The following is a 288,358-nucleotide window of genomic DNA, read 5'->3' on the forward strand; positions in this document are numbered from 1 at the left end:
AGAATTAAGGACTTGGGAAACTCCTCATCACAGGAAAAATTTACGACTTGAAACTCCTTCACCAGAAGAGCTCATTAGCCAAGTTACAAATTTATCAGTTCATGGAAAACACAATAATTTATTGCTTACAACTATTCGTGCTTAGAACTCAAGAGGTGTGGTATTCTAATCAAGAAAACTGTTTTACTAATGTATCACTTTTATTTGCATATACTCTCAATAAATAGCTTGGCAGAGAGCTGCAGAATTCAGGCGTCTGTCATGAATGGCTACGTCTCCTGCCGGCAGTAAAGACAATCTCGCGTCTTTGTCCACAGTGTCTGATCGAACATCTCTGACATTACTTTTTGTCATGATCTGGTTGGCGACCAATGGCTGGCGCTGTCGGCCCCGCCTGCACCTGCACAGGTGCTGGTCATTCCAATCAGTGGCAGTCAAAAGGACTCCCGGCAAGACCATTCGGCGTCGGGTCATTGTATGCATTGTGCATTGTGGATGCATTGTATGCTGTGCTTGTGTTTGTTTTACCTTGGCGGACTCTTACTTTTGGTTTTCTGTTTAGATGATTTTGATGTTTTAGATTTTGTTCCTGCTGACTTTATTTTAATACAATTTGTCAAACACAACCTCCTGCTCCCTCCTGCCTGCTTTTTAGGATCCACAACCGCCATCACCATCTTGCAAACCGTGACACTTTTGTGGACGCTTGAACTGTCTGGAAATTATGGCATAATCCCACCTTGTCCTAATTCCGCGGGAGCCTTGTGTTATTACGCCGCCTCACGATTGAAAATCCTGTACTTGTTATCTCTTGTTCCTGCGTGAAGAATTGTAACTTCTATTTGACGCACCCTAACCCTTTTTAGATGCAAGTGTTGTATTCGATCTTAGCACAAGGAAATAAACATTGAAGTTCAATTTCAAAGCCGGGCGAAGTTTAAAGATAGTTTAATGTTTCTCCTTGCAATATCCCCCATAGGAATAACGCTCAACAGCTCGCAAGTTTTATTGCATCGGATCACAATCATACATTCCCTTGTGTTTGCCCAAGAGCAACACTCGTCTCAAAACCGAGTGTGATCTGATAAGCACTTTTCAGAATTAATAAGAACAATGCTGATAATGGATGATGTCCTGGGATGAATAGCATTCCGACCCTTATTTCATCACACGTGCGATTGCCGGGAATAACCTTTGGATTCAAAAGGTTCTGCTGTGGACATTCCCACTCAGGTGTGGGAATTCTTTTCAAATAGATTGAAAAAAGACTCATTATTTTGGGCTAAACTGGAATTTACAATCCTCACAGGAATGTTGTGAAAATGCAGAGAGGATTGAATGGCAGCACACAGGTGCCAAATCAATGCCTGGGGCCCAAATCTGGCCCGCCACATCATTGTAATCAGCCAGTGAAATAGTGAGTGCTTTATTTCCTGTATATGATAGCTGTTAAAGTTAAGCGCGTTGTTACTGCTTCAGCTGTTGTTAAACCGCTATATGTATTGTATTGTATTGTAAACGCAAATCTAGCATGTCAAGTACCACAATAACAGTCTGTTAACTCATTCACTGCCAGACAATGTGCAAAATGTGTCGACTCCAATGCCAGGGTCTTTGTCATTTTCTCTCAAATTGCAGGACCCACAGAATATTGAGTTTCAGGACTACATTCAATGCAGCGTAAGAAACTCTCTTGTTTCTCTCTTGTTTCATCAGAAAGAAAACATTGACAGAGGTCTGACCAGCGCTTTATCGGCACCCAAGCATGAAACCCAAAATCCAAAGAAATTCGGGAATGGCGCTCTACATCATATCCCGAATAGATTCGGGAATGAGAGTGAATTAGTTAATGGGGCTTACATGGGGAAATTTGAATTACTGGTTTGGACTTTAGCAACCATCATGGTATTTCACAAGCTTGATTTGCTTTCGCGGGCTTAATAAAATGATGTGGCAGGCCAGATTTGGCCCCTGGGCCTTGACTTTCACACATATGACATAATGTACGAGAGGGAGTGCAGCCAAAAGAAATGAAGAGAATAAACGGAATGGAAATGAACAGATAATAATAATAATAATAATGTTAATGTATTGGTATTGTTATTGGTATTGGTGTTAATAAATAATAATATATTGAATTTCTAAGCGCCTTTCAAAACTCTCGACACTTTACAGTCACAGGATTTTTTTTGTGTGAGTGAGCAGTTAGCCTTGCATCTTGTATTTCTTGTTGAGGATGAACATATTTCTGAGCCCCCCCCCCCCTCCTCACAGCCTTCACTTGGCCGTGCTTTCCACTTGTCAGCGTCTTATCCTGACCATTATGAGGAGAAAGGTGGAGATATCCACGTCAGACATATTTCCTAAGAGGTAACAATAAAACTCAGTGAGCAACATGACAATGTTAATTGCTTCTTACGGTGCCACAATTAAACATGTCGCCGGCATGAGAATAGATTCTTTACCGTCTCCTTTGTTCTCTCGCAATTAGTGGTCAGCGTGCGAACGCGATGAAGCTGCATCTTAAAAGTGTATTCTGCGCAAAAGGTCATGTCACAAAAACAAGGACGCCAGAGGATAAAAACACATTTGAAGACGGTTTACAGCGCGAGAGCGAAGTATTATCCAACTTGACAGCATTATCTGGTAAATTTGATCCTTTAAGGCACTGGTGACAAAGTCATGGCCCGGGGGCCAAATCCGGCCCGCCACGTCATTTTTTTCCGGCCCCCAAAAGCAAATCAAACTTGTGAAATTCTATGATGCTTGCTAAAATCCTAACCAAAATTTCATATTTTTGGATGTAAACCACAATAACAGTCATTACTCTTGACTTCAGATTTTAAAACTAGTTATTCATTAATTTGTTGTGCACTCTATATGTAATATGTGGAGGGGATTAAACATTCTAATGGCGTCCCCAAATTCATAAGGGCCCTCGAGAGGAAACCATAACTAAAATGACTTTGACACCCCTGCTTGAAGGTATGTAAGCCTAAAATCATAGTTGCCCTGTTGCCGTCAGAGAACTAGAAAGAAGTCAAAGCAGGTTCTAGAGCAGTGTTTCTTAATCTTAATCTCAATTTTCATATATAAATTCACCGAACCCGTCTTGATTGAACAACAATTTTTTTTTTTCAAATTCAAGACAGATATGTTTTTTTTTTACTGCTACACAAAATGAGCTGTGCATGAACATCACCTTGTTCAAAGAACAACACCAACACAATGCACAAACTTTGCTAACAGGTGGCCCTTTCATCGAATCAAGCTCTCTTCACCTTGAATTCAACAAGTGTTGTGTTCTTGTATTCGCCGTCTCCATGCATCTTGAAGAAGTGTTCCTCTAGTTTTGCTGGTGCTAGACTAGAGTTGTTCAACTGGCCATTGCAACTCATGCAGATAGGACGCTCACTCCCGTCACGTTCTGTGATACATGAGAATCCATGTTGTACATATTGGACCACTTTCTTCTTTTGCCCCTCATAGTTAGTATGGATAAAATATAAAAACGACCTACTACGACAGTCACACGTTGATTATTGCTAGCTACTGGCTAGTCTTTTCATTGGTTGTGAATGGGGGAAGCAGCAGCAGCTCTGTATTCATTTTTCCGATTTGTTACGCTTCTGACTCTATACTGCCTCTACGATTTCCTGCGGTATTTCTCCGTTTCGTCCGGAGCTCTACCAATTTCTAAACGGACATAACAACGGACAAAACGACCTCTGGGGCAGGACGAAATGTTCAGTTTCCGTAATTAACAGAAGTGTGTTGGCGGTGGCTCTGCCGCACCCCTGAGATCGACTCACTGAACCACAAGGGTTTGATCAAACCCAGGTTAAGAACCAGTGTTCTAGAGCAAGGTTGCCAAAGTCCAGTCCTCGAGAACCCCTATCCAAACTCTCCTCCGTCACATTTAATTCAAATGATCAGCTCACCAGCAAGCTCTGCAGAAGCCCGATAACGATCCTGATCACTTGAACACATAGCCCATCTATGTTAGAGGATGGAGACATCAATAACAAGCAGGTAAAGGGGCTCTCGAATTACTAGGCTTTGGGGACCCCTGTTCTTGAGCATTTTATTTTCCGGCTCAGGCACTTTACAGTCTGTAGAAATGTTGACCTATCGACTTCAGATGTATTTTATTTGTAGAGCTGAAGTTTCCACTGTGAGATACATTGCATACATATCCCATTTTGACTGCTCTCTGTTGTATACCAAAGGGAATAGGTGTCAGTATGCCAGAAGCCATAAATCCTCCCCTGATTCTGTTTGCTTGTTAGTGGGCCGCTGGTCCAAAACACAATCATCGCTTCATTTATTCATTCAGTACTGACTTAGCGCCTCCATCATTTTGTCAGTCCCTCGGCCACTCACGAAGGGCTTGTCTCCTCATCCGTCCAATCCCTTTGACGCACAAATAGGCCCATTCATCATCCCCCCCCCCCCTTTAATTTTGACACGTCGCGACAAGCGTGACAAAAGATTGTTTGCGCTGTCAATACATTAGGCCATGGTGGCATCATTGTGAGCCAATGGTGGGAAGTTAAAAAAAAATCATCAACTTGTGTGGTTGATGACACGTCAAAATGACAGTAAACAGAGAGAGAAAAAGTCACCCGTCTGTCAGATCTGGATTGCTTGTTACTTTGCTGTAATTGGCCCATTTTTTACCACTATATCGTGTAGTTAGCTCGCTACCCAGCTACGTATGTCAACACCATGAAAACACTTCTTCTGTAAATGCCACAATTTACAATTTCGTTTACATTTTCAATATGTATTTTGTGTTATTCTGGATTTACCCTGTATGTTCAAATACATAAAGAATAATAGCTCTTTTACTATTCGGAAATATGTACTCACATTTCTGTCATGGAATGTAGCCACAGACTGATTTATGTGCGCTGTCGTGTTTGCTAAACAGTTTTTTTTTATCTGAACGCTCTCGTTTATGTGGACCCTTTTTACCGACACAACATCAACATACAAGGTGACACCGCAAACGAGACTGCTGCTCATTTGTCAGGTCAGAGGAGTTACGGTTAGCTCCTAACTTGCTGGTAGCTAGTGTGCTACAACCCTAAGTATAGTAACTGTACTCATATTTAAGTACAGAGTGTGAGTTCTTAGCCCTGCTGAGCTAACAATTGGCTGCTGTGGCTTGAAGAATCGTTTCCTCTGTGTGCTCCACCCAAGTCAAAAGCGAACGAGGGCCCCTGTAATTATTTTGCTGAAATATTTATACATCTACTTATGGAAGAACTTTGCAGCCCATCACAGTCCTCTTTCGGCATTGTCACCGGCAGCATTAGGAGATTGAAATAATGGCGAAAAACCACATCCAGAGAAAGTTTCACCTCATCTGCATTAAAACTGCTAATTTATTTACTCCCGAAACTGAACAGTTTCTTGCTCCGTGGGAGCTATGCCAAGATTTAGCCTTGCCAAAAAGAGCCCATTTCATGAAATGTTATGAACAAGAACACTCGCTGAGCAAAACCCTTCAACAAGGCCAAATAAACCAAAAATCTATGGACAAGAATCATTTATCGGTTTGTTGAAACACCACCTCCATTCGTTAACGTTGTAAGGGAGGAATAAGTTAAGCAGTAATTTCCAAATCCCAGTCGAGTTCTCAAAAACTATCGTTTCAAAGTGTTGAAAAAGAAAAAAAAAAAATGAAAGTTCCATTAAATTGAGCAGAGGACTATCTTGAAAATGGAACTCTCAACTGGAAAATTAGCAAAATATAACAACTGTGAAAGTCTGGAATTGAAAATGCAGGTTGCAGAACATGAAGGCTAAATTAACTTTATTCATCTCAGTCTCCCGCCATCACTTCTTCATGATGATACTTGCCAGAGAGAAGATTCTGTCACGCATCAGACTCCTTTGCGTTCATTCACCTGCGTGCTGTTTGTTTTTGCAAATTACAATGGGCAGGCGAGTCGCAATTGAAGGCGTTCTATTGTAGGAAGAGAGAATGAGAGGTAGACATTTATCAGCTGACATGATAACCAGCTGAGCTGCCTCAGGGCGAGATGACCTTCAACGATGCTTACACAAAGCCGGTTCTCAGGGGCGGTCTCATGCTACTGTTGGATTATTGCACGGTTCTTAATTAGTGTACCCGGGCTTCGGGATTGTTACCACAGAGGTACAGTCATGCAATTATAATGATCTTAATCCATATCTCAGTGGCTTGTACACTTGACAGTCTCTCACTAAAAACGGAGTACAATGGTGTCTTACCCATTCTCACAGAATTTGTAGTACGTCGACAGAGTGAATCCATAAACTGTTGTTGGACATTCAGAGTGAATATTTGGCTAGATCCTCATCAAAATCAAACAATTTTCTTCGTCCTTCCGCGAATTAGGATTTCAGTTTTACTATTGACAAAGTGAATTGCCCATAATTGCCCCTGTATTTACCCCGGTCAAGGATGACGCTTCGTACTGATGTCACAACATTTATTGTGAAACACTTGCAACACCGTGAAAACTATAAAGGACATTGAAACGACAACATTATAATAAGTCCGACAAAACATACAGTAAATAAGCAAATCTATAACGTACCGTGTGCACCTTATTAACCGATAATAGATAAACGTTGACGTAGACTTTAGATTGTCTCGATCTAGAAGTTACTCTGCTTCTGTCTCGCTCTAGCATTAGTCTCGTTCTGTCTGTCTCGCCTTGCTCTCGTTTATTGAAACACATGACACGGAAGCGGAAGTGATAATGACAAAACATTATAAATAAAGTATGGAATACGATTTTCAGAAAAACACACATATGAAGGTTCGCAGAGAAACGTTAAACACTTTTACAGAACAACAAGTCCAAATAAATTATATTTTTGTTGTCATGGCAACCAATGACAAGATACCCGCCAATTACAGCCCCAAACTTCTGGATTTTTATCCTTCCTTTTTTACTTTTTAAATGTAATGTAGTGAAACACCAATCGGAGCAATTGATTGGTTATCTGTTTGGCTTACATTTATCCCAGCATATTTTAATAAATAAAAATAAATAAATAACAAGGTTAAAAAAATAGTGACTTTGCTTCGCAGGCATGACCTGTTAACCATACGTTATACAGTGGTGTCAAACTCATATTTGTCGCGGGCCACATCGTAGTTACGGTTTTCCTTGGAGGGCCGTTATGAATTTTGGGAAACCTATATAAATGTTTCAGCATTTCCACATATTATACACATAGCACACAACATAATAATCAATAACCAGTTTTCCGGGCCTTGACTTTGACACCTGTGTTTTAGAGTATTTGTCAAAAAGTTATACTTCCTTATCTTGGCATGAGGAATGAGGGGGTAAAGCTAAATGAATCTACATTAGAAATTTGGATGAATCCACCACTACTTCCAATGTTTCCACTTTGCAGCATCGACAAGGTACATTTTGAAGCCGCCAGCTGAGAGTAGGCGGACACACAAACAGGCACGTTCACACATACAGGATCAATGAAGAAACCTAATAAACTTTAAACAATCGATACGTGTGTACCTCACTTTAGTATGACAAAAATCATTAAACCTGCACAAAACAAACAAACAAACAAACACACACAAACAAAATAAGACTCCTAAATGGGAAAGTGACACTTAGATGGTGACACATACATGAAAGACGGGATTTAATTCAAGGAGTAATTGCTGTGTCATCTTCGAATCAAACATTCAGATCCCACGGCTGGTGAGCCCCATGAGGCAGACTGCCACCCACTCTTTTGATCAATGTTTTCGACTGTGTTAGCAGCGGGCAGGGAGTGTGCACCCGCGGCTTGCCCTCGCCATACCCCCTCTCTCCTTTCCTCCTCTGCTCTGTCTGCTCAGCTGACGACCTCCCAACTCATCATTTCTCTCATGCCTCTCACCTGGCTGCAATACAGTCAGCAGCACACGCGCATTAAAATTCCAATATCCTGCCCTGTCTCGTACGTATAAAGCAGGCGTGGGTATGGGGCTAACGGTGGGGGGTGGGTTATATTGTTCCGGGAAAATGAGATATGTCGCCTGTACCTCGCCAACCTTGCTCTGGTTGCTCTTGGCTGACTTGGCGACATCGCAAGTGGAGCTCAAATGAAGTGCCTTAACGGCAGAGGAAGCATTTTCCATTGGGGACTTGATGGAGCATCTCTCAAGCGTGGGAGTCGGGCAAGGTGAAGGGGGGGAACAGGGTGCTTGATGCAGATTTCATTTGTTTTGAATGTATGTCTTGAACATGTATTGTAAAATAAATAAATATGTGAATATATACATAAATAAACAAGTAGACACATAAATAAATACAGTAAAGTCTCGTTATATCGATATTCAAGGGAGTCCGAAAAAATATCGATATAACCGGGACTATCGATATATCCGACCCTGTTTGCATGTAATTTTCTCCGTGCGTGCATAGAAATAGTATCGATATAACCGGGACTATCGATATATCCGATATCGATATAACGAGACTTTACTGTAACTACACAAATACATACATACATACATACATACATACATACATACATACATACATACATACATACATGCATACATGCATACATAAATGCATAAATAAATAAATACGCCTGCAACAATAGTTGTACTGGAGAAGCACAAGGGACCACACAATTCTTGATAAAAGATTTATTGGCCATTATATTGTTCAATGTTTCGACACCGGTCACCGGCCCGTTCACTGGCGATTCCAATTTAGAGTAGCATCAACAAAAAAAAAAGACGGTCGGCGCAATTGAAAATGAATGGAATCGAACCCGCTATCTCTGCCCTGTGAGATTGACGTGCTCACCACTGATCCACCCAGCTGCAAAAAAAAAAAAAAAAACAATATACTTGTCTATTTTCCATCCATCATTTCTGAAAGAACTTTGCAGTTTATCAAAAACAATACATCTAAACATTCCAAGTCTACACCATCATAATACATTAGTTTCAAACTCACAGAATATCAGATAAGCTTCCCTCTGCAGGAATCTGAAGGCCCACCCGCTCTTCTTTTAATGTTGACACCCAGCAGGGCGTCAAACACGCCTCCGCATTCCACCCTGAGGCTGTGTATGTGTTCCTCCAGTAATGTTCATCCCCGGCGAGACTCGCCTTATAACAGTTTGTGTCATTTTAACATGATTTTCCTCCGGCGTAGATATATGCCGGCAATAAAAGCGACGCCAACAAGACGTACGGTGTTATTAGGTGCTTATAATTATATAAGGGGCACTTTTGATTTACTCGATTAATTGTCTTTGTCTGTCTGTTCAGCATTACATATGAGGAAATAAAGTTCAGGCGGCGTATACGTCCTGCCTCTTATCGTCCATTTCCTCTTAAATGCACCTCGGAGAATTGGGCTGATACGTTCCACTTCGAATAGAAGCAATTTTGGCATATGCCTGCAATGGTAAGTAAATCCCACCTGCGTAAACCTGTTGAGGAAATGCAAGGATGAGAACTGGGTCGTTTCCCAACTCTGACATCCCGAAGCCGTTCAGCCCCTCAGGCGACGTCTGCCGTTGAATGTTAACTCATTTGAAATGAATGTGTTGGGCAGACACAGATCCGTGTCGAAATGGGACGCCACCTGAAACAGGTCAAAATAATTCACATCCATCTTTCCCTCCTCTTCGGGCGCGGCAGTAAACATCTCCCAGCAAGGGTGGGGTGTATATTCAGTGTGATGGCCGACTTGAGACCACACACATACTTAAGGCGTGTTTTATAGACCACTATAAAATCAGGGAGTAATTAGAACATGTGTAGATGATATAACTCGACACTGTTTACAATTGGGACTGTTTTATTGTAATATACGCCAATTCCAATTTTTTGTAATGTCAGAGATGTTTGGTCGGACACTGTGAACAAAGGCTCGAACACAGGAAGATTGACTTTTACTGCCGGCAGGGGACACTGCCAATAATGACCCCTGTCCAACTTCTGCAGCACTCTGCCAAGCTATTTATTGAGAGTATATGCAAATTCAAGTCATGCATTAGTAAACCATAGTCTTCTTGGTTTGAATACCACACCCCTGGACATCCCAAGCACCAACATCCATAAAACAACAGAATGTAGACATTTGAATAGGTTGTCCTTTCCATGAACTGGTAGATTTGTGACTTGGCCAATGAGCTCTTCCTGTGAAGGAGTTTACAATGTCCTAAAATTTAGGATAATTTAGGACCTAAATTATGTCCAAGGCCAGATCACTACAACTACATGAAGATGACAGTTTAACAAGTTGTGTCTGTTCACCTCAGATTGACCCTAGGTTTTCTGTGCTACCATTGTGGGCCTTGTGTTCGGCGGCCAACTATTCTTGAAACTTTTACATATGATAGCTTCTATTCTCTATCAGTATGTTTTATTTTAGCAAGACCATGAGTCTATTTTCAAGATCGGATTTTTTTCTCACCTTTTTGTGAGTCAGTGTTTTTGTCAGTGTGAGGTGAGTGCATCAGTCACCTACTGACACGAACCAAGGTGCACAAGGGTGGAGTGGAGGTGGGAAAGTGTCGCTATCAATCTCTCAGGGAACTTGTCGCATTTCCATCTCCCCCCTGTCAGTTACTTTCCTTTTGCTCAGCTGGTTTTTTGTCTGCAGCAATGTGACATCAGAATCATCTTTATTGCCAAGTATGTAGAACACACAAGGAATTTGTCCCCAGTTGAACACGCTGCACTAGTATCATCATAACAAAATTGCTAAAAGGCACTATAGAGTTAAGTTTGGGTTACAGTTTAGAGATTTAATGGCTTGGTGTGCACACGTGTGCATGGATCGGTAGCGCCTGCCTGAGGGGAGTCGCTAAAAAAAGTGGTGGGCAGGGTGCGGAGGGTCCAGTAGGATTTTCCGCGCCCTTGTTTTAATTCTTGCAGTGTGCAAGTCCTCAAGAGTGGGTAAGACGGTGCCGATGATTTTCTTTAGCCGTCCTAACTGTCCGTTGAAGTTGGATTTTGTCAATTTTTGAACCAAACCGTGATGGAAGAACACAGGATTGATTCAATGACATTCGTGTAGAAGTGTCGTAGCACCTTCTGTGGCAGGCCATGTTTCTTTAGCAGCCTCAGGAAGTACATCCTCTCTTGGGCTTTTCTCAGGATGGAATTGGTGTTGACGTGTTGACAACTTCATGTCCTGGGAGACTGTTATTCCCAGGAACCTGAAGGTCTCGACGGTTGACACGAGGCAATTGGATAGTGTACATGGGCTACTTTCACCATCTTGAGGAATGATCCCTTGTAGGTGCTTTCTCTTCTATCCGTCTCTTCTATCCATTTTCTCACTATTCTCACACTCTCATTTTTTTTTGTTTCAAGCTCTGTCATCTCCTTTTCGTGTGTGTGTGTTTTCCCACTCTCTCTCTGTCTGCCTCTCTCTTTAATGTTTGATTCCCCCCCCCCCACTGCTGGGTTCTTGACCAATCACATGGCTTTAACCGAAGACGGCATTTTGTTTTTTGGAGAACGGCCTCACTGTCTCTCTGTAACCCCATTCCCCACTGCTGCGTTCTTGACCAATCACGTGGCTTTAACCGAAGACTGGGGGCGGGGAATAGAGGTCAAAAACAGTGGCCACCATTTTGTTGTTAGGGGAATGGGCTCGTTCGCGAACGACACATCACTCATTGTGGCAGCTCCGTGTGTATCCCGAAAAATAGTTCGTATGCCAAGGTCAAACTTTCAGAAATGTAACGTTTGTAAACCGAAAAGTTCGTAAACCAAAGAGTTTGTAAAACGAGGTTTCACTGTACATATAATACACATCCATGTGGTATCGCTGCTATGAAACCAGTGAAAGTGAATCCAATAAAATACCGGCTCAACATGGAGCCGGGCATGCATGCATATCAGTCATGATTGCATAATAAAATGAACATCACCCTGAGCATTTATGTTCTTCTAGTTTTAAAACATTCTTTTGCAGAATATATTTAAAGGGGGGCTTATTATGGAAAATTGACTTTTTATTATTTTTATAGGTTTGTCTCCGCAAATACCTACCAACCGTCCTTTCAAGTGTGAAATTAAATGGTTATGGAAATCTTTTTGCTATCTGGTTGCTTAGGAAAATGTGTTTGGTAAGACTTCAGAGTATTTTTTGCCTTCTTGTGATTTTTTTTTCCTTTCTTATAAAATCAGGGGGTATAACGTCCCTCTCTCTGTGACACTGAACACTATGGAGCGTGAATTGTACCTTCTAGAATCTAGACAGTTCCTGCAACGTTTCGGTTTGTAGGGCCCCTCCTGCAGCTGAACAGGTGTTGGTCGTTTTAATCAGTGGCAGTTAAAAGGACTCCCGGCAGTATCGGGTCATTGTTTCTTTCACCCTGTCAGGTTTGTTTCGTCTTATCATGTTATGCTCATGTTTTTTTTTTGCTACTTTGGACTTTTTTGTTCTGATGGGTTTGTTGTTTGAGATTTTTTTTCTGTCGGCTTTAATCCAATTTGTCAAATCCACCCAGCTCCTCCCTCCACCCTGCTTTTTTTGGGTCCACCACCTTGCAAAGCGTGACAGTTCCAAGCACCTGATACGTTTTACGGCACTGTCACCTTTGTCCCAATGAAAGACCAAGACTGCCAGCAGATACCGTTTTCATTTCAACGCCTCGTATTATCCGTTCATTTGACATGACATGGCAAGTATCGAATGATCTTTTATCTCACCCCCCCTCAAATCCATCCATCGCTCCGTTTTGAACGCCGCTTATCCAATTCGGGGTCAACAGAAGGACTGCAGTCAAGCTGCTAACAAGTCAGAGCAAAGCCGGCTGAAAATTTGCATTTCAACAAATAGGTTGAATCAAATAGACGTGGTGGGTAATTCGGACAGGGTGAGCGTGATCACTGAGGGACTAGCTTTTCGGTTGCTCGTTTGATGATGCAATGGATTAGCGGTCCATTGTAGAGCTAGCGATACCAAGCAATCGAGCTACTGTATTGTATTTTGCTCAAGTAGTCAAAGACAACTCTTTGTTCATTCTTCAGACCTGATTATGTATTGCAGGAAAAAAAAGAAATTATTTGCCATTGTTTTCAGTTCAGGTCAGTGGTAGCCATTTGTGTTCTGCCACTTGACGGTCCCCTAACACTTGAATGCAGCAAAACGTTTTCACATCTTTCAATTGGGTTGAATCCATAGATTGGTCTGCTCCTCCAGGATTTGGTAAAAGGCCCTAAATGTTTCAAAACTTTTATCTTTTTTTCCTCCCACATTCCCAAAACATGCATGGCAGGCTGATTGAACGCTCAAATTTGTTCCTTGGTGTGACTGTCAGCCTGGATGGCTGATTGTGTTCTCTGAGATTGGCTTGCAACCAGTTCAGGGTGTCCACAGCTGACTCCCTGGAGATAGCAGGGATAGGTTCCAGCATGCCTCGTGACCGTTTTTGAGGTTGAAGCAGATCAGAGAATGAATGGATGGAAGCTGCAGAGTCTAGCATTCATTTGCCCTAAAAATGAAACGATTTAACGCTGGAACACTGCATAGCTTTACAAGCTCCTGTTGCGAATCACTTTCCAGTCACTCACACATGCTGAACAAAATGGGAATAATAATGAGGGCTCTCATTGTCAAGCCAAAAGAGCGATATTGTTTGTGCAGTGAGAGGAGGGGGGGGGGGTCAGAGAGGGAGGCAGGATGAGAGACGGCTCTCTGTTCTGATGAAGCATTATCACTCGGCATCTTTTCGCATGGCCGACTCTTCTGATGAAGCCGCCTGAGAGCAGCAGTGCAGTTTGCTGGAAAGCAGCCTTTGATGCGGCGGCGGCTGTATTAGCAGGGCAGCTGCTGATAATCTTGCCGGAAGCATAATCAATTCGCTCATGGCCATGGCGAGAGGCAAACAATGCATGAGCTGCCATGGTGAGGCCCTTTAATTATGAATGCCCCGACCATCGGCCGAGGGCACCATAGGAGGCTCTCGCGTTGGAAATATGCAGACTACTGAGGAAATACTGTTACCATTATTATTGCGAGAGGGCTCATGCAAATTGTAGCTGGAGTAAATGTACCCTCGACTCGTGTTAACTTCCATACGGCCTACTTGTAGCCAACCTTAAGAGGAAAAAAACCTGCCTCATTTAGGCTTCTTTTGTTTGTGTTCTTTCATTTGAGCACAATTAAAAGTCCAACGAGTTACAATCGAGCAGGCTATAGGATTAGATTTTGAAATCATTTTCAGCATAAAAAAATTGCCATTGGAAAACTTGGAAAGACTTTTTAAAGTGCATTTAGGGCTTTGTTTTATTTTAATATATTCTGCAAGTTATGGAAGATAATTGTTCGAAACATGTAATGACGAAACTGTGCCGAACTCATGGAAAAACCAAACTAAAACCATTTGCTAAAAAAATAAAATGGGAGTGATTATGCATAGTAACTTTTGGTCAGATTGATAAAGCAGTGGTTTGTTAGATTACATCAGATTAGATTAGATTTGCCTTTATTAGGCTCGCAGTGGAGACGGAAATTTCACAGCAGCAAAGTTATGAAAGGAAGTGGAAAGGAAAGAAAGAAGTAGAAAAACAAAATACAAGAGCTGCTGGAAAGGCAGCCACTCTCACTGCGCCGTCTTAAAGTTAAAAGACTGCAAAAAACTAAATAACAAATAATATGACAACACGAAGACACAGACAGTCATTCAATTTTAAGCAGTTTCTGTACTTCTCCTCTTTTTTGCATTTAGCAGTTCTAGATGAAAGAGGAGAGGATCAAACCGTCCTTTTTACCAGTTAATCAGGGACGTCATGGTAAAATGTGCACGTCTGCTTCAAGCTAAATGTTGAAAGCAAACACAAAGCTGGAGCATCCAAGAGAGATTTGCTCACATCTGTCCTTCGTGAATCCGCTTCAATTCCAAGCCGCGACAGTTCCACATACGCATCTGCGCTGACGCTCCTCTTTTCTCATTGCAGGCTCCTCGAGCCCTTGTTAACATCAACATCTTCAAACCTTCCTCTTTTACTTCACTTTCTTTTTGTATCGTCATCGATTCTAACTTGTGCTCTGTTACAAAAACATGCGCAGGCTAGTCAGCAAAAAAGTCTTGTCCTCTTTCTGTGAATTTCCAAATACCTTCATTTAGTCGTAAAAACAACAACAAAAAAAGACGGTGCACATATAAGTGCACCTCTTTCATAAGATCGGAGCAGTACTTTATTTCTCTCGGGATTTAGGCGGTAGTCCAAGCGGTCGTAAAATAATCTTCCGCTGTAGAAAACAGAATTAATACAAAAAAAAAACCCTACACCCTTTTAACGACACATGTGAGCTAGTGGAATAACAAACTTTGCTTAAACAAACAAAAAAAGCAACAAAAAAAAAAACATTTCGATTGGCTGGAATGACAATTTCAGTTCATTTTATTTGTGTAGGCGCTCAGTTGTACAGGAGTGGTCCATCGATGAAAAGGTTTCTTCAGCCGTCATCTGTACTTCTTTGAAGGTGTCGGACGTTTCGCTCCTCATCTGAGAAGCTTCGTCAGCGAATTAAAATTTGCTGGTAGCTCTGGCACTATATTTTTGGATCGTGCTTACAACAGATTTCTTAGATCGTTACCACATAGGCTTAGTCATGCTGATGAGTTGAATGGGGCAATCAGGGCCAGTCATAGACCATAATCAGTCAGGACAAAAGAAGTAATCAGTTTAGCCTCAGGGACGAGTCCTTTGCTCCCCCCAATCTTAGAGCAGGGACCAATCATAACAGAGGTCTGGTACCGCCACCTCTGGACATTAAGGATATATATAGGGCCAGAGGTACCAGCAAATTTTAGTTCGCTGACGAAGCTTCTCGGATGAGGAGCGAAATGTCTGACACCTTCAAAGAAGTACAGCTGACGGCTGATGAAACCTTTTCATCGATTAAACAGACAATATGTAATTTTAGTTACAAGTGTCCAAAAGAACAAATTAACCTCAAATTGTGATTTTTTTTTTAATCATTTTTTAATTATCAGGTACATTGTTCCCCCTCTAAATCTTTGAGACCAAAAGGAAACAAGCAGCTGGCTCCTTGGCTGACATTGTAGGCTAGTCTGGGCTGCAAGCCCGTGAGGTTAATTATCCTGGACGGGCAGCCGGGGCGATCGCAGGAGTTCGCAGCTCTCTGTCTCTCTGACAACCGTCTGGCAGAATATTGACATAAATACACATCAGGATGTCTCTCGGTTATAAGCGGCGTTAAAGTAAAATACAATTCTGTCACCAAAATGTGTGCGTGGACGGGGGGAGGGATTGTAGGGAGAGCAGAGCCGAAACATGAGCACCTCTGCGACTGCTCAATTATCCACTCATCAATCAGCGGGGGATGTGATTGCTTGTGTAAATGGAGTTGCTGAGGTGTGTTACGGCAGATCAATGTAGCGGCGCGACATTTTGCAGACAAGTCGGTCGCCGCCATCATTGCCGAGCGTCCCGCTGAGCCTCTTGCATCCTTGTTCTCGCCCCGCTGCTTTACCAGCCAATAATGTACTTTGTGTGTTGTGTCTAAATTCAATGCGCACCCTCCTATATGCTACCTGGAACAAAAAATGAGTGATTCTCATTCCATGTAATTTATTTTAATGCAAAGTAATAAGAAAGACATATATGTATTAATCAGCGATGGTGTTGTGAACCTAATCAGGCGCACAGATCTATTTGCAATTTAAATGAAACTGTATTCATTTATTTTCCGCACACTCTTATCGTTATTTCAATTTCATTCTTTCGGCTACCATGCTCGATTGATTTTTATTGTCTTATATTTTTCAAACCGATCAGATAAGAAATTCACCACAATATGCCTGAATGAATCTGCGCCTCGACCCATATCATTTTTGAACTCATTCATTGCCATCCCCGAATTTATTCGGGAATTAAAAATATGACGTTGAGCCCCATTCCCAATTTTTTTTCAACAACAAAAAAAGACGGTGCACATATAAGTGCACCTCTTTCATAAGATCGGAGCAGTACTTTATTTCTCTCGGGATTTAGGCGGTAGTCCAAGCGGTCGTAAAATAATCTTCCGCTGTAGAAAACAGAATTAATACAAAAAAAAAAACCCTACACCCTTTTAACGACACATGTGAGCTAGTGGAATAACAAACTTTGCTTAAACAAACAAAAAAAGCAACAAAAAAAAAAACATTTCGATTGGCTGGAATGACAATTTCAGTTCATTTTATTTGTGTAGGCGCTCAGTTGTACAGGAGTGGTCCATCGATGAAAAGGTTTCTTCAGCCGTCATCTGTACTTCTTTGAAGGTGTCGGACGTTTCGCTCCTCATCTGAGAAGCTTCGTCAGCGAATTAAAATTTGCTGGTAGCTCTGGCACTATATTTTTGGATCGTGCTTACAACAGATTTCTTAGATCGTTACCACATAGGCTTAGTCATGCTGATGAGTTGAATGGGGCAATCAGGGCCAGTCATAGACCATAATCAGTCAGGACAAAAGAAGTAATCAGTTTAGCTTATCGTTATTTCAATTTCATTCTTTCGGCTACCATGCTCGATTGATTTTTATTGTCTTATATTTTTCAAACCGATCAGATAAGAAATTCACCACAATATGCCTGAATGAATCTGCGCCTCGACCCATATCATTTTTGAACTCATTCATTGCCATCCCCGAATTTATTCGGGAATTAAAAATATGACGTTGAGCCCCATTCCCAATTTTTTTCTGGTTTGGGTTTGTCTTGCGGGGGTCCCGATAAAGCGCCAGTAAGACCTCTGACAATGTTTTTTCCCTTCCACGAGAGGGAAGCATTCCCCTTTTTTCATGTTTTCATATAAACCACTATATACAGTAGGCATTGCATTGTAAATTTGCACAGCCGCCCTCATTTCAAGCTCAGATAACTCCAGACCCATATAATTTAGAAATTAATTCTTTTTTCTGATGAAAGAAGAGAGTCTAAGGTGCCTTACGCTGCATTGAATCTTTATGTAGTCCTAAAAGTCAATATTCGGTGGGTCCTGGAATTTAAGTGACAATGACAAAAACCCTAACACCGGAGTGGGCACATTTTTGCAGATGTCTAGCAGTTAATGAGTTAATATGCAAATGGTACGGTTTCCAAAAATCATGTAAAAAAAAAAGTAAAATTGAAAACAAAGTGAAGGGTGGCCCTGGTAGTTCAGTGGTTAGCGCATCAGCCTCACAGTGCAGTGATACTGGGTACAATTTCACCTGCGGCCTCCCTGTGTGGAGTTTACATGTCTGCGTGGGTTTTCTCCTGGTACTCCGGGTTCAGAAACATGCACGATAGGCTGATTGAACTCTCAAAATGGTACCGATGTGTTTGTGTGAGCATGAATAGTTTTTCGTCTATGTGTGTGTCCTATGCTTGGCTGGCAGCCGGTTCAGGTTGTTCCCTTCCTACTGGTTGAATACTGTACGGCTTTTATCGGCTCCAGCACCCCCACAACCCTTGTGAGGATCAAGTGGATCAGAAAATGGATGGATGGATAAAATGAAGTCACGTTGTTTTTGAGTTGCGAGCCGGTAGCTTCATTCCTTAAAAAATGGAGTGGTGGAAAGTTGCGCACATGAAGTGGTTGATTAATTTCCCACACGTGTCCTGATGTTCCTCAGACAACTATTTTAAAAGCAAAAATTAAACAGTAAATTTCCTTAGCATGATCTCTTTAAAAAAAGCATTTAATTCTTCCCGCCTGTGCAGTTAGCCGCTAACGTCACCTCGCAGCCGCAGTGTGTTTTTTGGTTGCATTTTCGGCTTTTGGTTTTGAGATTTTTGGTTCCCTGAGCCTCGATGTGATCTAATGGCGGAGGATGAGGGGTGATCAGCGATGAAACCATTATCAATTGTGTTTGGAGAGCTCTCACGTGTCATCAGCAGCAGCCGTCTCTCTTGGGGCGCTCGGCGAGGCGTCCCTCTGATGTCTCATCTCGCTGCGGAGCACTCGCAAGACACAAGGGCTGCTTTTAAGGAGTCATTTGCAGTGCCGTACTAAATCTAGAAGCGAGGGCCTGCTGGTTCTGCCACTCAAACGTGTCTTTGTGATCAAAGGTAGGGTGGGTATTAAGTCCACATTTCTCCTAATGCTTTGGATCCTAATAAACATTGAGCTGCCACTCCAGCTAGATGGGATGTGCAGTCGTCTTCTTTGTGCCTCAGGTTGTTTTTTTTTCTGGTGATGGATGTTTTGTTTGGAGACGGGAACTTTCAGAAGTTTCAGTTCCCGCTTTCCTGCCAAAGACAATCAAATGCCGCAGGTGGCAAGGAAATGTGATACTCTGCAATCACCTCCATTGATGTGTTAACAGCTCATCAGACAAAATGGCTCATCAGACTAAATTGTATGAAAAAAAAACATGCTTTGGAGCAGACGTGATTATACAAAAGGTCTTATTGTTTAATATTGTATATGTGTGTGTAATTCCTGAGCATCCACACAGCTGTTTTGTAATCGGGTGCAATCTTGTTATTTCTTGCAAGAGCACCAAGTAAAAAAGTGAGAACCGGTGCGTCGTTCAGGGCGCCGCATGCCGTTCGCTCCAAATGAAGCAGATGTATACTGAAGTAGTGCATTTTCATCCAACATGACTGCTGTCGCACCAAGTCTGGCCTAAAGCTGAGAATCCTGGCACAGGTTCTTTGGATGGAAGCCTCACAAAGTGGGCCAGGAAAATCAGAGTCTCATCTTATTCTTCACTTGTTTGGAATGAGGTTTTTTTCCCCCTTCACAAAGTGGCATATTTTGAAGTGCTGCAGAGGCGTTTGAAAGGTATTTAGAACACGGAGTGCACCATAATATGAGATGTACAAGTGATGAGAGACTGCAAAATGAACCCAGAAAATCAATTACGTAATCATGTTACCTCCAAATAAAAGAGCTACAGGCAATAGATTTCTCGCCCCCCAAACCCTCCCCGCCCCTTCCCACTTTTCTTGTTTTTCTTTGTCTCGGCACAAGTGGTAGGGGAACATGCATATAAATAATGTATGAGATATACCACAAAGTGGGGCTTTAATGAGGTGTAGCATGTATCCAGAAACATGAATCGTTTGTCATTTATTATTTAATTCCATATAATGACTGAGTTCTCATTGAGAGGAGAGTTTGTGGATTTTAATGACGAACTCTTTTATTTTTACATTAAAAATAAATAGCGGACACCACATTGGAAGAAACACGATGTTCATTTTATGCCTCGTGTCATAGACATGGAAGTTGAATTCATTCAAAATTTTAATGAAGGATGTGTGTTTCGGTGGAGACCCTGATGAAAATTTTTCACTTATTACTTATTCAGGATGACTTTACAACAATATTGGTGGACATTGCTGCCCTGCTGCCTTTTGTGCAAATAACGGGAAGCTCCAATAGCAAGCCATGGTGTAAAAAGTCTGGTGTAAAATCTTCCTTTGACATAAATATTGGAGTGACACATAGCAAATATACATACATAGCGCATATATATATATATATATATATATATATATATATATATATATATATATATATATAACGAGACTATATATATATATATATATATATATATATATATATATATATATATAACTGCTTTTTGTTAATCCAAATTAACAGAAGTTTTTCAACTTCTTCGATTGCCCGAGACCATTGCTTTGACGGCACGGAAACACCTTTTGCAACAGACACACCTTTGATGGCTTCTCTGTTGCGGAGAATGGTAGCAATGGTTGACTTAGCATCGCCGTACTGGGCCGCTAAATCACAGAAACGCACACCTCGTTCGTGTTTTTCAATTGTCTCCTTTTTCTCCTCGACGGTGATTATGTTTTGTGTCTTCTTTGGCTGAACATGAGCCTGTGGTGGTTTTTTTTTTTTGGTCCCATAAGAGTAAAATTATTTGCAAAAACGTCCTCGGAGGCGATCGATGTGTGCAATTAAAGAGAGGGGGTGTGGAAAGGTGTGCTGGCTGGAGTGCAGTTCGGTCGTGTGCTTCCGCCGAAGATCCGAAGATCACTCCGCCAGCCGTGGTGGGTGTGTATTGGGATTTCAAGGTTTAATGTTCATAAATTTGATGTTCGTAAACCGAAAAAGGCAAGGTCTGACTGTATATATATTTTCCCTCGAACCTGCATGGGTTTTCTCCAGGTACTCCAGTGTCCTCCCATATTACAAAAACGTGCCTTCCAGGTGGGATATTTGTACGCCTCTGTGTGCCCTTCGATTTGGCTGGCAACAAGATGTTGGTCATTTATCCCACTTGTTGACTAAAAATTACATCATCGTACCAAATGCACTAGCTTGCTAATGTCACATGTCCAGATCCAGAAAACATCTAACATATAACCACAGAAAACATCTAAATATAACCACCTCACAGTTTGCAAGTTTTCATCCGGCTTAATTCTCTCCCCTGCAGGAGCTACGTGTGACGCCGCACAAAGTCACCCTAGCAGAGCGCCCCCCTCCCCAGCCTCCCTCGCAACAAGCTGTTCAACTCTTAGGCCTTTCTGCTTTCATTAAGACAGAGTTGCTCTCTCCATTGGACAGTAATTGGCATCTGGGTGAACGATGTCTTTAAGTGGCGAGTTCCACAGGCTCTGCAGCTTTGGGATATCTGAAGAAGCGATCAATATCGATAGCAAAACAGACAAAATTAGTTGAGTGGACGCCGTGATATGAGTGGTGGTGGGTGGAAAGAGTCGACGGGTAGCGCTGCAAGTTTCATAACACCAAATCAATTCAAGTTATTAGTTGGGGAGGGGTGGGGGGGTGAACAAAGCAAATGTGCCACAGACTGAGTTGTGGGATTGCACTAATGTAAATAGTATCCATTTACCAGAGTGGAAAAAGCGGTCTGTCTGCTTTGTATTAATGCTTTGGAACCTTGGGACCGCCAGTCTCCCCGCCGTTTTCTCTCCAGTTAACATCTGCAATTTTTCAGCCTGTGGAAATGTTTGAAATCCACAGCCTCCGGTGTAAAACACCATCGAGTGACAAAAAACGTCCAGCAGCATCTTGTTTGCGCATGAGCTCACACGGGACGGAAGCTTTTCTCGTTTCCTTTGAAGCTGCCAGTCTGACCGTTATTCACCAAACGCTTTGATTTATGTAGAAATTCACAATCAAAAAGAGTAGGCAGAAAGCTGAGCGCATCATTCAGTCTAACGTCACCGGCAGCAGTGGGGTGCGAACACTGGCTGAAATATGGCTGTTGACAGCTCAGCTAATAGAGCCATTGGCCTATAAACTTAAGCCACGCACACGCAGAGGGGCCCTCACTCTTTAAAGTAACCTGCTGTGTGAAGACATAGGCGGCCCAGAAAACGGGCTCAGCGCCGAGCGTTTAACGAAGCTCGTGAAGCTGCTGGCATGCATTCGCCGAGAGGGGAGAGACTTTCCGGCATTAATGAAGAGGATGAGATATAGAATGAGGCCTTTTTTGGTACAGGGGGCTGACAGTCTTAAATTGGCGTTTTCATGTTTATTATGTTTGTTAAAGTCATTATAAGTGCCTTTCATGCTGGGTCCGAGAGGACAGTAATTTCATCTGTGCTGTATGTCATGCCTATTAGCATATTTGACAACAAAGCTGACTTTGACTTGGACTTAATACTCCCTGATTGGAGCATTGTTTTTTTTGTAGATAAGAGATACACATCTCCACACAGAATTGGAGTCTTCTCCCCAGAGTAGATGTGTAGTAGCAAAACGGACCTGTGAGAGGCAGCAGTGGGTCATAAAGCTTCTAGAATGTTACAAAATACAAAGAAGAGAAAGAAATACAAGATGCTAAGCTTACTGTTCATTTCCATTGGGTTTATTTTCTTAATTTCTAACCATTTCTCTTGGCTGCACTCTGTCTTGTACGTTAATGTCACTGGTGTCAAAGTCAAGGCCCAGGGGCCAAATCTGGCCCGCCACATCATTTTATTCGACCCGCAAAAGCAAATCAAGCTTGTGAAATTCCCTGATGCTGGCTAAATTCCGAACCAAACTTTAAATTTGTCCCATATAGACCACATTAATTAATAATTAAAAGAAAATGACAGAGCGCCATTCCTGAATTTGTTCAGGTTGTGGTTCTTACTGCTGGGGTGCCGATTGAGCGCTGGCCAGACCTCTTTCCACAAGGGGTCAGCATTTCCTTTTTTTCCATGTTTGCGCTTTGTTCCACCTTCAGCTGTTGTCAAAGCGCTAAATAAACCAATATGTATGTATTGCATTGTATTTTGATAAGCCACCCACATTTCATGCTTATGTAACTCTAGACCCATATAATTTAGGAATTAACTCTTTTTTTGATGTAAGAAGATAATCTAAGGTTTCTTGCGCTGCATTGAATGTGTATGTAGTCCTAAAATTCAATATTCTGTGGGGCCTGGAATTTGAGTGAAAATGTCAAAAAGCCTGGCACTGGAATGGACACATTTTTGCACATCGTCTTGCAGTGAATGAGTTAACAGCCATTATTTTTGGCTTAAATTTGAAAACTAGTTACATATTTGTTGTGCATTCTGTATATCATATGTGGAAGGGATGAAACATTCTAATGTTTTCCCAAAATTCATAGCGGCCCCAAGAGGCAAAAAATGAGTTTAACACCCATGATTTATGTAAATTTTACCCTCCGATCACATTTTAGCCTCTGTATGTTACCCTGTCAATCTAAATCGAACAGGTCTGGCTGACGTAACATCACTATCTTTGTAATGTCATTTTTTCCTTTAACCTACCATATTTTAAATTCATCAAGAACTGATTTTTTTTTCCAATTCACAGTTCAGGTGTGAAATTGTCGAGGAGTCTGCCGTGACGGTAATCTCTCTGGAAGGCAGGATCCAGTAGCTTAGCCTTAAGGAGACACATGGATGTCCAATGCAGCGCCAACCTGGACACTTGGGAGGGAGCCGACCCTGTAGGTGGACGATGACAGATGAATGGGAAAAGGTTTTGCAAGGTCCACCGCAGATAATGAGAGCTACCTGAGAAAGAAATTTAGCTATAACCGTTTAGCATTGATTTTATTGCTCGCCGACATGGAGAGGAGCCAGAGGAGGTGGCTCGGGCATCTGATCAGAAAAAACTCAGATGCTTTTCAGAGTGTCGAGTTGCAGGAACGTCCCATCGGGAGGACTGCAGCTCCCATCAAGTCTAGGCTCTTCTTTATTTAAAATGTTTTCTGCAGTGAGGAGAGCAGGTGTTTTCTGCTCGATGAATGTGCACATGACCCAAACGGGCTCAGGGCTACCATGCCTGGTTGTTTGGTTGGGTGCACACCGGTCGAGGTGAGAGAGCTGTCAGCGGGTGCATGAGAGTTCAAATAGAGATTTTAGAACCGAGTTTCAGCATGAATTAACACTGCTGCGCTTTGGGCAATATAATATAACTGGTTTTCATGAGGCGGGTAGTGGGGAAGCAGGAGGGCTGGAAATGCCATGGATCCAAAATAAAAAAGTGGGCCAGCTGTGTGATGTCGTAATAGCGAGGAGTGAAAATGTCTTGTGAATGTTCTCCTTGTCAACATCATATTGGCAGCCTTGAAATGACTCGTGTAATTCAAAAGACATAAAAAAAATGTCGGGAATCGTTCTTCCCCCGTGGCAAATGCTACAATGGCTGCAAATGCGTGACGCACACGAAGTCCTGGGTTGTCTTATGTGCAACCTTTTGCGCATTATTAACATTGTTGACTGCTTCCCACATGCCTTGGTGTTTATACGCACCCGAGGCGAAAAAGAACTGTCAGCAAAGGACTGTACTTGATTTGACCTAAGAGGTTTCTGGGGTAATGAGCTTCTGCTTGTGTTGGTACATTTAAGGTGATTCCACAAGAAAACATTCGATTCGTTACAACACAAACTTTCATCGGAATAAGAAACATGGTGGCTCTACCGATTAAAAAGGGTCAATACTTGGGGCGCAAATATTCGACTCACCTTGGCGACACACTTCCGTCCTCTCCCAGAATGACCATGATAAAAAGATCATTTATATTCTGGTCTCCATTTGAGGAGACCGCTCTTTGCCGTCTCAAAAGCCATCAGCACACAAACGTTGAAAAGAATCTGACAAGCGTGCAAATTAGACTCTGCTCTGGGTAGTTGTGCGTTCAGCAGAGAGCACCCAAGCCACACGATTCATTACGACAGGGTCATTATTTTACCGGATGAAACACAGAACACGGTTACCCGTCACAGTTCTGTTCAGATATATGGCTGCGATGTCAACCTTGTGGAGTTCCATTTCTTGTTCATATTAGCTACGTTTCTCTTTGACCGTGAATGAAACAATCAGTGTAGAAAATACATGGATTGCAGTGGTGGACCATCAAGGCCTGCAAAGCTTTCTCTGCTGGCCTCAAAACATCTGAATCACAGACTGATGTTAATTATATTTTGCCCATGAATTCTTATTAACTCATTCACTGCCATTCACAAATTTATTCGGGATTTGAAAATATGACGTAGACCGCCATTCCGGAATTTGTTCGGATTTGATTTTTTCTTGTTTGGGTGCATATCAAGTGCTGGCCATAGCCTTTGGAAATGTTTATTCCATTCATCATTTACTTTTGTCCATTTAGCGCTATGTTCCAGCTTCATCTGCTGTTCAAACGTGATATAAACCAATATGTATGTGTTGCATTGTATTTTGGAAAGCCACCCCCATTTCATGCTCATGTAACTCTAGACCCATATACTTTAGAAATTAATTTTCTGATGAAAGAAGAGAATCTAAATCTGTGTAAGCTCTCAGTCGTACAGGAGTGGTCCATCGATGAAAAGGTTTCTTCAGCCGTCATCTGTACTTCTTTGAAAGAGAATCTAACGTTTATAACACTGTATTTAAAGGACAACCGACGTCTCCAGACAAGTTGTGTCCATAATTTGAAAAATGGCTTCAAATGACTTCTACTGAGCGTATTTTACAAAGATTCCACCCTGTATAGCTATATTTTACGTTTTAAGACTCGCGCTGAATATTCAGGAAGTCTTGTTTTTGAGTTGGTGATGAGTCCGTACGTGACGTCACCAAAGGACCTCCCCTGACCGTAAAAAAGACGCATTGTTGCGGTCCTTCCATCCCGTCAATGTTTTTTGCTGTACTGGTTTATGTCGATCAAACTGTTGCTCTCACCAATCAGATTTTGAGTTGGCAACCCAAAAGTGGTACCGACACCTTCTTGCAAGCGTTGGTCTACGTCAGTTTTTACAAACTTTGATTGGCTCGTCACTAGCCAATTGTAATTTGCGAAAACTGCACTGATCACAAGACGCTAGTGACAAGAGCATACTGGCCAGAGCTAGCACACTTTATCATAGCGAGCTGCATAAGCAAATATATGGTCTTGATTTAATAGCGGTTTTGTCAACCCACAATGGCTTAAGGAGGAGAAGAAATGGATTTGGTTGCCGATTTACTGTTAAAGCCATTTTCAAAGCCATTTTAAAGCCACAAGTGCAGCGTGTTCTACCGGAAACAAATTCCTTATGTGTTCTACATACTTGGCAAACGATGATGATTTTGATTCTGATTCTGAAGATCATCATTAATAAAGGTCTGACGAGCAAAAATAGCAAAAAATATATAATTTTATGAGGTAACTATTGATTATTTGTCATCCTTCTTTCTTCTTTGTGGTGTGAATGAGCGACTTCTGACCCCATATCGTGAATCCTCACATTGATGGTCAAAACTCGAACAGTTTAATGGCAGTATTTCCTGCCTAAGTTATTTCCTGCCTAACTGTACACTCTACGTCTACAATACGTGTAGACGTAGCACTACTGAAGGCCTAAGTGTGACATGCACGCCCCGCCAGTGATGGATAGTAACCTCAACTTAACTCAACTATTTTTATAGATCACTTTAAAACAACCGCTGCTGTATACAAAGTACTCTTTGTGGAGAAAATATCATACAATAAACAACTGAAAGGAAAACAAAAAATCCGGTTCTAGTTTATATCTCATGCTCAGTGGCTAACCGGCATGCTAATCAGCTAACTGCCAATTCCGCAACTGACAACAAATGGCTCTCTTTTCAGATTTATTCGTCTTTTTTTGTCTGTTAATGGACACACTGGTAGCGTTCAATTAAGCTTAATGACTATTGGCTGACCCGCTTTGAATGGTGCTAATGGCTAAGACACAAGCAGCAATTGTTCCCACTCGTTGGCCCCACGTCAACACAATTACGTTCAATAGTTCTGATTTGGTTCCATTTTATGTCATTTTACAGTCTTTTTTTGTTTGTTTTTTGGCACATCTGAATATCGTCCAGATCTGATCCAAAAATATTTTGTGTGACTGTTAAGCCAACAGAGCCAATGCCTGGCAGAGTTCCAATGCTCCAGCAGGAATTTAAGTAAACAACAGAAGATGCAACCATACTAATGATTCCCTCAGGTCTCCCCTTTGTGATTGTTTGCCAGCTATAAAACAGCGAGTCCAGCGGGGCATGAAATTAGCCCCTTCCAATTTCCCAAACATGTTTAAAAATTAATGGAGGCAAATAGCGTCTTGAGCGCGCCCGCTAACTTGCCAGGTGATACAATTAACACGCTAGCAGACACAAACGTTCCGACCAGCGTGTCACGACCGGGGTAATGTAAAATATAAATTACTGCGTTGGTGGGTGAGTTTGCCGGTGGTAATTTTATTTGTATATTTTTTGAGAATTAAAAGCAACAATGCGCAAGATAACACAAGCCACCCACTTGAACTTTTGCAAAAATCGACGGACAAAACCTGAAAAACCTTTTTAATTACCAAGTGGAAAAGTCAGACATAAACATGCCCTTCATGTTATTTCTATGCATTTAATGACTTTTTCCCCTCTGTCATTAGCTTGGTGCTCTATTCCCTGTGCATGTGATATTCCATTTACATAAAACGGGATGGAAATATCATTTCAGCGCGACCCACTGCAGTTATGAACCTCTCCCCTCCCTCTCATAATCCATTTGTTAGTCTTTTAAAAGCTCAGTAAACGTTGCTTTCAAATCCCGAGCATGTTAGTAGAAGATAAAATGCCAACGGAAGGTTTTTTTCAAGCACCTCACCAACACATTACTTCACTGCAAACTGCAATTAAGACAAACAAGTAATACATTCAATACACTATTACATTGTTATACCATTTTTTTTTTCTGACACCATATTTTTGGTTTTATCGGATAGTTTAGTTGGACCTATATGTGTAGTCATCTTATTAACATGTAAATAAATGACATGAGCATTAATCACTCAGTCTATTGATTTTGCTCACAGTCTCGGCCTGGTCTTGTTGTTTATGTCTGTCACTGATGCATCTACATTTTTTTTTGCTTCATTCCTAAATGAATGCACAGTCACCTACCAGCTCTCCTCGTAAGAACACTGATATCCAGAGAAGTGCTCACAATATGTAATGAACAACAGGGTTCAATGTCGAGTTACAATGCATACTAATGGACTCGTCTTTTGATCTGATGCGACTCATCTCGATGCAGCGGGAGTGCCGTTGCACTGTGAGATTCATAAAATGTCTGCTCTTAGTCTTTACATTAAAAAGAAAACAAAGGTTCCTTATACCTATCATGCAAATGTAAAAATGGGATGACTGTGAGAAGGCTGTAGCTTCCTTGCTACTGAAACCCAAATCCACATTTTCTTAAATTGTACAGACTGTTTCACCCCTACTCTTATAACGGACATGCCAGACTAATTAAAATATTCCGCCACATCGCCTGCCACACAGTCAAGTACAGGTCATCATCATATTGACATAATCTAAGATGTGAATCTCCCAAATGACATCGATGTATTGACAAAATGCCCAACAACTGACAAAACGGAAACGGGTTTAAATCATGCACTGCTAAAAATGCAAAAATGTGTCCACTCCAGTGCCAGGGTTTTTGTCATTGTCACGTGAATTCCAGGACCCACATAATATTGAGTTTTAAGACTACATAAACATTCAATAGAAACCTCTTTTATCAGACAAAAAGAGTATATTCCTAAATTACATGGGTCTGGAGTTATATGAGCTTGAAATGCGGGCAGCTGCCCTCAGAAATGAGAGCAGCCCTGTGGCAATTGCTTTTTAATAATCAGGCCTTGTAATTTTATATTGCAAAATGATAGAGGTGTTAAATGTAATGCTGCTGTGTTAATTATCCAGTATGGATGATTTATAAGATGAATATATTAAATTAAATAAACATTGATTAGTTCGTGCAGTGATTAAAAGGGGGACAGGGCGCATACACCCCAAAACTGCTTTACAACTACATTTAAAAAGCACTTTTTGAATGACCACAGCTCAAATATGTGCTATACATAATAATTAATAACAAAAGAGAACATAAATATACAAAAGCAAATAACTAAATAACTAAATAAACTACATAAATAAATACATCAGTGTCTGAAACTCATGACAAAAAGTTAGCGGACACCCGGGCAGACAACTCTGAAAAGTTGCCTGCCCGGCCATAAGGTTGCCTGCCCCATTTTTCACAACTTGAAACACAATAAGACGACTAATCGCAAAAAAAAACCCCACTGTTGCGAAGTATATTTTTTTTAATTCAGGAAGTCCCTACCACAAATGCTCCCTTGTTTAATTTATGGGAAATATCCCTTGCTGAAGATTTTGCTCCAGTTCAAACACTGCATGCATACATACATACATACGTACATACGTACATGCGTGCGCGCATGCACACATACATACACGGTCAGCACTCGCTAGGACCAAACTCCGATGAATAAATGCGACTATTTTCCTGTGCTTGTGAGTAATCCTGAATTCATGTTGTGCATGGTTTCACACGCCTGTGCAGATGTTCTATTCACATTCATTAGCTCCCTTATTCCTGTACACTTGTTGCTATTATCGTCTGATGAATGCTTTCATTGAACGAACAGCATGAGCGCACTTCCTTCCTTCACTGTGCGAGAATTGTTCTCTCAAAAAGTCTTTTAGCCAAGTATTCAGATGTGACACAAAAAAAACAATACTTTCGGCATTCTTTAATGGCTCTAATCTGAGCGATTGAAAACCTCAGTGTCGTCTCGATTACACTGTGACTTTTTTATTGCGCTATCACAAGTCACCATGTGCAATATCTTCTTTTTTTTGTGGGTCAATGAGTGAACTTATCCCTTGGAGGGCCGTTACGACTGTGAGACGGAATAAATGATTCATCATCGTATCATATTATTGCTTGTACAGAGCAAATTGATGGATGATTTGTTTTGAAATCACCCTGTCATGATCTGGTTGGCGACCAACGGGGGTTGCTGTCGGCCCCGCCTGCACCTGCACAGGCGCTGGTCGTTTCCAATCAGTGACACTCAAAAGGAACCCCGGCACGACCATTCGGTGTCGGGTAATTGTTTAATGTCATTGTATGCTGTTGAACACATTGTATGCTGTTGAACGCATTGTATGCATTGTGTGCGGTGCATGTGTTTGTTTAATCTTGGCGGACTTTTAATCTTGGTTTTCTTTTGAACTTTGTATTTTTTCCGTTCAGAAGATTTTGATGTTTTAGATTTTGTTCCTGCTGACTTTATTTTAATACAATCTGTCAAACACAACCTCCTGCTCCCTCGTGCCTGCTTTTTGGGATTCGCACCCGCCATCACCACCTTGCAAACCGTGACACACCCAGGCAATCAATTTATCGTGAGGGAAAACAGGGTCACAAAATTATTGCACAATTTAATCATTAATCATTACATGTGAAAATTTGCCATTTTCATACAGATTTCATAGAAGTTGACAGCCCCCTGCCCCTCACTTTCAGACCTTGACTTTGGCACCTGTGCTATCGATCTTGAGAACAAAATGTTGTGATGTGCAATAGCATTAGCGATGGGATAATAAGAACAAACACCCCCAGTGTGCATGGCTAACGATGCACAACTAAAAAGGGTAGCTTGTGAATCAAGTGCGGCGTGTACCTGCCCACACTGTCCTCAGGTATAATGGCTTCAAAGAAGTGAAAACACCCATGTGGGCGAATTGTATGTTTGTGGTTAAATAATAGCATTTTGCAGTTATTGAAAAACACTTAAGTTGCACACATTTCAACAGTGACAAGGTCATATTTTTTTCTCACTCTTGTAGCAATTACTGTAAAACCGCTGTGAATAATTATCTTTGGGATTTTTTTTCTGTTGATACAGATGATCAATGGAATATGGCCATTTAAATCAGTCTAATGACAAGAAAAATATTGTTGAGCATGTTATTACTTTTATTTTATAGCTCTATATATCTTATATACACATAGCAATACTCTATCACCTCTTTGTTTAATGTTTAGTTAGACCGTCAACTTCAACTGAGACTGGCAATCAATAGCTTGAAAGGTCTTTGTAAAGAAGCATTCGTCATTTGCCAAGCGTAAATCGAGTACATCGGCCACATGCAATGCATCTATCTCAAGTCAGCAAGAGAAAAAAAATCAGCTTGTATTTTCGAAAAGTCAAGTCATTCATATTTCAACGCAAATCACTCTATTTATGAAATAATCATTTCTGGAACAATTCAATCAAGTTGCACCATTCTCTGCGCCATCTCTGATTGTTACTGAAGTGCAACACCATTCTGGTTGGAAATCATTCATCAATTTTCAATTGTCAATTGCCCGGTCATTTTGCGTCTCGTCATTCCAAACCAATCCAATTCTTCCAGAAAACAAAAGCAATCAGCATACAGCTGCATACGTCTGCGTAATGATTTCATTCTGCGTCTTTGCAAAAGACTTGAGCTCTCACTGTTAATAAGTCCGGTCCAATAATGAGATGCAATTTTAAATGTGCCGACAGGAAATGGACTGCCTGCCCTTTTGTCACCGCGTTCAAGCGTGCCCATCGTCTCTGAATGTTAAGCAAATTCATAAAGGATGGTGTCTGTGTCTGTGTGTGTGCTGGGTGTGTGTGCTGGGTGGGGGTGAATAATTAAAGGCTAAAAGCTCTTTATCTCAGCAGAATGAGGAAACACTCTTGTTTGCGCTCTCCAATGTGAGGCAAGAGGCGAGGCTGCCTTATTATCACCGAGGAACAAAAGTCACATGGACCTGCGTGGGCACATTTTCTCTCTTTGATTCTTCTCGGCAGGCTTTCATTCCCCAAATGAACCAATCGGCTGTCTCTTGCCTTGACATGCTCTGCGCTCAGCTCTTCTTCTTTGGTGTTGACCGGCGCTCCTGACTAGTTTGCAAGGGGCTTGATCACCAAAGCACATTTAATGAGCAGATCCGGGCTGTTTGTCCTCATTGCAATCATCCATCAGTGTAAATACAGGTGTCAAAGCCAAGGCCCGGGGGCCAAATCTGGCCCGCCACATCATTTTATTTGGCCGGCGAAAGCAAATCAAGTATGTCAAGTGCAATGATGCTTGCTAAAGTCTGAACCAAAATTTCAAATTTTCCCATGTAAACCACAATAACAGTCATTATTCTTGACTTCCGATTTGAAAACTAGTTATTAATTCATTCTGTGTTCTGTATGTAATCAGAATAAGAATAAGAATAAATTTCATTTATAAGCGCCTTTCAAAACACTCAAAGTCACTTTACAGTCGCAGGATATTTTTTCTGCGGGTGAGCAGTGGCAGCCACATGTGCCAGCGTTCACTCAACCCGGAAGTAACTATTCAACAATTTGAATGGATTTCAACTTACAACCATTTTGACTTATGACTGTTTGGTCGGAACGGAACTCGGTCGTAAGTCGGATGTTACCTGTATAAGGAAGCGAATGGGAGTCGAATGGTGCATTAAGATGCACTTGATTATCAGGGGGCAATTGTAAATTCGATTGTAAACCCAGGCATAAAAAATGGCAATTTTCGTAATATGTATGTATATTCTGTAATATGTGGAGGAGTAGATTAAACATTCTCATGGCCAAATCCTCAAATTTATAACAGCCCTCGAGAAGAAACCGTAACTACCGTATTTTCCGGTGCACCCAAAAGCCTTGATTTTCTTCCAAAGATGACCCTGCGCCTTATACGCCGGTCCGCCTTATATGCGAACTGATATTGAGCCACAACAGATCTCGCAACTACTGTCAACAGCCACCAACTCTATCCCCAGCCCGTGTAGGAGTAGTGCGTAACCTAAGACTGTAGCACCTTACAATGTGGTGTGCCTTATATTTTGAAAAATTTTGCATATTTATATTTGGATAACTTTTTTTAATTCATTGAAGATGTTCCTTATAGTCCGGTATGTCTTCTATATGGAAAAAGTTTGAAAATACATCATTCATTGGGAATGCGCATTATACTCCAGTGCACCTTATACACCAGAAAATACGGTACAGTGTGACCCGCGGCAAAAAAAATGAGTTTGACACCCCTGGTGTAAATCTCCTTGAATGAGAGCAGTCTTTCATGCTTCCAAGATGGGCATGTTTATGTTTCAACACACCCCTCACCCCTCACCCACTACCCACCACCCCCCGACAATCTGCCACTTAATTGTCACTGTGGCGTGATGGATACGTTAGTTATGCTCCATCTTAAAGGACATGCCACTGCAGTAAGCACATCACTCATGTCGTTATGAAGCCAACAGAGAGGGACACTTGCATTATTATTCATGTACAATTGTCGTTGCTGTCAAATGCCAGACGCATGTTACCGGGGTGCAACCCACACTGGTCCCCCTAATTCCCTCCGCAGTGAACTCATTCACTGCCAGACGATGTGCAAAAATGTATCCACTTCAGTGCCAGGGTTTTTGTCATTGTCACTCGAATTCCAGGACCCGCATAACATTCAATTTTAGGACTGCATAAACATTCAGTGCAACGTACGAAACTTTGGACTCCGAACACCACATTGAAAAGCATTGAATTCAGTTTCACTGGTAGCTTCTTCCTTGCAGCATAACAGTGAAAGGCCACTTCACCATGTTTGCTTTGAACTTTTGGCTTGCCTGCTGACCTCAAAGCCCTTAGTGAATTTATACTAATTTAGCTTTCATGTATTCAGGACCCGAACCATTCACTGATTTAGAGATCAGGAGCAAGTAGTATTTTAAAATCAATTCTGCAGACCTGAGACCCTGTTAACTTGAAGAACTGTTTCCTATGGCTGAGTGGGCGAGGGGGAAAAAACTCATTCAACACTGATATGACCTTCAACTCCCGTGAACCACGATTAGCAGATGTAATTCCAAATCAATGAAGTTCTTGCTGTGGTAGAACGAAACGCAGCCCGAAACCTTGAACGGCAGATTGTTGAACAGCTGGAAGTCATTACACTCATTAGAAATGGTGACATCCATTTGACCTGTCATCTGTGTTTTGTTTTTGTTTGTTTGTTTTCTTTTTTTGTCTCTCAAAATCAATCAAAAGCATGAAAACGGGGAAACCCCACGGGAGTGCGATCAGCATTTGTTTGGGAGTGAAAATGAGCTCCATCAGGGAAGCTTTTGTTTGCAACTTTTTCTTTCCTTCTGGCCGGGGTTCAGACACTCTTGGCATCCCCGTTGGAGCGGTGACTAAACAATGACTCTGCCAATTTCTGTGCAGCGTAGTGAATGCACTTTTAGTTAATGGGTGGCGCTGGGTTGCTGTGTCACCTCGACGTGATGCTACGCCTACTAACGTGCCTTCTTTTCTTGGGTGGAGAAAAATCACAGGTAGGGGGGGAAAATGATGACCTTTTCTTCTCATTATTCTTTATGTGTTCATTCCTGATCAACATAGGGTACAACACCTGCGGGATATGTTACTGTGAACAGTGCTCGACAGCTGTGGAGTCATTTTCGATCGTGCAGCTTGAAACACATTGGGCATAATTAACTACATTTTTGTACATGAATAAATGGATGCAAACAGAAATAGAAAAGACACAAAATCATATATACTGGATATAAATATCTATATATCTATAGATGGATGGATGGATAGATGGATGGATGGGCCAAACTGGATTCATAGGCTGTAGATTTAAATTGTAATACTGCTAGTCACCACTAGATGGCAGATGTGTGTATATATATATATATATACAGTAAAGTCTCGTTATATCGATATCGGATATATCGATATTCCCGGTTATATCGATGCTATTTCTATGCACGCACGGAGAAAATTACATACAAACAGGGTCCGATATATCAATAGTCCCGGTTATATCAATATTTTTTCGGACTCCCTTGAATATCGATATAACGAGACTTTACTGTATATATATATAAGTTTTTATTACATCTTTTTAATTCATCATCCTCATATTTTCTGGAACGATATGGATTATAATTGAGTATATACGTATATATTGTTGACAAACATTTTTAAAAAGTTATTGCTCTTATTGTACATTTCTTGTTGAACAACTTTGTGCCATCCTTGAATTATCTCTTTCTACTGAAACAAAAAAACTAATAAATATAGTCTGTGGTTATTTTCATGTTTGCTTCAAACCATTGATTGTTGGGTTTCTGTTTATGTTTCACGTGTGCATTGAAAAGATGTATGATCAAAAATTGTGAAAGAAGATTCAAACAAACGCTGTTGAAAAAAGAAGACCATGAATCATGATCAGCACATATTAATATATGGTAGCTCTTTGGGCTAATCAGCCGCCAAGAAGTAGCTCGCTGCTGTGTTTGTAAATTCAAGTGATTATCTCATACCTTGATGAAGGACACTTTTGAGAAGCCGGTATCCGTTCATCAGAATCCTGGCCCAAAATTCAAATCACCTCCCGAACCGCCCACCCTCCCGCTTCGCATATGTTTACAGTAGACTTTTATACATTTTGTAAATGAGCTACAAAGTGAATCACGCACAAAAATAAAGCAACACTCTTATTGCTCTACTCGGGAGGAAACGCGTCGTATTTTAAGAGATAGAATGCAATGAACATTTTCCAGGAAGCGTGGCACTGCATCGTTTGCGGCAGGTGTGTTGTGACTGCATTTAGCCTCCAGCGTCTCAGTGTCATTGTGGGGAAATAAAGTAATTTGCGCTGTCGGCGAATGTAGAAAGAAAACAGCAAATAAATCAAGAAGTGTGCGGCCTTTCTAGTGACACTGGCAAATAAAGGGAGGAACTTTTCTTGACTCGACTAATGAGCAACAACCTACTGTGTATTTTTATATCATGTGCTTCCAGCAAGCCAAGGCTTGCCAAGTAAACCCCCCCCCCTTTTTTTTTTTGAAGATGAATTTCTTACACAATGCCTTCCAGACGTAAACAGAACCTTGTAATATACACTATGCTTGTTTCACAGAGCTGCTGTTTTATATACCACATTAGCCACAATGCTTCGTTAAATTGGTTTGGCAGTTTTTACAGGCTCCTGCAAACAAACATACTTTGAAGGAGCGTAACAATGCTCCTATATTTTTTTTTTTTGCTCTCAGAATATCGGTAGTTGAATTAGTCTCCAGTTTCTTATTCGTGATAAACTGACATCGTACCTCCCTTTTTTCCTCTCCTAGTTTCTCCAACCATGACTTGGGTGAAGATCCAGAGCTACTTTCAAGCAATAACTGAGAGTCATTTGAATACTCCAAAACATCCACAGTCTCCATTTTGCATGATTCCACTGTTGTCCTGTCAAAGCAGAAAGGTAAGCAGAGCTGCATTATTATTATTATTTTTTGGGTGGCGTGGCTACAGTTGTTGTTAGCTAGCATATATGTTAAGTCTCATGATTTGGTCAGGAGACTCCCAATTTTGACCACAATACGCACTTTATAAAGCAACCATTGACACAATACAGACAGTTCATTTGTAAGATGAAACAACAGAACATGTAAAAAAACATTTTTATACTAGTTGAATGTATAAATAAACAATAAAAGCATTTTTGTGTTTTATTTACTTCTAATTTACACTTTTGTAACACTCACAAAGTCGTGATTACGAAAATCTCCCGATTTATGATTTCTGACATTTAACATGTATGAGCTAGCATCACTAGCTCTCTTAACGTTATCAACGTGTAGTGGCAAAAAGCGAACGAAAAAGTTCATTCTGCCATGGAGACTCCAAATCACGATTCTGATCCTTACTGTGCACCTTTAACTTTATTTCACAGTACTTTGTCTGAAAGCAGATTACATAGTATTCCGAAAAACAAACAAAAAAAAGAAAAAAAAACCCAAACACATTATTGTGCTCATGTTTGTTTTTGATGCACTTGAACAATTGTTTCTCTCTAAAAGTTTTTTTTTCACCACTTCAAACTCTGTAATACACAAGTGCTACAATATGCAGTAGAAAAAAAACACGTTGCTAAGTAGCTAAATGAACTAAGAGTCTCCTGTTGCTCTCATTGTATACCAAAATGCTGAAAAAAAGACAAAAAAAACCATCATCAAACAGTATCAACGCTTGAAATGAAACAAAAGGAAATTTACACTTGTACACAAGATATCTCAAAAATTCTTAAGGCGCTTGAAATATTAAGTCAGGCTAACGCATCAGGAGGTGTTTACGGGTCGCAACCATGTCGGGCTCACAAATAATTTATTTCACACGAGTGGCTAAAGCGCATACAAACAGCACATTGACTCAATCATTGATTGCATTTCTCTCAATTCTTTAATTATTCATCCCTCTGGTCATTCGTTGCAAAGTGTTGATTTTCTCTCAAAGTATATGCAAGCAAGACTCGATTTAAAAGTAAAATTTTACATCCTTACAGATGGGGAGTCGTTTTAATTTATTTAGAAAGACAGCAACTTAAAAAAAAAAACAAGACTGTCCACAATGACCCAATTGTGGACAAACGTCAGTAATCATAATGCGCATCACCTAAATTATTTTGTGTAGCTGAGGAGTGATACGAAGCCGAAGTAAACGATGGTGTCACCAAACTGACATTCATTTATGTATTGCTCATTCATAAATATACAACGAAACGCGCACCAATGAGCCCGCGTGGATACAAGCTCTGTAAACATCCTTTTGACGTGTCAAGTCCTTAAATTTACTGCCCAAAATTCAGAATATACAAATTCACAGCCAGTAAGTAAGAGGAGTCTGTTTTTTTTCTCTTCCTTTCCTTCACATTCTCAAGTGTTAACTCTAGCGTGTTGATCGTCGTCCATCCGGTAAGTAATCTTCGCAATATACAAAAAGACATAACAGCCTTTCATCTGAATCAAATAAAGACGAACCCTCATAGAGCGACAAGGCCCAACAGAGTAACAGTTATTTTTCACCCCCGTCCCGGATTTAACACGCCTGATCATTATAGTACATTGGAAGCAAGGAAAACAAAACACTTTTTCATTGCCATGAATAAATACTTTCGAGTAAAATAGACATAAAAGCTGCCATTGACACGTCAGAGTTTTTATGTTACATTCATCCATCAGGCTCGGTGTAGCAGGGAAATACTTTTGCAGTCCTTCCGCTTCTTCTTGAAATATGATCATTTCATCTTTCAAACGTGTACGCATCAATTGGACCCCACCCCCAACACCCCCATCTACCTCAATATGATATCCAGGAGCAACTGACTGCAAATATATATATTTTTAAAAATGCTCATACAATTGCCAGACCGTGCAGGAATGTTGTAAACAGTTTTTTTTTTTCTACTTTGGTCATAAAATTAGAAATGCCTGACGAATGATGACTTCATACATGAAAGGTCTTGAGACTGTTAGGAACAAATACTTTGAAATGGTTGAAAGGAAACAAGAAAAATCAACAAAATTCATTTTGAATGTAATTAAGTGGGACTTGGTTTGCTTTCCTGCGCCTGTACGACTTTAATCCTGATCCCTCGTGTGAGTCCACGCAATACCCCCGAGCATTGATAAAAATGTCCAAATCTATACATACTTTATGTAAGATATAAACTAAATATATGCATCAAATATATGCAAAAAAAACCAAGAGTCCAGATCAACAAAATCTTGAGGTTTCAGTGAACATCGTTCCATAGAGTAATTTCATATTACACAACAGCAAATCCACTTTCACAGGACTTGGCCATGCGATACCCAAAAACCGATAATCCAATGTAACAAACATATTATTTTGCAGTATATTTTCTTATTAATAGATTAAAATTTTCCTACTCCATGGATTTTTTACACAATATGACAAATATAAACAACCCCGACTCCACCCCAGCTCACAGTCCAAAGAAAATGCGATACGTGTGGGATTTTGAGCACAATAGAACCCATTGATCGAGGGTCTGTTGAGGTTATGCAAGGTGTGGTCCATGTAGAAAACAAACAAACAAACAAAAACCTAAGGAGGTTACGATTTATGCTGGGCTGACACACCTTTCCAATAGTCCAAAATATCATGCAAGTCCTCATCCTTGGCAAACTGCACCTTCTTTCGGAGCGCGTGGCCCGCCGCCATGTATTCGTCATCTTTGTGACGTTTCCGGTGGAGTTTGAATCGCTCCCAGATGCTGTGCGAAGGTTTGCAGTAATATTCTGGACTGGAGGAGTAGCTCAGGTTGTGGTACTGAGCTGGCAGCTGTGAATAAGCCAAGTCTCTGGAGCGTGGGTGGGAGAAAGGCTCCAGCATGGGCGACTTGATGCCGTCAGATCCCTCCAGTTCCTCGATCTGAGTGTCAGGGTAAGAGTGGCGGTGCTCGCTATACTGACGGATTTTCTCTGCCTCGGCCCTCAGGATGGTGGCGGCTGGTGTCACTGTGAGGATGGTGTCCCCTGTTGGGGAGGTTTTCTCAATGTACCTGGATTCGGTACGGTAAGGCCGGGGGCTTCGCATTCCTGAGGCTGTGCTGGGCCTTTTGGGCGAGGCGTCTGAGGAGCGATGCCTCTGCAGGGAGTGGTGGTAGCTGTCCTTGTACGGAGGCGCCAGGAGGCCCGATTTGTTCCGTGGCTGCTCGGATATGAGCACCAGCTGAGGCTCCGCATTGGAAATGGCTCCAGATCTTGCCCCCTGATAAGAAGTGGAGTCTGTCTTAAGTGCATCAATGCAGTTGTTAATGATCTGGTTGACTTTATCAACCTCCTTCGCGATGGTAGAAATCTCCGCCACGGAGCCCTTGCTATTGGCTGCCATTCCCATGTCGCACTCCCTGCGCTCGTGGTGGTCCAGACTTCGCACCTCCATGTAACTGCCCTTCATAATTTTGGGAGTCTCACTGATTTCTTGAAATTTGTACTGATCCATTTCACTGGTGGGCGGTAGGTAGGGCATACGGGCCATGTTCTCCCCAGTCAGCAGCTTTTTCTGGGAAATGCGGGAAACAGTCCCACCCTCCAGTTCTTGTCCATATTTCAATTCCATGATGTTTTTCTTCAGGCTGCCCGCCTTTTTGTGCTTTTCATCTTGCTGGCGCTTCCGCCGCAAGCCGTAATAAACCATCCCGAGAAAGATGACCATGCTGAAGAGGCAAGCCAGAATGGTCACGATGTAATGAGTGGTAGTTGCGCTGCCGACGTCCCTCGACTTCCCCTTCCAGGGTCCAGTGGTGATCGTCAGGCAGGTGTGGTTGTGTCTCAGGGAGTTCCGGATGGAAACAACGCAGTATGTGTAGTTGGTGTGAGGTTTGAGGTTCTTCAGCTCCACATCCTCTTTGAATTCTTTCAGGTTTTGAATGTCGGTAAAAAAGCTGTTGTTGTACAGAACCAAGATATACATCTTTTTGTAAGGATAAGGGATCTGAACTGTGACGGTGGCGCCCGTATTGGACACTTGCTTCAGCTTCATCAGCAGGTTTGCTTCCACTTCGTTGTTGGTTGTACTGATGTTGTTGGTAACGATGTCTTCTGGCTCAGTGCCTGATGGACAGTCCTCGAGCCCACAAAGGGTGAAGTCCGGCGGGGGTGTTGTGGGCTCCAATGGCAATGGAAAAAATGGTGTGATGTAGTCGTCAGTGCACACTGTGGTGAGCATGTGAAGAGCATTTCTATAGGTAGGATTGTTCGGGTTCTGACTTAGCAGACTGTAACCGGACACACCGCTTGGGGAGTCGCAAACCATCCGCTCATTTGTCCTGTTTGGGAAAACCGAGAGCCACTTGACAAACCCGAGTAGTTCACAGGAGCAGTTGAAAGGATTTGTGTAAAGCTCACAGGTGGTCAGCTTCGTCAGACTGGTGAAGGTTGAGCCATCCAACTGCTGGATGCGGTTCATGGACAAGTCGATGTTCTCAATGTTGGGACACTCCCAAAAGGCATTGGGTGTCACAGTCTCAATCAGGTTTGCCTGGAGGTAGAGGTACTGCAGCTTTCCAAGACCCCTGAGGATCCCCTCTGTTAAATTGCGCAGCTTGTTGAAGCCCATTTGAAGAACTTGTAAATTAAATTGAGCGGAAAAGGCCCCGTCTTCGATGTAGGAGATTTCATTCTTGGTCAGGTTCAGGTAGGTCAGGTTGGCAAAGCGACTGAGGGCAGAGTACTGAATACTTTTGATCTTGTTTTCATTCATACGAAGGTCCACAATGGTGCTGTTGATGTGTTGCGGGATGGCCTCGTACGGTGGTTGATTTTGGCTACAAATTGCGAGCCACACAAAACCCTTTTCACCCTCGATTAACCAGCAGTCCCCGCTGACTTGACCCACGTAAGTCAAATAAACAATCACCGCAGACCAAACTAGCGCGCTGCCCGCCGTGCCCCATCTGCTGGCCATCCGTGCCTCCTTTCGAGTCATGTCTAGGGAACCCCCTCAAAAAAATAATCCCCAAATAGCTTGTAATAGGTGACGTCGCTACGGGTTCAATTCAGTTGGAGCGATCTTGTTTTCGGGACCAGAGCGAGTCCATTCAGCCGTTGACTCGTCATGGATGGAGTTGCGTTCATTTAGAATTGGAGACGGTGTACTTGTACTTGTGAGGATTTTCACCATCAAAGATCTCATTTTAGTATTTGCCCAACATTCTTCTCCTTTGAGTCGATTTCATCCAAATGGAGGAGAAACCTGGAACACATAGATATTGTTACGTCAATGCATTATCATGATGACAAATACCCGTCCACCTAGAGCTTCGTGCTTCATCGTCCGTATCTGCTTTGCTTGATCATAGTCCGCCAGTTATTGCTCAACACTGTTACGTGTGGCAGACCTTTTAAAACAAAGTCTTGGCCAGTTACCGCTTGACTGTTCAGGGAAAGGCAAAGTCCCAGTTGTGTAGCCATTAACCTGCACGCTGTCAAATGCCGGGTGGCCGGCGTTTGGACGCCGCATTCAATCAATTATATAGCACAGTGTGCGACGGCGCACTGGATCAATGCGTTTAGGGTTTTCATCTGCCAAGCTCAATGCATAAAAACACTTAATTTGTGTGCATGGGATTATCCGGGAAGATAAGAAAGATACGGTGTACAAGGCATTTGGATTTTGGAAACCAAATGACCAATATTGCACCAGATAGATTTAATTTTCATCAAATTATATTTATTCTGCACAGTATTTGCCTTCGAAGTTCAGATTTTTTTTTTCTGCTCATTAATGTCGTCGGTGGCGTATTTGTAAACGTGTGAATGAAGTAGTGTAGTTCACATTACAAAACACTGACCAATCTGCCCTAAAATCTTGATCTGATGTCTCAGTCTAGTGATTTCATTCAGTTTACGTTCGTAGACTGAACTGAAATTGACAATTGGAAATGTTTAAATACAGTTTGTTCATTACTTGTCAGAATTAAAGCAAACTATTGTGTAATCTGAATAGCGCTGGGTGCTCTAGCAAGCATTAGACGTTTGTCTACATTTCCTTGACTGTGCGTTTCATTCCTATATCTATATGTGTTGATTTTAATATAAACTCTCCAAATCTTCGAAATTCAGATTTCCTTTACCACGGAATAATGCTGCCCGGCCGAGTTTTTTCGCTGTCCCCCAATTACTGCGCAGTGTAACAACTGATGCCATTTTGCACTTCTGTAGACAGCAAATGCGGTTGAGACAGAATTTGTTTCTGCAGACAGCAAGCAGTCATTGATTAGTCTGCGTTTACATTGACAGCAATTCAATCAAGGATGGGTCAGGTGGGGTTTATCCGCAGAATGACAACTGATGCGGGTCATTAAAAGACGTGACAACACATTAACAGATGAGCGGTTTGCAATGACTAGTAAATTGCATCATATGGATTTTTTTTCCGTTCCCGGGTAAAAATCATTCTCTGATTTGTGTTTGGATTTTTGCCCGTGCTTTGCATCAGCAGACCACTCTCTAGAGCTGTCATGACTTGAGTGAACAGGGGTCAAATACCCCAATGCGGTCTTGTATGGTTGTACCGTGCTTGCTAGGGTAAGATAACCGATTGATTATCCCCCCCCCCCCTAATGTATGTTGGCAGGAAATGTTCATTTTGGATTTTTTCTGACTTAAAATATTGGAAGATGATAAAACATGGCTTTTTAAGAAAATATTGCTTGAAAGCAACTGTCGAGGACAGCGGTTACGACAGTGGACTTCTTATCATGTCATCAAGTTATAGATTATCATTATTGGTGCAGGTGGATGACTGGTTACATTGGTCTCACAGAACAGAGGTACAGAGTTTGATTCTGGCACCGGCCGCCTTCTTGTGTGGAGTTTGCATGTTCTCCCCGTACTTGGGTGGGTTTTCTATGGGTACGATAGTTTGGAATGTGTTCCAAAAACTTGTGTGGCATCCAGATTGAACACTCAAAATAGTCCTGATATGTATGTGTGAGCGCAGATGGTTGTGTGTTTCTATGTGCCCTGCGATTGGCTGGCAAGCGGTTCAGGGCGTCCTCCGCCTACTGCCCGAAGATGGAAAATCAGATCAAAAAATGGACGGATGATTAATTGGATGGATGGATCTCTGGAGCTCTTGGGTAAATGTAGCTTTTTTTCCCCAAATGCTAATGACGACACAATTATTCTAAGTGACTTTAGTCAGTGACAAGCCTGGTCATTCAATCGAACTTATTAACAGAAAGGAGTTATCTGTTTAGATTGTTTGTCAATATGTGTCCAGAAATTGGCTTGCAAGCCAATGGAAGTTTGCCATCTATCTGCATTAATTACCTTATTATGCTAAATAAGAAAATATTACAGCTCTACGTTTGCTAGACATTTCTACACGAGTTCTTTCTCAAATTTTTGGCTGCAAAAAACTATTTGGGAGTATTCATAATAAAAAAGAGATGACGCGCATCCACAATGGTGGACGCGATTGGATTGGATTGGATTTGCCTTTGTTAGTCTCGCAGTGGAGAAATTTACATTTCACAGCAGCAAAGTTATGAAAGGTGGGTGTGAGTTTGTTCTTCTACGTTAAAGGACATAGAGCAGAGTTAATCCTGTCCTCAGAGGAGAGTCGACCTGACAGTCAGGTGTAATGCCACCTTTCCTGTCACTTCATGTTTTTCATATATTGTGTTGTGACGAAAATACTTCTCTCAAGCGCAGCCGCGAACACGTCTCAGTTGAATGTTCAGGAGAGACCAGCACCACTTTTCTAAAAATGTCTTTCATTGAAAGGCTTTTAATGACGTGAGTGGGCTGTATTTTGTACTCCAATACAACTGTAAGTTTGACATTTGTACTTCATAGGAGAATCGATAAATTGCTCTGGCATTTGGTTTAAAGCGAATGAATTACGGCTCAAACTAAAATGAGCGTCCAGAACAGTATGGAATTATGCTTGGTGGGATTTCCGATTCAGTGTTGTTATGCAAAGAAGGTTTCACTCAATCGTTGGTGTGATTATCTTGTTTTTTGTTTGTTTTCCTCCATCAGCAGCTCCATATTTTTCATCTGCGGCTCATTTTTTTAGATATAGCTTTGGCTTTATAGTGATGAATTGAAAAAAAAAAACAACAACACAAATGCGTCGTCACCCTCTCTTTCATTTAAATTGTATTATTATTTTTTTAATACAAAGCATTAAATTCCAAAGTGATTTTTCCTCTTGATCACTTAACCTGAATGAATTTGTCCCTGTCGGCCACCTTGAACTAATACACAATGTTTACTCATCTCTAGAATGTTTATGTGTATTCTGAATACCTTAAGTGAGTAGCTCGAAAGACACCAACTGTCAAAATGGACAAAGCTCCCATTATGTAAAACGTTGACCGGGGGTTTTCCTTGCTGCCACCTACGCACTCTCATTTTATATCAAAGCTGTCATCTGTTTTCCTGCTGAGAAAATTCTTCATATTTTAGAATTCACATTTGGTCGTGCTCTTTTTCAAGGCTGTCACATTATTTTCGAAACATCAGCTGGTGCACCCCAGAAATGGGTTCAAGCGCACTTCAATGTTCACGAAATATTTGCCATTGAGATGTACAAATAAATGAGGTGGTCATCTGCACGGATGAAAAAAAGGCTGGTTATTGGAGGACCAGAATGCCCGAGGCTGCCATTCAAAAACACCTTGAGGATGACAAAAGAGCAACAGTGGAGGAGAAATGATAAGGAAAAAAAGAACACTTGCAAAGCCCCGGAGGGGAGACATCGGGTTCAAATCAAATGTTCCATGAAATGAGGATGAAAAATAGAACTCTGTAGAAGAACTGGCAAGGCAAAACATCTCTGATGTGTGGGAGCGGCTTCTTGTTATTAATGGCGAGTCTGCGACCTTTCGAGCAAATAGAGAGCGAATGGGCGGAGGCGACGCTTCGGCGAGATCTTTCAAGTTGGACCTGCATGCGTTTCTTGCTCCGCGATCGGGTTGGTGCTCATCCATTTGAAGCTGTGCGTCAGTTTCGCTCGACTTCCTCATGAGAGTGACTAGCCTGTAATGTACCGAACAAAACAATTTATTTGTTTTTTTTACTTCATTCCATCATCTGCTCACATTTTTAATGCAAATGTCAAAAGACTCCATTTTAAAATATAAAAGTTTCTTCATACCAAGTTTTGCCCTTTGCAAATGTACTCGGCACAGTTTCAATTTTGAATATCGTATTTTGCGGTGTGTAAGGCGCACCCAACAGCCTCAATTCTCTTGAAAAGATGACCCTGCGCCTTATACGCCGGTGTGCCTTATACACCGGTGCACATATTTAGACAACAGGTCCCCCAACAACTCTCACTAGCCAGCAAATCCATTTCCCCCTGCCGAAGAAGTAGTGCCTAACTCCACCCTCTACTGTAGCGCCTTATATGGTGGTGTGCCTTATATTTGGAAAACCTTTATTATATTTGGAAAACTGTTTTTAATTGAAGGTGTGCCTTATAGTCCGGTGCGCCTTATATATAGAAACATTTTGAAATTACACCATTCATTGGGGGTGCACCTTATACTCCCGTGGACCATATACACCGGAAAATACTGTACTTGACATGTTTGCATAAAAAAATGCTATCCTTGTTACAAACAAACAACCATTCGAGCTCACACTGGCACCTAGAGACAATTTGGAATGTTCATTCGGGCTATCATGCATGTTTTGGGAATGTGGAAAGAAACCGGAGTACCCGAAGAAAACCCTCACTGGCCCAGGGAGAACACGCATACCCATGACCTCTGCACTGTGAAGTCGGCACGCTCACCACTGCACCACCGGCCACTATTTACTATCACTTTTGTCAATATTTCACGGATTGACCTTAGTTTCACTCCCTGGTGCTTTGTACAATCTTTTTGGCTGCTTTATTTCCTGTATAAGGTAGTTGTCCGTGTTAAGCGCTTTGTTACATCTTCAGCTATTGTGAAAGCGCTAGATATATAAATCAATATGTATTGTATTGAAAATGAATCTCCAGGCATGGGAAGGTATATGTTAATATACTGTATACCTCAAAACCACCACCACTCCAGCCCCAAGTCCACTTTCTAAAGAACAAAAGCCTGTGAGCAGCAAAAACATTCAACAAAGCCACTAACGCTAATGGAAGTGCCTTTGTGTCATGCACATGTTGCCACGATTGTCGAGTCCGATGTTCAAATGAGTCTTGTGCATTTCCAGCGGTGTTTGCGGTCTTGTGAGGGCTTATTTGCCACCAAAGACCCACTTTCCATAATGGCAGCAATCTGTATGGTCCAGTGCAGCCGGTCAGAACACCCGAGGCATCAGAAGTGTGTGTATTCCCCTATCAGGACCAGGCAGCCATTGCACAAGCTCGGCATGTCCCATTCAAGCTTTATGCATTCGGTAATGAAGGCTTTTCTTTTCCCTTTGCCACTTGTGTGGATAACCTATTGAAACCTTGCCTTTGAAGAACCATCCAAACGCCGACTTTTCTGGCGGAGCTGCTTCAAGGGCCCAGTTGGCTCTTTTTTTTTGGAATGTGAGAGGGAATGAAAGGTTGACAAAACATCACAGCATGAAAGGTCTGTAATCCTGAGAGCATACAAGCTGGGGTGATGAGAAGGTCTGATCTCTTCTTGGGGTTTGACTCATACTGTCATAGGGTTTTGCGCATAGAACCGTGGTCATCATAGCTTAATTGAATCACTTTATTCGAAAAATAGTCGGAAAAAGGCCCAAAAAATGCATGCCTATCGCCTATTCTGACAAAGATATTATTAACTCATTCACTGCCAGACAATGTGCAAAATTGTTTCCACTCCAGTGCCAGGGTCTTTTTCATTGTCGCTCGAATTCCAGGACCCACAGGATATTGAGTTTTAGGACTACATAAACATTCAATGCAGTGTAAGAAACCTTACAGTCTCTTCTTTCATCAGAAAAAAAAGTTACTTCCTAAGTTATATGGGTCTGGAGTTTTCTGAGCTTGAAATGGGGGTGGCTGTACATAATACAATACTGTACATATTGATTTATATAGTGCTTTAATAACAGCGGAAGCTGCAACAAAGCACTAACATGGAAAAAAAGAAAATACTACCCCTTTGTAAAATGGAAAAAAACATTGCCAGAGGTATGTCCAGCGCTTTATCGGCACCGCCCGCAAAAAAAAAAAGGACTACCGAAACAAATTCGGGAATGGTGGTCCATGTCACACTGTTTAATTCCCAAATAAATTCGGGAATGGCAGCGAATGAGTTAATTTCTTTGAGATCTTCAAGACTTTTTGGCATATTTTATATTACAGACATGCCCATCCAATTTTCTATTAATCCGGGCCATTTTTTTTCTGGGTTCATTCTGGGCACACCTAAACTACACATACAATTATCACCATGATACAAACGCTTGCCTAATAAATGTTGGTGAATGAAAAGAAACGGATTCCAAAAGATGCGTGGTGGCTAGCCAAATGTAATTTACTGTGTGAGCGTCGAATAAAAGCTTCCGATGGTTTCAGCAACACCGCACACCGACTTCGGTCAAACCGGGTCATCCATACGGCAAAGGGGTGGACCTCCGTGTTGTTAAAGTGTCAGCTTGATACTTAGAAGCTTTTTAAGAATCTAAGAAACATGTCCAGTGTTCCCTGTTGATGTCTGGCAATGATTTCCACCCCCTCGCCATGAAAGCCACACTTCAAAATGAAACAAGCGGCCAAACACATCAGAAATTGACAGCGTCTCCCCACACTAATGACAGGATATTGCATGCACACCGAGTGCCTCTGCAGTGGCAGCCCGCTGCCATTTGTGCAATGTTATTTTTACGCCCACCCAAACGACATCAGAGTGTGTGTCCAATTCAAATTGTTCGCTTCTATCTGCAAGTGTCTACACAGGGTGATATTAAAGCATCTGTTTATTTTATTTTTTAAATATAGTTTGACGCCTATCTGCGTCTTGTTGCCTTTTCTTATTTGGTGCTCTATGGCAGTGTAGGTGCTTCAGTCTCCGCGGACCTTTCTCATCCATACCAATGACTGACCTACCCCCCCCCCCCCCCATCACCACTTTATTTGGTGTCATTGAAAATTCAGCCACCTCTCGCTGGGGCGAAGACAAGGCCGAAGAGAGGTGGGAGGAGAAAGCAAAGAATGGGGAAGCAGAAGTGGCCGATCAATTGAGCTGAAATGGAACTATGGCTCTCGGGGAAGGAAACATTGTGCTCATCGAGGTCCCGAATTGCTTTTGGCAGAGGGGGGTGAGGGGGGAACGGGGTGACAGACGGCGTGCGTGCTCCGGTTAAATCAACGCATATTAAATTGCCGCTTTTATCACAGGGAGAGTGAGACCCTGGCCTTGAAAAACAGAATAGCTGTTCAATCAAGCTTTACATTTGTTCAACTTGAGCAAATATGTGTGTGTTATTAGCTTGAACCTTTTAACTTTTCGCTTTGGACTTTTCCTCAGAAGCTGGCTCATCGGAGTCGAGTGATTTGTGTTTCACACAGTTGCACTTTGATGGGAGGAAGTAAGGAACTTCCACGCCACTGGATTTAGCACATGACCTTGTTCCCCTCCCATGGCCCCGAGTTGGGGGAGACAATGATCTTCATTATTTGAATCAGATTTGTTGGAGGAGGGAAACATCTTTAACTCATTCCCTGCGTGACGATGTGCAAAGATGCGTCCACTCCAGTGCCAGGGTTCTTGTCATTTTTACCCAAATTGCAAGACCCACAGAATATTGAGTTTTAGGACGACATAAACATTCAATGCAGCGTAAGAAACTTTAGACTCTCTTCTTTCATCAGAAAAAAGTTAATTCCTAAATTATAAGAGCATGGCGTTATTTGAGCTTAAAATGGGGGCACCTGAACAAAACACAAATGCTGGCCCTTCGTGGGAGGGAAAAACATTGCCTGAGCTCTGACCAGCACTTTATCAGCACCACCCCGCAAGAAAAACCAAAACCTGAACAAATTTGGGAATAGCACTCCACATCATGCTTTTCAATTCCCGAATAAATTCGGGAATGGCAGTGAATGAGTTAAAAAAATGTACGTGAGTTGTCCTCTGGGATCAGATTTGGGCACCCTTGAATTCAATGAATTTTTTTCTCCTTCGAATACGATAAATATATTTTCAAAAAAAATGATGTGTCAAAATCGCCAGCGGTATCAAGTTTTTTGGTATTGGTGCATACTCCAGAATTCAGTCCTCTTACTAGTGGTATAGAACTTTTATAGTGTTAATACTCAATACTGGAATGATGAGGTATCACCACAAACATTTGTTTTGCTTAAATTGTTATCTTTGCAATCAAGCGGCAGCATAAATCCATCTTTTATTCATCTCCATCTTGTTTATGTAATGGCCTACTTTAACATTTGTGTGTGTCAAATAACACTTGGCTGCTGCTAATTGGCGCAGGTTGCCCGTAATTAGCACTAAGTATTTGTGAGGCGTGGGGCTGATTCAATTTAATGCTGATGCTGCGTTCCGGCACAATTTCGAGTGATGGATGCTATTTTGGAAAGGAGAGTGGGGCTGGTGTAATTAGAGCAAAGGTTGGGCCGGAAATGCGTATTTGTTACTGCAAACGTCCCTATCTGCGCGCTCACTACTTTGTATTCCACTTTGCCGTTAGAATTTGTAAAACACGAGATGACTTTGCGCAACACACCATCCCCCTCTTGTGCGTTCCCAATCTCTCGCTTTATTGTTCTTCACTGGATACTGAGTCCTTTGGCAGCGAGTTTGAGCTGAGACAAGGGCGAGAAGAAAAAAAAATCTCATCATGGAGACAAACCCAACTTTGAGTGACATTTTTATCAAGACAACAAGCCCACTGCAAGTGGCATCCACTCAAGCTCTATCTATGAAGGGCATCAGTGTGTGTTTGTGTGTACATGCTTGTGCCTGTGCCTCTGCGTGTGTGTCCACTAAACCCATCTTTTTAGACCACTACAGAAAATAGATTTTTTTAATGGCTTTTATACCAAAAATAAATCTTTCCATAACGATTGGAACAACACACGTAGATAGGCAATCCAACAATATATGTATATGCTTTAGCGAACAATAACTATCGTATTTTCTGGTGGATAAGGTGCACCGAGAAGCCTTCATTTTCTTCAAAAGATGATCCTGCGCCTTATACGCAGGTGCGGCTTGCAACTACTGAAGCTCCTTATAATGGCCTTATATTTGGAAAATGTTCATATATTTCTCTATAATATTTTGAAAAACTTTTTTTAGTCATTGAAAGTGAACCTTATACAGTCCAATGCGCCTTATACATGGAAAAAGTTTTAAAATACACAATTCATTAGGGGTGCGCCTTATTCTCCAGTGCGCCTTATACACCAGAAGATACGGCAATATTACTGCTCACTGAGTCTCACCTTGCACGTTGTGAGTTTCTTGATTGCGATTGTACTGCATCACCCTTAGGCGAGTGTGTAAAAAGTGTGCTGGAATTCATTACAGTTGAGTTGCTTTGGACAAAAGCATAATGAGAAACGAGGGAATCATTTTAGATTGAAAACAAAAAGGATAACACGTCTCCATAGGGGGGAAAAAAGTGTTTCAAACAAATAACAACAGCATGGCACATATTGAAGGGAGCACCAATATAAGTGAGGTGTGGTGAGCATTAATCAACTAGAAAGCAGAGCGACGCAGGAGTTTAATTTAATCCTGCACTTTTTAGACTTAGGATATGAGGGCCAATAACACCCGAAGTTTTAAACGCAATTTTCCAGGCCATCAACTGACCATAAACTCGGCTCGTTTCCTTTTCGCCTTTGAGCCAAAGCATGTGGCAACACAAATTTGAATGCTGACAAAGGCAAAACTGAACGAGCAAAGATTTTAAATGCAAAGTGGATCCAACATCTTTCTGTGGCCAGATTTGAAATGAGAGAGATTCAAAATTTGCTGAATCAATATCTTTTTGGCGTAAAACATTTGAAAATGGCAGACGACTAAAAGCGATAAATAGTTGCTATTTTCATCACATTGGCTCCTAATTCGACTTTTGTATCGATGCTAATGATGGGGCACAACTTTTTTTTAATGAATCTCTGTGGTCACATTTTCAATCTGGTCAAGGGGATACCATCATTTTTGTCCACACTTATTTCATGAGTTTATTTAAATAAATAAATAAATAAATAAATAAATAAATTTTTTTGAACCACAATTAAAAACGATGCGTTATTTCAATTGCTTGATTTAACCATTTATTTATGTTTTAGTATTTTTTTTTATGTTTTTTTATGTTTTTTATGTGTTTTTTATGTGTTTCTTATGTTTTTTAAATCTGTTTTTATGTGTTTATTGTTTATTCCTTTATCTATTGTATATTTTATTTGTTATAGTTGTGTGAGTATTTGTTTATGAATTTGTGTATTTATTTACAGATTTACTTATTACATGTACTTGTATTTTTTTCCGGAAAGAGCAGATTACCCTCCATTTTGTCCACAAGTGTATGTATCAGGAAAATAAATAGATGATAAATAAATAGATTTGATAACTCCATAAGCAAAACCAAAAGATAACATTGTCATGAAAGTAGTTATGAGTTGCATAAAATGAACTTGCCATGCTCACATCATGCCAATACAGACAGTACATACATGTGACTTTTACCAGAGTTTCAGAGTTGCGGCCCAACTAGAATATGACAGAATTATTTGGGATAGCAAGTCTTTGGCGACGTTGAGGTTGAATTCATTTGTTGGCGCCGGCTGACCTTGCGTCGTCCTGACGTAGCCAATCAGTCGCGAAAATGGGAAGCGGGCAACAGAAAGCGGCCATAAGCATCGAGGATGCCACTTTCATTCAAAGTCAAAAAAGCTGTCGGCGACGCACGACGGAGCTATCCATGAAAGTTTGTCACGGTGGCTGTCGCTTGCATTTCAGAGTCCCAACATGTGGTTTCCGCTTCAACCCCAATGTCCAACAGATCCTTTTGAGGGAGAACAGCAACAAATCATATTGACATCGGTTGAGACGAATGTCCTTTTGATGTCTTCATTGAGATAATGCATATCTGTATTTATCACTCACGAGACAAGGGAGTCGGAGAAAGCTGCAGCCAGCAGATTGACATGTTTGAATGAAGCGCAAATGATGGCTGCTGGATTAAAAAAATAGGCCTTGAAGTGAATACATTGCAACGTTATGATTTTTCTTTTCTGTACTGCAGATGAAAATACAGTTGATTTATTTCATATTTGTATATGTTCTAATTTCATGTCTCATTCGCCATTTTAAGGTTGAGGGTTTACTCAACAGACAAGTGTGGCACAAAAAGTTTATTTTTTTTACAGGGGGGGGGGGCAATTACAATTCTCATTCTGATCTTGGGTCAATAAGTGGTAGTAATTCACATTCTGGATGTGCAAGTCACACGTCATATCCTTCATATCTGAAGTTAATTTGGTGTTGGGATCAAGCAAGTCATGTCAAGTTGGCTGGCATCAAATTTCATGCAAGTCGAGTCAAGTCATCATGTAGTTTGAGCAAATTGTCAAATGAGAAACTACATAAAGTTTCTCAAATCTATTAGTTGGTGTTCATGGGTGAATGGGAGGATTAACTTTTAAGTCAGGTTGACGTACATGGCGCCCCTGCCACGTCAAATATGGCGCTGACTCAAACTATATGTTACACATTGCTACGCTTGTACCACATTTTTTTTGTAATGGTGGCGCTTCAATATCACAGTCTCTGTAATGTCTCACTTTGTCTTCTAGATATTTTATAAGCTCTTGAAAAGCTAAACTGTCTCACTAAGCTAGCTAGGTTTGCTTCATGGCTCACACACATGCTTACCAACATCTGTAAACATGTATCGTATCATGATTAAAAAAGCTATCTTATAATGCTCTTTTTTCTGCACTACTGGTATCACCACCCCCCAAAAAAAGCGTTTTTGACAACTACCTGTAACTTAAACATATGAAATTAATATGTTTAACGTTTTAACGTTTATATAAGTATGTTGAAGTAACCTATATTGGTTTGTACTGAAAACACATTTAATAAAATATATGCTCTATAAAGATATGTACATGTACAACTGGCTACCTAGTGAGCTATCTATTTGCTATCTATTAGCTTTCTGGTGGGCTAGCTGGCTACCTAGTTAGCTATATATTTGGTATCTATTAGCTAGCTGGCTAGCTAACCTGCTATCTGAGTTATTCCGTGTTGAGTGAACGCTGGCGCGTGTGGCTGCCGCTGCTCACCCACAGAAAGAACTTATCTTGTTACTGTAAAGTGACCTTGAGAGTTTTTAAAGGGGCTTGTAAATGAAATGTATTATTGTTATTATTATTATTATTATTATTATTATTATTATTATTATGTAAGAGAAAAAATATATGTGTATACATACACTCATGGCTATTAAGTCTTAACTAGACTGAAATTTGGAAGGCAACCAGAGAGAAAAAAATTGTAAATAATAGGAGAACACAGTGTCAATTGGAATCCCCAGCATGTGTGAGGCCTCTAAACCACTAAGTAGCCTGTGAAGGTTCTTCCTTTAGACAAAGTGAGTTGTCAGATCGAAAAAAGTGGCAGTGAATCAAATCACCCACGGAGGTGAAATAAATCTCATATTCCTGTTGCTACCGAATGACATAAACCCGAGTGCCATGTGGCAAACCAGGAGTGCCTTTTCCCCGCAAAATAAAAGTGTCTCCATCTTGACATGTGCATTATTGTTTCTTACACGGCGCAATCCCTCAGGGTCCAAAAAGACAAAATGGAGAGCTGCTACTTGAGTGTAAAATAGGAGCAAAAAATATTTTTGTGCGTCGCATCGAGCGACTTGAGTTCCCACCATGAGCTGACTACTTCGCCGCCATGAGGACTTTTATCCCTGTTAGGGTGCAACGGTGCAACATAAATCCTCCAAATACTAATGGACTTTAGATGAGATCCTCTGACACATAGGGCTCCGATCGCATTGAATCCAAATTAGCATTTTTATTGCCGCCTTTCCGTTTGAAAACTCCAACGGCACGCACGCCAGCACACTATTTGCTTTGCAGATTGAACAAAGACCCGCGAGAAGAAAATGTTACTCAAAGAGGAAAGAGCACCAGGCGCGTCTAATGTATGCCGCGTTTGTGCCTACTCGCATCTGGCAGATTGCGTTTAAACGGCCACTCTCCATGTAAAGATGCAAACGAGCTACTTAATGACAGGTTTAATCAAGTGCACGCAAGATGCAAATTCGCCGTAAAGTGATAACAGCTTCTCTTTAACAGATGCTCCTTGTTGACATCGCCGGTTGAGGTCTGTTGTTTTAATAAATAGCGCCTAATGAACGTGCATGTTTGACTGCTGCGCTTTTAAGGTGCATTCAACAACACTTATTTGGCAATGTCTGAACAATTTTAACAAGTAATTTAACTATGATTTATTTTATTTTAATCCCCGTGCATATTGTGATGAAAGGACAACCTTTTTTTTGTTCCCTAACTGACATCTGAAAAACGTTTCATTGCATCTAAAATACCCAAAACATACAGCCTTATATTTTTAGTCAAATGAAAAACACCAATAAAAATGAGTTAAAGTGTCCAAAAACTACTTCAAAATGAATAAGGAAATGGCCAGTTTGAGAAGATCCTGCCACCTTGTTCGTGACGTCACGCCAAGACGTCTTGCCTTGCTCGAGAATCAAAACAATGATTTCAGATTTGGAGAAGATGCTTTCTTGTTATTCATCCAGTTATGAATATGATTCAAATAGTTCTGAAGAGGAAAGCATAAATGTTTGCATTCGATTAAAGAAGTCCTTCCATGTCATTTTGAGGCGTCTGGACTGAAATGTAGCTTCCCAGAAAATGCACAACATGGCGACCATGCTCCATTGGAAATGGGCTGATAGTCTGCTGGGAATTTGTGTCAACTAGTATCAAATAGTAGTCTTGGTGCAACACACATGTTTCGTTTTTATGTATTTATTATTATATGTATAGTATATTATTATTGTTTTGCGTATTTGTGTGTTTTCCTTCTAATTTCGCCATCAACACGGATCAACATGAAGTTTTCAGACCAAAGTACCCAAAATCAGAATCAGAATCAGAATCAGAATCATCTTTATTGCCAAGTATGTAGAACACACAAGGAATTTGTTTCCGGTAGAACACGCTGCACTAGTATCGTTGTCAAAAAAACTGCTAAGTGGCACTATACAGTTCCATTCCAAATGCATTGTATGTCGCTTTCTCGTTTCCTACCGTGACGTCACATACGGACTCTTCACCAACTCAAAAACAAGACTTCCTGAATATTCAGCGTGAGTCTTAAAAGGTAAAATATACGCTCAGTAGAAGTCATTTGAAGTTATTTTACAAATTATGGACACAACTTGTCCAAAGGCGTCCGTTGTCCTTTAATGTGCCGCTATTCTTCATTATTTGCCAGTGGTAGCAAAGTGGCAAAGTTCACAGACAAGTCAAAAAGAAATTTCAATTTCAAAGAAATACTCCGTTTCTTCTCGAAACTGTCCCCGGGTATGCGGTGATTGCTTTTTATCTATTAAATCGCTTTTGTTCACTCCATTTCTGTTGTATTTCACCTTTAATCACATATGATATTCTTTTAGACGTGTCCTTGTTGATAGCGTGAGCAGCTAGCGTCTCAGACGAGAACATCAGACCCTACAGTGGATTTTAAGAGGTCAACAGAGTTAAATAATATAATTGAACCTCTTTTCTATTCACCCACGAATCCAAATTGAGAACTAAAAAGGCATTTGAAAGCATGCAGGCGGAAACCCAAGTACATTTTCCAGGATTTTTCTACTTTAAAGGTGTCCGACCTCACCTTCTCATCACGCAGGCGATGGAGCAAACCCTCAATTTACCTCAGTTTTGTTATCGCAAAAAGAACACGCCCGCGTGTGTCCTCCGAAAAGGCCGCATGTGCTTAATATGCACTTTCTTTGTGTCGTCGAAGCACTCAAATGTGTCTAACGTGAGCCATTGATGGATGCGGCATTCATCAACCCGGTTTGCCGGTTCAATGATGATCGGTAAGGTCGAGTATGAAGTAAACTTGGCCAATCACCTTTTGTCAAGCATCCCACTCAGGTTTTAGTTAGACCAATAGCACACGCTGAACAACCCATCCATTTTATGATCAGCTTTATCTTCACAAAAGTCGCAGGGGGTGCTGGAGCCTATCCTAGCTGTCTTCGGGTAGTAGTTGAGGGTCACCCTGAACTTGTTGCCAGCCAATCGCAGGCACTCAACAACAAAAATGCTTTTGTTCAGAAATTGCCGCCCAGTGATGTCATTTACAGAACCGTCACGGCTTGGAATTGAAGCGGATTTACTTGGGACAGGAGATGTGAGACAATCCCTTTTCATCAATGGATGTTATAGCTTCGTGTTTGGTTTCAAGATTTAGCTTGTAGTAGACGTGCACATTTCACCATGACGTCTCTGATCCACTGGTGAAAAGGACACTTTGATCCTTTCCTCTTTCATCTGGAACTGCTTCTTGCAACAAAGAGGATGAAGAAAGTGCTTAACATTGAATGACTGTCTGAGTCTTTGTGTTCTCATATTATCTGTTATTTAGTTTTTTGGTGTTTTGGCTTCAAGATGGCGGCAGTTCCTGTCTTTTGTTTTTCTACTTCTTTCTTTCTTTTTCTCTTCCTTTCATAACTTTGCTGCTATGAAATCAAAATTTCTCCACTGCGAGTCTAATAAAGGCTAATCCAATCAAATCCAAAAATGGCTGATGCCGAATCAGTTAAAGTAGTCAACATGGAGGACAGTTTCAATTCCGTTGATGGACAAAAAGCCAGATAAAACACAAATGTTTTCCGATCACTTTATGCCACCAACGTGAGTCCCCTTGTCGAATCCATGTCTGCGTCGGACCAATCCATACTGCTCCCTAATCCATTCTCTGATGTCATCTAGTCAATGTCCCCAAGACCCTTTGCTCTTCGCTTTGGACTGGCTTTGTACTTAAAGCCACAAAATGGCTCTCTTTTGCACCGCGACAGCATCAGTCAGGATGGCGACTTTGTGACAGCCCATCTCGTCGACACTTAAAGAACACAACACTGAAAAAAAATGAAAAAAGAGGCCCTCTTGGGTCACAGACCATAAAAAAAACTCGCTGCATTCCAACAAGCCACGTTGTAACATTTCACTCGTCCAGTAACACTTTAATCAATGAGCGGGTATAAACATGTATTAAATGCTTTACGACACACTAAAGTCGGTCTCCCGTTATGTCGGATGGTCATGTGTTTAATAATTCATCCCTCATTAGCGCACAGTTTCCTTTCGACCCGCTGATAGAAATAAATAGTGTGCTTGTTTGCCCGTCTACTTACATTCGGCATTTGCATTTCGATTTGAAAGATCCCCTTGGCGGAATGAGGACGACAGTAAGATTAAGAAGGGGCTATTTGCATATTTGGCTGCGTCATTGGTTGTTTGCACCATAGTTTTCCCTCTCACTCGTTTATTACTGGTCTTAGTCATATTTTTAGGAGTCATTTATGATAGTTTTGGCTGGCGTTACAAATATGGGATGCTAACTTACAGGCGACGTTGAAATGAATTCAAACGCAAACATGAATTTCGTACCACAAACAGAAAAAGTCTGTTTGACCATCGCTAAAATAATGTATTTTAATCCACAACCGGTGACCACGCCCAAAAATAAATAAATAAATAAATAAATAAATACATAAATAAATAACCGAATAAAGAAATAAACAAATGAATACATGATTAAATCAATAAAAAAACTAAATAAATAAATAAATACATAAATAAAATGTTAAATAAAAAAATAATAAATAAATGAGTGAGTAAATAAATATATAAACTTGCCCCTTTTGTTACTGCAAGACCGCTTTGGCGCTAAAATAACTTATTTTAATTAACAACATGTGACCATGACTAAAACTAATAAATGAATACATAATAAATAAATAAATAAATAAAAAATACAAATAAATAAATAAATAAATAAATAAATAAATAAATAAATAAAAATCGACGGAAGTACAGATGGACAGATAGATAAACACACCTGCCCGCTTTTTTGTCGCAACACCGTTTTGGCGCTGTAAAGTATTGTCCCTGTCCAGTTTTTTAAAAAGCTCAATAATGAAAAATATTAATATCGCTCACGAAATTAATTCTGTCACAAAACACGAGGACGCAGTAAAAAAAAAAAAAGCAGTATTAATATGTAATAAATGCAGATGTATTTCCGTGAGCAGCGCAGCTCATTTCCATGATGACGATGAAGATGATGAAGCAGCACTTTCATAACAATGCCGAGCCAAACGAGTCATTCTTATTCCAACACAGCTTGGTTAATCACACACCTTCAGGCTCTCCGTTCCGCAGTTGTCCCCGCATCTGCCGGAAAATTCGAACGCCGTATCGGCGCCGGCGGCTTTGCCTGATCTTGTGACGACAGTAGAATCCGATAAAGTAAAGTTTGGGGAAACGATAAGATGCGGCGCCACTGATTCGCCATGTAACGAGTGAGTCATTTAGGAAGAAAAAGGTTGTTGTGCTTCTACGAGAGAGTCAATAAATGTTTGCGCCGGGGGTGATTATTTATTTACTTATTTAAAATCTCTTTAAGAAGACAATTATCCGCCTTTTGTACACGGGGCCGGATGTCATCACGCTATATCCTTATCAAGCACTTGTGCTTTTATTTTACAACGAGCAAATTGTGCATAACGTGCACTTTTTTTAAAATCCATTTTTTAACTTCTCTTCATTCCGCTCATAAACGGCATCATTTATTCCAAACCCATCCCACGCCCTGATTTTATTCATTCCAATCTTCTATTAATAGCCACTAAACAGAGTCCCCTTTCAAATTTAAATGTTATATCAATACAAAGTGTTTGCTATAATTGTTATAACATCACTTTATGAGGGTAACTGAATGTATATTAACTCACTCACTGCCAGACGTGCAAAAATGTCCATTCCAGTGCTTGGGTTTTTGTCATTGTCATTCGAATTCCCGGACCCACAGAATATTAACTTTTTGGACTACAGAAACATTCAATGCAGCGTAAGAAACCTTAGATTCTCTCCTTTCATCAGAAGGAAAGAGTTAATTCCTAAATTATATGGGTCTGGAGTTAGATGAGCTTGAAATTGGGGCTGCTGTCCAATATATAATGCAATACATACATGTTGGTTTATATGGTGCTTTAACAACAGCTGAAGTTGGAACACAGCACTAACATGGAAAAATGGGAAATGCCGACCCCTCTTGGAAGCAAAAACATTGCCAGAGGCCATGGCCAGCGCTTTATCAACACCCAAATAAGAAAAAACAAGACCCGAAACAATTCAGGAATGGGGCTTGATGTCATATTTTCAATTTTAGTGTGTACAATATTGAAAAAGCATCCACTTGATATTGGGCTTGGTTATCATTATATCAATATGATTGTTTAGCCGGAAATAAATGTTATTGTCCAATGGAAGAATGTCATGTTTTTTTTTCATATGGCAAAAGTGTCTTTAAAAAAATATCCTGTATTATTTAACATCAACAACAAAAGAAGAATTTTCCATCCTTCCAATAGCTGAACCGCTTATCGTCACAAAAGAATATCTCCGAAACAATGGTGCAATCATGATGGAAGCCCGTATATATACACTCCTGTCTTATTTTTTTTCCAACAGCCTCCTGTCCATTCAAATTGTTTGTGGGTGCGCTTAAAATAAAAATGCAATCACATTCATCCCCCAAAACTCCAATAAATATATAAATACAAAGAAATGAGAAATTTCAAAAGGCATGCTTTTAAAACGTTTCCATGTCGATTTAATAATTTGCATCCCCGCTTTGCTTCTGAAGCGCAGGACATAAAACCAAGTGCTGTTCTCTCCCTCTCCTCCCTCTCCTTTGTTTGTTTGTCTTTCTGCTGGATACAGAAAATTGGATGAAAAACGTTGTGGGGAGGAGCAGTTAATTTTGTAAAATGGGTATTCCTATTCATCCTCTGTTCCAGAAACTCAATACCTCTATTTTTATTGTATTGCCTCTGTAATGAAGTTTAATTATTCTTGTAAGTGCGCACGGAGGTTGCAGTAGCTGCTGCAAACAATAGCCCCGCCCACCCCCTAACACAAAGTGCAGGTGTCCAGCATGACATGTTCTTTTGAGAGATTTGCCTTTGCCACTGTATATACTTATCATGTGCATTGGCCAGCGGCTTAGCCATGGATTCTCAGTGATCCTCTTAGAGAGGAGGGGGCAAAGTGTGGGGATGGGGGTTGTTCTGTTTATTGAAAAGCATCAGGTGACTCAAGGCGCAGGCACGTTGCAAAATCCCTACATTTACCTTCGTTGTTTGCTTGCAAGTCTTTGATGGACCACAACATCCCAGATGTTTCTCACCTCCTTTGCTGAACTCTGCAATACAAAAGAAAAAACACAAACAAGATTGTTTCATCATTATCATTGTCATTGTCATTATTATTATTATTATTATTATTATTATTATCACTGGGCTGCCCGGTAGTCGCGTCGTTAGCACATTGGTCTCACAGTGCAGAGGCCGTGAGTTTAAGACCCGGTCTGGCCTCCCTGGGTGGAGTTTGCATGTTCTCCCCGGGCCCGTGTGGGTATTCTCCGGGTCCTGCGGTTTCCTCCCACATTCCAAAAACATGCATGGCAGGCTGATTGAACATTGTCCCGAGGTATAAGTGTGAGAGGGAATGGTTGTTTGTCTCCAGCACCCCCGTAACCCTAATGAGGAATAAACTGTACGTATAATGGATGGATATTATTATTATTATTATTATCGCTGATTTTTATTACTTTTGCTTATTTTTATTATATTTATTGTTATCATTATAAGTAATATTACTTATTTTATTATCAAAATATTATTTATTTATTTATATGTATTTATTCATTTATTATTATTGCTGATTTTTATTTTCATATTGCTTATTTTCATTATTATATCTTATTTTTTATTATATTTATTTTATTATTAGTCGTAATATTACTTTTTATGATCAAAAAACAGTATTTATTTATTTATTTATTTATTTTTTTTCTCACAATCAGCATGTTGAATTCAGCTTCTGTGAAGCAGCCTTCTAAATTTCTCAGGGCGTTGAATCGTAAGCATCTGGGCTGTTCGTGTTGTCGTAGAAGGCCGCTTCATTTAGCTAAGCCTCCTCACCAATCCTTATTGTATTAACCGATAAAGCCTGCTCATCTGTGACAACCCAAAACAGTCTGGTTGCCATCGATTCAATGCTCAGAGGTTTTATTTCTGCCTTTGGTTTGTTTTTTCAGCACCAGCTGTTTTTTCAGCACCAGCTGGAGTGGAGGGCATTCCTCTCTACTGCTACTTTATGTCTGTATTTGGTTTTCCTCCTGCTTTATTGCCAATAATTCCTATTCATACTTTGTTATACTTGTTTTTTTTCTATCAATCAACCTTCTTGCATCATAGTCTGTCTGAATTTGCGTTTGTGGGATCCGCACACCATCTGGTTCATCTCCCAACCTTGTCACCGTGAATGGAATGAGCTGGATTAATGCGAATGTTAAAAAGCCATCTTCTACCCTCTACGGTACAACGAGAAATCGTCCATGAGGCCATCATTTTGAAAGAACCGTGCCGCCCTTATGTCAGAGATATGACAGTCAGACACCGTGGACAGAGTCTCGGAACCAGAAAGATTGTTCCCACTGCCGGCAGGAGACGCAGTCATCAAATGACATACGTCTGAATTATGTGCCCCTCTGCCAAGCTATTTATTGAGAGTATATGTAAATTAAAGTGATACATTAGTAAAACATAGTTTTCTTGATTAGAATGCCACGCCTCTGCGCGTTCTGAGCACCAACAGATGTAAGCATTAAAACATTGTGTGTCCCATGAACTGATAAGTTTGTATCCTGGCTAATGACCTCTTCCTGTGATAAGGAGTTTCCCCCAAGTCCTAAATTCTGTCCAAGGCCAGCTCTCGTAGATAAAGGTAACAGCCCAACTGGGCTGTGTCTGTTTCACTGTGATTTACTGAGGCCATCTGCACCCTGACTGTGGGTCTATTGTTTAGTTGGTCAGCAAAGCACGGCACTTTTAAACATGATAAATTGTTATTCTCCATCACCTTATTAACAAGCAAACAGGCTTTGATTTATTGTTCTCGATCAAAGTTACATTCAACAATGACTCACACAACCACTCCACCCCATCTTATTTGGGACTCCCGGTGAAGTGCCGCACATTATTTCCATTTGCGTAATTGTCAGTCACCAGAGAAAACGTCAGCTTTGTTTTGTTAAAATTAATGTACATGATTAGCCCCCGCGCCCGCCCCCTCCGATTTGCTTCAGTGTTTACTGTGCGATGGATCCAATGAGGGCTGCAATTTTCCCACCTACATGCGTATGAACGGTCGCACATGACAAACCACAGATTACAACGCAATCTGTATTCCTACGGTGCTCTCACAACTCCGCTGTGATCCGAGCCCCCTCCTTACTCGAAGGGTATAACATGTTTCAAATGAAAGACACGGGCACGGGCGGAATTCAATCTCAACCCTCAGTAATTGGAATCTGCAAATGGGCAAGATTATCAGCAAATGAGCAGACAATGGATACTGCAATTTAATTAGCTGGCAAGGCTGCTGTCTGCATGCCAGTGAAAGAGGCCACCGTTGTCCAGTAGAAGCCCAAGATGACTTTTAGGAACCCAACGACGTTATACGTGTCGAGGTTGGTTGAATCTCGGAGACGTCTGCAGTATTCTTTTAATTACACATCATAATGAGTCCATTTAGCCGTTCAATGACCCGTTTTACAGAGTCCAACAACCACAGGGAGCACGTTGCCATTGGCAGGGTCGCTTGCTGCAGTTTACCCCCTCATCCCAAAAGGGGAACTTTCTGAGCCAAACGGGAACCTTTGGACTTGAATACACAAGCTGGCCTAGAAAAAGCGTCGAGGCATTGTCGCATGCCTCGTCACGGCGAGAAAACATCGCCACACAACGACGAGCTGCTCAGACAGCATCATTGCCGGGATGAGTGCATTTATTGCAAATCAAGTCTCAGATCCATGGGAGACGCTTTATATGCGAAGAATTTCAATCTATCACCACTAACGTCAAGCTTAACAGTTTAGGACAGAAATAGGTGGTACCACAAAGGTCCGTTTCAGGCCCATTTGTTATTACTTCTCGGTCGCAGACCTTTTCCAGGTCCAAAACTATACAAAAGCACATTTTCAATGGAATAAAGTTTTGTTCAGCAGCATCGGAGCAAGCATTTTGTCGCTCGGCAGATCATTTCCCAGTGTTGTGGGTTCTCCATGGACACGTTTAGCGATCCCAGTGGGGGAAAAAAAACACACTTGCATCTGTTTCACCACCGAGGCCGAGAACTCGTTTTGACTGAGGGTTTCTTGCTCTTTGCAACCTTATTGATCCCCAAGCGAAGTCTGCGCGCTTTATTCACACATCGTGCACAGTAAAGATGGATATGAAAGGAAACGGTCGCTGGTGCTCTTCAACCCACTTTCTGACCTCCGGTCAACATGCTGGAAATTGTTTTTGCGTTTGATAATATGTACATATTGCCTCCTACAACTGCATGCATGAAATGAACTAGCTGTTAATATGCGGCTGTTGTGGAGGAGGAATGCAAACTTTTTGAGGGTCCACTTCTTCTCAAAAGACATTTCATTAGGTACACCTGAGCATTTGAATAGCCCAAAGAAAAACCTCCTGTAAAAGGAGACAAAATGTGTTCCTGTGCAGTTTTTGTTCAAATTAAGTAAAACAAACCACTGTAAAATGCTAACCATAAAACTGTCTTCATTTTTTTTGTCACTTAGCAAAAAATTGAGTATTACATTAACGTACACTTGAACAATTTCTGAACACCAGAGCAGGACGTGTTTTAGAAAGGAAAAAAAAATCAAGAGATTATGTTTTATTTAGGTCAAGAAAAAGCTCTCCCCAAATAATAATAAACATAGAGAAGTGGAATTTGGTGTTTGCAAAATATTCATTACACACACTGTAAACACACACACACACACACACACACACACATATATATATATATATATATATATATATATATATATATATATATATATATATATATATATATATATATATATATATATATATATATACACGGTCACGTTACAGTCAAAGTTTTTCTTTGGGTGAGCAGCGGCAGCCACCTGCGCCAGCGTTCACTCAACCCTCAACCTGGAAGAAACTCAAATAGATGGAAAGTGAGCTAGCTGGCTAATATATAGCTATATATATATATATATATATATATATATATATATATATATATATATATATATATATATATATATATATATATATATATATATATAAAACTACTACTACTACTACTACTACTACTACTACTACTACTACTGCAGTTGCCTGCCACTCAGTGAGCTCCACAAAAGTGAGCCAAGTGTTATACAGCTTGCAGGTAAAGTCGCTAAGAATGGAGTTGTGGGTCAGGTGGCAGCCTGAGGAAGGAGGCGGCTTGAGGAGGGAGATGAGCCTCCCAGGGACCACATGTGCTTCCCAAAGAGCTGGCGTCACTCCAGGATGCTGACCCGCGGCGCGGGAAGGTCGAGTTGGCAGCGAGCTAACGGATTGTGCGCGACCGGTGATGCGCGGCACAGCTAGCACGCACACATGTTAGGACCAAAATAGCTGGAAACGCTACAGTGCTACTGACCTGGCACTTAACACTCAGGATAGAAAATCCGCGGCTGCTTAATCTGCCCGCGAAAACTTTCCAAGGCTACATTTGTGTCACAGTATCGCTTATATACGAAGAACGGTAGATCCTTAGAAGTGTGTGTGTGTGTGTGTGTGTGTGTGTGTGTGTGTGTGTGTGTGTGTGTGTGTGTATCTGTATATCTATATAATATAAAAATACATCATGTTAAAACAGGTTAGCATGGCAGCTGAGGCCAATTAAAATGGGTTGATTCCGCGTCTCATTGGTCTGTGGTGCTTGTCAATCAAACTCTCTGTTAATCAAATTAATGACACACTTCTCATGGACGGGCCAGTGACACTGCTGGCTTTTTGTACATGCCGATTTCCTCCGGTGTAATCATGATACTAAACATGGACACGCACCATTGGCCGAAGGGACTTTTTGTCATTAATTTCCGCACAAGTGTTAGATGGAACCTTGGCGGGGGTCTCCGCTCTCGTCGTACTCGTCTGGTGTTAAATTAGTTTTTGCTGCGCATAGTTATGTCCTTAACTCGTCATGTGCTGTCAATCAAGAATGCCTTACTTCACACAGACTATATAGGAATGTTTGAGAATAAAAAGTCCTATCCAGTTGATCGTGCTCTCTTGTCCTTTGCTTTAAACATTAACTCATTCACTGCCAGACAATGTGCAATAATGTGTCCACTCCAGTGCCAGGGTTTTTGTCATTTTCACTCAAATTCCAGAACCCACAGAATATTGAGTTTTAGGATGACACAAACATTCAATGCAGCGTGAGAAACCTCAGACACTCTTCTTTTATCAGAAAAAAATAGTCCTATATAGTATGTGTCCGGAGTTATATGAGCTTGAAATGAGGGTGCTTGACCAAAATACAATGCGATACATGCATTAAAATCACAACATTGTCACATTTGCGGCTTCGTAATAATGTACAAACTTGCGTATGGGAACAGCCGCCTCGTGTACGAGGGCGACCCAACCTCTGAGGGAGAACTCTGCCACTGGACGACTGCGTCGCCTCTCATGTCTGCAATAATCACAATCGCGGCGTTGGGAATGAAATGTGAAGGGAGGGGATGACACCGGCTCGGCTCCAGCGACAGCGTTCCATTTGCATAATCTTTGCATCTCAACATGGTGAATTTCTCCTCACTTGAAACCGGAGCCCCGAGGAACGGGAAGCTTCCATTCGTGATGAAAGTGTTCAAGTCGCCTGTTGAACCCGCAAACAGCGAGCCGGAAGGCACACAGGCGCACAAACGGACATGTTTATGTGCAACTTTGAAATTGCCTTTCTAAAAATAGACGTAATACTTGTTCGGCGTGTACACAAAAACGGCATCAACACTATTGGAGGTAGATGAAGCGGCGGGGTGGCATGAAGACGGTGAGGCTTATCAAGTATTAAAGTCATGCCGGCCTGTTTTTTTACTCTTTTAGAAAAAAAAAAACAATTATATTTATTGTATAATAATTATCTAAAATGTATTTGTTTTTTTTTTTTTTTTTCAAAATACTGGGGAAAATGATGTACTTTCCCACATTTTGTGCTATATACCACTGTAAAAATTTTATTGAAAATGTTTAGTATTTACATGACACATATTGTATTTGACATTTAATTTTTAATTATCTTCATTATATTTAATTTAGCAATTTATTTTATTTGGATTTTTAATGGCAAAAAATATTCCATGATAAAAATTATGTTACTTTAGATGTAGTTGTGAAATATCTACTATTCATTTTTTTCAATCTTCTTTTTTTTGGGGGGGGTTGCTAATCTGTGGTAAAGTAGCCGTAATTATTTTTCCCAATATTTTACATACATTATTAGTGGCACATTTATATTTTATGTCGACTCAATATAGTTAGTTATCAAATATGCTTTTTATACTGTATTTTTGTACACTATGTACAGTTCTTTTTCTGAAACATTTTTGCACAGTTATACCTTTCATTTTTCTGACATTTCTATGATGCATAGAATACTTTGTTTTTCATCTTTTCACCCCCCCTTTCAATTTTGCTGTTGTAGATTGCAAATTTCCCCATTGTGGGACTATTAAAGGCTTTCTGGTTCTGATTCTGATATTTTATCTTTGGTGTCTTCATGTTTCTGACAAATTCATATTAATTGTTTGCATATGCACATAACACACTGAATTGGCCGGAAGTAACACTTTTCCTCAGACTGGGAACCTTGACAGTCAGAGTATCTGGAAACTCTTTGTTTTCAGCTCCAATTACGTAAGCATCAGGATTATCTAAATTCTCGTCTTTTTCTCCTTTCTTTCTCGCTGCCGTGCCGCGGTCAGAATAGCAGCAGAAGTACCCAAAGTGTCCCAGCGCGCTTGCCAGTGACAAAGCTGCTCTCCTCGATTATGCTTAAAGCACATCTTTGTGACGTCTTTCTTCTCGCTCGCCGTCCACCGCCTTGAGTGACACGGCTGGTAATTTGTTATTATCTGCGGGAAGTAGGGTAGAAGGTGAAGGATGACAAGTGGAACTTGGCTGTACTATATTGCTGGTCGAGGGTTTTATTTCCTTGGGGCCAGTAAGGCAGGAACAACGAAAGGAGGGCATTGTGGGGTCGCGAGGATGTGGGTGAGGGATGGCCTGAGGAAGTCCAAGCTCATACCATGTAGCTCTTTTCAAGAAAACAAAAGATTTGTGCGACATTCAGCTCTTTCTCGACATTATCAAGATCGTCTATCTCCATAATGTGACCTGCGCTAGCCAAGTGGTCCTTGGTTAATGATACTTCCGGCATTTGCAATTTTAAGGTTATCAACGGTGTGTAAAATGCTAATCTGTGCGCACCCAGTTACGGCTGCACTTCCTTTTCTCATTTGATAGTTCAGTTAAATATGTTGGGTCCCTCAAGGGTCTGTCTTAGGACCCCTTTTGTTCAGTTTGCATATGTCAAATCCTTCAGAGCGTCAAGGTTTTCTTTCATGGCAATGCAGATGACAGCGGTTCCATTACCATGCCGTGAAACTGTCTCTTAGCAAATTAGCAAACAGGTGAGCTAAAACTACTTTTGGCTTACCAAAAATAAAAAACAAAAAACAGAAGTAATTGTTCATCCTTTAAACTGCATTCCAAACAACAGCAAGGACTTTTGAAATGTATTCACATTGACCCAGCGCTTGTTTGTACCCTTCCATTTGAACAACAGTGTGCGCACCCAGTCCGTTTACCAGGAAGCTATTTATGGACCTTTTTGTAACCGTCAACGGTATTTCCTTATACCGTACTTCGGGGTTCAATTGTGAAGTGGAGGAAACTGTCAGATCTGTGACCAAATCCAAACAATTTGACATTTGTCAATGGAAAAATCGCATTATAGCGGAGATTAATGGCTGCTGTATTCAACAATATCAAACTTAAATTAATTTGCCATCCAATGACAAAGCAAATACAGATGTAATAGCAGCTGTCAAACGCAGCACAGCTGCTCTGCAATGATTCAATTAAGAGCCAAAGCGTGCCATCCTTCATTCTCAATGAGCGCTGTCATCAGCGCCATCGGCGGACCTGCATGTCAATTCTGACTTCACCCGAGCTTCTCGTGGCCCCGCATGTTTAATAGGAGCCATTATCCCAGATTATATTCAATGCCAGGTTTCAGTCAAATCACCCAAAGCTGCCCTCCAAACTTTCCTCTTAAGGACAAGAACCACAAGCTTGACTGAATTCACTGCAAGGAGTTTTTTTAAACAAAGTTCCCCTTAATTAGTTTTCCTTGAGATAAACATCATACAAATGTCGAAATAAACCATTTAAATTTGAGACCAGCTTGGAGGAAAGGATGCATAATTCTTTAAATGTCATCTATAATTTATTAACAGCCACTTCTTCAAGTTGTTTGTTTGAAAAAGTTTGAACATTTGGCTGCAATAGCACATGTGTTGTTTTGCTTGTTTTCCAATCTTGGGCTGGAAAAACTATTTTTTGTGCCATTTGATTTTCTTTGATTTATTCACTAAACCGCAGTTTTCATTAGGCTAGAAAAAAATCATTCGAGAATTGAAAATTTGACGTAGAGAACCATTCCCGAATTTGTTCAGGTTTTGTTTTTTCATGCTTGGTGCCAATAAAGCGCTGGCCAGACATCTGGCAATGTTTTTCCCTTCCACAAGGGGCAGCATTCCCCTTTTTCCATGTTAACATTTCGTCCCAGCTTCAGTTGTTGTTAAAGCGCTATATAAACCAATATGTACATATTGCATTGCATTTTGGACAGCCGCCCTGATTTCAAGCTCATATAACTCCAGACTGAATGATGTTATTCTAAAATAACAAAGTAAGTCTTTCCTGAGTACAATCTCTGGCTAATCTACTCACCCTGGAATGCTTGCTAGCTAATCACAGAGCAGGTAAACAAATACACGCACCGCTCCGATAAACACTTTTGAGTTTTGGTGAACTTAACATGCTTAAAGAATTGCGAAGAATCAGCATGGAAGCAATGGGTGAACATGCTAATGCCGCACGCCAAAGTCATAGCCAAGATTCAAACCCTGAAACTCAAGACTGTGTGGCTAGTGTGCTAACCACTTGCTATGCACAATACAAATATGTGCTCTTTCCTACAATTTGTTTTAACTTTTGCCTTCAGAACCCTATCCGTTGTACTCGAGTCTCACAAGAGATGCACTCCGCGATCTTTTGGCTGCGTTCCCGACCCAAGTCACAGAGGTGTGTGGCGGATGTGGTCGAAAAAGGCCGTGCGCCGCGTAAAGGACAGGAGGCGTAAGCCCTCCGTTGCGCTCAAATCGATGAAATCAGGGGAGAGACAGAGAACCGCGGGGCCTGCTGAGCACCCTTTTAAGCCGCGAGAGTTGTTTGCAGAGCTTGTCAAGATGACTGAGTGCCGTGAAAGTCCTTCTATTTAAGTTTGCTATTATGCCCCAAAAGCGTCTCGGATTCAAATTTCTCCGGTGTTGCAACCTGGAGGTGTTCTGTGAGATTTGAGGCGAATGGGCAGCACATTTACTGCCTTATGATTCATACGCCGTGGTGACATGATGGAAAATGAGAAACGGTCCAAGACGAGCGTGCTGGTGGAAAGCATGTGGAAATAGACACAGTGGGAACCTCTCTCTTGCTCTCCCGCTTATTGATTACGACCTCAATAACTAGTTAGCTACCTAACTAACTAGATTGATAGCTAGCTAGATTGATATACAGCTAGATTGAACATGGACACACCGACGTCATGCAAACCACATATCATAAGATTGGCATATATGAAAGTAGGAATTTGACGTGCTCTTATAATAATTATAATATTATTATCATAATAAACTGAGGGTTTCAAAAGCTTGTCTTTGACCACTTTGAATATTTTAATTCAGGGAAGCAGCTCGTAACTGAGAATATGTGTGCATGTATTGCATGTTCTTCGCATGTTTGAAGATGTTTATTCACATATGTTCAATTTAAGTGCAAAACTAAAAGGACAACACCATACCTGTCAACCGGCCGTATTTTGCCATATTCTGTATGATTTTTTCACATTTTTGGATGTGTATGGCATACATTGTTAAATATAATTTTGTGATATTTTCGATTTTGTTTTCATCATTAAATATTAGGAGGTAATTTTAATTATAACAAATATCACTATTCGTAAAAAGCGAAGTTGACCACCGAGAAAACAAGTCCGTGCGAAAAGTCTTGAGAAGAAACAAAAGTTTTTTTCTTAGTAAGTAAGCAAGCAAAATTGAACCATTAGTCAGGTCACAGTGTTTTGCAGGTTAACAGGTACGCAACACAAACTAATCGCACACAATCTATAAATACATGTTGCATGGCCTAATTTTAACCATGACTGGCCATTTCTGTAAATTAGATTGTGGTGGTTGTTTATAAATCCGTGAAGAATGGTGATTTTTGTCATCACTCAAAATAATCTGGATTATCACTCTTGCCCCCCATCCCACCGCGGCCTATTATATTAATCAATGCTTCATGTCACCAAGAGGGTACAACAAGTGCTGAAGAATGAATGACTCTCTGTGTCGTTGTGTTGTCATATTATTTGTGATTTAGTTTTTGCTTTTTTTTTTTTACTTCAAGATGGCGTCGCGGGAGTGGCTGCCTTTCCAGCAGCTCCTGGATTTTGTTTTTCTACTTCTTTCTTTCCTTTCCTCTTCCTTTCATAACTTTGCTGCTGTGAAACGTAAATTTCTCTGCGAGACGAATAAATGTACATCCAATTCAATCCAATCAAATTATTCGCAGAGGATAAAGACTGTATGCCTCTAGGCATCGTATTATTATCCACATTCACCTTTTTGTTCGGATCACTTTGTTTTATGTTTAGTTTGACAACAACCTTCACCAAAAGTAACAATTGACCTCTAGTTACAATTTTTTAAAGAACACTTAATACCCTTGTATCTGAAGATATATAGCCTGCTAATGGATGTTTGGACCATTTCTGCTGCACACACAGTCCCTGTAAATATGCTATTAATCCACTCATGAATCTGAAAGTATGTGAAAGTAAATATGAGGAACGTGATATGCCCACCCCCCACTTTTCTCTTGAAGTCTTCGTCTTCAGGTGATTGCACCATATTCTCAGAGCAATGAGCTTGCTCAGTCACATTGTGACACCCCTTTTATTAATCCATAACAGCAAGCATTTTAATGATGAAGTGTCATGACTAGGCAGACGTTGAGCTAAATCGTTCTTTTTGGATTCAAATCAATGTGAAAAAAAAAATGGCAGAAATTGCTACTTTATGCTGAATTAATGGCTTTTGTTGTTGTTGTTGTTGTATATATAATTTGCTGCTGTATAATATTGTATTGGGGATCTTCACCGTTCCCTTACGTTATGTAATGTCATGAGAGGCTAGCTCTCAGCGGGACAGGACAAGGAGCGCAATGAGCGACAGGTTTGAATGCAAACATAGGTTTTAATAAAGGGTTTCAGGGGGAATTCACAAGCAACAAAGGCAAGAATAGTCTCTCTTCCAATACTTAAATCATAATAAAGTCTCTTCTGAGGTGAAACTGAAGACAGAGTTCTTTTCCATGTGTTTCTAGGCCTCACCCCTCTTGATGTCCTTCTCAGGTAGCCTAGCCACCTTTAGCAAGGGTCCAAATCCAGTGTTCTGCCGTATGGTCCCAACTGGCAATGAGTTCCATGCAGCAATCAGTTTCTCCACAGCGCACAGCAATGGAGCTTGTCCCGCCCGGCCTCCACACTCAGAGCCCCTCTGCCTTAAAAGCCTTGCTTGCCAATCAAGCTGTGATCAGCCACAGGTGTGGGGTTTGAATTGCTGCCTTCCACAAGATGGGGCCAAAACTCTCTCTGGGTGAAGCCATCTTGGGGGAATGTATTTGCCCTCCAGGACCCAGCCTCTCGTGACATCACAGTTATTACAGAGGTTTTTAGTTCCTATTTGGCCGCGTTTGGTATGTCATGTTATGACTCTTCAAATTGTGAATTTAATCAAACTAATGACACTGACATGAGTGTTGAATTTGACGTCATATTTCCATTCGTCAGCCCTTCATGGGATGTTGCGCGTCGACAAAGCTGGGGCGGGGTTTTCAGCAACAAGCATTACTCAGTGTCCTTCTATTGATACCTCTGGCCAAAATTAAGTCATTAAAACGTCTGTATGGAGCTAATGCACTCTGGGATGTGTGTGTGTGTAGTGGCATAGCCTCACCACCAATTGCCTCTGCAGGAGAAGAATTACAATATCAATTCTATGTCGTAGTGAATGGTAAATGTGTTGAACCTCCCTCCAAGGAATTGATACAAACTCTCGTCAATAGCGAATAATAAATACCGAGGTCTATTTAGATAAAAACGGACATAACCAGCAAGCCGGCGGGCCTAAATGAAGCAATGTGCTGCTTTTGTCCAACGTTAATTCTCTGCAGCAATCAGTCAGAAAGCAGATTGTTTTTTTTTCCAGCTCCCATTTCGTGACGGAATGACACCAAACTCATTGAAATGCCGCACAAACAAGCTGAGGAATCAAATGACCCAATGAAAAAAAGTTGGTGGGTTGGTTTGACTGCTTAATCACATGCCAAACTGAAGGCTGGGGAAGATGACTTTGGCAAAGCAAAATGAGTAAAAACAGAAATACAAATGAATGAGAGCTAATTATGAGTTTAGGTCGAAACTTTGCAGAAAATCAATACTTTTTACCCCATCGTTATAAAGCAAATAAATGCCTTGCCTCATATAGAGGCCCTTCTTCTTCTCATACAGGTTGTATGTAACTAAAATACTGTACAGTGCTATTGTTCACAAGTGGACATTAAAGTTAACACTCGATTCATTTGCTCACCAGAGTGTGAGATAACAAGCTATGTATTTACAGTATTCCAGATGGAGTCATATTAAAGATAACCTCATGCTCTGTTAACGGCATCAGTTCGATCCATCGATGTATGATCTTACTAGCTATCAAGCTAGCTAGTTGGATTGGATCGGATTGGATTGACCTTTGTTCGTCTCGCAGTGGAGAAATTAACATTTCACAGCAGCAAAGTTATGAAAGGAAGAGGAAATGAAATAAAGAAGTAGAAAAACAAAATACAGGAGCTGCTGGAAAGACAGCCACTCTTGCGGCGCCATCTTGAAATCAAAAGAACAGAAAAAAAACAAACAAATATGTCAACACAAAGACACAGAGTCATTCATTCTTAAGCATTTTCTGTAGCATTTTGTTACATGATGCAGTTCTAGATGAAAGAGTAGAGTATCAAAGCTAATAAGGTAGCTAGCTAGCTAGCTATTGAGGTAACTATCAAATAGCGAGAGCGAGGGAGAGATTCCAACTGTGTCTATTTTGAATCGTGTTACAATTTACATCACTTTTGTTTACAATTTCATCTTTAAAGCTCCTTTAAATCCTCATTATGTCCCCGACACTTCTTTCGTCTCATAATATCATGAAACCTTTATCAGCAGTATTAGCATACAACAATAACTTGAGTGAGAAATAATAGATTCTGCTTTTGTTAGTATCGAGTCAATTCCCCCGGTGAAGAGGTTTTATAAAACATCGTGTGACTGCATTTGTTAATTCTTACTGCAACGTAATGCAGCCAGCCATTTGTTGACATTGGACTGTAACTACCATATAACCCCATTATGCAAATAGACAGTGTGGATCCATTTGCAAGTTATTAGTTCCCCCTGTAGTTGGAATTGCCAGTGTGAAGGTGAGTTGGAGGAGAGCGAGAGGAGATTTAGTGACATCGGATCCTGGAAAAGATGTTAACAGTCTGAGAGAACTCTTGTTGGATCACACGGGCTTCAATGTATCTACACAGCTTGTAGTATAGCAGCATGTGGTGCTGCATTGTTTGAATAGCTTGTGCTTGAGGCAGATTTAATACAACAAGATTTGCCGGAATCCACTTTGGACCGGCATGGTGGATTTTTTTGCTGCCGATGAACACACTAGGCGGAGCTTATACGGGTTAGCCGAGCAACTTCCATGATGCAACTGATCCGTACAAATAATGTCAACTTGTTGCCCGGTAAATAGATGTCATGCCTCCATATTGTCCATTTTAAAAGAAACCGGGTAGAAATTAACTGTCCGGAATCTGATTTAGTTATCTTGGGCATGTTGCTCAGCTGAATTCATTGGACTCAAGGGGAACTACCCGTCTTGGCCAGTATTAAAACGTCATATGCTACTTTTGCCCATTTGGCTAACTGAATGACAAACATATCAGACGAAAAGCTGCTGACACCCTCTGTATGTGTTCTTTGGCCCACAGTCAGACCAGAACGCTTTTGTGGGCGCGACGTTTCCTACTTGGTGCAGTGCGAGGCTCACGAATGTCGTTCCATTTCAGCCTGCCACTCTCGCATTAGCAAAGTAGGATCATAAATAATGTGGCCCCCAAACAGCCAGTCAGTAAAGCATATCTTTTCACTGCCTCCGACAGGCGGCGGCTATCTCATATACACACACACACACACACACACACACACACACACACACACACACACACACACACACACACACACACACACACACACACACACACACACACACACACACACACACACACCCACTCATACACACACACACACACACACACACACACACACACACACACACACACACACATACGCACACACGCACACACGCGCACACGCACACACACACACACACACAAATTCCCCATGGTGACTTGCTGATTTTTCAGCGCCACGCATTTCTCTCTGTCATCTCCCGTTTGCATTGCCGTTCACGTCGTGGCTTGTTTATCACATGATTCGTTTGCCACTCCATTACAATGCACATCACCTACAGGCGTCGACGTCGTGCATTGACAACGGTGAATCGAGTTCCACGGCTGCAGTGCTGTTGTTAGTGCACCGTGTCAACACAAACATGCAAACTAAATGTTAGAAGCAGCTCTCGTTATGATGCAATGAATTTTAATGCATTGCCAATTAGGTGTATTTATTTTTGCGAATACTTTCTCCACCATGTGCCAAAGAAACAGGATATATATTGCGAGCAATGATGCAGCAATAGTAATGCAACGACAACCAGAGTTTCCATGTTCGTTGTGAGCCAAGCGTCTCAGAGCAATTAAGAAAGTGGAAACGGATTCAAGGCCGGATTACCCGAGAGTGTTTCTTTGACTGTCTTCATTTATCTAAGCAATTAGTTGTTATTGATACAAATGTGTGTGATGGGCAGAATACTTTGGTGCTAGCGAGAGAACTGCAACTATTACAGCATGCCATCCAAGTCAGCACAAAAGCAAGATCCTGCTTATTCGGGTTGTTGAAGCAACAATGATGTATTAGGGGCATACTGGTAAGGTTATTTCATTAACATTTTTTGTCGTATATTAGTCATACTGTTATTGTCATGACCTCACAGTTGGATACTGGTGCAACTTGCTTGAATCTGAAGCTCATTTTCAAAGCAACGGCCATCAAGTTATGTAGATTATTATTATTTTTGCATTATTATGACTATCTTTTCATGATACGCCAACCTTATTGTCGTGACTCCAGCCCAACGGTCACATTTAATCTCATAACCTAACTCTCATTTGTCCAAATAGTGTTTGCTTACATATTGACAAAGTAGCAGCTATCATAACTACCTGAGATCAAAGAATGGTTGCATTGACTGAATTACTTTTTGGGATTCGCATTCAGCAAACATGACCTAAACAACAAATCACAGCGTGCGAAGCAACGACCATTGGAGTTATTTGTCCAGGAAGTGCAAGAATTCACATTGGACATGGCAAAAAGCATAGAGTGCATGTAGCTCCTTGATTCTGTTGCGTTCTCAAAGCTGACTGGCGCTGTGCCGATGTGTCGGCTGCACACTGAGACTGCTCGTCATCGCATAGGCGACAACCCTCCTGCACCCCCACTGCCACCCCACCACCTCAACGGCGCCTTCCCTACTCGTGGCATACACCTTGTCAGCTCATCACAAGCTAAAAGGATACGCTCAGCCTGCATCTTTCTGAATGTGTATGTTGGCGGTGATGTGAACCCCTTGAGGGGCAGCGATTACTACAGTGGACAACATATCACGTTATCGGGTTACAGGGTGCATGAGAGTGTGACGATGAATGGATGCATTATGAATCTACAAGCCGGGCATGACGCCGACAATGCCCAGGCTACTGCGGCACCCTTCAGTCACAGAGCTCCCTGGATCTATGGAACTATTATTGCAGGGAAACATCAATTTCCTGTCAAAATGAGTCCATTGACCACAGCTGCTAATTTATTTAGTCGACATCAGAGATGTGCTCTTTTTCTTTCTCGATGTCAAAGTGAGGGCGCATAAGACACAAGATAAGATGATAAAAACCTTTCGTTGCCTAACAATGAAGACATTCCAAATTCACTACTACTACTAGCAAATTCAAAGCAAAGTAATGAAAGTAAGAAGTAGAAGAACAAAATGTTGAAGCTGCTGTAAAGGCAGCCACTCTCGCGGCGCCATCTTGAAATCAAAATAACCACATAATACAACACAACACATAAGACACAGGCAGTCATTCAATCGTAATCACATTTCGGCATCCTCTGTCATATTAAGCAGGTCTAGATGAAAGAGTACAGGATCAAAGCATCCTTTTCACCAGTGGATCAGGCACGTCATGCTGGAAATGTGCACGCATGTGCTACAAACTAAGTTTGAGAGCAACACAAAGCTGTAGCGTCCATTAATGAAAAAGTGATTGGCTCTCATTTCCTGTCCCACGTAAAATAACTTCAATTCCGAACTGCGACTCATAGTTCCTCATATGCACAAAAAATGGAAGAAGAGAAAGAGTCTTGTTTTCAAAAGACTTGAAAGCAAAATCTAACAGTCAGGCCGCTTCATTGGGAGAGATGACTACAAGAGAGCATTTGGACAAGTGGAACATTTTCTTTCGCAGACAGCAGACTCTTCTCTGGCAGCGGCGCCTTTTGAGTAAGACAAGAACAAGCAAACTGTCGGCACGCTTGAGTTAAACAGCTGATCCGTAGGAGGACGTCTGTCTGCACAAGAGAACCGACTCGAGCGCAACACTTTTTACGCGCCGCTGACGGCTGTCAGCGACTTCTCTTCGCCGGCTGACACACGTCCATCAACGGCCCGTGAGTGAATGGTAGTTCAGTCCGGGGGACGACTGCGCCGAGCCCGAAGAAACATCATGCTAACGTCACATTAACGGCACACTGACTTAGCATGTCAGTTGTGTATTGTAGTGCATTGCTGTAAGACGTGGACGGCAGTTGGTGGATGACGTGCTGACAGTGGTGAACTTGGTCTACTTTCGTGATTGTTGTCAGAGCAGATCATGAAGGTCGGATAGTCGGTCCATCGGGAGGTAAAAATATAAATAAATAAATAAAGTTCAATTTGAGCCAGGTTATCAGGATGTGTGTACACCACTTAACATTTACGACTTCGTATTGAATGTTTTCAAAGCAGGGCAGGCAAGAAAAATCGATCTCTGATAGAGATCTGAGCCTTTGCTTCTTCGGACTGGAAAGAGAGAGGAGGGGGCAAATGCTGGAATATGTCCTAGGTTCAACATTTAAATCTCACTGAATGGAACAAATGTAATTTTTCATTGCTGGTTATCATTATGACCGAGTAACTGGTTCTTTCATTGATGGTTCTGATGACAAAGATGAACTCTGGATAATGCGTTGTAGGCTAACAGCAGGCTAGTCATTACGTTTGGCTAAATTAATCAAAGACAAAACAAAAAAAGTCTCCCGACTCTCTCTGTACAACTATTTCCGACAACTCAATCATGCGTACTTTGCCAAAGCCGAACTTTTGCCAGTACACCAACAATTGACGTGTTGAATTGTTGTCTTTTTTTCAGTTAAATCCATCACGTTCTACCAGCCTGACAGTAACTATTGTTTATGAACATGATGAGAATCATAGAATGCCCAAAGTAAACCTCTGTGGGAAAATCTGGTGGTAAAACAAAACAAAACAAAAAAAATGTGCATGTATGATAAAACAGGCAAAGCAGAAAAGTAAGCATTGAACATCCAACAGATCCAGCTGTGTCTTGCCTCAGAGGCCTCAGCACGCGGCGCTTGTAGCAGGCCATTAAAGCTGCCCTCAGTCGGTTGTGGTCAGTGCTCCTCACACTGTGTGGAGGGGTGGTGGGGTTGTGGTGATTGTGCATTGGGTTGGTGAGAAGGGGTCAGGGGAGCGTTCCCAGGCTTGGGTTGAAGAGGGAAAGGCAGCAGATGTGATGCGGTGTGAGGTCGACAAACACATCCCTTCAGCGCGGGGGAAGGCAGCTACACAGAGCTTTTTAGCCTGAGGGGCCTGACGCTGAGGTGTGGCACGACACTGTTCCAGCAGCCCATCGGCCTATTAGCCCATCAGTATTGCTGGGCTGTGATGCCTTAGTTTACAACCATGCGAGTAAAACACATCCCAGGTGAATAAAAAGGACAGGGGACAGGCCTCGTTTTGCTGTGCAATTCAAACATGGCAGAAAATGCAACTTGAGTTGATATGCCGGAATGATATGAAGCAAAATTGAGGGTGCCCTGAATCCCCTAACTGCAATGTGAGGCACACCTGGACCATTTTATTCCCACCTATATCCCCAAAAAAAGTCACCAGAGAGTACATCAAATTCAGGGGTTTTATCTTTTCTTCTACCCACCTTTTTATCAGGACAGTATGTGTGTTTTGCGATGTGACTATGTAGCATTTGTACATATGGCACAAAGCTAAGTATTGCTACCACGTGACACGGACCCCCTCTCAGGCAGTACAAATGTTGAACAAATATTCAAATTCCAAGTTTATATTGAAGAACAGTATTTTTTTTATCAGACATCCGTGATTGCAAGCAGGAATGTCAGAAAATTGTCTGTATTAGCAGTTAGCATGATATGCTAACTTGCCAAAGCTACTACATTAACATTGACAAAATAAATGATACAAATGATGCTTGTTTCATTGTTTCACAGAGCAATTCGTGTTCTGACTATGTATCGAGCTATCTAGCTATATAGCTCTCAGCTCTCAGCTCTATGTCTTTCTATCGCTCTATCTCTATTTCTCTATTCATCCATCCAGTGACCTTTTTTGAAAAATAGAAAATCAACATTTTTGATGATATTCAATAAATTATCTACTAAATGAACTTATTGGGTGGAGTGTTTGCACATACATAACGACCCAAAGTTCCCAGGCCATCTGCATGGCACGGGTGTGCCAAGAGTGTGTCTGACAAAATCCGAGCTGACCCAGAAGAAACGGAGGAAACCTTTGGCTCTTTTTCCCTGCCGCACCATTGACAATCGTCTGATAACGATAGCCGTGTTACACGTCCCCTCATTTTTCCTATGCCTTTTGCCTACGACACCACTATCACTTGATCCCGCTGTGGTTCAAAGATGTGGAGCATATCCCCGGCATGACAAATAATGGATTAGAGGGATTAGAGGCTAGCACAAATGAAAAACAGAGAACTCATGTTTTGCATTTTACATAGGAAGAGATAAAGCTCGCAAAGGCAGCGCACGACGTGTCAAGGAGACGACAGGCTGAAACAGATGGAGGGTTTATGCACGGATGTGACCAGCAAAAATCAATTTACAAAAAGTAAATGTTCATTTCCGAAGGTTTGAGGAGGGGGCAACGGAAGATTGAGTCGACTCGATCGCACGCAAATGGTGCTAATGGGAACAATGATCCTCCCCCACTGGATCCAATTATAAGCTTGTTATTCTCGCTATTCATAACGCTTTGTGTCTTGGCGAGGGCAAAATAATAATTCCCCTGCTACAAAAAGTGATTAGAAAGGTGAGTGCGTGGCCCTCGCGCAAATAAACTTGTCTCAGCTCATTTCAATCCGGCTCTAATGGTTGATAAATTCTGTATTGACTCATTTTTTGGCCAAATCATGAAGAACAAATGCCACCTTGAAAGTAGATTCGAAAAAGGATGGATTGTTGGATTGATGGATGGATGCATTTGGAATCTATTGGCAATTACGAGGGGTCCTTCGAAGACAAACCGGTTTTGGAGAATTTGTCAAATTGCAACCATAGACAGAAGGGCATTTTAAAATGGCAAAACATGAAGGTTTTTGGCATTGCATGTGGGCGGAGCCAGATGGCGATCAACACATTTTACAGTCTGGCCTTTTTTTTTGCAGCATTTTATCAGAGAGAGCTCCAACAACAACTCTGACTTCTCTATCTGGGGCTCCTCATACGAGTGTTCAAAATGTATTTCATTTTTAAAATAATATTGTACTTCATTCATTCACTGCTACTCCCGATTTTATTCGGGAATTAAAAATATGAAGTTGAACGCCATTCCTGAATTTGTTTTGGTTTTATTTTTTCTTGCTGGGGTGCCGATAAAACATTGGCCAGACCTCTGGAAATGTGTTTTCCCCTTCCAAAAGGAGGCATTTCCCTATTTTCCATGTTCCTTAGTAAAAGCTTGAGCTGCTGTTAAAGCGCTATATAGACCAACGTGCAGTTTTCTACTTCTTTCATTCATTTCATCTTCTTTCATAATTTGGCAGCCGTGAAATGAAAATTTCTCCTCTGCAAGACTCATACAGGTAAATCCAATCCAATGTATGTATTGCAGTGTATTTTGGACAGCCGCCCTGATTTCAAGCTCATATTACTCCAACCCATAGAATTTAAGAATTAACTCTTTTTTTCTGATCAAAGAAGAGAGTCTAAGGTTTTTTAACACTGTATTAAATGCTAATGTAGTCCTAAAACTCAAAAGTCTGTGGGTCCTGGAATTCAAGTGACAACGACAAAAACCTTGGCACTGGAGTGGACACATTTTTGCACATTGGCTGGCAGTAAATGAGTTAAAATGGTGAGATATGAAGCTTATATAGTCAAGCTTCCATGTAAAAGCCGCCTTTGGAATCTGACAACCGACGTCTCCGGACAAGTTGTGTCCATAATTTGTAAAATGTCTTCAAATGACTTCTACTGAGCGTATTTTACAAATATTCCACCGCATATAGCTATATATTACGTTTTAAGACTCTCGCTGAATATTCCGGAAGTCTTGTTTTTGAGTTGGTGACGAGTCCGTACATTACGTCACTGAAGGAACTCCACTGGCTGAAAAAAGGACACATTGTAGCAGTTCTTCCATCACGTCAATGCATTTTGCTCTACGTTGGTCTGAAAACATCGTGTAGGACCACAAAGAGGCAGAAGAGGGCGACAAATCTCCATGTAAGGAATTAATCAGCCTGTGGAAACGGGCTGATTAATTCCTTACACGGCTTTGTCGCCATGTTCTGCCTTTTTTGGGTGTGACATTTCCCACCCCTGATGCCTCAAAATGACACAGAATAAATTATTTAATCGATTGCAAACATGTATGCTTTCTTCTTCAGAACTAATTGAATCATATTCATAACTGGATGAGTAACAAGAAAGCATCTTTTCCGAATCTGAAGCCATTGTTTTGATTCTCCAGCAAGGCAAGACGTCTTGCCGTGACACCACGAACATGGGGGCGGAGCCTTCTGAAACTGGCCACTTCCGGTTTCAAATCGAAGTACTTTTTAGACACTTTAAGTCATTTTTATTGGTGTTTTGCATTTGACTAAAATATCATACTGCGTGTTTTGATTATTTTATATGCTATAAAACGTTTTTCTGATGTCAGTTAGGAAACAAAAAAGTGACGGCGGTTGCCATTTAATGCCATTAAGAAGCCTGAAAAAGAGTCTTAACGGGAAAAGGTGCAACAGTGAATGCAAATGAATCAATCCAAGAATATTCATCAAAGATAAACGCATAAAAATGCACAGATGTCCAAGAATAATCACGTTGTGTCAGAAAACAAGTCAGTCGACCTCAACCAAGCCTATCCACAAGGTCAGCCATGTTGATGAACTTCCATCATGGAGTGATCTCCTGTAGCAAATCCCAAGTTGACTTTTCAACTTGATTACGCTTGTTGTTTACCCGCCCATGACATTGGACTGATTTGATTCTAACCTTTCTTTCTGATTTTCACTCATGCATGGTCCATGTGGGTTTTCGAGCCTAATTGCTCCCTCTTGTTCCTCTCTGGTAATGCTATTCTGTGGTCAATTTCAGAGTTTTTTTTTTTTTTTTTCTTTTCGGGTAAGACGGTGTATCAGTTTCTAGAACTGTCCTGGCCTGCCACTTGTGTATTAATGAATGAAGATCAAGAGCCAAAGTATTATTGTCTTATGACATCCCATAGCAACAAGAAAAAGACCAGAGCTGTCTGTTAGCATTGTTATCTAGCTAAAGTGACCAGGCCTCACATTCATTTGGCGAACACGCTAACAATCACATAGCATTAGCTTACATCAATGGCATTGAAAAACATACGCAATGTCTGCAGTCGTCGTACCTTTTCGTGGAAAGTGTTCGACACAACGCAACAGCAGTTATGAAATTGATAGAATTATATGAAGGGATTAGGAGCTGTTTGCATCGTAACAACACGGCTTGACATCTGAACAATTATTGCGCTGTGTTTAGAAGAAGTGCCAAAATCCGCACAACATGTTCGACAAAAGGAACCAGAAATGGATCAGGTTTGATATTAACAATCATTAGTTGTGTTTCTTTCCCTTCTTTCTTTCACTGATGGAATGATATTTATATCCGGCTGTATCTAATTTCCCAAAAATTTCCATTTGTATTTGCAAAATTGAAAGAACCGAGAAGAAAACCCCAAATGTAACCCCCCCCCCCATATCCACTTAGGTCGACATATTGAAAAGGCGGCAGCATTTAGTGTTAACCAGCTTTCCACTTGCAATGGTACCAAACTCATCAAGACAGCATTAAAACTCAGAGCCAAGCTAATTATAATGTTGATTTTCAGTGCATCAAGATCGCAGTCACACATTTTTCTTCTTTTTTATTATTATTTTTAATTCTTTAATTATTATTTTTTATCCACATTAGAAAGTTCAATCAGGATGAAGAACAAAAAAAATTGTCTAGCAGTGCCGGTGTAAGCGCTGCTTAGCACCTGTGTCATATTGATGCATCACCTGCAGCGCCCGCCATGATAATGACTAGCAAACTGTCTTGGATGACTCATAAAATAGTTTGTCTGAAGGAGATTTTCATGAGTTTAGCCATTAAAAAAAGGGAATAATTGATCTGTGAGCCAGAAATAGAATATTCGCCGAAATCCCAGCAGTGACCTTCTTACTTATTTGAATCAATGTCTTCTTTCGTGCTTGAGGGGGAAACCTACGGCGAGTTACAGTAGAGGTCAGTAATCGCGCGATGGATTGAGCTATTAAACTACAAAAAAAAAAACATATTGACAGGGAAAAGATGACCTTGGTTTATGACACAGTTCCCTTTCTCTGACATATGGGTAATTTGTAAGCTATTAGAGTTCCGGTAGATATTCGTGGTAAACGAAAAAAATATATATACATGTTTAGGCCGTGATTATGAATAAAAAACGGGATATGTGACGTTTCATAACGTCAAAATAATCATAAACTGAACTTGAAATGCTCCTCGTGTTTTCAAGATCATTGCATGCCCCTCGACTGTAAATATTTCACTTAAGCATTTACTGCCATTCTGCATAAGATTGTCACTATTTCCCTCGAGCTGTACTTGTTGAAATAAACCACTTTTTTCCAATTCCTGGAAAGCATTTGCCATGGTTTATTTAGAAAGCAAAAAAATGCAAATGTATGTAAATAATATGGCAAAGGAGCCAGGCCTTCAAATGGTTAAAACAACGAGGAGCGAATGCTTACAAGGCATGCGTTATTCTAATATTAGCCCGATTTATATTGAGCACTATTTGTTTTTTTTACTCATTCACTGCCAGACGTACAAAAATGTGTCCACTCCAGTGCCAGGGTTTTTGTCATTGTTACTCGAATTCTAGGACGCACAGAATATTCAGTTTTAGGACTACATAAACATTCAATGCTGCGTAAGAAAACTTTGATTCTCTTCGTTGATCAGAAAAAAAGACTTATTTCCGAAATCATATGGGTCTGGAGTTATATGAGCCTGAAATGATGGCAGCTGTCCAAAATACAATGCATTACATGCATATTGGTCTATATAGCGCTTTAACAACAGCTGAAGCTGGAACAAAGCGCTATGGAAGGCAAAACATTGGTAGAGGTCTGACCAGCACTTTATCGGCACTCAAGCAAGTAAAAACAAAACCCGAACTAATTCAGGAATGGCGCTCGACATCATATTTTCAATTCCCAAATAAATTTGGGAATTCGCTGATATTAAATGCAACAGTCTCAAACATTACAGTCATAAGGAATTGTTGAATGAAGAAGATCAAACATTGGCGCCCTGTTTTTATCTGTGGACATGTCAGAGGTGATGCAAAGTACCTTCCACACGCAGTCTATTCAACTTCCAAGGTGCACGGCATGCTGCACGCTAACTAACAGAAAATGGCCCCCTCCGATGTTTGTATTTCCAATTTCCCAGGAAGTAACGAGGCGAATGTTTTATCTGCGCTTGAATAACAAGAGAAATGGGGACATTCTCTTTTTGGAATTTGCCATCAACGGTGTGTGTCGAGAAAGCGACGGGGCTGAAAAAAGGCAGAATGATGAGCCGGGAGCTGGAAAAATGAGAGGGAGAGACGGAGGCAAAGGTTGGGGGATGTCACGACGAAATATGTGTCTCAATAATTCACTCTCTACACAATATGCGTTATACGGCCCTGACATTCCGTCTACCGGCAGAGACGAAGGGGACCTCACAGCGCATGGCAAATTCTCAAAATGATCAGCAAATTTGATGGCATGCCCCGCCCACGTTACATGTGCAAAGAAATTTGGCAATGGAGTAACATTCATCTTACTAGAAAACTGGCTAGCGATACGGGCATGAGGCCTAAAATATGTCAAAATGACGGAACTCTTTGTAACAGTTGAACAGAAGTAATAGTTATTTGGTTGATTGTCGCCATTTTATATATATTTTTTAATTAACGCACCAGAGTATAAGTACAGTATATACATGCATGCATGCATGCATGCATGCATACAGACAGACAGACAAATGTCAAAATAAAAAATGTCAAAATAAATAAATAAATACAAATTGCCATTTTCGGAAATTAGGGGCCTCATTCAGTCGATTATTCATATATTAATTAACATTCTAGATGGCAGCACTGAGCACACGCAGGTAACAGCGCTACTGCCCAATGTATTAATTCTAAACGTGGGACGGACTCGATGATAATTGACCACGGGCCGCATTTTGCCTCTTGGCGGACTTAGGACATCCCTGTATCTGCTTTGTCTTTGGATCAATTTTTTCACACTTCTTTGTACTGTATTTTCTGGTGTATAAGGCGCACCAGAGTATAAGGTGCACCCAAATGAATGGTTTATTTTCTAACGTTTTCCACATATAAGGTGCATTAGACTATAAGAGGCATATTCAATGAATGAAAAAACTTTTCCAAATATAATATGTTAATATATAAAAGTTTTCCAAATATAAGGCACACCACATTATAAGGTGCTAGAGGAGAGGCTGGGGTTATGGTGGCTGCTGACATGATTTGTGAAACCTGTTGTGGTTCAATATGACTTCACATATAAGGCGCACCTGTGTATAAGGTGCATCTTATGAAGAAAATGAAGGCTTTGGGTGCGTCTTATACACCAGTAATTTTAAGTACTCTCAAGTTTCGGGTAACTTATCATTCCCTAAAGTTCCAAGAATGTTGGGATTTTGACGAATTAAGGGTCAAAAAGGTCCTTAGAATTGAAAAAAAAAAAAAAAATAGACTGTCGCAATTGCTCAAAAAGCAACAAGAACTTTCTGTTCTGATTACTACAAGTTCAGTAGAGTAAAATTGGATATGTGAAATTGCCAAGTGCAGCCTTCCGAAGAACATATGCAAGATAATTGCTCTCTTTGTCAATTGGGAGCACTCTGTACTTGTGAATTTCACTGCTTGGAGGAATATCTTTTGACAAAATCCCTAAAATATCACCCTTTCAGTCCTCATTTTGCTTTGACACGGTGAATAAATGTTATGCCGTATTGTGTTCTACTTGTCAATCCAAACTGAGCATTTTTTTTGTATTCAAGCAGCTCTTTCACTGCATCCCGTGGACTTAATGTTGTATTCACTGCGTGGGGCCACAGCATCACATCACACACGCCTGCATATCACCCCTCAACCCCGCCCCCGTTCCCCATCCTACTCAACAGGTGGGTCAACAAGAGCCATCTCAGGCAGACAGGCGGGAGCTTATCTTAATTCTCGGCAAGAGAAAAGCTGCGATCCCGTCCGCGCTGACTGTGTGTAATCGATGCTGACAGGTAATTCAGTGGAGTACATGAGGGAGCTCGCAAGACGCTTGCGTGGCCCCCTCTGGTCACACTTCCAGTAAATCAAATGGCTTGATAGCCTAAACAGGTATCCATAGAAACAGGCATTTTATGAATAACAACCAAATAAATACATGAGTAAATACATACATACATACATACATACATACATACATACATACATACATACATACATACATACATACATACATACATACATACAGTATATGCATGCATGGATGCATACAGACGATAAATAAATAAATAAATAAATAAATAAATAAATAAATAAATAAATAAAGAGCCAGATGGGTAGGTAGGTAGGTAGATAAGCAAATACATAAACAAATACATGAGCAAATAAATAAATATCTGAATCAATAAATAAATGATAGATAAATAGAAAAATCATGGATTTACTGATAAATAAATAATAGATACATAGATTAATAATAGATTAACTGATAAATTAATACATGAATAATTATATGAAAAATACATGATAGATAAATAAATAAATGATAGAAAAATAGAACAATGGATAAACTGATAATAAATAAATAAATAAATAAATAAAGAAAGAAATAAATAGTAGATTAACTGATAAATTAATACATGAATAATTATATGAAAAATTACATGATAGATAAGTAATAAAAATTTGATAGATAGATAAATAGAACAACAATGGATAAACTGATAAATACATACATACATAAATATATCCATACATAAATACATCAATGAGAAGTTTTCTTCTTCAGCCGCCATCTGTACTTTTTTTTCAAAAAAAAGTCGATAGACCACTCCTGTACGGCTGAGAGCTTACACAGACATACATAAATACATAAATAATGGGGTTTTAGCAGAGAACAAATGATGGCAGACAAGACATGACATGTAAGTTTGACTGTTTTGCATTTGAACTCTCATTGATGAGAGCAAATATGCGCGAAAGATAGATGTGGTCAAAATATTGGGTTGGATGGATTCATTATACAGCTAAACAGGAGTTTCCAAAGATTTTTTCCCCCACCCTGTTTATTTTCTCGCTTGATCTCGTATTCTCCAAGATGAAGTTACGGCGACCAAAGCCCTGGAGGAGAGCATATGTAGGCTAGCAGGCGAGTGACACTGCTCGTGGCCGCGTATCCAGAACACATTAAAAAGAGACGAGGAGCTGGACATGGAGCCCATGCGCGTTGGTCCCTCAAAGCTTCCGCTGGCGCCGCTCCAGTTTTCTGAGAGGCCTTGTTATGTGATTCCACAAGATCTTGTTTTCCTCCACGCTTCCGATTGAATGAATCAATTAAAGTCAACTAAAAAGGGTTGACTCAAGCCCCAAATATAGTGACCTGCATGTGTGAAAACCCTCTCCTGCTGTGGCCTTCAAGCCTTTTTGCCCCAAGGACCATATTAATGTCAGATAATATCCATATTTTCCTTTGTATAAGGTGCACCAGAGTATAAGGCGCAACCCTAATGGATGGTGTATTAAAAAAAACATATATAAGGTGCAACTGGGTATAAGAGGTACCTTCAATGAAAGACAAAAGTTATCCAAATATAATATATAAATATATAAACGTGTTCCAAATGTAAGGCACACCACATTATAAGGTGCTATAGTACAGTGGTCCCCAACCTTTTTGCTCCACAGACCGGTTTAATATCAGACAATATTTTCACGGACCGGCGGATAAATACAACGTTTGTTTTTTACTCATTTTGCTAGTTTACGGTGGGCTAATTTTAGCGGTATGTATCACGTGATCTAGACAAGTATTTTGACATGCGTCAAGAGTAAGTCATAGACAGATGTAATCTGGTAATTTTTCATTTTTCAAAATAAAATATAGTTCGGACACAGATAATAAATAAAAAGGAAATTATGTAAATTGTTTATTCTTTCTGCGCGGCCTGGTACCATATGACCCATGGACCGATACCGGTCCGCAGCCCGGGGGTTGGGGACCTCTACCATAGTAGACTTTGGGGGTACACACTACTTCTTCGGGGCCTTCTGAAACTTGCAATTTCCGGGGTCATTTTGAAGTAGTTTTGGGACACCTTAAGTCATTTTTATTGGTGTTTTGTGTTGGGGTAATTTGAACGCTCAAAATAAACCCATTATTTTGCATTTGACTAAAAATATCAGCTTGTGTGTTTTGGGTATTTTAGATGTTATAAAACGTTTTTCTGATGTCAGTTAGGAACCAAAAAAATTGTGTCGGTTGTCCTTTAAGGATCTGATGGCCTAATTGAAACTTACAGAAAGATGTTCAAAAAAACAACATCACTTTTTTAATGCAAAAAAAAAACAACAACAACAAACTATATTTTTCACGGCAAACCTCATGTTGGTTGATGTTTACATTGTTTGGGAATGTTAATTGAATGGTGGCAGCTTCTTTAAACAGCAGCCTGGCCATGCATACAAAAGGCGTCCAAATAAGAACTGTTAGCTTGTTATAAAGATAAGTGAGAATGCAACACTCGGTAATGAGCCCCAATCTTCTGCTTGAGGTGAAAAAACAAACATTTTAGTGGCTAATAGATGCATTTTAGAATTGATTTTTGTGCCTTTGACTTTGCACCATAAGAAATGAGGTAGTTAGCGTCCCAGCTTATGCTTGGATGTTGTTTTCCCAGCATATTTTACGCTTTTAAGAATCTGATTATTGGGAGGCAAGTGAAAGGGAAAAATCTCCAAATGTGTGCATCACGTGATAGTGATATGGCAACGAAAATCATGCGTCTGTCCATTCGTAACATGGTCACGAGTCAATTGCTGGCCGCAGGGCCCTTAACCTTCAGATCCCAAACAGACCCGTTAAGCCCACTAAATCCATTTGTGGGAGTTATCTGGTTAAAAAAGAATCAGACCACCTGAGTGACTCAAAGATCCTGACACTTCGTAGTTGTTTTGTACACACGTCTCGTCCGAATGGTAACTTGTTGATGGAATTCCGAGCAGGTATTTAATCAGCGGCGCAAATCTACAGAGACCACATGCAGCACCTTGTCCAACTTCAGTAACTTTGAACTAGACGATTTTTGTCAAAGCCATAAACGTACGACTTCAACAGGCTTTTTAATACGCTGCTTGGAACACAGCCTGCATTTGTTCTTGCTTTTTTTTAACCTCATTTCCATTCTGTGTGGCAATTAATTTGAGGGGTGTTGGTTTTTGGTTCAATATTCGACACGTGCCGCTCATATAAAATTAGAGTGAGGAAACTGTTTGTTTCACAATTGACCGCTCCAGCTGGTTCACAAGACAGTCGATAATTAATGCATTACATGTGTAATGTACTGTAAAAATAGCGATATTCAATACTAGTATTGGGGAGTACACAACTGTTCCAGATAACAGATACCATATGTATATTTAATACGTAAAATGAAGAAAGTAAATGGCTAACCACATAATCTCTTGATATAACAAAAAATGCACAATATCTAATCTGATATATATGTAATTTACAAATCTATGATACAGAATAAATGTCAAAAACTGAACCGTAATATGGCATCGGGACGGCTATATGCCACAAGATGAGGTACACTTTCAGGATCTGCTCTTCAGTTCTTGAGCCTTGATACAAAATGAAGACAGTAAAACTGGAGAAGACCTTTGGTTAGTTTCAGTCAAATACTTGACTTACTTTTTTAATACATCATTTTAGCGTAGCATTTTAACTCGTTCAACTGCCATTCCCGAATTTATTCGGGAATTGAAAAAAATGACAATTAGCGCCATTCCAGAATTTGTTCGTTTTTTTTTTTTTTCTTGCCGTGGGTGCTGGTAAAGCGCTGGTCAGACCTCTGGCAATGTTTTTCCCTTCCACAAGGGGGCAGCATTAGCACTTTGTTACAACTTCAGCTGTTGTTAAAGCGCTATATAAGTCAATATGTATGTATTGTATTGCATTTTGTATAGTCACCCCCATTTCAAGCTCATATAACTCCAGGCCCATGTAACTTAGGAAGTAACTCTACGGTTTCTAACACTGTACTGAATGTTTATGTAGTGCTAAAACTCAATATTCTGTGGGTCCTGGAATTCTAGTGACAATGACAAAAACCCTGGCGCAGGAGTGGACACATTTTTGCACATTATCTACATTTTTCTCTTTTTTTAATTTTTTTTATCTGTATGTACAATATTAGTTAATTAATGTATGTATTTATTTGTTTGTTTGTTTATTTATTTATTTGGGTACTTCATTATTTATTTGTGAGGTTGATTATTACAAACAGTGAGGTCGCATTAATTTCAGGTAATCATCAGTGCAGCGGCGTGTATTAGCACTGTCTTCACCATCGCAGCAGAGGGGATTGCTGGAATCCTTGAAGTGCGCGAAAGAGATTAGAGGGAGGATTGGGGGGTAAGAAAAGGCCTCCATTTTTAATTAAAAGTCAAGCGACAAGGGCTTGTCGCGTCGTGCTGTAAATCAGATTAAGAAGAGAACGATACAGTTAGTGGAGCTTCTATAATAAGTCTACATTTTTACCATCATCCTTAAATATAGACCCGCCTTGCATCGACAAGGCGGGTCAGATAAATGATACATTATTAATCAGGCTCATGTCGGTCAAAAAAGCGACTAGTAGTAAAGGAAATTAAAGGAAATTCCTTCCGCTTGAAGGCGCACTGATCAAGTCGGTCTTGTGAAGCTAATTTAACATGACATGCGATATTGAGGAGTTTTCCCAGGAATTCACATTGAGGAAATTATAGCGCCCCTAAATTGTCTAACGGATGGACAGGGTATCCATAGTCTCTTTTCAAATTGAAAGAAAAAATATGTGTGTGTTTCATAGACAGTGTTAATGTAATTAAAAAAAAAAATATTTTGTGCATCATCAATTTAGATGCTATGTACGAAATGGGCACTAGCACGCCCACGACCCACGTGTGGACAAGCAGATGTGAATTTGAACTCATTCACTGTCATTCCCAAATTTATTAGGAAATTGAAAATATGATGTGGAGCACGAATTTATTCGGTTCTGGTTTTTCTTGCTGGGATGCCGATAAAGCGCTGCCCAGACCTCTGCCAATGTTTTTCCTTTCCACAAGGGGGCGACATTTCCCTTTGTTTTCCATGTTAGCGCTTTGTTCCAGCTTCAGCTATTGTTAGTGTGCTATGTAAACCAATATGTATGTATTGCATTGTGTTTTGGACAACCGCCTTCATTTCAAGCTCAAATAACTCCAGCCCCATATAATTTAGGAATTAACTTTTTTTTTTTTCTGATGAAAGAAGGGAGTCTTGGGTTTCTTACGCTGTTTTGAATGATTATGTAGTCCTAAAACTCAATATTCTTTGGGTTATGGAATTCAAGTGTCAATGACAAGAACCCTGGCACTGGATTGGACACATTTTTGCACATCGTCTGGCAGTGAATGAGTTGATAAATAAATAAAATATTAGGTTTGTTATTAGAATTAAGGCGGCAACAAAAACATTTCATAAAGACTTTTGTATTTCATTAAATGGGCAAAATTTTGTTTTTACAAAAGTAGAAGTAAATCTCTCAGTTGGCTTTCTCGGAGGACCACAGTTAATATACTGGCTATCGAGCTAGATAGCTATTAGCTGTCTGGCTAGCTGGCTAGCTATGAAGCTGGCTGGCTATTAGCTATATGGCTCATCTGGCTATCTAGCTAGCTAGCTAGCTATAGCTATCCGTTGGCTATCTATTAGCTTAGCTAGCTGACTAGCTTTCTATGTATTTAGTTTGAGTGAATGCTGGCGCATGTGTCTGCCGCTGCTCACCCACAGAAAAACTTATCTTATGACTGTAAAGTGACCTTGAGAGTTTTGAAAGGCGCTTATAAATGAAATGTATTATTATTATTATTATTATTATTATTATTATTATTGTTGTTGTTGTTGTTGTTGTTAGTAGTAGTATTAGTATTATTAGTATTATTATTACTGTTGGGAAGCCAAAATGTCATTTTTCTCTAAGCAATGATTGCAATTGTCAAAAAGAATTATCGTTTAATCTGATCACCAGCTCCTTGTTGATTCAATCAATGCACCACAGATTTGGAGCTAAGCCGGTTACGTGATGGAATCACACATGCAGATGAAATTTTGGCTCGGTGTTGCCTCACTTGTCTTTCAAATTCTGAGCCTCTTGCGCTCTGAGAAATCTGAACGGAAGCGCAGTATAATTGGCATGCAGGCTTTTCCACGTAATCTTGGTATTTATTGGAGGAATAACACCTCGCAGACCTGACAATCTGCCAGCGCGAATCCTCTCTCTCCTCAACCGCTCTCCCCAGCGGGCGCTAACCGGGATGAGATGATTCGCTCTGAAAGGTGGTGTACCGTCTGATGAGGCGACAACAGGTGGGGCGGCAGAATTTGGGCTCGGCAACCGGGGACCGAACGAGTGTGCGCCTCTTTCAAGCGCCAGTTGGCGCTTCCGTTGCTGATCATTCAAAGATGCGCGTTGCTTTTGTGTTGCGCGCAGAGCTTTGTTTGAGATTGCTGGAGTGGTATCTTTGATTTGGTGATGCAATCTAAAAACTGCATGTTTGTTGTTTTCCTAACCCTCTCGACTGGGTCGCTCCAGATTTTCAGTCAGTTGAGTTACGGGTAATTATTTTGGACCGGCATAATCGGTTGAAATATTGAAAATGGCTGCCATTTTTCCTAGTTTTTTTGTATTTTAAAGTTGAAGTGCATTCGGGGACAGCGGTTACTACAATGGACATCTTATCATGTTACCAGGCTTTAGGGTGCATGACAGGGTTTAAGTAATCTTCTGGAAAAATATCGACGTGGGCTAGATGGCTCATTGGGTAAAAATATTGCTCATAAACTCAGTTGTATTATTATTATTATTTTTTTAACAATAGCTGGAGTCTACTCATAACCTTTGTTAGAACTAGTTTTTAGACACATCCTAAAAACATTCAAAGTTATTTGTTGTTGTATGTTAGTCTATATAGGTATGTAGTTTAGTTATTTGTACATGTTAGTTTAGTCTGTGTAAGCTCTCAGTCGTACAGGAGTGGTCCATCGATGAGAAGGTTTCTTCAGCCGTCATCTGTACAAAAGTGAAGGTTTCGGACGTTTCGCCTCCTATCCAAGAGGCTTCGTCAGCGAACTAAAGTCTGACTGGTCGTATTGGCCCCATTTATATATCCCTAATGTCCAGACCTGCTGGCGCCGGACACAGCTATGATAGGTCCCTACTCTCAGGTTGGGGGAGGCGCGGGACCCCCCCCTGTGGCCCCACTGATTGTTCCTACATTCCTGACTAACGATTGGCCTATTACACCCACTCCCCCCGGTATCACTTCATCATGTTAGTTTAGTATACATGTACGTAGCTCAGTTAAAACCTTAATCTATCTTGTTTCAGTCTAATATACTGATGTTTGTATCTAGCAGATGATAGGTTCTTTTCAAAATGAAGTCACTCCTGTTGTCTATATTTGCTAGAGACTCTCTCTCTCTCTCTCTCTCTCTCTCTCTCTCTCTCTCTCTCTCTCTCTCTCTCTCTCTCTCTCTCTCTCTCTCTCTCTCTCTCTCTCTCTCTCTCTCTCTCTCTCTCTCTCTCCCTGTCTTTAGCTTCCTTCCCCATGCCGTGAAGAGCATTCTCTAGCTGCTTGAGAAATAAAACATATTTTTGGTATATTACCTTGCGTCCTGCTGATTGAATATTTAGACAAAAACAAGTGAAGAACTGAACCTGGAGAAAAGCTTTATTATCCACCTAACAACCTTGTAAACCATTTCCTGTTAGCTTGAAATCATCAGTTAGGTTTGCTGAGTTCAATCAGAGTCTTGACCCAACGTGCTGGGTCAAATCCTCCATCCAAGGTCCGGGGTAGAAATAACCCAACAGTGGCTTGGTCCAATTAAGACGAATATAAGAATAAGAAAACCTTTATTCGTCTCACAATGGAGACATTTATAATTTACAGTCGCAACGTTAAGAAAGTAGAACAATTAAGGGTTAGTTTTGAACCAGCTTTTATAAGGGTCATTTAATATCAATGTTTGGTATTTGACTCAATTTCCTTGATGAATAAATTGCCAAATTAACTCATTCACAGCCATTCATGAGTTTATTCGGGATTTGAAAATATTACGTGGCGCACCATTCCCGAATTTGTTCAGGTTTAGATTTTTCATGCTCGGGTACCGATAAAGCGCTGGCCATGGCCTCTGGAAAGGCATTTTCTTTTCCACAACGGGCAGCATTTCCCTGCTTTCCATGTTAGCACGTTGTTCCAACTTCAGGTGTTGTTAAAGCGCTATATAAACCAATAGGTACGAATTGCATTGTATTTTGGACAGCCGCCCTCATTTCAAGCTCATATAACTCCAGACCTGTATACTAACAAAACTCTTTTTTTCTGATGAAGGAAGAGAATCCAAGGTTTCTAATGTTGTTTATGTGATGGGATGTTTATTCAACCCTTATGTGCCCATTGTTCTCTCATCCCTTGCTGTTTTCCTGTTCCTGAGACAGGCGCTACATAAAGTGTGTTTATTGTCGTTTTGCATTTGACATATTGCAAATTTCATGTGAAACCAAAGTTCACACATGACGTGTTTTTCTTTTTTTCCCTTTCGTATTTAATAGAGCGGGAGTATCTATTATTAAGTAAGACGTGCAGCGTTAGAAGGTTTCACATTGTGGTGCACACAGCGACTTCGGTTGGACTCGAGAGAATAAGAATGAATAATCTGCATCATATTGAAGCCTCGCGACGGTGTCAAGTATTCAAAAACCTCTCTCAGCTTGAGTGTCATGGTACATGGAGATCTGCTTTCCTGTGTGAACACTTCCACTTTTTTTCTTTTTCTTTTATAAGAAGACAACACGGCAAGCATGGCTCCAAGTTTGGAGGCAGTTGCCATGGTGATGGTGCCCTACCAACACACTTGGCCTCACTTGACGGTCTTGTAGATGTGGCCGTCGCCGGCAGTGAAAAATTAAGCCATTACACCGGAGCTGGATGAAAGTGAATTGTTTGCAGGACAGATGATAAGCACACATCATTAAGAGGCGTAGCTTAAAAACCACACAATTTAGTCATTCGCTGCCATTTACGAATTTATTCGGGAATTGAAAATATGACGTAGAACGCCATGCCCAAATTTCTTTGGGTTTTGTTTTTTTCTTGTTTGGGTGTCGATAAAGCGCAGGCCATGGCCTCTGGCAATGTTTTTCCATTCCACAAGGGGTAGTATTTCCCTTTTTTCAATGTTAGCGCGACCCAGATGGATGTATTGTATCGTATTTTGGACGGCCACCCCCATTTCAAGCTCATATAACTCCAGACCCATACAATTTAGGTGTTAAATCTTTTTTTCTGATGAATTTGGTCAGGTTTTGTTTTTTCGGTGGGAGGGTGCCGATGAAGTGCTAATCACACCTCTGGCAATGTTTTTCCCTCGCACTAAGGGGGCAGCATTTGCTTTTTGTACAGCCTCCCCCATTTCAATTTCAGATAACTCCAGGCCTATAAAACTTGGGAATTAACTTTTTTTTTCTGATGAAAGAAGACAGTCTAAGGTTTCGTACGCTTTATTGAATGTTTACATAGTCCTAAAACTAATATTCTGTTGGTCCTGGAATTCGAATGACAATGACAAAAATCCTGGCGCTGGAGTGAACACATTTTTGCACGTTTCGCAGTTAATGAATTTAAGTAAAAAAGCTTGACGGAAAATCTTTAAAGGAGACATATGATGGGAGGTATAAAGTTAAACTTTTAGTTTGCAAATAGTTGGAAAGTTCCAATCAATATTTTTCCCAACACTTCTTGCAAGCTAGTGTGACTTTTGCTTGTGTTTGAGATGTGTGCGTTGCATGCGCCCCATGCTCAGATCTGCTACAATAACTTCAAAGTGCTATTTGGGGAGGGTGATGGATTCACATCAAACTGAAAACAAAATTTGGGTGACTAGTGGATGTATTTCTTTATTCTTTTTATATCTTTATGGGAGAATGCCAAACATATTTTATGAAGACACTCTGGAACTGTTTTGGATTGCGAAAAAATATGGAGATGTACCCATTCAGGCTTTTAAGTTGACTTGTGTCTGATGAAGAAGGCGTAAAATGTGTCCCCGTTTAAAAGAAGAAAAAAAGTTCACTTTGATGACCACAAAGCGAGTTGTCAGCCTTCTTTTTTTGCGAAAGCCGGACATATGGCCGCCCAAATTATTGATGAGTCAGCCTGTGGTGTCCCACCCGCTCTTTAAAGGGCTCATCTCCTCATTAAAACGCGCCTCGACTCTACGCATCCTCTCTGATGATGTTCCCACCGCGACTGATGAGGGCCCCGTGGTGCTTCAATAATGCAGGCGCCGCACCTCCGACTTGATGGCTTTAGCAAAGTGACAAACTGTCCAGAAAAGAAAGGCTTTAAAACAACATTTTTTTTCATGAAGCTTAACTAAAGAGAACAAAAAGGTAATGTTGTTGTTTTGAGATACGTGAATCCTTATTAAGTAAATTAGTAATTGATTTATTTTGTTCCTTGTCAGATCACACTGTCGATTATACAAGCTGCCACTCGCAGCTAACACGTACGCCATACACGAGACTCCTTCGCAGCCTAAATACGGTTAGCGTCCTCAAACATGTCTGTGTCGATAGAATGATCGAGAATCGCTTTGTGCTGTTTGCTTGGATGACTTTTTCTTGTCATGAAACTCCGCACACACCATTTTAACCACAAATAACCCAAGCCACACAATGGCATTCTCTACTCCTCATTACTTTTCAATCATACGACTGATTCTTATTCCATGTCGATCCAATGCCTTTATTGATTTGCTGTAATAGACCATTACAACACAGTTTTTTTGTTGTATGAATCTAAATGGTCTTTGATTCTCCTCTTTGGTGAAATGGTAGCTTCGCAAGTGTTGCACGTAACCCCGGTGAGATCTATCTACAGCAAATATAGCCAAAGCCATGTTGAAAACGTTTGGAACACCCCCGCCCCCTTCAAATCCTCAACTCAAGGCAATGGCTATGAATAAGCCAGCAGTGGTTTTTGGATTTTTAGCCACTGCCGGTTTAACAATCGGACCAGATTTGAGTTACTTTTAACCCAGCAGTTTTAATACGAAATTGATTTCTCCTTATGGCGTCTATATGTCTTTGTCCGTGTTCTACCACTTGCAGTACACACTCCAGGGGAACACTGCCTTGTCAGTTTTCCAGCATTTTGCTGTCCATTAAACTGTACTGTATGTCAAGACCCGGCTGGAATCTGAGCAATCACGCCGAATTCAAGCTGTGAAGCAACACATTCCGTATACGCCGCTAAGGCAGATTACACGATGATGACCTTCAGCCAGCATCGGAGTGGTTGTCTGAGCCCGTTCCTTTGATTGCGCCTCGTATTCTTGACTTGTACCTCTGAGCTCTGCACGCTCAAAGAAGCGTTTGTTCAGCCGCTAAGGGCCTAAGCGAGGGAATGCAGCCGAATGCAGCATCCCATGTCAATTGGCACCATTTTTTATTTATTTTTTTTATTATTATTTTTCATTTTATTATTATTTTTCATTTTATTTATTTTTTATCTATCTATCTATCTATCTATCTATCTATCTATCTATCTATCTATCTATCTATCTATCTATCTATCTATCTATCTATCTATCTATCTATCTATCTATCTACCTATCTACTTATCTATCTATCTATCTATCTATCTATCTATCTATCTATCTATCTATCTATCTATCTATCTATCTATCTATCTATCTATCTATCTATCTATCTATCCCTCTGCATCTTTTTGTCTTGTGCATAAATTAAATTAGCGTGAACATACCCTCATCGTGGAAAATGCAAAAAGAAAGGCATATGACACAGCTTTATATATACAGTAAAGTCTCGTTATATCGATATCGGATATATCGATAGTCCCGGTTATATCGATACTATTTCTATGCACGCACTGAGAAAATGACATGCAAACAGGGTCGGATATATCGATAGTCCCGGTTATATCGATATTTTTTCGGACTCCCTTGAATATCGATATAACGAGACTTTACTGTATATATATATATATATATCATCTCATTTTCCGTACCGCTTATTCCTCATTAGGGTCGCGGGGGTTGCTGGAGCCTATCTCAGCTGTCTTCCGGCACGAGGCGGGGGACACCCTGAATTGGTTGCCAGCCAATCGCATATATATATATATATATATATATATATATATTGTTCCTATAGTTCCTTGGATTACTTTCAATGCGACCCGGACTCTGCAGGCCTGCATCAAACCTTAAGTATCATTTTCCGTTCATTTTGCCGCCTGTGATTTTTGGACTGTGGACTTTAATGACGGACATTTAGTTTCATTCGCGGGACATGAAGTCGGGTTTGGGTTAATTTTGTGTTTGTGTTACATGTTTTAATGTGGGCACATACGGCTTATATACAGGTGCGGCTTGTGTATGTACAAGATCGGTTTTCCTCTTAAAATGTGGTGGATGCGGCTTATAATCAGGTGCGCTCTATAGTCCGGAAATTACGGTATATACATCCAGTCATACCTCGGTTTTCGACCACAATCCGTTTAAGAAACCTGCTCGAATACCGATTTGTTCAAAAACCGAAACAGCACTTTCCATTAAAATCAATGTAAAAAATCTTAATCCGTTCAAAGTCTATAAAAAAAAAAAACATTTTAACTATTTCACAGCATAAACCGGATAAAAACTTAAAATTCTATTAAAACAAACTGTAAATTTTTATTTTCACCAATTTTTAACATCAACATTAACATCTGTACTTAAAAATATCTCCCTGTCTGCCATGAGGCGTGTTGGCACCTATCCCAGCTGTCTTTGGGCAGTAAGCGGGGGACATCCTGTTGCTCACCAATCACAGAGCACACTAACTTTTCAAACCATCCTCTGCTTGCTTTAAAATCATACTATTCAGGAGATCTTAACCAAATATGTCTGTATTTTCGCAAAAATAAAATAACAACAATATTAATGCGTCGGTCACAATTAGGAAGACGTGACATATAAGGAAGTGACGTATAAGGACGCGGGGTATAGTCGAGTGATGCATTCAGGTGCACTCAGTTTGGTTGAGAACCGAATTTCGGTTGTATACCGACCGGGGCATACAAAATATGACATTTTCCGTTGAAAACCAAATGGGATGAGAACCAAGACGTTCGAAAACCGAGGTTTGACTATATATATATATATATATATATATATATATATATATATATACTACAATGGAAATCATATCATGTTATCAAGGTACAGGGTGCGTGCAAATGTGAAACAATTAAAAACCAGTTTTTTGTCCACCCCAGTATTTTTTTAATGTATTTACTGAAGTTGAGCAGGTACAAAGTATGCAAGGCGCATCGCTGGTTGCAGCTGCCTTCTCGTTGACACGAATGAAGGCTCCGTATTGATTTCCATGACAAGCCACCTATTGACCCGATGGAGGGCTGTAAATATTCCCAGTTTCAACTCTAAAGGCAGCCATGTTCAAACGCTCCCGGGCGTGTAATGCATTTCTCCCTCCCTTTGCGTCCCAAACGTATCAAAAACATCTCTTTCAAACGTTCCGCTAATCATTCGTTCGCTGTTTGACTTTGTTGCCAGCCGCTCTGTTCGCATTTCTCCAGTTTCATGTTGACGGGTTCACCAAACTCAAAATTACACGTCATTACAGCGACAGGACATCATCGCCCACGGCCGCTAAATGCAAAGCAACGCTATCGCTTCACATTTGAATGTTTGCACGTTCGCCAGCTCATTAATTCCCGCCCTTTGCTGTTACATTAATGAATAATTGATGGACTTGTTTTGATTGACCAGATAGGATGATGCCATTGAATCTGTAAAGAGTGTCATCGAAGTCACGCTTGAGTGACAGTGCAATCACATGGAGGCGGACGTAGCTATTGAGAAGCGATTAATCAGCTAAGACGGGAACGGGGAGCTTCTTCTGATGAGTGTTGATCAAAAGAAGGCTACTGTACAGTAAAAATGTGCGAGTGCGAGAGAATTTTGTACGAATTTATTTATTTATGTATTTATTTATTAACTCATTCACTGCCAGACAATGTGCGGAAATGTGTCCACTCCAGTGCCAGGGTTTTTGTCATTTTCACTCAATTGAAGGACTGACAGAATATTGAGTTTTAGGAATATCTACAGTCACATTCAATGCAGTATAAGAAACGTTAGACTCTCTTCTAAAAAAATAGTTCATTCCTAAGTTATATGGGCCCGGAGTTATCTGATCTTGAAATGGTAACTGTATTAAAGGCAAATGCTGCCCCCACATACAAGGAAAAAACATTGCTTTGTTTGACCAATGCTTTGATCAGCACTCCATCACAAGAAAAAAACAAAACCCGAACAAATTCCGGAAGGGTTCTCCACGTCATAATTTTCAATTAAATTCGGGAATGGAAGTGAATGACTTAATAAAAAAACATACTGCCCATCACATTCAACAGCGCAGAGCTAAAATTGGTCTTTTGAAATATACGATACAGATGCTCCCCTACTTACGAACATTCGAGTTACGAACAACGTTACATACGAACATGTTTGTAGTAACGTATGTAGTATTCTCTCCAGGTGTACATATCTTTATAGAGCATATATTTTATTAAATGCAATGAAAAAAAATCAGGCTGATAAATTCCTTCCATGGAGCTTGGACGCCCTCTTCTCTCGACTTTTGGGTGCAACACAAGGTTTTCAGACCAGACGGGTACAGAAAAATACATTGTCATGATGGAAGGACTGCTACAATGTGTGTTTTTTTTCGGTCAGGGGCATTCCTTTAGTGACGTCACGTACGGAGTCGTCACGAGTCTTAAAACGTTAAAATATAGCTGTATGCGGTGGAATCTTATTAGAATACACTCAGTAGAAGTCATTTGAAGCCATTTTACAAATTATGGACACAACTTGTCCGGAGACGTCGGTTGTCCTTTAAAGAAAACTAAAACCGATACTAAAACTAACAAAGGCCAAACTACAGTAATATGAATCTGTTTTCAGGGGGAAAACAATCAATCCAAATAAAAACTACTCCTTTTTTCTCATGAAAAATCCCAAACTAAAATCCAAACCCTGCTTCTCATAATGCAAAAGCCGTTCTTCCGTATAAAATGGGAAGTTGCAAAAGCACATGATGTACAGTATAAAGATAGTGAAGACGGACTTCTTCGTGCACACGCATAGCCATGAGTTGCAACATTTATGTTATGTTGAGCTTTAATGGGCTGGAACGGGCACGGCTGTGCATCATGTCATGCTTCTCCATGTGTCATGTTAGTTCAGCATAAGTTAGCTAGCCACATTGTAAACATGAAGATGGCATTTTACAATGCGTATGGTACATTTTTATATTTTGCTGGAGAAAAAAAAAACACGAGGGCAAATTCTGAATCCGTGCAAAAAGAAATGAAGAATGAGAAATGTGTTTCATTGCATCTCGTTTGATTCGTAGACATTGGTTAACCTGTGTTGTTCATTTTCAAGCACAAGGCAAATGTCATTTTAGGGGTCAAGGACACAACCACCTCTAAAATGTTTTATTATGATTCAAAATCATACAAATGCTCATGCTTTAGCATCTGCCTCTGCTACACATTTTGTATTCTGGGATAAAGCCAAGCAGAATGTGCTGATTCATTCTGAGCTTCTGAGGAAAAAAATGAAACGGGCAACGTAAAATAGGAGCATACCCTTTTTTTTGCCTTGCTTTGTTATTTCAACTTTTATCTCCTGGCTACAGACTTTATTCGATAATGGAGTGTCTGAGACTTCTTAGCTGCGCCTGCCGGAGTGTGAAAACTTGCAGTCAATGGGTGGTTCATATGTGATGTCTTCAGGCAAAACGTGTGGGCAGCGTGATTGATTGTGAGCGCCATCCTTCACCTTTTTAGACGTTGAATGATAGAATGGGCCATTCATTCGACATGCACCAAACCACTGACAACTTTGCAGTTGTCTTTTGTTTTTCATATACAGACGTGTTACAACAGTAAAACCATTGTTACCCTGTGATCTCTGCCTGGCAGCAAGTGACTGTGGGAAAAAAAATTGAGAAATATTGTTGAGGCTGCTCCATAGATAGAAATTGTGCATGCCAACTAATCGTAGTAGTATTCAGTAGTGTGAGTGCACACGTATGGACATGATGTCACTGCCTGTCCATTTTAAATAGTGATATTATTCTCTTTTGTGACAGTTTTTGTTGTAGATTTAACATGAGACATACTTGGATCAATCACAAACTGTTAAATTAAATTATTATTATTATTATTATTATTATTATTATTATTATTATTATTATTATTATTATTATGAATAATAATAACAAAAACTATTATGATCATTATTAGTATTAACAACAACAAATAATAAGAGCATCTGGCAATATTTTTTTTCCTTTTCCAGTTTCAGCTGTTATTAAAGCACTATATAAACCAATATGTATATATTGCATTGTATTTTGGACGGCCAGCCTCATTTCAAGCTCATAGAACTCCAGAGCCATATAATTTAGGAATGAACTCTTTTTTTTCTGATGAAAGAAGAAAGTGTAAGGTTTGTAACACTATATTGAATGTTTGTGTATTCCTAAAACTAAATTTTCTGTGGTTCCTGGAATTCAAGTGACAATGACAAAAACCCTGGCAATGGAGTGGACACATTTTGCACATGTCTGGCGGTGAATGAGTTAAAAACACTTTGATAAATGTTTGATGTTATGATGCCAACATTAGACAAGCTCTGTTCCCACTCGCATTGCATTAGCGTAGCATCATTAGCTTCCAGCCCCGTTTGATGACTTCAGCTTCCGTCCTGCATCACTCGTCAATCGAATGTGAAGCTTTCCTTAGGCAATTTGGATTCGTAACAAAGTTAGGAATTAAGCAAGGGAGCGGCTTTGGGCCAAACACAATTATTCCTTACTGTGACTTTTAGCATTTTGTCACGCTATGCATCAAAGTCTCTCTCTCTCTCTCTCTCTCTCTCTCTCTCTCTCTCTCTCTCTCTCTCTCTCTCTCTCTCTCTCTCTCTCTCTCTCTCTCTCTCTCTCTCTCTCCCTCTCACTCACTCAGACTAACATAAGAGTTTTGGATGCTTCCGTCCAGGTCGTTCGAAGAAATGTGTCATTCACAATTGCCACTTCTGCTTAATAAGGTCAGTCACACTTCATAAACCTTTGTCACCACAGGAAATATGTCTCCCTCAAACAGCAATTTATCCAACCTGGAGCAACCTCCTCATATATATATATATATATATATATATATATATATATATATATATATATATATATATATATATATATATATATATATATATATATACACAACTGTCACAAGAAGCCGTAATTCTCTCGGTATCCTTGGCACGATCTTTCTCCTTCGACAAAAAAGAGCGAGCTCAAGCAAGTTGCATACAAAATAGCTGACTCAATCATCAAGCTGCATAATCAAGATAAAGGAGATGAGGGGTGTGGGCGGGGGTGGCAGCAAGTGTGAGAGAGACGGAAGATGGCAACCAAAAAAAAGTTCCAAGCAAGTGAGGCGATCCGACCGACACAAGTTGTGACTCATCATCCTTTTGAGATTTTTGTGGATGGTTTCCCTTCTGGAAAAAAAATGAACGCAAAAACAAAACGTCTTGAGGTTTTATGCGAGCGAGACTCTTCCAGGGTGCATTTTGAAAGACAGATGGTACGGAGGCTGCGCAATCCTCAGCTTATCTTGCCAGGGACTTCCACACGGCCAAACTGTAATGACTGTAAACTCGAATAAAATAGGTTAAGGCCACACATAGGCGGCGGCTAATCATTTTGTATTCATTTCCCCATCAATGACATGTCGCACATTCTGATCATTGAAATCTGAAAAACCCTCCTATGCTGAATTATTGAGCTGGAAACTTTTTATTCTGCATCGGCAAGCAAAAGAAGCCATTCAGACTTCGGAGCTGTCCATGGTTCTGAATGCAAACTTGGAGCACTGTCAAATTCCCGTTCCCAACGGGTTCCCGTTGCACGTTTTTTTTAAATTATTTTGTATTTATTTATTTATTTTCCGCACCTCATCTACAATCCAACATTTTCATGAAAAAAAATCACGCTTCTTGCATTCAAGTCCAAAAACAAAAGAAGGGTTCCTTACCTGCGTGTTTCAGCTCAGTATCATCACGCTCAAAAAGAAGGTTCCAATGTTCCCAGGGGAGGCTCCAACATCCACGTTTATTGTTATTATTATTGTAACTCTTATTATGATTACATTTGATTTGAATGATGAATATTTATTTTGAGCGCTCGGTGTGGCTGGAGCTTCCTCGGGGCTCCTCGCTTACAGCTGAGCGAAGCTGCGCGCTCGGGCTGCTTCTTTCTAACCGCCGAGACAGCGAGCGAGCGAGGGGGCTGGGGAGGCGGGCTCATGGAGGAAGTGTGTGTGTGTGTTGGGGTGAGAGAGAGAGAGAGAGAGAGAGAGAGAGAGAGAGAGAGAGAGAGAGAGAGAGAGAGAGAGAGAGAGAGAGAGAGAGAGAGAGAGAGAGAGAGAGAGAGAGAGAGAGAGAGAGAGGGAGGCTTCCTTATTATTTTTTCATTCGCCCGGCACGAACATCAAGTTGTAAAGGCCGTAACGAGATTGGGCCGAGTATCCACACCCACTTTTCTCAAGTCCAGGGACGCATGATGTCGTTTTATGTGATTGAGGGAGTCACGTGACTAGATGTTGATTAAAAACGGGAAACCATCGGTGCTTCCATTCACACCGAGGGACAATTTAGAATGCTGACAGACAACCTGCCATGCAGGTTTTTGGAATGGCTGGAGAAAACTGAAGTAGCCCTAGCAAACCCACCCATTTTTTCGGCTCCTTTTGTGTACTCAAAAGAAAACAATATAATACAACAAATAAACCAGAAAAGTGGAAGTTCAACATAAATGATTAATAAGCAAATAAAGTGAGTGAGCAATGCATACTGTATTAACTCATTCACTGCCATTCACGAATTTAGCAGAGAATTGAAAATATGACGTGCAGTGTCATTTTTTCTTGTTTGGGTGCTGATAAAGTGCTGGACATGGCCTCTGTCAATGTTTTTTTCGTCCACATGGGGCAGCATTTCCCTTTTCTCCATGTTAGCGCTTTGTTACAGCTTCGGCGCTATATAAACCAATATGTATGTCTTGCATTGCATTTTGGACAGCCACCCTCATTTTCATATAACTCCAAAACCATATCATTTAGGAATAAACTTTTTTTTCTAATGAAAGAAGACAGTCTAATGTTTCTTACGCTGTATTGAATATTTATGTAGTCCTACAACTCAATATTTAGTGGGTCCTGGAATTTGAATGACAATGACAAAAACCTTGGCACTGGAGTGGACTCATTTTTGTGCACGTCTGGCAGTGAATGAGTTAATCTCCACAAGATCTGAAATACTTCCAGACGTTCGCATATGAAAATGTCTTACAGTTATTAACGTATCGAGTCTATTCTTCTAACTCACTGATTCTTGTCAAAATTCGACAATATATCCATATCACATTAATAATAGTCCATAGGACCATTTATCTATGTATACAGTCTATATTGCAATATATCATGATCACTGTAATTAAATGGAGTGTCACACTGTGGTAGCAGTGGTCCATAATTCTCGGGGTCTTAAATAGACATGCGGGGGAGGAGGGTGGGGAGCAAAAGCGATGCAGCCAGCTGCAAAGGTCCACCATATTTCACCAAAGTAGTCAATTCTTGCTCCATGTGATGTGAGATCAATTCATCTCAGTGATAAATTGCCAAATGGACGACGCTGCTGCTTGCATGAGCCGCACGTAGTCCTGAAAAACTGCACGCACAATATTTTCACTCATTTCAAAACCGTGTGTTTCATGAGGGATGTGTTTTTGAGTTACAATTACCCTTTTCGAATTGATCGTCGGGTACACGTTATATATGCAAAAAGTTTGAAAATACACCATTCATTGGGGGTGCACCTTATACTTTGGTGCACCTTTTACACTGGAAAATATGCTATCTAATTAATTATTCTGAAAATATAAACCACTTATCAGCATTGTGACTGACACATCACGATTTTTGCGAGAATGTGGTTGGAGCGTTGTAAAAATTCTGAGCATTTCAGGTTCACTGCATTCTCAAAATTGCCCTTGGGTGAGAATGTGAGTGTTGATATTTACTTGCCTCGTCTTTGGCCGGCGCCTATCGTCGCCTGCAATAGGCTCACCCGCAACCCTTATGAGGATACGTGGGATAAAAAAATGGATGAATGGAGACAATCTAGTATGTTTTTTTTCTTTATCTTGTGCCTCGTATATATTATACATATATAGTACATATACAGTATGTTAAAGTAAAGAAAAACACATGAGATGAATACCATTTGTTATTGGCTCATAAGTAATGACAGTGAGCACAGCAGATTAAAAATGTGTCCACTCCAGTGCCAGGGTTTTTGTCATTGACACTTGAATTCCATGACCCACAGAATATTGAGTTTTAGGACTACATAAACATTCAATGCAGCATAAGAAACCTGAGACTCTTTTCTTTCATGAGAAAAAAAGACGTATTTCCTAAATGATATGGGTCTGGAGTTATATGACCTTGAAATGAGGGTGGCTGTCTAAAATACAATGCAATACATACATTTATATATTTTTATATAGCACTTTAACAGCTAAAGCTGGAACAGAGCGCTAACATGGAAAAACATTGCAAGAGTCTGGGCAGCGCTTTATCAGCACCCAAGCAAGAAAAAAAAAAAAAAACCCGAATTAATCTGGGAATGGCGCTCGACGTCATATTTTAAATCTCGAATAAATTCGTGAGTGGCAGTGAATAAGGTAAGAGTATGAGTATCGGCTTGCACACTTAAAGACATAACATCTGAGTTTGAAAAGCTGAAATCCTTCTGCTTTGATTTATAATGGCCTACGATATCCTCTGGAATGACAAAGTCTGAAGGGGGTGAGGGATGGCCCGGGAACATCTGGAAGCGGCTCATGGATTGGTGTGGATGAGTATGCGTAGGTGGAAAGAATTTAGCTTCAGCGTTTGGAGACTGCAGCGTCGAGGAAGTGGATGTGCGAGTCACCAGCAGTGAAGCGCACAGCAGCCGCATTGAATGTTTGGCACGTTCGAATATCCCCGCCGTTTATGCTGTTAAGTCTCAGTGGACCGGGCGGCGCGCTAAAAGATAACTTGGAAATGGTAGCAGTTAAAGGTCTTGACGAAGCGAGTCAAGAAATTATACGTCTGCTTGGATTCGCTGATGAAATATTCATTTGTGGGGAAATGGTTCTTCGGGTGCATCCTGTTCGAGGAAGATGGCTAAAGAATCAATATGAGGGCTAACATCAGATCACTCCTTGTTCTTGTATCCTACTGCTTTTGCAGTAAATGTCCATGACTACATAAATCATCACACGGACAGTATATCAAACTTCCCCACTGGACAGAAAAACTGTTCTGGCGTAAAATTGTCATAAGATCCTCCATTATTCATGACCAAACGGGAGAAGTTACACACAAAAAAAAACTGTTCTAATAACGCTAACCCATCGTCTTATCACTAGCATTATATAACTCTGTCCAAAATATGTAGCATATCCAAACATGTGGCGCATGCAGTGGACACTCAAACACACACACACACACACACACACACACACACACACACACACACACACACACACACACACACACACACACACACACACACACACACACACACACGCACACGCACACACCTTATTTGCTAACATTAGAGTATGTGTCAGTTATCAAAATGATGCACTCAATTGCAGCTCTGCTTACCTTTTGACTTTGGTATGTTAGTTGAGGCAGCTGGACAACAAACAAACAAACAAACAAACAAATAAAATAAATAAATAAATAAATAAATAAATAAATGTTTTTTTGGCACTCAATTTGGGGTGATAGAGAGCCAAAAAGGCAATGGTAAATTGATTTTATTGATTTATTTTTTCATCCAGCTGCCTCAACTAAATGGAAAATAGCATTAACAAACAAATACGAATAACCAAATATGAACGTTAATGCTTTGTCAAATCTCAGTATAGGGCGATCGGACCTCTGTGACTGACTGCGTCAATCAAAATTGAGATTTGTTATGATTTATATACGGAATTTGTTTTCTGCAGCAGTACCTAATCACGAGTACACTAAAGTCTGGAATTTTAACCGAACTGCTCCTCGGAAAACTCGCTGTCTCCCTCGTCTGACCCGCCTCTTCTTATGAATAGGCGATAATGTGACTAAATGAAGTCCGAGCGAGTCGCGGCGCGGGGAAGAAAAGGGAAGACAGATATGCGGAATGAATTATTTAAATCCTTCATTTAGTGGCTAAGCCAATTTGGGTGGCGGTGGGAAGTAACAGCGCTGGGAAATAATTCACGGGCGGAGACGGGGTGTGGGGGTCAGCTCATAACTATCAAATTCTATGGGTACATTCTGGAAATAGATGCTATGTTGTTGTTGTTTTCCAGTGTTTGGATACAATAAGGCACTCAAATGCAAACACACAATTGCCTTCCCTCCTCTTCATGACATTCATGCATTCAGAACCAACAATAAGGTATATAATAATAATAATAATAATAATAATAATAATAATAAAAATAATAATAATAATAATAATAATAATAATAATCATCATCATCATCATCATAATAATAACAAAAGCACTTATGGCAGGGGATAAATCAAGTGTTTTTTTTTTTTTTTTTTTTTTTCTTTTGCTTGCTTGCATGTCGAGATTGCACCATTGCGAACAAAGGTGCTCAAGTTTGTATAGTTTCAGCAGTTATTCCAAGATGGCGCCATGGCAAGTGGCAGCTTCTGGCAGATTCTGATTCTGTCAAATTTTAGTCGTGAAAAATCTGTGGCAAAAAAAGAAAGTAAAAATCTACTTTAGTCTGGATCGTAGCATCCGTGACCAAAGTGGATCACTGTGTATTTCTATACTTCTAAAAAACAAACGTGAGAAGCCCACGTGTCAAATCATCGCCGAGGGAAGAAGGAAGTACGGCAGCAGTGCAACCTGTGGCGTAATTATCTAAGATATTGAGTCGAAGGCATCATTTGCATAAACACCGGGGGAAAAGCGCAGCGCCCGCTTAGGTTACAACATGGGCCTCACGCTGTCAACCTTGACGGAAGTGCAATTTGCATGCATTTGAATATGTTGACAGCATGGAATGCACTGATGAGGGAGGAATTCAGCTCATGGTTTCTTTTTGAAAGGTCTCCAAAAGGCCATGATATAGATATCCAAGTGTTTGCCCAAAAACTCGCAGTAAAACGCATCTCATCACAAGTTTTTTGGGTGTGTTTGTATTCATTCATTCATTCGTTCGTTCGTGCGTTCGTTCATTCATTCATTCATTCATTCATTCATTCATTTATTTATTTGTTTGTGCATTTGTGTGTTCATTTTTTTTGTTTATCAATGATTCTATTAATGTTATCAACGATTCTATTAATTTTATCGTTTTATCATTTCTCCGTGGGACAGGAGATGTGAGACAATCTCTTTTCGTCAACGGATGCGACAGCTTCGTGTTTGCTTTCAAAACCTACTTTGTAGCAGACGTGCGCATTCCACCATGACGTCCCTGATCCACTGGTGAAAAGGAGACTTTGATCCTCTCATCTTTCATCTAGAACTGCTTCATGCAACAAAGAGGGTGCGGAAAGCGCTGAAGATTGACTGACTGTCTGTGTCTTTTGTGTTGTGTCACATTATTTGTTGTTTAGATTTGTTGTTTTTTTTTTTAACTTCAAAATGGCACAGCGAGAGTGGCTGCCTTTACAGCAGCTCCTTTATTTTGTTTTTGCTGTTGAGAATTGTAAATGTCTCCACTATGAGACAAATAAAGGCTCATCTAATGTAATCTAATCTAATCTAAGATTAATAGATTAATAGATTAAAATGATAATATTATGATATTATGAGATTATGAGATTGAGATTATCAGATTATCAGATTGTCAAATTGTCATATTATCAGATTATCACATTATCATATTATCATATTGTCATATTATCATATTGTCATATTATCATATTACCATATTATCAGATTATGAGATTATCAGATTATCATATTATGAGATGATAAAATGATAAAATGATAAAATGATAACATAATAACATAATAACATAATAACATAATAACATAATAACGTAATAACATGCTAACATGGTAACATGGTAACATGGTAAAATGGTAGAATGGTAAAATGGTACGATGATACGATGATACGATGATAAAATGATAAAATTAATAGAATCATTGATAAAATTAATAGAATCATTGGTAAACAAAAAAATGAACACATAAATGCACAAACAAATAAATGAATGAATGAATGAATGAATGAATGGATGGATGGATGGATGGATGGATGGATGGATGGATGGATGGATGAATGAATGCAAACACATACAAAAAAAATGTGATGAGATGGGAGCGTGGGTAAACTCGGTAAGAGAGTGCGGCGGCCGACCGTCTCGACGTGGCCGTTGGGATATAAACATACCATCTACACTAAAAGCCTTACAAAAGAGACGCAAGGTGCATCCAGCCCACCGTCACATACGGGGCAGCATCGCTTGGCTCTCGTCAATTGCGAGACGAGCAGCGCTTTATCCACGGAGCGTCTGAAAATAACACGGTGGTGCTTTCAGCGTTCCCCACTGAGTCACTTCAGTTTGGGTTCCCTCTCCTTTCTATCCTTGCCTATAAATAACACACAGCTCGTATTGATACATTTACGCAGAATAAACACCAGATGGATTTAGACGAGCATGCTAGGTATGCATAATTAAAACAACCGAAGTGGATGTTTGTCTGCCTTTTTTTTGAGAGCGTAGTACTACTTCTCGATCCATTAATTTAGAGCCAAGAGGGCTCTGCCTATATATTTTACACACCACCTTCAAAAAAAATGTATAATTCACAATCTTGTACAACTTTGTCATCGGCACGTTCCATCAGGAAGAGCGATTTAAGAGCCTGTGAGTGTTGCTATCTCAAAAATAAGTCAACTCCGTCTGCACCACGTCACCCGTTGATGTTTCATAATCTGGTGCTCTTTTTAGTAGTATCCTATCAACTCATTCATTGCCAGATGTGCACAAACATGACCACTCCAGTGCCAGGGTTTTTTTTCACTTAAAATAGCAGGAGCCACAGAATATTACATTTTAGGAATACATAAACATTCAATACAGTGTTAGAAACTTTAAACACTCTTCTTTCATCAGAAAAAAAGTTAATTCCAAAGTTATATGGTTCTGGTGTTATCTGAGCTGGAAATTGGGGCGGCTGTACAAAATACCATCCATCCATCCATTTTCCGTACCGCTTATTGCATACAATGCATACACATTGATCTAACATATAAACACATATAAATTCATTTTCAAATGCCTTCATGTTGTTTCTTGCCACACTAACTATTGTTTATGATATATATATATATATATATATATATATATATATATATATATATATATATATATATATATATATATATATATATATATATATATATATATTGTTAACTCGTTCACTGTCATTCACGAATGTTTTCGGGAATGGAAAATGTGACATATAGCACCATTCCCATATTTGTTTGGGTATTGTTTTTCTTGTTTGGGTGCCAATAAAGCGCTGGCCGTGGCCTCTGGCAATGTTTTCCTCTTCCACAAGGGGCAGCATTTCCTTGTTTTCCATGTTAGTGCTTTGTTCCAGCTTCCGCTTTCATTAAAGCGCTATATAAACCAATATGTGTGTATTGCATTGTATTTGGGACAGCCACCCCTCATTTCAAGCTCATATAACTCCAGACCCATATGATTTAGGAATTAACTCGTTTTTTTTCTGATGAAAGAAGAGAGACTAAGGTTTATGCCAATGCATTGATTGTTGATGTAATTCTAAAACTCAATATTCCGTGGGTCCTGGAATTCATGTGACAATGACAAAAACCCTGGCACTGGAGTGGACATGTTTTTGCACTTGTCTGGCAGTAAATGAGTTCATAACATACTCAGTTTGAACCTATTTGATACTCTAGTTTGATATTATATTGATTTTTTTTTAAATAAATTTATCTGTGTTCCTATGAACGTGCTTGCCGTAAATTTGGTTAAGTGCAGCGGTTTGTTTTCTCTTGGAAATGACCATTCTCGTCTACTGTTGTTGGTTAGTATGTAGTGTTACGACTGCTATGTTTAGTAGTTCAAGAGTTCCACAGTTTGTACTATGTAGTTGTATTTTTGATACACTCTCAAAGCAAAGTCTCTATCTTTTTTTTAATAACAAGCTCGGTCGCACACCTGTGCGGTCATGAAAACCTCTGACTCATTGCCAACATTGACTCAGTCAGCAATCCCCTAACCTGTCCGCTCGCCACTTCTGGCTACCGGAAGAGTAAAAATAACTAGTTAATAATTCATGTGGCAGAAATAAAGGCCGCCTTTCGTCATCTGAAATGTCTCGGGATATTGCTCAGCTCGACAGAGTGGACCTTCAAAATGTACCGACAGAGAAAAGGACGCTTTAAGGCTGGAAATAACATACGTAAATGTTGCAGTCTGATAGAAACACGTCCTTGCTGATGTAAGCGGATGATTCACTAGAAGAAAAAGTCTGCTGACATTTGCATACATTAGTTGAAAATGACCAAGAACCTCATCTATTCACAGAAAAATGAAAGCAAGAGATCATTAGGGCTGCTGTGGGAAATGATCCAGTTTCACTTTACTTGTCTGAAAATGGTTAATGCATCGAGGACCGCAGCTTAACAGCAAGCAAAATCCGACCATTTTTATGAATCTTGACAGTAAATAACAACAGACGCAGCATGAGGGCAAAGAAGAATGCAAATGAAACTATTTGCTTCCTACACAGTATTTTTCTATGCCTGACTCATCACGTAGGACGTAAACGAAGCAAAATGACAAGTCAAAGGCCAGGGTAGGAAGCACGTGGGGTATATCAACGCGTCGCTGGGTCACCGCACTTGGTCGCTCCGTCTCTCCGTGTGTCATCTGCAGACGGTTGAGCAACGAGGCGCCCACTGTTTGTGTCTGAGTAGAGTCAGGCCAGCCTGGTTTCTCCGTGGCCGGCACTCAAAGGCGGCCCACGCGGATGCCGACCGGAGGACATCCGCCTACCTTGTTGTCTCAATGATTCGGCAGCTCACGTAATTGTTGAAACATAACCATAGATTGAGAAGTTGTGTGGAATGATTCATGCGGATATTTAATCATGATTGTTATTATTAAATTCAACCTGGAGGAAAAAGGGTTCATAGGAGTTGTGCTTTAAAGGACAACCGACGTCTCCGGACAAGTTGTGTCCATCATTTGTAAAATGGCTTCAAATGACTTCTACTGAGCGTATTTTACAAAGATTCCACTGCATGCAGCTATATTTTACGCTTTAAGACTCGCACTGAATATTCAGGAAGTCTTGTTTTTGAGTTGGTGACGAGTCCGTACGTGACGTCACTGAAGGAACGCCCCTGACTGAAAAAAAGGACACAATGTAGCAGTCCTTCCATCATGTCAATGATTGTTTGGTCTGAAAACCTCATGTTGCACCAGTAAGAGCCAGAAGAGGGCGTCCATGCTCCATGTAAGGAATTTATCAGCCTGTGGAAACGGGCTGATTCATTCCTCACAGGACCTCAGTGGCCATTTTCTGCCTCTTTTTGGGTGGGACATTTCCCCCCAATGTTGCCTCAAAATGGCACGGAATACATTTTTAATCGATTGCAAACATGTATGCTTTACTCTTCAGAACTATATGAATCATATTCATAACTGGATGTGTAACAAGAAAGCATATTCTCCGAATCTGAAGCCATTGTTTTGATTCTCCAGCAATGCAAGACGTCTTGGCGTGACGTCACGAACTGGGGGAGGGACTTTCTGAAAATGCCCAATTCGCAGCTCAATTTTTTGCAGATTTTGGACACTTTAAGTCATTTTTATTGGTGTTTTTCATTTGAATAAAAATATCATACTGCGTGTTTTGGGTATTTTAGATGCTCTAAAACGTTTTTCTGATGTCAGTTAGGAAACATAAAAGTGACATCAATCGTCCTTTTAAAGGACAACCGACGCTCCGGACAAGTTGTGTCCATAATTTGTAAAATTACTGCAAATGACTTCTACTGAGCGTATTTTACAAAGATTCCATGGCATATAGCTATATTTTTATGTTTTAAGACTCTCGCTGAATTATTTTTTCATTATTTATTTGTTAACTTTTCTTTTGTATATGGCACAGTGAACAGGACATTGCACCAGCAGAATTGAAAAGAAATGTAAAACGTTTTAATGAGATGGTTATGTGATCCATGTTTTTTTATGTCTGGATCAGATGATGCTAAATGTGACATTGTTTTCCTTTTCTAATTGTTCTCAAAAATGTCAATTAAAAAAAAAGATGATTCACTTTCTGGTTCTGGGCTTTACAGAGTTTTATGATGAAACATCAGCAGGGACCAAAGTGGTCAACAAAAAAGATTACATTATTCCTCTAAACAACAGAGAGACATGTCCGGTCAAGGTGGGAAAGCCAAAAGAGATACAGACGCCCCTTTCACCTGGTTTTATACATACAGCAGTGATGACAATATTTCGACCCGGCCTATCAGCGACAAGGAGGGTGTAACATGATATCAGACTGAAAATAAAGATGTTTAATAACGGTAAACCCTACAGATACGCAAAGTTATCTAATAAACGACATACATCCATATATAGACTAAACTAGAAATGAAGTAACATAGGATGTTTACGGATGTGTATATAGACGTTCTATCACTGCCTTTACAGCAGCTCCTCTATTGTTTTTCTACTTCTTTCTTTCCTTTCCTCTTCTTTTCATAATTTTGCTGCTTTGAAATGTAAATGTCCCCACTGCGAGACTAATAAAGGCTAATCTAATCTAATCTAAGAAAGTGAACATGCACTGGCTCAGTGTAGCAGCCAGCCAAGCATCAGGCTCCAGTCAGCCTTTTTTTGCACTGCAGATGCATCATTCTTACTGCGGCCAAGTCATCTAAATATGACTAATCATTTTCTATAATGCCCCCCACCAATCCTGCCACTCGTGAGGTTGCCAAATTCTTAAAGTAGAGGATTGTTGGGAGAAATGAGTTCCTAGTCTGCTCCGCGTGGAGTCCAGGAAAAAAAAGTAATAACTTTGCAAGGCCGCTAAATGAAGCTTAAATATGAAACGCAACACATTAGCTAAATTGCTTCCTCCTCCACTGCAAATGGGATGTGAACACTTAGGATTTCCGATCCAACCCTACCTTGACCCCATTATACGACATTTGATATTCAATGCCCGGAAGAGCAGTTCTTAACTCATATATGAACATTCACATCACCATTCAACATTTTCATAAATTTTCAACAATTGCTCAATTTTTCACCGACTCAATTTATAGGAGAAGGATTTCATCATGACTCAAATGAGAAAGAAAATCGTTTTACTGAAAAGGCAAAACCGTGGAATGTCATTTTATACATTTATAAATTTTATATTTGCTATCTAACTCGCGAACTAACTGAATGGCTGCCTACGAATATTCTTTTTAGTGACTCTACTGGCTACCTAGCTAGCTAACTGGCTATCTATCCAAGGAGCACATGTATTGGCTAACTAAATTACATAATAATTACATAATTGTATCTACATATTAAACAACAGAATGATTAGCTAACCTTTGCTAGACAATGAAGCTGTCTATGTAGCTAGTTACAATGAATATTAATATTAGGTTTTTAGCAGTTTGTATTAAAATATATGCTACCAACTCCTTTTTTGTTTAATAATAATAATAATAATAATAATAATAAATTTTATTTCGAGTGCCTTTCAAAACTCTCAAAGTCACAGTCACAGACAAGCATTGATACAATAATAAATAAAATACAATTATAAATAGAATATAATAAGTAAAATACAATTATAAATAGAAACAAGAGATAGAGCTACGCAGAAAATGCTATTTTAAATCGGGGGCTTTTGAGATGGGATTTGAAGGTGGGAAGAGAATCGATGTTACGAATATATTTATATATTATAGCATCATATTTATAACTTTCTCATTCTCTGTTCGTGTGAAATTTTATTTCACTGTCCAACTAACTAAATAACAATATTATGGCATAATTCCGTTGCAAAATAGACACTATGTCAATATGCATTCTTGTTTGTTCTTCCATGTAATGTGAAGTAATCGTGAAGTGTTATTGGTTATGGTGCAAGTAGTGAACCAAATAAACCAAAAATAAAATAAATAAAAACCTAAAATGTGCAAGTTCTGGATACACGTGAAGGCTCGGCCAGAGAAATATCCCCGTCACTTATAATTCTGAATGTGCATCCTGGTTATGGTCATGCACAGCAGTGCCCATTTGCTCCTGACTTTCAGATGCGAAATCAACAGGCCCAAATCAGCCATCACAATTGGTCTCAGGTTTGATCAATCAAATTGTGTTTGCTAAATGACTCCATTTGCATAATACTCTTCCCAAAACATACAAAATGAGCTCCAGAGCAAATAAGCATGTATGGCAGACTAAATTCTGGCTGCGCCCGGTGAGTAGATCATCTTCCACATTTGATTTTGCAGGCAAGGGAATTTGGAAGCATTTTGCATGCACAAAAACATAAATAAGAATAAATCTGTAGTGTGGAAATCTGTACACTGCTGCTGAACTTCTCACGGCCAGATGGCCTGGCTTGTTGTGATTTCTAACACATTGTTCCAACTCTGGTGATTATACATTTCTGTGGTTTCAACGTTAAAACCCTGAGGGCAACTGTAACTATAGTGTGCCCCGCAATGCAAACACGTTTGACATCCCTGTTCTGTACCTACTTGATCCCCAGCTGCTTGATGACAATTATAGAGGGTTAATAAGATACATACTTGCAAAGTGGAGCGGCGGAGACACAAGTTGGCAAATGGTATCGCACAGACCAGTGAGAAGTGCTCCCGCCTGCAGCTTTCATGTGTGAACAATCCAACATATGGAGGCAGTGAGCTGACAAACCCACCAGTCGCATGTAGTGGGACACAGGCGGCTTCATATTGTTTTGCTTCATCTCGGTGTATGAACAAAGATCTTTTCATCATTGCTAGTCAATTTTCTATGTATCCAAGAATCTGGTTACTTAACTCATTCACTGCCAAACATGCAAAATGTGTCTACTCCAGTGCCAAGGTTTTTGTTATTGTCACTCGAATTCCAGGACCCACCGAATATTTATTTTTTTTGGACTACATAAACATTCAATACAGAGTAAACCACCTTAGACTGTCTTCTTTCATCAGAAAAAAAAAGAGTTAATTCCGAAATTATATGGGTCTGGAGTTACATGACCTTGAGAAGAGATGAGGGCAGCTGTCCAAAGTACAATACAATACATATATATTGGTTTATATAGCGCTTTAACGACAACTGAACCTGGAACAAAGAGCTAACATGGAAAAAAGGGAAATGGCGCTCTACGTATTTTCAACTCCCGAATAAATTTGTGAAAGGCAGTGAATGAGTTAATAACATAGCTAGCTAATTAGACAGTTGGAATACATTAGAAATAGTGAGTTGTTTAGTTAGTTTGGCAATTACAGTATCAATTTTATTTGTCGTGTAGCTAGCTCATGTAACAGCTATTGATGACAAGTTCATCAGTTATCTAGTTAGGCAGTGGAATTACATTGGGTTTAGCTAGTTGATTTGATGGGCTGATGGGTTGGTAACGGTAACTACTGGTAGCTATATTGAGATTTCAGTTGTTACTTATAAGCTAGTGAGAAAGCAGACATCCTGTTAAAAGATGTCACCCAGTAAATATAAAGCTCTGTGTGTTTGATTCATCCGAGGCATATTACTTGAAATAATAGATTGTGTGTGGGAGTGTAACATTTACATATCAGTGTTTTTGATTTGGACTTCAAAAAACTGCAAGGCCTTCTCTGCTGGCCTAAAATATCTGAATCACAGACTGATGAATTATATTTTGACCATAAATTCTAATGTTGTCTTTCAGCTTCCTTTAATTGCTTTTCCCCTGTTGTGCTGCTTCCAGATGTGAGTTTTCGTATTTAAGCATTTAACCAATCACATTTCAGTCATCGTTTGTTACAAGGGTCAGAAATCTGACTGGACGCCTTTACAATCAATTCTGCTGATTTTTATTTACAGTCGCAGCTTGGATTGATTCAGACGTAGCATTACTGAAGGGCCAGGGGTGATATGTACGGCCCGCCATTGGTATAGATGATATATTTTGTAAATAATATACCTGCAGCTCCAGTTTGTCCCTAATTTTCTTGCAGTTGGCTGTTAGATAGAATTGGAAGACTTGGGCTTGTTTGGCTGGAGCTGACTTTCGTCTTCAAGTGACCAAAATTTGTCACGATGATGAACCTTGGCCACGGGAGCATTCTTCAGTCAAAGTTTTGTACAAATAACAGCTGGTGCCCTTATCGTCTCTGATTTGCCCATATGACACCATCATAAATACTGCACCAGGGAGCATTCATAAGTCTTCCTGCCACGCTGAATAGAGGTATGGTAAATTAAAAATGAGTCTCACTCTCTGCTGTATGCTCCTTGAGCATCTTTCATGGCGCCAAGGGAAGGGCTTTCGGCTTTATTTTTTCTCACTTGGCTCCTTTAAGGGACCCCCCAGTGATGTCGTCAAAGTGTTTTCCTGCGAGATAGCGTCGCTTTCAGGAAGCCATGTGTGATTATCTCCGTTCATCACACTCCTAATCAAAGCCCAAATCAGACACGTCGCTGTGCCAGCTTGGTGGGGGAGCGCTGTTTCACATGGAAATAATCAGGTGCGACTTCCATTCCGCTGGAAGCAAACAACGTGGCGAGCGTGACGTGGAGGGCAACAAAAAATGGATGAGCTGCAGGCGCATTGGAATTTTGATTTGTTTTTGTTTTAATGGTAACAAATCGCCATCCAACTTTGCCAATGTTTCGTCATTGTGGTGATTGTCATCATGCATAAACGCACCACTAATACTGCTGCTAAAATATTGGTTTTATAGTTCAGCTTTTCCGGATATGCAAATAATCTATTTACCACTAACCAAGCTTACGGCAGATTTCTCTTGTTTTGATTCTGCCATTGTGTGTAGGGGTGGATCTAGAGTAGTGGGATAGCGGGCCACGGGCCACCCCAAATGAAGAACAAAAACAACTTCTTGGTCAGTTTTTTTGGGATGGTTCTTTGAGAATTTTTCATGTCTTGTTTTGGTGACATGTCCCCCAATTAGTGTATAAAATAAAATTGTCAAGATTTGAAAGGTTATGGTGCTGGTGGACCCCAAATAAGCAGGCAGGAGGGAGGCGCAGAGTGTATTTGACAAATTGTATTAAATACAGTCATCACGAACAAAATCTTAAACAAAACCGGGAGTAAAACATGACAAGATGAAACAAACCGGACAGGGTGAAACAAAACAATGACCTGACACCGAATGGTCGTGCCGGGAGTCCTTTTAACTGCCACTGATTAAAATGACCAGCGCCTGTGCAGCTGCAGGCAGGGCTTTACAGTGCCACTCATTGGTCGCAAACTGAAATGTGACAAAAATAAATATCGTGTGGGGCTAACTGCATGAAATTCTGACATTTTACCAGGAAACAACAACTTGTAAATACACACACTTCATCTATAGAGTAGGATAAGCCACCCGTGTGTATCACAAATGTCCGCGTATCTGATACGATCTTTTCTCACAGTTAAAAAAAATAATAATACATTGACAGACATTGCTCGAATAGACTTGTCATTGCACATTCACCACATTTTATTGACCATGAAAATGATTCAGAGCACAGACGTCTGCTTTCTAGCCACCTAAGACTACCTACATGCATTCACACATTCAGCCCATTGTGTGTGTGTGTGTGTGTGTGTGTGTGTGTGTGTGTGTGTGTGTGTGTGTGTGTGTGTGTGTGTGTGTGTGTGTGTGTCCCTCAGTGTAGATAACGGGAAAAAAATATTTCTGAAAACACGCCAACACGGTGAGTAACCAACCTCCTAATGGTGCTCATGTTGAGCAGGAAATATTTTTTTTTATAAGAATAAAAGTGAGTTTTTATCATCCAGTTGAAATTCAGGTGCATTTTCAAACTATTGTTCCTCCTTTTTGAATTTCATTCCACTTCGCTCAGTAAAGGAATGTGCGCTCCTCTCCATTATGTCTCCCCAATGTGTTTTTTTATTCTCCTGCGTTCCAAAAAAAGTGTTTTCTGTTGTCATACCTGTACTATATGGCCCTTTTTTGAAATTTAAAATTATATTTATGATGGCCTCCAAAGGTTAGGAGAAATAATGTATTGTTGTATGTTTATGTATAGCGTCCCAAGTTGGTCCAGAATGCTGCTGCTTGCCTCTTGACTGGTACTCGTAAGAGGGAGCATATAACTCCTACTCTGGCATCATTTCACTGGCTCCCTATACATTTTAGAGTTCTTTTCAAGATCTTATTATTTGTTTTCAAACCTTTAAATGGCCTCATTACTCCTTACCTCTCCGAGCTCATCCACCCCAACACACCTTCCCGGCGCCTCAAGTCTGCTGATTCTGACTTGATCTTGGCTTTACTATCTGGTGCTTTCTACTATCTTTGTGACTGTTTTATTTCCTGTATAGGGTAGTTGTCCATGCCCATGCTTCAGCTGTTGTTAAAGCGCTATGTAAATCAGTATGTATTGTATTGTAATGTTAATGGCTGCGGTCACAAGTCACATTGGCCTGGATTGCACTACATTTTTTTTTTTGTTTTTTTAACATATTGGCCAATGCAAAATTCTCCATTGTAGGACTATTAAAGGCTTTCTTATCTTATTTATATAGCTTGAGAAAAAGAATGTTAAATCAGTGGAGTTCTTCCCAAGATAAACTCAGGGAAGACACCATCAAGCATCATTATTTTTTAAAAAGGTCAAGAACGGAGTTGGGCTTCATTTAATGACAAGCATCATTCACGTCTTTGTATTTAAAAGAAAAATAAGAAGAAAAAAAATGAAGAGGAAGGTTATTACTGGCCTTTAGTTGGGGGTCACCTTCGCTGTGTCGTGATTTATGGATCCTATCGTGTGGCTCGCTAGAATTCCAACAAGCTGGCGAGGAGATGCTATGCAGGTCCACTCAAGGTTGCCATCCCATGCAATTTAAAAGCTGGAGTCTCATCAGTGCAAACGCCACGGTGCACATTAGTGTGTTGTTTGCTGCTTTTTGAGATAAAGGCTTTCTGCCCTTTTTCCCCATCTTTTTAACAACACATCCATTATTGCAATTGTAGAGGTGGAGAAACAGTAAACGTGTAACTGCAATAATTTTGACTGATAAAGCGTTAGTTATGGATTACAAAAGAATCAGTTTCCTCGTTAGAGTTTTAGCAAAATGTAATGCAATGCTATTTATGCTATCGTAACGAAATGTCTGAGAAGTAAATTCAGCACATTGCCTTTTGGGAACGGAGAATAATTTTGATGGGGGTGTTTGAGCATAATAATGGATGTTTTGTAGCCTCTGAAACAGCACATACAGACACATGCGCACAAAAAATCAGAGATAGCTCATCTGCCACTCTAGGAAATCCCCAGCACAGAGTAAAAATAAGGATCTAAGGTCTGAATTGCTACGATCCTTTCACTCTCGAACGACATGGAAGCCAAGCGTCTCTGAACAATATCTCTGGCTCACCGAAAGAAAGTTCCTCATGAGTGATCTTAATGGAGTCCTGCAATGCATCTGATCCCACACGGATCTTCAGGCGGCATGACAGACGATGCGCCATTTACTTTAATGGCTTCATCTATGCCAGCATGCCCTTTTTCCCCCCTTTTTTTAGTTAGACACAAGGCACAGCTGAAAATCTAGACAATGGCCTGTTCCTTGCGTCTGGGACTGGCGTGCCTCAAATGTACGCCAAGAACATATTGATCGGCCGAACTTTGATTGTTTACTAATTAAAATAAAATGGCCTCCATCTCATTGAAGAAGCCTTCTGTAATTTGTTTGGTACAAAATGTCCTCTGTAAAATGAAGCAACTTTTGGAATATATTTTATTAATGTCACGTTTCGGTTTGTGGCCAACAGAAGGCACTGTAGGGCCCTGCCTGCAGCTGCAGAGGTACGGGTCGTTTTAATCAGTAGCAGATAAAAGGACTCCCTGTCAGATTTGTTTATCTTGTCATGTTTTACTCATGGTTTTGTTTGCTACTTTGGACTTTTTTGTTCTGATGACTTTTGACATTATGTTACTGCTGACTTTATGTAATAATATGAGCCAAAAACAGCCTGCTCCTTCCACCTGCCTGCATTTTTGCGGTCCACCACCACCACTACCTCGCAATTCGTGACAATGAATATTGCAAAAGCTATGATTGAATGAGGCACGATCATCACCTTTGCACAACTGTATTTTAGGAGGTGAGGAAAGATTTTTTAAGGCAATAAAACCCAGTTCAAGTTAATATTACCCAAACCATAATTAAATACAAATACTTCTGAAAAATGACTTGCTTACTCACAAATTATTTTACATATTCAATTTCTGGTCGATAATCAACAGTTTTTCCTTCCTCAATTCCCATTGTGGAAAGGCGAACTGGATCTTCTTGTCTAGACGCTAGGTGAAATTGACATTTGCTGTGCAGACCTCAAAAGTCAAAATCAAAACACGGGACTCTGTTGTGAAAACAAAGAAATAACATTACTGACATAAATATTTTGGACTATATTAATATACCATTGAAGTCGGATTATGTATGGCTTAGCATACCGTAAATCAGGGGTGTCAAACTCCACATTACAATTACCATTTCCCACAGAGGGCCATGATGATTGAAGTTGTACAAAGAAGTCAATAATAATGATTTATTCTATTATTATAGAATTAACCGTAATGGAGGTAACAAAAGATGCTTCCAATATGACGTACATATGAACATTTCCAATTGGTACAACATTTAACAGGCGTCATGGAAGTTGTCATCTTTGATCTACATTTGCGGGCTTCTGAAAATGATGTTGGGGGACCACATATGGCCCCCGGGGCCTTGAGTTTGACACCTGTGCCATAAATAATTTCCATGTGAAATCTCTCCAGACATTTTATTAATTTCCACAATTTTGGGAGGGGTGGTGGAAGGTTATAAGTAGTCGACTTGAATGTGTCACGTTGCTCTTAATTTCATTTTAATAGAAGGCGGGATCTGAGGGCAACACTGATCATCGTCACGTTCATTATCCTTTAAAGGGCGTTGTCATGATTAAAAGACTGCCGCGATGACCAATGTCCCGTCACTATTCGCTGACTTTAAAAAATGGAGCAAAGCAATGTTGACAAAATAAGATGTCGAAAGTACAGTTGTCTGTTTTCAAAAGGATTCAAGTAAACATCACCCAAACAACAATGTTAGTAGTCTGAACTATCTAACGGCGTATTGATTCCTACTTTACCCCACTAGCGGTGAGTCATTGGGCGTCATAGCAGGCAGGCAGTAAAGATTCTGTGGGAAGATGACAAGTCGAAAGGATAAAGAAGAGGGATCATTTCCTCGTAAGAGACAGATTCATTATTTTGATGAGAAACAGCTGGAACGCAGCCAATTAGGTGCAGAGTTGAGATTATTACAGAAATTAGCTGCTGGCACTGGTCTCGCCTCTGTGTGTGTTCATTTCTTGCTCACTGCCTGCCTTGTGCAGCACGGACGCATGTTTCTTTGGCAAATCGCTGGACCTCAATGCAAAGAACTCAGCGAGCGTGCTTCACGGACACGTTAGACACAGTCCAAGGGCAAGACATGTTATGGGATTAATTGCAAAAAAATAACATAAAATAGATCAGAATAATACAGCAAGAGCATGACGGTGGGTCCCTGCAGCTGTTTTAACTCCTCAAACTGCAAAACTAAAATAAAATAGTACAGTGGGACCTTGGCTTACGAACTTAACCATTAAAATGAGAAGAATCCGTTGCCAGGTCTCCATAAAATATAATTTTCAACTAAATAAGCCTTAAAACTACACACAATATACCTTATTCTATGTACGTCTGTGTAAGCTCTCAGTCGTACAGGTGTGGTCCATCTTATTCTATGTATAATAAATGTGCTATTGTATTGTAATGAAAGAAATACACTGCACTATATAATAAAGTCACTTTATTTACATTTGTGATGGTCGTTGATGGCTCTTAATTGACACCTTTTGCTTTCTGACTTGTAAGGCCTTACGAAATTGAGGCATCACATTATCATTCATCATGTTGATGATTCTCATAGCCATAGTCTTTTCTGGATGGAACTGTTCGATAAAAGCCTGCACATCATTCCACTTAGAAGCCATCTCCTCCTCCTCGCCCTCAGATGACAACTCCTGAATGTCTTGCTTCTGCTTGTCCTCTTGAAGGAAAATCAAATCCTCTGTGTTGAGGACCTCATTATGGTCAGCAACATGCTCCTCAATGTCATCTGCATCCACCTCGAGTCCCGTAGGTGCTGGCAGAGATTTTATTACAACAAAAGGCGCGAGTCCGATGATTCCACGTACGCGGAATAACGCGACAAAAGAAGGCGGGCGGGAGCGATCCGTCTAGCCTATCAAGCTAGGCAAAATAAAATGGCGCACAGGGGTGCAAAAGCTCGTGATCCCGGAAAGCAACAGATTTACGCGATCGCGGCTAACAATCACCTCGGACGACGAAAACTCTTCTGCAGGTAAATCCAAGACACTGGCGAGGTGCGAGGCATCGTAATCATGTCACTGGTGAGGTGACAGCGACTCTTGAAATGTCCTAGTATCTGTGTTTAGGGGATTGACAGCAGCTGGCGGAGGTCGGGAGCGGCGTCCCCGCCCAAGCTGTCAACTCACACGTGACAAGTTTGGTGTCATTAGTTACGTGAAAGCAGGCGAAGGATGGTAGCAATGGTGGACTTAGCATATCGGTACTGGGCTCTTTATTTGTAGAATGGTAGTAGAAAGTTACTCTCAGGGAAGTGACACACAGATGTCTCGCAGAGCTTGATCCTGGCGTGGAGTCGAGCAAGTCGTACTGTGTCCGATGCTGAGCAGGTCTCTGGGAGTTGCGTGTGTGTCTGAGTCGGACATGATTCTGATCTACTGTCCCGCGACGGCTGCGCCTTTATACCATTTTCATGCGTGGGAAATGTGTCAGGCATAGATTCACATGAAAGCCACGGTGCGCACCTGTGACGCCACAAACGCACACACTCGTTCGTCTTTCTCAATGATCTCCTTCTTCTCCTCGACTGTAATTTTGTTTTGTGTCTTCTTCGGCTGAACACGAGCCTGTGGTGGGGTCTTTTTCGGTCCCATAAGAGCGAAAGTATCATTGAAGACGATTGACGTGTGCACTCATAGAAAGGGGGTGTGTAAAGGTAGGCCGTCTGGGGCGCTGTTCGTTCGTGTGCTTTGGTGTTCTTCCGCCGAAGATTACTCCGCCAGCCGTGGTGGGTTTGTAGCCCGAAAAGTAGTGCTTAATCCAAGGTTTAATTTTCATAAATTTAACGTTCGTGAGCCGAAGATTTCGTAAGGCAAGGTGTTCGTAAACCGAGGCCCCACTGTAATAATTTACTTTAAAATTTCTCACCTCATCTAACCACAATCCCGGTTTACATTTTGATAAAGGATAAAACCCAATGGCAGTCAATTGCACTTGTGCTCAGGGGACATGTCATTCATCCCACTTGTCATTCATAGCTCCGCCCTCAAGTAAGCCCATGTTTTTTGTTTTTTTTTACAGTTAGGCTAACTTCTTATCAAAATATCAAAATGGTTGCAGTTAACTTTGATTCACTTTTCTAAAGAGCTCAAAAATTCCAAAGAGTATTATGAACCTATCTATGTTGAAGCTATTGTGAGTTTGGTCATCAAAATCAAAGCGCCGGCGTGACCTGGTGCCGTTGCCCACAACGACTGCAATTTACGCATGTGATTAAAATTTCAGATGGCATTTTCAGTCTGCGCGCAGGTCAACCAGGTGAGATCACGATTGAGCTTTTCGTATGATAATTAGATTGCTTTCGACCATTCACATCATCAGGATTGATAAACTTTGCCCAATTAACATTCAACATGGACGACTGTTTTTTTATGGTTGCGTAATACTAAATACATTTTTTATTGATTTTGTTAAAAAGTAATGCACATACATTAAGCTTTGGCTACAACAGTAGCCAAAATGGAACTGTATAGTGCCACTTAGCAGTTTTTTTTTTACGACGATACTAGTGCAGCGTGTTCTACCGGAAACAAATTCCTTGTGTGTTCTACATACTTGGCAATAAAAATGATTATGATTCTGATTCTGATTCTGATTCTTCACAATTTTAAGTTTTGTGCAGAAATGCTTCTTTTGGCATGGGGAGAATTAGAAAGTACAAAAGTTTTTTTTTTGTTTGGATCTATGAGTTTATTGTCTTTGGGGGGTAAAAAAACTGGTCTAATGTCTTTGCATTACGGGGAGGCGAATTGCCAGTGGTACCTTATGTACTCATTTGTCTTGTAATTACAGCAGAACCGAAAGCCTTTTAATAGCACATGTTGAATTTTCAGTACAGTACATTCACTGGGTATTCACGGCTTTGTAGAAAACACTGTGTGCATTTTTAAGACTGTGATCAATATTTATACTCTGTAGTTTCATATATTATGTATCACGCTTGTCACTCTTGTGAAGTGGCTTTTGCTTATCGCTGGCCAGGAGGCTGCCCATACATGCCGCAGCAGGGGCTTAGATTTCTGATTTCTGCTTTGGTTCAGGGTGAATGTAAATAATGACAGAAAATATTCTCTAGACTCCCTTGGTTAGAACAAAAACTGAAAAAAATTATGTTCCTTGAAATGATTTCATTGGCTTTTGTATAAGGCGTTTTTATTAAAAAAAACAACAACATATGCATGGCAGTCTTATCTAAATGGATTAGGATTTGTCAATGCAGCTTTCAATAATTACATTTTTATCGTAAAAATTGTGTTGTGTTACACATGCATGTTTTTAAAACAAATTTTGTCTTTTGTCAATAGGATTCTCAAAATTGGACAATCATTTTTTTCATATATTTAATTTTTCTTATTGTTAAATTTGTTTGTTGTTAGGAGATTTTTTACGGTATAATTTATATAATTAACCACAGAAAAAAAGCTAGAAATATTATCTCATGCCTAATTGGATGTGCACTAAAAATCATCATGAGAAAACTTAACCTGAAAATAAATATTGCATGTAAAAGTTTGACCCAGTTCAATACTTACTCATTATCGTGAACATCAAACTTCTTTTCCTTTCAACTTTCGATGCTTGTAATTAAAACTCGAGGATTCCTAATTATGAGTGCCTTAGTGAAGCCTTTCCTTCCTCCTCAAATCAAGGAGGACTTGACTCGTATGACTGGTATGAAATCAATGACACCACACGGCCCACCCTGATTTGAACCATTAAAGTTAAAAATAAATGAAAAAATTTTGCCTCTCCATCCATAATTAATTCAAAGCAAGGAAGTTCAATTTAAATAAATACATAAATAAATAAATAAATAAATAAATAAATAAATAAATAAATAAATAAAACACTGACGTAGTCGATGATTGCTGCACTCTGCTACTTTGCGAGAAACTGGCATTTGGAGAAAGAAATATGTTGAATTTAGTCTTCATCACACACAGAAAATCGATTTTTCTGAAGTCCCTGTTATGTCCAAACATGACTTCATAAAGTCTTATATTTAAAGGCGTATGTTGGGGAGAAATGATGTATCTCTTCCTGGTTCTGGCTCAACTGAGTATGATGATGAAACACTAGCGGGGACCAAAGTGGTGAACAGAAAAGACTACTTTATTCTTGTAAACAATAGAAGGACATGTCTGGTCAAAGTGGGAAAGCCGAGAGAGAGGTCCAGAATAATCAGAGTGAAGGAGGGGGGTGCCTTTGAAATTGCTGACTGGGCTGGACAGACAATTATGGACATCTTTCTTTTTTAATACTGTTATTGTCACTCCCATTTATTATTTTTGGACTATTATTTTTGGACTATAATCAACACAAAGCAAAATAATAAACATAATAGGAACATAAAAACATGGATCGTTGTAGCCTTGTGGGAAACCAGTTTGCACATCTGCCTCGCAGTGCAGAAATGCTGAGGCATAATATTCGATTTTCGCTCTGGCCTTCCTTTGTAAGGTTTACATGTCTGTGTGGGTTTTCTCCAGGCACTCCGGTTTCCGTCCACATTCCAAAAAAAAAAAACTGTCTGTGGCAAGTTGATGGACTTTCAATTGTCCCTGGGTATGAATGTGAGTGCCGTTGGTTCCTCGTCTATGTGACAACCAGTTCAGGGTATCCCCCACCTAATGCCAGAAGACAGCTGGGATAGGTTCCAGCACGCCCAAACGCGACCTTTGTGAGGATAAGAGGATTGGAACATGAATGAATGAATGAATGAATGAATGAATGAATGAATGAATGAATGAATGAATGGATGGATGGATGGATGGACGGATGAATGAATGGACGGATAGACGGATGGATGGATGGATGGATGGATGGATGGATGGATGGATGGATGGATGGATGGACGAACGAATGGAAGGAGGGAGGGATGGGTGATTGGATGGATGGTTGGGTGAGTGGATTAATGGATGGAGGGATGGAGGGAGGGAGGGAGGGAGGTAGCAATTAAGAATTTCCTATTATTCACTTTCAAATCTTAAAACCAGCTTTTACGCCGACAGAAATTGAATCTCAGGATCTCGGAAAGGCTGTTTTTGAGCGCAGTGTTGTCTGAGAAACAGGTCATATGTCAAGTAAAAGACTCGAGAGCTAACCATCCAGTACCTGATTTCTCTTCGTCAGCGGCAGCAGAATGTGTCTTTGGGTGTCGGTTGAAGAAAAAATATGGCCACCTCTAACACCTTGATGTGCCTTTTACCTTGATGTGCCGTCATTCTCTTAAATGGTGCTTTTGGAAACGAGCCCAAGAGCACGATTGGAAGTAATGGCTCAAGTACATTCAAAGTGCAGCTTTAACCCTTTGGCAGTGCTTTATCTTATGCAATAGCTCATCACCAGGAGTGCACAGGAGTTTATTAGGATGTTTATACACTTCAAGAGGTATGATAACTCCACGCCACGATGAGCACGACAGGTTTTTTTCCATAGTGCATAGCCAGTTGGACCATGGTCTAGCTACTTTATATTACCAACGGACTCTGTTGTGGGTGATTTATTTGAAAACATTCCCATTTTTCTCTCACAATACAAGCCTTGAAAATGACACAATTCAAATTGTATTTGAAAATGAAACATTTAATTTCTATTGACATACCGTTTGATCAGTTTTACCAGTGGGTCCATTTGACCCGATGCTTAACAGGAGGCTCGTTGACATCTGCGCTCTGCCTCCTTTGCCTGGACCGAATCAAAGCCTTGATTTTATTCACTGGCAATCCAATGATGGATCTTCTTCATAAATCCTTAATCGGTCTTTGTTTTTTTTGTTTTTCATGCCAAATCTTTCATTTCACACTGTTATGCGGCGCCTTCCTGCAGCATCACAGGAGCAGTTACAGCTGCTGAGTCATGTGTGGGCAAAGCAGGTAAGCAGCAAGCGTTGCTATGGTGTCGTGCTTGAAAGGATTCAAAGTGGATGAGATGTCAGACTACAAAAAAAAAAAGTCTGTCGCCCCAAGCAACCCTTCGAGTCCTTCATTTCCCCTTTTTGTATTATGTAAAACATGTCGCTTTGTAGAGTCCATGGCCAAGTGTCTATTGAAGTCCAATCTTGCACTATACTGTGTTGTCGGCTGTGAAATTTCACACCTTTTTGATGCAGTCGAGGGGGCCCCTGAAAAATAGAATGGCGATTTATCTTTGTTCTGCTTAAAATGTCTGCTGTGACAACCGTTTCAGCTGAAATTCGGCGGACGTCATTAGTTATCGTCATGACCTAAAAAAAAACTAAATACTGTATCAGGTAATGCACAAAGCTAGTCTAGACCCAAATCATCAGCTAATATAAACCACAGATTAATGCAGAAACATTTCCTCATAAAATATACAGTAATACCTCAGCCTACGAACTTAATTGGTTCTAAAAAGTTCATCTGCCAAACATTTATTTCATTAAAAATGAGAATAATCTGTTCCCAGGTCCCCATAAATCACAATTTTATACTAAATACGCTCTAAAACTACACAAAATATACCTTATTTTTTGTATAATAAATGTGCTATTGGATTGTAATTAAAGAAATAAACTATACTGTATAATAAAGATGGTCACTGATGTAGTTGCCTCTTGATGATATCCGAGTGAAGTTGCCCTGCTTTCTCAGCGATAATACCCTCACTCACACTGTCCCCTGCTAGCTGCTTTATGTTAATCCAAATCAACAGAAGTTTTTCAACCTCTCCTATTGCCTGGGACTGTTGCTTGGACTACACAGAAAAACCCTTAGCCACACGTAGCAATGGTCGACTTAGCATACTGGTACTGGGACGTTAAGTCACACAAACGCACGCCTCGTTCATGTTTTTCCATGATCTTCTTCTGCTCGACCGTAATTTTCTTCTGTGTCCTCTTCGACTTAATACTAGCCTGTGGTGGGGTCTTTTTCGGTCCCATAATAGCAAAAGTACTCCACTCGATAGCAAACCACATATGCACTCAAATGGGGTGTGTAAAACTAGTCCACCAGCCACCGTGGCACTGTTCGACCGTGTGGTTTGGTGTCCATGTGCCGAAAACTAGCCCGCCAGCCACAGTGGCGCTGTGTGGTTTGGTTTGTCCGCTGAAAACTAGTTTGTATGCCAGAATTATATTCTTGCAAATTTCATGCTTTTAAGGCGAAAAGTTCGTGAGGTAAAGCATTTGTAAACTACTTTATTTCACAGAACTGACAAGAAACAAATTGAATGCTATTGCCTATGAACAAGATATATTGGATTGGATTAGTCTTTATTAGTCAAAGTGGAGAAATGTACATTTCAAAGCAGCAAAGTGATGAACGTAAGAGGAAAGGAAAGGCAGAAGTAGAAAAACAAAATCCAGGAGCTGCACCCTGAAGTCAAAAAAACAAAATAAAATAATATGACAACACAAAGACGCAGTCGTTAAATATTAAGCACTTTCTGCACTATTTGTTGTATGAAGCAGTTCCAGAAAAAAAGAGGAATGGATCAAAGCATCCTTTTCACCAGTGGATCAGGGACATCATGGTGAAATGTGCACGTCTGCTGCAAGGTAAATGTTGAACACAAAGCTGTAGCATCCATTGGCGAAAAGAGATTATCTCTTGTCCCACGTGAATCCGCTTCAATACCAAGCCGTGACAGTTCCACATACTCATATTGGGGGTTGTTTCCTTTTATCTAATTTGCTCCAACTGGAGTCTCCAACTCCAGCTTTAACTTGAACCGATGTGATATCGATTAAGCGTAATGATACAACGTTATGTTATGAGGAAGTGTTCGCAGTATTCTCATTCTTTCTTTCTTTCACCCTTTTATTTTATTTTTTTCATATACTATGACGGTCGTAATTGGAATCATTTCATCACAAAAAGACCTTTCAGTAAGAAAACAAATCAAAATGAATGAATGATCCTATCCAAAGGCCAGATAAGACGGGCCCGAGCTTAATGTGGCAGCGGCAAGACTGACACTCTTCACACCTCACCCTTAATACCTCAGCAGCTGTGACTTAATTTCCTTTGAGGAATAACATCACCTAGTGTAAACTGCTCTCAATCTTGGTTGGATTTATTATTAAAAGGGATGTACTGAAACTGAGGAAATTGACATTGGGTAAAATGCCAACGTCGTAAGACACATTATTAGCCTTAAGCAAGCAGACTAAAAGTTAAGCTATCTGAGAAGAAAGGAGCATCAGTGCAGAGCGCTCAATCGTATGTGGAAATGTTGCGGCTTGGAATGGAAGCAGATTTACGTGGCACAGGAGATGTCAGACAGTCTCTTTTGATAAAGGTCTCTTTTCATAAAGGATGCTCCAGCTTTGTATTTGCTGTTTGCTTGTAGCATATGTGCACATTTCACCATGACGTCCCTGAGACACTGGTGAAAAGGACACTTTGATCCTCTCCTCTTTTATCTAGAAGTGCTTCATACAACAAAGAGATGGCAGAAAGTGCTTAAGATTGAATGACTGTCTATGTGTTGTCATACTATTTTGTTTTTTGTTGTTGTTTTGACTTCAAGATGGTGTAGCGAGAGTGGCTGCCTTTCCAGCAGCTCCTGTATGTTTTTCTACTTCTTCCTTGCCATTCTTCTTCCTTCCATAACTTTGCTGCTGTGAATTGTAAATTTCTCCACTGGGAGACTAATAAAGGCTAATCCAAACCAATGCATTCCAATCTGGTTGTTTTCAAACCAACATCAGGTTTCCTTTTATGTGCGACCTTTGTGAGGATAAGTGGATTGGAACATGAATGAATGAATGAATGAATAATGAATGAATGAATGAATGTATTGATGAAGGATTTGGATGGATGGATGCGATGAATGAATGGACGGATAGACGGATGGATGGTGATTTGGATGGATGGATGGATGGATGGATGGATGGATGGATGAACGAACGAATTGAAGGAGGGAGGGATGGGTGATTGGATGGATGGTTGGGTGAGTGGATTAATGGATGGAGGGATGGAGGGAGGGAGGTAGCAATTAAGAATTTCCTATCTATTATTCACTTTCAAATCTTAAAACCAGCTTTTACGCCTACAGAAATTGAATCTCAGGATCTCGGAAAGTCTGTTTTTGAGCGCAGTGTTGTCTGAGAAACAGGTCATCTGTCATGTAAAAGACTCAAGAGCTAACCATCCAGTACCTGATTTCTCTTCGTCAGCTGCAGCAGAATGTGTCTTTGGGTGTCGGTTGAAGAAAAAAAATGGCCACCTCTAACACCTTGATGTGCCTTTTACCTTGATGTGCCGTCATTCTCTTAAATGGTGCTTTTGGAAACGAGCCCAGGAGCGCGATTGCAAGTAATGGCTCAAGTACATTCAAAGTGCAGCTTTAACCCTTTGGCAGTGCTTTATCTTATGCAATAGCTCATCACCAGGAGTGCACAGGAGTTTATTAGGATGTTTATACACTTCAAGAGGTATGATAACTCCACGCCACGATGAGCACGACAGGTTTTTTTCCATAGTGCATAGCCAGTTGGACCATGGTCTAGCTACTTTATATTACCAACGGACTCTGTTGTGGGTGATTTATTTGAAAACATTCCCATTTTTCTCTCACAATACAAGCCTTGAAAATGACAGAATTCAAATTGTATTTGAAAATGAAACATTTAATTTCTATTGACATACCGTTTGATCAGTTTTACCAGTGGGTCCATTTGACCCGATGCTTAACAGGAGGCTCGTTGACATCTGCGCTCTGCCTCCTTTGCCTGGACCGAATCAAAGCCTTGATTTTATTCACTGGCAATCCAATGATGGATCTTCTTCATAAATCCTTAATCGGTCTTTGTTTTTTTTGTTTTTCATGCCAAATCTTTCATTTCACACTGTTATGCGGCGCCTTCCTGCAGCATCACAGGAGCAGTTACAGCTGCTGAGTCATGTGTGGGCAAAGCAGGTAAGCAGCAAGCGTTGCTATGGTGTCGTGCTTGAAAGGATTCAAAGTGGATGAGATGTCAGACTACAAAAAAAAAAAGTCTGTCGCCCCAAGCAACCCTTCGAGTCCTTCATTTCCCCTTTTTGTATTATGTAAAACATGTCGCTTTGTAGAGTCCATGGCCAAGTGTCTATTGAAGTCCAATCTTGCACTATACTGTGTTGTCGGCTGTGAAATTTCACACCTTTTTGATGCAGTCGAGGGGGCCCCTGAAAAATAGAATGGCGATTTATCTTTGTTCTGCTTAAAATGTCTGCTGTGACAACCGTTTCAGCTGAAATTCGGCGGACGTCATTAGTTATACGTCATGACCTAAAAAAAAACTAAATACTGTATCAGGTAATGCACAAAGCTAGTCTAGACCCAAATCATCAGCTAATATAAACCACAGATTAATGCAGAAACATTTCCTCATAAAATATACAGTAATACCTCAGCCTACGAACTTAATTGGTTCTAAAAAGTTCATCTGCCAAACATTTATTTCATTAAAAATGAGAATAATCTGTTCCCAGGTCCCCATAAATCACAATTTTATACTAAATACGCTCTAAAACTACACAAAATATACCTTATTTTTTGTATAATAAATGTGCTATTGGATTGTAATTAAAGAAATAAACTATACTGTATAATAAAGATGGTCACTGATGTAGTTGCCTCTTGATGATATCCGAGTGAAGTTGCCCTGCTTTCTCAGCGATAATACCCTCACTCACACTGTCCCCTGCTAGCTGCTTTATGTTAATCCAAATCAACAGAAGTTTTTCAACCTCTCCTATTGCCTGGGACTGTTGCTTGGACTACACAGAAAAACCCTTAGCCACACGTAGCAATGGTCGACTTAGCATACTGGTACTGGGACGTTAAGTCACACAAACGCACGCCTCGTTCATGTTTTTCCATGATCTTCTTCTGCTCGACCGTAATTTTCTTCTGTGTCCTCTTCGACTTAATACTAGCCTGTGGTGGGGTCTTTTTCGGTCCCATAATAGCAAAAGTACTCCACTCGATAGCAAACCACACTGATGGATGACTTTCTGCTGATCCGCCTACAAATATATAGTCAAGTCAGAGTATAAAATATTGCGCCCATGATTTCTCATGCATAACAATAGCCAAATTGTACAGTCTGTCAAATTGGAAATTAAATGGCAACCAAATTTGATTGCCTGACGACTGGTGGCAATAGTTTCTTTAAAAAAGAATTTGTTTGATTGAACGGTTACTAAAGCAGTCTTTTATTTTATTTTATTTTTTTGCAAAAACTTTTGAGTTACCAACAACACTGATATTTCATAAGATAATAGTGTCAATGGACATACTTTTGGCTGGCGGGGTTTCGCTCTTCAAATCCGCAAACAATCTGTCTGTGGTTTTTATTTATTTTTATTTATTTATTTAATTATTTTGCTCACATCACAGCAAATGACACTCAACCATATATTCAGACTTGACATTCCAATTACAGTCAGGAAGAGGCAAAGACTGATGCCATGTATCATTATCTGGCAGATATCAGCATAAAAAAATAATATATAGAGTACATATGGAGGCTGCCGATACCTGCCACTAACACTGACCAAAACAAAACAATTACAATCGGACTTCCCTTAGTTGGCATAAAAGACCGTTATTCACAATGTGTTGTTGTTTTGGTAAAAGAAATCAAAATTCAACCCGAAGTATCGTTGCAGCGAATAATCTGAATCTGAATCATTTGAATCCAATGGCAGGCTGTGTATTTCATCGCTAGGCCTTCAGTGGTGCTATGTCTGAATCAATCCAGACTGAAAAAAAAATGTGTGAGTTTCTACAAGTCCACTAGAGAGTACCATTAGCCAGGAAATAACTGATTGACCTTTCTTAATGATGTCCATTTTTTTTCTTGAAAAGTCCATCTTGAAAATGGCCTTAACAGTAAATCTCCAACCAAATATATTTCTTCTCCTCCTTCAGCCATTGTGGGTTGACAAAACTGTGATTAAATCAAGCTTCCTACCGATACAGTGTGCTAGCTCTGGCCAGGATGCTCTTGTCACTAGCGGCTTGTGATCAAAGCAGTTTCCGCAAACTACGATTGGCTAGTGACGAGCCAATCATAGTTTGTCTTGACGCTTACCAGCGCCTTCAAGAAGGCCTTGGTACCGCTTTTGGGTTACCAATTCAAAATGTGATTGGTTCGAGCAACAGTTTGATCGACACATTTGATGCAAAACGGTCCAGAGAACTGATTGTGAAGGCATCCTGGTAGATTTCAGACCATGGTAACAAATGATGGCTGAAATGTGATTGGAATTGATTGATTGATTGATTGATTGATTGAAATGCTTATATACGAAAACGCAAGTCTGGAAGCAGCACAACAGTGGAAAGGTAATGAAAGGAAGCTGAAAGACAATTTGGAATCATTTAATAAGAATTCATGGACAAAATATAATTAACATCAGTCCATGATTCAGATATTTTTAGGCCAGCAGAGATGGCTTTGCAAGCATGACGGTCCGCCACTGTATGAATCAGATTCAGAGTGACTCCTAAAACTGGTAGAAATCTGGGAAAAAAAGTAGCCTCAAAGCTCTTTAATACGCCCAAGGTAGACGATGATCAACACCACGCAACCTAAAAAAAATGAAATCGGTTCTAATTTGCACAGGGCAAATTAAAAGCAGGAGTTCTCACAGAGGCCCGGCCTCGTGTTTTATTCATGGTTGTTTTGAACATCTTGTCGGTTGCATTAAGCACATCCCTGGGTCCGTGTGAAGTATTCACATGTGACTCGCCTCTTAGCGCTAATGCACGGGCGAGCTCAGTGAAACGGGCGCGCCGTGTTTGCCTTGTTCTGACATCAAGCACCTCCCTTTTCCTACCGCCTCGCCGTCAAACCTCTTACAGGAAACATTTATGAGGGTTTATGTTTTACATCACCTGGCTACATCAGCTGTTTTCTATGTTGCTTTGTTTGTTTGTTTGTTTGTTTGTTTGACGCATGGTAAGTGAATCCAACACTGGCAAATTATCCTGGCCAGAGTCTGGAACACTGAAAATTGGATTGTGGCCCACATTTGGAAGCTCCTTATTCACCCCTTCTTTCTTGTTGAGGATTTGGAAATCTCTCACCTATCGACTAAGTCGTTTATTAGCATGCAGCCAACTTCACACTACACAGACAGAGCAGCCGTCACGGAATATCGCCGGGTGCTGAACAAATCGATGCGCACGCCGTCTGATTGCATTGGACAGGTGTGCAAATTAAAAGACGTGTTTAGCCATAACCTTGCGTACGATGAGAAAATATACGAAGCGATGCCCCTCAGCGCTGCAGCCAGCCATTAGCACAAATAGATACAAGCTTTGGGAAGGTTAAAATGTTGATGATGAAGAAGAAATGCGGGAAATGCGTTAAAATGTTGATGATGAAGTAGAAATGTCGGCACGTAGCAGTCATGCTAAAGTGCCAGCTTGTCAATATAACACGCACAAATAAAAGATTAGGATTCGACTGAGACATATCTCGTTTATGTGCTGACATGTTTTGGTGGATGATGATGCAACGCTTTGAAAATGGGCCGCAAAGTGGGCCTTTTGAAGTAATACGGGATTTATGTGTGCGATTCAACCGTCGCGACAAAAACTCAGTTTGTTTTTTCATGTTTGGGTCCTGATCCATGCGCACCAAATCCAGCAGACATTTAAACAGCTTCTTCCCCCAAGCCATTAACTCTTTGAACTCTTTCAACAGTAGCCAAAATGGAACTGTATAGTGCCACTTACCAGTTTTTTTTTTTTTTTTTGACGACGATACTAGTGCAGCGTGTTCTACCGGAAACAAATTCCTTGTGTGTTCTACATACTTGGCAATAAAGATGATTCTGATTCTGATTCTGATAAAGCACTAGCCATGGCCTCTAGCAATGTTTTTTCTTTTCTACAAGTGGGCAGCATTTCCTTTTTTCCATGTTAGCGCTTTGTTACAGCTTCAGCTGTTGTTAAAGCGCTATATAAACCAATATGTATGTATAGCATTGTATTTTGGGCAGCCACCCTCATTTCAAACACATATAACTCCAGACCCATATCATTTAGGAATTAACTCTTTGTTTTCTGATGAAAGAAGAGCGTCTAGGGTTTTTTTTACGCTGCATTGTATCTATGTTGTCTTAATTCTGTGGGTCTTGGAATTTGAGTGAAAAATGACAAAAACCCAGACACTGGAGTGGACACATTTTTGCACATGTCTGGCGGTGAATGAATTAAGTTTGACAAACTCCAGCTTTAACTTGAACCGATGTGATATCGATTAAGCGTAATGATACAACGTTATGTTATGAGGAAGTGTTCGCAGTATTCTCATTCTTTCTTTCTTTCACCCTTTTATTTTATTTTTTTCATATACTATGACGGTCGTAATTGGAATCATTTCATCACAAAAAGACCTTTCAGTAAGAAAACAAATCAAAATGAATGAATGATCCTATCCAAAGGCCAGATAAGACGGGCCCGAGCTTAATGTGGCAGCGGCAAGACTGACACTCTTCACACCTCACCCTTAATACCTCAGCAGCTGTGACTTAATTTCCTTTGAGGAATAACATCACCTAGTGTAAACTGCTCTCAATCTTGGTTGGATTTATTATTAAAAGGGATGTACTGAAACTGAGGAAATTGACATTGGGTAAAATGCCAACGTCGTAAGACACATTATTAGCCTTAAGCAAGCAGACTAAAAGTTAAGCTATCTGAGAAGAAAGGAGCATCAGTGCAGAGCGCTCAATCGTATGTGGAAATGTTGCGGCTTGGAATGGAAGCAGATTTACGTGGCACAGGAGATGTCAGACAGTCTCTTTTGATAAAGGTCTCTTTTCATAAAGGATGCTCCAGCTTTGTATTTGCTGTTTGCTTGTAGCATATGTGCACATTTCACCATGACGTCCCTGAGACACTGGTGAAAAGGACACTTTGATCCTCTCCTCTTTTATCTAGAAGTGCTTCATACAACAAAGAGATGGCAGAAAGTGCTTAAGATTGAATGACTGTCTATGTGTTGTCATACTATTTTGTTTTTTGTTGTTGTTTTGACTTCAAGATGGTGTAGCGAGAGTGGCTGCCTTTCCAGCAGCTCCTGTATGTTTTTCTACTTCTTCCTTGCCATTCTTCTTCCTTCCATAACTTTGCTGCTGTGAATTGTAAATTTCTCCACTGGGAGACTAATAAAGGCTAATCCAAACCAATGCATTCCAATCTGGTTGTTTTCAAACCAACATCAGGTTTCCTTTTATGTTTATTTTGGCAATCAACTTTAAAAAGTAAGAACCTAGGAACACTTTTTATATGTTGAAAATTCAAAAACAAACATCCACAACAGTCGAACATCCCATTGCGTGCTGCATATTAGAAGCTCATACTGGTCACATAGCAGTTCTGCTTACCTGTTGGCTTTGACACAAGAATTCTTCCATGTAATTCAGCAGCTCTGTGGTCAACCAGTGTTTTATGTAAATGAACAACATAAGCTTCTGTTGAACCGCGACTGCACAAATATGTTTTTAAAAGTCAAATGTCACCTTTAATCTTTGCGTGAATTTTTTTTTGGGGGGGGAGGGATTGAAACGCAATAAACTCGACTCCCGCACTTAAATGGCATGCATGTAAATGTAAATGGCACTGGAGACAACATTCCCAGTGTGATGCTGACAAGTGCTAGACACCAAAATTCTGGAACTCTGGCAGAGACTTTATGACACACACACACACACACACACACACACACACACACACACACACACACACACACACACACACACACACACATGCACGCACACACACACACACACACACACAAACACACAAACACCGCACTTCATGTTGTGGTAACACAGCACAATGAAGAGGTGGCGGAGAGGTAATTTTGCGCGGCTTGCCTTTTTTTTTCTTCCGTCACTGACCTTTTCGCAGGTGTGTGCAATGTATCTGCCGTTGCCTGCTGTTGTTCTAAATAACTCCTGAGCCGGATCACAGACCTGCCACACAAGCTCTCGCGTGCCTGTTGCCAAAATGCCAACCAGCCATCACACGCGCGGCAGCCACACTGATGGATGACTTTCTGCTGATCCGCCTACAAATATATAGTCAAGTCAGAGTATAAAATATTGCGCCCATGATTTCTCATGCATAACAATAGCCAAATTGTACAGTCTGTCAAATTGGAAATTAAATGGCAACCAAATTTGATTGCCTGACGACTGGTGGCAATAGTTTCTTTAAAAAAGAATTTGTTTGATTGAACGGTTACTAAAGCAGTCTTTTATTTTATTTTATTTTTTTGCAAAAACTTTTGAGTTACCAACAACACTGATATTTCATAAGATAATAGTGTCAATGGACATACTTTTGGCTGGCGGGGTTTCGCTCTTCAAATCCGCAAACAATCTGTCTGTGGTTTTTATTTATTTTTATTTATTTATTTAATTATTTTGCTCACATCACAGCAAATGACACTCAACCATATATTCAGACTTGACATTCCAATTACAGTCAGGAAGAGGCAAAGACTGATGCCATGTATCATTATCTGGCAGATATCAGCATAAAAAAATAATATATAGAGTACATATGGAGGCTGCCGATACCTGCCACTAACACTGACCAAAACAAAACAATTACAATCGGACTTCCCTTAGTTGGCATAAAAGACCGTTATTCACAATGTGTTGTTGTTTTGGTAAAAGAAATCAAAATTCAACCCGAAGTATCGTTGCAGCGAATAATCTGAATCTGAATCATTTGAATCCAATGGCAGGCTGTGTATTTCATCGCTAGGCCTTCAGTGGTGCTATGTCTGAATCAATCCAGACTGAAAAAAAAATGTGTGAGTTTCTACAAGTCCACTAGAGAGTACCATTAGCCAGGAAATAACTGATTGACCTTTCTTAATGATGTCCATTTTTTTTCTTGAAAAGTCCATCTTGAAAATGGCCTTAACAGTAAATCTCCAACCAAATATATTTCTTCTCCTCCTTCAGCCATTGTGGGTTGACAAAACTGTGATTAAATCAAGCTTCCTACCGATACAGTGTGCTAGCTCTGGCCAGGATGCTCTTGTCACTAGCGGCTTGTGATCAAAGCAGTTTCCGCAAACTACGATTGGCTAGTGACGAGCCAATCATAGTTTGTCTTGACGCTTACCAGCGCCTTCAAGAAGGCCTTGGTACCGCTTTTGGGTTACCAATTCAAAATGTGATTGGTTCGAGCAACAGTTTGATCGACACATTTGATGCAAAACGGTCCAGAGAACTGATTGTGAAGGCATCCTGGTAGATTTCAGACCATGGTAACAAATGATGGCTGAAATGTGATTGGAATTGATTGATTGATTGATTGATTGATTGAAATGCTTATATACGAAAACGCAAGTCTGGAAGCAGCACAACAGTGGAAAGGTAATGAAAGGAAGCTGAAAGACAATTTGGAATCATTTAATAAGAATTCATGGACAAAATATAATTAACATCAGTCCATGATTCAGATATTTTTAGGCCAGCAGAGATGGCTTTGCAAGCATGACGGTCCGCCACTGTATGAATCAGATTCAGAGTGACTCCTAAAACTGGTAGAAATCTGGGAAAAAAAGTAGCCTCAAAGCTCTTTAATACGCCCAAGGTAGACGATGATCAACACCACGCAACCTAAAAAAAATGAAATCGGTTCTAATTTGCACAGGGCAAATTAAAAGCAGGAGTTCTCACAGAGGCCCGGCCTCGTGTTTTATTCATGGTTGTTTTGAACATCTTGTCGGTTGCATTAAGCACATCCCTGGGTCCGTGTGAAGTATTCACATGTGACTCGCCTCTTAGCGCTAATGCACGGGCGAGCTCAGTGAAACGGGCGCGCCGTGTTTGCCTTGTTCTGACATCAAGCACCTCCCTTTTCCTACCGCCTCGCCGTCAAACCTCTTACAGGAAACATTTATGAGGGTTTATGTTTTACATCACCTGGCTACATCAGCTGTTTTCTATGTTGCTTTGTTTGTTTGTTTGTTTGTTTGTTTGTTAGTTTGACGCATGGTAAGTGAATTCAAATTATCCTGGCCAGAGTCTGGAACACTGAAAATTGGATTGTAGCCCACATTTGGAAGCTCCTTATTCACCCCTTCTTTCTTGTTGAGGATTTGGAAATCTCTCACCTATCGACTGAGTCGTTTATTAGCATGCAGCCAACTTCACAGTACACAGACAGAGCAGCCGTCACGGAATATCGCCGGGTGCTGAACAAATCGATGCGCACGCCGTCTGATTGCATTGGACAGATGCGCAAATTAAAAGACGTGTTTAGCCATAACCTTGCGTACGATGAGAAAATATACGAAGCGATGCCCCGCAGCGCTACAGCCAGCCATTAGCACAAATAGATACAAGCTACGGGAAGGTTAAAATGTTGATGATGAAGAAGAAATGCGGGAAATACATTAAAATGTTGATGATGAAGTAGAAATGTCGGCACGTAGCAGTCATGCTAAAGTGCCAGCTTGTCAATATAACACGCACAAATAAAAGATTAGGATTCGACTGAGACATATCTCGTTTATGTGCTGACATGTTTTGGTGGATGATGATGCAACGCTTTGAAAATGGGCCACAAAGTGGGCCTTTTGAAGTAATACGGGATTTATGTGTGCGATTCAACCGTCGCGACAAAAACTCATTTTGTTTTTTCATGTTTGGGTCCTGATCCATGCGCACCAAATCCAGCAGACATTTAAACAGCTTCTTCCCCCAAGCCATTAACTCTTTGAACTCTTTCAACAGTAGCCAAAATGGAACTGTATAGTGCCACTTACCAGTTTTTTTTTTTTTTTTTTTTGACGACGATACTAGTGCAGCGTGTTCTACCGGAAACAAATTCCTTGTGTGTTCTACATACTTGGCAATAAAGATGATTCTGATTCTGATTCTGATACTAGCCATGGCCTCTAGCAATGTTTTTTTCTTTTCTACAAGTGGGCAGCATTTCCTTTTTTCCATGTTAGCGCTTTGTTACAGCTTCAGCTGTTGTTAAAGCGCTATATAAACCAATATGTATGTATAGCATTGTATTTTGGGCAGCCACCCTCATTTCAAACACATATAACTCCAGACCCATATCATTTAGGAATTAACTCTTTGTTTTCTGATGAAAGAAGAGCGTCTAGGGTTTTTTTTACGCTGCATTGTATCTATGTTGTCTTAATTCTGTGGGTCTTGGAATTTGAGTGAAAAATGACAAAAACCCAGACACTGGAGTGGACACATTTTTGCACATGTCTGGCGGTGAATGAATTAAGTTTGACATGAAACAGCAAAATACATATTTTGAAATCTGACTATGGAAAATTTATCTGTGAGTGACCATTGCGGAAGTTAAACACATTTTGCTGCTCTTTCTGGTGTGCACAGTGCACTACTTGTTGTCCTTCCTATGTCATTTTTTTCACAAACATAATCAATAAATTCATCTGTTTTACTTTGTACAAGGCGACCCAGTGGGCCAGTGGTTAGTGCGTCGACCGCACGGTGTCGAGGTTCGATTCGATATCCGTCCCCCTGTTGCAACCTTTGCTATTCAAAAATTGAATTCACGACATTGTGATATTGATTTGTATTTGAGTCATTTGGCAAACAGCCGCCCTTGAGTCCACTCTGCAGCCGTGTGACATGTTGCTGGCTGGCATCTCCCACTTATTTGTTTACGTTTGCGCCCCCATACCCTCCCCCCCTACATACATGGAGGTCAAGGTGATAGAGGAGTTGATAGAGCACGTTTGGCGAAATGGCCTTGACAGAATTGTAATGGTATTTAAAGAACAGCAACGTTGATTGGCTCAGGCGGACACAGGGGAGATGGTGAGCCATTTATCAAGATTGGTGACATTGGCAGCGTCATTGTTGGGATTTGGAGAGCAAGCAAAAGCAGGATGAACAGCAGGGAGCACCAGACGTGAAAGCACAAGAGGGACAAGACAAGCGCCAAATTCACTTCACACGTACAGTTGCACTTGAAATGCGACATACCCTAAAATGTGTAGGGTGTTTTTTAGCACTCGATAATCTCCTTACTCGATCAAAACGCGCATAAATAATGTCACTAAATACGTTTGAGTGGCACCGGAGTGGCGGTTTAAGATGGATACTGGTATACTATATGGGGCTCTTTTCTTTTCAACTTATCACTACGGCAGTAATATGGTTTCTTGTTACACATCCAGTTATGAATATGATTCAAATAGTTCTGAAGAGGAAAGCATACATGTTTGCAATCAATTAAAGAATTTATTCCGTGCCATTATGAGGCAACATTGAGGGGAAATGTCTCAGCGAAAAAGAGGCACAAAATGATGAGCTCCTGTGGCCACCTCCGTTTCCACAGGCTGATAAATTCCTTATATGGAGCTTGGACCCCCTCTTCTGGCGGCTTTTGGGTGCAACACGAGGTCCACAGACCAAACAAGTACAGCAAATTACATTGACGTGATGGAAGGACCGCTACAATGCGTCTTTTTTTCGGTCAGGGGCGTTCCTTTAGTGACGTCACGTAGGGACTCGTCACCAACTCAAAAACAAGACTTCCTGAATATTCAGTGCGAGTCTTAAAACGTAAAATTCAGCTATATGCGGTGGAATCTTATTAAAATACGCTCAGTAGAAGTCATTTTAAGCCATTTTACAAATTATGGACACAACTTGTCCGGAGACGTCGGTTGTCCTTTAAGTGTACTTCTGGTTTGAATGGAATTTTCAAGAGTGGAGTGATCGCTTGGTGACATTTTGAGAAATTAATGGATGCCATTTCAGTAGACATTCCCGCAGCATCAAGAAAATGCAACTCCGTGAAAATATAATGGATTTAGATCTTAGACTCCCTCCTTGCATTTCTTTCGCTTGCGAGGGAAAACAAGCACATTTTGCCACATTAGACAACATCTGTTTTGATATACATATAGAATATTTAATCATAATGCAATTAGCAATTGCTGTTGCTTGTGGAACGCTGCGGAATAGCAACCTTAATTGTTCTGAATATTTAATTTCTCGATGAGATGGTGGTGAATGGCCGCTTGCGTCATAATGAGGTTCTGCATCACGCCGCAGGCGAATAATCAGTGTTCCAAATCAACAAAGTTATTGGAATTAATCAGGTGGAGCATTTGCATTAACAAGTAAAACAACGGCGAAAGGGCAGGTGGCATGGTATTTCACGCACGTGCCCAAAAAGTATCCCTGTCTGATTATGGCTAATGAACTCATCAGGCAAGTCTGCATCACAATTTAGACAGTGACACTCATTCATTTCTATTAACATCGCTGACATTCACTCCATCTTGTATGAATGCTTCAATATTCATATTTGACTCAGGCTGCAAGTACGTGCGTGCCTGTGTGTATGGGGGGGGGGGTGTCTGTGTGCGTGCGCATGTGTATTTGTGCGCGCATGTGTGTGAGAGACAGAGGAAAGGGGGGAAAGCTACCTAGCTAGATGTGGCTAGCAGACTAACTATTTGGCTAGATAGGTAGAGAGCAGTGGATTTCATCGTAAGGCCTTCAGTATTGCTACATCTGAATCAATCCAGACCGAAAAAAGTGTGGTGTGATTCACTAAAAGTCCACTAGAGGGTACCATTTGACAGGAAATAACTGACCGACTTTTCTTAATGAAGTCCATTTTTTTCTTGAAAAGTCTGTCTTGAAAAATGCTTTAGCAGTAAATCTGCAACCAAATCCATTTCTTCTCCTCCTTCCGCCATTGTGGGTTGACAAAACTGCTATTCAATCAAAACAATATATCTGCTTATGCAGCTCGCTACCGATACAGTGTGCTAACGCTGGCCAGTATGTATTCCCACAGAACTGAGTGTGAAGGCATCCAAGTAGATTTCAGACCCTGCTAACAAATGATGCCTGAAATGTGATTATTTCAAAAGACGAAAACACACATCTGGAAGCAGTGCAACAGGAGGAAAATAATGAAAGGAAGCTGAAAGACAATTTGGAATTATTTAATAAGAATTCACGGACACGGATAAAATAAATAAAACATAAACATTATTTATCAAAAGAAAGAACCGCCCCGCCTCCCCATAAGTGTGATATTAACGTGTACCTGGGAGGAAACAGGAGATCTGGAAGCCAGCAAGGTAATTAGACGGCCACATACACACGGTGTAGCATGTGCAGTTCTGCTTATTGCTTATTTTTCTCAGACTCTGGCCTGCGAACTCTGTCGGGTTGCAAAGCGCAGGCTATGCCGCTTAATCGCCGGGGTCACAAAGGCCAGACGCCAACTACTAAACGAGGCTGGGTTGACGCTAGCTCACTTTGACGAAACAGGAACGATCTATTAAAAACAAGCTGAAATGAGCAGGACATGAAAGAGTGTTTCAAGTGTACAGTTTATTTGTTTTGAGTATTTTTCTGAAACAGTTGTTATAGCTGTTATAAAAGTGAATAACAAAATTGTCTGCTTACAACCTGAAACATGGATGAACATCCATCCATTCTGCCGCTCACTCAAATGTGGATTTAATTCAAAGTTAGAGCAAAAGCATTCACTCCATCCGCAGTTGAGCTGAATATGGAGGAGTGGTGTAGCACTGTGCACCCAAAATGATGACTGCTGACTTGTGATGGAAATGTGAAGTATTCGCTCATGTTTAACAATCACTCATTATCCTAAGTGCCGTCATAACTTGTGCAAACATGTCCGGGTAAGAACTGGGTTTTACAAATGATGTAAGGGAGCAGGTAATGTTTATTCTCTGGTATAAAGGGAGCAAGGGGTCTTTTGAGAATCAAATTAATATATTTTGAAAAATAATATTTTATGTTTATTTGTGTTCAATGAACGTTTGTGGCTTTTTTAATGCAACATTTCAAATGATCACTTTGAATGCTTGACCACGGACCATATATTAGCCACCTCTGATTCAATAAATTACAAGCCTGTTTTCACTAAACACAACTCTAATTAGTAGAAAATTGACAACATTCACTACTTTCTTTTCAATGTTATCACAATAATTATGTCCGTACAGTGTGGGAAAGAAAAGCAAAATGTTTTGCCGCCACAAACGACATTTTCCGTGCTGCCGGAGGTACTCTGAGTGGTCGCAAGCCAATCGTGGAGTACACACAGACAAGCAAGCATTCAGTTGCACCTGTGGACAATTTTGAGTGTTCAAGGAACCGAATCAAAACCATGTTTATTTGGGAGGAGTACAAAGGAAAACATGCATGCAAATTCCTCACATGGCAATAGTTTGAGTCAAGATTTGGACTAAGAACTTCTGAAGTCTCGACCAGACAGACAAACCACATAAGATTTAATTAGCGTTTAAATCAGGAAAAAAATCGAATCAAATGATACTGAAAATCTAAGATGTAATTATGCTTGTTTTTTTCTACAGAAAAGGGGACTCAAGAGTTTCAGACAAATGCACTGGGTATGTTGCCATCCTCCTTTCAGTTTATCCTTGTCTTGCATTTTCAAAAACAATGGAAAGTGGCCTATGTGGTAAAGTCCCATGCGAATGAAGTGTAACTTTCAAATGTCACAGCAAATGGTCCATCTGCAGTACAGCACAGCACTCTAGTGGCCACCAGGGTAATAATAGAGCGTGTTGGGATGTGTTGTGTAAAGTGCTTCTTCTTGCCAGGCGTCCATTTGCGTGAGCTTGTTTCACCGTTGCGAGCAGGTGCGAGGGCCGGTCAGCCAGGTGATTGGTAGAATTGTCTCCCAAAAATCCATTTACATCTGAGGTGACATTTTAACACAGTCTGCTTGGCAAACTTACAAAATTATTGATCGAGTGAAACTTTTCAACAGTGAATGTAAAAACAAGCCATGTGGTCATAGTGATCTGTCCTCATTTTGTTTTCTGAAGCACATCGGGCTGTCATAATAATAATAATAATAATAATAATAATAACAATAACAATAATAATAATAATAATAATAATAATAATAATAATAATAATAATAATAATAATAAAAATAATAATACGTAATAATAATAATAATAATAATAATAATAATAATATGACCATCTGTGTCTATGTTTTCATATTAATTTTAGTATGAAAACTGTATGTTTTTTTCCTCTTCTTTTCCTTACCTCCTTACCTTCCTTACCTTTCATCGCTTTCCTGTTGAGAAATATAAATTTCTCCAATGTGAGACAAATAAAACCTAATCTAATCTAATATAATAACAAAATAAATAATGTGGTAATACGTATTGTAACATTTATGAAATATGTGTTTTTTTCTAAATTGCTATAAATTTCACAGAGTAAGCTTTTTTCCCTCAAATTCAAACCAAAAAGAAAAATGTGGATTTGGTTCAGGTTTTCATTTTTCTTGAAAAGAAAATACAGACACACATCTATTTTACAGTGAAAATATTTTATGCCAGACAACTATTCGTCTGGTTTCTTTTGTTTGATTTTGTTTGTTCTTTAGGGGGGCAGACCTAAAACTAAATACAAGAAGGCAAAGAACAAGCTTGAATGATTGCTCGTCAATTCCTGGTTTTACTGCCATTACTGTTCATCTGTACTTATGCTCGAACTTCAACGATTACTCTGATGTTGGAACACAGACACCATTTACCAGCCTCACATCAAATTTTCTGGCAGATGGAGTCGGAGCCAATTAAGCCATGTGGTAAAAGCCTCAGTATGTATGAACACAAACGTCGTCATGCATGATGATGGTTCAAACTGTTGAGTTTTGCTCAGATTTGGGGGGATACATTTTATGAACTACTTTGCTCATGATCCAAAGTGTTCAATTGAGGTTCCACTGAGTGCTGGCATTCTTTTTGGTCTATGAATAACTGTTTTAAAAACAAATTGAGAATTTGGAATATCACATCTGAACATTTTGTCTTTTTAAAGTTTGTTTATTTACTTTGAAATGTTGCTTATTGATAGTTGGGAACCGTTATTAAGTGTGAAGATGACAACATGATCAGTTTTCTCCGACCCATTTCAATTGCTGTGCCGCCAACCCACAATGCATAGCAATTCTGCTGAGTCTGGCGCTCTGTTTGACATTGTGAACGTGTCACACGGATGCTGCTTTTCAGATCAGCCTGATGCAGCACTTGCAGACCTCACTGGGGCTTCACATCCATCTAGAATAAGAAAAAAAAGTCTCATAAGCACTTTTGATGACTGTGAAATTTCCTCGGGGCGCTCGTCATGCATGAAGCTGTGTCTGCTTATCTGTGGCCTCGTTCTGTTCAAATGTCACGTTGATTTAAAGTGGTTATTTGTGGGGCACATGACAAAAGAAAACCACTAAATTCGAGAAATCATGCGGATCAGTAATTCTCTTGTCCTATTTTTCCCCTGCTGTGAAGGCATGGGCGCTTTAAACATCTGTAAACAGAAGAAGCTTAAAGCCTCTAGTTTTAGAATGAACTTGACATGAAAAATTAGAGTGCAAGAGTAAACCAATATGTTTTTTTTCCCAAAGTGTATTGTTCCACTTTTCTCAATCAAGTTTACTAGCATTAAGCAATGGTATGAAAGTTAGCCACAATATTATTGCAGTACCAAAATTCAAAACATAACAGAGCACTTTCATTTACATAATAGTGCGCAACTGACACGATACTTTATTTATGATCTCCTGTAATTAAAAATCAACCATAAAAAAACTGCAACACCACCACACCAAACCATTGAGTTCCTGTAAATGTTTTTCCATGTATTTATTTACATAGTTATTTATTAATTTTATTCTTATACTTATTTGTTTGTTTGTTTTGTCTATTGTGTGGAATTGGTTGCTTGTTTTGTTTCTTCATATTAGAAAATGGATTGATGAATATTATGATAATGATGATGATGATTATTATTATTATTGTGATTTTTCTTATTTGACGTTAGTAGTACTAGTAGTAGCAGCAGCAGCAGTAGTAGAGTAGTAATGTTATGATTATTCAAATTTGCTCCAATTGAAAAACCTGTTCTCGAATAATTAAACATCTATCAAACCATACAAATATTTTACCAAGATAATTTTTGTCGTTTATTTATTCATAAATTGTCTCAATAAATATACTGTTTTCCTTCGTCCTATTTTTATGTTAATTTTGTTTTTAATTATTATTTATTTTATATTCAATACGAATTCAATATTCAGTCGAAAGTAACCCGGAAAACGTCGTGACGTCACGACGTAGAATCCGTTTTGCAGCGTAAAGCATGTTTAGCTAACTGTCCTGCAGCACGTTCATGACAATCGTTGGAGGGTAACCTCGCTGGTCGTTAACAAGAGGTGAGCTTTGAATTACTCAAGATGCTCTTGTCGTTGTTTTCTCTGTTGTTGAAAGTGAAACGGATAGCAGTTGCGTGGTTAATGTTAGCATCAGCGTAGCTAACCCAAAACAAAAGTCGCTGTTGTCGGACAAAGAACGGATTAGGGAATGAATGAATGTGACAGCATTTTGGTCTTGGCATTTCGACAGTAGATTCGGGAGAGTAGATTCAGGACAGTTTTCAAAAGGTTGGCAATATTCACTCACTTTTATTTCAGAATTCGGACCTAATTATGATTTTAAAGTAAGAATTCTGAGACAAGTGACAATTCTGCTTTCATGCAAACTAAGGAATAAAGTATACGGTACAACACTGAAGCGGTGATTGATGAAACGGAAAGAGAATCGACGTTTGTTGCAAATAAATAAGCAGCTGGAGCTTCAATATATGCCGTCTCTAAGGAATGGATTTTCCAGTTCCATTTAGATTTGATCCAATTGATTGTTATATTCTTGAAATAATGTTTTACCTGACCTACAAAGCTTTTGTTATTAGTTCACCATGTACAATGTATATTCTAACACTCATTTTCCTCCCCAGGATCAACACCATGTCTGCGGCTGAACCCATCATCTCATCGAAGCAGACACACAAAGAAATCAACGGCATCACCACACAAGTTGTCTGCACAGAATTCAGTAATTACATATTTATTGTCATAACACAGTACGGTAAAATCGGAACGCTGGTGTCCGTCACTCCTGAGTCCAGGTGCGATGACTTCAGCAATGAAATGTTCTCCACCAAAGTGCTGCTGGGAAAGGATGAGGTATGCGCAATTAATTGGTTTCTAGATGTGAAATGTATTTCTGTTCAGTTTTGCATTAACATTTCTGTTTTGTTTTCAGCCCCTGACACACGTATGTGGCAAAAACCTGGGAACATTTGTGTCCCAAGAAGCCGGCAACCGGCCCATCCTATTGGGACTGGCACTCAAGGACTCCTCAGTAGATGCAATTAAGCAAATGAAAGAGCTCATCAAAAGTTGCAAAGTTTGGTAGAAAATTTGCAAAGTGGACAGAAAAATGCCTACAAATCTCCCTTTTTGTCGTTTTTGTTTTCATGGAGTTGGATGTTTTTCAACACATATTTTATTGCATATAAAAATGACACTTTTTGTCATTCACACATGAATGATTAATAATGCTGTTTGTGTTGTCATGTAAGTATCCCAAAGCATCTCATGATCAGATATTGTCGATAAAATATGTCATAAATGAGATTTGTACACAATTCATAAACAGAGCTTTTTGCTTCGACACGGTTCATGTCATGGATGCATGTGCTCCCAACAATTGGGGTGTTTGTAGGCATGTTGAGGCATTCTGAAAGGTGATCATGAAAAATGATTCCTCTGGGGACTATTGAACCCTTCTTACTTTTTAGTTTTTACATTTAACTGTGTTAAAAACTTGCAATTTTTTAACACTGCAATATGTCGATTGTTCCAACAGTGATCCACTGTACCGATACATGTAAAAAATGTCGTGTGTGGCTACATCAAAATCTACAATGTTAAAAATATCTAAAATGTGAATGTTACCCTGGAATTGGGTGATCCTGCCGTGACTAAAAGTACACATACATTTTTAAATCTAAAAAATTATGGAGTGAAGTTGTCTCAGGAACTGCCACAATTTCACAGATTCCAGCAGGCCATACAACTGTTGGCCTGAAATAATATATACTAATATTCCAACTTGAATTTAAAAAAAGCTTGAGAAATGTTTTTGAAAGAGGTGTGTAAGATTTACCCTTTTGATAAAATAATCGATCAAACCTTCCATTTTTTTAAATGCTACAGTCCATTAATACAGTACGTACAACTATGTGTGTACTAAGTAGTTAATCCCTAACAATGTTTACTTAGAAATGTGACATATCCGTGGCATCTCCTTTGGCCCTGAAGGCATCACAAAGACGTCACACGCAATGATCTGGTCACGTGACGCATTCACCTGTCCCCAACCTGTTTATCTCGGACGCTTGATCCCTAAAGCTGCGTGTTTTCTCGATACTTTTACTTTTGACGACGTTTCGGCTCATTTTGTTCAACAAGCGACGATAAAAATACAACTTTTTAATTTTGTTGGGGACTTTTTATTTGTTTTCTTATTGGGGTGTGTTGTTTCCGACGGACTTCGACCACAGGGGGTTGCGGCCTACCTGTAGCAACACGGAAGTGCAGACGGTTGAAGGCGTGCATTCGGCAGCCACCTCATAAATGACGTTTGACGCCTGCGGCCGCCGACTCTGATAAGCGATCAAATTCTGATGTTGATCTGCTGACGCTCGGTCCGGGACGCTTCTTCCCTGTTTGTGGCAATTGTGTCGACTGCGCCACAGTTCGGGATAAGGTGAGTACATTTGGGAACAACATTCGGTACCTCTGCACAACTACTAGTTGTACAGATGCAATTTTACAACTATGTGAAAATGAAACTGTTTTAAGAGTGTGCTTTCAGTCAGTCAACATCTATATGTATTAAAAGTCAATAATAACCCGAATTGAGTGGTACAATTTGTGTTTCTTTGTGTTCCTTACATTACAATAAATTACACACACACACACACACACACACACACACACACACACACACACACACACACACACACACACACACACACACACACACGAAAGGTTTGTTGATAGGTATCATGACGATGACGTGTGTTCCCCAGATGAACATCTCGGTGGCCGACATGGACGCGTCACTGGAGAATACTTCCATCGTCCACCTGAGCGCCCCCATCATCCCAGACAGGACAGATGTGTCCAACATGACCATCATTCGCACAGCTAATGGTACCATTCTGCAGGACCAGATTTTTCTCAACACCATGACCGCCCGTGCCCTCTCTGGCATCTTTGTGTGGTCCGCCTTGCTCATTACGTGCCACCAGGTATGTATGATTTGTTTCAAATTCGGGTTGAATTCACTCAGTATTGGGCGGGCGCATGCAAATAACCTGTAAGGTCCAAATACAAAGGACGAAGGCGGAAGTAGACGCCGAAACATGTCAGGTATTTCAACACCGAAAATACACTGTCTGTAAGATAAGAATCTGTCTTAAATTTGATATAAAGTAGACAGGATGAACTTAATACGACTAGCTGTAAGGTGCTTGTTACCATGACGGTCGAGGGTCATGTAGCAAGGCGCTCATACTCAGATGACTCATTTTTTAATGAGTGATGTGCAGCAAACTAGTGACATTTTGCTTGGCACCGCAGCCCAACCTATTCATTAAAATGTGCACATGAAGAAACGTCAATAAAAAGTTTTAAAAGATTAAAAGAAACCATTAAACCAATATAAAGCGCTATATAAATCAATATGTATTGTAAGATTTAAATACAACTGAACACCGCTTTACTTGCTTTATTTTTTAATGTCATAAATGTTTTTTTCATACAAATTGTTCCGGTTGTCGTCATGCAACAACACAAATTAATAAAGTAGCCTCTTAATGTTTAGAAAAATCATTTCAATATTTTTTTTAGTTTTGGGTGGGTGGAGGAAACCCATATAAATTTTGACACGTGTGAAGAAGTGTATGGTCCTCAGTGGCCACCTCTGGAGCACTGATGAAAAATTGTGGCCCCCTGCAGCCTTTAAATTGTCCATCCTTGCCATATGTTTTAATGTGAACATTATTGAATACATCGGGGTTGTGCCCCTCACAATATGTGTTATCGGAGATGGCTTGAAAATGACATATGCCGCGCGTACCTCCCTCGCCAAGGGACACAAGGCAATTGTTCCATCCATAAAGTTTATTGCCTTACACTTCACCTTTATCGAGCTCACTTTGGCAGTTCCAAAGCATCTGCCTTCTCTTCAGCTTGGTGCCACCTCTCTTTTATAGTTTTACTGCAAGACGATATCACAGTTTAAAGGGAACATTTGAATATTGAAGATGTTTATTTCATTCATGCACTTGGATTCCACCGGTGATGATTGCTTATCATTGTGCTTTTATCATTTACTCGGACCACTATGCCGCCAGCAGTTAAATGTGTTGAGGCCGTGCGGAAAGCGGGGTTCAACAAACATTGTATGTGTGTGATCGAGACATTCCAATTAATTGCAAATTTCTGGCTAAGACGAACATGATGTGTGTGTGTGTGTGTGTATTCTTCCAGAAACCATTTTCAGCCTTGCACTCATGCTCCATTAATCTGCTACTGGGTTTTACTAAACATCAACTTGACTGGCTAATATTTTTTGAAGGGGAAAATGACTTGCTACAATGCATACTGTCTTCCCTTTTTAGCAAAGATTATCAAACATTGTTTTTTTTAATGACTCAAACGGACTGACGTTTCTGACCTCATCACAAATAGAAAGAGCTCTTATTGAAGTACAGTGATATAATATTGGATTGGATTAGATTAGCCTTTATTAGTCTCACAGTGGAGAAATTTACATTTCACAGCAGTAAAGTGATGAAAGGAAGAGGATGGAAAGGAAGAAGTAGAAAAACAAAATAAGGAGATGCTAAAAAGGCAGCCACTCTTGTGGCACCATCTTGAAGAACAACAACAAAAACTAAATAGCAATGTGATACAATACAAAAGACACAGACAATCAATTCTTAAGCACTCTCTACACTCTTTTTGTTGTATGAAGCAGTTCGAGATGAAAGAGTAGAGGATCAAAGTGTCTTTTTCACCAGTGGATCAGGGACGTCATGGTGGAATGTGCACGTCTGCTACAAGCTAAATGTTGAAAGCAAACTTGAAGCTATAGCGTCCATTGACAAAAAGACTGTCTCACATTTGTTGTCCCACATAAACCCACTTCAATTCCAAGCCGCGAAAGTTCCACCTGTGCATCATACTGCATCATCATCATACTGCATCATTGATGCAGGGAAGGTGTCGCTGCTAGTACTGTTGTATCTCAGTACCACATTTGATACAATTTAAATTGGAAGTCCCCCAAGGGTCATTCATTGGACCCCTTTTGTTCAACCTGCATATGTTACATTTCGGTCCAATGCTTCAGAATGCTAAAATTGGTTAGCATGGTTCGGCAGATAACACGTAGCGATATTTATCAATGTCACCAAATGATATCCTGTTCAATTAACACTCTGCGCTGCTGTCTTGAGCAAAGTAACTACTGGAACAGGCAAAATGTCCTCCACTGAATGTTTTGGAATCTTGAATAAAATTCAGCTGATTGTATATTAACCCAAGTAAGGCTCTGAGATATGCAGACTTGGGTCACTTACTTGTGCCCAGAGTTCAATGTCAACAGATGAAGGCGCGTTTAGCAGTTGCGCTGCACACATAAGGATCAGATGCTCACAGAATTGAAGTGTATAAATGCTTTGTATCCTATGTATGTTAAAAACTGTTTTTCCGCCCCCCTTATCTGTGATCAAGGTTTTTTTAAGTGCCTTTTTATTTAATTATTTTAGAAACCTCATATTGATTGTTTTTATTTTTAAGTTAAAACTCTTCTTCTTCTTTTCCTGTCGGCTTTTCCCTTCAAGGGGTCACCACAGCGAATCAGTGTCCATCTTCAGAGGTTTGATTCGCATGATTGTTGTGGCCACGTTTTTACGTTGGATGCCCTTCCTGACACAACCCTCTGTTTTTATCCGGGCTTGGGACCGGCACAAGAGGACACTGGCTTATGTGTCATTGTGGCGACAGAACAAGCAACTCTATGAACTTAATAATGATGAAGAAGCTCAGTAAAAGGCTCCCAAACACAAAATGGTCATTGGCACAGCAACATTGAAAAAAGCAAAAATATACTCACCATTTTTAAGTTAAAACATGTTTTGTAAATAAAGCTGCCTCATGGCAAGACATGGCCTGAACTATTTCAGTATACAAAGCTGTTTACTCCTCTAGGCAGGCATAATACAGGCCAGGCAAGTTCCTGGTTGCACTTATCCTTGTCGAGTTTCTGATTTATACGGCGACAGATGTTTGGTGTACAGTATCTCTTTTCTGTGCTCCCTTGGTTACAGAGGGGGACTATTTATTGAAATTGCACTTTGCTCAGATAATTGTAAAGCATCAGAGGTTCCTGTTATCCCAGGTGTTATCTTTTATGGTCTTGTTGCAAAGCTTGGCTAAAGTTATGGCTTCATTTCTTGATATTTTATTTTTATTTATTATTATTTAATATTTAATGTGATATTGTTTTTCCTCCACATTGCATAATTAATTACAATTGCCTTTTGCGTTCGTCAAGGGAGTTGAGGAAAGCAACAGTTATCAAATTGAAGGAAAAACTTCACTTCAGCAACAACGGAGCAAATATTCGCAAATTGTTATGCGCAAAACATTTTGGGCCTTTCTTCACATTATGCCGGCCAAACAATGAATCAGCCCGCTCGGAAAATGACATTTGCGTGCAGCTCTGATTGCAATGTTCGTGTTATCAGCATTTCACAAACATCCATTTCGATATTCTAATACATCTTGTCACTGCATGGCAGCAAGTTACATCCTGAAAATTAATGAATCGCTGCTGCGTTCTTCTGGCATATCTTCTCAAAAAGCATTTGAAATACCGCAATCAATCATAGCCCCGTTGGATACACAAAGTGCATTATGAATGTTCAAGCAGATGCTCTGAATACTTTGTATTAACACGGCGTGTCACAGAAGTATGTTTTCCATCTTTTCACAGTCCATTTTTGTGGACCTTTTCTGATATTTTCTCACGTGCTCTGTGTCACCCTCTTAGATCTACACACATCTGCGCTCCTACACGGTGCCAAATGAGCAGCGCTACATCATTCGCATCCTCCTCATAGTGCCAATCTACGCCTTCGACTCCTGGCTCAGCCTGCTGTTCATCAGCAACAACCAGTACTACGTCTACTTTGACTCGGTTCGAGATTGCTATGAAGGTACGTGCGCCACGTACGAGGACGTGAGATCCCCCGACAATCCGGACAACCACATTTCTACCGTTTGCCAATGAAAACAAGCAGCCGATCAAACAAGTTTTTCCACACACGATGAGGTTCTTGTTGAGTGGAAAGTGGATACTCCTACTCTTGCGATAGTGATGCTATTCATTTTTTGAAGGTTTGCACCATATTCTGTTACAGTCACAACGCGAGGAACAATAACACATCAAATGTGATCAAATACGAGTACCACCTATTTAATAAAAAATAAAATACATAAAATGGCTTTCAGAATCAGAATCAGAATCAGAATCAGAATACCTTTATTCGTCCCGCAATGGGGAAATTTGCAGTCCACAGCAGCAATTGAAGAGGGATGGGGTTGGGGTGGGAGTGAAAGGATAGAAAACAAGATATTCTAAGCATAACAAAATAAAAATGTCAACTGTATACTGTGCAAATGTAGATGTGCAAAAACCGTTCTATAAACAAGACTGTACATAGTGCAGAATCAAGAAATGCATTTAGATATATTGCAACAACCCATATTTACAGGTGTCCAGTTTTTTGGTTTTTTTTTTCACATGTGATCATTGGGAATTGTGAAGCCTGACAGCAGTCGGTAGGAACGAGCGGCGGTACCTCTCCTTCTTGCAGCGCGGGTGTAATAGTCTCTGGCTAAAGGAGCTACCCAGAGCTGTCAGGATGGGCAGGAGGGGGTGGGAGGGGCTGTCCGTCATAGCTTTTAGTTTAGCTAGCGTCCGTCTGTTGCCCACCTCCTCTAGAGAGTCCAGCGAGCAGCCCACGACAGAACTGGCCCGCTTGACAAAGCGCTCCAGTCTTTTTCTGTCCCGGGTGGTGATGCTGCCTGACCAGCAGACAATGCCATAGTGGATGGCTGATGCCACCACAGAGTCATAGAAAGTCTTTAGGAGTGACCCCTGAACTCCAAAAGACCTCAGTTTCCTGAGGAGGAAGAGGCGACTCTGACCCTTTTTGATTAGGGCATCCGTGTTTGTTGTCCAGTCCAGTTTATTGTTTAGAGTAACACCCAGGTACTTGTAGGAGGTCACCCTCTCAATGTCCGAACCCTGGATGTTCAATGGTGCAGGTGACGATTGTTTCCTGCAGAAATCCACCACCAGCTCCTTGGTTTTGCCGGTGTTGATCTGGAGGTGATTCTGCTGGCACCAGTCCACAAAGTCCTTTGTCAGTCCCCTGTACTCCCTATCGTCTCCCTCTGTAATGAGGCCGACAATAGCTGAGTCGTCAGAGAACTTCTGAAGGTGGCAGGTTGGGGTGTTGTAGTTGAAGTCCGAGGTGTAGAGGGTGAAGAGGAATGGAGCCAGGACTGTTCCCTGCGGCGCTCCGGTGCTGCAGAGAAGCCTGTCCGACTCACAGTTCTTTACCCTCACGTACTGTGGCCTGTTTGTGAGGTAGTCTGTAATCCAGGATGTGAGGTGATGGTCGACTCCGGCATGCTGCAGTTTGTCCCCCAGTAGACTTGGCTGGATGGTGTTGAAGGCACTGGAGAAATCGAAGAATGTGATCCTCACCGTGCTCCCAGCATTCTCCAGGTGCAGCAACGCCGTATGGAGGAGGTAGATGATGGCATCCTCCACACCGATGCTGGGCTGGTAGGCAAACTGCAGCGGGTCCAGCGATGAGCTTGCCAGCGGTCGCAGGTGGGCGAGGACGAGTCTCTCCAGCGTCTTCATCAGGTGAGACGTCAGCGCCACCGGTCTGTAGCTGTTGAGCTCTTTGGGGTTGGCAATCTTGGGCACTGGGACCAGGCATGACGTTTTCCACAGCTGTGGAACTCTGCCCAGCTTCAGGCTCAGGTTGAACAAGTGCTGGACAATGTCACACAGCTGGTCGGAGCAGGTCTTGAGGAGTCGGGAACTGATGTCATCCGGACCTGCTGCCTTCCTCACCTGCATCCTCCTCAGTTGGTTCCTCACCTGCGCAGTTGTGACAGACAGGCAGGAACCAGGAGGCAGAGTGGCGGCTGAGGGTGTGGCAACGGTTGGGAGGGCAGATGTTGGTTGTGGAGAGCTGGTCGTGAGAGGGGGCAGGGAGGGTAAGGCCACAGTGAGAGTTGGTGCAGGTGCAGCTACAGGTGAAGTTGACGGTGGGCCGGGGGCGGCTGGCGTCTTGTCAAACCGATTGAAAAAGCGGTTGAGTTCATCTGCCCAGTCCTTGTCTTTTTCGTTCAATGTCACTGGGCTTTTGTGGCCTGAGATGTTTTTCAGGCCCTTCCAGACACCAGCGACATTGCTGGCTTGCAGCTGCTCCTCCATTTTCATCCTGTAGGCCTTCTTCCCCTCTCTGATCTTCCTCCTCAGTTGGATCTGCACGGCCTTCAGTTCCTCTCTGTTGCCCGACACAAAAGCCCTTTTCTTCTCCTTCAGGAGGACTTTTATGTCGGGATTAATCCATGGTTTGTTGTTGGCAAAACACCGCACAGTCCTGGTGGGTACGGTGTTTTGTTCACAAAAGTTAATGTAGTCTGTGATGGTGTTGGTGAGTGAGTCAATGTCTTCCCCATGAATCTCAGTAAAGAGCTCCCACCTGGTTGAATCAAAACAGTCCCGCAGAGCTTCTTCAGCTTCTGTGGACCATCTTTTGATCGTGCGGGTCACAGCTGGTTGCCTCTGGACAAGGGGTTTGTACACAGGCTGGAGATAAACCATATTGTGGTCTGCTCTTCCGAGAGGGGGGAGGGGGGAGGGTTTGTATGCATCCTTGGCGTTTGAATAAAATAGGTCCAATATGTTATTGTCTCTGGTGGCACAAGTTACATACTGTGTGAATGTTGGGAGGGAGAATTTCAGGGAAATGTGATTGAAGTCCCCTGAGATGATAAACAAGGCGTTGGGGGACTGGGTTTGCAGCTTGTTTACAACAGATATGAGGGCATCGGAGGCAGCGCCGCCATTTGCCGTAGGGGGAATGTACGTCGTCACGGCTATGACGTGTGAGAATTCCCGTGGCAGGTAACGCGGCCGGAGGCTAACGGCTAGCAGCTCGATGTCCCGAGTGCAAAGTTTTTCCTTCACCGTGATGTGCCCAGGATTGCACCATTTGTCATTCACAAATACAGCAATCCCCCCTCCTTTCTGCTTACCGCTGCCTTCATTTCTGTCCGCTCGTACGAGTTGGAAGCCCTCCAACTCTGCGTGGGCGTCCGGAGTGATTGCCGAAAGCCATGTCTCCGTGACGAGTAGCAAGCTGGCTTCCCGGTACTCCCTCTGATGTCGCGTTAGCGCCGCCAGCTCGTCCATTTTATTTGGGAGCGATCTCACGTTCCCCATGATGACGGACGGGAGAACGTGTCGGTATTTCCTCGTTCTTTTGCGGCGATCTTTCCCTGCCCGACATCCTCGTTTCCTCCTCTTCAATTCATCGGGGATGTCTGGTGCGGCGGCCGCTAGTCCGCTATTAGCCCGCCACGCTAGTAGCTGGTCTCGACTGTAAACAATGGGATTCCGCGTGCGCGTGGATTCCCCGTTCACAGGAGCGATGAAAAAGTAAAAAATAACGGCGATGAGCAAAAGAAAAGATGCCCATCTCCTCTTCGTAGGTTTATGGAACGAGATTAGGCAAAACAAAAACGGGAAAGTAAAGAAGTGAAAAAGTAGACAAGAAAGGGAGAGAGCTGCTGCGGAGGCAGCCACACAGGGGGGCGCCATCTTATATCAACATTTAAATGCAGGTGTATAGTAAGCGTAATTGTTCATCAAACACAAGACAGGCTTTTTTCCCCTAAGTGGCCGGTTTGTTGATAAGTACTTTAAAATGATTGACCTCCTAGCTATGAAAAACTAAAATCAAACTCAATTTAGTTAGGTGGGGATTTGTTTGCGTACCACCCGAGGGATCGTGCTTGCCGCTTACGACGACACATTTCACATTTAACACTTCTTTTTTGTTTTCCCCACGATGGGTGCAGTTTTGCAGAATTTTCGAACGCCACACGATCATGGTGAGAAGTCAATTGCGTTACATCAATTTCTGTCAGGGTTGTGTCGTATTCCAAACGGTCCACTGTATGATCAAATTCAGTTGTAGCTCACATCTTATTTCATAATCACACATTGACACTGACAGTCAAAACGCTTGTTTTAGTTGTAAATGAATAATTTTGATCTTCAGGCCATGTATTAAATCTGTGTGTTGTAAATAATTCCATATTGATTGGATTGGCCTTTATTAGTCTTGCAGTGGATAAATTTACACTTCACAGCAGCAAAGTGATGAAAGGAAGAAGTAGAAAAACAAAATGCAGGACCTGCTGTACAGGCAGACACTCTCGGGGCGCCATGTCGAAGTCAAAAACAAACAAACAAAAAAAACACTAAATAACAAATAATGTGACATACCACCAAAGACACAGACAGGCATTCAATTTTACGCACTTTCTGCACACTCTTTGTTCTATGAAACAGTTCTAGATGAAAGAAGAGAGGATCAAAGTGTCTTTTTCGCCAGTGGTTCAGGGATGTCATGGTAAAATGTGCATTTCTGCTACAAGCTAAATGTGGAAAGCAAACACAAAGCTGTAGCATCCATTGGGGAAAAGAGACTGTCTCACATCTCCTGTCCCACATAAATCTGCTTCAATTCCAAGCCGCGACAGTTTCGCATATCTATTGGCACTCTGCGATGACAGTCTTTTCTTCTCAATCATGATAAATCGTCAAATATTTCACCCGTGTAAAAGAGGATCGCTAGCCAATATGAGAAGGGGAGAGGGGCATATTATTGAGAAGATTAATTTCAAGTTTGAAATGCAATTTTTTTTGGCTGACTGATGGCAGCGACACAAAAGCCCCACACCCTCACGCTTTTTTTTTTTTTACTGGGCATCTGCATTAGCTTCATTTAATCCTTCCTTGAAATAGCAACAAAGGATTAGGAATGGATTTCCAAGACACACAACCCTCGCAAGCCTCTTAATGTAAAAAGTGAAACATCTATTGTTCCATCATGTAGCACTAATTATTCTTTATCACACCCAATTTGGCTCAACCCCCTTGAAATCAACTTTGATTTGAAGTTGATTGTTAGCTTGTTTTGTGCAATCTGTTCAAACGTGTCTCTTCTTTTTGTTTCAGCATTTGTCATTTATAATTTTCTGAGTCTGTCCTTCGAATACCTGGGAGGAGAGAGTGCCATCATGTCCGAGATTCGAGGGAAGCCCATACAGTGAGTTATCTTCTTCACCTTCTTGAAATGCTTTTGCAAGGGAAGATTAATTCACATTGTGCCACTTGTGGTTTTTCTCACTGCCCACTTTTAATCGACACTCATTTAACACAACAGGCGTATGCAGTACAATGTTTTAACTTTACACTCTATTTGCACAGACCTCTGCGATGAATCTCAATCCTGTTTTTTTTTTGTGCAGGTCAAGCTGCTTATATGGCACCTGTTGCCTGGGCGGGTTGAGCTACTCCATTGGATTTTTGAGGTTTTGCAAACAGGTATGCTACAGTTTGCTGATTCTTTAGCAGTCACACGTTGCAAATAGGAAACTGTGGTTGAATTTCCAAATCGGACGACCTGAGCGATATTACAGCTGATCTGCTGTCGTTTTATAGCAAACATAATAGACATTTGTTCAAAACTGTTTGCTGGTGTCTTAGTGTGTCGCCTGATGTCACACTTGATTGTGGACACACATCAATTTACCACACATGGAATGTTCCCCCAGAAGTAAGCACATCATGATGTAAATTATCCTAGAACCAGGGATGCAACTGGGCCACGCCCTTGCACCATTTACGCATTTTAACAGCCACTGGCGCAAATTTTGAATTCCACTGCGCCAGCACCGGCGCCTATTACAATTAGCGCATAGCACATGATTTGCGCCACATATGACATACTTCTGTTACAATAGCTAAAGAAACACGTTTATTTAAACAGCAATTGAAAACTGTTACATTTCCCTTCAGAGGGTTTAACTTTTGTCGTCTGCCATATTGCCTTACCGCTATCCGAACTCCCCTTGCATTTGTTGCGGTGCGTTCCAAAGTCGTGGTAGAGGATATTTCGGACTTTTCCATGATCGGCCGGGAACTGCCAAAACAGATAAGCGAATATTCATTTACCTTTGGTGCATTGCAGCAAAACTCTAAAAGACATTAAAAAGAGTGTGCAAACAAACATATTCTCGTATTTTCAAGAAACAACCGAAGAAGTCTGCGGAGGGTAGTCAAACTGCTTTTAATGATTCAAATTTAGTGGAAATGAACATTTGAGAGCTGAAGGTGTCGTTGCTAGTACTGTTGTATCTCAGTACCACATTTGATACAATTGAACTTTGAAGTCCCTCAAGGGTCATTCATTGGACCCCTTTTGTTCAACCTGCATATGTTACATTTCGGTCCAATGCTTCAGAATGCTAAAGGCTGAGAAGAGAACAGAAGTTAAAATACGCCAGCACTCAGAAATGAAAGATTCATACATGTATTGGTGCCGTGACAAGCATGTGTGTCATCACTATTGAACAAAATATCAAAAGATGCCCTGCCTGCGCTCGATATACTCTTTGCATAAGTCAGGCCTGATCAATTTTAGAAGATGAGCTTTGGGGTGCTTGAACTGCAAGTCAAACCGGAGTAGCTTTCCTCTTAATTAATACACAGGAGGACGCAACAAATCTGGCCTGTCGATAGGTGCCACTAGTGAACTATTGCAAGTGCAAATTGTATGAACAGGAAAAAGCCTGTGGTTATTCTGAGCTGGGGAATTAATGATTCAAAATTGATTTGGTCTTTTTTTTTAATGGAAAATACCCGCGGGTTGCCAACGCATTTAGCAAAATAATAATGTTGACTCTATTGCACTTTCTTCTCAAGTCACTTTGCTGGGTCACCTTTCTAAAAAATACACCTGAAATGAAAGCTATGTATAAAGTTGCCCCATATTGATTAATTCAAGGTCTGAATGGACACGTCTCTCTCTAACTCTGTCTCGCTCTGTCGCTCTCATTTCATTTGCGGCAGGAAATACAGTTGACTTCTGGACGTGCTAATGCATCCTCCTGAATGTCCCGTTTGTCAGAGCCTATCGTGCCGAATTATTTTTCTTTGCACACGCAGAGAAACAAAATGGCTGGCAGAAAGGACAATCTGAGTCCTTTGCAAGGATGATTACTCACGCAATGTAGTTAAGCCCCACGACGACCCACCTTATCCAGCCCCGCCCACTCGGACTATTGCCTCGAAGAGGCACATAGATAGTCGGTCGGAGTCGAGAAGCACACGTGAGGGTCAACGGCCCTCTCTTAACCTGACGCAGCAGACGTCAGCAGCAGGTGCTCTTCTCTGTCCTTTCAAATCCTCTTTGGATTTTGACTACACAAGCGCTCATACTGCAGCAAAGAGGCTGTCTACTGTTCTCTGTTTGAGTCAGGTCCCATATGATAGCCGTGTGTCTTTAATGGTTATTTAATTATACAGTAATTTTGCCTCATCAGTGCAGTTCTGAACTGCTGCAAACAACAACATTCACAATAATAAACCAAATTCTGAATGTATTTAATACCAGAGGAATGTAAACTTTTTACAGGCAGAATTTACAATGCAGCTTGTGCATTCAAGCTTATTAGATGTGTATTTGGTTAAATCCATAATGAATCGTTCACGCTGGGCGCATTGATGTCCAACGAGGTGTCATAATTTTATCAACAAATCCACAGTCCTTCTTATCATTCCTATCATGCGTGTGTTTGTTTGTTTCCTAGGCAACTCTTCAGTTCTGCATCGTCAAACCCATCATGGCGGCCATCACCATTATCCTGCAAGCCTACGGCAAATACCATGACGGGGATTTTAAGTGAGATGCGGCTCGCTTCTTCATTCTTTTGTGTCTCGCTATTTTCCAGCCGCTCGCTTTGTTATAATACAATACATATCAATTTATACAGCTAATTGTGCGAATGTGTGTCGGCGGCTCTTGACAATTTATTTTCGGGAATTGAAAATATGACATTGAGCGCATTTCCCGAATTTGTTCGAGTTTTGTTTTTTCTTGTTTGGGTGCCGATAAAGCGCTGGCCATGGCCTCTGGCAATGTTTTTCCTTTCCACCAGGGGGGAGCGTTTCCCTTTTTTCCATGTTAGCTCTTTGTTCCAGCTTCAGCTGTTGTTCAAGCACTATATAAACCAATATGTACTGTACTTATTGCATTGTATTTTGGACAGCCACCCTCATTTCAAGCTCCTATAACTCCAGACCCATATAATTTAGGAATTAATTCTTTTTTTCTGCTGAAAGAAGAGAGTGTAAAGTTTCTTACGCTGCACTGAATATTTATGTAGTCCTAAAACTCAATATTCTGTGTGTCCTGGAATTTGAGTGACAATGCCAAAAATCCTGGCACTGGAGTGGACAAATTTTTGCACATCGTCTGGCAGTGAATGAGTTAATATAGCACCCCAGGGCATCTCCTCAACAGCTATTTTTCACCGTGCAGCTTCAGCCCTGATTCTGATAGTGGAATTACGTATAGTCAAACCTCAGTTTTCGACCATAATCCGTTCCAGAAACCTGATCGAAAACCAATTTGGTCAAAAACCGAAACATTTCTCATTAACATCAATGTCTGCTTTTTTTTTTTTTTTTTTATCGTGATTCATCAATACAAACTTGACTGCTCACAATGGAACAGCTCACGAGGATATTGTGTCGGTCACAATGAGATGAGACACAAGGAAGTGATGTATAAGGAAGCGGAGGGAAGTCGAGCGATGTATTCAAGTGCGCTCAGTTTAGTTGAGATTCAATTTTCGGTTGTAAACCAAGGCATAAAATAACCCAACATTTTTGGTCGAAAACTGAATTGGTCATGAACCGAGACGTTCGAAAACCGAGCTTTGACTGTATTATGGGTTAATTTGTAAATGGTAATATGGGCTGTCACTTAACTAGCGGTTTACAGTGTTACGTCGTTCACATTCTGGTAACGCACCATTTGTTGCTTGTTGAAACAGGAGATTCGCCTGTGTTGTATGAGTCCTCCAAAATACAGTCAAAAATCTTTGGACAAAGATGATAATGGATCGAGAAATGACCCCTTTAGTCCCGTTTCTCAAAAGATGAATTGTACTAATTCTGATTTTCATCATGTTATTTTCTCCCCAGCGTCAACGGAGGCTACTTGTACATCACCATCATCTACAATTTTTCAGTCAGCCTGTCGCTCTACGCCCTCTTCCTCTTCTTCTTCGCCACCAGCGACCTACTAAGGCCATACGAGCCCGTGCTCAAGTTCCTCACCATCAAATCTGTCATCTTCTTGTCCTTCTGGCAAGGTAACGTCGACACATAAGATTCATTCAGAACTGTGAACAGATCCAATATGATTTGTGGGCGTTTAAGGTATGGTCCTCGCCATCCTGGAACGCTGCGGTGTCATTCCCAAGGCACTCTATATCGACGGGCAAGAAGTGGGAGCCGGCACGGTGGCGGCCGGCTGGCAGAACTTCATCATCTGCATGGAGATGTTTTTTGCCGCCATCGCCCTGCGATACGCCTTCACCTGCACTGTCTACCAGGAGAAGAAAAATGACGTTCCACGTGAGTGAAATTGTTTCCCAAGTGAACACCAGTTGTGTTGCTGTGTTTTTTTAACTCGTTCACTGCCAGACGAGGTGCAAACGTGTCCACTCCAATGCCAGGGTATTTGTCATTTTTACTCAAATTGCAGGACCCACAAAATATTGAGTATTAGGACTACATGAACATTCAAATCAGCGTTCCGATGTTTTATGGGTCTTGAGTTATCTGAGCTTGAGATGGGGGGAGGGGGGGTAAACATTTAAGAGACAGACAGAGAGACAGAGAGAGAGAGTGAGAAAATACACACACACACACACGGAAGGGATAGGACAGAGCTTGGAACAAAAAAAAAACAAGTAAAATGGGGAGAAAATGGGTAGAAAACAGTGAAATTTGGACCCATTTCAACTTTGATAGTTCAAAAGGAGAGTGTAGACTGGAAGGTTAAAATATCCCGTCAATCAGGCTCCACAATTAACCCGCACAAGTCATCTGTACACTTGATGCAAAAAGCTATCAACCCAGCGAAAGAAATCACAATTGATGAAGAACTAGATACAATTATCACAGAGAAAGCACCTACAAGGGATCATTCCTCAAGATGGTGAAAATAGCCGATGTTCCTTATCAAGTGTTTAATGCTGAGGAAACCGGACACTCCATTCCATCAAGCCATACACGACCATCACAAAGGTAAATAAAATAACTTTATTGTACAGCAGTTTTTTCTTTAATCTTAATACTATAGCACATTTATTATACATAAAATAAGTATAAGTAATATATTTTGTGTAGTTTTAAGGCTTAGAAAATTAGAAAGTAGATGTTTTGTGGATATATGTTTTATGGGGACCTGGGAACGGATTATTCTCATTTTAATTGTTTCCTATGGGAAATTAATTTTTGGGATACACCCTTTTTGCCTTACACACTCTGTCTGGAAACCAATTACGTTCGTAAGCCAGGGTCCCACTATACATCCTTATAATATTTGAAAGGGTTTAGTTCTTTTTTAAAGACCCCAAAACACTCACATTCCCTGTTTAGAGAGCATCCCGTCGATGCAGAGCATCTCCAGCGGTCTGAAGGAGACCATCAACCCGGGCGACATGGTGCAAGATGCCATCCACAACTTTTCCCCGGCCTACCAGCAGTACACGCAGCAATCCACGCAGGAGGTGGTCCAACCGTGCCCCAACGGCAAAACCGCCTCCACCTCCATCAAAGGCTCCCGCAAGTCTGACAAGGTCATGCTGATCATGTCTGACGACGAGTTCTAAGCTGACACGTCGAGGTGAGTGCTTCTTCACCACCATCACTCGTCTCCCTCCCCATATTGGAAACGGTTTTATCTTACAAAGCACAGAACCGGATTGTATTTCATTGTCATCAACAGTGTTGAGCAACGGCTGCTTACTCCAAATAGACGTTGTCAGGATAAACCCGTTTTTCAATAATGTAGCTCGGCAGCATGAGATTTTTGCCTTCAAGGCCTTATTACATACACAAATTTACATCCTTTGTGATATCAAACAAGCAACAATGGGACTCCAGGAGTGTGGCAATGGCTGTCAAGGATTTTTTTTTTTGCGAGTCATGAAGCATGGAAGTTCCTGGACAGACATACTGGTTTTGGAGCAGGTACTTCAAACTGCACAATATATCGCTGCCGAATGTATGTATTGCATGTATCTCCATGTCACAGTCGACCTCTTACATAGTGGGAGTTGTTTTCATTTGAAATAGTCCAACTAGAAGGCAGATTTGTGGCGTCTGCGCTGACTGTGAATGTTTTTCACGAAGCCTTTTAGTATCGGGGTCACGATTTATAATTCCATGGATTTTCTCTTCAAATATTTACACATTTGTTTGTAATTATACTCTACAGGTGCATCTCAATGCATGATTATATCATGGAAAATGTAATTTATTTTTATAGCTTTGTTCAAAAAGTGAAACTTAGAGCTCATGGCGGATTCACGAACTCAATGGTGATGGCTTGCAGGAAACACCAAGCCCAAATTTACCTCAAGAAATTACATAAGAAACAATCAAAATAAACTTCAATCTAGTAACTAGGTCAGAGTGTGCTTTTTTTCGTATGAGTTTCACTTCTTGAATTGATGCTATTCTGTTTTGTTGAAGCATCTGCAAACATTTTGCATGGAAGATGTTCTGCAAGAGACTGATTTAAAAAAATAATAATAAAGACTTTTTTTATTGTAGACTGGCTACTTTGTACATGTCATAATTTTAACACCTATGGTGGACCGTTGCTCTTTTTGAGGCGAGAACAAGTTAGACCTACATAGTGGAATTTTAAATCATATAAAATAAAGACACCTTTGTGTACGTTTCAGTGAGTCATAAAAGTGAGCAGAGTGGTGCCACTCTTTTAAACAGCGGGAAGTCTTTATTTGTGAGTACAAAAAAATGAGACAGCAGACATGTCACGGAATAATTTAGCATGGTTGAAAATAACGCAGCAGAGACAAACAGGATTTACAAACCAGGCTAGCTCAATAGAGGAAGAGGACATATCAGAAAATAAGTTGACCAAAAAATAATCAGAATTTAGCTGTCTCTATGAAAATTCAACAAATGAATGAAATAAATACGCAAGAGCAGAGTAACGACATCTGTTGTCTTCTCGCAGCTATTTTTAGCCTGCACAAAACATGGCAAGAAATTGCATCCACATTCTCTATTAGTGATTTTCCAAAGTGCTACACAATTTTCTTTTAATCTGTAGCTTGTTTGACTGGTTGAGCTTGTTTGGACAACTACATGAATCAACGCTCATCTATTTAAGAACATTTCTCGGCTGCCATCATTATGGCTCATATGAGAATGCATGTGAAAGATCCGAGGAAGAAACAGACTGCTTACACAGCTCCAAAAAGGTCATGTATGTCATCTTTGTCTTCCATCTTGTACATGTTACTGCTTAGTGTAAAACGGCTATTTTCCCCCTCTGGTATTTTATAGGTAGCATGCATGTGAGACCCGGCAACATACTTGATTCAACTGGAAAAAGGTTTGTTGTTTTTGGCACTTTAGAAACCAAAGTGGACTGGAACAGCACTGGACTTGTTCAGACCTGATAATGCCTCGTTTTACCACATGAGGTCGCTGGCGCCTGAAATCTTCCATATGTCATTTTTAATTTTATGTTGCCTCAGGCTTCGTTGTGGAGGGACAGAATTCAATTTAGCAGCTGTGGAAATTCAGGTAAGGTTCAACGGCTGTTACAAAAGCATCACCATCATCGTTCAAAGTAAATTCGGAAACAAATAAGCGTCAACAATAATGCACACAACGTGTGCTGTACATGCATGCTTACAAATAACACATGGGAGTCAAACATGATAACAACAATGGCCGTTTAGATTTTTGCACTTTTTTTTTTTACATCAAAAGTGAACCGTCAGAATGTCAACTTAATTTAAGTGAAGTAAAACACAAAAAAACTACGGCATTTTGGGCCTCAGTCATGTGGACAGAACAACAAAAACAAAAAAAAAAAATGATGAGACCAATGGTCTGTGGCATATAAATACTCAAAGTCATGGTAAAAATAGTTTTGTCATTGTAAATGTACTGTCTTGATACATCTTCGCCATCAATTACGAATAGTACGTGGACTTCAGAAGAACGGTTACGTAAGCCACACCACTCCCACGATAGTAACATAAATATACAAAAATACGTCATGTATTTATATCATGTATTGGTGAATATAAAACCTATGTGTCAGGAAGAGGACATAAGATACAAAGTACAAAAACAGAATAAGAACACAGCTGTAAGGTCACAGCAGGTTGTACAGCAGCAAAGACCCACACCCCTGCCCCTCCACGCCCAATCCTCCCATCTGTCTACTGTCTTTCAGGCTGGGGCGTTGGGGCCATAAGTCACCATAAGTCTGGACATGAGCAGGCGTTTTGATTTTTTCCCAAGGCCTTAAAAGCATGGACGGTTCCGACAATTGGTTGCCATGGTAACCGAATGGTTCGTTTTACTTTCTACCTGCTTATGAGGTGATCTTCAGGAGTTCTCCCATAGATGAGTGTGTTAAAAACAACGGAAACAAAAACAAGGGGAAAATATTGAAAATAAAAATAATCGTCAGTATTTCTGAGTCACCAGCAGCAACTTTTGGCCTTGACCCTGCAATAGGAATGACACTTTAACTTTCTGGACGGAGTGAAGTGACCGCAGCTGAAAGTAAGCCTGAAGTCCAAAGCTTTAATGTACGGGAAGTATTTTATTGGTAAAGACCTATCATTATGTTATTTTAACTTCATCCAATATGGATGACCTTCCAAAGAGTGGCATTTAAGAGACAGAAATAACCTCACTAGAAATTGTAGTCTACTCAGAAAATCGTGTGTGAATGCTGAGAGAGTCCGGCACCCAATTGAAGTCCAAATACAAGTAAAAAAATGGAATAGAGGGTGTCGCAAGAACAATCGGGGGCATTTCTAAGTGCTTGAAGATGCCAAGTCATTGTCGCTTTTTTGTGTGGCACCTCGTTATTCGGATTTATCGCAAATAAGTGCTAGGAATGACCCCCCCCCCCCAAAAAAAAAAAAAAAAAAAAAAAAAACAAGCACATTTTGTTTAAGAACAATAACAAAAGAAACTCATACATATATGGAAACAATAGTCCTTAATTTCATACTCCTAAAAAGTTACATAATTTACATAACGAAGTAAATGATTAGGTTTTATTTTTACAAGTTCCAATGAGACATTAAAGTTACAATTTGAGGAGGGGGGGGAAATTAACTATAATAATCTAGTTAACATTTTTTATAACCCAAAAATGTTTCATAAAAGGATGACCTCCCAAAATTATAAATAAAATACAGTTTATGGTAAAGGTTATGGCTAATTATTTTGAAAAAACTGCGTGATAAGATCAAAAAAAATCTAATTCTATGGTAAAACAAATTTATAGAGAGAGTAAAAAATGTACAGTCACAGCTCTATAATATTAAGAGAAAATTAGTATTTGGACGGGGGGAAAAATGCTCTGAACTTGATGAGAAAAATGGTACCATTTCATGGAAACTCATTTTACACAAGAAGTGAATTAATAAGAAGATAAAGTTGCAATATTAATGACATAAACATTCCAAGAATTAGTATTTGTAATTTATTTCTGGGGTCGTTTCTCAGCATTCACACAGTTAATTGTCGCTCGACAGAAATAAACTGTTCGCTCTTGCAGCAATGTAATTTTATGTAATTTTTTTTGAATGACACTCTCTTCCTGACTGACATCTTTTGGATTGATGTTGTCCTATACTACAACCAAAATATCCTTATAAGTGCTCTGTGGGGAAAACGGTGTAAAATTATCAACAAATCTCCCCATAAAGTCCAAATGTATCTTGCTACATGACAAAAATGAACGCAATCCGCTGACTCCGTAAACAGGTTGGACATCCAGGCACGCAAATAATCAAGGCAGCGCTTGATATGCTTGGAAATGATTCGGTGTGGTTTGACATCATTTCAAACCAAGATTGTGGACTGGTGCTGCCACCCAAAGGCATGTCGAAATTTTTCTTTTTCTCTTTTTGGGCTTTATTTTTCTAAATCTCTGTGCTCAGGCAAAAAGGGGAACCCTGCCGGTGTTATTTGGACGGTTTTGGAGGGGAGGGAAAGGTAGTTTGCATAGTGCAAATACAGACTGTACCAAAAGTCACTGGAGACGTCCCCTTTTATTTAGGTCTCATTCAGACAGATTTGAGATCATCGGCGTTAGCTTGGAGGTTATTGGAAGCCTATTGTGAGATAAGCTGTTAAATGCTGATGGCCTCACATCTGTTCAAATAATGCCCGAAACGAAATAAAAACAGTAACTTTTGGAACGCCTACAACGATAACCCCCCCCCCCCCCCACCCTAACTCATTCACTGCCATTCCCAAATTTATTTGGGAATTGAAAAGTGTGACGTGGAGCGTCATTCCCAAACCACCGGGTTTTGGTTTATCTTACGGGGGTGCCGATAAAACGTTGATCAGACACTTGGCTATGTTTTTATCCCTTCCACAAGGGGGCAGCATTTGCATTTTGTCCATGTTACCAATTTGTGACAAGTCAGCTGTTGTTAGGCTATATAAATCAATATGTATGCATTGTTATTTTGTGCATCCGCCCCAATTTCAAGCTCAGATAACTCCAGAACCATATAATTTGATCCTTTCCTCTGTCATCTAGAACTGCTTCATGTCACAAAGAGAGTACAGAAAGTGCTGAAGAATGAATGACTCTCTGTGTCTTTGTGTTATCGTATTATTTATTTTATTTTATTTTTTTTACTTTGTTACTTCCGAGTTGAGTGAACGCAGGCGCGGTTGGCTGCCACTGCTCACCCGCTGAACGACTATCCTGTGACTGTAAAGTGTCCTTGAGAGTTTTGAAAGGCGCCTATAAATGAAATGTATTATTATTATTATATATTATTATAATTTAGGAATTAACTATTTTTTTGGATGAAAGAACTAGAAAGAGTCTAAGGTTCCTAACGCTGTATTGTATTGTAGTCTTAAAACTCAATACAGGTAAGATCCGACTTACGACCAGCTCGACTTACGACCACCCGTACTTACGACCATGACCTCCAGACCCCTTTTTTTTTTTTCATTTTAATTCTACGCCTGGCACCACAACGCACTAGCAGGCCGGCAACACGTAGGACAATTTTGGCCAGGCAGCCAGCATCTCACTCTCGCACAGCAATCGACCGTGGGATGGCATCAGGGGTGGGGGGGTTTAGCCTCCGAGTCTCTATTCAACATTTTGAATGGATTTTGAATGGACTTACAACCAATTTGACTTAAAACCCTTTGGTCTGAACGGAACTCGGTCGTAAATTAGATGTTTGTTACCTGTATTCTGTGGGTCCGACAATTTGAGTGAAAATGACAAAAACCCTGGCACTGGAGTGGACACATTTTTGTATGTCTGGCAGTGAATGAGTAAAAAAAAAGTTGGGAATGTTGGTCCAAAGTGTAAACTGAACGGATTTGGGGGAGGATCCCCAAAGGCAACCCAGCGATATAAGGTCTGTGTGTGCGTTTAAGGTAAAAGGGGTGTTAAGATAAAGGACAGAGAGTCATGAATGCAGCATAAGATCACTTGGGGCTTATCATCCTGTCGATCCACTTTCAGTCTTCCTACCGAGATTCCTTTCGGAGCAGGATGAGGCCAAGTAATGGTCAGGCGGGTAAATAAAGCCCAGTGCAACGGACACTAGGACGGCGCCGAAAAGGGTGTCGGACCGGAGCTGTTGTGGTTGGACGATTTGACGATGGTAATGACGCTGGTGGTCGCCACTTTACCCGGCGACAGGGGCCTGCCGCGGGTCACAGTCCTGGCAAAACACTGGAGCGCCTCGTACTTAGCGCGGAGGGCCTCCAGCTCCAACCGCATGCTAGCGTTTTCCCGGGCCAATTTGTCCACCTCGTGCTGCAGGTCCATCTTCTGGCGCTCCAGCTCTTCCTTCTGGGTGACGCGCTTGATGCGGCAGCTGGCGGCGTATCCTCGGTTCTTGAGTGTGCGCCGTCGCTGCTTCAGCCGCACCACGTCTTCCTTGGTCAGTCCGCGCAGGTGCTGGTTTAGCTCCCGCACGGACATGGCCACCAACTCGTCGTCGCTAAGGGCCGGGGCATTCTCGCCCGACTCCTTCTTGACCTGTGGCCCAGAAAACGCAATGTCGATATCGAGCCCAAAATTACTTCATATCCGGGGCTTACCTTTAAAGCTTTGCTCGTCTTGAAAGGAGTCGTCATTCCCTGCATGCAGACACTCACACAGGAGACGCACTGAGGCAGTAGATAGGAACAGTGTTAGTCATTCAAAATACTCGTACCATCTTTTTACTCACACAGCAAGACCCAAGCAAGGCCTTAGGAACACCGTATATTCATTTTGCAGTGTTTCTCGTGGCAGCACTGCTTCGTCCAATCAGATATCAGTCTTACCTCATTCACTGCCAGATGATTTGCAAAAATGTGTCCACTCCAGTGCCATGGTTTTTGTCATTTTCACTCAAATTGCAGGACCCACAAAATACTGAGTTTTAGGGCAGTATAAACATTCAATTCAACGTAAGAAACCACAGATTTTTTTATCAGAAAAAAAAGACTTAATTCCTAAATTATATGGGGCTGGAGTTATCTGAGTTTGAAATGGGGGCGGCTGTACAAAATACAATATACATATTGATATACAGTATATAGTGGAAGTTGTAACAAAGCGCTAACATGGACAAAAGGCAAATGCTGTCCCCTCGTGGTACATTGCCAGAGGTCTGACCAGTGCTATATTTACACTCCCCGCAAGTAAAAAAACAAACCCCGACCAAATTCGGGAATGGCGCTCCAAGTCACACTTTTCAATCGGAATTTGGGAATGGCAGAGAATGAGTTAATATTCCGATGTCACTATTCTGCCCAAGGCCTTCACAATCAGCAGTGCTGGCTGACGGTGCTTCAACTGTATGACCGTTTTATTTCATTCATTCAGGTTTCAAATGAAACCTTGAGAGCAACTTTTAGTCAAACGCAGACTCGCGCATATACTGTACTGTACGTCTGTGTAAACTCTCAGTTGTACAGAAGTGGTCCATCGACGAAAATGTTTTTTTCAGCCGTCATCTGTACTTCTTTGAAGGTGTCGGACGTTTCGCTTCTTATCCAAGTTGCTTCATCAGCGAACTAAAGTCTTGCTGGTAGTTTCGGCCCTATATATATCCCTACTGCCCAGACGTGGCGGTGCCGGACTCTTCTATGGTTGGTCCCTGCTCTCAGGTTGGGGGGAGCATAGGACTACTCCCTGCGGCTCCATTCATTACTTCTATTGTCCTGACTGATTACTTCTATTGTCTTGCCTGATTATGAGGTATACGACTGGCCTAATTGCCCCATTTGCTCTAGTATCACCTCATCAGCATAACTAAGCCTATGTTGCCTAAGCAGGCTGTTGTATGAACGATCCAAATTGAACCTCACCCCACCATGGCGGTTTAGTGAATAATTTTGCTGTTTTATGAAAATGGCTTCTTTTACTCCCCTTTCAAACCAGCAAAATTGTGTTTAGGGATGAATCTAAAAATTCACGATGGCCTTTACAGGTGAACTTGTGTTCAATGTTCTCCAATTAGGAACTGAATGGCCAAATTGACACCTAAAAACACAGGATCCTAAAATGTTTGCTCAATTGCAGATCATTGAAAGCTCTTTATTGCCTCTCCACCAACTGTTAGCATTTTGCCATTGGCCACGCGTAACAGCAGAGGACAACAACATCTGAGCCGATTGTCTCAAAAATGTCGTGCATTAGAATAAGGCAGGATCCCCCTTATGGTCACAGAGTTGTGTGTTGCCCCCCCCAAAAAAAACAAAACAAAACAACCCCGGGACCAAAAGCAAAGGCTCTATTTCAAGACTTGGAAGTGCCGCGTTTCGTGCTCTGTGGCTACCATGGCAACGTCTCTGTGAATGGGCGTGGGAGTGTGAGTCACATGGTCAGCGAGCGGGTAAACAAGGCTCATTCATGACCGCAGCAGCCGAGCTCACACAGCCGACAAATAAGTCGGCTGTGTGAGTACCCCCCCCCCCCCCCCTCCCAACAAGATGGTGAGGAGGGGGTCCCTCCGTAACACCCACCACCACATGACAGGGCATAAATTAATGTCACGTCAGCATTACATTTAGCGTACAGTCATGTTGACCTTTAGCGGAGTGCCTTGTGGAAAATTCCCAGTGTCACGACGGAATAGTTTCCCTCGTAGTCACGGGTATATTTTTACCGGCAGACAATGTCGTCTATCAGCATCCCGCTGCTCAAATCGCCGGGCTTCCCTAAGCCCTTGCATGCCCTTATTTATCTCTGCAGGTAAATTTAGACGCCACGCTAGGCCCCATTTCTGCCGAGTCGACAGTATCACCCGAAGTGATATGCTCGAAATATTCCCTGGGGTGGGGTAGCGGTGGTCCTCAGACTTTTTACACCGAGTACCACCTCAATAATTACTTAGCTCCCATCATGATCGACATTAAAAAAAAAGTTGCCAAGAAGGCCCAAGTGTGACTCGAAAGCCACGATAACATTACTCTTTGTACAATTCGAACAGTCACAATTTAAGAGTATGGTCAAATTAAACTGTGTACAGTGATACCTCATCTTACGAACGCTTTAGCTCACGAACTTTTCGCTTTATGAACATTAAATTGGCGAAAATATAATCTTAGCATACAAACTAGTTTTCAGCGGACAAACCAAGACACCACACTCCAACTGTATTATATTGCCTCCAAGTGACCAAACCTCACATACAAGGAGTTGCAATTGAAAAACTGATGTCTTGGCGTTTGCTTTATTTAGTTTTTTTGAAGTATGGTGCTTCCGCATTAACTCATTCACCGCCAGACATGCAAAAAATGTGTCTACTCCAATGCCAGGGTTTTTGTCATTGTCACTTGATTTCCAGGGCCCACAGAATATCGAGTTTTCGGACTACATAAACATTCTATACAGCATTTGAAACCTTAGACTGTGTTCATTCGTCAGAATGAAGAAAAGGAAAAAGAGTTAATTCCTAAATTATATGGGTCTGTAGTTATATGAGCTTGAAATGAGGGTGGCTGTCCAAAATACAACAATGCAATACATACATATTGGTTTATATAGTGCTTTAACAACAGCTGAACGTGGAATAAAGCGCTAACATGGAAAAAAGGAAATGCTGCCCCCATGTGGAAGGGGGCAGCATTTCCCAAGCAAGAAAAAAACAAAACTGAACTAATTTGGGAATGGCGTTCTACGTCTTATTTTCAATTCCTGAATACATTTGTGAATGGCAGTGAATGAGTTAAAAACACACTGAACACATTTTAGTTGTCTTTTTGTGGGTCCATCACATACTACTTATTAAATTCATCTCAATGGGTAAAGATGATTTACAACTTATTCTGATAGGGAATTGGGATTTTCTGCGACTGTTGTACATGTGATCTCTTAAAATTATTGTGAGAAATGATCAATACGACATCTCAGTTCATAGGATAGAGACTAACATCAAAGTGTTCTAGCCTGCTAAAACGGATGACTAATTAATGTAAACCACTAAGCCCTGTTTCGGGATTCTAACGACATCAACCCAGCCGCATAACCAAAGTCTACATATTTATATATAGTAGTCCTCATATGCAAGTAGTTGGAAAATGTCTCATTGCGTCAGCACGGGGGTCCCTGGGAATATTCCTTCTGACGATTAAGGGGAACGTGTTGCATGTTGGCAGTACGGGAGGCCCCTTTTCTTTATACAAGGAGGCCTCTCGCGAGAACGAAGATCTTGTTTTTTTTCTGAAATTCTTTAGGCATTTCTGTGTTTTTCTAAGGTTCAAGATGCCAACATTTCCTCCGCAAGAACTCGCGTGATAGAACCCAGGCGCTGGTGTACAACAGACGCAATCAAGAAAACAACTCGTGAGAGGCCATTCTGCAAAGGCAAGTCTGGGAAAATACCTCCAAAGAGGGGAAAAAAAGAGAACAGATGGTTCACTTTGAGAACAAAAACCACATTCCTGAGTAAACACACATGTGTCGGAGGCCTCTCATGCAAATGTTCACCGGAGCAAATTTCCCGCCGTGTACTCCACTACAAGGGAACGGCGAAAGGGGAAAGAGGAGGGGGCCCGGGGGTGAGACTCTTCCTCACTTGTTAAACAACAATTGCAGTGTAAAAAAACGTCTGGAATTCCGATGTGTCTGCTGGAGTTCACGTGCCCAAACAAATCAAATGTAGCCTGTGTGCACATGCCAGGAGCTCGGTTGTAAAAATGTTTTGATATACAGTAGAACTGTGAATTCACACATCTTTTTAATTCATTCATTGCCAGACGATGTGCAAAAATGTGTCCACTCCAGTGCCAGGGTTTTTGTCATTGTCATTTGAATTCCAGGGCCCACAGAATATTGAGTTTTAGGACTACATAAACATTCAATACAGCTTTAGAAAATTTAGACACTCTTAGTTAATTCCTAAATCATACAGGTCTGGAGTTATATTAGCTTGAAATAAGAGCGGCTGTCCAACATGCAATAATAATAATACATTTCATTTATAAGCGCCTTTCACAACTCTCAAGGTCACTTTACAGTCACAGGCTAAATGTTTCTGTGGGTGAGCAGCGGCAGCCAAACGCGCCAGCATTCACTCAACCCGAAAGTAACTCAAATAGATAGAAAGCTAGCTCACTTGATAGCTAATAGCCAGCGAGCTAGATAGATAGCGAGCCAGCTATATATTGTTAACTCATTCACTGCCATTCACAAATTGTACTCGAAAATGGAATGTATGACGTAGAGCGCCATTTCCGATTTTGTTCTGGTTTTGTTTTTTCATGCTTGGGTGCCAATAAAGCACTGGCCATGGCCTCTGGCAATGTCCCCTCCTCTCCGCAAGGGGGCAACCTTTTCCATGTTAGCGCTCCGCTACTCCCTCAGCCGCCGCTAAAGCGCTCCACAAAACCAATATGCATGTATTAATAATAATACATTACATTTTAAGCGCCTTTCAAAGCTCTCAATGACACTTTACAGTCACAGACAAGCATAGGTACGACAATAAATAAAATACAATCACAAATAGAATGCAATAAATAAAATACAATTATAAATAGAAACAAGGGAGAGAGTTACACAGAAAATGCAATTTTAAATAGGTGGGGTTTTGAAATGGGACTTGAAGGTGGGAAGAGACTTTATTGCACTGCACCCCCGACAGCCGCCCCCACATCTCCAGATTCATACAGTCCAGGATTTAACTCTTCTCCCCTAATGAAAGAAGAGAGTCCAAGGTTTCCAACACTGCATTGAATGCCCATGCAGTTCCAAAACTCAACATTCTGTGGGCTCTGGAATTTAAGCGAAAATGACAAAAGCCCTGGCACTGGAGTGGACACGTCCCCATATTGGTTTATGTAGGGCTTTAACAACAGCTGAAGCTGGATCAAAGCGCTAACATGGGGAAAAAGGGAAAATGCTTCCCCTTTGTGGAAAGGAAAAAACATTGCCAAAGGCCATGGCCAGCACTTTATCGGCACCCAGGCACGAAAAAACAAAACCGGAACAAATGCCTCCTTGGTGAGGTGTTCCGGGCATATCCCACGAGCAGAAGACCCCAGGGATTACCCAGGACATGCTGGAAAGACTATGTCACCCAGCTGGCCTGGGAACGCCTCGGGATCCGCCTGGAAGAGCTGGAAGAAGTGGTTGGGGAGAGGGAAATCTGAGCTTTCCTACTGAAGCTGCTGCTGCTGCCGCGACCCAAACAGCAGCAGGTGATGGCTATTTATTTATTTATTATTTCATTTTCTTTCTTTTTCATGAACGTTGACTTTAATAGAATTCATTCTATTTCATAACAGGTGACAATTTTAAATTTCAGAACGGATTATTTCCTATAGGGAGAAACTGATCAAACAGCATCTCTCTTTCATTTCTTTCATAACTTTGCTGCTGTGAAATGTAAATTTCTCCACTGTGAGACTAATAAAGGCAAATCCAATCCAATCCTGGAAAGTTTATTTTCTTCTTTCTTGCCTTTTTTTAACCTAAACTCACCTAACTGCATTACCTCAGAAATCCCCAGCAATAACGATTGTATTGGAATAACGCAATGGCTCATCCGCAACAAAGCGACAAAAGTGATTCGTCGCCACAGGGTTGGAGATAAAAGATGGCGCGGCGAGTCAATACGTGCAATGAACACGCAGGCCGTGACTGGTGTGGAGAGCAGAGCGTGTGTCGCGTTGTTTTGGGCGGAAGCATCACTTTGTAATGGATGCTTTCTAGGGTATTTTTGGACACCTCGGGTCTATTTTTTCCCCTCTTGTTTTTCAAAAACAATCCCACATCGCATGTCTGCGAATAAGACAAACAACAAAAGACCAAACTTTTTTTTTTTTTACCCCTGCGCTTATATGTCTTTCATCACATATACTTTAAACGATACTTTGTTCATTAACTCATTCACTGCCATTGCTGAATTTATTCGGGAATTGAAAAGTGTGACGTGGAGCGCCATTCCCGAATTTGTTCGGGTTTTGTTTTTTCTTGCGTGGGGTGCTGATAAAGCGCTGGTCAGACCTCTGGTAATGTTTTTTTTCCCTTCCACAAGGGGGCAGACTTTGCATTTTGTCCATGTTAGCTCTTTGTTACAGCTTTAGCTGTTGTTAAAGCACCATATAAACCAATATGTATGTATTGCATTGTATGTATTTTAGACAGCCGCCCCATTTCAAGCTCACATAACTCCAGACCCATATAATTTAGGAATTAACTCTTTTTTTTCTGATGAAAGAAGAGAGTCTAAGGTTTCTAACGCTGCATTGAATGTTTATGTAGTCCTAAAACTCAATATTCTGTAGGTCCTGCAATTGGAGTGAAAATGACAAAAACCCTGGCACTGGAGTGGACACATTTGCACATCATTTGGCAGTGAATGAGTTAATGTACATAAAGAGAGCAGGTTAAACAACCTGCATGGGCAAAAATCCAAATTGCACATCGATTGGTTTCATTGGTTCCGGCAGTGATGAAAGTGAAAAGTAAAAAAAAAAAAATACATACTATTTATTTACTATAAAGTGGTTAAACGTTCACTTTTGACGCTAATCCACTTTGCATGTTGTCATGATTTTTCAGTGCTAGCAATATTTGAAAATTGTTCATTGATTATGTTTTTTTTCAGGCATCTGGTCAAGTTCAAGGTAGCGACAGGTAACTGGAGGGCCAAGCCCTCTCCAAAAATAAACAACGCACAACCGCCTTGTTTTCCTTCTTTCTATTTCCTTGTTCATAGGGCAGACTTGAAGTCACCCCTTTGCAGATAATCTTTTGTCACTTTTCTATTTTCTTTTTTTTTTCTTCCCAGGCGGCTGTTGAAATTCATCCAACAGACCCTGTACATGTGCAAATTCCACTCTCTTTCACCCAGCGCAGCACATTCGCCGAGATCCGGTGTGAAGGAAACGTGGCGCATAGCCGAGCGGTGAGTCATGCTGTTTACTGTTAAAAGCCCCAAGCGGCAGGCAGGGAATCGCACCCTCCCCGATCTGACGTTTCCTGGAAAATCCCGTTGTTTCACAAGAAAGGAAGGAAAAGTAGCCCGAGCAACGGTTGGCATGACCACCGGAGATCTTTGGTGCGGAAAGGGTGGAGAACGCGCTGTATTCCAAAGACAATTTCAAGAATGCAGAACGAGCCCTGGGAAAATGAGCCCGCATGGAAAAGCCGTGTGTGAATAACAGCAGACAAAAAGCTCACGTTTAGCAGTCGCTGTGCACTCCAAAACAACAAGCTCAGGCATTCTGGATGTGTGCTTCCTGCTTGCATTCTCATTCGGTGTGGAACCAGGAAGTTGCAAAATGTGCATCAGCGATTCAGACCCATCCAAACCAGCAAGGAATTCCCAATGACATCCCGACAAATTAATAATCTTGGCCCATGTTACGCCTATGAGTACAGATGTGTAGTCTCTCAGTCGTACAGTAGTGGTCCATCTATGAAAAGGTTTCTTCAGCCGTCGTCTGTACTTCTTTGAAGGTGTCGGACGTTTCACTCCTCATCCGAAGTGCTTCGTCAGCGAACTAAAGTTGTGCTGGTAACTCTATCCCTAATAGACAGTAGTGGCGGTCCCAGACCTCTACTCTGATAGGTCACTGCCCTAAAATTGGGGGACAGTAGACTACTCCCTGACGCTAATCTGATGACTTCTTTTGTTCTGTCTGATTACCCCTAATATTGTATGCTCTGATTGCCTCATTAGCTCTGGTATCCACTCATTAGCATCATGCTAACATGGACAAGAATTCCTTTAAAAATAGTAGACGGTATCACATCATTAGCATCATGGGCCAGAGTTACCAGCACAACTTTAGTTCGCTGACGAAGCTCTTCGGATGAGGTGCGAAATGTCCAACACCTTCAAAGAAGTACAGCTGACGGCTGAACAAACCTTTTCATTGATGGCCTTCAAGTACAATGACATAAACCCTGGAATGGACACATTTTTGCACGTCTGGCAGTTAGTGAGTTTAAAAAGTTGTTGAAATAGTTTAGATAGATTGGTCGATCTTTGATTATATCGATGACGGTTTTCTTTTTTTTCAGTTTGGTAATCTGAGAACAACCCCAAAATCCTCAATTAGTAAAAATCTGAAGAATTAGAAAAACATTTGGTTACATAGATTAGCCCGATGCTAAAAAGTGGCAACTGAACCACGGGTTTGTATAAACAGCAATTTATTGCTCTACTCCAATTACAGTATACTCAACAGTTTTGACTCTAAGCGTTTTAATATGACAACATCAACAAAATCTACCAAACCATTGTGGTGTAAACATGAATCAGTCAATCACATATCAAACAAACTGTGAACTTTTGCGACCATTTTCCTTGGAGAGCCACTGCGACTGAAACAATATGAAGAAGTCATGAATAACGGATTGTTCAAGTTACTGTAATGAAGGGTTTACAAACAAGAAAATGCTTCCAATATGTCTCGTATTCATTACATGTGAAAATCTGAACTGTCAGTACAGATTTTTGCAATTTGAATTGGATTTATTATTCAACCGTCAATATTTTTATTTGATGGTTTTCAGAAAACCATACTATGAAACAAAGCCAGCAATGTCTTTTTGGAGCAATTATGCCATTTTGATCACATTCGATTGCGCAGGTGTAACCGACCAACGTATTATTGGCTGCGTAAATGATGTTTACCAGTGAGTAAAATCGCAGGCTTGCATAGCCAATCATCCGCCTCTCTCCCTCAAAGCCAGTGGGCAAAAACACATCAGAGCAAACATCCCTGTGAGTCATCACATTGCTCACCGCAGCTATGTCACTTTCACAACACTCCACCAACCACCACCACATGAGCGTTTTGCATTCTGCTGCTTGCGTTTCATCCCGGGCAAAAGTAGTCAATGACTGGTGACAATATAAATACATATCCCCCTTGTCTGGATTTCATGTGCTTCATCACGCTCACGCAACAAGCGCACAAGTGGAAAAGAAGTGAGTCAGCCCTGGGACTTCATAGAAAAAAAAACAGGAGGATAAGGGAGGCGGAACGGGCTTCAATGGAGGCACATGGTCACCTCATGACAGATGAGAGTGCCCACTCCCACATTCTGTGCACCCACCCGGAACCAGATTGAAAATGGTGACATTTAGAGTGAAAGAAGTGACTCAAATCGTGATCGCACATAATTGGAGTTGCGTCAGAGTTCAACTGAGCTCATACGCTCATTAAAAGAAAGTCAACACTTATCGAGTCAATACTGTTAGGTATATCAAATATGGTATTTTTACTTTTAGATATTTTTATACTTTGCACAATGTACAGATACTTTTTGTGCACTTGTACATTACAGTCTCCTGACATTTTCTTTTGTGCATAGACTTTGTTTGATCTTTGACACCCTCCCACATCTGTTAATTTTGCTGCTGTAGATTGCAAATGTCCACCATTGTGGCTTTCTGATTCTGATTCTTCCTGATTTATTACAAGTGCATAATTTTGCGGGTCGACACTAAAATCACATCACAATACTTATTTTGTTTTTTTGCGCCTGGTAAAAAAGGTATTATTGATCCAGGTATATGCCACCCTTTTCCCCAAGCCTTGCCAGTACCGGTGGTCTAACGATTTATGCTGCCCTTTGTCCTACAAGTCGAAAATGTACACCACGTGTTGTATTCCGATGTCAAAAGCAGGCTGGGATTTGGGCTGTTTTTATTTTTACGCTGCATCCAATATGAAAACAGAAGTGCGGTACAATGATTTTTACAGACTCATCGCGTCAGTTTCGTTCAAAAATAATCATCAATGTCATAATACAATCATTCATGTGACATTATTTTAATTACATTTGTACTACTACTACTTTTAATGTTTGATTCGAATGCACGCGCTCACTTCAGCTACTTTTAAAAGCCTTCACCTTTCACTCCGAATGTCTGTTTATTTCAACGTAACCGCAAAACTCTCGAGTAAGCCGTTTTTAGCCACCGTTTATTTTACACGTGTCGACTTAAACTGTTGTTTTTTTTTTTTTACTTCCGCACTTTCGCGACAAATCCAAACTTGTTTTAAATTAAACAAACTCACCTGTCTGGGTGCGCGTGGATCCCCGTGGATTGTAATGCGCAGAAAAATAAAATATAAACAAAAAAATAGATTTTTTTATATGTCCGGTTAGGTGGGAACCGAACTCACCCAGGGATAACGAGGCCGCCGAAGCCGCTTTGCTGAGTCGGGCAGACGGCGACTCAGCCAGCCTGCGAGCGGAGCGTCCTGCTAACTCAATTCACCCCAAAACAACAACAATGTTACTAACATTCCACGCTCCCGCTTCCGCGGGCACTGACGTCACCGCGTCCTCATGACCGCCCCCTCCATTCATGAAAATATCTTAATGCTGACGTCAGCGCCGCGAGGGGGGAAGCCAAAAATAGAAAAGTCTGTTTTTCTAGCGGAGAAAAAAAGTCTTAATCTGGTCGAAGAAAACGTTTACTTTTGAAGTTAAATAAAATATTAAATAGCAATTTTGCGCAACAACAAGCGGGGAAGGGGATGTGGAGCGGGGTGATTGAGGCGGGGGGGGGGGGGGGGGGGGTTAAGTGAAGCTTGCCTGGAGCAGCAACATTCCATTCCGGAGGAAAGTATGCAGGGCAGCGGCAGTCACAGGATTGTTCTTATTGGGCCCGCTGCAGTCACAAGTTATTTTTGCTCAGCGATTAAACAAACTGTGTTTAAAGTAAAAATGTATTTTTAAAAAAAGCAAAAATGGGGCCATTCACTCTTACCTCATTCACTGCCATTCCCGAATGGAAAAGCCTGACTTTGAGCACCATGACCGAATTTGTTCGTGTTTTGTTTCTTCTTGCGGGGTTGCAGATAATTCTAACCCCTCCCATAAGGGGGTAGCATATTCCTTTTGTACAGTCACCCCCATTTCAAGCTCAGATAACTCCCAACCCATATAATTTAGGATTTTTTTTTCTGATGGACGAAGAAAGTCTAAGATTTCGTACGCTGCATTGAATGTTTGCGTAGTCCCAAAACTCAATATTCTGTGGATCCTGCAATTTGACTGAAAATGACTAAAACCCTGGCACTGGAGTAGACACATTTTAAGTTAAGCACCCTGATCCAGAATACACACGTTACAGTTTTTGCTCCACTAGATTTCACACTGTAGCAGAGTTAAGGTGTAACGTGAGTTTAGTGTTTACACTAAATAGTACTAGTGGCTTAAGCAGGGAGAAACACCAATTGGGCATGGTGTAAACGGTGTCCCTAAATTGTTCTTCATGCATGTATGGTTCACAACGTGGCACTCAAAAGTGCCTGTTGATCCTAATAAAGATGCTCAAGTTCTTAAATAGTTGGGACGGGGTGACTCACGCTGGGGCCCCGATTCTGTCACTACGCCCTGTTTTAGCCACACCCAATAGATCAGGAAAACCCATTCGAGTACGAATAGAGTACTGTATAGTTTATTTGACATGTTTCCAGCCATTATCCTCAAACATGTATTGTGGATTTAGAAACACATTTCAGAATTCACTTGACACGTTCTTGAACTCCCACCACTGGTCCGTCCGTGTGTGACTAAGTGGAATCGCACACAAGACTCACTCCCTCGTTGATTCTTAGCAGGCACACATGCTCGCAGATCTTTCACCTGCTGCCACTTAACTTGTGATTTAAAATGCTGTCATGTTTAATAGCCAGTGAGTCAATGGCTAAGCTTGTTGTTCTGCTCAGCACGTAGCACTGGAGATGCGTGTTGACTCCAGACTGCATTTCTCCTGTGAACATCATCAGATAAGTCAACTTGCTTTCATTTTTCTAATCTGGTTGCTCTCGGCTAACATTCGGATAACCCATGTGAGAGACCCCCGCAGCATGTTAGATCATAAATTTTAACTTCAATTGTCATATTTATTGCCATGACAAACTGGGAAAATTACTACAAAATGTTTTGTTGTTATGTCATACGTTGATATTATCTGGTGAGAAAGACTAGACATTCATCTGTTTTCTCTCACACTAGTCCCCATTTGGGTTGCGGGTGATCTGAAATCTGAAGTCCCAGATGACTTTTGTGGTGAGAGGCGGTTTACACCAAGGCTTGAATTGGTTGCAAGCCAATTGCAGGGCACATATACACAAACAACCATTCACATTCATTTCAAAACTGGGTTGGGGGAGTCAGCTCTTTTCAAAGCAACATTAGATCTAGTTGGCTATCTATTAGCTATATGGCTATCTAGCTAGCTGGCCATCTATTAGCTAGCAAGATAGATGTGAGAGAAGAGGATGCACAAAACCGGGATAGATGGATGACATTGATTCGCTGTGGCGACCCCTGAAGGGAAAAGCCGAAAGGAAAAGAAGAAGAAGCTAGCAAGATAGACAGCTTTCGATCGATTTGCATTACTTCCCGGCTGAGTGAACGCTGGCGCGCGTGGCTGCTGCTGCTCACCCACAGAAAAACTTATCCTGTGACAGTAAAGTAATTTTGAGAGTTTTGAAAGGCGCTTATAAATGAAATGTACTATTATTAATGATTAATGAGAAATGTAAATTTCTCCACTGTGAGACTAATAAAGGCAAATCCAATCCTATTATTATTATTATTATTATTATTATTATTGACTTCAGAAAACCCAACGTGCATATTTGGGCAGTATCGGAAGAAGCCAATAGAATGTGCTTCTGGATAAATTCCATACTGGAATGAGATTTTACCATTTAAAGGACTATGTTTCATAATAACTCAGATACAATCAAAACCTTTGCAGTGAAAGTCGAGTCTTCTTTTTGGATTTTCCCTTCAGGGGTCACCACAGTGTCCTCCATCTTCAGATGTTTGATTCGCATGTTTGTTTTGCCCAAGCTTTTATGTCGGATACCCATCCTGACAAAACCCTCTGTATATAGACGGGCTTGCGACCGGCTTATGTCCCCATGTGGCTACAGAATAAGCAACTGTGAACTTAATAAAGATGAAGATGCTTGATAAAAGGCATGATGTGAAAATACAATGAATCAGTGTGTTATGTACAGTATGAATGTTAAATTCTCAAAAAACAGCAGTAACATAATGAAGTCGAGTAGACCTAAGATTGCACCTTGAGATATTTCATAACAACTATTGAGTCATTTTGATGTCATGTAATCAAAATGAGTTGCTCGGCTCTGTCAAAAACTCCACACAGAGCTCAAATAGTGCATCTCAGCTCCGAAGGTTTACTTGTGACTGTGCGCGATGGGGCTTTCTAAGAACAGATCAAAAGCATTCATCAATCGCAAAGAATTACTTCTGTTCAGTTGCAAGTATTTTTCAGATCTACACCAAACTTGATCACTTGGAAATAGGGCCTGGCATCATTCAGAAAAGGATTTATTAATAACCATAGTGCAGCATTATTTTGTAATTATTAGGGATGTTTTATTCAAAATTTTGTTGTGTGCATATTGTGAATTTTGTTATGTATATATTGTAATTTAAAATCCATGTTCGTATTTTATATAATTATATCTATATTATGACCACATAAGATTACCTATAATGCCCTTCCAAATATGAGTCTTCATCTCTCAAATACATGAAAATTTACCTAATAACATGGATTTTTTTTAAAGTACTTTGAGTCTAAATACATTTATGGGATGAAATTGTGTGCTTTTTTTTTAAATTTATTTACCCATGCTCATCAGAGAGATGCAAGGGAGTGGTGTGTGTTTCAAATTTTCGTAAGAGTGGCGAGCTGTGCGGTCTGAGGAGTTTTGGATTACAGGAAGTATCATGGAGTCACTAATCACTGTGCCTTTTTTTAACTGAGTCATTCTCTTCAACTAGCTTGGATATCTGATCTGGCACCAGAGGCCTTCGAGTGTGGGAGAGATCTTTCCCTACCACCTCCAACTTCAAATCAAATCAGGCTTTATGTTGACCATTCACAACATTGAGCTCATATCTTCCCAGTGCAGATGTTTGGGCATTGTTATATATTTGTTGCTAAGACATACAAAAGCTATCATCATAACTAAAGTTCCCATATGACACCACTGAACATTCCATTGAACGCATGCCAAAGAGATGAAAACATTTTGCCAGCTGGAAACGTAACTTAAAAAAAAAAGGTTTTGATTTAATACTATTCAACCAACGGCAGAAACTGACGCGAGGCCATAGTACTGTAGTTCATTTATTTACAGTGCTGAAATATGCTCTGAGATTCTTGATGGCGTCCCAAGACAAGAGTTACAGGGCAGGGACACATTAGAGCAGTCATTACATCGCGAGTTTATTCTGACAAGATGGAAATACAGTACTTAATTCAGACAAGTGTCCAACATTTAGCATTACGAGTTACATGAATGATATGGCACTTCCAATTCAAGTGGCATGTCGACGCTGCCACCCACTGCTTACTTCGCGGAATTGAATTGAACTAAGCTAAATGATAGTATTTGCTATATTACTTGATTACCTTGTTATAGTTAAAATAGGTTCACATTGAAATTCATAATAAATCGGGGAACCGGTTTAACCGATGATTCTAAAAAGAAAAAAATGCATACTCCTGTTTTTGAACTAATACAAAACATTTTTACTTGTGCTAAACTGATTTGTTGTATTCCTAAATTGCATCGTTCTGCATTACAATCACTTCTAAACATTGAAAGTAATCCTCCTCCACTTCCTCATCATAATCTAATGATGCCCCTTTCTCGAACAGGAAGATTTGTTATTTGATATTTTACTTTAATAATTAGTGTATGACCTATTGACATTCAGCTGTGGAATGTTCGTGTTTATTAGTACATGCACATGTATATGTTTAAGTAAAATGATAATTTGTTTTCTTCAAAACGGAAATATACTAAATATAGTACGTAGCTGTGAACCTATTTTGCTAAATAAATAAATAACATCCTATGCGGTGTCTATCAAGACGTTCATAAAGTATATGTACTGGATTCCGCAGTTAATATTCCTGCCGCTAGAAGGCAGCGTGGCAATGTCATGCTATTAACCGTCCATGTTTAGCGTACCGAGGAAGACGCCATTGTACACTGGGTTTACCCATCAGTAACATTTTTGTCATTTAGCGACAACTTCAACAAACAATGTGATACCAATCATCAGCATTTTGTGAATGTTATACATTGTTCTGGATTCAATTTTCAAAACCTGTTCAGTTTCATCGGAAGTTGTCACCGGTCTCCCTGGAGCGGTGAGTTAGCCGCCTTAGCTCGTTGTTGTAAATGTTTTTTTTTAGCGATTACAGATGTAATTTGCGACCGAATACTGAACGACCTGCCCATCTTATTAAGAAGACGTTACTACGTTGTCTGGGACCCCACTAGCTTGTTGAATGCGTGATCAGCAGCTGACATTAAACTCACCGTACTAATTTCTCCTTTTGTGACAGGTAGGTACAGCATCCAAATATATGACGCGGGGTCACTTACTATCATTTGAAACACGCTGTCGTGATGAATCGGCCAAAGCCAACAGCTCAGCGGCGCCCCAGTGCTGCAAAAACATCAGGTAAGCTACACGAATGAAACTAAATGTCATGTGCTGGCAATCTTATTGTGAAAATGTTCCTTCAGATGATAAATCAAACGAGACAACAATGCATAAAGCAATTGGTCGCAATTTACTTTGGGTAGAGTTCTGTCAAAATGTTAATGTAAACTGAATTCTTTATATTGTCCCAGGCCACCCTCCACCTGGCGACTTCATTGCGCTGGGCTCAAAGAGCCAAGGTGGCGAATCCAAAGCTCCCGCTGTCCTCTTGAAGCCGGCAACCACCGTTCTACCTGCCGACCGCAAGAGAGAGACTTCCTCGACCCTCCCGTCCTCATCAGGTCTGTCCAGCCTTGCCAAGCGGCCCAAGCTTTCCACCACGCCCCCGGTCAGTGCCCTGGGACGTCTCGCTGATGTTGCCGCTGCAGACAAGAGAGCGATATCACCTTCCATTAAGGAACCATCAGTTATTCCAATCGAAGGTAAGTATTGTTAAATAAATACAAGGCTGGATTTCATCAGTAGGTACAATATCACAATTGCACTAAAGGGACGCTTACATTGGCAGAAATCATACTTTTATTCACATTTGCGGGAGGCGTTCAAATGTGTTTACTCACCATGATGATTGTCTGGATTGCGCCACTTAAGAGCAATGCTTCTTGAATAGCCTTAAGTAAACTTTGTTGTTGAATTAATTCTAATTATTATTTTTTAGTATCACCAGCACTTCTGCTGGACGACATTGAGTTAGCCGAGTCGGAGGGCAACGATGAGCGCGTCGAGGGATTGCTGTGCGGCGCAGTAAAGCAACTCAAGATGAACCGAGCCAAGCCGGACATCACACTGTATCTCAGTCTCATGTTCCTGGCCAAGATCAAACCAAACATTTTCGCTACAGAAGGAATTATAGAGGTATCCGTTTGATTTGTTCATCTACACATTGTTAAACATTAACATTGATGATTTTTCTTTCCTTGGTTTCAAATTTGCGTGCGTAGGCCTTGTGCAGCCTTCTGCGTCGAGACGCTTCCATTAATTTTAAAGCCAAGGGAAACTCCCTGGTTTCTGTTCTGGCCTGCAATCTGCTGATGGCCGCATACGAAGAGGATGAGAACTGGCCAGAGATTTTTGTCAAAGTGAGAATGGCACCCTGAAAAATGCATACACATATCCAGACGATGTTATTTTAGTTATGCACTCAGAGGACAATAAAAGAAAAAAACAGCCTACACTTATCCATAAATGAGGCCACTGTCTTAATTTTTAATCCAAAATCTGACGTGCCGGTTCTCAATATAAAATGGTAATTTTTCAGGTGTACATTGAGGACTCCTTGGGAGAAAGAATCTGGGTGGACAGCTCTCACTGCAAGAACTTTGTGGACAACATTCAAACGGCTTTCAGCACCAAGATGCCCCCTAAAAGCATGCTGCTGCAGGCTGACACAGGCCGAACCGCCGGAGATCTCAGTGCTGGTATAGCCCAAATGCTGTGCCTTTTTTTTAATTATCTTACATACCAGGAAAATCCATAAACTCCTGTTTTTATTCTAGGTAGCAGCCCTCATCCATCAACTCCCGATGAGGATGACAGCCGAGCGGAATTACTAATAGCGGAGGAAAAACTTAGTCCAGAGGATGAAGGGCAGGTTATGCCACGGTAGTAAAAACTTGTCGAGGCTTCATTAGAATTGAATAAGAGTTGGTTTGGTGGGGTTTTCAAGGCTCACTGTCTGTCTCATCGCAGGTATGAGGAACTCGCAGAGAGCGTTGAGGACTACGTGCTGGATGTCCTGCGTGATCAGCTAAACCGCCGACAGCCTATGGACAACGTGTCACGCAATCTACTCCGCCTGCTGACCGCCACGTGCGGCTACAAAGAGGCTCGACTGATGGCCGTGCAGAGACTGGAGATGTGGCTGCAGAACCCCAAGGTGAGGGCAGCTGTTGTAGTTGTGATCCAAATTAGTTGGATGACATTGTTTGGGGGACATCGTGGTCAATTTGTAAAACTGCTCCTTGTCAACAATAATACTTTGATGATAGCTTGTCAAGCCATCTGTTATTTTTTTACAATATATTAACCGTGATAAAAACTGTAAAAAGTTACAGCATATGAAAAATGACGCTGTCATAAAACGACAACCAAGAATTATTAGTGTGACTTTTAATTATGAGACTTACGACATTGGTTCCATTTTAAAATTACAGTACCTCTAAACACAATTTATCTGTTGTTTTAAAATGTACAAGAGCAAATATAACAATGTTGTATCTTTCATTTCTGCCCTTTGTGTACAGTTGACTCGGCCGGCGCAGGACCTCCTCATGTCCCTGTGTATGAACTGCAACACGCATGGAGCGGATGATATGGAAGTTATTTCCAACCTGATCAAAATCCGCCTCAAGCCCAAAGTGCTTCTCAACCACTATATGCTCTGTGTCAGGTCTGTGTACACTTTTAGAGTTACCAGTCTTCCTACTTTTGACTTTTGTTTTAATCATTTATTTAATCATTTTTAGGGAGGGTGCTTAGTGGGGAGCGATATAAAATAGTTGTACAATTGTAATCATGGAACAAATTTGACTTGTATGTCAGGGTGCTACTGAGCAAGGTGAACCACAAGATTGGATTGGATTAGCCTGTTGTAGTCTCTCAATGGAGACATTTACATTTCACAGCAGCAAAGCGATGAAAATAAGAGAGAACAAATAAAGGAAAACAAAGTGAAACTAAATACAGGACCTGCTCTAAAGGCAGCCACTCTTACAGCGCCATCTTGAATTCAAAACAACAACAAAAAATAAGGCACAAAAAATCATTGTGTTTTAAAAACACTTTTTGCACCTTCTTTCTTGTATGAAATGTATGTAATTTACATTTCACAGCAGCAAAGTTAGTATCATCATAAAAATGGAGGCAATATACTGTTCTGTTTGGGTTACTGTTTAGAGAGTTAATGGCCTGGGGGAAGAAGCTGTTTAAATGTCTGCTGGATTTGGTGCGCATGGATCGGTAGCGTCTCCCTTAGGGGAGTAGCTGGAAAAGGTGGTGGGGGGAGGGTCCAGTAGGATTTTCCGCGCCCTTTCCAAGCCACGACAGTTCCACACACGCATCGGCGCTCTGCGCTGCCGCTCCTTTCTTCTCATAGCGGGCTCCTCAAGCCATGCATCCAGTCAGCCAGACTGTCCAACAGCACCAACCTTTCCGCTGAACAAAGCGGGGCTGTGAAAATGCTGCACATTACGGGCGCATAAAAAGCACAATCGCTCCACAGGTGCGCAGCGATGACAGTCAAATGGCACTGACATTCCTCGCAAATCAAAAACAGTGCTGGCATATGCGTGCTGATGAAAGGACGCAACCGCTCAGCAGAGTCGCCTCCTTGATGAATGACGTGGCCAAAAATGCTGAAAAAAACAATCCATTCCACTTGACACACAACATCTTGAAAAAAGCAAGGCTCCTGAGTGCACTTGCTGATGGCTGTCTACTCGAGCGTCATCTTGGTCTTGGTACCTTGAAGTCTGAAAAATGGTTTTAATTGAGACTTTCTGATAATTGTTTCCTGGCCAGGGAGCTTCTCAATGCACACAGAGACAACCTTGCCACAATGGTCAAGTTGGTCATCTTCAATGAGTTGTCCAATGCCAGGAATCCCAACAACATGCAGGTTCTTCACACGTTGCTGCAACACAGCCCCGAGCAGGCGCCAAAGGTGATTTGATTTAAAAATTGAAATTCATTTTACTGACATCTTCGAAGATGGTTGTAAATATATATATTTTGTGTGTAGTTCCTCGCGATGGTCTTCCAGGATCTGCTCACCAACAAGGACGACTACCTCCGAGCCTCGCGGGCCCTTTTGAGGGAGATCATCAAACAGACCAAACACGAAATCAATTTCCAATCCTTCTGCTTTGGTTTGATGCAAGAGAGGAAGGAGCCCACCTATGTGGACATGGAATTTAAAGTAAGGATCTGTTAGAGATATTCGCTGGGCACTGAACAAAGGCTCCAACACAAGAAGATTGTCTTTTACTGCCGGCAGGGGACGCAGCAATTCATGACCGACGCCTAACTTCTGCAGCCCTCTGCCAAGCTATTTATTGAGATTATATGCAAATTTGAGTGATGCATTAGTAAAACAATCTTCTTGATTTGAATACCACACCTCATGCACCAACAACTGTAAAACAACAGGACATAGAAATTTTAATTGGTTGTCCTTTCTATTTGTAACCTGGCTAATGACCTCTTCCTGTGAAGGAGTTTACCAAGTCCTAAATTATGTCTAAGGCCAGATCTCCTACCTGAGGATGACAGTTTAACAGGCTGTGTGTGTTCGCCTCAGATTGAGCCCAGATTTTCTGTGCTTCCATTGTGGGCCTTGTGTTCGGCGGCATGAAACTTTTAAATATGATAACTTCTTTTCTGTCTATTCTCTATCAGGATCTTGGCCCTGCTTTCTTCTCAAGATCCTTAGTTTAACTTAGTTTTCTCTCTCTAGGAGCGATTTGTCATCCAAGTCACTGATTTGCTGACCGTCTCTATGATGTTGGGGATCACAGCTCAAGTCAAAGAAGCCGGCATTGCGTGGGACAAAGGCGAGAAGAAGAGTGAGTTATTTGCATTATAATGGGGGCCCTCTCCCCCAAAAAGTTACAGAATTTCAAAAAATGGACATGAATGTCTCCAAAAAAATTGGTCTGTTTGTGTTTTAGACCTGGAGGTCCTGAGGTCCTTCCAGAATCAGATTGCCTCCATCCAGAGGGATGCGGTGTGGTGGCTTCACACGGTGGTTCCCACCATCAGCAAAGTGGGCGCCAAAGACTACGTGCACTGGTGGATATTGATGATGTCTCACAGCTTGGTTCTCGTTGGGAAAAACTTGCATTTCAAATTTCCCAACTCCACTTTCTTCACTCCACAGCCTTCACAAAGTGCTTTTCACGGAGCAACCCGAGACCTACTACAAGTGGGACAACTGGCCGCCAGAGAGCGACAGGAAGTGAGTTAAGTCGTAAAAGGGTCATCTGTTGATTGGGTTGCGTTCGACTAAAGATGTCTTTCCTGCTCCTTAGTTTTTTCCTGCGCCTCTGCTCTGAGGTGCCCCTCCTGGAAGACACGCTCATGCGTATCCTGGTTATCGGGCTATCACGCGACCTGCCGCTGGGTCCGGCAGATGCCATGGAGCTCGCCGATCACCTGGTTAAGAGGGCTGCTGGCGTTCAATCTGACGGTGAGGAGTTACCATTTAACTCTTAAATTTAAAAGGCGATGAACTGTGGATTTTGTTCACAATTTCAAATAGTTGTCAGGGTGTTTTCCATTTCCATTTACTGTATAACTCAGCCCATGTAAATTGGACCATTGGTGAGTTTGGCTTTTGTTACCATGACAACATGAAACTTGGACTAGTGGCTTTTATTTGCAGTAACGCTGCACAGATTGAAGAGGAAAAAAATGAGTCGTCCTTTAAAGACAATAAAATTATTTTCACTCATGGAGGCAGCACTTCATACACTACACTGCGTGTGTGTGTGGCGAAAAGACACAATAAATATTCACCTGCTGTCACCACTTCACAGCATTGAGCTAAATTTGTAAACTAACGCTAATTTTTTGATTGGATTGGATTAGCCTTTATTAGTCTCGCAGTGGAGAAATTTACATTACACATCAGCAAAGTGTTGAAAGTAAGAGGAAAGGAAAGGAAGAAATAGAAAAACAAAATCCAGTACTTGCTGTAAAGGCAGCCACTCTCGCGATTCAACAAAAAAAAAGTAACGAATAACGTGACAACACAAATGACACTGTCATTCAATCTTGAGCAGTTTTCTACGCCATCTTTGTTGTATCAAGAAGTTCGAGAAGAAAGAGGTGAGGATCAAAGTGTCTTTTTCACCAGTGGTGCAGGGATGTCATGGTGAAATGTGCATGTCTGCTACAAGCTAAATGTTGAAAGTAAACACAAAGCCGTCACATCCATTGACGAAAAGAGACTGTCTCATATCTCCTGTCCCACGTAAATCCGCTTCAATTCTAAGCCGCAACATGGATGAAAATAGTTCCGGTTCTTCACCAAACCTCGCATTTCATGGCATGGGTCTTTTGGTGCCGTTATGTATTTTCAGAAATGGGAAGACCGCAAAAGATTTTTTTCTGTTTAATTTCATTCTTGACGTTGGGCGGGTAATTTGGAGACTAAAGCATTCATTGTTAAAATGTCATTTGTACATAGTGTCTTTTCTTTGTAAACCATCACATTGTGGGCATTTTCTCTTCTTGTCAACCAGATCTGGACGTTTTGGTTGTCGAGCGGATCCAGCTCATTGACGCCGTGCTCAATCTGTGCACATATCATCACCCAGAAAATATTCAGCTGCCTGCAGGGTACGTGATTTGATTTTTAAAGCACTCACACGTCGCCAATGTTTGTTCAATAATAACAAATGTCTCCATACTTTTAAAGGTACCAGCCACCGAATTTGGCTATATCCACCCTATATTGGAAAGCATGGCTTCTGCTACTGGTGGTAGCTGCGTTCAATCCACAGAAAATAGGTACTGTGCCGTGTCATTTTTTTCCCCTTATCTATTGGCAAATGTATTGGAACACATGTCCTTGAACACCTCAAGAGGCGTTTCATTATTTAACTAGGTCATAAAACTTTTCAAAATAAATAGCTGATCGAACTATCTAGCTAATTGATTCAATGTGAACTATTATCATTTCTTCTGCAGGCTTGACTGCTTGGGATGGCTACCCTACCCTTAAAATGCTGATGGAGATGGTTATGACCAAGTAGGTGCTTCTCCCCTAAAAAATATGATTTTAAAGCCCACACTATAATCATTCATGCTTCCGCAGCAACTACACATACCCGCCTTGCACCGTGGCGGACGACGACACAAAGACGGAGATGATTGGTCGTGAGCTGCAGATCTCGCAGCGTGAGAAGCAGGAGATCCTGGCCTTCGAAAGCCACTTGGCCGCCGCCTCCACAAAACAGACCATCACAGAGAACAACAGCCTGTTGCTTTCCCAGCTCACGAGTCTGGACCCACAGTAAGAATCACCCAACCGACGGCATCATCAGTGTGTTAACGTTGACGAATTTTGTTTTGTGCTCAGGGGTCCGCCTCGTCGACCTCCACCTCAAGTCCAGGAACAAGTGAAGACCCTTAACCAGTCCCTACGCCTCGGCCATCTCCTATGCCGTAGCCGGAATCCGGACTTTTTACTCAACATAATACAGAGACAGGTAAGTAGCGATGAGGTTCGGGTGCAATGAAAGTAACACAACGACGCAATGGAAAATATTTATTATCTGCCATTATCAAAAACAATTACAAAAATTATTGGCATAATATCAATACAAGGAACGTGAATTGCTGCCTGGGTGATACAACTTTCTTGTACAGGCTTCGTCCCAATCCATGCCCTGGTTGGCTGATCTCGTCCAGTCCAGCGAGGGCTCCTTAGATGTGCTTCCCGTGCAGTGCCTATGCGAATTCCTGCTGCACGACGCTGCGGATGACAGCGTGCTTATAGACGATGACGACGAAGGAGGGAGCAAAGAACAAAAAGCCAGGAGAAGACAAGTATTTTCATGATGACTTTTTTGTTCTTGTTTGGATCTTTATATCCAATATTAAGTGTAGTTTATTGACAAACAGAGACAGCAAAAACAAAGGCAGCTCCTTGGACGGCTTCAGGATCTTTTGCTTGGTCCGAAAGCTGATGAGCAGACCACCTGCGAAGTTTTGGATTACTTCCTGCGTCGTCTCAGCTCCTCTCAGGTTGCTTCCAGAGTCCTGGCAATGAAGGTATTTCTGCTCCCATTGGCTCACTTCTCATTATGCTTCAAACCATATTTGACCGTTTAATCTGCACATGTATCCAGGGCTTGTCACTGGTGCTAACCGAAGGAGGTCTGAAAGACGGCGAGGAACGCGAGCAGCCCATGGAAGAGGACTCCGCAGATGCTGAGCTCTTGCCGGGCTACCAATGGTTGCTCCAGGACCTCCCCAAGCTCCCAATGTTCGACAGCGTCCGAGCCATGACGTCCACCGCCCTGCAGCAGGTGCGTACTAAAAACATGGAAATACCGAGGAGCTTCCATTTTCAAAGCTTTCACCTTTTGTTTCGTCCAACCAAGGCCATACACATGGAGACCGATCCTCAAACCATCAGCGCCTATCTCATCTACCTCTCACAGTATGCACCAGTGGAGGAGCAAGCTTCTCACAACGACCTGGCTCTGGTAATCATTCAGTCATCAAAAATCTCTTCTCATCTTCCTCACCCTTCTCAATATTTCAGTCCACATTGGCGAAAGGAGCGTCAGCGCCTAGCGCCGATGCCTATGTGGAACTGTCGCAGCTTGGAATTAAAGTGGATTTACATGGGGGGTTTGTAAGACAGTCTCTTTTCGTCAATGGATGCTACAGCTTTCGTGTTTGCTTTCAACATTTAGCTTGTAGCAGACATGCACATTTCATCATGATGTCCCTTATCCACTGGTGAAAAGGATGCTTTGATCCGCTCCTCTTTCATCTAGAATTGCTTCATACAACAAAGAGGGTGCAGAATTTGCTTAAGACTCAATGACTGGTGGTGTCTTTTGTGTCACATTATTTGTTATTTAGCGTCGTTTTTCATCATTGTCGTGTAATGGCATCTGCCGGAGAAAAATAAAAAAACTACAGTCGTTTCGTGAGGAATACTCCCAAGCATTTCCAGGAGTTATACTTTGCTCAAGAAAAGGTGAAAATGATGCAAGTTTGAGTTTCATACCTGTCAACCTTGGCTGATAGCTGCTCGTATAAATGATTACAAATCCCGTATAAAAGTTGGAGTCCACCGTACATTATTTTAAATGATAAAAAAATGCTAAGAAGCGGAAATGCAGGCAGCTTATTGCGCAGTAACCTATTAGTAGGCTTTTCTGGTTTCAGAAGTTAGCAGGTATGCTTTCCTCACTTTGCTGCTGCGAAATGTAAATTTCTCCACTACGAGACTAATAAAATCTAATCCAATCCAATTGTGCTTTTTCACATCTTGTTCTTCCACAGGATGTGGCCCGACTGATTGTGGAGCGCTCCACCATTATGAACAATCTTTTCTCCAAGCACTCCTGCAGACCCGAGTCGGAGGCTGTCCTCGGCTCTTTCCTCTCCATCTTCTCCGCTTACATCAGAAGGATGAGAAAGACCAAAGATGGCGAGGATCTTTACAGCTGGGTACAAGCCACCTCCGACCCCGCTCGTGAAGTTTAATCTTTGGCACTTGACATAGTGTTGAATCTATTGTATTTCTTTATTTTAGTCTGAATCTCAAGATCAGGTGTTTCTGCGCTGGACTACAGGCGAGACAGCTACCATGCACATCCTTGTGGTCCATGCGATGGTCATCCTTCTTACTCTGGGTCCGCCTAAAGGTAGTTCATGAATAAAATTACGTTGGCGAGCATGCTTGTATGTGAATGGATAAGGAATATATATATATATATATATATATATATATATATATATATATATATATATATATATATATATATATATATATATATATATATATATATAGAGAGAGAGAGAGAGAAACAAAGAAAATAATTCAAATGCATCGAAGGTAGAAGAAGCATTTTTTACATTCCGGTTGAAATAGGACTGTCCTATTCTTTCCTGTGTCCATTTTTTGTGCTTTTCTATGTCAACACTGCAGGAGAAAGTGACTTCTATTGTCTTTTGGACATTTGGTTCCCCGACAAGAAACCATTGCCGACTGCTTTCCTGGTGGACACGTCAGAGGAAGCCCTACTGTTGCCCGATTGGTTGAAACTGAGGATGATTCGCTCTGAGGTGCCTCGATTGGTGGATGCAGGTAATGCTTTTGAACACATTAAGGAGCTGCTTTTCTCAATGACATTTGTTTTCAATACATATTTTATCCTTGTTATACTTTTTCAACTTCAGCTTTGCAAGACCTGGAGCCTGAGCAATTGCTGCTGTTTGTACAATCCTTTGGAATTCCCGTCTCAAGCATGAGTAAATTGCTGCAGTACTTGGACCAGGCCGTCACTGTTGAACCACGGGCACTCGAGCAGAACATTATGGACAAAGGTAAGAGTATGCTGCACTTTAACTATCATTTGATATTGTGCTTGTCTAAATGAGCTAACTTTGTATTTCGTCTGCGGCAGATTACATGGCCCATTTGGTGGAAGTGCAGCATGAGCGAGGAGCCACCGGGGGGCATGCTTTCCATAGATTGCTGAGCTCCTTCCTTCCACCTCAGAGAGGTCAGACGGTTTGATCTTATTTCCCCCAGAGACAATTTTGACTCACAATATCTGATTTGAATGGAAGTCACTGGTAAAATCAAATGGGAAAATACTGATGATTCCTTCCCACAGATGCGTCCGAACCAAGTAAATCTAAAGTTGCAGTGGAAACGTCTCACGGTTCGGTGAAGATGAGAGCGGCCACGCAGCTCCCTGCGGTCGGGCCTGATGATGACCTTACAGGCTTGATGCTGCGGGTAGGACTTGCGTACTAGGAAATAGGCATCTTATTAACACAATTAGAATGAGACCAACCCCCAAGCACGGTCAAGAAAAACAGTCATACAAGTTTACTTCTGTATTAGATGGTAGCCATACTCAAAGATAAATAAATATTAACTCATTCACTGCCAGACGATGTGCAAAAATGCATCCACTCCAGTGCCAGGGTTTTTGTCACTGTCACTCGAATTCTAGGACCCACAGAATATTGAATTTTGCCCCTTGGTGACCAGCCCTTTATCAGCATCCCCGCAAGAAAAACCAAAACCCAGACTAAATCGGGAATGGCGCTCCACGTCACACCTTTCAATTCCCGAATACATTTTGGAATGGCAGTGAATGACCGATGTCAAATATTTGCAGATTGACAGCACATTCCTCGGGTCAAAATATTTTAAATGTGGCAATAAATCACAGATTTTGTGACATAATTTGTCAAAAAGAATACCCCACAATTAAAGAAACAATTCTGCTCATATCTTTGTCATTTACTCAGCACAAGTCCGACTCATTTGACTTGTTCTTCCGCAGATATTCCCATTGAAGGCAGAGCCACGGTGGCCCGGCCCGCCCCCCACCCAGCTCTCGTTAGCCTTACAGCAGGCTTTGGCCAAAGATCTGATGCTTGCTAAACAGGGTCAAGTTCAACAAGCCGAATTGCCTCTTCGTCTCCTTCAAGGCATTGCCGCCTTGCTAACCTCGACCCATGCCGGGCCCATTGTTCTGTCCATGCACCGCAACCACGCCCTCTCTTGCCCGCTCATGCGCCAGCTTCATCTTTACCAGGTGTGCAGAACATGCTAATCAACTTTTTCCTATTCCATTTTCTACCCTGTTGTGTTGACGTTTTATTCTACCCTCAGCGTCTAGTTCCCCAGGACGTTTCCTTCGCTTCTTTATACCTCAAAGTCAACGTTGAGATGCTCATCTGGCTCGACAATCCCTCCATGGAGGCGGGCCCATTGAAGACTCTGCTCAAATCTTTCATTGGCCAAAATTCTCTCACACATCGTCACAACGATGGTGAGTGAGATGCTGAATATTTTTTTTTTTTTTTTTTTTTTTTTTGAATGAGCCACTAAAGGTAGGTTTGGTTCACACAGAGCGACAGTGTAAATTGTTTCTGTGTCTGTCTGTAAGTGCCATATGATTTAAAAGAAATCAATAGGCCAGTGTTTCGCAACCTTTATTTAGTCAGCGCACATATTTGAAATGGGGCAAAAAAATCACATCGCACACCAATTGGCTAAACGACTCACCAATATTTATTTATTGATGTATTTATTTTTCATCTATTTAATTATGTATTTATATATTTTTGTATTTATTTAAGTATGCATCTAGATTTATTTATGTATGTATTTGTTTATTTATTTATTCAGCTATTTCTTCTTTTGTCAGTACGTTCAGGCTTCCTACATTTGGCTGAGGCATTTGCCTATCATAGCGACACTGAGGTGCACATCAGAGCCCTCATAGCCATGCTGAAGGCCAAAGAGAGATGCAATGCAGAGTCGGAGCTCATTGAAAAAGGTGATATCAATCAATTCATATTGTCATATCAATTTGACAATATTTTGTTTTCTTTTGTCCTTGTACTCAACTTTTTGTTGTATCTCACATCTTTCAGTTTTACAAGGGCTGATGGAAGCCAAGTCTCCATATTTGGAAGAGCTGTTGTGTCTTTTGATGACTGCCAGCACCCAGAACGGGACATCCGTCCCCGTTGCCATGGTTATTTCTTTGCTATTGCGAGAAAGCGAGGATGCAGTCGTGAAGAAAGAACCGGATGCAAATACCAAGTAAGCGCAGTGTTTCAGTTTTCTACGTTGTAATTTGGTGAATGGATATTTTCTTGGCGACCACACCAAAATTAATCCATCCTCTTTGCAAGCAACTCCGAGGTGACAAAGTCCGGCCTGACCTCGGGTCTGCTGGTGGATTGGATGGAATATCTTGACCCTGAGGTCACATCAGTGTGTCCCGACCTTCAGCAGAAACTCTTGTTTGCCCTCAACAAAGTGAGAACTTTCCCATTATCGCATCCCAGACACATAGTTTTCTTCCCTGATGCATCCTCCTGTTTCTTAGGCGCGAGGCGCTCCTGCCTACAGGCCTTATCTTCTGGCCCTGCTCACACATCAGTCCAACTGGTCCACGCTGCTGCAGTGTATCAACACTCTGCTCAGCAAGCGAAAAGACTACAAGTATAGCACAAAGATTAACCTTGCACAATGTTCAGCAAGTGTCCAGCGTTGAACATTCATTTAAATGCCTTTCAGCCTTGATCCGACATCAGCTCTGGATTTCCTGTGGGCGTGCAGCCACATCCCACGCATCTGGCAAGGACGCGACCAGAAGATCCCTCAAGTCGGTTCTAAAACCAAAAGCCATTCACTTGCAGGCTCTGCAAATAAACATCTGACTCTTTCTTTTCCTCACGTGCGTACAGAAGAAAACAGAAAAATTTGTCATGCGGCTCAGCTCCGAGGAGCTCATCAGTCTGGTGGATCTGATTCTGGCCGAGTCGCAGCTTAACTGCCATGGCGAGAAGAGTGCGGCGGCGGAGGAGGAAGCATCCTGCTCGCTCATACAAGCCCGGCTGCCTTTACTCCACTCCTACTGCAACGGCCACCTGGACAACATCAAAAAGGTCTCTGAGTATCTCATCAGCTGCACCAAGAAGTTTGAGGACAGGTTGGTATCATCTCGGTCATCTCATGGCGTCACCTCTCTTTTTTTGTAGATGTTGGATTGGATTAGCCTTTGTTAGTCTCGTGGTGTAGAAATTCACATTTCACAGCAGCGAAGTGATGAAAGCCAGAGAAGAGGAAAGGAAGAAGTAGGAAACCTAAATACATGACCTGCTGTAAAGGCAGACTCTTTCGCGGCGCCATCTTGAAGTCAAAACAACAATAAAAAAACAAATAATGTGACATAACCCAAAAATTCAATGTTAAGCATTTTCTGTACCCTCTTTTTATGTTTTATGAAGCAATTCTAGATGAAAGAGAGAGGATGAAGGCGTCCTTTTCACCAGTGGATCAGGCACGTCATGGTGAAATGTGCTCGTCTGCTACAAGCTAAATGTTGAAAGCAAAAATGATGCTGTAGCATTCATTGATGAAAAGAGATTTTCTAGCATCAACTGTTCCACGTAAATCCGCTTCAATTCCAAGATGCGACAGTTTTACATATGCAACGGCGCTCAGCGCCGATGCTCCTTTCTTCTCATCACGGGCTCCTCAAGCCATGCATCCATCCAGTCCCAACACTGACCTGTCCGCTGAACAAAGTGCATCTGTGAAAATGCTGCCCATTACAAGCGCAAAAAAAAAATCACAATGCTGGCATTAAAAAACAAAAACACAGTGCTGGCATAAGTGACAGAGCAAAACAAAAACAACCCCCAAAATAAGCAAAGCTCAGCACTTGCTGACCGCTGCCCACTCGGGCGCCATCTTGGACTTCTTATTGATTTTTTTTGTCATATATCAATTAATTTACTGGGCTAATTTTCTAAAAGGATCTGTTTTTCAAATTACGGTACATTTTCTTTGATAAGAGAATTTGCAATTTGAGAATTTGAGAGTTGTTTTTCTTTGTCTTACCATTTGTGCCCCAAACGCACAACAAAGTAAGTGAATGACAGAGCGGCAACCAGTGTCGTTGCAATATGTTAATATAGTCCGTGAATGGAATTTTATTGGATTTCTATTGTTGTTTTCCCCAATTAGTGTTTTTTTTTTTTTAAATCTTGCCGCTGATTAATTTGGGCCAAATGTTCCTTTCCCGTTACCGGTGAACTTTACTGCCTCTCCTCTATCAAGACGTAACGCCGAGGAACCAAAACCCGATAATGAGGTCTATTGGTGTGAAATTAAAACCGGCAGAAGTCGTCTGCATCGTGATCTCTTTAAAAGCTCACTGCTGTTATAATGAAGCCGAGAGGATTAAGGCTCAGGCGCTAAACTCGCCTGTGTTGTGAGCCGCTGTCAGAGATCAGGGTGCAACTCTTTGTGGAGCCCAACTCTCCTTTTTTCAGCAATGTGTATTCTCCTTATTAAAAGGACTTTAATGGGGAAACTTAGGCCAAGGTCAAATAAAATTATCAGGCGATAATAACAATATTTTTTTTTCTATAGTGCAGCAGAGATGTCACTGGTAAAAACACAACCGGATAAACACGCTAACAAAAAAAGTACTTGGCCTTGTGTCTTGACTGTATGTTATATTCGATAAGCTGCTGTTGATTCCAATTACATACCAGCAAACAAGCACTTCTTTGGGCACTCTGGCTGCAATAAACTGTCTTGTTAGTGGAGTTAAGTTCTCGCCTTGTGAGCCGCTGGCCTTAAGAGGATTTCTATGAAACTACAGCAGACAGTAAGCCAAATATTGTTGACTTTTTTTTTTAAATAAACGTGCTCCCATTGTGCTAACTTGTCAAGAGACACAGACACAAAAAAACTAATGTTCTGTATGATCAAAGAAGCTTGACAAATATTCATATTTATACATTAACACCAATGTGCAACATCGTTTTTTGGAAGGATATGGGTAACTGTTTTTTTTTTTATTCCCTCAGTGCTATGAGTAAGCGTTGCCAGAACTTGCTACTTCAGATCTACCTCCACTTCCCCGAGGTCATCCAGCACGTCACCTTGCCCGAAGGCACGCTTAGCAGCGGGGGGACAGCAGACGGTAGCAGCTGCAAGGTAAAATGGTTTAGTTAACTCATTCACTGCCATTCACCAATTTATTCGGGAATTGAAAATATGACAGAGCGTCATTCCCAAATTGTTTTTTTCATGCTTGGACACATGTTTGACCATTGTCTGGCAGTGAATGAGTTAATATCCCGATTTTCGGATTTTGTTGGGAAATTTTAGTGGGAAGTGTCTAATTTAGATATTGAATTTATATTTGTGTTATTTTTGTCAGCTTGACATGCTGGTCCATCGTCTGGTTACGCTGCTCGCCGATGTTGTGGAATCCAAATCAGCTGAGGGGCGTGTTTCGGATGCCAATCTGGCGTGTAGGAAACTGGCCGTGTCACATCCTGTCCTCTTACTACGGTGAGAAGACTCCACCAACTTCACTTTTTAATGTTATTTTTATGCTCTGCATATGGACCATTGTCCTTTTTTGCCATCCAGGCACCTTCCCATGATCGCAGGCCTGCTTCACGGCCGCATTCACCTCAACTTTCGCGAATTCCGGCAACAGAACCACATGATGTTCTTCAGCAACGTGTTGGCCATCCTGGAGCTGCTGCAGCCCCTCGTCTTCCACGTTGACCACCAGAGGGCGCTTCAAGACTGCCTCCTGTCTTTCATGAAGGTTCTTAAGGTTGGTTGTGCATCATTTTTATTGAAGCTGTTGACTGTCAGGAGTTCTTCAATGGTTCTTCCTTCGGACCTGTAGAATTTTCAGAGGAGCCGTTCTCCATTGGTATTCATCAACAAGTTTCTCCAGTTCACGCAAAAGTATATTACCCATGATGCAGCAGCTGCTATCCCATACCTGCAGAGGCATTCGGATATATTGCAGTAAGTCATGGCAGATTAAGCAGTCGGCAGGTGTGCCCGTTTCTAATCTCTTAAGAAAAAGTTGCCAATATTTTACAAGTCCAGCTGATTATTTCTTTTTCTCCATTCTTGTTTTACACAGGAGCATGAGTGCCGAAAATCCAGACCTGGTCCAGCTGAAATCTTTACTCGCTGGGCTCACTCTTCCTGTAAAAAGCTCCTCTGCAGAGGTTTCGACAGAAGACGGAGAAGGTAAGATTTGAAAGAATGCAATGCCCGACCGATCCTGCAGATGACAGTTTTTATGATCCATCTTCTCCAGATGAAATGGCGTCCGGTTCTCTTCCGCTGGTCAACATCTCTGCGTCTGTTCCACTGAGCGGCGCCGATATGACGACGTATCTGCGGAATATTTCAAGAGGCGAGGCAATGGAGGGTGAGTCTGAATTGGCTGCTTAGGCCTAAAAGAGCGCAACATCTGGTGGATTAATGATGACCCACCCTGCGTTTTTTTTTTACTCTTTGCTTCTCTTCAGATGTGTTGGAAGTGTTGACGGAGGTAGATGAGAAGTCAAGGAGGAGCCCTGAGATCATCCAATACTTCATTGTGAGTCAGATAGGGAGGGCGGATGGGATAGAGAGACGGAGGGGGAGGGAATTTAATTTTAGCTATTTAACAAAATATTGTTATTATATTGAGTGAAAACAAACATACCACAATTTGAAAAGGAACATAAAAAGTCATTATGTGCAACTATTCAATTTGCTGAAAATTAACTCATTCACTGCCATTCCCGAATTTATTCGGGAATTGAAAGTGTGACGTGAATCGCTGTTCCGCAATACGTTCTGGTTTTGGTTTTTCTTGCCGGGGAGGTTGCCAAAAAGCACTGGTTCTACCTCTGGCAATGTTTTTTCCCTCCCACGAGGGGGCAGCATTTTCCTTTTGTACAGCCCCAATTTCAAGGTTGGATAACTACAAGCCCCTATAACTTAGGAATTAACTCTTCGTTTTCTGATGAAAGAAGAGAGTCTAATGGGGTTTTTTTTTTTCGCTGCATTGTATGTTTTTGTTGTCCTTAAACTCAATAGTCTGTGGGTCCTGGAATTTGAGTGAAAATGACAAAGGCCCAGACACTGGAGTGGACACATTTTTGCACAACGTCTGGCAGTGAATGACTATAAATAAATCATAATAAATGCATATTGATCAATCCATTTGCTGTAAAACATAGCTTGCTTTTTAATTTTCAAAATATTTGTAATAGCCACACGGCAGGGCTTGAGCTGAGATTCAAACTACTTAACTGAGTTCTTTCATCTTCAGAGTTGTTTTAAGATTTCACAGAGAATCTCACAAATGGGCTTATTCAACAGAATGACCTGCAGAGAATCATGACGTCCTCGGAGGAGTTGTGTCGGAACATTGCATTCAACCTTGCGCTGCGCTGCATCCAGAACAATCCCCGGTAATGTCGCAATCGAGAACATTTGACTAATACCTCTCCCCCCTGTCAAAAAACATGAGAATCAACAAATTGTGACATATGACCTCATGTCCATTTCTCTCCTGCAGCCGGGCAACCGACTTCCTGCCCACATTCATGTACTGCATGGGCAGCAGCGACTTTGATGTGGTGCAAACGGCTTTGAGGAATCTTCCCGAATATGTGCTCCTCTGTCAAGGTAAGACAAACACCTCCTCTCAGACGAGCGACGACTCCTCTTCTCCGGACTGCGTCGAACACGGCATCCATGTGAGTGTTGTTTTTTTTCCTCTTCTTCCTCTCCTTTCCAGAACACGCAGACATTTTACTCCACAAGGCCTTCTTAGTGGGGGTCTACGGACAAATTGACACCAGTTCAATGATTGCGGACTCCATGAAGGTCCTTCATATGGAGGCCATTTAACTGCATGGAGTTGCACCCTCGTCTGATCTATCCGCTTTTAATGGACAATTTAGTTCAGGTGCACAATTTCTTGAATCAGGCTTTCTTCAGTGGTATTTTAGTTGCTATGGGTGTATCTCAAATCATTGGAATGTCATAGATGCATAGATTCATAATATTTTGTAAAAGTGTGCCATGGCCATGTCAAACTGGGTAGCTGTGAGAAATAGTCACAGAACTGCTTTGTAAACAGACCAATGTTTCGAATGACTTATTGCTAATATGGCTCCAAAACTAAATGATAAATTGTCTTAGCTGTAAGTATCAAAATGTTAAAAGAAATGTGGAATGAAATGTTTCTCCCTGTGTAGTGAATAAAAGTTTCACTTTTTGATAAGCTGAAATTGTAAATAAATTGTAAGCTGAAATTGTAAATAAAACGAGACACCAGAGCCAATTACTATTAACTTTCATGTACTCTGTAAAAAGAGGAAAAAAAGATGCCAAGGAGGCGCCTTTCAAGCGGTTGCAGACAAAAGCGGGAAGCGGCGGTCACGCTGCGTGGCGGCTCGCTCCTCGCCGGCGTGCGGCAGGAAGATTAAAAGCACTGATGAGCATGCTGCAATGGAAACCATTTTGCCATGAAAAAAGTGCATCTTGTTCACCCCCCCCCTTCCCCCGCCATCGACTTGACGTGAAAGCCTCTACTCAGCGCCAAAAGACCCGAGTCAAATCGCGCAACCATGCGGGCCAAAGTAGGAAAGTGGACTTCCCCATTGGCGCCAAATTAACCGTGGCGATAATTGTTCAATCATTTCAAGCTCGAGGTCTGCTTTGATGACGCCATGTGGACCACGGTGTAGCATTACGGTGGAACATGAGGATCCTCAGGCGTGCCCACACTCGCCGGTCAGTGGAAACTGTCGCTCACAAATCAAAAGTTCAAGAACATACTTGGACTGGATATGTGAGTGCAGCTTTTAGCACTACTCTACCTCTTTGTGTTTCACTGTAATATAGGAACACAGTTTGGGAGTCATTTATTTACCCCACGCACCCCCTCCACTCTAACTCACAGCTCGCTTGCCATTACTCTAACTCAATGTGTTTTTCTTTTTCTTTCTATCAATCAGTTGCTCTCAACTGAAACGTTTGGGTATTTTTTTTGTAGTGGGGTCTTTTTTGGTCCCAAAAATACAAAAGTATCCACTCGATAGGAAGCCACGTATGCACTCAGAGAAAAGAGTATGTGGAAAAGTAGTCCGGCAGCCACGGTGGCGCTGTTCGGCCGTGTGGTTTGGTGTTCTTCCGCCGAAAACTAGTCCGCCAGTCAATGTGGCGCTTGGTGTGTTTCTCGAAAACGAGTTTGTATGCCAAGGTTATATTGTTTAATGTTCGTGAGGCGAAAAGTTCGTTAGCTAAAGCGTTTGTAAGCTGAGGTATCACTGTACTTAGTTGTCCAAGTACCGCTATTATGAGCAACATTAAAATTCAGTAGTGTGGTAGGTTTAAAAAATACAGAGATGAGTTACATTTAAAAAGCAAAATATTTACTCTCATTGTACGCCAGTGTAAAGCTATGCTAATTTTGAAATTTAAAGGGAAAGTCAAGTCAAAACTTGTATTCCCCTTCAGTGTGCCCCCGCTATTTTATAGACGATTTTCTGATCAATATTGTGTTGATGCGATATGATTTAAGCAGCAAAATCCACCCATCTCAGGAGGCGGCCATTTTGCCACTTGCTGTCACAGTTACATGGGGCTCAGATAGCTCTGTGTTGCACACAAGTAGACGACATTTGTGTGTGTTAAGGCTGAAAATGACTATGGCAGTACAGTACTTTACTGTTAAGAAAAAAACTAATAATAAATAAAACATAAATAGAATACCAAAACAAATTTCAATCTCTATTTGTATTTTCTATACCGTATTTTTCGGTCTATAAGGCACACGGAGTATAAGGCGCATCCCCAACGAATGGTGTATTTTCAAACTTCCATACAGTATATCAGGCGCAGTGCACTATAAAACAATTAATGAATAACAGGTTTTCCAAATATGATATATAAATAGATAAGTTTTCCAAATATAATGCACACCGCATTATTAGGCGCTACAGTAGAGTCTGGGTTACACACCACTTCTTATAGAAGGGAAAATGGAGTCGGTGGCTGCTGAAATTAGTTGTGAGACCTGTTGTGGCTCAATATTACTTCACACCGGCATGTAAAGCGCAGGGTCATCTTTTGAGCAAAATGAAGCCTTTTGAGTGCGCTTTATACACCGGAAAATATGGTAATTGCAAGACGCGATATCGCACTGAAGACTGTATGTACAAGTATACCGCTCCCATTAACAATCCATCTCTCCCCTGATGCCTTACTGCACCTGTATGGTGTCCTGTAACTCGCCGAGAGCTGTGTTTATGGTGATCTATCACCTTACTGCACAAGTCCCGACAGCCTGAGCTCTTGGTCCGGCGCCAGTATCCGATTGGCCGGGCAGCAGCCGGGCGGAACGGTGATGAGTGACGGCGAGTGGAAAAGCAGGCTCGAGTCCTGAGCTGCCCGCCGAGGCACCCGCTAGAGTGCGTGATGCTCATATTGATCTCGGCGATGGGCTTGGCAGGAATGCAGACGTTCCTCGGTGTCTCTGAGCCTCTTCCCCAACAATGTGCCGCGACCTGCCTCGTCGCACATCTGTCTGTTTGCCGTCTTCCTTTCCGTTGCACGGCGGCCTTAGATCATCTCCACCTCGGCTACGCTTGACTTACGCCTGGAAAGAAAAAAAAAACAAATCTCTCGCCTGCCTTTTTCACTGCCACTTTGATGTTTCAAGTGTGATTCGCTGTTGAATGGCGTCTGTTTTTTCTGCCTCTGACATGAAAAAGCAGGCGGAGGGCCTCTTGGGTTTGTCCCACAGCCCCTGATCCAAGACTAAAACGGTTGGCCCCGCGGGATACGATTACCAGGGAAAAGGGAGGCGCGAGACATTGAGGCCTCCTCAGGCGTGACATCCACTTTTGCTCCAACATACATGAAACTTTTAACGGGCGCTGATTGAATTATGACTGAAAACCATTTAGAAAGAGAATAACTCTCCGTCAAGCCGTTAAGAAAATGTCCAACCACATCTAGCCTGTGGCAGTTTTTGCAATTAGCAGCATGCACTTTGACAAGAATGAGTAAGTAGATACGTTTCTGTTTTTTTAACATTTCAACATTTCCCATGCGTCTAAGATGGGTTTTCAGCCTAGCCTGATCTCATAAAATGAAAAAAAAAAATGTTTTCGCCGCCTTAGATAAGACATAGCCAGTGTCTATTTCGTTACCTTGAAGACAGGGTGCGGAGCCTGAGGTTAGCAATGAATAGCTGCCAGCTGCGAAGTCGTAGGGATAACTGACTTACTTTACTTTTGGAATCAGCTGTTTATGCACAACTTCACTTGTGCTCAGGCCAAAGCAATAAATGAAAAGATTTTGCTTTGCGGCCATCTTGATTACGAGGGACTATGTTGAAGTAAGTTGAAGATCAAGGATGTCAAACTCATTTTTTGCCGCGGCCACATTGTAGTTCCGGTTTTCTCTCGGGGGCGCTGATGAATTGTGGGAATCCATTAGAATGTTTAATCCCACCACATATTACATATTGAGCGCACAACAAATGAATGAATAACTAGTTTTCAAATTTTATGTAAAAGATAATGACTGTTATTGTGGTTTACATGGGACAAGTTGAAATTTTGGTTCAGACTTTAGCAAGGATCATGGAACTTGACATGCCTGATTAGCTGTTGTGGGCCGAATAAAATGATGTAGTGGGCCAGATTTGGCCCCCAGGCCTTGACTTTAACACCTCTGTTGTAGATATAGATACTGCGTTTGTGTGACTTATAGATACAGATACTATATAAATCAATATACGTGTAACATCCGACTTATGACCAAGTTCTGTTCCGACCAAACGGTCGTAAGTCAAAATGGTCGTAAGTCGAAATCCATTTAAAATGTTGAATAGAGACTCTGAGGCTAAAGTGTCCTTGGGTGTTCAGAAAGGCGCTTGTAAATTAAATTTATTATTATTATTATAAATGACTCGCAACCCCCGCCGCCCTCTCTGGTGCCATCACACGGTGAGAGTGAGATGCTGGCTGGCAATTGTCATACGCGTTGCCAGCCTGCCAGCGCGTTGCGGTGCCAGGCATAGAATTAAAATTTAAAAAATAGGGTCCAGAGGTCGTAAGTCAAGCTGGTCGTAAGTTGGATCTTATCTGTATATTGTATTTTATTGTGTATTCGCTTTGACAAAAGTTGTGTTTAGCCGCCATCTTGTGGCGTCTTTTGGCAAATACAAACCTTTTGGAGATTTCCCTTTCGGCTTCAACTTTGCACTGTCCTGCTGCAAACGATTTAGAACATTCGAATAAAATATAACTTTACAAAGTTTGCCGTTTTTAAGAAATTTGCAAATTTATGAGATGACAATTCTACTTAAGCCATTACAGACTTTTGAAAACACATTCACTGCCCTTCACGAATTTATTCAGAAATTGAAAATATGATGAGTGCAATTCCCGATTTTGTTTGGGTTTTGTTTTTTCATGCTTGGGTGTAGATAGATACAGCACTGGGAGCAGCATTTTGTACCTGTTAGTGCTTTGTTACACCATCAGCTGTTGTTAAAGCGCTATATAAATCAATGTATTTTATTGTATTTTGTACTGCCGCCCCCATTTCAAGCTCAGATAACTCCAGACCCATATAATTTAGGAATTAAGTCTTTCTTTCTGATGAAAGAAGAGAGTAACATTTCTAACACTGTATTGAATGTTTATGTAGTCCTAAAACTCAATATTCTGTGGACCCTGCAATTTGAGTGAAAATGACAAAAACCCTAGCACTGTAGCGGGCATATTTTTGCACATATTTTTGTCTGGCAATGAATGAGTTAATGTAAAACTAACGTTTTTAACTGTATTAACATTTATCACCATCGCATCGTTTTCATCACATAACATAAAAAAAGCATGAAAGATTTAATTGCCGACATCCAATTAAAACTACATATGTCCGAATTCGGAGTTTGCTTCCCAATAAATGAGCGCAAGCTCAAACAAGTCCAGGTTTACCTCGAAAGATGTTTCACCGGTGGCTGTCTTAAACCACACACACACGCATGCACACACACAAAAACTCAATGTCTCGCGGCGAATAACACAAGCTGATCTCCGTGGTTAGCGTGTCATCCGGGTAATCTGAAAAAACCACCAGAGAGGTGCGCGAGGCCCGTCGCGTGAAGCCTGACATGAGTCGTCACCATTGTGGCCGACAAGGCCTCCCTCAGTTATCTGCCAACGTCTTCTTTAGAAACATCTGTCACAACTTCAAGTCCTCCCCCAACGCTGTTCCTGATTATCTGGATCAATAGGCTTTAAACAGGACCGACAGAGGGTGTTTTGCGGCGGGGGAGTGAGAGGGGGGGTTGAGGGTCTACTTTTAGATCCTAAATTCCTGTAGCTGCCTGTACGCTCGAGACAAACGCAGGTGTCTATTAGGCCAGTCGACACTCCTGCCACACATGCCGTTTGTTCAGCTTCAGGCTCGGTGTAGACACTAACTATTTGGCCTCTACTCACACAATGTAGACGCTGAAGAAAACATTTGAGAAATAGGAAAGGAGCAAACTTAACTCATTCACTGCCAGACGTGCAAAAATGTGTCCACTCCAGTGCCAGGGTTTTTGTCATTGTCACTTGATGAATTCCAGGACCCACACAATATTGAGTTTTAGGACGACCTAAACATTCAATAGTTCAGTGTTCAGCGTTAGTAACCTTACACTCTCTTTTTTCATCAGAAAAAGAATTAATTTGTAAATTATATGGGTACCTAGCTAGATGGCTATATAGCTGGCTACCATGCTAGCTATCTGATATCTATTTGCTAACTAGTTATATAGCTAGCTACCTAACTAGCTATCTATTATCGATCCAGCTAGCTATTAGTTATCTATTAACCAGCTAGCTAACTTTCTATTTGAGTTATTCCAGGTTGAGTGAACGCTGGCGCATGTGGCCGCCGCTGCTCACCCACAGAAAATCCTGTGACTGTAAAGTGACCTTGAGAGTTTTATAAGTGAAATTTATTATTATTATTATTATTATTATTATTATTATTATTATTATTATCTGAGCTTGAAATTGAGGCTGCTGTACAGAATACAATGCAATACATACATATTGGTTCATATAGCGCTTTAACAACAACTGAAGCTGTAACAAAGCGCTAACATGGACAAAAGGAAAATGCTGCCCACTCGTGGAAGGGAATAGAAATGATTCCCTGACACATTTATGCACATCTAAATGATAGCAAGCTTTTTCCAACCTCGGTCTCTTAAAATGTCAGGCATCAGTGATGTGGCTCAAAAGTCACATGACAGCCGAGCCGTGACGGGATACGATCCAACTTGAAGGACTTTTCCAACATTACGATTTGCTCTCCCGATCATTTGAGCCATTATAAAAAAAAGCGGCAGTTGTGCTAAATGTGGTGCGTCCATGAATGGTAATCGTCAATTAGGACTCGTCAATGGCATGTAATTTTCGGGATGGATAAGATCAACGTTTAATGAGAGCCTAAGTGAAGCAGGGCGCTGTTAATGACATGTCACATTTTCATACTCATCCGACTGAGGCTGACTGCCTTCATTTGGCTGTAATTCATTAGACAAATGTTCAATCGCTGTGCAAACACCACACACTCACACACACACACACACACGCACTGCCTTTTACATATATTTGAATGATAAAAAGACTAGCACTGATAATGTTAGCATTGATTGAATGATTCTTTGGGAATGTTGCTGCCCATGATTGTGTGTGTTTTTGTAGAAGCGAGGTGGGGCACAATTCCCAGATTGTCCATACTAAATACATCTAAAAAGGCATTTGCCTTAATCTTATTGTCAAAATCAAGGCCCGGGGGACAAATATGGCCACCACATCATTTTATTCGGCCCGTGAAATCAATGCCATTATTCAGTGCCATGATGCTAGCTCAAATCTGAACCAAAATGTCAAATTGTCGTATGTAAACCACAATAACAATCATTATTCTTGACTTCAGATTTGAAAACTAGTTATTCGTTCATTTGTTTTGCATTCTGTATGTAAAATGTGGAGGAGAAAAAAATACTCTAATGGTTTTCCCAAATTCATAATGGCCCTTGAGAGGAAACAGTAACTACAATGTTGGCGGCAGCAAAAAAAATGAGTGTGACACCCTTGCCTTAATCAATAAGATGGGGTGATTGTGCTTTTTTGCACCTGTAATGGGCAGCATTTTCACAGCCCCGCTTTGTTCATCGAAAAGTTCGGTGCTGTTGGAACGTCTGCGGCTGGAAGGATGCATGCCTTGAGGAGCCCACGATGAGAAGAAAGTAGCATCAGTGCAGATTGCCGATGCGTATGTAGAATCAGAAAGCCTTTAATAGTCCCACAATGGGGAAATTTGCAACTGAATTTGGAATTTGGAACTGTCGTGGCTTGGAAATGAAGTGGATTTACATAGGACAGGAGATGTGAAACAATCTATTTTCATTCATGGATGCTACTGCTTCGTGTTTGCTTTCAAAACTTAGCCTATAGCAGACATGCATATTCCACCATGATGTCTCTGATCCACTGGTGAAAAGGATGTTTTGATCCTCTCCTCTTTCATCAAGAACTGCTTCATGCAACAAAGAGGGTGCAGAGCAGTGTTTAAGATTAAATGCCTGTCTGTGCCTTTTGTGTTGTGTCACATTATTTGTTATTTTGTTTTTGACTTCAAGATGGCGCCACGAGATTGGCTGCCTTTACAGCAGCTCCTGTATTTTGTTTTTGCTGCTGCAAAATATAAATTTCTCCATTGTGAGACAAATTAGGCTCATCTAATCTAAATGCAGGAAATCTAATCTAAATGCAGGATCCAAAGATTCCTCATGTATTTGGAAAAAACTGGTTGGAAAATGTGGCTAGTCGGCTACTTCAAACTCACTAAATTGGTTCCCATTGAAAACCAATCGGGGTCTTCCAAAGATACAGTGCAGTAATCCTTGAAAGTGGAGTGAGAGCATTGCGGAAAGCCTAATCCGCCTCCGCCAAGGCGTTAAATCAGTGTTTAAACAGGTGCAGATGAAAGGGCCACAGGTGAGGGCCAAGGAATGACCACCTTGTGACTCATCCCCCTGCGCTTTGAGTAGTTGTCTCTTTCGCCGATCCGCCGGGCTGATCAAAGTGTTACCATCGATGAAACGCTTGACAGGCCGATGTTTTCGTAGTTTACGGACGTATGAGATTAATCGACGCGCAGCTGCGTTTTAATTCGCGTCGGCTATCGGCTCCGTCAGCGCTCCGTCAACGGCGAGTCTACGGCTGGCACGTTCGCTAAAACGGAGTGTTAATAATCTGTATCAAATGTGTTGAGAGGCTTTAAGCGTGTTTGCTAACACTCGGTTCACCATAACATGTCGCCGCCGTAGTCGTCACGCATGCTGGGTGAGAGGAATTCGACGATAAACTTTGATCATCACGCCGGATCCGTGCCTCCTTTCACGCTGGCTACTAGCTTGCGGTTTTTGTTGGGAAAGCTAGTTGTTCTGCAGAGGGGTTTAAAATTGTGAATATTTACCAAGTTTAGCATTTGCAATTACCCGATAAGGGAAAAGTATGAAAGCGCATTTATGACTGTTAACATTCTGCTGAGAACAGGAAGAGGAAAAAAGTGGATTGTTTTTTTTCCCAGTCATCCGATAACCCTTTTCTGTCCTTTTTCGGGATCGTAGTAAAAAAAAAGCTACAATTTGTCCCATTTATCAAACCGGACAAAAGAAATCCACGACGTAAACTCATTCGCTACCATTCCCGAAATTTTCAGGAATGCACCACAAGTGTGACGTGTAGCGCCTATCCTATCCTATTTTTTTTTTATTTTTTTTTTTTGCAAGGGGTGCCGATAAAGCGCTGGTCAGACCTCTGGCAATGTTTTTCCTTTCCACGAGGGGGTAGCATTTGTCCTTTGTCCAATCTAGTGCTTTGTTACATCTTCTGCTGATATTCATGTAAAGCGCAATATAATTCAATATGATTGGATTGGATTGGCTTTGCCTTTATTAGTCTCGCAGTGGAGAATTCACATTTCACAGCAGGAAAGGAATGAAATTAGTATTGTATTGTATTTTGTACAGCCGCCCCCATTTCAAGATCAGATTACTCCAGACCCATATATCTTAGGAATTAACTCTTTTTCTGACGAAACAAGAGAATCTAAGGTTTCTGATGCCAAATTGAATGTTTATGTGGGTCTAAAACTCAATCTTCTGTGGGTCCTGCAATTTCAGTGAAAATGACAAATACCCTGGCACTGGAGTGGACACATTTTTGCACATTTTCTAGCAGTGAATGAGTTAAATATGTAATTTTGTTCCAAAATTGACGATTATTGGTCCAGATGAGCAGATCGAGGAAGAAATTTAACTTTGAACATACCCCACAGCATAGAATATTTGTTTCCCACCAATTTATTGGGTTGGCATTATATTTCAGACAGATTAAAAAAAGTGTATTCTCTCTTTGTATACCCACCGGTACCAAGTCTCAATACCTCCTTTGATCATGATGATTCGACTAATACCCAGGATCACTCAGTTGATTTTTGGGGGAGTCTTAACTCATTCACTGCCAGACAATGTGCAAAAAAGTGTCCATTACAGTGCCATGGTTTTTGTCATTTTCACTCAAATTCCAGGAGCCACAGAATATTGAGTATTAGGACTACATAAACATTCAATGTGGCATCCGAAACCTTAGACCAGTGGTGTCAAACTCATATTTGTCGCAGGTCACATTGTAGTTTTCTTGAGAGGACCATTATGAATTTTGGGAAACCATATAAATGTTTCATCATCTCCACATATTATATACATACTACATAACAAAGTAATGAATAACTAGTTTTCAAATTTGAAGTAAAAAAATAGTGACTGTTTTTGTGGTTTTTCATGGGACAATTTGAAAATTTGGTTCGGACGGAGTTAGATTTGCTTTCACGGGCCGAATATAATAATGTGGCGGGCCACATTTGGCCCCCGGGCCTTGACTTTGACACTTGTGGCTTAGACTCTCTTCTTCAATTCTTCAGTTATATATAAGTTATGTGAGTAATTTGAGGTGCAAGTGAGGGTGGCTGGAAAAAAAGGCAATTGCTGCCTCCTCAGGGATTTGAAAAAACATTCCCAGAGGTCTGACCAGCGCTTTATCGGCACCCCGATCAACTTTATTTCAAGCTTACTTAGTTATAGAGTTATCTGGATTAAAAGTGGGGGCGGCTGTACAAAAGGCAAAGGCTGCCCCCTCGTGGAAGGGATAAAACATTGACAAAGGCTTTATCTGCACCCCAGCAAGAAAAAAGAAAACCTGAACAAATTCGGGAATGGCGCTTCATATCATATTTTAGGCAGTGAATGAGTTAAGTATCGGTACCTGGTATCAGGAGTCTTGGAACAAGCCAATATCGATACCCGGTATCAATACTCAAGCCATCCTGATTATTTTGGAGATATCTGACAGTTGGCCCTTTTGCAAATGTGTAAAAATGTTCAAATTCGACCCAATTACCCAAACACGTGTGTTGACTTTTCTTAAAAAAAAGTCGACATAACATGAGTCATTTCACATTATCACCAAAACTGCTCCCGGTGAAACGCGGTTACTCCTAAGTGGACGGTTAGAAGGCGCCTTGTTTATTCTGGAAGCCGCTACTTTTCGGATCTCGCTTGCCGACTCTGCCGAGATAAGAGCGGCGAGTATTTTTCGTCTTTGAACAGACAGCCTCTCGATTTAAATTTCCGTCCATTTGACGGATTGAAACCTCAGACGGCTAAAGATGTTGCGACATGTTGGATCACTAAGAGCGTCTCTTCCCGCGCCGGTCTGATGAGAGACGGGGTTAGATTTGAGAGGAGGAGGAGGTCATGTGACTTGGAAGAGGGATTGGAGAAGAGAAGGCGGGACCACCTGAAACCACTCTTACCTTTTACCTTACACCTTCACCTGAGCCCCCAAACACAAAAGCCTCCAGCTGGTAAACCCGGAGCCAGATCATTCCTCCACTGAGATGCCTTCAGCGTAGGACTCACGCCCGCTCCCCCTCGGCGATGTTTGGGCCCGGGCAACTGGTCTCTGCGCTCCTACCTGCGGTTTTCCATTCACCCGCAGCCCCCTTTTTCCACACCTTCCCGACCCGGCAGATCCTCATCCCGACGGGGCCCTACATCAGCTACGAGTCTCTGAGGAGTTACCTGCAACCGGAGCCATGCAAGGAGGCGCTGTTGCTGGCCACGCAGGCCATTGCCATGGGTCCACTGGTGGATGGCGTTGGTGAGTCCAACCGGAAAACCAGTGGTTTTCTACCTTGGGGGGGGCAGTGGAGCTTGGGGCCACTTAAAGTAATAGGTCTCAGAAAACATATTGTCTTCAAATATTTTTCATGCAAAACTGTACAACCTTTGAGTTGGCTTTGAAAGTTAATGTATCGATTTAATTGACCAATATTAGTTCTTTTAAAATTAAGGGGAGTAAAAAAAAAATCATAGCATTTTTTAGCGGGGAAAACAAATATATGAATTGACAATTAAATTTAAATTTTGAATTAGCAATAATTTTTGAAGGAAAAAAAAATACCCTTTTAAATCAGCCTTGCAGATTAATTTAGCTGGCCAATATTTGCACGTTTAAAATCGGCAAAGATATAATTATTTTAGACATTTGATTTTCATTTTGATTTAACAAAAACATAAATAGACTACTAAATTTCAATTATAAATTTACAATTATTTTTATGCAAAAAAATAACATTTTAAATCAGTCTTGCAGATTAATTTAACTGGCCAATATTTGCATGTTTAAAATCAGCGCAGATATAATTATTTTTGATTTTCACTTTGATTTAAAAAAAAAATACATAAATTGACAATTACGTTTTAATTATACATTTTCAATTATTGTTTTTATGCAAAAAAACAACCTTTTAAATAGGCCTTGCAGATTAATTTACCTGGCCAATATTTGCATGTTTAAAATCGGCAAATATATAATTATTTTTGATTTTCACTTTGATTTAAAAAAACAAAAACATAAATTGAGAATTAGATTTCAAGTATAAATTTTCAATTATTGTTTTTATGCAAAAAATAACCTTTTAAATCAGCCGTGTAGATTAATTTAATTGGTCAATATTTATACGTTTAAAATTGGCAAAGATATATATATTTTTTCGGATTTTTGATTTTCACTTTTATTTAATTGTTTTAATACACATCACATATAAGCCCCCAAATCCACACCACCCCAATGGTTTGAATCATCAGTTAAATTTTCTGTCTGCAACTCATACCTTTGGTGAGCATCAAGGCACCAGAAGTTATGTATTTTACTAACTTTTTTTTAATTGGGGAAAAATTATGATGAATCGGGTATCATTTTTAATCCCGCCAAATATCAGAATCATCAACAAACAATCAGTCGAACCCTGCTTTTTAATTCTTCTAGCCTTTCAGGTGACATGTGGTAGTCATTCAACTGCTGTCTGTGACAATCATGTGGGGGTCTTCTATGGTGCTCCCTGTACCCAAAAAGTTTGACACCCAGTGCTCTACTGAATGTCAAATTGTACTCAATTGTCAATAAGACGTGAGTGTAAATGTTTACAAAAGCCCGACTAATGGCTCGTGATGAACAATCAATTATGATGCCGTGCCGAAGCAGACCTAATGATGGCGATGCTAATTAGCCAGTCTAGAGCCATTAGTTCCTTGTCACCCGTCGGCGACTCCGTTTATTTGCTGCCGTGCCATTTTTTTTTTCCTCCCCAGATGAACACAGGCCAGTGAAGCAGCGTCGGGCCCGCGCCAACTACAGCAGCTGGCAGCTGGAGCAGCTGGAGAAGGCCTTCGAGAGCACCCATTACCCCGATGTGTTCATGAGGGAGGCCTTGGCTCTCAGACTGGACCTCATTGAAGCCAGAGTGCAGGTCAGCTTGCGGTAGCTCCCTAATATGTGTCATGGCATCATTACGTTTTAGGACTGAACCATTAAAAAGTTCATTCATTGTGATTTTTTTTTTGTTTTGCAAATATTCCGAATCTGTGTGCCATGACTTTTTAACTCATTCACTGCCATTCCCGAATCTATTCGGGAATTGAAAAGCTTGACGTGTAGCGTCATTGCCCAATTTGTTCGCGTTTTATTTTTTCTTGTGGGGGAGGATGCCGATAAAGCGCTAGTCAGACCTCTGGCAATGTTTTTTCCCTCCCACGATGGGGCAGCATTTGCCTTTTGTACAGGCGCCCACATTTCAAGCTCAGATAACTCCAGACCCATCTAACTGTGGAATTAACTCTTTTTTTCTGATAGTAAGGTTTCTTATGCTGCATTGAATGTTTATGTAGTCCGAAAACTCAATATTCTCTGGGTCCTCCAATTTGAGTGTAAATGGCAAAAACCCTGGCACTGGAGTGGACAAATATTTGCACATCGTCTGCCAGTGAATGATTTAAAGGTCCTCTTTCCATGTATTTTGAAACAAATAGTATTTTTATCCAAACGGCTGTTGGCTTACTGACCTCTATAGTAGCAAAATACTTCCTGGTTCTTGAAAAATATCAAACTGCAACAGGATTGTATGTTTTTTCTGTTGTTTTAATGATACTTTTTTTGGCGGGTATATCTTTTGGTGGTAGAGATAACACTGCTATCATGAGATAGAGATGTATTTTTATATTATTTTTTTCAAAGAGGCCATTCATATCTAGAGTCAATATTAATTTTCTGTAAAAAAAAAAATAGTTATCGCACAAAAAAAAGTACCAACTTCAAATCCTGACTTTGTTAAAATACCTCTTGACTGAACTACTTTTCAAATGTTATTTTTTTTGTTTGTTTCGAACATTTTTTTAAATGTGGAGCTCACATTCAGATTATTGTACAAGATTACACAGCTGCTAATTTACACTAGCCAAAACTAATATGGAATTTAAGCATCTGCAACATGATTTACTTCCAGGTGTGTTGTCCTTTTTGTTTATTTAGCATTCTTCTATATCTGTAGGAATTAGCCTTCTGAACAATGTTTTTAACAGTTCTGCATAACAGCAGTCTGACTTCCTGATTTGAAATTCTCTAATCCATTTTTACATCCATTTTAAAATATACTACTACAAAGTCAATTAACTATGTAGTCTAATTTATTGAACTGTATCTTTATATGCTGGATGTGTCTCAAGGTTTGGTTCCAAAACCGCCGTGCCAAGATGAGGCGTCAGCTGAAACTTCAGGGCAAGCGTGCCGGGCCACATCCCAAAACGGAATGCGGGGACGTCCCGGATAAAACAATCCATCATTTAAAACATCACATGGACTCTTCTGACAGTGAGTACCGGCCGCAAACTCAGGAAGATGACGACAACTACCCTTGGACAAAAGCCGCCGGTGCTGCGTCGGCGGCTGGGGGTCAAAGCTCAGAGCAGCTCCGCTCCAGCAGCATCGCCAAACTGAGGGCCAAAGCCAGAGCGCACGAGGCCGAGCTCAAAGGCGCCGTCAATGCGTCGCCGGGCGTTGAGGCAGTCCAAACACCGGAGGTGGATGCCGTCCATGATGATTGATCACTTTCCCGCTTCCTGTTTTTAGCCATCGCATCCATTAGAGAGATAAACGTCACGCTGTCAAAGTACTGGAGGAACATTTCTCATAATTTGGACATTTGTAATTCATTATGTTGGGCCGGCACTCAAGAGCTTTAGCAAAAATTCGGCCTTCAGGAAGGAAATTCTCATGATGTTTATGTCCCATAACAAACTACCAACAGAACGTAGGAGATGGAAAAAGTGGAAAGTCTGAGACTGGCCACGTAAATCACTCGACCTTATCCCAATAGAGCATGCATTCAGAGGAGACTTAAAGGACAACCGACACCATTTTTGTTTCCTAACTGATATCAGAAAAACGTTTTATAGCATCTAAAATACCCAAAACACGCAGGCTGATATTTTTAGTCAAATGAAAAACGCCAATAAAAACGAGTTAAAGTGTCCCAAAACTACTTCAAAATGACCTCAGAGATGCCGAGTTTCAGAAGGTCCTGCCCCCTTGTTCGTGACATCACGCCAGGACGTCTTGCCTTGCTCTAGAATCAAAACAATGGCTTCAGATTTGGAGAATATGCTTTCTTGTTACTCATCCAGTTATGAATATGATTCAAATAGTTCTGAAGAGGAAAGCATAAATGTTTACAACCGATTAAAGAAGTCCTTCCGGATCATTTTGAGGCGTCTGGACTCCAATGTAGCGTCCCGGAAAATGCACAAGATGGCGCCCAAGCTCCGTTGGAAATTGGCTGTTTTGTCTGCTGGGAATTTGTGTCAACTAGTATCAAATAGTAGTCTTGGTGCAACACACAACGATTCACCATCGCCTTATTGATGTGTTTGCCTTCTAATTTCACCATCAACACGGATCAACACGATTTTTTCAGATCAAACAAAGTAACCAAAATGCATTGTGTGTCGCTTTCTCAGTCAGGGGCGTTCCTGACGTGACGTCACGTCAGGAATCGTCACCAACTCGAAAACAAGACTTCCTGAATATTCAGCACGAGTCTTAAAACGTAAAATATAGTATATATATATATATATAATCTTTGTCAAATACACTCAGTAGAAGTCATTTGAAGTTATTTTACAAATTATTGACACAACTTGTCCGCAGACGTCGGTTGTCCTTTAAGAGAGAAACAAACAAGAACTGAAAGAGGCTGCAGCAAAGGCCTGGAAAAGCATTTCTAATTAAGAACGCGTCAGTCTGGTGAAGTCAGTGGGGCGCAGGCTCAAAGACCGTTATTGCAAGATCTGAAACCAGAATATTTTCAGTATATATTGGATATAATGGCTGTTACAATACTTTTGGAAGGGTCTATACCTGGTCCAGGCCTTTGTTTTGAGACTCAAATCAAACCTGTGCATGTTGATAACCATTTTGAGTTGCGTCATGTGAGCAAGCGATGATGCCTCAAAATGTGATGCAGGCAACCCCCATTTTGTTTGAACAGAATCAATCATTTGACCTTTAAGGAGTCCAGATTGGAACGTGACTATGTGACTCTTGAAAATATTAGTCTCTCTTTGTAACTCAATTTAACAAGTCAACGATGTGTGTGCATGCATCATTAGAAAAATAAACCAAACAATATCATAACATCATACACGGTGACGTGACACTACGCTGGGCATCAGACACTTCCTGGCAAATGAACACTGCCTTGCTGGGAAAAAAAAAACACCCCCACTCACCTGACTTTCATCAATGTGAGGAGAGTATGAACTTGGAAAAAAATCCACAGCCAAATCAGAAGATGACTTCATGGGGCAATTATTTTAATTGGTGCGGTATGACATCAATGGTGGAAATGTTCTGACACACCTCAAAAATGGTTTAAAATAATGAATACTTTGGGATTGATTCCTCTTTTTCATGTTCAAAAGATGTTTGCAGTACCGTCATGTTGATGAACTAGTACTATACATGTATAGTAAAATACTGCACCCTACTGGACAACCTCATTGGCAGACAGAAGGGTACAGGTGGTCCTCGGTTTATGGTTGCAGTTCTTTTTGTACGGTAAATTTGAAATTCGAATGTTGAAAAAAAAAAAAACCAATAGAAACGCAATGCAGTATATTGTAAATGGGGGTCACACATTTATCAAGCAACAAGTGATCAAATGACTTATAGTGCGTGGGTATTTTCAGCAATCCTCATTTTTATTTAAACTAAATTTGTACTTTGCATGTGACAGTATTTAGGGCAGTTTTCGACGACTCAACTCACCTCGAACTTATTACGTGGTACCCTCATGTTACACAGCAAACAGTTCGATGGGTTAAATGTGATGCTCAGCACCGGTCAGTGAAACAAACATGATTTGTTTTAATGTTAGGTATGATGGATTTTTTAAATAAACTCCAGTATTTCCAAACCGTATCATCATCATGTGAACACATTTTATCCTAACACCATCTTTTTCCCATTAGCTATATCGTTGTCATGTTGTCATGTATAAGTTTGTTTGCTAATTGTTTTGCGTTTAAAGCAATGTATTTAGATTTTGTTTCCTTTTAGTTCACATATCTATTATACTATATGTCTTAAACTATATATATATATATATATATATATGTGACGGGTGTCACAACAGTGACTGTCTTCATCTCCACGATGCTGCTGTATTAATGAAGACGAGACGCGTGGATGTGTCTTTTTATTTCTTTTATTTCTGCAACACAGTATGGCAGAAGGGATGGGTGAAGTCGCATGGGTTTCGTCTTGTGATTAACCTGAATCTCCTCGAGATTGTTCTGCAATGCAAAACATTCTAGATAACAAAACAGAATTAACAACGTGTGATCGTATAGTGGTTATTTACAGAAAAAGAGAATACAACACAAGTTCAGTTATTTACAAGATGTCCCTGAACGCATCATGGGCGGAGACTCGGCAGAACACGCGGTGCGCTTGTAATGGCTGGCGTACAGTTCAACCAGCCACGGACACTCACGGGGAAATGAAACACGACACAAGAAACTAAATATTGTTCAATAAAAACGAAATGAAACAATTATTACCTGCAACACAGTATGGCAGAAGGGATGGGTGAAGTCGCATGGGTTTCGTCTTGTGATTAACTGAGCAATAGAAAAGCACTATGAAGCACATGCGCTCCAAAGTTCCACTCGACAAAACGTGAAGTAAATAATGACACAAAAAGTAATCTGGACTCGAAATGAATAAGGGAACTAATTAGATAACACTAGACAGTACAAAAGGGGAAACAAAATAAGATATTGTCATGAAAATGCGCGTTAATCGAGACCAACAGAAAATTGCGACTCACCCTGAATCTCCTCGAGATTGTTCTGGAAACTATGGGCGGGACATAGTGCCACACTGTGCGCCGTTGCGTCACTTCCTTCATAATTTAATAATCTAAGCGCACAACTCCGTTACATACACCCCCCTTAAATTATGCAGAAGTGAGGCAACATACACACGGAAGACAACAGAAAGACCAACAGGCACAATAGACAAGGTTATCGGGCAAGGATGTACAAGAATGCTGTCTAATTATGTCACTCATCTGACCAACTACGTCAGGTGACTGGAGTAAGGGATCTGTCGCCGGTGTGTCAGGGTCTGTGTGCTCGTCGGAGATGCACTGTACTGGGTCTGGGAAGGAACTCTGTCCCCACTAACATAAGTGGCCTCAGCTCGCACCTGCCCATTCCCCTCTGTACAAACTACATCACCCTGCATAGCACTACATAACTGTGACAGACTGGAGAAAGGTATCTGTTGCTGGTGTATCAGTTGTCTGTGCGCTCGTCGTAGATGCACTGCACTGGGTCTGGGAAGGAACTCTGTCCCCACTAACATAAGTGGCCTCAGATTGAACCTGCCCATTCCCCTCTGTACAAACTACACCACTCTGGATTGCACTACACAACTGTAACACGGTTGGGAAGCCTCTACCTCTACCAACACACTCATTCAAAGGTGTGCTACTTGTTACATGTAAGGAGCTCATTCTTAGACTTAACACACGAAAACACGTACATGAAAAAAAAAAACACACTAATTGCAAAACAGCAGGTCAGACAATTAACACACTACATGTATTTTCAAAACGGGGGTCGACACACCGTCCACCGAGTGATGGGACTGCACAGCGTCTTCATTGTGCAGCATCGCGGTCCCGGTCCGAAGTGGAGAGTCACTTGTGGTCCGGGTCACGGCACCAATGTGACGGGTGTCACAACAGTGACTGTCTTCATCTCCACGATGCTGCTGTATTAATGAAGACGAGACGCGTGGATGTGTCTTTTTATTTCTTTTATTTCTGCAACACAGTATGGCAGAAGGGATGGGTGAAGTCGCATGGGTTTCGTCTTGTGATTAACCTGAATCTCCTCGAGATTGTTCTGCAATGCAAAACATTCTAGATAACAAAACAGAATTAACAACGTGTGATCGTATAGTGGTTATTTACAGAAAAAGAGAATACAACACAAGTTCAGTTATTTACAAGATGTCCCTGAACGCATCATGGGCGGAGACTCGGCAGAACACGCGGTGCGCTTGTAATGGCTGGCGTACAGTTCAACCAGCCACGGACACTCACGGGGAAATGAAACACGACACAAGAAACTAAATATTGTTCAATAAAAACGAAATGAAACAATTATTACCTGCAACACAGTATGGCAGAAGGGATGGGTGAAGTCGCATGGGTTTCGTCTTGTGATTAACTGAGCAATAGAAAAGCACTATGAAGCACATGCGCTCCAAAGTTCCACTCGACAAAACGTGAAGTAAATAATGACACAAAAAGTAATCTGGACTCGAAATGAATAAGGGAACTAATTAGATAACACTAGACAGTACAAAAGGGGAAACAAAATAAGATATTGTCATGAAAATGCGCGTTAATCGAGACCAACAGAAAATTGCGACTCACCCTGAATCTCCTCGAGATTGTTCTGGAAACTATGGGCGGGACATAGTGCCACACTGTGCGCCGTTGCGTCACTTCCTTCATAATTTAATAATCTAAGCGCACAACTCCGTTACATATATACGTATATATATATATATATATATATATATATATATATATATATATATATATATATATATATATATATATATATATATATATATATATATATATATATATACGTATATATATCATATGTATATAAGACACTTATATACGTACATTTTGTGTTTATTTGGCTATTCACAAGTGACTTTGCAATATTGCGCAATTGACTTATGACGAATCAGTGGTTGCGCATCATTTGCGCATAAAGCTTAGCCTCAATTGTTTAAAGTGACTTCTACAATCTATATACTTCTACAACACCCTGTGTTTTATATGTATATTTCTATATCCATTATTGAATTTCGAAAAAAAATACTACAGAACGTTTTTCTCTTTCGTTAGCGCCGTCTGCGTCGGAGCTTGCGCATCTATTTGCGCAGAAACCCAAGCCAATTGCTCACTCGCCAACCAACAGGACGCAGCTGCGCCTCCCACACCCCTCTCTCTACCTGATGTTTTTTACACCTCTTTCCTACTCCGCTCACTGGTTCCAAAATTTAGCGAGCTCTTTTGGAGCATGTCTGCCATCCAGGCTCTGGAGCAATGGTGCCGTTCTCAGTGTGACGGCTACCAGGACGTAAACATCACCAACATGACTACGTCGTTCCGGAGCGGATTGGCCTTCTGTGCGCTCATCCACAAACACAGACCCGACCTCATGTAAGTACTGGAAACTTGTTACAAGATTTGATTTGCTATTCAAATATTTCTATCGCAAATTTATTGTTTTGGTTGATGACATGACTGACACCTACTTTTGTATCATTTTGGTATCTCTGGTTAATTCTGTAACTTTTGCCATCTCGTAGAAGACCGTTTAATTGTTCTGCTTATAACTATTGGTCGCAAATTGTTATCAATCAATAATTTCTGGACCACTTGGACATTTTTCTGCGGCACACCATACATGCCGTGTTTCTCACGGTTATAAAAAAAAAAAGAACTGTGAGGCAAAATGATGCTTCTGTATGTATTTGTTTTGTGTTGTACAGAGATTACAACTCTCTCCGCGTGGAGGACGTGTTTGGCAACAACAAGCTGGTGAGATGTCATCTGGTTCGGCCCTTTAAAACTTGTGATGTCACGCCTCCGGCAATGTGCACCCGCTAGATAAAGGCAACTGGAAGGAGCTTCTTTAGTCCCAAGAGACCCTTTTATTGAATTTGGGGGCTGCGACAAGCCCAAACCTCAAGAATGTAGTACCCTAAGATATATGCATAAAAAAGCTCACTCGGTCGTGCCATTGGGGGAAAAAAATCAACATGTAATTGATGGCATATAAAATTCCTCAGACCAATCCTCCAAAATGAACATGACAAAAGCCGTTTTTGCTGCCATGTCTTGTCAATGACTGACAACCTCGCGGAAGTTGACCAAGCTGCACCTCTGCTACCGTTTGCAGAACTCCCATCGTATCCTCCAGGTAAAGGAAACCTGAGTATGGTAACGGACGCCATTGTATATTTCATGACAGGGTCGCCTTTCCTGCACTGTTGTTAGATAAGAAACAATTTGGACAAAAGCAACACTTGTCACAATCAGACTTCGTATTTAAAAATCATGTCCAAGTTGCTTTCCGTTGTATCCCTAAGGAAGTGAGCCGTCAAGCTCTATTTAAAGTCGATTGTATTGTCGGATTGGTGAGTCAAGCTTCCTGACTGTCAGTGTTTTGCTTTTGAAGGCTTTCCGGGTGGCCGAGGAGGCGTTGGGGATTCCAGCTCTGTTAGATGCAGAGGACATGGTGGCTTTAAGGATCCCTGACAGACTCAGCATTCTCACATATGTTTCGCAGTACTACAACTACTTCAAAGCACGACCGCACAGTGAGAATTTTTAATTGCATCCTCATATTCTATTTTTTTAAATCCTAAATACAATATTTGGTTTGTTTGTTTTTTGTCAGTGTCAAAAATAAGCTAAAGACACGTAAAGCAAATTTAACTTAAATTTTGACCAGTGTATTTAAATATTATGGTAAAAGCTATTTTTTTATATTTTTATTTGTATGCCTTTGTTGTTGTGTGTACATATTTATCCAAACTGCATCAAAATTATTTTCTTACATTTCGGTAGGAGTGAAATCCAAGGACTCCCCCTCAGAGAAGAAAAATCTCCCACCGGATCCCAAAGCCTCACCAACCAAAACCGCTGTCAAGAATCAAGCTCCTCCCCCTGTTCACCGCCATACATCTCCCAATTTGGTCAAAGCTGCCACTCAGGTAGGCAGTTACGTCGTTGGGTACACCTTGAACGTCTCCTCCGGTTGTAATTGTGATGTTTGCTTTCCAGAAGTTGGACACCAGCAAAAGCGGATCTTTCAACAGCAAATGTGTGGCTTGCAAGTGTCACGTTCACCTGGTCCAACGACACTTTGTGGACGGCAAACTATTTCACAGGAAATGTTTCATGTAAGAAACTTTAAAAATACCTCAACAAATAAATTGATAAATAGATACAGTATAGTAAGGAATTTTTAGTCTGAATAAAACGGCCATGTATAGTAAGTCATTTTCAGCCCAAAGAAACGACCATTTATAGTAAAGCGTTTTTAGCGCGACCAAAACAACCATGTATAATAAGACGTTTTAGCATGAAAAAACGACCATGTAATAAGGCATTTTTTTGCCCAAAAAATACAACCATGTATCGTAAGGTGTTAAAAAAAAAACGACCATGTGCAAAAAAAAACTACCATGTGTCATAAGGTGTTTTTAGCCTGACAAACACAACCATGTAAAATCAGGCGGTTTTAGCCTGAAAAAATGACCATGTATGTAGTAAGGCATTTTTAGCCAAAAAAATACAACCATAGATGTAGCATACATTAAGGTTAAAGGGCAAGTCAAGTAAAAAAAAAATTGTGACCATATGTTAAATGCGGCCTCGCTAGTCTAAACAGAGCATTCCAATGAATATTGCTTTTACCATTACAGATGTTGCGAGTGTTCGGGCACCCTCCACGCAGGAAGCTACAAACCCGGAAAGAATCCCGACACTTTTGTTTGCCGCGTACACCCCGATAAGACTTCAAAACCTCCCGCCGAGGCTTGGCTCAAGCCGGCGTCCAACTTGTTAGAAAGCATCATCAGCATTCAACCGACACCGTCTTCCAAATCCGTCCGTCCTGTCCCCTCGATTCAATGCTGGAGCACATCGGCGCAGAAGACTCAAGCGGCCCGACAGAACTTTCTCCAAGCAGCGCCCACCCCGGCGCCACAATGGCCGCACATGAATGCAAGCAAAGCGGGGAAGAAAATAGCTGAGCAAAACTGCAACAATAACAACAAACGGCGGTTCACGATTCGCTCAGCAGAGAGACGGTACACATTGATTCCTTACCCTTTTATCTCCATTCCCAACTTGAACTCATTTACTGCAAAAATGTGTCCACTCCAGTGCCAGGGTTTTGTCATTGTAACTCGAATTCCAGGACCCACAGAATATTGAGTTCTAGGACTACATAAACATTCAATGTAGTATAAGGAATCTTAGACTCTCTTCTTTCATCAGGAAAAAAGTGATTTCCTAAATTATATGGGTCTGAAGTTATATGAGCTTGAAATGAGGGTGCCTGTTCAAAATACATTGCAATACATACATATGGGTGTATATAGCGCTTTAACAACAGCTGAAGTTGGAACAAAGTGCTAATATGGAAAAAAAGAGAAATACCGCCCCTTTGTGGAAGGGAAAAACATTGCCAGAGGTCTAGGATGCGCTTTATCGGCACCCAAGGAAGAAAAAACAAAACCTGAACTAATTTGGGAATGGCGCTCTGTCATATTTTAGATTCACAAATACATTTGTGAATGGCAGCCATGTCTGGACAGTAGGGATATATATAGGGCCTAAACTACCAGTAAGACTTTAGTTTGCTGACGAAGTTTCTTGGATAAGAAGCGAAACGTCCGACACCTTCAAAGAAGTACAGATGATGGCTGAAGAAACCTTTTCATCGATTCTTAACACTCTTAATCCTGAATGTCACTCTGCAGCTTTGGAGCAGAGCCCGGTCCAGGTGAAATTTTCAATCCACCAAAAGATGCCTGCAGCATAAGACCGGCGAGGAATTTTCACCCCGAGGTCATCAAATGTGACAACACAAGGCCGACGGCTGCCACAGGTAAGCAAATTCATAAAAAAAAAATGTTTTTGAGTCATACACCTAACTTGACCCCTCATCAGTCAAGTAGCGACCTCTCCCCTACTTACGAACATTCGAGTTACAAACAACGGTACATACGAACATTTTTGTAGTAACATATGTAGTGTTCTCTCCAGTTGTACATGTACATATCTTTATCGAGCATATATTTTATCAAATGTTTATTTTTCAGTACAAACCAATACAGGTTACTTATACAAGACTTAAACATACTTATATAAACCTTAGAGGACAACCGACGTCTCTGGACAAGTTGTATCCATAATTTGTAAAATGGCTTCAAATGACTTCTACTGAGCATATTTTACAATGGTTCCACCGCATATAGCTTTATTTTACGTTTTAAGACTTGTGCTGAATATTCCGGTAGTCTTGTTTTTGAGTTGATGACGAGTCCATAAAAAAGGACACATTGTAGCAGTCCTTCCATCACGTCAATGCTTGTTTGGTCTGAAAACGTCGTGTTACGCCAGAAGAGGGCGTCCAAGCTCCATATAAGGAATGTATCAACCAGTGGAAACGCAATACACTGTCATGTCTACAAGAGGTCGCCATTTTCTGCCTATTTCCTGGGATGCTACATTGCAGTCCAGATGCCTCAAAATGACACGGAATAAATTATTTAATCAATTACAAACATGTACGCTTTCCTCTTCAGAACTATTTGAATCATATTCATAACTGGATGTGTAACAAGAAAGCTTATTCTTCGAATCTGAAGCCATTGTTTTGATTCTCCAGCAATGCAAGACATCTTGGAGTGACGTCACGAACTGGGGGTGGGACTTTCTGAAAATGCCCAATTCGCAGCTCAATTTTTTGCAGATTATGGAGACTAAGTCACTTTTATTGGTGTTTTGCATTTGACTAAGAATATCATACTGCGTGTTTTGGGTATTTTAGATGCTATAAAACGTTTTTCTGATGTCAGTTAGGAAACAAAAAAGTGACGTCGGTTGTCCTTTAAATATACTTGTATAAGCCTTAAACATACATTTCATACAAAATATAGAACTCTAGCAACTTACGAACAAATTCACCTTACAAGTGACAGTTTGAAATGCATCTCGTTCGTCAGTTGGGGAGTTTCTGTAAGTGCAAAACAGATGGTTTTATGATGTAAAAAAAAGGCTGAATGCATATATCAAAGATAAACTATATGATACAGTAAAGTCTCGTTATATCGATATTCTCGGCAGTCGGAAAAAATATGGATATAACCGGACTATCGATATATCCGATCCTGCGGCATGTAAATTTTCTCCTTGCGTTCATAGAAATAGTATCGTAATAAGCAGTACTATCGATATAACGAGACTTTACTGTATTAACAAAACCCCAAACAAGTACATTTTATAATCCGTTATCCAGATTTAACATTTTCATGCACCTTATGACCTCATAAGCTGTCCACTGTAGTACCCGCTGTCTCTGAAAAAGGTAATCATATCTGTCTAGTTAAAATAATATAATATAATCGTATGTAATGAAATGTTCAAACACCCAAAGAACGAGGCCTCCACTCGACTAGCGTGTCCCCATTTTGCCGCCAGATCCTCCCAAGCCGAAATGTGTGCAAACCCCAGCAGAGCCGCCAAGGTAAAGCCTATCAATATCACTAAGGGTCTTATTAGAACCGCCACTTTTGATCTTGTCTAATCTCACTCGCATCTCTAAACCGCTACCACCCCGCCTCACCTTCCAACTCCCCCATCTTATCGCCCTCTTAACCGCAAATTTCCCCCCCCATCCCTCCCCTCCGCTAATCACTCCAGTGTGCCGTTTATCTCGCACTGTTGCTTCTTACCACTTTCAAATGAGAAAGTGAGGCCTCTCTGTCCGCTTCTATTGCGCAGCAAGGCCACGGAATCTGCCATAAACAAACACCAGCATAATTTTAAGTCCACGTCGTTCTCCGGCATCGCGAGCGCTACTTCGAAGGGCCTCCCCACGACTCCAGTGGCTCACCCGCATCCTGTTTTTTTTCCACCGGCGGTTTACGTGCATCTTGGTGAGTTTGTCTTACAGTTGAGAATGATACATTGTTGATAATATTAAAAAAATATATATTCGAATCTTCCCCCAAAGGAACATTCCAGCCTTTTAGATTACATTAGATTAGATGAGCCTTTATTTGTCTCACAGTGCAAAAAAAACAAAAAATAAAGGAGCTGCTCTGAAGGCAGCCACAAGTCAAAAATAAATAAATCAATAAACTAACAAAGAATGTGACACAACACAAAAGACAATCTGAAGCACTTTCTACATCCTCTTTGTTGTATCAAGCAGTTCTAGATGAAAGAGGACAGGATGAAAGCCTCCTTTTCACCAGTGGATCAGGGACGTCATGGTGGAATGTGCACGTCTGCTACAAGCAAAGTTTTGAAAGCAAAAACGAAGCTGTAGCATCCATAGAGGAAAAGAGATTGTCTCACATCTCCTGTCCCACATAAATCCGCTTCAATTCCAAGCCGCGACACAAAAACAAGGAAAAAAAACAAGGCCTGTGAGAGCACTTGCTGACGTCTGCCTACTCGGGCGCCACCTTGGACTTCTTTATTTGTTTGTGCGAGAAATCTGGTGAAAATTGAAGTGAGCGCACACCAATAAGACGTAAAGCTCACCGTCCTTATTGCAGACAATCCTCCAGGTAGACCCTCAGCTGTCAAATCCTCCGCCAGATGTCCAGCTGCGGAATCCATTAGCTCGCCGACCTCAAAGGGAGACGTCCCATCAGGTACGCTGCGTCACTTTGAAACACACGCGCTTTAATCGGCGCCGTTGTTGTGTGTGATTTACGGCGTTTGGCAGAAACCACATCAGGTGGAGACGGATGTGACAAAAGCTGCCGTCTAAATCCCATTTCATCTACCTCTTAGGCGCTAAAAAGGGAAAGTATTTGTCACCCGCCCACGCCTCCAGCAAAGAAATGAGGTCACCCTCCGTAAGTTCCCTCCATTATGTCTCTTAAAGGACAACCGATGTCTCCAGACAAGTTGTGTCCATAATTTGTAAAATACCCATGTCCTTTAAGAGATTAACTGTGAAAATGTGACTGCTTTTTGCATTTAACTTATCAAATCAGTCTTTTTATTCATTTTATTATGAAAGGACTTGAATGGGCTTTATTTTATATCAGTCTTATCACATCCCGACGAGGCGGATTGAGAGCGAGATGGACGACATCGAGACCAACCTGGCGTTGCTGGAGAAGGAAGGGGTGGAGCTGGAGAGGAAGCTTCGCCGCTGTGAGGAAGGTGCGCTGTCATCTCCTCCTCCCTATTGCTTCCCGGTGTTGTTGAAGGCCCACATTGAACACGTTAAATGATAATCGAGCTTTGTTGGAGGATAAACAAAAAAAATCATTCAAGAGCACCTCTTGTATGGTTAAAAAGCCAACAAAAAGGAGTTTCCCAGGTTGATGTGAAATTAGGTGGACATCAATTAAAGTCTAACATTTCTTTTAACCGTGGCTGATATTTAGCCTTCAATCTTTCCGAGTTATGTCGACATTGATGGAGCGGAATACGTTTTTGGTGCATTCTAGACGGTGATGGCGATCTCCTGATGGACCCGCTGATGGTCGACTGGTTCAAAGTTATCCGAAAGAAACAAATGTTCATCAGGAAAGAGTCTGAACTTGTCTACACGTGAGTTTCAGATTATTTAGTTATTTATTTATTTATTTTTTTTTATCTATATGTTTGTATGTTTGGTAATGTGTTGTTTATATTTCATTTATTAATTTGTGTATTTATTTACTTGTCTATTTTTGTATTTATTGGTTTATTTATTTACTTGTATATTTATGTTTTTGTTTATTTGTTTATTTGTGTATTTATTTTATTTATGTGTTTTTATCTATATTTTATTTATTAATTTGTGTATTTATGTATTATTCATTTATTTAACACTTTATTTATTTGTGTATTTATTACTTCATTTTTTAAATGTGTTTGTGTTTTTGTTTATTTGTGTATTTATTTATTTTATTTGTGTGTTTATTCATTTAATTTATTTGTTCATTTGTTTATGTTTTGTTGTTGTTTGATTGTTTATTGGTTTGCTTATTTGTTTATTTATTATTTTATGTACTTGTATATTTATTTATTTATTTATTCATTTATTTATTTATGTGTTTATTCATTATTTTATTTGTTTAGTTATGTATTTATTTGATTTGTTTGTTTGTTAATTTATTTATTTATTTTTGCTTTGTGTCGTGAGCTGAAATTGAAAGCATGAATCAACATGAATCAGATAATTTGCCTTAGGCAGAGATGTTCTGTGACATTTCAGAGCGAGGACTCAGGAACTGGAACGGCAACAGCTGAACGTCGAGAGGGAACTCCGCGGGCTACTGGAGAAACCGGGTAAGACTTGACGTGACGCTACGACATTTGCGCTTTGTGAGCCGACTTTCTTCGTGATAGATGGCGTCAAGTCGGCCGAGGAGCGAGTGCAAGAGAAGATGCTGTTGCACAATCTGATGGAGATCGTGAACGGCAGGAACGCCATCGTAGAGGTCCTGGATGACGACCGCATCAGGTGAGGAGGGATGAGGGTTGTGTTATGAGAGACCAACAAAAATGCTGTATTCCAACAGGGTTTTGTACTTTCGTAAAATACGTCCCTGCATTTGTTGAACTTGCTATTTTTTTGCATTCGACTTCATAAATGAAGACATTGTTTTCCAGCATTATAAAAATGTTTCATGAAAGTAATTTTTTGGTGCTCATTTTCAGGGAATTGGTGGAGGACGAGCAGCTGAACGCCATGATGGAAAATTTGGGTACATGTCTACTTTTTGATGCAATCTTGAAATGTTATTTTTGAATGTATTTGATGGGCCATTTTTTGTTTTGTTTTTGTGTGTTGTTTCTTTATTTTTGCGGTCCATAGGAGTAAAGAAAAGCAAACCTAAAAGGAAATCCTCTGTTTCAAAACTGTTTGGTCGAAGAAGTAAGCGACAAGTGAAATAATTTTCCCAATGTTTAAAAAAAATTGAAGTCATCGTGTCCATAGAGCGGGATAGACTGTTTCGAACAGCTTAACCAAATTCATCATGGCGTCAACTACGGGTTGATCTGTCATGGAACCAATAAATCGTTAACCCACAGATACTTGTTATCACATGTAGATATGCTAGCAGTTATGCTAGGTATTGCCACATATTTTTGCGGTTGATGATATGATGGTCTCATGTCAGAGAAAATCAGGTAGTTTATAGCTATGCTTGCTATTTTAGCCAGTCATGGCAGCAGTGATCTATGCTAGCAACTACGCATCGATGGTTACATGCGTACCTGTCAATGTATACTTTTTTCCCGTATTTTATGATTTTTTTATCATTTCAAATGATGTATGGCATACTAAAACATCTATACCTGAAAAAAAAAATAATTGTAAACCGATTTTACAAAGACCATTTTGGCTCAAATTCAGTTCGTCTCAACTGCTGGTAGCCAAGGACAATGCTTCCGGCGATCGCTACTATTGCCACGTCAAACCGGCAAAAGTAATCCTCAATCACATATTTTTTTTAAATTGTTGCGTACGGTCGGATTGATAAAATCATAACCTGCACATGTGCGCTAAACTCTCTGCATTTCTGCTTGTGTTAGCATTTTTTTATCATTTCAAATAATGTACGGCGGACTACAACTTATATACAGGAATTCTAATCATTTATAAGGGCAGCTATTAGCCAAGATTGGCAGGTATGTACGGTACATGTCAGAAACAATCACATTCAATATCCTTAAAAAAACATTCCACTTTAGCACTTGAGATTGATGTTTTTTTTTCCAAGCAAGTAGCATAGGAAAGATCACAACCCACACTGCAGGATAATCTCTCAGGATAATTATCCTAAAACATTCCATATTTGTGCCTTTTCTGACTGATTGGAAGTGTCATAAAAAATGCTAAAATTAGCCCAGATGACACGCATCTGGCAGGATTACTGGGACAATGCAGCTTTGTAAAAACTTAGACCTCGCTTGAGGTCTAGACTCTATTGGTGCTCTTGTTTGTGTTCTTTTTTTTGGACTGAAATGTAAAAGACATCCAATTTTGGAAGCCATATTGTTGTGTTGATTATTCACACATTACTAGTTTGCTGTCACTTCCTCATATGCACACACACCTACTCGACGTACTATATTTATTCTTTCACGTTTATCTTTTGATAATAGCTTGTCACTCTGCGCTACCTGAATGAGTCATTAATCTTTTAAACACACCCCAAAAATAAATATATAAATAAATAAAATGCATAAATAAAACACAACCAATCAGTTGGCACGAGGTCAAAAGTAGGTTGTGGGCTGTCGAAATCAGTCCTGTTGCATTATGTGCATATTAGACACACATTTGTAATCCTTCCACAGTCTCCCAGACAAATTGAAATGATTTCATTAATAATTTCAATAATGGATTTTAACAAATTTTCTGTAACGACATTAGTGGGAGAAGAAGACAGAGGGAGGGGCAGTGGGGACGCAATGGGGGTGTTTTGTTAATTAAGTAAACCACACGTGTTGAGCAGCCTCCATTTTGTACTGTAGGTGGCAGCCTGGCTATGCTCTATCACACACACTCTTCATAGACATGCGCGGCGCGCACACACACACAGCCACCACTTGCAAAATCCAATTTGGCACACTTACAGACAGTTAATTTCTTTGCTAATTTTATAAATGCTGCGGTGAAAGAAAAAAAAAAGAGAAAAAGTTTGAGCCGTACTGAAGCAGTAGCGCTATGTGAAAGAGGATTAGCTGCAGCGCTAGCTTATGGCGGCCAAGGCTTATAAACTATAGTGCGGCCTTATCACACCTTTGACGTGCTTTGATTGAACATTACTCTGGACTAATATCTGCGTGCTAATTGTCCAGCACCTGACTGTGCGTCCTCTTCACTTTTTCACATTTTTAGCTTGGGAAGGAAAGGCGCGCTGTAGCAACTTTAAACTCTGGTGTCCAATAAAGCCTTTGAAGATTAGCCCGTGTATGCATGTGTATGAGGTGGAATTATGGCGCAAAAGCTGAAGAGCATTCACATATATGCGGCTCATACAGGCGAATTATTCTACACCTCTCCTTTAATGTATTTATTTTTTACTCCGCCCACTTTTTCTGGCCTCCCCATTTCTCCGCCAATTTTAAACCTTTCAAATTTGATCAGATTCAAAACCATGCTGGAATTGAGTAACAATTTTCTACATTTCTTGACAATTCCTGCTTTTCCCCATAATTCCGCATTTTCCACACCAAAAAAAAGGCAGTCAATTTAATCATTTAGCATTGCAAATTGAAATTATTGGAACATAACATTGTGAGCTATTTTCAACACTATGAAATCCTGATATTCACATTCCACACTTTACACTAACCATTGCACCAATGTAACCATTATTTTACTTTGTGACATTCCCTTTCCACATTTGTTGACCAAAGCATTCCTTTCATCACTTAGCTGCTGTGAAATATAAATTTCTCCACTGCGAGACTAATAAAGGCAAATCCATCCATTTCAAATTAGAGTCAACATTCCACAATTCAAATAATTGTACGGCATTTCGGTGCAGTGTTAGATTTTCAGCTTTCCCATGCAATTTCTCCCCAAATTCCAGTCTGTAGTTTCTCTTTTAACTAATTCACTGCCAGGTGATGTACAAAAATGTGTCCACTCCAGTACCAGGGTTTTTGTCGTTTTCACCCAAATGCCAGGATCCACAGAATATTGAGTTTTTGAACTACCTAAACATTCAATAAATACAGTGTTAGAAACCTTAGTCTCTCTTGTTTCATGAGAAAAAGAGTTCATTCCTTAGTTATATGGGTCTGGAGTTATCTGAGCTTGAAATGGGGGTGGCTGTACAAAATACAATACATACATATAGCGCTTTAACAGCTGAAGCTGGAACAAAGCGCTAACATGGACAAAGCCTGCCTCCTTGTGAAAATGAAAAAAAAACATTGCCAGGAGCAATGGCCACCACTTTATCGGCACCCCGCGCAATAAAAACCAAAACCGGAACAAATTTGCAAATAATTCTAATCATAATACATTACATTTTAAGCGGCTTTCAAAGCTCTCAAGGACACTTTACAGTCACAGACAAGCATAGGTACGAGAATAAATAAAATACAATAACATAGAATGCAATGAAAAAATACAATTATAAATATAAACATGACAGAGAGCTACACAGAAAATGCAATTTTAAATAGGTGATAGTTGATTCTATATTTGACCGGGAGCCAGTGGAGCTCTTGGAGGACGGGCGTGATGTGGTGAAAGGATGAGTTTCTGGTGATGGTCCGGGCTGAAGAATTCTGGACGAGTTGAAGTTTGTCGAGAAGTTTCTGAGGGACACCAAAGAGAAGTGAATTTGCTATAGTCAATCCGGGAGGTGACAAGACTATGAACGACGATAGCAGTGGTGTGAGGAGTGAGAGATGGGCCAAGACGATTGATATTGCGTAGGTGGAAGTACGCAGACCGAGTTATTTATATGGGAGTGGAAAAATAGTGTGCTGTCAAGAATGACATGACACCTAGACTTTTCACCTGATGGGAGGGAGAAACAGTCGAATTGTCAATAGTGAGAGAGAAACTGTTAGCCTTGCTCAAGGTGGATTTGGGACCAATGAGGAGAATTTCCGTTTTTTTCGCCATTCGGTTTGAGGAAGTTATGGGTAAACCAGGATTTAATTTCAGAGAGGCAGAGTGAAAGGGAAGAAGGTGGCACTTCTTGTCATGCTTTTCAATTTCCGAATAAATATGTAAATTGCAGTGAATGAGCTAACTTTGGCGGGAACATTCAGACAGGAAGTGTCTGAATTCCTGTTCCACACCTTCAACAAACCCAAATGAACAGAAATAATCTCTCAGTAATACAGTGCCTTTGCACACAAACCTAATTTAGTAACAGTTAAAATCATTCAGGGGCGCCTTTGTATTATGTGAAGGTTTTCGCATACAATTTACGTAGGTGTACCTATCGTTTCATTCGGGTAAATGCATTCCGATGGCAAACCTCTCCCCTTCCCCCAGCAAGATTACAAATTCATTTGAAAAGAGACTTTTCCTCCAAATGAAGCACTTGACGGCTAATGGCGTATTCTAATGAGCAGCCCGGACACGAGGTCTCACCTTCCCAGGATTCCATTTCATCACGTGCGAGCACACAAATTGTTTGACTTATGAATATTAATGTCTCCTCTAATTTGAGGCTGTTGTTAATGCTTGTCGCTCGGCGCTAGCTGGGCGAATCGGGTCCCGTTCCTGTTTCCAACCATGTATCCCCCCCCCCCCCCCCCCGCCCCATCCTCCACCCTCAACCCCCGCCCTGACACTAAGCTCCTTCGCCTTTGATTCTTAATTGCACCAGTGCAAGCATTTGCAGGAGACGGGGCGCAAAGCTTTAATTAACTCTAATATCGCACATTCAAGTCTCGACTGTCAGACGCATCACACGCGTGCCACTTCTCCAGCGTTTTTTTTTAAACATTTTTTTAACACACCAAGCATCCTCTCAGAACTCAGTTCCGACTTTGTGATCACCCTTTCACGCATCTCAACGTGAGCTGTGTGTCATATCTGTTGGACATTTTGTGTATCAGAAAAAGGAGGTTTGTAAATTAAGTCATTCACTGCCATTCCCGCATTTATTCGGGAATTGAAAAGTGTAACGTGGAGTGCTGATAAGGCGTTGGTCAGACCCCTGGCAATGTTTTTCCCTCCCACCAGAGGGTAGCATTTCATTTTGAACAGCCACACCTATTTCAAGTTTAGATAACTCCAGATGCATATAACTTAGGAATTAACCCTTTTTTTCTGATGGGGGCAGCATTTGCCTTTTGTCCATGTTAGCACTTTGTTCCAGTTTAAGCTATTGTTAAAGCCCTATATAAATCAATATGTATGGATTGTATTGAATTTTGGCATTTGAAAACTCATATCACTGAGAAGCAAAATGACAGAAATCAGCTGACTACAATACAAGAAAGCCATTTTTACAAATGAATTTGTTTTACAAATTAAAATAACTCAATGAGGTGTAGGAAGTAACACATCATTTTTAACCCAAACTGTATTTTCTGATGTACAAGGCGCACCCAAAAGCCTCGATTTTCTTCCAAAAATGCGGCTTCTATGTGGGTGTGCCTTAATATTAAGCCACAACAGGTCTCGCAACTACTGTCAGCAGCCACCGACTCTATTTTCCCCTGTAGAAGAAGTAGTTCGTAATCCCAGTCTATAATGTGGTCAGTTTTATATTTGGAAAACTTATCTATTTACTGTATTCATATATTATATTTGGAAAACTGTTTTCATGCATTTAAGGTGCACCTTATAGACCAGTGTGCCTTATACATGGAAAAAGGAAGTTTTTGTGATTGCGCACGTGTGTTTATTCATTTTTTTACAATTGCATATTTTGTTACTGCTTCTTACTCGATCAGATTATGTCTTCTATTTTTTGGGGATCTTTTAGAATGATGAGCAAAAAAAAAAATGCATTTCCTGATTATCTTTTATAGCGATTGTATTTCTTTTAGCTCTCCGTGACACCACTTGATACTCCTTTATCTTATTCTTGTCATTTGAAGTGAAAATACAAATATAAGTCCATTTTATTCAATTTAACTCATTTTTATATGAGGTCTTAAGCACACAGTATGTTACATGCATTGACGTGCAGTCAGGGGAGGCAGGTGAGGCTGTGCCTCACCTGTCATCATGGAAATATCAAATAAAAAAAAAATACATTAAACAGTTATATTTATTTAGTGATTTGTACTTTAAAGTTATTTTCCATTTAACTTCACCATTTTTGGATTTTTTTTGGTGAGGTGAGGCAGCAGCCGGCTGAGCCTCACCATGGATTGCGCAATGACTATGCGAACTGTGCTGGCTTGCTCTGCAGTGAGACCGCATTGCTGTCCCTCTGCATATCGCCATTAAAGTGTCCAAACACTTTTAGTATTTGAACTAAATCTCTACAGTTTAGCTTGCGTATGTAATGTAGTCACTTTACATTATAAACACTGTACTACAGTGTTTATTTTATTTTATTTTTATCAAAGCTGTGTGCATAGGTGAGGCACACAGTTCTCCTGCCTCATGACAGGGGGCGCTGGTGATTTTTGTGCCTCCTCGGCTGCAGAATAATAGAATTAGTGAGAGAAAGCTACAGTAAACAAATAGCAAGTTAAGTGCAACCATCCAGTCATTTTTTTCGTGTTGCTTGCCCTTATTTTAGAATGGAGGATTACATATCTAAATTGAAAGAAATAGAGATACTTTTAAAACTGAAGAAAGATAAGGAAAGCTTCGACAAAGAAGGTATCGATGCCTTTCTTCAGAAGGAGCGGCGCATGTTTGTAAATCTTACTGTGATGATGTCAGTGCCTCACCAGCCATGAACCTCACCGCACGTCACTGATTACATGCATGTTGGAATAACCTGGCTTATCTTTCTGTGTAATAAAATAATACAAAAAAATATATAATAAAATAAACTGCCCACCGCTGTCATATATTTTTACTGTACCAAATGTCACCCAGGGAGCACACAAGTCAAGTTGCATCATCTTTAGCTCCGCCCCGCCGGCGAATGGCTGCCACTGGTCTGTAATTAGGATCCTCCAGGTAATTTGATCAGGCTCATTAGCTCTGATGAGTAAACGAGAAGGGCGCCCCTAATTTATCGGCTGCGTCCCCGCCGCATATGAGGCTTCTCATCAGCGGCGTCATAATATTTGAAGAGCGAGCTCAGACAGATCTGCCACTTCTCACGTCAATCTTTTTACTTTTTTTGCGATGCATCATCATACATTTAAAGGACAAACGACGCCTCCGGACAAGTTGTGTCCATAATTTGTAAAATGGCTTCAAATTACTTCTACTGGGCGTATTTTACTAAGATTCCACCGCATATAGCTATATTTTACGTTTTAAGACTCGCGCTGAATATTCAGGATGTGTTGTTTTTGAGTTGGTGACGATTCCTGACGTCACGTCACAGAAGGAACGCCCCTGACCGAGAAAGGACACACAATGCATTTTGCGTTACTTTGTTTGGTCTGAAAACTTTGTGTTGATCCGTGTTGATGGCGAAATTAGAAGGAAAACACATAAATAACGTAATGGTGAATCGTTGTGTGTTGCACCGAGACAACTATTTGATTCTAGTTGACAAAAATTCCCAAGAGATAAATCAGCCCATTTCCACGGAGCTTTGTCGCCATCTTCTGCATTTTTTGGGTGCTATATTTCTGTCCAGATGCCTCAAAATGACACGAGTAAATTCTTTAATCGATTGCAAACATGTATGCTTTCCTTTTCAGAACTATTTGAATCATATTCATAATTGGATGAGTAACAACAAAGCATCTTCTCCGAATCTGAAGCCATTAATTTGATTGTCGAGCAAGACAAGACGTCTTGGCGTGACGTCACGTACAAGAGGGGGTGGGACCTGCTGAAACTGGCCACTTCCGGGTTCAATTTGAAGTAGTTTTTAGACACTTTAAGTCATTTTTATTGGTGTTTTGCATTTGACTAAAAATATCATCCTGCGTGTTTTGGGTATTTTAGATGCTATAAAACGTTTTTCTGATGTCAGTTAGGAAACAAAAAAAGTGGTGTCGGTTGTCCTTCAAAGGGTTTGTTTGTTTCGGTATTGTCCTCCGAAATGAGATTCTCAAACCCGCTGCAAAAAAAGAAAAAAAAAAACATTTTGTAACATATCGACTGGCAAAGATCCATTATCCGTACAATGTGGCATTCGTGGTTGAAAGCGAAGCGTGTTAAAATTTGGATTGAGGGGAAATTATGCACGGCGGACGAGTGGGACATGAAATACCTAAAAGTGCATGACTGCTAGACTTGACGAGTGCAGCTTTCATCCATCTGAAATGAATAATTTTCACTTGCCTTAAACATCCCTAATCCAAGCATGTTATCAGTCGGCGAGCAGGATTCTGACACTTTTTAAAAATTATTTTACCCGGCAGAACGGCGCTGCAACTTTTAACTCGACGCCACAGAATCACGCGAGGCTCACTCGTGCTCTGAGCCACTCACTTTTTATCCTCTCCCGCTGCGTGCCGGGATCATTGAAATTCCTTGGCAATGCGATATGCGCGTGTGACGGCGAGCGCCAATAACCTCACTGGTCGCGTTCTAGCTGGGATTCACCCTGTCAGACGGTTCACGGGGATGTTGTGCGCAGGCCTCCTTTTTGACCCCATAGCTCTTTGTCCTCTATTTCAGAGTCCGTCTATGCTAATATGCTATGCTAATGCGCTCAGTGGGCCCAGTGTAGCTAGGCTAGGATCTATTCTGCTCTGCAAGCCTTTTTTTGACACTTTAAGGCCACTGTACAGCATATGTTAACAAATTCACTGACAGCTTTTCGAGCCTTTTTGAGAGCATTTTGTAGACCCACAAAATATTCTGTTACGTGACAATACAAGCACTGACCTTATGAAAGGGAGTTAAGTCATCATCAGGTTCACGGTTCCACAATTTTGACACTCTGATTTATTCTCCCTGAGTTCATTTTGAGTATCAGTCAACCAGATGCTTGCCGGCTAGTTTGTTCGATACCTTCAATGAGTTACACTGTATAATAATCAATGTATAAAGTCAAAAATGTACAACAGAAAGTATTTCCACCTCAGTTTGCTGTAGATTAATGAATGTGAAGATCTCTTTCATCCTGACAGACAGCTTTCTGTTTATTTTTGTAATGGACATCTTTTGATTATTGATGTATATGATAATAATAATAATACAATGCCCTATCCCACGCATCCACCAAACATGAGTGAATTTTTGCAAAGTAGAATATATATTTATTCCTTTTCATTTATTCCTTTTCATTTATTCCTTTATATTTATTAATTTCTATTTATTTATTGGTTTATTTTTTTTATTGATTACTTTCTATTTATTTATTCATTCCTTTTTATTTATGTATATATTTATTTTTTGTTTTATTTGTTTATTCATGTATTTATGTATGCATTATTATATTATATATTCCTATTTATTTATTTAGTGATTTATTTATTTATTTATTCATCTGTGTGTATTTATATATTTATTTATAATTGTATTTGTTTGTTTGTTTCTTTTTTCTTTATTTATATATTTATTTATGTATTTATTCCTTTATTTATTTGTTTATTGTTTTATTTATTTATCTATTTCTCATTCCTTTATTTATTTATGTATTTTTTTATTCATTCATTTATTTATTCATTTACTTGGGTGTCTATTTATGTATTTATGTATTTATTTATTTATTTATTCATGTAGCCATGTAATTATTTATTTGTTAGTTAATTACTGTATTAGTTTGATTATTCGCACATTTATTTATTTATTTATTTATTTATCTATTGTTTATTTTATTTTGTGGGCGTATTAGGATTAGGTATTAGGGGATTTGTGCCTCATAAGGCATAATGTCAAACCCAAATGTGTTTAGGCTGTCAAAAAATAAGGGAGTGAACATTTTGAGAGTCATGTGTTTCCTTGGTCTTTTTTACCCGCCATTGTCACAATCCCACCTTCATCCCACACAGGCGCCGTATCCCGTTAACCAAATACTCCCGACAATAAACAATTAAATGCGTAATTTGTATTTACGAGGCTAATCCGCGTGATAGCTGCTAATGCGCGGCGTTACCTGGCTATTTTTTCAATATCCACTTTCACACGAGACCGGCGATAAGAATATTAACCTCCTCGGTTTCAGGTAACTTTCAACGCTTGAGCATCTTGTCTTAAAGACCCCAGCGTACGAGCGGGAGTCTCAGCCTTGGCATTTAGTGACATTTTAAGCCTTTTAACAGAATCCAGACGGGGATTTGCCGTTTCCAGCAAAGGAAAATAATTTATATCCTCCGTTTCGCAGAAACTGTCAGTAGAGGGATTAAATGCAACCCAGAGATTTGTATGTGGTGCAAATAAAACAATGTTGTGACTCAGTTAATACATTTGCCCTCATCCACTTTCATGTTTCGGAGGGGGGGGGGGGAGTTGTAAATGGGAATCATTACTCATCGGGTTGAGGCTGACTTTTTGTAGCATGTGAGTCTGAAGTGTGCGGCAATCACTTGCATCACCTCCCAATCAATCTTCCTTAAAGCGACAATATGTGGTAATTTTAGCTCCCAATAGAAGCGCCAGAATCACTCGGAAAAGGATACGCTAGCTTCTAAGAAGTACAGATTGTCTGTTGTCGCCATGGTAGCCAAGAAATTCAGTACCTATGATAGCGATCGATTGTAATATTAGTGCACCATACAGGACGATTGGCATGTCGCGAGCAGGAAATGGCTCCAATATCTACAGAAAACAAAATACTCATTACAGAACAAGTGATTTGAGCAGTTTCAAACAAATTAAATTATGCAATTTAATTTAATAACTAGGACTACATAAACATTCAATGCAGCGTAAGAAACCTGAGACTCTCTTCTTTTATCATAAAAAAGGGTTAATTCCTAAATGATATGGATCGGAACTTATATGAGCTTGAAATGACGGCAGTCATCCAAAATACAATGCAATACATGGTTTATTTAGCACTTTAACAACAGCTGAAGGTGGAACTAAGTGCTAACAAAAAAGGAAATTCTGCCCCTAGGTGGAAGGGAAAAAAAACAATACCAGAGGTCTGTCTTGCGCTTTATCAGCACCACTTCGCAAGAAAAACTAAAACCTGAACAAATTCGTGAATGGCGCTCCACGTCATATTTTTTCAATTTCCGAATAAATTCGGAAATGGCAGTGAATGAGTTAAGATTTCTGAATTTTATTCGTCTCAATGTTTGTATCAGTATACGCCCCCCCACCCCCAAAACAGAGCAACGAACGATTGGTGAAGGGAGGAAAACATGCGTTTCTGTCAGGGGTTCATTCAAGGTCACAAATGTCTGCCAGTTAACACGTTTGCCAGTACGTTTCTTGAAAAATCTTCAAAATACATTCGCCACAAGAAAAATCCCTTCAATTGTTGACGAGCGTCAAGCAAACATATATCAGAGCAAGGGTGTCCAACTTATTTTTTCCCACATTAAAGTTACGGTTACCTCTCGAGGGCGGGGGCGTTAGGAATTTGGGGAAATCCCCTCTACATATTACATATAGAGTGCACAAGAATTACATGAATAACTAGTTTTCAAATCTGAAGTCAAGAGTAATGACTGGTATTGTGATTTACGTACAACAATTTGAAATTTATGTCCGGACTTTAGCTAGCATCATGGCACTTGACGTGTGATTTGCTGGCGCGTGCGACTATGAGGATGTGGCGGGCCAGATTTCCCCCCCGGGCCTTGACTTTGAAACCTGTGCTGTCCATGGTTAACAGTTTGTTCCACAAAGGCTCCTTCCTGCATTTCCGACGGGTCTGTGTGTGCGCAACATGTAGCGTTTTTGTCTTCGCTGTCTGTGTATGTGTGCGCTTTGATGCGCTTCCCCTTCATCTGGCGGACGGCAAGGTTAATGAAGTGGAGGCACTTTTGGAAGGAAGTAGAAATGGGATGAGTAGCGAAAAGACCAGAGGAAGCTTGGAGATGAAACATCCGGCTCTTAGCAGCTGTAAGTGGCAATTGGTCTGTGTTCGCCTCAGACAATAAGAAAGGCAAAAGAAGGGGGTCTTGGCTGGGAAGGGTGCGAGTGGGGGTGGGAGTTATGGGGGGTGGGGGGGTCTTCATCCTCTTAAACACAACAGACGTCTCAACACAGACGGGGCTGATTGCATCTCTTTCAGCGTCACTCATGGGGAATGACATTAGCATTGTAAGTTGAGCTGTCAAGCAAGTCCTCATAAGGCTTGTTTGAGTGTCTCTCACTGACGCATTTAATCCCGTTTTTGTGGTCTGACATGTTCCCAATTGTGTTCACAGTGAGGCTAATAACCCCAAAAATATATAAAACAACAGACCAAAACAAAGAACATTGTGATGATAGGACCTTAAAAATATTCTGGTGTAAAGCAGCTCACAGTGGTGGAAGCTCTGGCAAACATTTGTGGAAAGCCGTATGCACTTTTTTCCAGTGGTGGAAGGTCAAGGTCAACAAAGAATGAACCGAGGGGGGTGCCAATAAAGCGCTCGTCAGACCTCTGGCAATGATTGACCTCCCACTAAGCATTTGCCCATTGTACAGCCGCCCCCATTTCAAGCTCAGATAACTCCAGAACCATGTAACTTAGTAATTAACTGTTTTTTTCTGATGAAAGAAGAGAGACAGAAGAGGTTTTTTACGCTGCATTGAATGTTTATGTAGTCCTAAAGCTCAATATTCTGTGGTTCTTGCAATTTTTGAGTGAAAATGACAAAAGCCCTGGCACTGGAGTGGACATATTTTTACAAATTGTCTGGCAGTGAATGAGTTAAAGACAATTTAGTCTTCTTTTAACCTGATATCCGATGTGCAATGTGGGCAATCACTGGAGTACCCAGAGAAAACCCACATTGGCACATGGCGAACATGCAAAAACGCCACACAGGAAGGGCAAAGCGGGTTTATTTTAGTTTTTTTTTTCTCTCCAAAAATGGTGTGCTTTTTTTCTTTGTGTTAGTGCTAGTTTTATTTAATAAAAATCTTGTTTTAGCATTTTTTAAGATTCTAAAACATTTTGTGCAAATTGAAAACAATAGACAGATAAAAAAAAAAGAAATTAAATTCCATTAAATTTTGTGTAATAAAGTAAACTACAGCCACCAAATGTCTAACTTCTTTCAGACAGGACGGTAATTGTTTGTTTTAGTTCTACAAATATTTTTAAACAGTCTCGTATTAATCTTATCTCACAAAATTAAAATTTCAGTTTTATATATTTCACTCATTTTCGTTGCTGAAAAAATCTTTCCTCCACCCTCAACAAACAAAGTCGTAAATTGCTTCCTGTTTCCACTTTCGACAAGGAACGGGAACAAAAGCTAATGCTAGCGCTAACAATTCTTGAGCATCTCCTCTTTTTTTTTGTGTGTGTTCAAATTCCGTTTTACATGCACATGAGCTAATAGGTAAACAGTCCTGTATGGACGAAATGAAACCGACGAATTAGCATATAGATGAGTTCCTCTCACACAAATAGCACTCTTTTGCGTTCCCATGTGCTCAACTCACATCACGCATGTAAAGTGTGCGTAGGCCACCCAAAACACACCCCCGCCTCCCTAAAATGTACATTAATCAATTTCAGCCATCACGCCTTCTAACATCTCCACTTTCCCCCTCGTTACTTCCTCATCGCTCAAAATTGATGCCTAAAAAGAGAGGCGGGAAAACTCCCCAGAGCGGCGTAATTGTTTAGACAAACATTGAGGGACGGCGGCGCGGAAACAAATTAGCTTTCCATTTCCGTTTTAAATTGGCATTCACGAGGAATGAATCCAGTCAATACATACGCACCTCGACGTCACCGCCGACACGACAATCCTCATTACTGTAATTCCATAAAAAAAATACAAAAAAACAAACAGGCTTGTGTGAAGTGGCCAAGCTGTTGTTAATATGCCCAAAGAAGCTTACAGAATTGGGTCAGCTAATTAAGCAATTGGCTTATTCCGGCTTCGTGGTCAAGGCCGTCGCTAATCTGACGAGAGTTTTCATCTGCCACGCTGACAATGCGTCGTGTCTCTTCTGAAGCCACCCCACCACCACCACCACCACCACCATCCGCGCGGCTAATGCGCCCATTTGCCATGCAAATCCCTACCGCCAGTGAATAGCTTGTTTGTTGTCAACTAGCTACATGGAGACATTTATGTAGCGCCGCTCAAGTGTTTTGCACTCTGCGTCGGGAGCTGTGTTAACACACATGAAATCCCAGACAGATTATGAGCGGGTTGTGAAAGCCGACACACGTTAAGTGACGCCGTGTTTTCCTTGCCGTCAGCGCCGCTTTGCTAAATGCTACATTCCACCCGATTGCTGCTGTCGTTTCCTTTGCTGATTGGCGACTGTTGACTCGTATTGTGTGACGCGTTGTGTGTCACATGGCTGCTAATATGTCAAGTATGCTAGAATGCGACAAATTCACTTTTATCTCAAGTGGTGCTGTGGCCACTACGAAAGAAGTATTCGCTCTTGATATCACTTTTTAACTCATTCAATGCCATTCCCGAATTTATTTGGAAATTGAAAACCATGATGAGAAGCGACATTCCAGAATTTGTTCGGTTTTTGTTTTTCTTGCGGGGGTGCTGATAAAGCGCTGGTCAGAACTCTGGCAATGTTTTTCCCCTCCACAAGGGGGCAGCATTGGTTTGTTATCCATGTTATCGCTTTGTTACAGCTTCAGCTGTTGTAAAAGCCCTATATCCATAAAAAAAGAGTTAATTTCTAAGTTATTTGGGTCTGGAGTTATCTGAGCTTGAAATGGGGGCGGCTGTCCAAAATACAATGCAATAGATACACATTGGTTTCTACAGCACTTTAACAAGAATTGAAGCTGTTACAAAGCGCTAACATGGACAAAAGGCAAAAGCTGCCTCCTCGTGGAAGGGAAAAACATTGCTAGAGGTCTGACCAGCGCTTTATCGGTAAATTTGATAGTGGCGCTCCATGTCATGCTTTTCAATTCCTGAATAAATGCGGGAATGGTAGCGAATGAGTTAATTGAAGGAAAGGACTTCGATTGCATTGCTAGCGGGTCAAGGGATTGGAGGACGTCACTTTACAGGCACGCTGACGACAAACGCAAGGTGTAGAAAACGCATTTGCAATCTCCCTCATCCCCAACCCGTCGCATCCCATTCGACGTGTTCATTAAGCTTACGCATATCTTGGTCCCGATATAGCGGGGATAAAAAGTATGTGAGCGGCGGGCAGAATTCAAACAGGCGTTCTCATTTGCAAAGGTCATTAAAGCCTGGCATACATTAGGAAATCAGCTAATTATGAAATGGCTTAACTTCACATTCGCTGGGATTATGTCTGCTCATTTGGAATGTGTTGATCCTCTTCCTTTTCTTTTTTTTTTTCCCTCACCGCTCCTTTTGCTCTCCAGCAGACACTTAACAAGCAATGTTCCCGCTCCTTGTCGGTCATCTGCGTCGACTGGGACGAGTGCATTCACAAAGCGGACGGGGAGGGGGAAGCAGAGGGGGGACCCGTTGTCGTATTTGCATCGACACACACTTGCAGAACCCGATGATGATCTCCGTATTCAGATTTCATCTCGCTTTTCAAGTTGTGTCTGAAGCCTTTTAACTTGCGCTTGAGGATTATTTTGCGCAGCTTTACCCCCCCCCCCCCCCCCGCCCCCCGCATGTGACATTTATCACCATTAGAAAGTTGAGATTGAGTCCCCCCCCCCACACCCTGATCTCATCACATTCTGCTTGTCACAAGGAGACATGTTGAATTGTTTGTGTCATCCCTCAAGTGCATTTATTTATTTTTGCAGTTAAACCGTCAGTGTTTGGGAAATCAGCAGAAAAATATGACACCACAACGTCACTGTCAGAGATCGAACACTGTGGACGAAGGCTCGGACCCAGAAAGATTGTCTTTACTGCCAGCAGGAGACGCAGCCATTCATGACAGACGTCTGAATTCTGCAGCCCTCTGCCACGCTATTTATTGAGAGTATATGCAAATTTAAGTGATACATTAGTAAAACATCCTTGATTAGAATACCACGCCACTCGGTATTCTAAGCGCGAACAGCTGTAAGCAATAAAACATTGTATCTTCCATGAACTGATACATTTGTAACCTGGCTAATGAGCTCTTCCTGTGAAGGAGTTTCAAGTCGTAAATTGCTTCTGTTATAAAGGAGTTTCCCAGGTCCTAAATTCTGTCCGAGGCCAGATCTCCTTGATGAAGATGACAGTTGAACTTGCTGTGTCTGTTGACCTGAGATTGACCCCAGGTTGTCTGTGCTTCAATTGTGTATTCGAGTCATACACATTGACTTAGCATATAACAGCATGAAACTGTTAATTATGATAACTTCTTATTCTGTCTAATCTCTATCAGGCACACATCAATTTTGTTTTATGTCGTAATGTAAAATGACACAATATATTGATGCCAAAATGTTAACTTGCCGTTTTTGTCCGCCAGTACGATTTTGATCGCAAATGTTTGTTCGTCTTGGTGTGCACTACAATTGCCCTGCCCAAAAAAAGATGGGATAGGGTCCACCACACTTCCCCTGTGACCCTTGTAAGGATCATTGGCTCAGATGATGGAAAATTAACTAATTCACTGCCATTCCCAAATTTATTCGGGAATTGAAAATATAACATGGAGCGCCATTCCCAAATTTGTTTGGGTTTTGTGTTGTTGTTTTTTGTCTTTTTTTGTTGTGGTAGTACCGATAAAGCACTGGCCAGACCTTTGGCAATATTTTTCCCTCCCAAGAGGGGGCAGCATTTACCTTTTTTAGAGCCACCTCCATTTTAAGCTCAGATAACACCAGACGCATATAATTTAGGAATTAATAATTAACTTTTTTTTCTGATGAGAGAAGAGAGTCTAAGGTTTCTAACATTGTCTTGAATGTTTATGTAGTCCTAAAACTTAATATTGGATTGGATGTATCTCTATTCATCTCGCAGTGGAGAAATTTACATTTCACAGCAGCAAAGTTATGGAAGGAAGAGGAAAGGAAAGAAAAAAGTAGAAAAACAAAATACAGGAGCTGCTGGAAAGGCAGCCACTCTCGCGGCGCCATTGAAGTAAAAAAAAAACTCAATAACAAATAACATGACAACACAAAGACAGAGAGTCATTTATTCTTCAGCACTTGCTGTATCCTATTTGTGACATGAAGCAGTTCTAAATGAAAGAGGAGAGGATCAAAGCGTCCTGTGCAGCAGTGGATCAGGGACGCCATGTTGACAGATACACAAATAGAGCATGCCATAAGGCAGAGTCATATTTTGGGGCTGCTTTTCTCCAACTAGCACAAGATGGCAGTTTGCTCATGAAGGGTTTCACCAAAATATACAAAAAGTTATTTGATTGCAGCAATTGCCACAGACAAAAAACAAACAAACAAACAAACAAACTGAGATATCATCATTTTTATAAATGCCCGTTTTATGACGTTTTTACTGATTTTAATTGTATTATAATTCGATTGACCATTCAATGCTGGTCAAAAGGTCTTCCTAAACGATTTCTATTTAACCTCGCTACGTTGTCGCAGACTGTATTTCTCCTTCACCTTGTTGGATGAAATCCCAGCAATTTTGGTCTATTGAAAAATCCGACGGGCCAATTAAGTGGAGCGGCAGTGCTGGGATCTATAAAAGGTTAATAAGCCTCAGCTGCAGTGTGTTTCTCTTGAGCAAATGTCACTTAGATGCGGGTCAGCGAGGATCAAGATCTCCCTCCAGATCTAAATTTAATCACGCCGTATCACCTCGCCCCATCCTCGCCCTCATTAGTCTTCCACTGGCTTGAGTGGGAATCTGACCTGTCCCCGCTCAAGCCACTTTTACCTCCTAACCGCACAACTTCAGAATACGGCGAACCGCATCCCTGCTTCATGTCCATTGTCGACCCCTGTACTCCCTGACTAGGAGCAAACTCTGAGTGACGCCCCCCGCCCACCTGAAAAATAAATAAATAAATGAATAAACAATGGATGAGGAGGAAATTATAAGCATGGTTCCTCTACTCCAGTATAGCCCCCCACATACCACATATGCACAGTTTGTCAACTGTATTCACAGATTTATTTTTCACTTTTTTTTTTTACATTTTTTTTTTTTTTTTTTTCTCTTTCTTTTTTTTTGAGGAGCCAACCCTTGGATTTTATGCTGGCCCTGAAGAGCAAAATGTGAAAACAAGTAAATACGACGATAAATCCAAAAACAAAAATCTAATGACAACATCAAATCAAATAATGCAAAAAACAAAAAATCCCAACAGCAAATTTGAAAACATCAATCGATTCAATAGCAGAACTAAAAAAAAAACACTCCTAACAAGAAATCCAAACAGCATATTGGAAAACACCAAAACAAATTAAATAGCAAAAATACTAAAAATACAAATACATACTTAAAAAAAACAATCCTAACAACAAATCTCAAACGCAAATTTGAAAACACCAATACAAATTCAATAGCAAAACTAAAAAAACAATCCTAACAGCAAATTGGAAAACACCAAAACACGTTTAATAGCAAAACAACAAAAAAATACTTAAAGACAATCCTAACAATAAATACCAACAGCAAATTGGAAAACACCAAAACAAATTAAATAGCAAAACTAAAAAAAACTTTAAAAAAACAATCCTAACAGCAAATTGAAAAACACCAAAACACAATCAATGGCAAAACTGAAAAAAACAACAACTTAAAAAACACCCCTAACAATAAATACCAACAACAAATTGGAAAACACCAAAACTAATTCAACAGAAAATTAAAAACACTAAAACTAAGATGTGAACACAACAGATAAATAAATAAATAAATAAATAAATAAATAAATACAAAAACAATTATTTGTTAGATAATGTTTTTTTTTTGATTTGCCATTGTGATGATTTATTTTTCTTATTTATTTATTTATTTCATTTTTTAAAAATGTTTTTAATATGGTACAGTAGTTCTTTGTTGAACATGCGTATTGGACATTTACGAACATATTTTTATTGAAAAAACTGATTTAGCCTGTTGCCTATTTTGTCCCAATTCAAAATGGTGTCTTCGATAATACATTTATTGAGGAAGTGCTTGGTCCTCTATGGTCACGCCCAGTGGCACTGTTGAAATATTGTTGCCCGTTTTGTCACTTCAATTGCCCTTCCCGGTTATTGTATAAAAAAATGGTGCTAACCATGATGTCTAATAATAATAATAATAATAACATTTAATTTCGAAGCGCCTTTGAAAACTCACGGTCACTTTACAGTCACTGGATCAGTTTTTCTGTGGGTGAGCAGCAGCAGCCACACGCGCCAGCGTTCACTCAACCCAGAATAACTCGAAAAGATAGAAAGCTATCTGGAACAACTCAAGTAGATAGAAAGCTAGCTAGTTAGCTGATAGATAGATAGCTAGCTAGTTAGCTTATAGCTAGCTTACTCGTGGTTTTGAGGTTGGACAGCTCAGAAGCTAGCAAAAAATAATAATAATATAGCAATTTCATGAGGTTATCATGAATCCACATGTTCATCGTAAAAATTTGAAGAGTTTAATGACAGTATTGCTTGTGTTTCCTCAAGTCACATGTTATTTACTGGCCAATGACACCCTCTGGTGGACGTATAGTAAATCACACCACACTGTGTTGTGGAGTGATTCAGAAATAGCACTACTGAAGGCCTAGGAGTGACATGCACGGCCCGTCACTGCATTGGATTGCATGATTGTGAAAAAATAACAGTGCCTCACATCAATCTATCTTGTGGTATCAGAACTATGTTGAAGTGGGTGATAGAGTGTCATAGAGAGTGGCTGCCTTTCCAGCAGCTCCTGTGTTTTGCTTTACTACTTTCATTTCTTTCATAACTTTGCTGCTGTGAAATGTAAATTTCTCCACTGTGAGACTAATAAAGGCATATCCAATCCATCCATATCCATACAGACAAAAATAAGTATACTTTATTTCAATTATTTTGGGAGAGTATATGCAGATGAGTTTAGACTTTACGAATACTAATGTTTATTTTGTGTAAATCAACCCAAATGTGTAGATGCGGAACAATGCCCATAAACCAAACCCCATACCAATTACTGTATTGCAACAATTCAAAATCAAGACCTTATTGTGTAAGGCACAGGTGTCAAAGTCAAGGCCCGCGGGCCAAATCCGGCCCGCCACATCATTTTTTTCGGCTCGCGAAAGCTAATCAAACTTGTTAAATTCCATGATGAAATCTGAGCCAAAATTTCATATTTTTGGATGTCAACCACAATAAAAGTCATTATTCTTGACTTCAGATTTGAAAACGAGTTATTCATTAATTTGCTGTGTGCTCTATATGTAATATTTGAAGGGATTTAAACATTGTAATGGGTTTCCCCAAATTCATAACGGCCCTCGAGAGGAAACCATAACTACAATGTGGCCCGCGGCAAAAAATGACTTTGACACCCCTGGTGTAAGGGGAGGCCAGGAAGGCCTTGGGCATGGTCACATGGTCCTTACACGCCTACGTTTTGCTTTCCTGAGAAAATGTCACAGCATCCGTATGCAAAGCAAGCCGGTGCACTGCCGTTAAAAGGAATTAGGCACTCAAAATGGGCAGTAATTCTCGCGGCCCCTACAGAAACGATTAACATAATTCTGATAAATAAGTAGATGGTAGAATGTGAGAATTGAGGTAGATTTATCTTAATTAATATCTTGAACCTACTCAGAGAAAGGTAAATGGCTCCGGCGGGGCCAAAGATATTTCCTGTTTTTTTTTTTTGTATGTGCGCGTGAGTGTGTCATTCTTATGGTCTTGACACGCAATAGTGGCCCGAGGATATGAAGTTGCTCTCCGGGTATACATCAAAACCGGGCAGGCTGCTGATAATACTCAAATGCACGCGCAGGCGAATGGTGTTTGTTTCACATCAGACGACATTGTGTTCTTTCGCATCACATAGATTAGCCTGAGCCGAAGCTTTTCTGTTTTAAACAGCCGCCCCCCTCCCGAATAAAATGTCAATTATGTTTCCATGGTGATATGGCTCGCTGTCGCAGTGTAAAATGTGCAAAACAAAACCGGCAAACGGAAAATGGTGACTTACTACAAGTGGCAAATAAAATGCGACTTTGTTTCACTCAGATTAAGGCAATTAAAATGTTAATTATTACAAGTGGAAAGGGGACAAATGAATTAAAATAAATTGATGTATTTTTTTGTACCCTTAATTAATTCACTGGGTTCCTACTGCGCCGGGTAATTACGCTTAAGTGTTTAATTACATATTTTGCTAGGATTCTCAATTAGTGTAGTTTAAGAAATGATCACATGACTGTCTCTCAGGTGCTTTGAAATGAAATATTATATTACAGCCCGGTTGGGAGGTGCGCGTCAGCCAAGTGTGAATTGGCATGGAAATCACTTCACGGCGCCAAAAGCAAACAGTTTACGTTTCAAATGATGGTCACGAAGAACATAATGCCTGTGTGATGCCTGCACAAAAAGTTCTGCAGGCCCTGGAGCATAAAAATCAATGTCGATGAAAGAGTCGATTTAACCAATCAGAGTTTGAGTTGGCAAACCAAGGACTACTGGAAGGTGCTGGAAACGTCACAGTTTTCGCAAACTATGATTCGCTAGTCACATGATTTACTAGTCACTAGCTAGTCACTAGCCAATCATAGTATCACTAGCCGCTAAGTGATAAAAGCATACTGGCCCAGCTGCATAAGCAAATATTTTGTTGTATTGATTTAATAGCGGTTTTGTCAACCTTCAATGGCTTGCAGAAATACTTTTTAAAACGTTTTTTAAGGCGGACTTTTCAAAAATAAATGAACATCGTTAAGAAAGGTTGGACTGCTCCAAAGCTAGCAAAAATAGCAAATAATATTGGAATTTTATGAGGTTATCATGAATCCACACGTTCATCGTAAAAGTTAGAACAGTTTAATGACAGTATTAAGTTTCTTCAAGTCACAAGTTAATTCCTGTCCAACTGCACCCTCTAGTGGCCGTGTAGCAATATCACACCACACTCGCAGCTGATTGGTTCAGACGTAGCACTACTGAAGGCCTAGAAGTGATATGCATGGCCTACCACTGCCACACATTCATCAAAAAGCACACATCCAAGACATGGATATTCCTGTACTTATAGTAATGATGTTTTAGGATGTGTGGTGCATTTGCATTTGTGACACGCAGTTTTCCAAAAAATGTTTGTGTAACAAGACCACCCTGTTTTTGACATTTTGAAGTACGTGTGAAAATGCTATGAGTGATTAAATGCTTTTTTTTCCTTTCTCAATGTCACAGAGAGCCACAGAAGATGGATCAGGGAGGCACATGCATCTCGAGAGCCAATGCTTGCTGGCCTTTGCAGTATGGCGAACCGTGATTGACAACCTCCCTTGGAGGCGGATTCAAGACGGCTATTTTGTTTCCAGGTAAGTGAGCTGCCTCACTCTGCCGATATCGCCTTGCGATGCAGCTGCGGGTCGGTTCTGTACATTAACTCATTCACTGCCAGACGTGAAAAAAATGTGTCCAATCCAGTGCCAGGGTTTTTGTCATTGTAACTCGAATTCCAGGACCCACAGAATATTGACTTTTCGGACTACATAAAAATTCAATGCAGTGTAAGAAACCTTACACTCTGTTCTTTCATCGGAAAAAAAAGTAAATTCCAGAATTATACGCGTCTGGAGTTCTCTGATATTGAAATAGGGGCGGCTGTCCAAAATACAATGCAATACATACATATTGGTTTATAAAGCACTTTACGTCATATTTTCAATTCCTGAATGAATTCATGAATGGCAGCGAATGAGTAAAAAAAAAGGGGGTGGGGGCAGTCCATCAAAATATCACTCTTTTTAAGCTGTATACCTGTTATTATTACACCACGGTGAACATATTATATCACCCTGAGAGTAAAACTAAAAGTGGGAAATGATTTTTTGGAGGAAATAGTGAATGAATGTTGGATAATAATAATAATAATAATAATAATAATAATAATAATAATAATAATAATAATAATACATTTAATTTCAAGCGCCTTTCAAAACACCCAAGGACACTTTACAATATAAACAATAAAACAAAGCACATAACAATAAAACCGTAAGTAAAATGATAAATAATAAAATAGCAGATTGAACTAGACATTGAAAGCAATTTTAAACAGATGCGTTTTGAGGTGGGACTTGAAAATAGGGAGGGAGTCAATATTACGGATGTTGGGTGGAAGTGAATTCCAGAGTTTGGGAGCAGAGCGGCTGAAAGCTCTGCATCCCATCATGGTGAGACGGGCAGAGGGCACATACAGGCGAAGGGAGGAGATTTGAAGCAGGTCAGAAAGATAGGGAGGGACAAGGTTATGGATGGCTTTGAATGTAAACAGAAGTACAGTAAAGTCTCGTTATATCGATATTCAAGGGAGTCCGAAAAAATATCGATATAACCGGGACTATCGATATATCCGACCCTGTTTGCATGTAATTTTCTCCGTGCGTGCATAGAAATAGTATCGATATAACCGGGACTATCGATATATCCGATATCGATATAACGAGACTTTACTGTATTTTGAATTTGATTCGATGTTTAAAAGGTAGCCAGTGGAGCTGCTGGAGGACAGGGGTGATGTGGTGAAAGGAGGGGGTTCGAGTGATGATCCGGGCTGAAGAATTTTGGACGAGTTGGAGTTTATGGAGAAATTTCTGATTGACACCGAAGAGTGTCAAGAGTAGAAGAAGAGTATAAAAACTATGGAATAATTTGAAATGATGTGGAATGATTTGGATAATTTGGATGTTGTTGACGAATGCAGAATTGAATGGGGGAGGGAGGAGTTATTGGCTGTTTTCTTTGAGAATTTGTCGATTTAAAATAAGTGAAATCGTCGGAAAATGGAATTCTAGCCAGCGTGGTCTAAATATTTAGGAATGTTAAGTTTGGAAGAGTGATAATCGGTCAAGAAACGTGGAAGGGGAAGCGCGTGACAAAAAGGTGAGGAGAATTTATTTCATAGGATTTGATCGAACGTGTCGTAACATATAAGCAGCACGTCGCGAGGCCGAACGTGACATGGATGGGGAATCCGCAAAGCTCCGGGACACCGTTACCTTTGCCGCCGACGACAACGAGGCGAGAGAGGAGAAAAGACACCTCAAGTGTTTGAAGCTAAATGAGCTTTTCAAAGGCAATAATTAGACTTGTGTCGCCCGCGGATAAATTACCTGCTAACCAACTCAACTGCCTTCTCATTATAGAATCTTGCCCGGCAGCCACTGCAAATCCAAAAGGGAGAAAAGTGCCCGTAAAACACAAAATAAAAAGGAAACAATTGTTCGGTTACGCGCAAAGTGACAGATAACTGCGCTCACCTTTGGAGAGCGTTTCAACGATAGCGTTTCATGCGGCAGCCAGGTGGCGGCTTTATTTTTTGGGAGAGAGGAGCAACGCTGGCTTGGTGACAAGCTGCTACTTATCTGCGCTTTGCATATCCCACAGTGGATGTCGTGACATTGCAAATTGATTTGTAAGACTCCCACCCGTCAAAAGCATATTGAATATTCACCTTCGCCGTGTCATAAAAAAGATGCCACGGAGAGAAGGACTTTAAAAGGGGCATCTTGTGGAAAATAGACTTTTTATATGTTGTACACAAATAGTTGGGGCTCCAGAGAGCCAGATCACACACGTGGTGTAAAATTATCCAACCAAATAAATCATTTTGTTTGCTGTGCAGTAGGTGGCATGAAATTTACTGCAAGCTGCAAGTCCTATTTCCACTACGGTGAGAAACGGGTGCGAACCTGAAGTAACCCATGCAGTGCCGAGCAGAAAGTAAAGTTGAAGCTTTTCCTGTTGTTGTGTGCACTCTTAAAGGACAACCGAAACCGCCGGACAAGTTGCGTCCATAATTTGTAAAATCACTTCAAATTACTTCTACCGAGCGTATTTTAATAAGATTCCACCGCACTGAATATTCCGGAAGTCTTGCAACCGCAATGCATTTTGGGCACTTTTTTTCATCTGAAAACACCGTGTTGATTGCGAAATTAGAAAGAAAACTACATAAATTACACGATGGTGAATCGTTGTGTGTCGGACCAAGACTACTATTTGATACTAGTTGACACAAATTCCCAGCAGACAAATCAGCCCATTTCCAACAGAGCTTTGGCGCCATCTTGTGCATTTTCTGGGATGCTACATTGGAGTCCAGACGGCCCGAATTGATACGGGAGGACTTCTTTAATCGATTGCAAACATGTATGCTTTCCTCTTCAGAACTATTTGAATCATATTCATACCTGGAGGAGTAACAAGAAAGCATCCTCTCCGAATCTGAATCTCTGAAGCCATTGTTTTGATTCTGGAGCAAGGCATTTTGTGGAGGAGTATCCTGGCGTGATGTCACGAACAAGGGGGCGGGACTTTCTGAATCTCGCCATTTCCGAGTGCATTTTGTGGCAGTTTTGGGACACTTTAAGTGATTTTTATTGGTGTTTTGCATTTGACTAAAAATATCACCTGCGTGTTTTGAGTATTTGAGATGCTATAAAACGTTTTTCTGATGTCAGTTTGGAAACAAAAAAATAGTGTCAGTTGTCCTTTAAACCATAATTAAACATAGATTTTGTATAATATATATTAAAGGTGCTGATATGTATATATTTTATATTAAATATATATTTTATATAATTACATTTTTTATATTTTTTTATTTTAAATCTTTCACTGCCAGACATTAAAATTTGATTTAAAATGAAAATAGGGATTTTCTCAGTATTTTTTAGACTTGATTAATACTAGATTATATAGATCAATTAATTATTGATAAACATTTTTAATTGTCTGACAGCAATAATTAAAATATATATATTTTATAGAATATATATTAAATGTGCCAATATTTATATATTTTATATTAAATACAGGTATATATGTTATACATTTACATTTTTAGTATTTTTTTATTTTAACTCTTTCACGGCCAGACATTAAAATTGTGTCCACTCCATTTTGTCATGTTCACTCAAATTCTAGGACCCACAGAATATTGAGTTTTGGGACTAGATAAACATTTAATTCAGCATAATTAAGAAACCTTAGACACTCTTCTTTCATGAAAAAAAGGGTTAATTCCTAAATTATATGATTATGGAGTAATATGGGCTTGAAATGAGGGTGGCTGTCCAAATAAAATGCAATAAATACGTACATATTGGTTTATATCGCGCTTTAACAACAGCTGAAGCTGTAACAAAGCGCGAACATGGAGAAAAGGTTAATGCTGCCCCTTAGTGGAAGGTAAAAAACATTGCCAGGGGTCTAATCAGCGCTTTATCTGCCCCCCCCCCACCCCCCCGCAAGAAAAACCAAAACCCGAACAAATTCGGGAATAGCCCTGCATGTTATATTTTCAATTCCCGAAGACATAAAAAACTGTTGTGTAAAATTATTTAACTTTTACTTTTGTTGCATGCATGAGAGCTCAGCCACATGTGCTGTTGATTGCAGTCCTGTCAATTGTTTCTCTCTGCTGCAACCTGGAGGCAATGTGGTAAAACTACAACCTGTTCGGGATTCTCATCCAGGTGACCTGTGACCCCAAAACGGACGGATGATTTGAGTCGGCTTGACCTTTACTCTGACTCTGTCAGTGTTTACACATTAGCTGCCACTGTGGGACAACAGAGTCCACGTTTCGGTCACTGTGGTGTGAGGCTTCCAGCTGGAGCAAAAGATCCACAGCAAAGCATGAGATAGATTAGAAGGTTCTCCATCTTGCCAACATCTCCAGGAGACCCCGCGAATCCCCCACAGGCTATTAAAGCGTTTGAATATGTTGCGCTCCATGAGGGGAAAAAAATACATAAATAAATAAATAAATAGAGGCCCGCCCTCATGCTGTAACAGCCGTTACTTAATTGTGGCTGATTGCGCGAGGCCCGAGTGTTGCCTTAATTAAGCAGCTAATTGCAATGTAGCTCTTGATTAGCTTAGGGGGGATGGGAGCACACGCGGATGCCTGATATATTGCGCACACTTCAAAGTCATTTACAGAAATTGGAGCTAATTTCGCTCTCACCGGCTCTCTCTCTCTCTCTCTCTCTCGTCCGCCTTGTCTGCATTAATTTAATTTGGGTTGCTTTTTTAGCTCATTAACACTTCTAATTAATACTTTGACATCGCCATTAAGACGTCGCCTTGAAATTGGTGTGTCGTGATGGATCGGAACGGAGGATGAGTAGGAAAAAGACACTCAGGCGCTTTGCATTATATATTGATATTCATCGATGCACGTATATTGGGCTTTAATAGTACATCATGGCCAACGCTAATGGGCTACTGTGGCAGGTGGCTAAATTGGATATGAAAGGGATGTTGATTGTTTTCAAATGTGATAAGGCGCACTCGCATTGGTGCGTTTGCGCGGCAGCCTCCGGGGAATTGGATGATGAGGGCGGTTTGGTGGGGTGTCAGGGCCAGATGCCATCCACAGCTGAAGACCATGCCTCACTGACTGTGTGTGTGCATATGTGTGTGTGTGTGTGTGTGTGTGTGCGTGTGTGTGTGTGTGTGTGTGTGTGTGTGTGTGTGTGTGTGTGTGTGTCTGCGTGTGTTTGGGTTTGTCATTTTAATGAGCACAATTTAGTGAGAGCGAGCTGCTAACGCTGCGTGAGAAGCGCCATTAGCATTAGCATCACTGGGGCCCAACGCCGATGAATACTTTTAGCCGCTTGCTATTTTATTTGTTTTGGGGATTTTATTTTCTCTCTTTACCACCCTCCCCGCATGTTAGAATTAGTGTGAGGGGAAAAATTGGTCTCAATGTATTCTTCCCTAATTTTGTGTATATTTACACAGTTAGTAGCACTATTACTGAAAATGGCAGACTCTCCCAACTGATCCATTCGGGGAATTTAAGAATGTAAACAAATGGTTTATTTGCCCTTTTTTAAATTGAATGGATTAATTGTTGTCATTGGGATGCGGATGTTGTACCACCTAACTGCTATAGCTCTCATTTCAAGTGATACATTCAATGTTAATACATCTCTCTCGTTAGGTAGCTAGCTAGCTAGCTGACTAGCAAGTAGCTATCGAGCTATGCTCAATCAATGCTTCATCTCTTTGTTTTGCCTGCACTATGGCAACATTCACACCTCTCTGATTGACTTCCCCTCACGGTGTCTTCCATGAGATCAGAAAGGCGCATTGATTGGCGCAGAAAGGGGGCCTGTATCCATGTATGCGTGTGGCTGTTTTTTTTTCTGCCCCTGGAAAGCGCTTCCCCAGCCGAGGACGGCACACGGTTCATGCAAAGCTTTGTGTTTAGCACTTCATTAAAAGTGCCTCTAATAGGAGCCACTGGGGAGATGCTCCCTGCGTCATGTGTAAAAGCCATCAACATCTGCATCAATTAACCCCTTCGTCCCCGCGGGGCCCATTAGCAAGGAGGAAGACTAAGGAAACGCCTCATCCAAAAGCTGCGTACGGCGGCGTCACAGTCGAAGCCGTCTAATTGCCTGCGTGTTGTTCCGCTTTTGTTTGTCAAACGGCAAATTGGACGTAAAAGCCTCCAAGCAGCGCTTCCAAAAGAAAATAAGGAGAAATGAGGGATTTAACGGCAGATCAAACTTTAATCACAACTCCAGAGTTGCGCTCTCGCCGCCCGCGATATTTAATTCCCTTTCGACTCCTTGCCGATGAGCAAACGAGTCCGACGAGATCATCTGGCGACATCTAAATCGGCAATATGTGTTTAAAAGTCTGTTTGAGCCAATAAACGCATACAAGTAGGGCGTAATTGTTGTGCCACTGAATGACTTTGGTGGCTGCTAACAATTCCATTGTCGCCTGTAAGATTGTCTGCTATTGATTCGGTGGCGTTTCATTAAAGCGCTTTGCGCTTTCAAAGCAACACCGAGCAATTATAGCACATTTGCTCAATTGCATATTGGCTTTAAATTGTGGGTGATTGTGAAGAGAAAGTATTGTTGTTCAAACTTAAACTTAATTGAGATCTTGATTGTGATTTACTCATACGTACTTAAGCTACTTTAGCCACACAAGTGGTTTTTTTCTGAATGTAGATGAGCAGGATTTAATATTTTGAAAAATTGAATGATATGGCAAACTCGTAAAAGCTGTTTTGAAATATACACACACAAAGTTGTATTTGGTTTACTTTCAACGTGAATTAAATGCAAATAATTTAAAAAAATATGTCGAGGCTGTAATTTTCTTCGACAAAAATTGTATTCATAACTTAAAATGGAAAATATTTGAAAGGCACTATTTTTAATGCACGACATGTTTTTATGATTGAATTATTAAGAAGAAATCAGGAAAAAAATATTGATTAAAAATATGAGTCATTTCACAGGACAAATGTTGGATAATTTTCAATTTACTACTCTAAAATAAAAGTCTTTGTGTCACCATTTATTTCATGAGAATAACATATTTTCGAATTAAAAAAAAAATATTAAAAACTATTTTTGTCTTGTGCGATTGGCTGGCAACCAATTCAGGGTGTCCCCCGCCTCGTGCCCGAAGACAGCTGAGATAGGCTCCAGCACCCCCCGCGACCCTAATGAGGAATAAGCGGTACGGAAAATGGATGGATGGATTTTTGTCTTGAATTTAATTTCACTGATTTCAGACTGTTGACTTTAACTTATTCACTGCCAGGCGATGTGCAAAAATGTTTTTTTTGTCATTTTCACTCAAATTCCAAGACCCACAGAATATTGAGTTTTAGGACTATATGAACATTCAATGCAACGTAAGAAACCTTAGACTTTCCTCTTTCATCAGAAAAAAAAAGTTAATTCCTAAATTATATGAGTCTGGAGTTACACGAGCTTGAAATGAGGGCAGCTGTCCAAAATACAATGCAATACATACTGTACATATTGGGTTATATATCACCTAACATGGAAAAAAGGCCAATGTTGCCGCCTTGTGGAAGAGAAAAACATTTCCAGAGGTCTGACCAGCGCTTTATCTGCAATTGCACTTATCAAAATCATATCCTAACATCTTTTACAACTTTGTTTCGAAAGGTTTATTTTTGACAAAACAAATTCTCCACAAAATGTGCAACTTCAATAACATCAGATGATGACTATTTGAGTTGGCATTATATATATATAAAACTATTATCTTTTATTTTTTCCTCTCCGGGCGGCCCAAATCCTTCACATCTCAGCATTTCCCCCGCCTTTTACACAATGTCTCATATTTTCCTTTCCGACTTATCAAAGAAGGCGACTTCTGAGGACGTGTTTGTTCTCCCTCACCGAGTGACGACAGCCCTGATATGTTCAACAAACCCCCAAACCAAATCAAGAGTCATAAAATCACTCATTTTACCTAATGAGCATATTAACGGCGGCGCTGGCGTTTAAGCACAAACAAGAGAAGCAACGTTAATAATTGCAACTCTCGGGTGTGAGCATGATGCGAGGCTTTAATAATTAACAGGTCTTTGTCTTATCCCCCGGAGGCGCTCTTGCTATTATCCCGCTAAGTTACAAGCGAGTAATTACGTTGTCACCTGGCAGGTCACAACATTGCCCCGACATCGACGCCGTTCTAATGCGGCTTTTCTGTTGCGTAGCGATCACCTGGAAGACACCTGCTGACATTTAGGCTATTTTAACTTATTTAGTTGCTCTCATTAGAGGATTACCTCCTGTGTTTACATATTAGCGCTAATCCAATTGAGTCAACAAGGGCACTTGGTGCGAGCGATGAACTACAGAGTGTGAGGGGCAGCGAATGGGAAAGCAGAGCATATTCATTTATTTATTTGCATTCTTTTCTTTCAAGGGGGGGAAAGTTGCATGAGGAATGTGGCTTGTCACTGTCGGGCCTAGAGAAAGCGCTCCCGAGATCTCAGCATCGGCACTTATGAACTTCCTTGGATCGGTTCTTTACAAAAATCAGACAAAAACCACTGCTGAGAGAAAATATGGTCGAAAGAAGGCAAAAACTCCACTTCTGTCGTGGGCCATAACTAAACTTCCACTGACTGAAAAGGCCCACCACTTGGCTCCAATGTGAGAGGACCACGAGCATTCATTTTATTTTTTACCTTGCACAAAAAATAAATAAATACAGTACTTGACAGATGAAGCTTGTCACTGTCAGACTTCTAGAGGTACTTCAAGCTCCTAAATCAAATTTTACAACAAAAAGAGCAATGTGATTCAAGGAAATTCAAAATGTCCTCCATTCAGATCTTATCTACTTTCATGAGCAAGCTCCAGCCGTATCATCAGTTCTGACCTTTGACCCCTGAGACACACACACACACACACACACACACACACACCTGTAGTTGCGTCACGTAAAAACTCATTTGAGATGCTTCGGGGAAATAAAAAGTAAAAATAAAATGCTGACTGAGCATTGGCTGAACCTAAAGCGACCTCCAATAGAAAGGTTTTAGAAGTCAATTAGGATGTCGTGCTCTCTATCGGCTCGTTACTGTCGGCTGTATTTATTTAGTTCAACCATTTATCTTTGCCTAATTAGTCAGCAATCAATAAGCCAATTGATTTTGCGCCGTGCGCCAGGATGTTATGCGGGTAAAGCACGGAAAAGAGACGCTAGACAGCCTCACATGTGAGAAATAAATGACAGCGAATAATACCATATAGTGAACATTCGTTTATCAAGACCCAAAAAAGTGCGACATAGAAAATGTAATTTAAATTCTATTTAGTTGAAATAGATTTAATTTTACAATTAAATGCATTTAAACCGAGTAAACCATGTGATAACTTACTCAAAAACACAAAATGGGAACCAACATCACTTTTAGGGAACAGAAAATAAGTTGCTTCAAATTGTTTTCAATCGATATTCATTGGCCCATAATTATCCAGTGTATATTTAAAAACTAGAATATCAAATCAAACCATGTTATTTTGTCAGAGAAAGCCGCGCACGCTGAATGCTAACATAAAGTTGGACTGGATAGTGGGCCCTTCCGGGTTAGCTTAGCTCTAGCTAGCTTGATTTCAGACTTATTAAACACACCAAAACTAACTAACTAACTAACTAGGTACATAAATAAGTAAATAAATAGGTAAATACACAAACAAATAAATAATTTAAAAAATAAAGTCACTGATAACTAACTAAATAAATAAATACAAGAATAAATAAAAGGTGGTAATTAGCCGGTGGCTTCAAAGAGGCCCTGTATGGTTTATTCGGCTAATAACAAATTATATCTTTGCAAAATTTCCTCTTCAAATGTTGTGTTGAGACTATGCTGCTAAAATAAATGCCGAAATAGTTTTACATTGATTATTATGTTTTCTGTTTTGCTTTTAGGTCCTTTAAAAACATTTTACAATGTAGAATCCTACATTGAGTACAAACGTGAGTGGCTAACATACTCTCCTGTAGTTCACCTCAGTACACAGAAACCGACAACACCCCCCACAAACCCCCATCCTCCCCTCGAATAATCTGATTGCTAATATTTGTGTTTTATTTCACCATAACTGCAGACAATACAAATTGTAATTGCTTTCCCCACCCCACTTTCACATCGTCCTCTTCCACCACTAAAAAAAAAAATCGAAAGACGCATGGCCAGTAAAGTAACACCCATTAAAAGCTAATTTGCACCTTTAGGCAGTTCATTAATAGTGAATAGTAGAATCACACCAATATAGCCTGTCCTCACCTTAGGGCACCATTTCTATTCATCAAACACACACATGCACTCACACACAGCTCTCATTTCCAATAACATCAGTCACAATTGTGCAGTTGGGGTTGAGGAGGGTTGGGGTAATGAGTGTGTGCGTGTGTGTTGGTGAGGGTCAGGTGTGTGTTGGTGAGGCAGTGTTAAAGGCCCATCCCATGTCACTACTCATCATTTGGATGCTAAACAAGCTTAGCCACGTCCTCAGTAGGGAAGAGCTCACTATAAATTGCACGCTCTCATCTGAAATATGATGACACAGCGACAATAAACGTCACGTCGCTTCAGCGGACCGCACGTGTGGTGTTATGTGTCTTCCCCTCTTCTTCGAAGAGTCCAAAATGGATGGTGTTGGTAGGAAACACACACAGAAATTATTTTAACCAATCGGAAATGTGAAGGATGGAGCTTATGGAAATAATGCAATAGCAAGAGAGACTTGAGATAAAGGGGCACGGTAAATTTTCATAAGAAATCAAAAAGGAAATATTTATACAAGTCTTCAGTTTTGAAAAAAAGTCAGTGGTGGACCACCAGGTCCTGCAAGGCCTTCTCTGCTGGTCTAAAAATATCTGAATCGCAGACTAATGTGAATTATATTTCGTCCATTAATTCTTAGTAAATAATTCCAAATTATCTTCCAGCTTCCTTCCATTGTTTTCCCCTGCTTCCGGATGCGTGATTTCATATTGAAACATTTAACCAATCACATTTCAACCATCATTTCTTGTGATACTATGATTGGCTATTCACTAGCCAATCATAGTATCACGAGCCACTAGGGATAAGTGCATACTTGCCAGAGCTAGCACACTGTATATTTAGCAAGCTGCATAAACAAATAGATTTTTTTTGTGTTGATTTAATAGCGGTTTTGTCAACCCACAATAGCTGAAGGAGGAAAAGAAAGGGATTCGGTTGCAGATATACAGATGAAGCCATTTTCAAGACAGAATTTTCAAGAATAGATGGACATCATTAAGAAAGGTTGGACAGATCTGAAGCTTGCAAAAATAGAAAATAATATTCCAAGTATGAGGTTATAATCAATCAACATGTTCATAGGAAAAATTCAGACAGTTGAATGACAGTGTTTGTTACGTTTCTTCAAGTCATGAGTTATTTCCTGGCCAACGGCACCCTCTAGTGGATGTGTAGGAATATCACATCACCCTTGCAGCTGTGGAGTGATTCAGACGTAGCATCACTGAAGGCCTAGGAGTGACATAGCCACTGCTATTACTACAACGAGTAAGAATACATTAAAGAAATGCAAATAGAATATCAAGCCAGAAAGGCTCTGATGTGAAGCATATTGAGATACCCACCGTAATATGCAACCAGGAAAATAAAAACCGTTTTTAAGCGTACAACACTACAACACTAGATGTTTTAAAACACATTGACGATAATTCAGTTTTCCAATGATGTGGTAAAAGTCAAAACATGTTGCAAAGCAAATTGAAAATTTAGTGAGAAGAAAAAAAGTTATCTTTTTTGGAGAATGAAGTCGTAATTGTCTGCCTATGAATTGACACTATTGTTTGCGATATACTTTATACGTACTGTATATCACACTTGTCCTACCAGCCAGTCGATGACCCCCACCCCCAACTTACCGCACCTCTCTTCCCCAACGGAGTCCTCTCTCTCTCTTTCTCTCTCTCTTTTCATCACTTGGTGATGTCCAGCTGCTGCTGTCAACACCTCCTCGCCGACCGCAATTCATGGTTTGACGGCGGCAGCTGAGGCCCACCGTCATGAACTTCAATCTGCTGTTTGCGCAAGGGGGCTTCACCCCCGCCAGTCGGACTTAATCAAGGGAAACACCCCCCTCCCCTTTGTTTCTCCCCAATGGGCAGGAAGGTTTGAGGCCCCTAATTACCCAGCTGCTGCAAACTGATGACTTTCCAATGTGCTTAGCCAACGGACTTGAACCACCCGGATGTGGCCTAGTACTGGTCTAGTCTGAGTGAAAATACTCTACTTCCTGTTTCCACTTTGCTTTAATTAAATTTATAGTCAAAGAACAGAGAACAGTATAGAACAGAGTATGTTGCTATTTAGTGGTCAACAGTGGAATTACACCAGAAATAAATTCAGAACCGTATGAAAAAAAGCTAACTCCGATCCTGCTATTGAGCATTGTCCACGATATTGTAACTTGCTGTCAATATTCAACGTCAGTATCAATAGTGTCCAACCGATATTCGTATTGACCCGCTTACCACGACAAACCGATTTGTGATTCTAAAAAGACTTGAGAACAACTACCTGAGTAACACCATGCAAAATATTTTACAGAATATTTTTTTTGCGATGCTAGCTACGCTAATCATTGCGTAAATGCCTCTTTCCTCACAGCTTTTGATTATTTTCAACTTGCCGCAGTCCCTCTGGGGGTGAGGTGCTTGTGTGTGTGTGTGTCTTCTCGGGGCTTTCTGAATTTTATTAAAGCCTCAGCTGATTACTTGGAGTGAGGTGCACAGGTTGGCGCGTTTTAGCGGTGGAGTGGAGGCCCGGCAGGGTCATGTTTAACATGTCCACAGGCAATCAATTCACCTCAACCCCTCCTACTACTCCAGCCCTCTCCACCTAAGCTGTCCTTAATAACCAGGCAATGGCGAATTACTGATAAGGCGCCGGGGTCTCTGACCCATATAGGCCCGCCACCGCCGCTGCCATCAGCAGAAGCAACCCTCGCCCCAGCACAAATTGAACAAATCCTCCCTGAAAGAAATGTACATTTATAATGCATCAAAATGGAAGGGAATTAAATTCATTGAGTAGCCGTGAATTTCACCATTTGTTCTTCGGGCTGCTGAACGGTACAACGGCCCTGTGTGGAGAGAAATGGGCCTAAATTCTAAAGTGGAATTAAATAAGACATTAATACCAATAGGTTGGAGCGTGAGAATAGTCAAGACTTGTAATTATATAAATTAATTGCCATTTTCAAACATGAAGAAAGTTTGAAGATGTTAAAATTTAAAGTTAAAATTTCTGATCAAAATATTTTTAACTCATTCACTGCCATTCCTGAATTTGTGCGCGTTTTGTTTTTTTCTTGTTCGTGTGCCCCTATAGGAATTAACTCTTCATGGACTACTAACGTATTCACTGACATCCCTGAATTAATTTGAGAATTGAAAATATGACGTGGAGCACCATTCCCGAATTAGTTTGGTTTTGTTTTTTCGTGCTTGGGTTCCAATAAAGCGCTGGCCGTGGCTTTTGGCAGGTTTTTTTTCATTTCACAAGGGGGCAGCATTTCCATTTTTTCCATGTTAGCACTTTGTTCCAGCTTCAGCTGTTGTTAAGGCCCTATATAAGCCAACATGTATGTATTGCATTGTATTTTGTACAGCCACCCTCATTTGAAGCTCATATAACTCCAGACCCACATAAAAAGGAATTAACTTTTTTGTTCCTGATGAAAGAAGACAGTCTAAGGTTTCTTACGCTGTATTGAATGTTTATGTAGTCCTAAAACTCCATATTCTGTGGGTCCTCCAATTTGAGTGACAACGAAAAGAAATCCTGGCATTGGAGTGGACACATTTTTGCACATTGTCTGGCAGTGAATGAGTTAATTATGACATATTGTTTCAAAAACTGTGATATTTTTTTTTATTTTTTTACTCAGCAAAAAAGAGGTGTCTTTTTGCAATTATAATGTATAATAATTGTAATTATTCACAGAACCCCACATACATTAGCAATAGTCGAAAATAAATTGAAGTACATTTTTTAATTTTATGAGCGTTAGTTTTGAATATTATTTCAATAAAATTGAAATAAACGAGACATAATCGGACTAATTTTTTTTTAATCTGTCATTTTAAATTTAGAATACATTTGCAGTGTTTTGACAAAAATATCCACAAAAATGAAACAAATCTCTCACAGTATTAATCAAAACAGAATATGCACATCATCACGCCTTATCAAACAATTTAATATTTGTGGGTTTTATTCATATACTATAATTATCATCTTTTCTCTCATGCAGGTGCATTGGGATGTTTTTCCAAGCATATCATACATGACTTAAACAGTTTTTTTTCCTCAAGTGGCTAGGTTCCACGCTGCTGCTTTTCTCTTTGATGTCATTGACCCCCGTGTAAGTTTTTACTTAACAAGCCTGCAAAAAGCTTCTACATTTGCCCTCATATGACAGTGACTAATTGCCCTGAGTGTGTGAGCAGCTCGTTAGGCCAAGCGACCTGCCTTCCTCTTTCTTTCTTCCTCTTCCTTCAAACTAAATTCATTATTTTGCTCATGTACATTCACACATAGACACACACATCGTCTCCTCCTCCTCCTATTAAAGCTTAAGAGATGAACATTTTTCTTTTTTTCTGGACTTTGCTAATTTTCCATCTGCGCCATGGTTGCGTTGGGCTATTTATTATACAGTGCAGTACATTAACTTCCTCACTCATATGCTTTTTGGTGACTGTGAAACGAATGCTATGCTCATTTTGCTGTCTTATTGTGCTCTAAGGCGGCCATCTTGGTTTTGAGAGTGCTTGATTTTTCTTGGCCAGCTGGCTGCACAGCTTTTTTTTTTTTGCTAGTTTACCTGCGCAGCTGTCAGGGTGGCGACTCTGTAGACAATTAAGAGTGTGTGACCTGGATAGAGGGGGAGAGTGAATGTCAATCTGGATGTGTTGCTATCGCATTACCGCCATTCTTTTTATGCCATTTTAGCCCACTGTTTACACAGAATAGTCACGTGTGTGGAAGGGTGGTGGGGGAAGAGGTGGCTTCAATCAATCCCATTCTGCGTGCTAATGCAAAGATGTAGTGTCGATCCGTCAGAACTTCCATTCTGCCTTTGTTTGGTGCACACACATTCGGCAAAAGCGTCAAAGTTACAAAGTGAGCTGAGACCTCGCTACGGTTGAAATATACATTTAGTGCACGCAACTCACATTTCTGAGTTTGAGGGTTTTGAATCTGATTTTAGGTTAAGTTAACTCACCTGGTTTCAGCTTTAACTGTATGTATCTAGAGAAAATGCATAGGTGGGGTATCCTTCTGACCAAATTTAGGTCCAAAGTGAAATCGTTTACATAGTTTTGTTAAGTTCATACTGTCGATTAGATAGCTAATTTACAACAAATTCTTTACTCACAGACTGTGGCTTTTTAGGCATTCAATTACCTTACATGTTTCGGCGTATACTGTCTACCTGTCAGATTTGACAGGTAGGTCACACCCTCATAGTAACATCAGCTGGAAAAGGCGCGTCACAACAACATCCGTGACACTCTGACGAAGGCGGAAGTATACGCCGAAACATGTAAGGTAATTGAACACCTGAAAAAGCCACTCTCTGTAAGTAAAGAATCTGTTGTAAATTTGAAATCATTTTCATTTGACTTGTGGTAAACCATCTCTTTAAGTTCTTTAAAATGTAGCTTGATAGTTTTTTTGTGTTACACTGTGTTTTTTTTTTTAGGAAATGCATTTCTGCGCATTTTAACCAAATTGATGGAGGAAAAAAAACAATTTCAAACAAATCACGATTTCCTCTTTACTTTGCCTGTGGAAAATGTTTCTGTTTAAAAAAAGGCTGATAATTTCACATCTGTTTGACCCTTGGTAAATTCTTCCACAAAGCCTTATAAAATCTTGTTTTTAATTGTATTTATTTACGATATTGTCTGGAATATAAGGCGCACCTTCAACGAATGACATATTTAAAAACATTTTGGATACATAAGGTGCACCGCATTATAAGGTTCACCTTCAACAAATTGCATTTTTTTTCATACATAAGGTGCACCAGATTACGAGGCGCATGGTCAGCTTTTGAAAAAATGTTTTCTTTTAGTGCAGAAAATAAGGTATTTATTTTTGGCTCCATCAATTTTTGAGTGAGTTGAACAAAAATGCACATTTTGCAATTTTAATTGTCTTTTCAACAGAAATCAAAATAATGAAGTTTCATTCAGGTATTTTAAACTATATTTTGGTCAAATTTAAATGCCCTCTTATTTACTGTGTGATCACAAATAAATAGAATAAAAATAAAAAAGTCTATCAGATTCAGTGCAACAACAATGCTAAATATTTGCACAATTGAAATTTGTTCTTATTATGATAATAAAAGCAGACAGTGAACCCGCACAAAAGAAAATCACCTTCCGATGTGTTCAGCATCATTTCACGCCACCTCCCCCACAACCCTAACCACCTTGTGTCAGTCCCTGGACAATTTTTCGGCATATAAATGTGAAAATGATTTGTCCTGGCCTCTTCATAATAGATGAGAGAGAGAGCACGGAGTCAGGATGCCTTCAATAAACGCCATCCTAGCTTTAATTAGTGAAAGGGAGAGAAGGAGGGGGGAAAAAAAGATGACGAAGAAGAAGAAGACGCACGCAGGGCCTGCTGAGGACTTTGACTGGGTTTTAGTAATTAAAACAGAAACCAGCAAAATGAGAGGAAAGAAGGAGGCTCTATTTTTAACGGGCAGGCTGTTTGGTGCCAAGTGCCAGTATAAGGTTGTGCAATAAAGAGTGATAATGAAGGTGCGAGACCTCTGGGGGCTGACTGGGCGCTCGCTACAATGGCTGCTCTCGCGGCAGACTGAAATACGGGGAGCAATTAGAGGAGGCAACGTGTGGACTGGCCACCAGAGATTAGTTAACACCTCAGGAGTGGCGCTTCAGGACAGGCACATGCTTGTTTTCCTTTCTCTCCTGTTCCCTTTCAACATATCACAGCAGCCTTAATGGCTGCGCTTATTTCCTTTTTTTTCCTACTTCTTTTTGAAGCTTTGCAAGCGCCAGATGGAAAGAATCGGACTTGATCTTTTTAATGTTTTGCCTTTTTTAAATTCGACCTACGATCGCATCTCTGAATGCTGAAATGTAGCAAAAATCAATTGAAAACAGGTTCTTTTATGACCACTTGATGGCAATTCTTTCATGCAAAAAAGGCCGTAGAAAATTAAAAGGTAAACGATAAACAGTTACACACCGACATATTAATGTATCACATGCTTTAACAGTAAACAACAGCAATCCAAACTATCTTACAATTGAAGCCAACAAAAAAAAATGACGTTAGCTTGTTAATACCGGCTAACACGAACCAGAACATCTCACCAAAGTTCAAAGAAAGCAGGATATAGAGTGTGCGATGATGTGTTATATGAATTGAGTTATCAATGTAATAATAATAATACATTTCATTTATAAGCGCCTTTCAAAACTCTCAAGGTCACTTTACAGTCACAGGATAAGTTTTTCTGCGGTTGAGCAAAGCTAATTCAATATTTTACCCACAAAAATTAGGTGACGCAAGCGAGGTGCTAAGCGCTAATGCTAAGAAATACATTTCAATGACATAATTTAAAGGAAAAAAAAGCCCTCGGCAAACAATGGTTTACAGTGGCATGAAATACTTATTAGGCATAAAAAAAATGAAAATGGGCTTGCTGGATTTTCGTATTTAAATGTTGTTAATGTGGTGGAACTTTTTTTTTCCCCGAGATGGCACTTGTAAAAAGTTTGAGAAGCACATTTTAGTGAATTATCACAAATAATGAAAATTATTCAAACTCATTCACTGCCTTTCCCAAATTTGTGTGGATTGTTGTTATTTTTTCATGCTTGGGTGCCGATAAAGCACTGGCCAGACCTCTGCCAATGTTTTTTTTTTCCCTTCCACAAGGGGGGAGCACTTCCCTTTTTTCCATGTTAGCGCTTTGTTCCAGCTACAGCTGTTGTTAAAGCGCTATGTAAACCAATTTGCATATATTGCATTGTATTTTGGACAGCCACCATTTCAAGCTCATATAACTTCCGACCCATGTAATTTAGGAATTAACTCTTTTTTTCCGATAAAAGAAGAGAGTGCAATGTTTCTTACGCTGTATGGAATGTTTATGTATTCCTAAAACTCAATATTCTGTGGGTCTTGGAATTCAAGTGACAATGACAAAAACCCTGGCACTGGAGTGAACACATTTTTGCACGTCTGGCAGTGAATGAGTTAAAGCTAATTTGGGATTTCAGAAGTGTCTATCAACGCGGTAGCTCTTTCGCTTTAAATCAGTAGCCTTTCCAACCAGAATGACATTTTATTAATTGATAGAGTTGAATTTATTGCAAAACGCCAACGCGTTGACATACCATTCAACTGTTTCATTTTTGTTTTTACGCGTGTGCGCGCGTGTGTATGTCATGGTGTTGGACCGTCTCTTATTATCTATGCGCCAACTTCCCATCACACGGCGACTTCTCAGCGCACCATGACAGGCTTGGCGATTTTCAAGAGACCTTAAGCCAAAGAACCAATCAAGGGGACATTGTTAATAGAGGCCACGTATAAGCCGTTAAGCCACTATGTGCATAATGTTATTTAATTGGAGTCATAAAAAGCCAATTAACCCCCCCCCCCCCCTATCCCCCTTCCCACCCGTCCTTCTCCGTCTATACGTGTCGCCTCCTCGCTGTCAAATGACGACATATTTTTGGCACATGCTATTCTTTTTGCTTGTCATTTTTTTATGAAAAGCATACTTTAAATATTTGGAGGGTGCTCACCAGTGAAGTGATGAGCTCTCATACAGCGGTGGCGGTAAAGATTGTCACAATATACCCGGCTTGCAGGAAAAAACAAAAACAAAAAAGCAACAGTGTGTCGCAATATTGGATCTGCCAGGCTGGGGCCATTTAAATTTCAATGCCACTAAAGTGGAATGATGGAGAGGGGAGGGTGGAGGGCAGTGATGGAGGGAGGCAGACACTGTTAAATATGATGCTTGAATGAAAATCTAAACCCTCCAATACCTCTAAGCAATGTAACTCAATGAGATGAATTAACTGTAAATGCCTCATTCTCTGTGTGAGTGTCTTCCAATTTAAAATCTCATTATTCATATAAGATCCTGAACAAGGTGACTCTTAGGATAGATGGAATAAGTGAAGATAATCTTACCGGACAGTTTTATGCAAATAGGGGAAATGTATTGAATCAACTGTGAGTAGAATGGCGAATCAAATAAGCTAATAAAGTGGAGTCGGGATGAAAAAACACACAATGAATAATGTTTCCCAGCTATCTCAGCTCAGTGTGAACGCCGCCGCCTGTGAAGTTCCAAAGTGCATTAATCCAAAAGCGCTTTTAATGTGCATTCTCTTCAGTGCTTTAGCAGGCGTTAAGTGTCTTTTCAATGACACCGAATCAGTGAACTCGGCATCTTTAATCGTCACCGCTTTGTCGAAGACCCCCCCCACCCCCGAATCCCAGCCCAAATAAATGGTGGCCAAATAACCAAATGTGTTGTCGGAAACATCCATACAGAAATGGATTGTGAGCTGTCGCTTTTCCCGAGCTGAGCTGGTCGGAGTTCATCCATAATTTATTGTATAAATAATAGAACATTCATTACACAGGAAATATGAAAGACGTGTGCGTGTGTGTGTGTGTGCGTGTGTGTGTGTGTGTGTGTGTGTGTGTGTGTGTGTGTGTGTGTGTGTGTGTGTGTGTGTGTGTGCGCATGTGTATGTGTGTGTGTGTGTGTGTGTGTGTGTGTGTGTGTGTGTGTGTGTGTGTGCGTGTGTGTGCGTGAATTTTGAATTTATTGTTGTTTTTGAATTTTGAATTTATTGTTGTTTTGTTGAATGACGTACAGTAAAGTCTCGTTATATCGATATCGGATATATCGATAGTCCCGGTTATATCGATACTATTTCTATGCACGCACGGAGAAAATTACATGCAAACAGGGTCGGATATATCGATAGTCCCGGTTATATCGATATTTTGTCGGACTCCCTTGAATATCGATATAACGAGACTTTACTGTACTTCAGACCCGTTAAATCGGTGTGAAAAAGATGAACATCAATCTAGTCTGGTTTTACCTCACTCTTCTGTGAAATGTACTCCACTGGGTGGGATTGTAGCCAAAACCTGACCAATACCAGTACAAGTCCGTATTTTCCGGTGTATAAGGTGCAATGGAGTATAAGGCGCAACCCCAATGAACGGTGTATTTTCATACTTTTTCCACATATAAGGCACATTAAAAAGGTTTTCCAAATATAATATATAAATGTTTGCCAAATACAAGGCACACCACATTATAAGGCGCTACATTGGAGGCTGGGGTTGTGCAATATTTCTTATTTTCTGGTGTAGAAGGCGCACTGAGTATAAGGCGCACCCCCAATGAATGGTGTATTTTCATACTTTTTCCATATAGAAGGCACATGAAAAGGTTTTTCCAAGCATAATATATAAAAGATTTTCAAATACAGGTACAAGGCACACCACATTATAAGGTGCTATATTAGAGGCTGGGCTTATACAATACTTCTACGTGGGGGGAATGGAGTCGTTTGCTGCTGACAGTCGTTGAGACACCTGTTGTGGCTTTATATTACTTCACATACAAGGCGCACCTGCGTATAAGGCGCAGGGTCATCTTTTCAAGAAAATGAAGGCTTTTGGGTGCGCCTTATACACCGGAAAACATGGGATTTACTTTTGAGGCCTCACCAAGACCAATACCACGTACTGATACCACTACTTGTTATGATACAGAAAATTGCATAATTTCACAGTCAATATTATGTAGTTTCAGGGAAGTATCACTTAAAATGAAGTACGTAAAAGTCAAATGGGAAATTTTGTTGCAAAACCAGGCCTGATATATTTAACTCATTCCATGAGAAGAATATTTAAAAAAAATCGCAGCCTTGACCGTTTTAGGTTAGATGTCATTCAAAACGAGCACGGGAATGGTCATTTATGACTTTTTTTTATTTGTGATGTTGTTTCATTTAGGAAGAGAACCTTGAAGGAGAAAAAAAATCAAATGAGGCGATTTTTTTGGAATCTTTCAGCCCTAGTTGAAAGTTATGATAACACACTAAAATGAGTCTTCCAACACTGACTTTAGCATTTCAGTAGAATTTTTTTTCTTCTTTTTGGGGGCTTTGGGGGGCTTCCCGAGTGGATTTGTGAGCTTTTCAGGCAAGACAGCTGCATGTCAGCGCCTTCGAGGCTGCCGTCGACCCGCCCATCACTCCACATTAGAACTCCTTTGAACGTAAGCATATTTCACAAGGAGGTTGGCGGCGGGTGTCGCGAAGGAAATGATCCACGATGCGCCACAACAGCGAGCGGGGAGATAAACCGAGCGAGCCGAAAAGCTCAAATGCGAAAAAGAGCTCACCACCAAAATGGATGGCCAATGTGTTTTAGCGCCTTCGACTAATTTCCTCATTTGCTTTGGTTTCTTGTGGTGTGCTGGTGACATTGGGAACAAGCTTAGCTGCTCTGGAACCTGCCGTAAAATAAAAAATAAACTAAAATAAAGAATACAAATCAGCCAAGCGCAAAAGTTAGTCCAAAAAGAAAGCGACAAAGTGGCGCCTTAACGACGAAGCTAACAAGGGAAAAGTGCAAGTCGAATGTGTGCAAACTCAGCCTACTATGGGACATTTTTTTTAATTGCAAAGCATTTTTTAAACTCCTTCCCTCGCATAGATTCCCACTTAGACCCGATGCATCCATTGGCTTATTAAACACTTCTGTCAATAAGAAGCGTGGTGAATGTTAATTTTGGAGCTCCCCGTCGATAAGTGACCATGAAGCCGCTGCAAATTAACCTCCAAATGTCATGAGAAATGCCTGCGCCATCACTGTTAGCATAAAAAAATTGAATAGATAAAATACACTTGGTGGCACAAGATAGGCGATATTTATTTTAAGGACAACCGACACCATTTTTTTGTTTCCTAACTGACATCAGAAAAACGTTTTATAGCATCTAAAATACCCAAAACACGCCGGCTGATATTTTTAGTCAAATAAAAAACACCAATAAAAATGACTTAAAGTTGCCCAAAACTGCCACTAATGAGCTCAGAAAGTTTAAATATCAGTATCAGAAGGTTCCGCCCCCACGCCAAGATGTCTTGCCTTGCTCGAGAACCAAAACAATGGCTTCAGATTCGGAGAAGATGCTTTCTTGTTACTCATCCAGTTATGAATATGATTCAAATAGTTCTGAAGAGGAAAGCATAAATATTTGCAATCGATTAAAGTCCTTCTGTCCTTCTGACCTTAATACGTCTCGCGAGACGTATTAAGGTCAATCCAATCCAATCCAAAATGAAGAGTTATGGGTGCGCCTCACACACCGGAAAATACAGTACAAATGGCAGCTCATGACAAAATACGTATGCCGCAAATTGTGAAAAAATTAATAGCTTCTGAATTTGACAAACCGCTAAGACGAGTGTTATGAACAACCTTCCCAAATTTCAATCAGAAAAAAACAGATTGGCAAAAACTGCACAGTATCGAACATTAGTGTGAACATGGGTGCGTCCGCTGGCTCAATTCTCAATTTCCTAAATGTAACTCTTATAAATGTCACTAGTGGGTTGTATCACTTTTGAACAAATTTGATCCTAAAAATCTGAAACGAACTCCCTTCCCCCACCACCAAAACCAGGAAAAAGTCCATTTCCATTCATTGATTCTATCGTCTAACTTTTTTCCTTTTATATCACTTTGTATTCATGAAAACTACATTTGGATTTTTGTCCAATTATGTATTCACTCATCCAGTTTGCCCATTAGAGCCAAAAAGCAGAGAGAGAGATGCAAAAAAGCCATGAAAGATATTATTTGCCATTAATCCGCTGTGTTATTATTCAGAGTCGCAGCTGTGGGACGAATAAAAAAGCAGGTCTGGTCGGGATAACATGAACATGATAAACAGAAACATGCTGATCCATTCATTCATTACGCACGTCAACTTCAAACTTTTTTTTTAATGTGATTTTTTTTTTTTGGAGGAGGTGGTGGGGATATGTTCATGTTGTTAAGGCTTGACAAGGTCCAGCCCATCCTAAAATATTACCGCAATCTATCGGCTAAATCCAACTGGTTGGTTATTCAATCCGTGGCCTTTTGGCTAAGCTAAGTCGCACCTTAGGGTACAATGTTGTTGTTGTTTGTACACCTTGGATGTGGATCTTCTTACAGCACACGGATTCTGGGATTGATGCAGAAAAAATAGTCACTTGTTTATTATAGTTTGACATTTGGAAAACAGCCGAGTATAGCTTCTTTTTATTTGGACGTTGTCGTGATATGAAGCGCCGGAATTTGCAGACGAGATGAGAGAGTGTGTGGCTGATATTAAATGTCTTTGCATAAATTGCTGTCGGGAATATATTCAAGCGGGGCAAAAGTATTTTTTTTTAGTTTGTTTGGTCTTTGTTGTTTTTTTTTTATTCCAGGCAATTTCTCACATCCACCTCCTCGGGTCTTTTTGTTATTAATTTAGCGTAGTATTTATATTCAGTATCGACACAACTGACGGGAGGGTTGAAGTAAGGCGCGAGCAGACTTTCTCAAACTATTTTTATATGTTTTGCCATGTGGAAATATCAATATCGTCACATTTGGCAGCTAACAAAAGTTTCTATTTTTTTCCTGACACGTGAAATCACAGGGAGATTGATATATGACGTTTAGCACATCTGGGCAAGGTGCATCATTAATACATGTATTAATTATACTAGGATTAAAAATATGGCATACAGATGCACCCCTACTTACGAACATTCGAGTTACAAACAACCCTGTATATACATGAACATTTTTGCGAGTATGTCGAAATATGTTCGGACAGACATGCTGTAATTTTAATTTTGCATTGCGTGCCTTTTTCAGAGGACTGCTTCTTTCCGCCGCTAATATGTCTCTCTCTAACAAATATAATATCCTCTCCAGTTGTACATGAATATATCTTTATAGAGCATATATTTTATGAAATGTTTATTTTTCACGACAAACCAAGGCAAGTTACTTATACTAGCCTTAAACATACTTATACAAGCCTTTTAAGGGCAACCAACACCATTTTTTTGTTTCCTTACTGACATCAGAAAAACGTTTTATAGTATCTAAAATACCCAAAACACGCAGACTGATATTTTTAGTCAAATGCACCAATAAAAATGAGTTAAAGTGTCCCAAAACTACTTCAAAATGAAGGAAAATTGCGACTTTCGGAAAGTCCCGCCCCCTTGTCCGTGACATCGCGCCAGGACGTCTTTGCCTTGCTCTAGAATCAAAACAATGGCCTCAGATTCGGAGAATATGCTTTCTTGTTCCTCATCCAGTTATAAATATGATTCAAATAGTTCTGAAGAGAAAAGCATAAATGTTTGCAATCGATTAACGAAGTACTTGCGTATCAATTCGAGCCGTCAGGACTCCAATTTGGCGTCCCAGAAAATGCACAAGATGGCGCCCAAGCTCCATTGGAAATGGACTGATTTGTCTTCTGGGAATTTGTGTCAACTAGTATCAAATAGTAGTCATGGTGCAACACACAACGATTCACCATCACGTTATTTATGTGTTTTCCTTCTAATTTCGCTATCAACACAGTTCAACGTGAAGTTTTCAGACGAAACAAAGTACCCAAAATGCATTGTGTGTTGCTTTCTCGGTCAGGGGCGTGAATATTCAGTGTGAGTCTTAAAACGTAAAATATAGCAATATGCCGTGGAATCTTTGTAAAATACGCTCAGTAGAAGTCATTTGAAGTGATTTTACAAATGATGGACACAACTTGTCCGGAGGCGTCGGTTGTCCTTTAAATCGTCTCTGTAGACATTGATTAGAGTTGGTCACGGGAGTTAGCTCGCAGCATGTTTGCGAACATACCTCCAGACATACGTTGAGTTTTAAAACATGTATGTACAAGCGTATATATTTCCTGTAAGTGATAGCTGTCCATGTTAGGTGCTTTCTTTCAGTTCCAGCCGTTGTTAAAGCGCTATATAAATCAATATGTATTGTACTCTATTGTTTATAGTCTATAAGGAACACATTTACACCCCAAGGTAAAGAAAATATTTATCCCATAAATATCAAAATTGTTGTATTAGTTTTTTTTTTTAACTCTGAATATAAATATATATTTTTGTCTTCCAGAAAAGTAGAATGTTGACAAACACCTGGCAAAGTAGCACCATATCGCCCTCTGTCGATCGGCTGTCACTTTTATAGCAAAAATGTGGATATAGCTCAATTGTGCAGGCGTACCTAAATGTCCCTGAAATGGGAGCAGTGGCTGCACACACACACACACACACACACACACGCACACGCACAGACACACACACACACACACGCTCGCACGCACACAGCCAATAACAGGCTGCACAAATCAGCTTGCTTAAAGACCCTTGTTAACATTTTAAACCTGGAGAATCATTTGACCCCCCACGCACACCCCATTGAAATCACACACTCTCGATGCACACTTCCAAATGCAGACCCTAAATCAGGCTTCTCCGCGACGGAAAAACTTGAATAGATTTGGAATTTTAAAAGCGCAGATCAAATGAAAATCGCACAAAGGCGCCTGCGAGTGGAATTGAAAGTGTGATACAGATGAGGGAGGAGGGGCAAGAGAGGGGGGTGTTGTATATGGATGTGTTGGGGGTGTTGGATGAAAACAGGATTAGACGCCACCGGCCTGGTTCCCACAGATTGCCTGGAATGAGGAACAGATTTAAAGCAGGTATCCTGAGTGTTGACAGATTTTTTTTTCCACTCACCTCACATTTAAGCAGACCCATGTCAAAACCTTTTTACATGTGCTGAAAAGAACCGGAACATGTTTCAATGGATTGGGTGATTTGACACTTGGGGTCGAGCGGCTGTTTTTCTTTTTTTTTTTTTTCTTTCAAAATGTCTCCATAGTGTCCCTGCTGTTCAAAACAATCACACGTATGGGCCGGCGTCTTCTCCCGCTTTGATTTTTGTCAGCGCACGCCGGATTCTAAGCGCTTCCTCACACATGTCAGCAAGTTTGAGAGCTTAAAGTGTTCCATGTTTAATGGGATAAGCAGCAACATGAGCTTCTTTCTCGCCAATCTCAACCCAATTGAGTCCATGTGTGTGTGTGTGAGTGAGTGTGTGTTTAATACAATTTGTCAACTTCCCTCCACTAGTGGGATTTGTTCCATACTGTTAGATGTGCAGTCAATTACATCGCATCTCTGAAGAGTCTTTTTGCCAGAGAGATTACTCATCGGGCAATATTAAAACCTACTTAGTGTATGCCGGACCAGAAAAGAGCAAATGGCAACATACTTTATATTTTTTGGGGGGGATGAGGGTGCAACATGTTGGCTTTAGGCCGTCTTGTATTTGTATACTTGCATAAACGTGTCAGTTTGTTCGGGCAACTCACGCTTGTCATGTAATTTTGGCGGAACATGTTAATGTATGATTTTATTTAGTGGAGAAATGAACCAACACGAATGAAATAACAGTATCAATTAACTCATTCACTGTCATTCACAGATGTATTCAGGAATTGAAAATATGACATCGAGCACCATTCATGAATTTGTTCGGATTTTGTTTTTTTTATGCTTGTGTGCCAATAAAGTGCTGGCCATGGCCTCTGGCAATGTTTTTTTCTTTTCCACAAGGGAGCAGCATTTCCTTTTTATCCATGTGAGTGCTTTGTTCCAGCTTCAGCTGTTGTTAAAGCGTGAGATAATTCAATATGTATATATTGTATTGTATTTTGTATAGCCGCCCCCATTTCAAACTCATATACACTAACTCCAGACCCATATAATTTATGAATTAACTCTTTTTTTCTGATGAAAGAAGAGAGTCTAAGGTTTCTAATGCTGTATTTAATGTTTATGTAGTCCCAAAACTCAATATTCTGTGGATCCTGGAATTCCAATGACAATGACAAAAAGCCTGGCACTGTAGTGGACACATTTTTGCACGTCTTCTCGTGAGTGAGTTAAAGTGGAATTATTATGAATCCATTTCACTCATATGGTTTGGAAAAATTAATTTTGTAGTTGTTTATTTTTGGCTGTCTGGAATGGGAGACCTTGCTTCAGTTTTCATACATGTTTTTTTTAAACTATTCATATTCATATTTTTCTCTTGCTCTTGTCTCGCATCCCATTAGATTGCGGCGGCCGTTTAATATATAAAGAACATTCAGTCCCCAGTTAATGATTGATGACAAATATTTTATTAATCCTTTCATATGCTCTTCAAATATTATTTTATCCACCTGCTGCATATGATCCCAACAACCGCTTCCCCCCTTAAACACCTCCTCCTTTTTCTCTCTTTTGGTGATCATACATAATTTAGTCTCCGGCCACATCTAATAAATGATGTTGACATATGCTCGAGCAGGGAGCGCCGCCTGCAAGTGTTGCTTGATAAGCGTCTTTGCATTTTTCACTGGATCCAATTTTGCCCTATCAGTCAGTGTGTGCAACACCACTCGCATGCTCCGCCGGGCCCCCACAACCCCCCTCCTCTGACATATCCCGGGGCATCCGATTAGTGAGGGTAAGGGGGGGGCAGAAGAGGAGAGGTGAGGAG

At 40.7% G+C, this 288,358-nt stretch overlaps 8 protein-coding genes and 2 long non-coding RNA genes across 22 annotated transcripts; 6 read left to right on the forward strand and 4 right to left on the reverse strand.

Annotated features, from left to right (window-relative positions):
- Positions 1-36,468: 36,468 nt before the first annotated feature.
- On the forward strand, positions 36,469-152,635 carry psmg3 (proteasome (prosome, macropain) assembly chaperone 3). 2 transcript variants are annotated; one of them, XM_089018602.1, is made up of 3 exons: positions 36,469-36,587; positions 152,050-152,278; positions 152,358-152,635. In XM_089018602.1, exons 2-3 carry the CDS (start codon positions 152,060-152,062, stop codon positions 152,508-152,510), a joined length of 372 nt encoding a protein of 123 aa, XP_088874728.1. In that variant the 5' UTR covers positions 36,469-36,587; positions 152,050-152,059; the 3' UTR covers positions 152,511-152,635. The 2 variants fall into 2 exon arrangements, with proteins under 2 accessions (XP_088874728.1, XP_088874727.1); XM_089018601.1 differs by lacking the exon at positions 36,469-36,587 and adding an exon at positions 151,370-151,468.
- On the reverse strand, positions 39,019-105,731 carry elfn1a (extracellular leucine rich repeat and fibronectin type III domain containing 1a). The gene is made up of 3 exons (XM_089018583.1): positions 105,516-105,731; positions 61,036-61,106; positions 39,019-41,884 (listed from the first exon to the last, which is right to left on the reverse strand). Exon 3 carries the CDS (start codon positions 41,615-41,617, stop codon positions 39,242-39,244), a length of 2,376 nt encoding a protein of 791 aa, XP_088874709.1. The 5' UTR covers positions 41,618-41,884; positions 61,036-61,106; positions 105,516-105,731; the 3' UTR covers positions 39,019-39,241.
- Positions 148,028-169,139, reverse strand: LOC148885567 (uncharacterized). The gene is made up of 3 exons (XR_016118044.1): positions 168,998-169,139; positions 164,391-164,478; positions 148,028-150,317 (listed from the first exon to the last, which is right to left on the reverse strand). It is a non-coding gene; the product is annotated as an uncharacterized LOC148885567 (long non-coding RNA).
- On the forward strand, positions 152,785-170,188 carry tmem184a (transmembrane protein 184a). 2 transcript variants are annotated; one of them, XM_089018594.1, is made up of 10 exons: positions 152,785-153,866; positions 154,192-154,413; positions 158,226-158,391; positions 163,512-163,602; positions 163,805-163,880; positions 166,148-166,239; positions 167,547-167,716; positions 167,784-167,981; positions 169,011-169,257; positions 169,360-170,188. In XM_089018594.1, the coding sequence occupies exons 2-9, from the start codon at positions 154,192-154,194 to the stop codon at positions 169,241-169,243; spliced, it is 1,248 nt and encodes a 415-aa protein (XP_088874720.1). In that variant the 5' UTR covers positions 152,785-153,866; the 3' UTR covers positions 169,244-169,257; positions 169,360-170,188. The 2 variants fall into 2 exon arrangements, with proteins under 2 accessions (XP_088874720.1, XP_088874719.1); XM_089018593.1 differs by having other exon boundaries at positions 169,011-170,188.
- A 166-nt stretch (positions 170,189-170,354) lies between these two features.
- Positions 170,355-186,610, reverse strand: mafk (MAF bZIP transcription factor K). 2 transcript variants are annotated; one of them, XM_089018600.1, is made up of 3 exons: positions 186,276-186,610; positions 175,734-175,802; positions 170,355-175,671 (listed from the first exon to the last, which is right to left on the reverse strand). In XM_089018600.1, the coding sequence occupies exons 2-3, from the start codon at positions 175,776-175,778 to the stop codon at positions 175,231-175,233; spliced, it is 486 nt and encodes a 161-aa protein (XP_088874726.1). In that variant the 5' UTR covers positions 175,779-175,802; positions 186,276-186,610; the 3' UTR covers positions 170,355-175,230. The 2 variants fall into 2 exon arrangements, with proteins under 2 accessions (XP_088874726.1, XP_088874725.1); XM_089018599.1 differs by having other exon boundaries at positions 186,168-186,610.
- LOC148885570 (uncharacterized) lies at positions 170,957-186,156 on the forward strand. 3 transcript variants are annotated; one of them, XM_089018605.1, is made up of 5 exons: positions 170,957-171,000; positions 171,146-171,194; positions 182,738-182,766; positions 182,921-183,037; positions 185,054-186,156. In XM_089018605.1, exons 1-5 carry the CDS (start codon positions 170,957-170,959, stop codon positions 185,073-185,075), a joined length of 261 nt encoding a protein of 86 aa, XP_088874731.1. In that variant the 3' UTR covers positions 185,076-186,156. The 3 variants fall into 3 exon arrangements, with proteins under 3 accessions (XP_088874731.1, XP_088874730.1, XP_088874729.1); XM_089018604.1 differs by lacking the exon at positions 170,957-171,000 and adding an exon at positions 179,382-179,490 and having other exon boundaries at positions 171,087-171,194; positions 182,738-182,756; positions 182,984-183,037; positions 183,141-186,156; XM_089018603.1 differs by lacking the exon at positions 170,957-171,000 and adding an exon at positions 179,382-179,490 and having other exon boundaries at positions 171,087-171,194; positions 182,738-182,756; positions 182,984-183,037.
- Positions 186,611-190,843: 4,233 nt separating the features above from the next.
- On the forward strand, positions 190,844-210,073 carry ints1 (integrator complex subunit 1). 2 transcript variants are annotated; one of them, XM_089018395.1, is made up of 48 exons: positions 190,844-191,311; positions 191,510-191,628; positions 191,802-192,092; positions 192,329-192,525; positions 192,612-192,749; positions 192,929-193,088; positions 193,167-193,272; positions 193,360-193,546; positions 193,914-194,059; positions 195,190-195,331; positions 195,410-195,586; positions 196,124-196,232; positions 196,338-196,458; positions 196,547-196,624; positions 196,698-196,855; positions 197,913-198,009; positions 198,089-198,180; positions 198,361-198,421; positions 198,488-198,685; positions 198,752-198,881; positions 199,042-199,221; positions 199,297-199,446; positions 199,524-199,703; positions 199,779-199,883; positions 200,695-200,862; positions 200,948-201,059; positions 201,344-201,502; positions 201,595-201,741; positions 201,822-201,920; positions 202,035-202,159; positions 202,716-202,970; positions 203,048-203,207; positions 203,586-203,717; positions 203,815-203,986; positions 204,079-204,205; positions 204,276-204,391; positions 204,467-204,554; positions 204,637-204,881; positions 206,773-206,902; positions 207,129-207,262; positions 207,344-207,536; positions 207,612-207,736; positions 207,858-207,967; positions 208,038-208,151; positions 208,252-208,322; positions 209,093-209,184; positions 209,292-209,401; positions 209,514-210,073. In XM_089018395.1, exons 2-48 carry the CDS (start codon positions 191,574-191,576, stop codon positions 209,624-209,626), a joined length of 6,555 nt encoding a protein of 2,184 aa, XP_088874521.1. In that variant the 5' UTR covers positions 190,844-191,311; positions 191,510-191,573; the 3' UTR covers positions 209,627-210,073. The 2 variants fall into 2 exon arrangements, with proteins under 2 accessions (XP_088874521.1, XP_088874522.1); XM_089018396.1 differs by having other exon boundaries at positions 191,514-191,628.
- A 5,838-nt stretch (positions 210,074-215,911) lies between these two features.
- On the forward strand, positions 215,912-226,674 carry LOC148885572 (uncharacterized). The gene is made up of 3 exons (XM_089018397.1): positions 215,912-221,028; positions 222,522-222,679; positions 223,932-226,674. Exons 1-3 carry the CDS (start codon positions 220,806-220,808, stop codon positions 224,307-224,309), a joined length of 759 nt encoding a protein of 252 aa, XP_088874523.1. The 5' UTR covers positions 215,912-220,805; the 3' UTR covers positions 224,310-226,674.
- Positions 226,675-226,946: 272 nt separating this feature from the next.
- Positions 226,947-229,322, reverse strand: LOC148885573 (uncharacterized). Its single transcript, XR_016118053.1, has 2 exons — positions 227,325-229,322; positions 226,947-227,057 (listed from the first exon to the last, which is right to left on the reverse strand). It is a non-coding gene; the product is annotated as an uncharacterized LOC148885573 (long non-coding RNA).
- A 453-nt stretch (positions 229,323-229,775) lies between these two features.
- micall2a (mical-like 2a) lies at positions 229,776-240,297 on the forward strand. 7 transcript variants are annotated; one of them, XM_089018928.1, is made up of 18 exons: positions 229,776-230,020; positions 230,353-230,402; positions 230,694-230,803; positions 231,042-231,183; positions 231,434-231,579; positions 231,650-231,768; positions 232,294-232,680; positions 233,356-233,483; positions 235,079-235,124; positions 235,382-235,536; positions 236,164-236,262; positions 236,405-236,469; positions 236,665-236,782; positions 237,073-237,175; positions 237,825-237,898; positions 237,959-238,073; positions 238,271-238,317; positions 238,428-240,297. In XM_089018928.1, exons 1-18 carry the CDS (start codon positions 229,878-229,880, stop codon positions 238,505-238,507), a joined length of 2,127 nt encoding a protein of 708 aa, XP_088875054.1. In that variant the 5' UTR covers positions 229,776-229,877; the 3' UTR covers positions 238,508-240,297. The 7 variants fall into 7 exon arrangements, with proteins under 7 accessions (XP_088875054.1, XP_088875048.1, XP_088875051.1 ...); XM_089018922.1 differs by lacking the exon at positions 230,694-230,803 and having other exon boundaries at positions 230,353-230,401; XM_089018925.1 differs by lacking the exon at positions 230,694-230,803 and having other exon boundaries at positions 230,353-230,401; positions 236,689-236,782.
- The last annotated feature ends 48,061 nt before the right edge of the window (positions 240,298-288,358 follow it).

Source organism: Hippocampus bargibanti, linkage group LG17 (genome assembly GCF_051943395.1).
Source record: "Hippocampus bargibanti isolate YZ-2025 linkage group LG17, ASM5194339v1, whole genome shotgun sequence".
Taxonomy (NCBI): domain Eukaryota; kingdom Metazoa; phylum Chordata; class Actinopteri; order Syngnathiformes; family Syngnathidae; genus Hippocampus; species Hippocampus bargibanti.

Bases quoted from the DNA above. Each gene is read 5' to 3' on its own strand.
- ints1 (XM_089018395.1), top strand. From the start codon at position 191,574: ATGAATCGGCCAAAGCCAACAGCTCAGCGGCGCCCCAGTGCTGCAAAA. The intron at 193,547-193,913 runs GTGAGGGCAGCT...CTTTGTGTACAG, and splicing joins TGTGGCTGCAGAACCCCAAG to TTGACTCGGCCGGCGCAGGA. The intron at 194,060-195,189 runs GTCTGTGTACAC...TTTCCTGGCCAG, and splicing joins CACTATATGCTCTGTGTCAG to GGAGCTTCTCAATGCACACA.
- mafk (XM_089018600.1), bottom strand. From the start codon at position 175,778: ATGCAGGGAATGACGACTCCTTTCAAGACGAGCAAAGCTTTAAAG. The intron at 175,672-175,733 runs GTAAGCCCCGGA...TCTGGGCCACAG, and splicing joins AGACGAGCAAAGCTTTAAAG to GTCAAGAAGGAGTCGGGCGA.
- tmem184a (XM_089018593.1), top strand. From the start codon at position 154,192: ATGAACATCTCGGTGGCCGACATGGACGCGTCACTGGAGAATACTTCC. The intron at 158,392-163,511 runs GTACGTGCGCCA...TTTTTGTTTCAG, and splicing joins GGTTCGAGATTGCTATGAAG to CATTTGTCATTTATAATTTT. The intron at 166,240-167,546 runs GTGAGATGCGGC...TTTTCTCCCCAG, and splicing joins TACCATGACGGGGATTTTAA to CGTCAACGGAGGCTACTTGT.
- LOC148885572 (XM_089018397.1), top strand. From the start codon at position 220,806: ATGTTTGGGCCCGGGCAACTGGTCTCTGCGCTCCTACCTGCGGTTTTC. The intron at 221,029-222,521 runs GTGAGTCCAACC...TTTCCTCCCCAG, and splicing joins TCCACTGGTGGATGGCGTTG to ATGAACACAGGCCAGTGAAG. The intron at 222,680-223,931 runs GTCAGCTTGCGG...ATGTGTCTCAAG, and splicing joins TCATTGAAGCCAGAGTGCAG to GTTTGGTTCCAAAACCGCCG.
- micall2a (XM_089018928.1), top strand. From the start codon at position 229,878: ATGTCTGCCATCCAGGCTCTGGAGCAATGGTGCCGTTCTCAGTGTGAC. The intron at 230,021-230,352 runs GTAAGTACTGGA...TGTGTTGTACAG, and splicing joins AAACACAGACCCGACCTCAT to AGATTACAACTCTCTCCGCG. The intron at 235,125-235,381 runs GTAAAGCCTATC...TCTATTGCGCAG, and splicing joins ACCCCAGCAGAGCCGCCAAG to CAAGGCCACGGAATCTGCCA.
- LOC148885570 (XM_089018603.1), top strand. From the start codon at position 171,087: ATGAGGTCGCTGGCGCCTGAAATCTTCCATATGTCATTTTTAATTTTA. The intron at 171,195-179,381 runs GTAAGGTTCAAC...TGTTTTTCTAAG, and splicing joins TAGCAGCTGTGGAAATTCAG to GTTCAAGATGCCAACATTTC. The intron at 183,038-185,053 runs GTGAGTCATGCT...TCACGCAACAAG, and splicing joins ACGTGGCGCATAGCCGAGCG to CGCACAAGTGGAAAAGAAGT.
- psmg3 (XM_089018602.1), top strand. From the start codon at position 152,060: ATGTCTGCGGCTGAACCCATCATCTCATCGAAGCAGACACACAAAGAA. The intron at 152,279-152,357 runs GTATGCGCAATT...TTTTGTTTTCAG, and splicing joins TGCTGCTGGGAAAGGATGAG to CCCCTGACACACGTATGTGG.
- elfn1a (XM_089018583.1), bottom strand. From the start codon at position 41,617: ATGACTCGAAAGGAGGCACGGATGGCCAGCAGATGGGGCACGGCGGGC.